We start from the raw sequence: 279,560 nt of genomic DNA on the forward strand, positions 1-279,560 counted from the left end.
CGGCCATGTGTCCGTCGGGTCCCAACCGTCGGCGACGGAGGTCCTCACCCGGCGGAGTCCCCGCCGGGCAGCTTCATCCTAGGCCGCACGGAACGGCATCTCCGTGCCGCGGGCCGCGTCCCCGGTCTCCGTTGCGGCGGCAGCCGCACGCCAGGACTACGAGTATGGCGGGGGGGCGGGTCCTGCGGTCCCAGACCGCTGCTGGCAGCCAGGGGGGGCGTGTCCTGCGGTCCCAGACCACTACTGACAGCCAGGGGAGGCGTGTCCTGCGGTCTAACCGCAGAGGGGAGGGATTAGGCACTAATTGACAGCCACAGAGAGAGGAGGGGTTAGAGGAGGAGCAACAATTAGGCGGGCTATTTAAACCTGCAACCCTGTACCTTCAGTACTTGGTTGTTCAAGTTCCCTACCGGATTCCTATACCCTGTTGCTGTTTTTGGATTATTACGGACTTTTGACCTCGGCTGGATTTCTGGACTTTGTTTTTGGATTACCCTTGTTGTACTGCGAACCTTCTGATTTGATTACACGGACTTTTGACCCTTGGCTATATTCTGGACTTTGTGTGTTGGATTACCCTTTACTTTACTCCCTTGCACCCGGTGTCTCTCTGCGCTGCGCTCCGATCCCAACTCAGCCTTGACAATATGGTAACCATGGTTACAGATTAACTGAGATTTAAATTTGATTCACAGGTGTCAATGCCCAGTGCAAGAGATATTTAGATGAGGCTTATTTTGGGGGGTTTTGGTGATATTTTAAGTGGTATTCTAAAATAATGTGAATAGAATGTTTTAATAGAGCATTAGTCCTTAAGATAAAAATACCTAAACATGTTTATATTTTAATTAAGATAAATGAATTGAGGGAAGACAACGTTATTCCGGATTACTGCTGCCTCGGAGAAGACGACAAAGATGACTTTACTTATAATGCTTGGTTTGGTCCATCTGGAGCCGTTTCTCCTCTTCACAGGACACCCAACAGTTTCCTGGCTCAGGTCTGTTCCTAAGGCTTCTTTCCATGAAATTATTTTAAAAACAGAAAAATCTTCTTCTGCTACATCACAATATTATCATGTTACATTATTTGAATGCTTCCCTAACTAGACCGTAGGAAGGGAGTATATACAAATCAGGAGAGTAAATCCTATCCCCGCGTAGAGAAGACGTTATGCATGATGTTTAATCAAACTTTTTATATTTAGCTCCTTATTTTTAAAATAAATTCAAATCCCAGATCAGGCCGATTGGCCGGGTAATATAATCCGTAAAATCGACTTACAATATTTGTATATATTACATTAAATCCTCTCTTAAAAAATGTAATTGAGGTGTTTATTCCCTCTTATGGGGAGTCTCCTTCCAGTATCAACAGCGACAGTTCTACAGAAGACAAAGGTTTCAATGTAGCAAAAATAATCAATTTCTGAAAGAAATTTCTTAAGAAATCTTTAATTTATTGTCCTCTTTAATCATTTTTCGCTGTTCAGAAGTTAGTAACAATCCACGTCGTGTTTTTCCCACAGGGCCCTGGTGCGATAATTGGCCCGGGCCCCCTCCCAACTTCAACAGCTAGTCTGTGCCATCATTGCCCCCTTCCAACATACACGCCGGCAACATATGTAAACACGCTTACACAAATTACACACACTCATTCTCACTAACACACACCTCCACATTAATTCTAACATATACTCCATCTCACCCCACTTACACATCCATGTTCACACACACACACACAGAATCACACATTCATGCTCACATACATACATACATCCCACCTCCCTCCTCTGTTTACCCCTTCCCTCTGCCCTCTCCAGCAGCTTTATCTTTGGCTTCCTCACACAGTGTGTGTCCTGTGACCCCGATACATTCCTGTCTCCCCGTGCCGCTTTAGAAAGGGCCCTTCCGACCTGGATCGGTGCGGTTCTTCCCCTCCCCACAGTGTCATCCTAATGTCCTGCAGGAGTGACCATGAAGTTTGGTGCTTAAGAGTCTCTGCCACAGTGAACTTTTTCAGGCTGTCCAAATCTACTTCCATCAGTATGTCCGCTGCCCAGTCCATATGCCCTAAAACATTTTGCCTTCTTGTTTGGTGATACTCAAAATGCTTGGCATGAGCTCCGGCCACTCAGTGCCGTGAAGTTCAGAATGCCTAGAGGTTGGTAGGGATTCTTCACACAACTTTGATTGCAAAGATTCACTTACGTTCTGAATATGACTTGTGCATTCTATGAAAACTTTCACTGCTGCTCTTCTCGGAAAGCCCTCAGTGTCTCTGTATAAAATGTCCAGGAGATTTGCCAGGAATTTGGTGAAAAATAGAATATAGCGGTTTCTGACTGTAAGAGATTACAAAAGATAAGCTATTCCTTCAGGCGCCCTACATGGACAATCACAGCTTTCAATAAACTGGAATATAAGATCAAGTCATGCATTTTAGTTATAAAATGTGTAAGCAGTTAATGTACCAACCTCTCTGCTCATTGATTCCCTTGACAAAGGATCGCTGCATTTCCCCAAACATAATTCTTGGGATCTTTTAAAAGATCCAAGAGCAGCTGTGGGATACCCGAGGAGTTCAGCGCCTGCATGGATCATTCTTGTTCTGTCAAAGGAAGTGGATTGATAAATGTTCATAAAATGAAGCTCCGGCTACAGAAGAGACGTTTTTATCAATAAACCACCAGAAAAACAAATAATAATCCTGCAGCTCAACAAAACATGCCTCGGAGGAAATACACATTTCAGGAAGTTAGTAGTAAGCGGGCGATACCTTTAAGGCTGTCCACGAGTTCAGTGACTGATTCTAATGCCACAGGGCTAAAAAATATGTTGCAGAAACGTGATATTTTATTACAAATTACCTGTGATATACAGTATAAATATCATCTATACATTATATATATATACTGATCAGCCCTAACATTGAGACCAGCTGCCTAATATCGTGTCGGTCCCCCGTTTGACTCATCGAGGCTCGGACTCCACTAGCCCTCTGAAGCTGCACTGTGGGATCCGGCACAGAGACGTTTAACGCCTGTAAGCTACGATGTGCGGCCCCCATGGATGCGTCCCGGTGCCGCGTGTTCTTCAGCAACGCACCCGACCATCCACGTGATGTAAAACAAAACGGGATTCATCAGGCCAGCCGCCTTCTTCCATCGCCCCGACGTCCAGTTCTTCTGCTCACGTGCCCCTTGTTGGCGCTTTCGGCAGCGGACAGGGGTCAGCTGGGGCATCCTGACTGTTCTGCAGCTCTGCGTCCCCCATACTCAACAAACTGCTCTGCGTGTTCTGTTGCCTTTCTATCAGAACCACAGCAATTTGAGCTCCAGCAGCTTGTCTTCTGGATTTGACCCCACGGACGGCATTCGCCCCCCACATGCATCTATGAGACCTGGTTGCACATACCCCTTTTGCTGGTTCCTCACTTTTCCTTCCTTGGACCCCTCTTGATAATTACTGACCGTTGCAGACCAGGAACCCCACAAGATCTGCAGTTTTGGAGATTCTCTGACCCAGTCGTCAGAGCCGCTCAGATCCTTACGCTGCCCATTTTTCCTGCTTCTAACATCAGCTTTAAGGAGGAAATGTTCTCTCACTGCCTAATAATATAAGCCCCCCCTGCTGACAGGAGCCATGATAATTATCAGCGTTATTCACTTCACACACAGTGCGCACAATGTTATGACTGATCGGTGTATATATATATATTTATATAAGAGTATGGCTGATCGGTGTGTGTGTATATATATATATATAATATTATGGCTGATCGGTGTGTGTTTGATTATAAGACGACCCTGATTATAAAATGACCCCCAAAATTTGAATATTAATTTAGAAAAAAAGAAAAAGCCTGAATATAAGATGACCCTATAAGAAAAAAAGTTTTACTAGTAAATATTAATTCACTATTTTTTTCATATTTAATAAAAATTATGATTGAGAAAAATGTTTTTTTTTTGTTTTTATTTCCTTTTATTTCCCAACCTGGCCCCAGTTATGCACATCTGCCCCCCAGATTTGCCTTAAACCCCCTATATGCCACTCTGCCTCCTAGATATGCCTTTCAACCCCCCTATATGCCACTCTGCCCCCCAGATATGCTTTATAGACCCCTACATGCCCCCCAACTGTCCCGATTTGGATGGGACAGTCCTGATTTTGGATCTCTGTCCCGCCTATCCCTACCTTTGTCCCGCTTTGCTGGGGCAGAGGTAGGGTGAGGCAAGAGCTATTCTCATCTCAGGTGCAGCTGTGGGGGGCGCACAGACGCCCGATCAGCAACTGCAGCCTGCAGGACTAGTTGGGAGATCACAATCTTCGTCTAGTCAGCTCAACATTAGGGAGCATGAGGTCTGTCACTTCAGACCTCGCTGTACTGCTCCCTCATCACTACACGCCGGCAAATAATGTCGAGCGCGGGGGTATGAAGCCAACCCTGCGCCCTGCAGCAATAGCCGGCGCGTAGTGATGATGGAGCAGTAAAGCGAGGTCTGAAGTGACAGGCCTTGTGCTCCCACCACAGGATGGAGGATGAAGGATGGTGGAAGAGGTGTGTGTGTAAGAGCAGTATAGGTATTTGTAAGCTGTGTGTAAGGGCAGTGTCTGTGTTTATGTGTGTGTAAGGGCAGTATATGTTTATATGTGTGTGTAAGGGCAGTGTTTGTATAGGTGTGTGTAAGGGCAGTGTATGTATATGTGTGTGTAAGGACAGTGTATGTGTATATGTGTGTTTATGGGCAGGTGTGTGTAAAGGCAGTGTGGAAGGGTCCTGGGAGGGAGGCTAACATATATATATATATATATATAATAATAATAAGTGTAAAAAAATAATAATAATAATAATAAATCGTTCTTTCATCTTAGCCCTTAGGAGGTAACACCATTTTCCATGGAAACAGAACCGCGCCTAAATGCTTGCTTCAATCCCTCATCTAAGAATTAAATCCGGATGACTCAGACGCCATATTTGGTTTGGGCTAAACCACAGCAGCGTCCGCCGTCGGTAGAATGTTTCTACTGAAAACGGGAACTCAGGCGTGGATATGAATTAAAAGTGCAGTGCCGCAAACGTGCTGATATGGGTTGAATGATTTTATGAATTCGTTCGCGCTGACATTAGCATTGTACTGCGAGTGAAATTTGAATAGTAAAAACTGTGTTCCAATCTGCCCAAAATAAAAATGTCTGCCGAACGTGCCATGTTTGATGACGTAAGTGGGGCTGTCGGGCGGGTGTGACGCACCCTGTTGGGGATGGTGTTCGAATCGGTTGGCTGATGGTCGCCTGTCAGAGACCTGTTCTTTGGAGAACGCAAAGCAGGCGGTGTCATGAAGGTAATTGTTTCTCCACCACGAGGTGTGGGGGGCTCTCCGGTAACTCCCGGGCCCCACGCGGACTTGGCTCTCTTTTCTTCGCCTTAGTCACATGTGTTGACATGGCTCGTGGGAAGTGTCTCTTTACTATTAGTGGCCCGAGTCTGGTTTGTGTACCTTACCGATTTGTATTGTTTAGCAGTGCTTTCTCCTGCTATAACCTGACGCCCTGTACCGGGGCAATGCGCAGGAAATAAAGTGCTACCTCTAATGCCTCATACACATGTCTCAATGGGGGACATTTACAAAAACAAAACATGCCATTGTTTTTTTTTTCTTTTCTTTATGCATTTTCCCAGTCTTGGTCCTAGAGAAATCTCTACATATCGGTGGCTTTTGATGTTGGTGGCCATATATTATGATGTAAGGAATAATACTTGGGGCTCTATCGTCCTTGTTTGTGTGCATGTATGTTTACATGCGTGGGATGTCATGCACTCCGGAATTACACACTATACATTCTTTAGCTACAATATATACATTTTGTATTTCTATGCATTTTATTGATAAAACATTAAATTATGACAAAACTAGAGTCATCAGACTAACCGCTACATAGGGAAGGAGGGCCCTGCTCACAAGCTTAGAAATAGTGGATTAGTACTTGGGGAATGCCCAAAACATGAGGTTTATGTTATCTCTTTGGTATTTTCATGATCTATTCTTTACTGGTGTGTTTGCATGTCTATTACTGTCTCATCTCTTTTGTAAATAACCACGGTCACTTGTCAGATTTGCATCCATTAACCTGTCTGTGTGTCTGGAGATAGATTGTAAAAAAAAAACAAAAAACACCTTTATCTTTTTATCTTTGAGCCTACATTAGAATGCTAGTGGTATTCTTTTTAAGCCAAATTGTCTGCACCAAACTATCCATATTGTTTTGCTGTCACGCCATGTTACCTAAAAAGTTGCACTTTTCACTTCATAGAACATTGTTCCAGATCTCACAAGGGAGAATCCTTGCTTTTTTTGGCAATCTCATTTATGCTCTTTGAAGCACACGAATGCCAGACAGACTAATCTAGGAGCCAGCCATACGCTTTTTTTTTTGTTTGTTTTTTTAAGAGCATGAGAGACCCACATCCATTGATATCAATATACAATGGCACAAAAGTTAGAAGCAATGGCTCCTGGGATTTGTCATTATCCTCTACTCTGCCACAAACAGTGGAATCATGAACACTGACCTCAGGCTTAGCAGAAACGACAGAAGCCTACAGATCCCAGAGAGTTGTTTTAGGTACCTTTGTGACTTCCTCCATGATATTTTACCTTCCTCTGTTTTCCTTTCTTTTGGAGAGATTTTCACAGAGAATACAATCCCTTTCGTTGGGCTGACTTTACTAGGAGGCAGAGGCAATAATGTTTTTGCAAATGAGCTTTACATGTTTGAGTACCTAGCTCATCAAACAAGGTAACAAAGCCCAGATTGTGGTATCGGTATCTTGGGCTCTATATATTATATGATTAAAACTCCCTGTGAAAGAATATGCAGTGATGCAGAAAACGAGGCAGGGGTAAATACTTTTTCACACATGTGCGTGTGTTTAAGTGCTGTGCTGTTAGGTTGTGTCTCTATAGTATGGCTTGCAATAAGAGACGGTTTCTGTGGGCACTCTGAACTCCCTTGACATCACTTCGGCTGTTGATGGGCTTTTCTCAGAACATCATCCCAACAGCACTTACGCGGAGCTCTTTGAATGCTAGGAAGCTCATCGTGTAGGTGTGGAGGGATAGCCATGGTGTTAAATGGGAGAGGTAGGATATACACTTCACAGAAGACTGTGACATGCTGAATGCAAGGAAGCAAATCATGAGGGAATAGTTATGAGCAGATTCTTTAGATTTGAATAAGAAAAGTGTAGTTTATCAGTAAGGACATTTATTTTATGCTATGATAAATCTTGAGTTCAATAAAATGATCACGCTGCTCAACCGGAAGGGAGTATTATTTCTCAGATCCTGCTTAAAGTGTCTAAATGGTTATGGGGCTCTTGTATTTCTTTGGCTGTTTAGTGAATAAATCATATCATGGGGAGATGCTGTGTAAGAGCCCCAGGAGGTCTAATGAGATACCTCACCCCCTTCATGCAAGAAAGCACTCCCATTGATTTCAATAGGAGCTGCTGAACATTATGGGACGTGCAGCCCATTACCTGACAATGGATTAGTGCTGCTCTGACCTCATTGTATAATGGTTTAACCAACATTTTCTTCATATATTCCTAATATGTTCTCTTTTCGTGTTGACAGGCGGGGGCCAGCTCCATGTGGGCTTCTTGCTGTGGTTTGCTGAATGAAGTGATGGGCACTGGAGCTGTGCGAGGACAACAGGCTGCCTTTGGAGGAGGGACAGGGACATTTAGATTTGCTCAGAGTTCTGATTTTTCACCGTTTTCCTCCTCTTCACCCTCCAACATTGTATGTAAAGCATGTGGTCTGGCGTTTTCTGTCTTCAGAAAAAAGGTAATGAAAAAATATGCTATAATAGCTGTACTGTAAAACAAAAAGGAACCAGTACTTTGTGTCAATGTGATTGCTATTTCATCTAGGGACAAAATCTTAAAACTTTTTTCTTCCCGAATATATAGTAAAACAGAAGCTTGCTGGTATAACATCATTCTCTCAGACTATTTCTTTGAGGTAGTGGGTACTCATAATGCCTAAAAGGTATACTTTAAAGCGTTTTAATATACCAAAGCAACAAGCAAGATGTTTCCATTGCCATATTTAATTGTGAAAATATACAGCATAGCAAGTTGAGCAGCACTCTACCCCACCTTTCCATTATTCATTTATGTCCATGTTATGTCCACTTTTGTAAAAACCCTTGCATTCACTGCATCTACAATTTTTTTTTAGAACCAATTCCACTCACAGGTAGGACATAGACTTTTTGATAGATCTAGTGTGGTTTTACTTACTAAAACAGTTTAACTGAAAGTTTCTTCTCTTCATTTAGCATATTTGTAGCGATTGCAAGAAAGATTTCTGCTCCGTGTGTTCTACACTTCAAGAGAACCACAGACGGTGTTGTACATGTCATTTATTAAAAGAAACAGCATTTCAAAGGCCTCGATTAATGAAGCTGAAAGTTAAAGATCTACGACAGTACCTGTCCTTAAGAAATATCCCCACTGATAGTTGCAGGGAGAAAGAAGACTTAGTGGAACTGGTGCTTTGCCATCATGATTCCTGCTCTGAAGAGATGGATCTTGGTATGGACAGCTCCGCAAGACCACAGACTTCTGGCTTTTTTACACATCCATTTTTTTCTTCACCTTCTGCGCCTTCACCCTCAGTGTCCTCATCTCAGGGAGAAACGTCTGAGAGCCTAGGAAGTGCAACTACATCCCAGGTACTCCTTTATTTCCAGCTGGTATAATGGATTATATAGCATTGTCATATTCTGCATATTCCATAATCGTCTGCAGCTTCCAAAATAAAAATAACAAAAAAAGGCAGACAAAGTCTAAAGATTAAAAAAAAAGAAAATGGATATATAACCAAATTATACTTATAGGAACATTTTTTAAAAAAATTACTTTGCCACCCTCCAAGTCAAAAGTTCTTTTAAAAGAGAAGAAAAAAAGAGCAAAGCATATTTTGGCCCAACAAACCATAAGGAATGTATGTACTGGGGTCAGGCTTAGGGGTGTGCTGCTGAACCCAGTCTGTAGAGGAAATCCATGCAAAATGCTCTATTCATAAATTATAGACTTTAGAAAAAAATTATTAAATAAGCACTAAGAAAAAAAATAAATAATAATTAAAAAAAAAATATATATATATATAATATAAATTTGTGTTGGTAGACTACACATGAAAAAGGTGAAATCATGGCAAAAAAAAAGTGACATCCAAAGTAGGTTGACTAATTCTTCCATTTATAGAACAATATATTTTCCTGTGTTTCAGGGAACAAGTGAAACGGTCTCTGTGGCATCTGATACAGAACCTCCAGAACAGCAGGTGTGTAGAAAGAAGGTCAGGAACACCTGTTTTTGCATGGACAGGATAAACATCTATTTAATGGTGTTTCCAAATTAAAATCATAGTATAATGCTTATTTTTCCACACAGCCCATTGCTTTTGGATTCAATAGCTAGTTTTGCTTATGCATAATAAAGAGTGAAGCTATAGATTTAATGAAGACAAAGTCCATGGGCTGCTGATTTTAAAGTGTTTGTGTCTCCCCCCCCCCCCCCGCTTCAGGTTGAGCTTTCAAAAAAGCGTGCAAGAGCATCACTTTCTGATTTATCAACACTGGAGGAAATTGAAGGGCTGACTATCCGACAACTAAAAGAGATCCTTGCGCGGAACTTTGTCAATTACTCGGGCTGCTGTGAGAAATGGGAACTTGTTGAGAAAGTTAACCGCTTGTACATGGAAAATGAAGAAAACCGGAAGTCGTGTACGTAAAGAAATACGTGTGCTCTTGGTGGCTTCTGCATGGAAAAAAATGTGCCCTCAAAAGCTTAGTACCACAAGTCCCTATTTCTACATTACCTGTCCTTTGATAGAAGTAATAAAAAACTGTCTTTTTTTATGCTCCAAGAATAGCTTGGCTGGCTCAGATATGAAACATTTAAAATCAGATTCATTGAAAGTCCTCTCGTTGATTTAGGAACGCATTATATAGGGTCGGCTCAGCCCTTCTTGCTGGGGATCACCCTTTCTTATGTATAACCACAACTTTTCTGCCAACTCCTCCTTTAGAGAATTAACCTCAAAATTGGACAAATTAAAGTCAGGCAGGTAGATTCAATAAACACAACTCAATGAGTGAATGAACATCACAGACTCTGAAACAGAGTGCAAGAAAGAAAAAGCGTATTGGCATACACCGGCTCATACAGATACGCGCACGGACTCCATGCATTGACATGCAGTTTCCAAACTCTTCTGCAAACTGCAGAGTAGCAATTCATTTCCCTGCAGCTTCCAAACCTCTTTGATTAAACTCGCCAAACGAACACACATTATATTTAAAGTCCGCTATAATACATAAAATTTTGATTTTTTTTTTTTTTTTTTTTTAGCTCCTTTTTAGCCAGAAGAAACAAATGTGCGTTATACAAGCATTAGATTTACACACACCAGCTTTCACCCAGACAGGCCTATTGCAGACTCTGAGCACAACTTTTGAAGCCTCGATGTAATTCAACAGTACGATTGGCGTCGCTGCTGAAAATTAGCGTTTCCTTTTGGCTTAATAAGCTTAACTTCCATTTTTAAAATCTGTTGTATTTGTGGCACTAGTCTTAATTGTCATTTTTGTTTCTGTTTCAGTGGAAAATCCAGACAACAAAGCTGATTCAGGTATGTGGAATGTTTTCTGCAAAATACCCATACACTGTTTACCTTCAATCCCAGGGGTTTTTGGGACCTCAAAGCCCAGAGCAATTTTGCCATTTTTGAGCTATGTCGGTTCAGAGATGATTCTCTTTTCCTGTGAATAGTGTACCCATGTAAACTATATATTGTTTTTTCAAGGAGAGATAGAGCTTTCTTTTGATACCATAGTTGGATGATTAGCTGAAAATTTAGAATGAGAAATTTAGTAAAAACTAGAGAAAATTAGAAAAAAAAATTTTTTTTTACATTTTCCCTCTGAATCCTCACAAAATTAGGTAAAGTGATGGAAAATCCCCTCCAAGTTTATCAATTCAGGTGTCCTGATTTCAGAAATACCTAATTTATATTTTTCCATACTTTCCCAGCACCAGGGAGCATACTATAAGGTGTACATTTTTTATATAATTGTTATGCCTTGATGACTTTGAAATCAAAAAGGTATTATAAAGGAAACAGGGCCGATAAAATGCTCTCTAATCAATTAAAAAAAAAAAAAGGGAAGACAAGCGAATATTATAAAGACCTTTATAATCTGCCAAACAAGGCTACAGATTTGGATGTAAAAAGTTATTTCTCGAAAAGATTATTTCCTAAACTCCCCAAACAGGCCCTAGATAATCTAAATGAAAAAATAATTCTAGATGAAGTTCAAGAAGAAATAAATAGACTGAAAGAAAAAAAATCACCTGGACCGGATGGATTTAATGCAACTTTTTACAAGGTCTTTATAAATGAGATCGCGCCATATTTAGTCCGAGCATTTAATGAGGGCATGGATAAAGGGGTGTTCCCAGAAGAATTCCTGAGAGGTAATATCATACCAATATTAAAACCGGGGAAAGAATCAGATAAAATCACTAGCTATAGACCCATATCCCTCTTAAATACAGATATGAAAATATATGCGGGACTACTAGCACAGAGACTTAGTGTAGTGCTGCCACAGTTGATTCACACAGATCAAGTTGGCTTTATTAAAGGACGATCGGCAACTAATCATATAAATGAAAGTTCTCCATCCTTAGATGCTCACAAAGCTTTTGACAGGGTCAGCTCGAGATATATAGCAGAAAGTCTGACAGCATTTGGAATAAAGGGAAAAGTCCATCAAGCGATAATGGCTCTATATAATAATTCAAAAGGCAGAGTAATAGGAGCAGGATAAAAATCTAATTGGTTCCCATTAGCAAATGGCACAAGACAAGGACCTCTCCCCGCTGCTCTATGTTCTATCGCTGGAACCATTAGCAAGAGACATCAGAGCTAATCCAGGGATAGTGGGCTGTGGGGAGGGAGGAACGCAAAAAATTAAACTCTATGCGGACCATATACTATTGACTATCAAAGACCCATTAAATTCATTAAAAGAAATTATGGCGACGATTCAGCAATATAGTTTTATTACTAATTATAAATTGAATATAAAAAATCGATAGCATTACCATTCCGCTTTAATACAACACAAAAAAGAGAAATTGAAAAAATAGGCTTTGGATGGACCAATGAATCATTTGTCTATCTAGGGATTAAAATCACAACCTCTCCTAATTTTTTTCTCCTAATCTTCTCCTATTGATTAAATAAATGAATATATCTTTTAAAAACTGGCGAGGTCTTTTTATATCGTGGTGGGGAAGAATAAATGTAGTGAAAGCGTATGCTTTACCTAAATTTATCTATTTATTTAGGATGATCCCACTGAATATACCTCATAGTTGGGTAGGTCTAATCCAACGTTCTATAAACAGATTTATATGGGGATCAAAGAAGCCCAGATTAAAAAATCAAACTCATAACAAAAAATAAATCTCAAGGTGGATTGAGTGGATTCAAGAATATTCTCAAGCAGCTTTATTAGTACAAGCTTGTATCACTCAGAGAAAAGAAGCTACACAAGAGTCATGGTATAGGGGAGAAATCCCCAAAAATTATCCATATAAAGACTTACAAAGTCTCTTTTGGATTTCCTCCAAAAGAGCGACGGAATTATTGGCAACGATAAATAACCCAGTTTTAAAACAGATATATAAGAACTGGAATTGGGTAAAAAAAAAGGCAGGCCTTAAAGATAAAATAGCAACAGGTTTACCATTCCAAATCATAGAAAAATTAATTGATAATATAAAATTAAATATATGGAAACAAGGAGGTATACATAAAATAAAGGATTTGATTGATGGAACCAACATTAAAGCATTTAAACAGCTTCAAATAGAATTTAAACTCCCACCTGAGGAATTCTATAACTACCTAAGGGTTAAGAGTTTCTTATTAAAATCGATCAATTGGGACCAAAATTCTAAAGCTCAAAAATTCATATGTGATTTAATAGGAGGAGAGATACAGAAAAAATGACTTTCAAAATCTTTAACTTTGATAATGCTACTTAAAAAGGAATATACTCCTTCAGCGATTAAAAAAAAAAATGGGAGAATGACTTAGGAATTTCAATTAAAATAGAGGAATGGCATAAAGCATTAAATATATCATATAAAAATATTCATTGTTTAAATTTAAATGAATTACAATACAAACTGATGAATAGATGGTACTTAGTACCCACATTACTGCCAAAAATATCTCCTAACAATATATCGAATTGTTGGAGATGTGGCCATTACAAAGGGGATATCTACTATATCTGGTGGAGCTGTGCTCTGATAAATAGAATATGGTTGAATATCTCCAATAAACTCATAGAATTATTTGGACCACAATGGAGATTAATACCAGAAAGAGCATTATTGCACATAAATTTACCTAATTCCCCAATTTATAACATACAATTTTTATTACATATCTTAATGGCAGCAAACCAGAGATAATGGAGCGCATATACATGTGGGAAGGAAAAACAAATCCAATAGTGTAATATTGTTAATAAAAATAATATTAATAGTGTATAATTTACACTCACAAAGGGACTGGATAAAGCAGGGTCATCGAAATGGCAGACTTCCAGAAATTGAATGTAGTATTCTATAAAAACAAGCATAAACCAGGATGGTGCAGTATCTTCAATCAACTGATCTTAAAAAATCAAAATGCACTTACAATTGAGATGTGGCACAACTCAGCGAGTATTGTGCAAAAGCAAGTAGAAATCAAACATCCGGTATAAGGTAAAAGTATTTCCAATTTATTCCCTCTACGCGTTTCACCGATGGGTTGTCGGCTTCATCAGGAGAAAAATAAGTAAAAATGCAGTCAAAAATCAGACAGCAGCATAAACCAAATAATAAAGTTCCGTATGGCTTCAAACGTCCTTTTAAATAGATGGGGATCCTTCCGGGTACGTCATCGCGTCTTCACGTCCTCGATCGCGTCATCACGTCATCGCCACAGCTCCAAGGGGTTGCGTGCCGGCATCACCGCAATCTCACATCTAGATTGTGCGTCGGCGTTCCCTCGCTCCTACCGAAGCTGCGTGTCGGCGCCACCGCGTCTCCGACTGAAGCTGCGCGTCGGCGTCATCGCCTCTCAAGTTGGAACCACAGACCTGCCGGTCTGCATGTACGAGTTCTTCCGTGTGGCGTGTGATCTTTCCATTATTTATGCATGGCTCAAAAACGGCTCGTCTCCCCCCTGTGGAGTCCTATTGTCAACTGACAGATCTTACCTAATCCCGGGTATCGCCAATGGTACATAAATCAACTTGGATATACAGCTGTATATGATCATGATGATTAAAAATGTATTATTAAATTTACATAAATATTAAAAAGAATACTACAAAAAAATCCAATCAATTGTGGTGTGAATCTATAAAAGGAAATCCTAGATATTATAGATGCTAACATAAAAAAGGAGATATAAATATATCTATTTTCTTAGCCAGAGGTAATACAAATATAAAAATGGATCGAATGAGACTAAAGATGGATAAAATATAAAGAAGAAACATTAATATTGCACAGATGTTATCAGTAAGTACACAATATATATCAAAATCATTTTTCATTATTACACATGTTATAAAGTGCTGTGTCATTATTGCACACACTAAAAGTGCTTTATATAATTAATTATTATGTATACATTAAAGTGCTTCGTATCATACATATATAACGTGCTTTATAAAGTGCAAACGTGTTTCAAGTGTAGTGACAATATTTTACCTTAAATTCATACAGTCAATACGGTCAGTACTATACAGGTAAGTATATATATCTATAAATAGATATATAATTTTTTTTTTTTTTTTTTTTTATATATTAATCATTCATAAAAGCTAGAATATCTAAGTCAGTATTTAGACCCCCATATTTATGTGTTTGAAATTTAAAAATCCACTCCGTTTCTTTTTTTGCAAGTGTTTGCTTTACGTCTCCACCTCTCCAATGTGGAGAAATGAGATCAATTCCTATCACTTTAAAATCTGCCAAAGAGAACTTATTGCACGTATTGCAATGTTTTGGGACACTGTGTTTTTGGCTCTTATTACGTATCCCCCCGAGATGCTCCAAGCCTCTTACTTTAAGCTCTCTTATAGTTCTTCCAATATACTGGACCCCACAATTACATTCCAGTAGATAGATAACATTAATAGACTTACAGTGGATAAAATGTCTGATGTTATATTCTTTTTTGGTATTAGAACATTTAAATTTAATGATTTTTTTCTCTTGCTTATGACATGTTCTACAGAGTTTACATTTCCCACACCTATAAAAACCTGGATTTCTTTTAAATAGGGCATTATCATCTTTAGTTGTTGTATCTATTTCGGGTAAAATGCTTGGGGCCAAAATAGATTTCAAACTCTCTACCTTTTTATAGATAATATTCGGTCTTTTTGGAAGATGATCTTTTAATATATTATCTTGTTGTAAAATCGGCCAACATTTATTCACTGCCCTTTTTATTTCAAAAGCCTTGTTATTATACTTCGTTAAAAAAGCAAAGTCAAACTTCTTTTTGGGTTTATAGTTTCTTTCTCCCAGAAAGGACTCCCTTTTTGTATCCTGTATTATATAAGCAATCTGAGAATAATACGGGATACAAAAAGGGAGTCCTTTCTGGGAGAAAGAAACTATAAACCCAAAAAGAAGTTTGACTTTGCTTTTTAACAAAGTATAATAACAAGGCTTTTGAAATAAAAAGGGCAGTGAATAAATGTTGGCCGATTTTACAACAAGATAATATATTAAAAGATCATCTTCCAAAAAGACCGAATATTATCTATAAAAAGGTAGAGAGTTTGAAATCTATTTTGGCCCCAAGCATTTTACCCGAAATAGATACAACAACTAAAGATGATAATGCCCTATTTAAAAGAAATCCAGGTTTTTATAGGTGTGGGAAATGTAAACTCTGTAGAACATGTCATAAGCAAGAGAAAAAAATCATTAAATTTAAATGTTCTAATACCAAAAAAGAATATAACATCAGACATTTTATCCACTGTAAGTCTATTAATGTTATCTATCTACTGGAATGTAATTGTGGGGTCCAGTATATTGGAAGAACTATAAGAGAGCTTAAAGTAAGAGGCTTGGAGCATCTCGGGGGGATACGTAATAAGAGCCAAAAACACAGTGTCCCAAAACATTGCAATACGTGCAATAAGTTCTCTTTGGCAGATTTTAAAGTGATAGGAATTGATCTCATTTCTCCACATTGGAGAGGTGGAGACGTAAAGCAAACACTTGCAAAAAAAGAAACGGAGTGGATTTTTAAATTTCAAACACATAAATATGGGGGTCTAAATACTGACTTAGATATTCTAGCTTTTATGAATGATTAATATATAAAAAAAAAATAAAAATAAATTATATATCTATTTATAGATATATATACTTACCTGTTTAGTACTGACCGTATTGACTGTATGAATTTAAGGTAAAATATTGTCACTACACTTGAAACACGTTTGCACTTTATAAAGCACGTTATATATGTATGATACGAAGCACTTTAATGTATACATAATAATTAATTATATAAAGCACTTTTAGTGTGTGCAATAATGACACAGCACTTTATAACATGTGTAATAATGAAAAATGATTTTGATATATATTGTGTACTTACTGATAACATCTGTGCAATATTAATGTTTCTTCTTTATATTTTATCCATCTTTAGTCTCATTCGATCCATTTTTATATTTGTATTACCTCTGGCTAAGAAAATAGATATATTTATATCTCCTTTTTTATGTTAGCATCTATAATATCTAGGATTTCCTTTTATAGATTCACACCACAATTGATTGGATTTTTTTGTAGTATTCTTTTTAATATTTATGTAAATTTAATAATACATTTTTAATCATCATGATCATATACAGCTGTATATCCAAGTTGATTTATGTACCATTGGCGATACCCGGGATTAGGTAAGATCTGTCAGTTGACAATAGGACTCCACGGGGGAGACGAGCCGTTTTTGAGCCATGCATAAATAATGGAAAGATCACACGCCACACGGAAGAACTCGTACATGCAGACCGGCAGGTCTGTGGTTCCAACTTGAGAGGCGATGACGCCGACGCGCAGCTTCAGTCGGAGACGCGGTGGCGCCGACACGCAGCTTCGGTAGGAGCGAGGGAACGCCGACGCACAATCTAGATGTGAGATTGCGGTGATGCCGGCACGCAACCCCTTGGAGCTGTGGCGATGACGCGATCGAGGACGTGAAGACGCGATGACGTACCCGGAAGGATCCCCATCTATTTAAAAGGACGTTTGAAGCCATACGGAACTTTATTATTTGGTTTATGCTGCTGTCTGATTTTTGACTGCATTTTTACTTATTTATTTTTCTCCTGATGAAGCCGACGACCCATCGGCGAAACGCGTAGAGGGAATAAATTGGAAATACTTTTACCTTATACCGGATGTTTGATTTCTACTTGCTTTTGCACAATACTCGCTGAGTTGTGCCACATCTCAATTGTAAGTGCATTTTGATCTTTTAAGATCAGTTGATTGAAGATACTGCACCATCCTGGTTTATGCTTGTTTTTATAGAATACTACATTCAATTTCTGGAAGTCTGCCATTTCGATGAGCCTGCTTTATCCAGTCCCTTTGTGAGTGTAACTTATACACTATTTTTATTAACAATATTACACTATTGGATTTGTTTTTCCTTCCCACATGTATATGCGCTCCATTATCTCTGGTTTGCTGTTGTACACACTTTGAGGAAGAGTGTTTGTTGGTAGCTGCTCTCATTGTGGGAAGTAACATAGTAACATAGTTCATAAGGTTGAAAAAAGACCAAAGTCCATCAAGTTCAACCTATATACATATTGTGTCCCTACTGTGTTGATCCAGAGGAAGGCAAACAAACCCTTATGAAGCAGATGCCAATTGCCCCATACCAGGGGGAAAATTCCTTCCCGACTCCAAATATGGCAATCAGAATAAATCCCTGGATCAACGTTCTGTCCCTATTAATCTAATATCCATAACTTGTAATATTATTGCTTTCAAGAAACACGTCCAGGCGCCTTTTGAACTCTTTTATTGAGTTACCATCACCACTTCCTCTGGCAGAGTTCCATAATCTCACCGCTCTTACTGTAAAGAACCCCCGTCTGTGCTGGTGTAGAAACCTTCTTTCCTCCAACCGTAGAGGATGTCCCCTTGTTATAGATACAGTCCTGGGTATAAATAGGTCCTGGGAGTGATCTCTGTACTGTCCCCTTATATATTTATACATAGTTATTAAATCCCCCCTAAGCCGTCTTTTTTCCAAACTAAATAACCCTAATTCTGATAATCTTTCTGGGTACTGTAGTCCTCCCATTCCCCTTATTACTCTGGTTGCCCGTCTTTGAACCCTCTCCAGCTCCACTATATCTTTCTTGTACTTAATACTTAAATATTTATATTTTTGTGATTCACATTCACACGTGGCATTTTGGTTTTTGTTATTATATCTTAATGGCAGTTAAGATAAATATAGCTAAAAATTGGAGAACTTCAGAGCCGATAATGTGGGTAAAAATCTAATCCCAAATATTCCACCAATGTTATATGGAGAAACTGATTACGACTCATGAGAGATGGAATCAAAAATGTTATGAAGCCTGGGAAATATGGATAAAAATTCTTCCAGATGGTAAAATGGATTGGTAAAAAAAAAAAATTGGCATTCTAAAAAAGAATAAATCTTCATTGGTTAATTTATACCAGCAGATTAATAGCAAAAAGATGCCCTAAAAAAGTCAATAACACACTGATATATTTTATACTCTTTTGGTGATAAATTCATACATGGAATCCAAATTATGTATTGTCTATAATTGTTTGATGATATGTATGTAATTATGTAACTATGTCTAAGTCTTTTGTATTTTTGTATAAAATAATAAAAAAAATGTATGGCTTAATGGGTTTGGGGGTTGTGAACGGGGGCAGGAGGGTTATACTGACTAGATGTTATGCTAGGGCAATGGGAAGTAAGGTTGTTGTTTTTTTTTTTTGTTTTTTTTTATATTTTATTGTATTTTTTTATATATTTATTTTTTTGGACAGAAAAATGGTTAGAGGTCCTCTTAGGGACCTCCTGAACATGCCAGTGATGTCACAATGACATCACAGCTCACATAATTTTTTTTTTAGTATTTATATTATTATTATTTTAATGATTTTTTTACTATTATTTTTTAAATGAATTAACTTTTTTTTTCTGCTTTTCTCTTTCAGGACGGGAGGGGGAGTGAGAGACATGGTTTCTCACTCCCCTCCCCGCGATCCCCCTGCACCGATCACACTGTGATCTCTACGCAGATCCTCACAGACCTGCATAGAGATCACAGCGTCTCTGTGCCTCATCGGAGGACAGGATATCCCCTGCAGGGCCGCATGTTTGACGCCCCTGCCGTAAAGGGTCATTTTGGCATTTTGGGGAGAAGTAGTAATTTTATAGCTAATTTTTCTGTATTTCTGAATATCATGGCCGATTATATATAGACTGCTTTTGAAGGGCTTTTTGGATATATATTTTTTATCTATCCATAGCTCATGCCTCTGTTCCTAAACAAATTGTTTACAATCTAGATAGACCGGGATGCAAAATGTATTTTGAAACAAGACTACTCCATGCCTATGCGTTTTGCTATTTATTGGTAGAGCACCATAATATTCCACAGTACCTTGCAATGGGATGCATTGCAATGTACACAGATAATATACTTATTTTCCCCATATAAAGCTTGTTCTTGTTAACTAGAACGTTACATTTCCTTAAAATTAAACTAGCTTGTCCATTTCCATCTTAATGCACAAGAAATGCTATTTCGTTGATTGATGCGGTTCTCACGCAATGATGATCTTTGAGTTCCAGAGAGAGAACGGCTGCAGTTGGCTGGCAATGACGAAAACCTGTGCAGAATCTGCATGGATGCTGTTATCGACTGTGTGCTCCTGGAGTGCGGCCACATGGTGACCTGTACCAAATGTGGGAAAAGAATGAGCGAGTGCCCTATCTGCAGACAGTATGTGGTACGGGCAGTCCACGTCTTCAAATCATAAGTATTCACACCAAAAATTACCCGGTGAGGTTAACCCCCATGTTGGGGCTTTGAAGTTTACCCAAAAACAATATATAGTGTTTTGTAGGACTGTTGCGTTTAGACAAGTTTGAGATGTTGTTTAGAATGTATTACAGGATTAATGGAGGTATAAGCTTTTCAATGGCATTGCATGCTAGTGTGTGTGTGAGTCAGGCTCCTGGGGTCTGGTATCCGAAGCATCTGTGTGATATATCAATCAAATGTTAAATTCTTATTCATTTGAGGTTTTGTAACACATCCTGATTATGAAGAATTAACTTTTTTTTTTAAATTGAATTTTAATGCAGTCTGAAAACCTTAATTTGAATTTTGTCTTCTCCCTTCCCGCGTGGATGCGGATTGCATGTGGTGTGTGGCTCTCCAACACAACCTGCTGCACAGTTCATTAAAGGGCGCTTACCGTTCTTTATAATCCCCCTTCGGAACATTCTTCTCACTGTCTATGTGCTTGCATTCTTATTTGGCAAAACATTCTCAGTGATACAAGTTTCAACCTTAAATGTGTTTTAGTTAAAATACAGGCTTTAGGCACATTTATACAATAATATGTGAACCATTTTTTATTTTTTTTATCATCACTTGTCACTTTTTTTTTTATTATTCAAAGTGATTTGTTTACATGGGAAAACCATGTATTCAAAGCTAAATCAAAATGGGTAACTTCCCATCTTATTTGTCAAGCCCTAGACTAGTCAGAATATTTGAGGGCTAATGAGTAGTAGACAGTGTGGTCCAGACAGGCAGCAAGCCCTGTCCAGTAAAATTAATCTGAAAGAGCATTCTGACAAAACAAGAGCCACGTGATACATTATATGATTCATAACTAAATATTGAATTTACATTAAAAAAAACAAAAACCCAAAGGCCTTAAAACTACAAAACTATATCCCTGTGTTTTTTGGCTTAATGATGAACTCTATCGAAAGAATATAATAGCCATTGATTTTTTTTTTCTGTTTGCATGTATGTGGCCTACTTTAGATCGAAACAGTAATGTAGGTTCTACAAGACATTGGCCTGCTAGGATTAAACGTCAACATCACTAAAGCATGCTTTCTAATCACCATGTTTTGTTAGTACACATTTTTTTTTTTAATTCTGAATGACTGTTTTTTTGCAATTATTTTTACAAAACTGTTGTTCAGTGGAATGAAATTGCCCCATTGACCATTTATTCATTAATTGTCGATGGCAGGAGCTTGAAGTTGTCAGTGTGGAATGGCTAGATTTCCTTAAAAAAAAATAAAAATTTGCTACTTTTTTTTTTATGTTTACATACAAGAAAATGACAGCATAAAAACATTTATGACCGTACTGAAATGTGCTATTTTTGTAAGGAACATATGTACTGAGCAGATTTACTGGGAGTATAAACTTGGCTTATATAGCTGTAAGGTGACCCACTTGGCCTCCATGAGTTACCACACTATATCAAGTTAAGGGAAATGACTACCATAAATTGGACGTAATTCTTTGTATCACTACGTGTGGTCTGTTGTCACCAGCTAATTCCTAAATTCTTATACACATGAACACGGTTGGTGATCTAAGGTGGTTGAAAAGCAACTCGTGCCCTTCTAGCAGACTATGTGCTGCAGCCACAAGGAAGGAGACAGGTGTATGAGACCAGTTTTTTGGGGTAAAATGTATATAATTTGACAATTACATTAATTGAGGTGAGTATTACAGTAAGCTTCACCTGGGAAAAGGACTGAGCCTATATAATGTATAAATAGTCCCAGTTAATTGTGCATTATACAGAGCCAGCAATAGCCATGTTTCCTGGGGAATCTCCCCGTGAAATGCAATTCAAAATTGCAAAAAAAGAGCGGTGAATACAGGAAGGCAGGAAAATCTTACATTTCTCTTGTACATGCCTTTAAAGAATGATCCCTGTTTGTCTTTATAAAGCAGATATCTGACATTCATACATAGTTTTTTTTTTTCCTAGTTTTTGTTTTAAAATGTACATTTTGTATTATTGTTTAATCTATTATAAATATTTCCTTATGCCGATGGAATTTATTAATGCATATTTTATTGCATATGTATCCAATTTTTATTTTTTTATTTTTTTTTTTTCCCTGAAGTTAAAAACCAAGTAACTCCATGTTAAGGAAGGGAATTGTGTGTATATTTGGAAAAGTTGTTAAATATATTAAAAAGGTTTGTGGCAGGAAAATATTTGTTGTTTTTTTGTTACTTTGCTAAAATCTTAGAGGTCCACGCACCCTTTACCTTTTGGATTGCAGTTTACCCAAAAACTGAAAATGTGGGGCATTGAACAGAGTGGGGCGTCCTCATTTGAAACTCTTTGCTTTGTATTGGACATATTTCATAAAAAAAAAAAATGAAAGGGTGAGGTAGGAAATAGAACACCTGTGGGGTTTGGTGTTTTATCAAGTTATTTACTTTGCGCACATGGTCATTTTTGTTGTCTGGTCTCGTGTGTGTGTGTGTGTCTATGTGCGTATTCTCATTGTAAATAACTGCGGAGCAGTAAATCAGATCACTGCACTGTGTTTATAAATGATACAAATAATGAAAAAAATGCCTTAAACTCATGGTAAAAATATGAAAAGTTTAGGGTGGGAGAAATGTCAGTTAGCAAGAGGTTACTTAAACAGCTGAGGTGAAAATGCTTCTTTTTGGCTAATGTCCCTAACTAGGATTAAGGACATCTAAGTAATGTACTCAGAGCATACTGAAGTATGACATGTTTGTATGAACTAATGCATCTCTTTGCTAACAGAATATTACCCAGAATATCGCTTCTCGACCTTTTGGCTAAGATCAAGTGTAGGGCTGCAACTAACGATTATTTTAATAATCGATTAGTTGGCCGATTATTTTTTCGATTAATCGGATAAAAAAAACCAATATGCAAATTTTTTGTTTATTTAAAATAATTTAATGAACTGGATGTTAAACTTAAAATTTACATTAACATTCTTATTTTATGATGTAATAAAAAAACAATATTTTCAAAGTACAAAAACTCAAACACAATATTTATGAAACAAAATAACCCCAAACATTCTGAAAAGAGGTGGACTATTACTGTTCAAGAAACTTTGCCCCAGCCCTGGCACTCTGCACCCAGCACTCTGCACCCAGCCCTGGCACTTTGCACCCAGCCCTTTGCCCCAGCCCTGGCACTTTGCACCCAGCACTTTGCACCCAGCCCTGGCACTTTGCACCCTGCACTTTGCCCCTGCACCCAGTCTCCAACTCTGCCCTGCACCCAGCCCTGCCCCCACACTCACACCCTGCCCTGCACCCCCACCCCCACTCTGCCCTGCACCCAGTCTCCTGCCCTGCCCCCACACTCACACCCTGCCCTGCATCCCCACCCCCACTCTGCCCTGCACTCAGTCTCCTACCCGCTCTGTGCGAATGGAGCCACTCGCACAGACATGAAGAATACTTACCTCCGGAACGCGTCACATCCGTCAACTAAAAGAAGGCGGAGAGTGCAGAGCGTGTAGCGGAAGAGGGGAACGCTCGCGGAGGTAAGTAAAAGGAGCCGAGTGCTCCAACAACTAATCGATCACTCGATTAATCGATAACGGAAATCGTCGACAACGATTTCCGTTATCGATTATATCGATTCTTTGTTTCAGCCCTAATCAAGTGTAGTACCCTAGTGGTAGGGGGGGAAAAGCTTGATCCTCTGGCCTTGGTGCTTCTATAAACCTTACTGCAAAGTAAGCAGCAGTCCCTATTTAAATGAACACATTCTCCGTTTCAAATGGATGGGTTCGTGGGAGATTGGTACAGTGTGCATGCATTGTATACTCGCTGCCTGAGAGCTCCAGCTTGTGAAGGGATCTAGGATGTCTTCTAAACCTTGGAACAGAAGGGGTTGAGCCTGTTCTAGATCTTCGCAACACCACCCTGTCTTAATATATGCCCAACCAAATTAAGTCACAAAACAGTAACACAACACAGTCTAGTAAAAAAATTTTTTTTTAATGTGTTCATAAATAAACATGATACACTTAATTCCAACAACATTACTTACATAAAAAAGTATACATCTGACTCCATTGAGCAGGAGTGGAAAGACTTGGCTATGCATTCACTTCTCTATGCTCACATCCGAATAACCCCATTCTTAATTTTCCAGTGCAAGGGGCATCTATTGTACAAAAGGAGGTGAACCAGCGGTGGCTGAAGATACCCAGCTAAGAAACAAATTATTCTTCGTAACTGATCAGGCTTTAATGGAATAATTGCAAAACCTTTTCATCTGCCAAACAGAGAAGCAGGGTTTAAATATTGGAAAGAAATAAAAACCCAAAACTGGCACTTTTCCAAAAGGTAGGTAACTTACAATCAGACCCTGCACTGTTATAAGCTGTGATGGCACAGCAGAGAAAAAAAGCCTGAGCACAGATTATTATACACTGGTTTATGATGCAGCAGTGATGCGAAAAGGTTGGTTGTGCTATGATGCCATAACATGTCTGATATGAACATCTCTGCATGCATGTCACATGAAGAAAGCAGGTTGAAACATGCTTTAAGTGGTCACACCTATGATTTTTTTCTTTTTCTTGAACTTGCTGTTTAGATATCTCACTGTACATGGAAAGAAGAGCAGTCAAAACCAACCAATGAACACATGTATGCTCCCAAACACTGCAAATATAACTCTTTAAATAGGTTTTATACAAAAATATTTCTGCATAATGTATGACAAATTCTTCTTTGTGAGATTTTGGAAGGCTTTAAATGCATTGGATGGCCAACTTATCAGAGACATTAAAAAATGCAACAGTTTAAGAGCCAATAAAAACAAAACATTAACAGGCGCATGCCCTTGGAGCTTAAATAATTGTCCTTGGAAGGTAAACTCTAGTTCCAGCGTCAACCTTCGACAGCTGGTGTTTGAGGTGCTGGAGAAACCACTGAAGGAACTCAATCCAGAGGCTGGTGGGCATCACACACCCCTTATTATTACTTGTAAGGCCAGTGCTGTCTTTCAGATGCATCTCCAAACAAAACTATTTACACTCCATCCTGAAATTCGCTGATCTTCTGAAGAAGTTTTTCTTCTGTCTGTCCAAATTGTACAATGACTGACATTTCTGCTATGAACTGTTCACAGCTTTCCTTGGTAACCTGTTTACAGAATCTGAGGTCAATCAGACAGATGTTTGCACAGCGTTTAAAGTACGTCAGGCACTGGTCTGTAACATTATTGCAGTCTGGGAAGAAAAAAAAAATAAAAAGAATATCTCATGCAACATGTGAAAAGAGGAGTTTATTCAATGAAAACAAACAGACATAATTATGCAACTCAAGCCCCCCCCCATTCTAACTCTTCTTATAAACCCCTGCTTTAGCAATTAAGTCCCCCCACACAATTTCAAAACCACAAAATAAAAAATCCATATAGGTAGCCAAATACCAAGCATACGGGCGCCAACAAAAAAAAGGAAACGATGTTGAAAGGTGGAAATAGCATTGTTACGTATACATGTGAATCGCTGTCCCCATATTTATTCTTAGGTTTTTGGTGATGACTATTTTAGAAAATGTAAAAAGGCACCAGCAATTAACACATTAGAAGTGTAATCCTGCCTAATCTATTTCAAATGACTTTCAATAATACTGTTTTCACACGAGGAAATATTTCGTTTAAGATCATATGCACATCTGTATGCATGCATGCATATTGTAAGGGTTAACAAGGCAATGTGGGCCTGGGGCATTAATTACCTAATTATAGGGGGGGTTCTCAATGTTTCCATTTACAGACAATTAGTCCACGACAGGACTAGTTACCTGATAAATTAATCTCTGATAAAGAATCCCTGGTGGAGGTCCCCACGGCTGTGAGGAGGTTGATGGACTGATCGGTAACATGGTTACAATAACTCAAGTCTAGCTTGGAAAGAAGAGGCATGTGTCGAATCATGAGGCGTAGAGAGGCGTCAGTAATATCAAGTCCTGCCAGACGGAGGTCTACGATGTTCCGCAACTTGCTACGGTTATCGATCTGACCTAAAGGGAATAATCACAGTGCACAAATAAATCGGGGTATATAAAATTATGTAAAAACAATAGGATCTTTCTTGTTAATTACGTTTAGTCACCAAAAAACCTGGCAAGTGTAGTATATGTGATTTTGTGTTTAAATACTGCAGGGAAAACCTGTGCATTTTTTTTTTTATAGAACCCAACAAGTGGGTCTCATGGAGATCCCGTGTGAATGTTCTCCTTCACAGAGCTTGTGCTAGAAAGGTTGTATAATACCTACTATGTTAATTGGTTTCACTGGTGATTTCTGACTCAAATGCCCACTTGCAGGTGCTAAATTCTGACTTGGCAAGATATATGGGAACGGGTAACAATCCAGTGTCACCAAAAGAAACCAAATTTATTTCAGACTAATGCGTTCTCTATAGCTCAAGTGTTTCTACAATAAACAATTAATCCAACGATCTGGTATATTATTATTATATAGTGCAGCACTTCTAACAAGGGGAATGAAGAGACTAGACACCCTGATACATTGGTTGTATCTGCATAGCACTGTTCCTAGAAATGGTAGCTTTATTAAGTCGTAGGGATGTACCTGGCCTGTTATCTGTTGGGGGAGACAAGAGGTCCCTCATCTGTGCATCTTTGAGCCCTTCCACCCACTGGACGTTGAGAGACCTCAGCAACGGACAGCTGGAGCTACAAAGGGCTGAAATGGCAATCCAAGAGCACCCGGACACATTGAGATTACGGAGGGCTGTGAATAAATCAGGGAAACAGGGTTATACAACCTTTTGTACGTAAAAGGTACACTCACAAATTTTGAGTGGGGTATTACTTGTGTTCATTGCTTTCCATGCCATTAATGGAAAATAGGCAGACTGATAAAGGTAAGTAACGGACCTGGGAGACGGTTTATGAGCCAGCTGAGCTGCTTTTTGGATATGTTCGTCCAGCTCAGATCAAGCGACACCGGCTGCCTTCTGATTATTCCGCTGAGCATTAGTGGAGTGATGGATTTGCATCGGTTTAAGTCAATTTGTGTCCATAGCCTTTTGTCGCAGCACCTGGAACACCAACACAAGGGAAAATGGCGTCACGCTTTATTTAACAGTAAATGCAGGTAGATGCTTCTTGAGACAAACTAGAAATGTTGCTATTGCCAATATATCTCCTAATTAATATATGATTAATGCAGCAAGAGGCTCTTTCACAAAACAATTGTATTTCACACTTAGATGTAAACGGTTTCTCACATGGACTGTCTGAATCTTCATAATGATTTATAACATAATAAAATTACACTCAATAAGTTCTATCGCATACTATTGGTCTCAACAGAAATGTATATACTGAGAAGCATTTGTAAAGGTCCCCCCCCCCATTGACATCTGTACAAAAGCCATTAAACAGTATCACCACTTAGTGGGGAGGATAAAAAAAAAAAAAAAAAAAAAAAGGGCCATCAACATGGGGAACTAGATTACAATGTATTCCCGTCTAGCATCCTAATATTCAAACACACACACACACACACACACACACACACAAGGATCCACCTCACTACCTATGGCAGAGGCATTGAAATAATGCACATTACACACACACTTGGGAATTGTTAGTCACTCCGGGCAGCACTAATGATGAAGTATGAATCTGAGCGCAGGTGCAGCCGTCGGACTGAACCGTCATATCGTGACCAGCAGTTGCCACAATGAGATGCTGTGCGAGCAGCCTGAGACCACCAAATAACGGGGTGCAGAGGGCAGGTAAAGTAAGGAGGGGAAGAGCAAGAGGGAGAGAATAAAAAGAGGCAGAAGAAAGTGGGAGAGAAAAGAGCGTGGATAGAAAAAGGGGGGGGGGCAGCTCCACGTCATTTTTAGGATATACCGTATTGGCTCGAATATAGGCCGCACTTTTTCCCCCCACTTTAAGTCTTTAAAGTGGGGGTGCGGCCTATATTCGGGGTCTAGCGCCTGACGCCCGGGACATGCAGTTCCGGTCTCCGGGCAGGCAGCAGGGTTAGGATACAGATCCCCCGCAGCAATCAGTACAACTTATTAGGTTGCATTATTACTGAGGAAACAATGTTACGCTAAAATTAGATACTTTGTTGCCATGGAAACAGAAAAGGCTTTTTTAAAAGGTTTCTCTTGTGTACATATGATAGTTAGGATAGTTTTCTTAGGACTCGGAAAAGAGGAAAGCGCATACCCCTCTCTACAGACTAAAAGCATCACTTTTAAGACCGTACAGGCCCATGTGTTCATGAACATTACGATACTCCTAGTAGATTATTTGTTTGTATATTTTATCTGTTGCTGGCACTTGGTACTATTTGAGGCACAGAAGGGTCAGTCACATAATCTTACTTTTGCAATTACTAATACGGGTAACAGTTCACCTCGCTATCTGAATGACTGGATCAATGGGGTTAATCAACAAAGAGGGAGTTGTTAGAGTTCAACTCACGCAATTCACTGTACGCTCTGAGGAGCCAACACTTCCAACACGTGTTTCCACTAAGGTGGCCTTAACGGGCATAATTCTGTGTGTACAAAGACTTTGAATGCGTGATATAACTATGCATTACGCAGGGCAGGCCGAGCTTCCTAAGGTTGGCCATTCATAATGTACAATGAAGTCAAGGAGTTAAAACCACAACTCTGTCAACCCTCATTTTAGCGAATACAATATATATGTTTTTAAGCAATAACCATAGCACCTTTTTAAATGTATAAACGCTTATCCCAGAGATTAATGCAGAGTTCATCAACTCCATTCATACAGATGGGGGGGGGGGGGGGGCAGTCAGATGGGGCATTTGAGATTAATCATCCATTTTTAATAAAAGGCAACAGTAACAGAAAATACAGAATCCATTTTCCTAACAGTCCCCCTACTGAAAGTGAAACCATTTCACCCTGTAGTAGAAACCCAATAAGGAGATTTAACATAATCCTCATATATCCTCAGGTTAAGTTGTGGATGAAGCGGCAAATTTTATTTTTGTAATATATACGAGGGACGTTCGAAAAGTTTCCGCACTTTTTTTTGGAAATGTAAAATATATAAAAATGTGGAAACTTTTCGAACGTCCCTCGTATGTTCTTTATTTCTTCGTAGAGTCTTAAACATAACATCTAGTTTATCTCAGGATCTCAGAATTAACCGAATCGCAGCTGTATAATAGCTGTTTTTATTATCACCCAATCAATGGTACGCAATGAATCGACCTCGGGAGGATGAAGTTGAACTTTAAAAGGAATATGTTTGGGCAACATACACTAGACACTTTTCAAAGTATTAGTCTCACTCGTATCCAGAAACAAAAATCTATAGTTTTCTTACCATCTGTTCCATGTTTTGCAGACCCTCATACAAATGCACAAGTCCCTATGGCTGAGGTAGCTAAAGATTGCCATCCAAACCTCCCTCTGCATTACGTGCGCTGTCCCATTCTCCAGCATCAGAGAATCAGGGGGTGGGCTGATGGGGGGCGGCCGAATCACATGCCTCTCCATCTGCACACATTTGGAGGGGGACAAGGAAGGCGGTGGTCGCGTAACAACCCTTGGTGTGCTCCGTGGGCTGGGAAAAGGCTGGTGTTTGAATTCTTTTGGGGTGCCGTTGGGGTAGCCTTTGCTAAATCTGTGCATCCTGTCCCCGCTGTTTATACATCTAGGCTCATCTTCCTCGCTCTCAGGCTCAGATTTGATCGGGTGATGGTTCTCGTTGGCCAGACTGCTCTCAGTTTTCTGTATCTCTTGATTTAACTCCTTGCTCAACTCCTTGCTCAGTTCTTTATTGGGTACTCTCTTTTTCCTACGAATTTTCTTTATCTCCTTGGAATCTGAAGCTTCAGTGCTGGGGCCAGCAGTGGGCGAACTGGACCTCGACTGGTCACTTTCCTTGGCTCTAGGGGCCGACTCCGGCAAATCATCTTCTGGCTCCTGCTTTATGCGTTTTAAGGTTTTGGCCATTAGTGCTCGTTCTTCTGGTGTTTTCCATGTTCTCCTCTGAAATCAAGAACAGCAGAATGACTGTAGTATAAACACAGTTGTCTATTCTAAGTAATACAACAGGGTGGGATGGGTCACAGCATGAAATACATGATGTAACCAACTTACAATAAATTGTAAATAAGTTAAACTGTGCATATGACTTATGTCTCAGATGGGTGGTAGGCCTTCTGCCCACTTAAATATTAAAGAATATAAACAATTGCATGAACAGTCCGGTAGAGTACATATTAACAGCCAACGTCGGAAAAGGACATGCTGCATGATTCCGGTCTGCCTCCGTGACACAATAGAAACGTATGGCAGAAATAGAATATGTACAGAAATGTCTTTGAATGACTTTCAATACATTCATACATTTAATGCACATCATTTTTAGAGGATCTTTACGACCTGCACTGTACCATGCCCTCAAATATACTTAGAAGCATATTATTCTCACACTAAAGCGTACCTTTTTCCTTAAGAGCTTCTCTTCTTTTCCAAGTTTTAACTGTGAAAGCAAAATGGAAACTACTATATATAATAATAATAAAGTATTTCTGAATCTACAAAATAAATATTTTCTTGGACAAATATATTTACACCTGCAGTTCCAATATACTCAAACTTCACCAATTCGCCTGCCAATGTCATTTAAGGGCACCTAGGCCAACTCACTCGTTTTCTGACTGTCGGCTCTGGGGGCTTCTCGAATGGCCGTTTCTTCCTAAACTGGCCTTCCTCAGGCTTCTTTTTCACAATGCTCTCTATAGGTTTCTTTTTTGACTGCTCCTCTGTGTTCTGCCTGGGGGTCTCTTCACGTTCTACTTTCCTCTTTGCAGTGTCCGTTACTTCCTTATTATCTCGGTTAATCTTTTGTTCCTTAAGGAGTGACCCAGGCAGGTTTGAAGCATACTTAAATCCCGGGCCTCTTTTTTGCTTGTAGGCCAAAAAGGGAAAAAAAGAAGAAGCAACTTTATATCTTATGTCTAAAGGTACCTACAAAACGATTCATTTATTACTATTTTGTAAAGAGTGGTCAATATTCATTCACTATGACACTGCATAACATGAAATACTGCATGTCTACAATTTTAGCGCAGCAGGTGGAACTGCATCTATAAACTTTCCCACAAGGCCCAGCACTGTAACTATTACACCATTATAACCGCATCTTTGCAGTTACTATAAACTCACTTTCCCAGTTTTTCCAGCATGGTTGCACTTCGGACACTCCCAGCAGTTTGGAAGTTCATCATTCACCACACCATCAGATTCCTTTATCTAGAACATAAAAGAAAAATAATCTTTAATAAATATAGAATCATTTAAACCAATTTATACAGGAAAAGTGTAATGCTTGGTTGCCCCAAAAACAAATGGCTGCTTGTTAAACTGACATGTTGGGGAATTCTGTATTGTAACAGCTGCTGATTAGTCAATATACATATTGTTTTTATAAATGAACACATTTTGGCCCCAGCTCTGAGGGGAGACCAGACTGCCATTTGCTACGGATCTTCTATCACCCATTAAGGAGTTAAAGAGGATGCTGATTTGCAAAGATCTTTACAGTGGTAATTATTAACTCTAGAAAACAAGTTTCCACAGCTTTTCTCAATACATCTTGTATCTGCTAGTATCATGAGGAAAGCAAATGGTTCTTTTCATGCAGGGACTCCTTCCAGATCACTGGCATGCGTGACAGCAGCACAGAGGAAAGGGTATTTTAGAAATGCCCAAGTACCAACCATTCCCTCAATGACAAGACCCAAAGAGCAGACGTAAGATTTAATTAACCACTAGTCCCAGCAAAGCTCTATGAACCTCCCACTCCCTCAATACAACTTACTTTAAGGCATCCAGGATGGATTATTTCATTACATATGGAGCACTCCATCAACATGACATTAAACTTCGCCTCTTGTCCTTCTACACAATCCTCCTTCCCAGCTTCTCCGCACACCAAGCAAACAGCTGTATGAGGCAGTACCGGCTATACATAAAGAAGAGGAGAAAACTATTACTCAAAAAAGCAAAAATGTAAATACAATACACTAATATGAAAGAACAATGACTTTATAAGCTGGGGTAATATTCATAGAAAAAGGGAAGAAGGGAAGAAATATTTCAGAAGGAGGAGGAAAAACAATCAAAATACACTATATGCTAGTACGGTGCAACAACAATCATATATAGAATAAATTGAAAGAGATCACATACAGCAATGCACTGCCTCATGATACAGGACTGCTTCATCCTCCCTGGACCCCCAAATTTCTTCATATCTTTGCAAAAGTGACATTCCCCACACTCTGTGCGCAAACACGCCTCACATTTCCGGCATCGTGTGCGCCTCCGGCGTGCTCCAGCACTGGTGCGGTTAGCAGACAGTTTCACGGCGGGAGATGTCGCAAGCTTTCCTTTGGGTCTTCCCACTGCCTTGCTCTGGCCATGGAGAAAAGTGAAAGGGACAATAGATGTCAATGTGTAATCTTTATACGTTCTATAAGAATATAGCTAGGAGGAATAAACGCAAGGTCACATATCTCCCACTGCTTCGTCACAGATTTCTACAACGTAGTCATAACCGTTAATACGGACTTCAGACATGCCCTGACTTCTGTGGCGGGTGCTGCTACATTCATCACACACACGCATTCATCGCTGCAGAGACACACGGGGTGCTAATCGTAACAAAGACCATTATATTTGTATGGAATTGTAGTTTCCGCTCTTCCTTCAACTGTAGATTGACTTGGGTAAGGCGGACTTTCTATGAAACCAGTACTTTATTAATGCACGTGGTGTAAAAATTGTAACTTAGATCTTATTCTGCAATATTGTGCCATAAAGTTTTTTTTTGGTTTGTTTTTTTTTCCTCATTTATCAGTTTGACAATGAAATACACATTTTTCACATGTTCTGGAGGTTACCAAATAATTCTCCTAAATTTACAACCAATGAGTAACTACACACCTTTGCACTTTATTGTACTACTATAATACAGAAAGTTTCTCAGCCAAGTCCTGTCTGGAGCGTTATCTGTTTGGCAATAAATCTGAAAGCCTGCATAAGCACCGACAATTAAGACTTAATGCATTTGTATTCGCAAGAACATGAAAACGAAGACAAAGTGTGTGTTTTTGTTTTTCAGCCCGAAGAAACGAACATGGCGGCAGCAAAACGTATACGAAGACGAAGAGACACAACGCGAAGAATCTTCGTTCATATATCCAACTAATCTCCCTGGTCCTTGCCCCATCTAGCCTACCTCATCTGCACAGTATTGAGGAGTTGACTTGATCTAGTACATTTTTACCCAAAAACAAAATCTTGGGTTGCAAATGCATATTGATTTCACAAATGTACAGCCAGCTGACGTCACTGGCATCATCATCCCGTAACTGCGATGCAAAATAAAACCCTGTGAACTTCACACGCACAACGTCTCTTAGTTGGACATCCCTGGTCAAAAGTATTCTCGGCACAGTCAGTTTTCCCAATATATTGGATTCCTAAAATGGTTGAAAAACTGGATACTGATTTCCATAAGGGAAATGTGCCTGATAAAGTCTCAATTGGAGGGATTTAAATGATTTGTAACATTTACTAAAAGTCAGATTCTAGAACAATAGCTGCCATACTGAACATAAACCAACCGAAAATGTATTTCCTTCATGTCATTGCAGAATATATTACCAGCTACCAATGAGATTTATGATTACTTAATAAAACAATGAAGTATCCACAGGGTAGGGTATGAAAGCCAATATACCCTATGAAGGAGTGGACAAAGTATGTAAAAATGACAATGATATTAGCAATACATTCCTGTATACTACCCTCATTGCATTTTTGCGCTTTCTGAATGGGGAAGACGTTCTGATCAGCCTTCTGCTGTCATTCTACAGCGGGTATAGCAGTCAGGTATCTTCCCAGCTCATGCTAGTCCGCTACTTCCATAGCCTTAAACCAGCGGCTAGTTAAACATGGGGCAGACAATCACAGGGGGTTGAAGCCCATAAAGAGGTGTTGGCCACCACTGCTCTTTAGCAACTGAGTCACCTCTTAATTCTTTGACTCAAGTCAAACAATTCTGAAGGAGTACAGCCATAAAATGGACAGTTATAGTATTTATAGAGAGGGGGCAGAGATTATTTCACAGGCAAGGGAAAAGATAAGCGTAATAATAATTAAAACAAATCGCATCCACATCATTTGAATACATAAAACAAATAATAATTGCCATGTGCTTTTAAATTTTTGCCCCTCGGCCATAACTATTCAAATAAATGGGGTTTACTCATTAACCTCTGAAGGACCGGGGCTTTTCTACACAACAGGAGAACAGCAATTTCATGTTTTTACTATGTCTCTGTTTACCCGCAATGTCCAACCTCTTACTCAACTAACGTACCCACGCAAATTGTGTATTTTTTTTTTTTTATTTTTTTTTTTAAGCATAAGCAAGGTTTTCTTCTAAAACCATATACATAAACACAATACATTATTTTGTATGAATACAATCTACAAAAAAAAAAAAAAACCCCACCCGCTTTACAGATATATAAAATGTACACAGCTAGAGCCTATTTTTTGATATTTTACTACTTTTTATTTTAAGGGCTGTAGATGATTTTAACAATTTCTGATAGGGGCTAGATATAATAGGAGTTTAGTAAAAACACTTTTTTACATGTATATTCTTTTTTCGATTAGATAGGACTGCAGCATACCCGCACACACACTGAAATAGTCTGGCAGTAGTATTGGGGTCCTACAGACCCCACAAATCCCTGCCGCATCAAGAGGATTCCCTGGGGACACCAGTGACGACGTGGCTGGAAGGAAATTCAACAAAGTAAGTATGGGCATTTAACTTAGCGCCGTTACATTCAATAGAGCGCGGCCACATTCGATCTGACAGGTCAGGGTCACACATTTTAGCCCCAGCTGTCAGAGGGGTGGAAGGAGACAAGGATGTGAAAGTCAGATCTTGGTTCCCCCCCCCCCCCGGAGGGATTTGATCCTCCAGGTGCCAAAACCCCATGACATAGGCGATACGTCCTTGGACCTCAAGGACTAGTTTTTCATGAGATACGTCAAGGTTGTTAAGGGGTTAAAGAGAGAGTTTGTAATGTATAGCAAAGTGAGGGAGTTGACAGCTCTCCTGCAGAGGGCCAACACAGGCTGAGCTGGGCCTGTGTAACGCAGAGCGTGACAAACCCTGGGCGCCTGTGTGATTTAGCTTCAGGTCTTATCTTTATTAGCTTTCTGCTATAAAGAGGTGGGCGCTTCATGGGAAAAGTATAAAATTAGCTATTGTTCTTATTTGATTAAATAAATAAAAAACACTTTAGGAGCAGAAGTAACATCTTCTAACAGCTTCCACAGAAGGCTCTATAATGACCCGAGAAAGATCTCCTCTAGCCAAAATGTTTAAAAATGAAGGGGAAAAATGGGGAGAGGAGTGCTAAACCCGTTTCAATGTTTTACTTTTATATTTTGATGCCAATAGTTAATATGTATTAGCATGCATATGGTTTACTATGAAAGCTTAAGAGACTGTAACCCCAGACCGGTACGCTAAAACACAAAGAGGATTAAGGGTTAAAATATAAAAGCTTGAGTCTTAATGAAGTAAAATATTTGTTGTCATGAGGGGTTAACTGTGATACTGTACAAAGTCGTGCTGCACTGAAGAAAGGTGTGTTTTATTTCATATTGCCCCAATAAACATTTAATTGCTGACCAGGGGTTAATATATGAAAATAAAAACATGACGGGGGTCCAAACCAGATTTGTCGAGCCCCTGGTATAACAAAAAATTCAATGGGAGAACAAAGAAACCTCACCGATTTAACTATACATTAAACAGGGCCAGTCAAGCTCTTCCTGCTACTAATCACACATTGCATTGGCTCAGACTCTGCGTTGATGGCATTTATTTATCAGGGTTAGCGCAGTAAATGCTAAAGCAGTTGAACCGGGTTAAAAATGAAAACAACATTTCCGTAGCAGGTTGTATTCCCCAAATCGTCATTTCACGCTTTTCTGGCCAGATATTCACAATCTTTACACCTGATGGGTGAATCCGGATGTCCGCAGATGAATATCTCCCCCCCCCCAGGTTTACTATGCATTACGAAGGGTTATCATTTCTCCTATATAAAGGGCTAAGCAGGCTTAGTTTAAAAGGTATTTCTTGAACATCATCTCCCCATTATAACCATCTGCTAGTTGGGGGTCAGCTTAATCTCCGTTCAAATGCAGTCCGATTTGTTTTAATATACAATGTTCACTCACGGGACACACGGGACTGAGTGTGACATCTTGGTGGTGAGTAAATTGTGCGATGTTTCCAGGGACAGAATCCATCAGATGTACTTTAGTCATTAAAGACAGATTTGCCATGCTGCACAGAGACGGTGAGTGGAGGGTTTTTTGGATATATTAGTAAGTGCCTGCTTATCCCTCACTCGGTGTTACACATGGTGCATCATGACGGGGCATTATACCCCACGAGAGCCAGGAGTACCACAACTACTGAAGTGCATCTTCTCGTAGGGCTCACCCAACCTACAAATTTACCTAAAGCATACCTGCAGCTACCAGTATAGCGTGAAATGTAAAGCATGTAATACTAATGCCCCCTGCTTGCTATCTAACCACATATTGTGTCGCTGTTAAAGGGGTAAACACTGTGCTACGGAAGCTGAAGGGGTTAACTCGTTAAACGTGTACATGGCTGTAGGCCACCCGTATACGATGCCTTTAGAGGCATCAGGTGATCTACGGATCCCGCTACTGTAATAATTAACCACTTCTTGCCCGGGGCGATAAACCAGACTTCACATTTTCCTGAGCAGCATCCATCAGACATTTTAGACCCGTCGGTATGACGGCAGCTCAGCGGAACCCCTACCCCTCTCCGGCCGCAAGCTGATGAAGCCCCTCCGCTTCCGAGGGGAACTGTCACCCAGCAGCCATTACAAGGCATAGGGGCAGCGGGGTAAACACGACAGCCCGAAGGCGATCATTAATTTCTCCGGGCAAATCCCTCCCCCACCTCTATAGTGAAATGTGAGCTAAAGCCCAGCTTCCTGAAGCCGGGAGTGAATGCGGAACTTCCCTCGGCCTGCCAATACAGCCCCATGCACCGTGGCACCGACCTGCTCCTGCTCGGAATCGTACTCCTCGTCATCGTTGCTCAGGGAGAGGGCCATATCGCAGGAGCCGGGCCCAGGCCGGCATAGAGCTGGGGACGCTGCAGCCCGAGCCTGCGCTGCCGCTGGAGGAACACACCGCTCGCACAAAGCGGGAGGAGGGGATCTGCTCTGCCTATTATTCATGAGCTCTGCCCAGGAAAGGGCTGGCCACCTGCCGCCGACCAATGGCGGTCCCCAGCCCGGCACGTCGCTCGCCTGAAGGCCAACAAGGGCAGGTTAGGATGGGCGACAGGGCAGGATGCTATTAGAATACAGGCACCTGAATTAGCAGATCACGGAGGAAACCCGGATACACCGTTAGCTTTCATTACAATACACTGAGCGCTGACTCGGTATCGTGTCGCCTACGGAGATAAACGTGCTCGGTTCGCTTTCAGGCAGCCGGCCGCAAACCCCTGAGGTTACCGTTACGGAAACTACCATTACTTTAATAAACGAATGCAATGTTCCAAGGGTCAACCATATCTGCCAACACTCCTGGAGCTCTAAGCTGTCTCTAGTAATCCTTCCCCCATAGATGGAAGAAATGCTTTTTTTTTTTTTTTTTTTTTTACAATCTACTGCTACAGATCTGGTATTAAGACTCAAAACATTGTGTGACCAAGTTAGCCAAGCCCCGCACAAAGTGTAATTATTCTCCCTTTACCACCATTGTTAATTTCATGTCACAGAATGCCAGGGCTTTCACATCCTGGGTGCCAACAAGAAAATCCCAACCCCGTCTGCAGAAGAGCCATCACAAGTTAGCTCTGTATGCTCCTAAAACTGCAAACCTCAGGGGCAGATCCAGAGCCTGACCTTGGGACGGGTACTTACACTGACACAACTAGACATTCAACAATAACATCCCCAGACACTCACACTATCACACACATCCAATCATTAACATAACCAAACATTCACACAAACACAGACCCCCCCCACCCCAAAGACAGATATATAATGTAATGTAAATACAACTCACTCCCATGCTACTCCAGTGGGGTCATGCTAAGTGACATTATGTGACCCTTCTCAACCCTGCTTCCTTTAAAGGAAGGGGCATAAAGAAGCAAGTCTGGGACCTCTTTATCCCTGCTGCCCTGCTTTTCACTCACCAACACACCCTAACACTCACACTAGCACACACATCCAGACGCTAACACACACACACTAACATAACTAGACCTTCAGACTAACACGCATGGACACAGACACTTACAGTACCTCACACACTAACATAACCACACATAAAAATAGTAAGGTGAAGGTAAAATGCTAGTGAATTTGGGCTCAAACATTATTGATGCCCTACTCATAAAATCTATATTTATAGGACAAATAACTTAAGATTTCATTACTTGAATAAAGTTAAATTGGATGGGCACAGTAATTATTGAGCTGCACTATTCCCCTAGATCAGGGGCGTCCAACGTGCGGCCCTCCAGCTGCTGCAGGACTACATCTCCCATACTCCTCAGCCAGCCCCTTAGCTGAAAGAGCATTATGGGAGATGTAGTCCTGCAGCAGCTGGAGGGCCGCACGTTGGACGCCCCTGCCCTAGATGATTGTTAAACAACGAGCTAGCTAAGCTTACCTTAATGGGTTTCTTGGGCCATGACACCACCGGTATCCCAGAAATGGCCAGAGTTTGGTCATCATCAACATGTTCCTTAAGTACTGTCTGTGTGACAGAGACAGACAGGAGAGTTAGCAGACAGTACTTTAATATACAGACATTGTCTTCATACTAAATATGCTGCTCATTTCCAATGGTTCACCCAACCGCTGCTTGGCAGTCTAAGACTGCGCCACCATTGTTGAAAACAGTGTTAAAGTCAAGCTTTCTATATTAAAAATGGGGCTGTTATAGACCTACATTAGGCCTGCTTATTTGGCCCCATCTTTCAGCGGTTCTGCCACTGGGAGTTGGGTCACATCAACAATGTGAGCTCTATTAAATAGGACATTCCAGTCATTATATGTACTTCAATGTGTGTTCCACTTGCAAATGCATGGGGGTGGGTCTGCAGAATCCCCCACATATGAACTTCCCCCACTATTTTCCACCCACGATATGCGATATACTTACCTCTAGTCAGCTCCAACCCTGGCTTGGCAAAGGCTATTGGTCTGTGTTTATATATGTTTTCTAAAAAAAACTTTAACTGTAGATATACTAAACATTAAAGTGGAATATTGTGGTTGAGTAAAAGCTCCTGTTCAAAATACCCCTTTACCATGAAGGGGTTAATAACTTATTACGGCTAATATTTTTAGCCTACAATGGGAAAAAAAGCACTTACCTTCATGTCCTCCAGGAGTGCATGTGGATCCTCAATTCCTTCAGGGACACATTTCTTATTGTCCGGGAGAGACTCTAGTTTCTCCACCAGGGCTTTCAAACCCTTCAGTTCAAATTCCGTAAGGTGCGTCCACTTTGCTGGTGCCTCAGTAGCTGGAGATCCTGTTGGAGTTTTTGGAAAGTCACTCGGGGCAATGGACTTTCCACTTTCATCAGAGTCATTAGATAAAGTCCTCTTTAGGTACTGAATCAAGGTGGCTTTTTGCATCTTGTCTGCCATCTCCTTTCCATCGGAATGCGTGCTGGTAGGTGTTGAGTCTCCATCGCCTGAAAGTTTGGAGGCTTTTTCCATAGTATCATCTTTATCCTCCCGTGTATGTGCATCACATGATTCTTCCTCCATTTCTAACCAGGAATCAGATGAGAAGCTGTCTATACTGGTCTTTCTCGTTACATCTACAATACATTGGAACATATTTGTGTCAGGCCTATTTTCTCCTTACAATCAGGAATTACTGGTTCTATCCAGGGCTTGACTGGCTCACTGGGATACCGGGGCTAGTATGGAAGCCTCGTCCATATGTCAGGCTGCCACGGAGATCTATAGACGGCCACATGGTCACCTAATGTCTGGAGCTGCAGCATCCTGAGAGTATTAGGAGACGTATGCGAGTATGTGTTCAGTTAACCTCTTTGCTAGTTAGCAAAACTTCAATTACTTATAAATTCAGTATCTATGGAGCCTTTACTGTATTTTAAAAGTGGAAGATAATACAACAGCTGGTGCAGAATGTGTATATAGAATAGACTGCAAGCTTATATGGCCTGGATCAATTTGTTATGTGTCTAGTCATGAAAGGGTAAGGGCCCTTAAATGCTAACCGCTAGCAGGATAAGCATGTTGAATAGAAGCGCATGTAAGGTGGTGAGGGGATTCGTTAATGGGCTAAAGATAAAACAATTACGTGAAGTAGCACTCCACAAAGGTGACATACAATAATGGCACTATGGCAGAGCTGGTATATTCCCGGTCCGGCCCTGATTTTAATGCAGATTTCTTTAACCAAAAACAACTTATTTTACGTGCAGACCTGGAGACCGCCATTCTCGTCAGGCACGGGATACTTTTCCTACTCATCCACTCTGAGCGGATTCTCATTGACAACTCTAAAGAAGTCTGTTCCGCCATAGACTGTTAGTCAGAACGCCTGGCTGGGAAATTGCGACTGAAAAAAATCTAAGGTTACCACAAGGCGGATGGATAAGGAGTAAAGGTGTTTGGCTCATATGCAGCTGCCTGAAACATATTATACAAAAACTAGAACCGTTTTAAAAAAAAAAAAGTATTTTTCACCCCTTCGTTTTGTGAATTTTCATAACATTTCTGTGGTCTTTGTGTTAAACTGTAATGTTCTTCTTTCCTGGGACAAAAATGCTTTCTTTAGATACAGTTATTTTGATCATATCCTATAATGTATTATGTAAAAAAATTGTGAAAAAATTCCTCTGACTTTTATTTGAAAAATCTTTTACTCATCTAAACGCTGCTAAATTCTAGATTTTAGTATTACATTCTACACTATTTTTATACTTTAGCATTTTTCATTTTTTTTTCTTATTCCTGTTATAAACACCAGTACTTACCAAATAGAATTGACTCTCTCTGATACTCTTTAATTAGGTGGGACCTTTTGGTCAAAGTGCACACATATCTCTCCAAGACATACCAGCACATCTCATAATAGAAAGGATAACGAAACTTGGCTTGTACCTGTTTAGTTAAAAAGAGAACAAAACAATTATTATAAACAGAAAACACATGAGGGGACATTTGGAAGTTTTAGCTCTATTCCTTATCTATTCCTGAAACTCGTGTGCTGAAGAAAATAAAAATACAACTAGATGATCACACTGGGGTTGGGGTTCAACAAATACTTTAGAAGGTAACTCTTTCTGCCGTGTAATTAACATTAACGGATGAAATCCCTATTGAAGCTAACGTTTGGGCCATTTGCCATTTCTTTTCTATGATGATGGTACCTCTCAATTTGCTCTGGAACTCCAATCCCAGTAATGCTCTGCAAGCCCCAGTTTGTCTTTTAGGGTACTGAGATCATGGGAGTTGTCGCTCTACAAGAGTCTCAGAGCTGCCCGATGTTGGACATAAAGGAGAATTTAGGAAACGCAGTACAGGAGGCCTGTCTTTTGTTTGTTTTTGTTTTTTTAAACCCCAAATTGACTTAAAAAGTGCTCTGAGCAGATAATGGTTACACTTCTCTAACTTAATTTTTCACAGCATGTATACTCTTCATAGATCGCTCTTTCCGCTTGAACGTTTGATATGGTTATAGATACAATGCAAAACGTTGTTATTTTTTTCCGAATAGATAACGGAGTCAAGAAGCAAAGGCCTGGAGCACACGTCTTTATGGCAGAAGGCCTGTATTGTGATATTAATGGGGGACGATGACACTGTTTTCCTGCCTTTGGGAAGATGAAAAATAATGTTTCACGAGTGACAAATACATTTAACCGTTTCAGTCTTTCAGGAGTAATGAGTGGTTCTCACTTCATGCACTGAAAGTTTTTGTAGTGTATTTTGTTTGTTTTACCAGATTTAGAAACTTCCTACATTAAAGAGGCACCACTACTGTGCCCAAAATATCCGGCTTAATGTAGCCACGTGATTATTACATATGGAATTAATATTTTCAAACCCCAATGTTTTAGGGACCAGCTTGAAATGTATAACTTTGCTCAGTTTCCCTCAACTGTCATTCATTTTATAACACGCTGAGACGTGGAAGGAAACTCAATTAACAAACAGATCAAGAATCTACCAAGATCCGGGACACTGCTTTAAGCTCCTCGTGTGCCCTTGTAATGTTTAAGCCACTATTAGAATACATGGGTCATTTTTAAAACAAACGTTATATATATATATATATATATACACGAAATATATATAGTTTGTGTTCCTTATTTTTCAACAGATTTTTTACCAATTTGAAAGGGAAAAAATATGCTGAACAGAGGCCTCTGTCTGAAGCACAGTACAGCCATATCCGACAAACTGGGTTAGATTATTCCAGTTCACTTAAAAGAACATTCACCAGAAAGTAGAAGTCTCGCTTGCAGAGGTCATGACGATGTGGTACGCATTAACATTTCCGCTATGGTGGACCAATATCGTCGCCTAACAAGTATACAAGGCAAGGCATTTCATGGCCGAGAAAGGGCAACCGAAGGTTGTGCTGATGCATTATTCAGTGTAATGGTTTGGTGTGCCTGAAAAGAAGGGTAGCTCACACAGGGCGCGACTTGTGTCTCTATCTGCAACGTGAAGGGATGCCGTTTGTATTTTGGCACTAAAGGGTGTTTTTTTGTCTTAATACATGTAGTTATACTAAAAATAAGTGCACAAATATCTGGCATTTATTCTTACATATTTCAATTCCCCCCTCCCCCTTTATATGTACAATGCCAAAGAACAAAAATCTTCACACAATTCTAAATTAACTCTACAGTGACCAGTAAATATGCAAGCCTGTTTTTCAGTGAATTATACACTTACAAAATGTAATAAACTTACGGAACTAACGATCAATCTTCACACATGGACAGAGACAACATTTTCAGATTCAAAGCCACTAGAGATCTTACCCTCGTTCTGTCTTCAATCTCATAAACATGAAGTTGCATGGGAATATTAAAGCTGTGTAATATGTTGCCACCAAATACCAGGGAGTCTGCTGGAGTGTACACTGCATGGATCCATCCTACAATCAGAAAGTAACCAACTGTGAGACGGCCTGCAAACACAGATACAATGCCGCTTCAAGGCAGAGGTGGCCTGCGGCAGGACAAAGCTGGCTTTTTCCAGCAACTTGATCTGGGAAGATCCACACACCATCCTTCATTCCAGAGAGGATTTGATTAAAAATGCTTTTCCTTCCTTCCCAAGACACCAGTGCTGCAGCCAGAAATACCTTTCTTCTGCATTATATGTAACGCACAGAGGCTGCCTCTCAGCAGCTAACCGGCGGAGGAGAAAAAAAAAACAGGCGGACTCGGAGACCAGTGAGAATGAAAGGATTCAACCCCCCCCTCGCCTCCACACAACCCAAGGGGGGAAAAGGACTTGAGCCATTAAACACGGCCTGAGCAATGTGTTCTTCGAGGAAGCAATTCCAGGGCTGATCAGTACAAAAAAAAACACAGCAAGAAACATTTAAAACTCTTTCTGAGGGTGCATCCGATTGGAAAGTCACAAGGGCAGGAGAAAGGAGAAAAGCAGAGGTATTACACGTAACATTCTGATTGAGATTGTAGTATGCGTCTCTTAAAAATGCCAGCATTCTGCAACAACCTAGGGGTAATGAACAGATGGCCATCCAGCCCCTGCTCAGCAATGTATGAAGAACCAGGAGTTAGCATAGTGCAAATTTATTTTATATATATTTATTTATATTAACATGGAAACATATTAACATGTTGTATAGGACAAATCCTATAAACAGACTACATAATACAAAGTGTCACTGCACTTCCTTGTAGGGAGACCAAACTACCTTACTATACACCGACACACGCGAGTGGGAAGTAACACGGAGCTTTTCAATAGATGGAGCCCATGTAAGTGGCATGTACAAAATACTCAGCAGCCTAACAATTACACATTGAAAGACAATATACAATCTGTTTCACTCAAATATTTCAAGCAAAGTAACTACTACTTTGTCTGCTCTGTCATTTCTCAGGCAAGGATATGCTTAAAATAAGGCGACTTATCCCGTTCATAAATGATCAAGCTGCATGGTTTTTGTACTTTAACTTTCTGTATAATTGTCAAGAAAACAGAGCTCGAATGGTTACACATGTATTGCACCAGAAACTCACTAACAGTATAATGGCCCCTTCTTTCATCTAGAATCCGAGCTAGCTGTATCACGCAGGCCAGCGAGGCTGCTGCCTAGGGTACGGTGTTGGTAGATGATGTCATCATGAGGTTGTTTACAAGCAAGCTAGTGCATGCAGGAAGGGTGCAAGAATAGCTTGCCTAGGGGGCTAGAAATACTAGGGCCAGGCCCATCTATAATGAATTGTTAAAGAACCTGCAGCTGTTCTATATGGAAAAACAGATTCCAAAGAAATCATTAAGAAACTTACTAAGCATCAATAACACTAACATATAGGTTATGGAGACAAGTCCAGAATAGATTTTACCCGACGGGATGAAGAATGTGTAACCTTGCTTCAGCTCAATCTTCTGGCATCCTTGTGCTTGGTCTCCTAAAAATATATCAGTTTGTTTCCCTGAGGTCAGCCATTCCTCATAAAGTTGCAAATTGTACACAGTGGGAGGAATCAACCAAAATACCTAAAGAAAAAAAATATATATTTGTTATACCATTATGGGGCTTATTCACTAAATTAGGAGGCTGCAGAAGAGTTCCAGTTTTAACTGGCCGGCTTTTTTGTGCATTATGAAGGGTCAACCACTCTTGCAAACAGGCATGAGCAAGTGCTGGCTATGCCTCGCCACACGCTACACGCTACACAGAAAAACGCAATGTGCGGCCTGCATATCCACCATCAGGCAGCCGCCAGACTTAAAGTACCCGCCGCCCAGCCATCCCCAATACGTTCCTGCTTGCAAGAAAAGCTTGGTCCACACAGAATAATTTGCTCTCCCATTATGCAGGACAAAGTCACCATTATGCTGGAGAACCTTTTCAGTATTGCCCTTCCGTGATACATAATGAATTCATGAGCTGAAAATATACAACTCTCCTGTAAACTCCCACTTTAGTGAATGAACCCCAAAGTATGATAGATGTGTCCTTCATGAGATATAAAAAAAACATTCTAAACCCTTTTCTACTTTTGTTGTTTCTTTGTTTGTACGTTTTTGTTTTTACAAATTTGCAGAAAACTGTTCTTTTATTCAATGCCAGGCTCAGGTCATGATGATGCAGCTGGCTGTAAAGCAACAGGTTAATAAGATTAATTAAATCCGAAAGGGTTATAGTGTTGCTCTTTCCTATAAACACTGTGGAAAAATCGTATTGAAATCATTTACATTTTTTATGAGTTTATTCTAATTTAAAGGTCCAATTTGTAATTAAAGTGGTTTCCGTGTAATAAATGTGCTCTGCGAAGAGTTTTCATGTTAACTGCTTTACAGGGCCACATGGTCTCTCCATCCAAGAGCATGGTCAGCAGGCCAAAAGATCAATGGCATGGAGGAGCCACTGCCGAGGTTAATTCGGAACCATTTGAACCAGGAGACGCTCTCTGGGAAAGTAAAATGTTTAGCATTTGTCAGCGAACCACTGTTTATTTAGCAAGTCCTTCACAACAAATATGGGCATGACTGTCACTTTAACTGGAGTCCATGTTTGTTTAGATGACAGGAAAAATACCGCTCAAACTGCAGCGGGTTATAAATGTTTGAATTTACTTTCATCAGGAGCTTGAAAGTAAGTACTGTCTGAACGTATTGGGGTGCGTAAATTGGTAGAACAAGTGAATGGAAAATAATAATCAAAGTTTTATGGCCAAGATGAGTGTGAAGTTTAGGGAAGGTACGAGGTCCGAGAGACTGGAGTTATGCGGTCCTGTTGAAGGGGGCAGATTTTTAGCTGAAAGCCTGTTATATATATTCTATTTTTAGCAACAAGGAAATCATTTTTGGTTATCTTCTGTTCTAAGACTTGGTTCTCCTCTTCTGCTAAATTTGGTTGGAGCTTAGTAAACTATTGACCTTGGGCATTAGGCATACAACTCTTAAAATAAAATAAAAAATTAAAAACACCAATAATTTCAGCAAATTCACAGACACAAGCTGTGCCCAGATTTCTAAAGTTTTAGCTCAATACAGCCAACATTATAATCTTTATCCCTTATGTTCTACTGGCATAACCAAGGATCAATAAATATGTGAACTATGCCTATCTTGCCCAAAGTAACTACCGTATTGGCTCGAATATAGGCCGCACTTTCCCCCCCCCCAATTTAAGTCTTTAAAGTGGGGGTGCGGCCTATATTCGGGGTCTAGCGCCCGACGCCCGGGACAGGCAGCAGGGTTAGGATATAGATCCTCGCGGCGGTGCAGGGGACCTGCATCCTACTTTCTGATACGCTTAGACAGCCTCCCCTGCCAGCACTTTCCACGGGGGGAGTGCCGGCACGGGAGGTTGTCTAAGCGCATCGTGCAGACGTTCACTGGCAGCAGCGATGCGCGTAAACAACCTCAGCTGCCGGCACGTCTGCACGATGTGCTTTAACAATCTCCCTTGCCGGGACTCCCCCCGTGGGAATTCCTGGCAAGGGAGATTGTTAAAGCACATCGTGCAGACGTGCCGGCAGCTGAGGTTGTTTACGTGCATCGCCGCAGCCGGTGAACGTCCGCACGATGCGTTTTACCTCTGCCCCCAAGACTTACTAGAGCAGAGTGCCGGCACCGGAAGTTGTATACGCGTATTGCGTAGATGTCCCCCGCAGGACACCCGGGAGTCTGCTCTGGTAAGTCTTGGGGGACAGAGTGGCAGGATATCTCGGGGGGGGGACAGTGGCAGCATATCCCGGGGGGGGGGTGGAAGGACAGTGGCAGCATATCTCGGGGGGAGGACAGTGGCAGCATATCGCGGGGGGGGGACAGTGGCAGCATATCTCGGGGGGGGACAGAGTGGCAGCATATCTCGGGGGGGGACAGAGTGGCAGCATATCTCGGGGGGGACAGAGTGGCAGCATATCTCAGGGGGGGGACAGAGTGGCAGCATGTCTATTAAAAAAACGTTTTCTTTAAAAAAGCACCAAACTTTTAGGGTGCGGCCTATATACGGGGGCGGCCTATATCCGAGCCAATACGGTAGGTAATACGCACCAAATCATGTGTTTGCAGGGGAGCTGTAGAGTGTTAAAGCATTTACATTTGGGGACTGAAATCGTGTATTACCAAGGCTAGAGTTAAATTCCCCCAATCAGGTCCCAGCCTATTACTGTAGTAGTTTGCTATACATTTTAACAAAATTTCACCAAGTTTGTCTTACCTTTCCACCACGAAATATGTGATACCAAACTGAGGTCCCTCCAAAATCAATATGGAAGTCTGTGAAGCATCCCTTAACACTCATCAAACAGTACCTATGGAAGGCGAAGATATCATTTTAACGAAAAGTTCTTAGCAACTACAATAGTAAGCTTGTAAATGCAGATATTGGTACACATCTTCTGAAGGACTGAATGTAGAAATGTGATAGTGTTCTGGAGGAAAAAATGGTTCCGAAAGAAAAAGAAAAAAAACTAGACTTGTAAAATATAATGTAAAAAATATTGTATACATTTGTGGCAGACAAAACTAAAATATCTACAGTAAGAACAAGAATATGAAAAGTATACTTTAGAGTACAGGTGTATACATTTGCAATCCTTTCCCCTACCTTACAGTATGGGTTTGTCTGTTAATATCAGGGGATTGGGTAAATAATAATTTTGTCCACATGATATACTTAACGCCAGCCAGCTCCAGCACTGGTTCGGCAAAGGGTCCAGGAGGGGGTCTAGACAGTGTGCATGTTTCAAGCAGTCTATCAGTAGAAAAGAGTGTCAATCCGCAGAGGAGGGTGGCATCTGCAGCAATAGGGCTGCAGCTTCTGTGCCAGGTGTTTTTTTCCCCCATAATTTTGGAAGAAGCGCTTAGAGTACTTTAATACGTGTTCTTGTTTAATAGATAGCAAGGGATATTGAGTGCAAAAGAATATATATATTAAAGAAAAAAACGGTACCATCATAGCATAAGATTCTCCGAGGCATTGTGTCTGGGGGATAGATCTAAGCTTTGTCTAACAAAATGCAAAAAAGGAAACCGCAGCACCTACTGAGGTTTATATATAATCGGTAGCAAATTTGCTACAGAAGCCAAACAGACCACCAAGTTAAACAAACTTGGTATATAGTGTACTACGTAGCATAACATGTTTGTCAACAACAGAACAGAACTGTCTCTACTGGAACCAAATAGAAAGAAATTAAACAGGCAAGTGAAAGAACTGCTGTCAGTGTCCTAAAATGTTCCCCTGGCTTCCATCTCCATGGGGCAGATGGGTTCATTATTGAGCTGGTTACAAAAGGTAAATACCATGAAAATAGTAGCTAACTTTAGATACCATGGGCAGCGTAACGGGGCAGAGTATCTCAGTTACCTCAACTCTTGAAATATAGGAAAGACAGGGACAGTGACACAAACTTGGTTTGCTACTCGGTTACAGCGGAAGACGTGACGGTCGTGTGGTGGCACTGCTAGCTGGCAATGGCACACCATGGATAGTACGAGACACCCATCCATCACACAGTGATATATCTACACCCTGGAAAGTTATCCAAACCCAGAGAGCTTCCAGGTATGCGGATTACTTGTATATCAACAGGCTTTGTAGCTATCCACAGATACAGAAATTATTATAATAATAATATATACAATATATATATTGCCTGGTATGAGTAGTAACTGCACTACGGGTTCCTGTCAAACTGTTCACTTATCTTACTAGACAACTATTCCAAAAAAATGTACTTCTCTTCTGTTAAAATAAAGCACTGGATACCGGTTTGTGATTCTTTTTATTCTTAAAACTATGCAGGCAGCAGTCACACACACAAAACATCTGTAACTAAACGCTATGGTGTCAATGTTGATCCGATTTAATATAAGTGCCAACAGCCAGAAATATAAAAAAAACAAAAACGTATTTCCGCACAAATACCCAGTTCTCCTTTCTGTTCCTCATGTAAATTGATGATTTTTGCACAAAAAAACCTTTACCTTATACTTATATTCCTGTATCACATCCTTATTACGACCTTGATTGGTAATCATAGCAATACACACAAAATAGATCTTTTGTAAAAATACACTTTTCCCAACTGTAGAATGTCAGAGTACCATCTGTAATTATGTAAAGAATATTTTGATACGCTGCTTCAAGTTTGATAGAATATCTGTAACTACTGGCTTCACATTATATTTCAAGGCAGTCTCAGAAAGACTGCAATTAATTTGGGCTGGAGGAAGCTGCAAGGACAGCAAAAAAACTGCATGCATTAAATAAAAATGTTAAGTCCTTGGTAAGCAGTAACCAACTAGTAACCAAAAAGACTGATTCTCCATTACAGTGTCCATTACCTCACTGCAGCTGATGGCACGGCTGGTTCAGGAAGAATTCAGTTAGCAGTAGCATTCTCCCCACCTCCCTAAACACTAAGCTGGAGGATGTCACCAGTTTGCAGACAGTATGCGATGGTCTCTGGAAACGATAGGCTAACTCGGAAGAGAGACACCTCCAGTACATCCGTGCTGGCTGCCTAGCAACCACATCCAGGGCTGGGGTAGAAGGAATGATACGCAATGCTGTCAGAAAGGCAATCTGAGTGCTTCGCAAATCTCCATAGCAGTACCCACCCTTCCGAGATTCCATATCCCCCCTGCGATGCACACATGCGGCAGTATACAGGGCCAACTTGTAACCCTCCACACAAGACACAACCTGCGAGACAGCAAGGTTGCTCACCAAACAAAAAAAAAGGGGCAAACATAAAATTGCTGGCAGATAAGAACCATTCGGCCCAACTAGTCTCTTCCTCTACCACTTCCCATGAGAGGCTGATCCATTTATATACCACATAAAATAAACTATGAAGTAAAACTTCCTGCATATAATGCATATATTTGGCTAATATCTATTATCCTTTATGCTGTTAATAGAGTTGATTAAACATCCTTGGAGACATTTGGACAAACCTCAGGTCAGGGATATTGCCCACTTATATTGTTCATGTAAACATCAGATTTGAATTATTTTACCTTATTTTCCTGTAACCACAGAACTAAGACTAGCAACTGCAAAGAGTGCATTACCTGTATATATTATATGCCTGCTGAATATTGTTAGTGCTCTTGTCTGAAAATCAGACAACTTAATACTCAAAATGACTTTTTAATATTCAGACTTGAAGTTTCTACCGCCCAAATAATTCTGAATAATAAATTAGTTAAGTACATGTTGCATATTTAGTGATATTATGAGGATTTTCATAAATTATTGTATTAGGGCAAGAGCAAATTAAGTATTTGGTTAAATTTAATACCATTTATCAGATGTAAACCCATACATAGCTTAGTCAGGTTGTTTGGGGTACAGGACTGCATTCCCGCAGGATCCATCAAAAAAACATGTTGGTGCGGGCGGTATTCCATGTGTTGTGGGCGGTATTCCTTCACGTTGTTCGCATACACATTGTCTCTTGTTCCGCCCAGGGGAAGCAGGAACCCAGCGGAGTCACGTGAATGTACGTCACATCACATGACTCTGCTCCGTTCCTGCTTCCCCTATGCCAGAGGAATGCAGCAGGACCCCTGCGGAAGTTCAGGTAAGGGGGTGAGGAGTGTGTATGAACGAGTATGTGGGATTGAGGGAATGAATGAGTATCTGGGAATGAATACCCCTTGTTTTTTTATAATCTGACTTCAAATAGAGGTCAGACTATAAAACTAAGATCCAGATCCCCCGCAGCGCTGCAACCTCTCTGGCAACCTGGTGGGTGTCTGCGTGATACGCGCAGACAACCTCCACTGCTGCCCTTAGCTTCCGTCGGGGGTTCTTTGACGGAGCGCCGGCGTGACATGACCTTCTGGTGCTCAGTGATAGACGCTCCAGCGAAAGTGCCGGCCAGCAGTAGACGTTTGTCTACGCGCATCACGCAGACGTTCACGGGCTGCCCCCACTAGACACCAGGAAGCAAATCTGGGAAGGGGGGCAGAGTGGCGTGACATATGGTGTATATGGCAAATCAGGGGGCAGAGTGGCATATAGGGGGTATAAGGCATATCTCTAAAATCTGGGACAGAATGTTTGCGGGAGCGAGCGGGATTGGAACACACATGTTACAGGAGCAGACAGTAATGGTCAGAAATGTAGCGGGACAACAGTCCCACGCAGGGCTCTACTTTGGGGGTTGAAAGGACACATTTGGGAGGTGTGCCTTTTTTAGTTTGTAATTTTGACATCTGGTCATCCTGCATCCATGTCACATTTGGGATATCTTTGAAACCGGCCCCCATCAAAACATATTTTTTCAGGGAATTTCAAGTGCTGGTATTTTAACACTTTCAATGCTAGGATTTTTGGGAAGATACAGCACCAATATGGTTGACTGCTGTACCTGCAAACAATCTGCAAGGATTGCCCTCTCTACAGTATCTCACAAAAGTGAGTACACCCCTCACATTTTTGTAAATATGTTATTATATTGTTTCATGTGACAACACTGAAGAAATGACACTCTGCTACAATGTAAAGTAGTGAGTGCACAGCCTGTGTAACAGTGTAAATGTGCTGTCCCCTCAAAATAACTCAACACACAGCCATTAATGTCTAAACCTTGACAACAAAAGTGAGTACCCCCCATAAGTGGAAATGTCCAAATTGGGCCCAGTTAGCCATTTCCCCTCTCCAGTGTCATGTGACTCAGTGTTACAAGGTCTCAGGTGTGAATGGGGAGCAGGTGTGTTAAATTTGGTGTTATCGCTCTCACACTCTCTCATACTGGTCACTGGAAGTTCAACATGGCAACTCATGGCAAAGAACTCTCTGAGGATCTGAAAAAAAATAATTTTTGTTCTACATAAAGATGGCCTAGGCTATAAGAAGATTACCAAGACCCTGAAACTGAGTTGCAGCACGGTAGGCAAGACCATACAGTGGTTTCGCAGGACAAGTTCCACTCAGAACAGGCCTCGCCATGGTCGACCAAAGAAGTTGAGTGCTCGTGCTCAGCGTCATATCCAGAGGTTGTCATTGGGAAATAGACGTATGAGTGCTGCAGAGGTTGAAGGGGTGGGGGGGGGGGGGTCAGCCTGTCAGTGCTCAGACCATAAGCTGCACACTGCATCAAATTGGTCTGCATGGCTGCCATCCCAGAAGGAAGCCTCTTCTAAAGATGATGCACAAGAAAGCCCGCAAACAGTTTGCTGAAGACAAGCAGACTAAGGACATGGAATATTGGAACCATGTCCTGTGGTCTGATGAGACCAAGATAAATTTATTTGGTTCAGATGGCGTCAACCAGGTGAGGAGTACAAAGACAAGTGTGCCTTGCCTACAGTCAAGCATGGTGGTGGGAGTGTCATGGTCCGGGCCTGCATGAGTGCTGCCGGCACTGGGGAGCTACAGTTTATTGAGGGAACCATGAATGCCAACACGTACTGTGACGTACTGAAGCAGAGCATGATCCCCTCCCTTCGGAGACTGGCCCAGTATTTCAACATGAAAATGACTATAAACACACCTCCAAGACGACCACTGCCTTGCTAAAGAAGCTGAGGGTAAAGGTGATGGACTGGCCAAGCATGTCTCCAGACCTAAACCGTATTGAGCATCTGTGGGGCATCCCTCAAATGGAAGGAGGTCTCTAACATCCACTAGCTCCGTGATGTCCTCATGGAGGAGTGAAAGAGGACTCCAGTGGCAACCTGTGAAGCTCTGGTGAACTCCATGCCCAAGAGGGTTAAGGCAGTGCTGGAAAACAATGGTGGCCACACAAAATAGACACTTTGGGCCCAATTTGGACATTTCCACTTAGGGGTGTACTCAATTTTGTTGCCAAGATGGCTGTGTTGAGTTATTTTAATGGGAAACCCAAATTTACACGGTTATACAGGTTGTACAAACACTACGTTACATTGTAGCAGAGTGTCATTTCTTCAGTGTTGTCACATGAAAATATATAATAAAATATTTACAAAAATGTGAGGGGTGTACTAAGGATTCAGTCATCCCATGTCACCTGTTCACATCTTGCATGAGAAGACAACACATTTCCCTGCATGGGGTTTAAGGGGCAAATGCATTCTGGAAAATGCTCCATGCATTTCCAAAGGGACACCAGGTAAATGTAAAGTAGGGCTGAAACAACTAATCGATAAAATCGATAATAATCGATAATGAAAATCGTTGACAACGATTTTCATTATCGATTAGTTGAATCGATTTTTATCGATTATAAAAAAAGAGGTTTTTTTACAGAGCAAATTCTCTGAAAAACTCCTCTCCTTATATAATCTGACCTCAAACAGAGATCGGAATATAACACTAGAATCCAGATCCCCCGCAACGCTGCAGGGGACCTGGATTCCCCTCACTGTCAGCCGGTGGGTGTCCGTGCGATGCTGTAGAAGCCCCAGCGGAAGTGAAGGTGAGTAACGGAGGCTGTCTGTGCACATCGTGCAGACCCCCACCGGCTGACAGAGAATCGGGGTCTCTTGCAGAGGATCATCCTCTCTGTCAGCTGGTGGGGGTCTGCGCGATGCGCACAGACAGCCTCCGTTACTGCCCTTCACTTACGCTGAGGCTTCTATGAAGCTGCAGTGAAAGTGCCTGTCAGCAACGGGGGTTCACAAAACATCAGGGAGTCGGGAGAAAGGTAGAGTGGTGTATGGGAGGGGGGAGGAGTCAGAGGGGTGTATGGGAGCCACCCTCCCATACACCACTCTGCCTCTCTACCCGGCTCCCTGGTGTCTTGTGAACCTCTATTTCTGACAGGAGTCAGAGTGGTGTATGGGAGGGGGGAGGAGGCAGAGTGGTGTATGGGTGAGTTATAGTGGTGTATGGGGGGGTATAATGAATTTCAGGGTAACAGAGTGGTGTATGGGGGTGTAGTGAATTTCAGGGAGGCAGAATGGCATATCTGGGGGAGTTAGAGTGGTGTATGGGGGTATAATGAATTTCAGAGTGGCATATCTGGGGGAGGCAGAGTGGTGAAATCGGGGAGTATAATGAATTTCAGGGTGGTGCAGGGCATTTATGGGGGGCGGAGCGGCATATCAGGGTGCACAGTGGCATATAGGTAGGTATAAGGCATAAATGGGGGCGAGTGGCATATTGGAAGTTATAAGACATATCTGGGGGTAAAAGGTATATCAGGGGGTTCAGTTGCATATCACTGGCATATAAGGCATATCGGGGGCACAGTGGCATATCAGGGGGCACAGTGGAATCTCCGGCATATAGGAGGTATAAGGCATTTATGGGACAGAGTGGCAAGCTGGGGGCATAACTGGGGGGCAGTTTGGTAAATAGAAGAAAATATAAACAAGGCTTTTTTCTCATAGTTTTTATTAAATATGAAAAATAGTTAACATATGAATTCATATTTACTAATACCGTAGTTGCTCGATTATAAGACGACCCTGATTATAAGACCCCCCCCCAAATCTTAATATTAATTTAGGAAAAAAAGAAAAAGCCTGAATATAAGACGACCCTATAGGAAAAAAGTTTTACCAGTAAATTTTAATTCATTTAAACACTTTTTTTAATAAAAGCTATGCTTGAGAAAAATATTTTGGTTTTATTTCCTTCTATTTTCCAACCTGCCTCCTAGTTATGCACATCTGCCCCAGAAGTGCCTTATACCCCCTATATGCCACTGTGCCCCATGATATGCCTTTTAACCCTCTAAATGCCACAGTGCCCCATAATATGCCTTTTAACCCTATATGCCACTGTGCCCCATGATATGCCTTTTAACCCTATATGCCACTCTGGCACTTAGAGGATTAAAAGGCATATTATGGCATATAGGGAGGTTTAAGGCATTTCAGGAGGCAGAGTGGCATTAAAGGGGTTAAAAAGCATTTCACAGAGCACTCTGCCTCCAGAAATGCCTTACACCCCCCATTTAACACTCCCCCTCCCTCTTCCAAACTTACCGGTGCTTCTGAGTTGGGGGGGCGCATAACACAGGAGGATCCAGGTCCCCTGCATCTGAGCCCCCGGTGCTTAGTCCGGGCAGCATGTAGAGCTCCACGCGATATAATCGCGTAGAGCTCTACACGATACAATCGCGTAGAGCTCTACACGCTGCCCGGACTAAGCACTGGGGACTCAGAAGCACCGGTAAGTTGGAGGGGGCATAACACAGGAGGATGCAGGTCCCCTGCATCCTCCTGTGTTATGCCCCCCCCCCCTCCAACTTACCGGTGCTTCTGAGTCCCCAGTGCTTAGTCCGGGCAGCGTGTAGAGCTCTACGCGATTGTATCGTGTAGAGCTCTACGCGATTATATCGCGTAGAGCTCTACATGCAGCCCGGACTAAGCACCGGGGACTCAGATGCACCGGTAAGTTGGGTCGGGGGTTAACACAGGAGGATCCAGGTCCCCTGCACCTGGGTCCCCAGTGCTTAGTCCGGGAAGCGTGTAGAGCTCTACGCGATTGTATCGTGTAGAGCTCTACACGCAGCCCGGACTAAGCACCGGGGACTCAGAAGCACCGGTAAGTTGGGGGGGGGGGGTTAACACAGGAGGATCCAGGTCCTCTGCATCGCTGCGGGGGATCTGGATCTTAGTCTCATAATCAGACCTATTTGAGGTCTGATTATAAGACGACCCTGATTATAAGACGAGGGGTATTTTTCAGAGCATTTGCTCTGGAAAAAACCTCGTCTTATAATCGAGCAAATACGGTAACTTTGTTTTAAGACCTAGTTTGAGAAACACTGTGTTTGGGTTCTTGTAGCTTTTATTATTATGTCAGTAAAATAAGAAGGTGAATAGAGAGAGGCCATTGCTATAAAGAGATGAAAGTGTAAATTGTACATTTTTAATTAAATTATTTTAAATTTAAAAGATTTGCATTTTGCATCAAAAAAATTATCGGCCAAATAATCGATTATTAAAATAATTGTTAGTTGCAGCCCTAATTTAAAGGAATCACTTAATCACTTAAATTGCTTATGATAGCTAAAATGTCCTTTTAAACACCGGTATGATTTTATGGGACACTAGATTATACCTTTAATGGTGCCTGATAGGCGGCAGCCACCAATAAAGTGAATGGTTACTACTTCCAAGTGAAACACATGTCTCGTTGGAGCACATGGTTTGCTTTGCAAACCCCTGGAAAGAAGAAAAATGGGGATCAATTCCCCTTTAAAAAACACAATGTCAATTTAAAATAATCTAAATGGAATTGCACAAACATGATCTGATATTCATTAGGTAAACCGCTAGCCCCAAATAATATACAATATTCTCTCCCTCCACAAGCACATGTACTATTTCTACTATAATTTCATATGACCGGACAACTTTTTCCTGCCGGTGCTTTCTATATATTCACATATGTAACCATGGCTGGTTTCTCACAGAGTTAATTATAAGAGGGAGGAAGGACATGTGTATAGCACACAAAACAAAAACTTACTTTTTTACTTTAGGGTATTTCATTTCAGATATTATGTTTGTTGAATCTTTTTGCTTCTGTTTTAAATGTTGGGGCCACATGTTATCCACCCAATCTACTGCATCCACCTGAAAGCATTAAATTAATTGTAAGAACATTGTCAATCAATTTGCATTATTGAATACAGATTCGCACACGTTACCTTTGTTTTATTTTTTTCACACGTCTCTATGCTTATTTAAGTCCAGTAGGACTTTTGGAACATTGCTAGATAAGTATTTTTACACAATCTTTTTGCTTTATTAAATAGTATGCTGCACATATGGAATATATTAAAAATAAAAAAGTTTCCTACGGTTATTTATCACCATAAAGAATTGCCAAGCACAGTTTAAAGTTTCAGCTCATTCTGTTTCATTGCTTTTTTTTTTAATTAAATCCAGGCTACAAGGAAATTCAGAAAGAAATACTATGTAGTTCCTAGGCCCCCTCTCTTTTGGTTTTATAAGCACCCTAGTCCATCTAGCAGTCATCCATGCTGCCTGCACAGACAGGGTGCAACCGTGTTTTTTGTAGACCCAGGTGCCAGGGCAAATGCACAGGTAGTGCAGGTAATCTCCTTGTAGATGTGCAAAAACAAATGAACACAAACAGTAACCTTCTAATACCATTTAATTAGGTACATTTACTAGATGATGTCAAGAAGTTGTTAGGAGTTAGGGCACTAGGGGGGCTTTCAACTCAGAAAAGCACAGTGAAGCCTAAATGAATACAGTCACAATAGGCAGCTTTGAGGCTGGTTTAAAGAAGGCTGACAGTACAAGAGTCTTTGTTGTAAAGTTTAAATGACAGCCCAAAACAAATGTACGGTAATCTGTCATACCACAGTAGGTCTCTTGACCACTTTCTCTAGCTTCGTGTGGCTGAACTCCAGGCTGATCACGTTGTAAAGTTTTTCCCTTTTGTTCTCTGGAGTTTCGTAGTATCTGACAAACTGAGACATACTCATGTCAATGCCCTTCTGTGTGTTCACATCCATCACATCAATGATACGACGGCTTCCTGCAAGATGGCAGGCATTTAGTGTCAAAATGTCACAATACAAAAGTACAGTAACGTTCATCATGGTGGCCAAAATATGGCAGTTCTCACCCTTAATATGTTGAATGTGCCAATCTATATACGACATGCTACAGGCCTAGACATACACCATCTTCACCAGGTTGGTAAGTGGATCAGTTCAGGCACAGTAGAAACATGTTTAAAAAGGGGACTTAAAACTACTGATCATTGAGACCATGCTAGTATCAGCAGGCAATTCAGAATGCTGCAAACAAGCAAGATCTGAACTCGGGTTCCGTTATGCTTCTAAAAAGATTGTACAACTTCATAGGAAGAGATTTACCCAGGTTTTTGATATTAATATTGTTGAAAATATAAATGTTCCTCTCTCTATGAGTCTGGTCTAACTCTATGACAGAACTGCTACAAGTAAAAATGTATATAGTAGATGTCTGTGTAATCTAAAATGTAATATTTGTTTCATTCCACTGGCCTTCGTTTACATAGAAAGTTGGCACATTTGTGACTTTTGCCAACAAGAATCCTTAAGCGATCACAAAAAGATTACTGTAACAAAAAGCTAAAATGTTTACCAAAGACAAGCATCTAAGCGATCTGCTAGCACAAATGTGAGATTAGCCCCTTCTATCTAGGCAGGTACTAAAAAACATCCCCCAAATGCTTCATCGTAATGAAACGACTGACTACCAAACAGAGGCAAAAAAAAGTTTTCCACGTTGAGATTAGTACAATCATTTTGTAGTTGTAGTAATATACAGATTAAGTGACAGCAAAGCTTGGTGCTGGTTTTCAAATCCACATCATATTACATTCAAAGACATCCCTGACCTCCTCAAGAAAAAAACTATGTACTGGATATAGGTCTGGAAAGCATTACACAGTCCTTTCTGGGGCTCCACAAAAGCACACTTTCCATCAAAGAGCAAAGTGTAAAACAAGCCAGGAATTCACAAAGGACACCTAAAGCAACATCCAGAGATCTGCAGGCCTCTCTCGCCTAAGGTCAGGGTACATTACGATCAGAAAGATACCAGACAAACACTGGATTCATAGCAAACAATCAAGGTTGGAACCACTGTAGGAAGAAAAGGACCGTGTGTCTAGTGTTTGCCAAAGAGCACATGGATGCTCCTGAATAGCTTTTGAACAAACATGGATGGATGAATTGAACATTTTGGGGTGATATGGGCATATAATATATATACATACACACTATACATTGCATTCTAAATACATAGACATTAATATGTAGTTGGATCCCTGCCCCCCTTTGCAACTATAACAGCTTCCACTCTTCTGGGAAGGATTTCCACAAGATTTTGGAGAGTTTCAGTGGGAATTTCTGCCCATTTGTGAGGTCAGGGACTGATGTTGGACGAGAAGTCCTGGTTTGCAATCTCCGTTCCAGTTCCTCAAAAAGGTGTTCAACGGGGTTGAGGTCAGGGCTTTGTTTAGGAAAGTGAAGTTCTTTCACACAAACTCATCCAACCATGTCTTTATGGACCTTGCTGTGCACTGGGGCAATGTCATGCTGGAATAGAAAAGGGCCTTCCCAAACTGTTCCTACAGAGTTGGAAGCATACAATTTTCTTAAATGTCTTTGTATGCTGTAGCATTAACATTACCCTTTACTGGAACTAGGGACCTAGCCCAAACCCTGAAAACAGCCGTAGATAATTATCCTTCCTCCACCAAAGTTTGCAGTAAGCCCTATGACTTTCTTTAGGTAGGATTCTCTGCCAACAGCCAAACCCAGATCAATCAGACTCCACAGAACAAATTTCCACTGCTCCAGAGTCCAGTGCCCCTGTGCTTTACACCACTCCAGATAATGCTTGGTGTCGCACACAGTGATCTTTGGCTCATGTGCAGCTGCTCAGCCATGGAAACCCATTTCATGAAGCGCCTGACACAGCGCTTGTGTTGATGTTGCTTCCAGAAGTAGTTGGGAAGTCTGTATAGAGTGATGCGACAGAGGCCAGATCACTTTTACACACTACGCTCTTCAGCACTCTGCAGCCCTGCTCTGCAAGTGTGCGTGGTCTACCACTTTGTGGCTAAACTGTTGCCACTATTAGACTTCACAATAATTATCTCCGCTTCACAATGATACCACTTACAGTGGACTGTGGAAGATCTAACAGGGCAGATATTTCACAAACTGACTTGTGGCAAAGGTGGCATCCAATGACACTGCCATGTTTAACCCCTTGATGACAATTGCCGGTCCGGGCACGTCACGGAAAATCAAGTCGTTAACGACATCTTTAAACGGGTGCAGAAAGCGATCTACTTTCGCTTTCTGCACCCAAACGGTGTTGCTGTAATGCCTCGACCTCGAGGCATTCAGCAACGCCACGATCGGCACTCGGGGCCATTGTATGGCGGCGGACACTCGTTTAAAAAGCGTTTAGGAGGCGATCAATGATCACCTCCTAAACTTAAATGGTGTCGCTGGAATGCCTCGATCAGGAGGCATCCAGCGACACCACTTTCCTCGCGATGGACTTTGACCGCTCCAGAGAGCGGTCACAGCCGCCGCTGGCGGTGATCTTCACCATTAGCAAGATGGCGGCGGCCCGGGAAAAAAAAAAATAAAGACGAAAAAGTTCGCTAGATTGTCTCCAGACCCTCTAGAGAACTCTGGCTCCACTTGCAGGTTGAATACAGGTACTGCATTCAACCATGCAAGTCAATGGAACCCAGCTTTCTAATCATAGTGTGATTAGTAAAACTAAATTAAAAAATAAAATAAAATTAATAATAATTAGAAAAAAATTGTAAAAAAAAAAAACCAGTAAAATGTAAAAATTATTTCCCACTGATGTCACTATCAGGGGAACCTTCAAGTTGAAAAAAAAAGTTAATTTTTTTTTTAAAAAAGGCAAAAAAATTAAAATATATATATAAAAAATATATTTTTGTGAGCAAGTCCTAAAGTTAGCATATTAGCTTAAAACAATTCTCGCATGGAAAGAGTTAAAATACTGGCATGTTAAATGCCCATAGGGTGTCTACTTGAAAAAAAATTATGATTTGATGGGGTTAAATGAATTGGCCGGGTTCAACAATGTCCCAAATAACACGGGGGGAAGGAAGGCCACACATCTAATTTCCAATTAGAAAATAGCACACGTACCAAATGTGGCCTTTTAGTTCCCCCAAAAAATGACAAACCCATGCGTGGGGTATCACTGTACTCAGGAGATGTTGCTGAACACATATTGGGGTGTCGTGTGACAGCGGCATAAACCAGGAGCTGTAAATTCATACATAAAGTATGTGTATGGGGGAAAAATACACACACAAAAATACTACTGCAAACTTTGAAAAAATTCTGGTGGTAAAATGTGTTCATGCAAAGTTAAAATACCAGCATTTAAAATACCCTGGGGTGTCTAGTTTTCAAAAATATATGGTTTTGTTGGGCACACTGAAATGGCCCGGCTCAAAGATGTACCAAATAGGGCATGGGCAGTGGATCCCCAAATGCCAAAGTTCAACATTGAAAAATGCGCATGCCCCAAATGTGGCCCTTTTGCCCCCAAACAGCCAGGCAAAATCATTCATGTGAGGTATCGCTGTACTCAGGAGATGTTGCTGAACACATGTTGGGGTGTTTTATGATTGTGACATATACCAGAACCTGTTTATTCATACCTGAAGTAAAATGTGTGTGAAAAAACAAATGCAAAAAAAATTACTACCATAAAGTTTGACCAAGACTGGTGGTAGATATGGTGCATGGAAAGGGTTAAAATACTAGCATTTGGAATACCCTGGGCTGTCTAGTTTTCAAAAATATATGATTTGATGGGGTAAATTGCGTGGGCCGGCTTCAAATATACCCGAAATGGCACATGGGGGAAGAATTACCAGATTTGGAAAAAATGGCTTTGAACTAGCAAAACGCTACCTGTACTTATTGCCCCATAATGTGTAGAAAAAAGCAAAAAAACATAAAAACATTGGGTATTTCTAAACTCAGGACAAATAGTAGAATCTATTTAGCAGGTTTTTTCATTACCTTTTATAGATGAGTAAAAGATTCTTCAACTAAAAGTTAGAAACAGTGATCTAAAGAAAGCCCTTCTTGTCCTGAAAAAAACAATATCTAATGTGTGTGGGTTCAGTAAACGGGGAAGAAGAAATTACAGCTAAACACGAGCAGCGCAGAAATGTTAAAACGGCCATTGTCACGAAGGGTACAAAAAGTAAAATCAGCCTTTGTCACGAAGGGGTTAAAGTCATTGAGCTCTTCAGTAAGACACATCCTACTGCCAATGTTTATTTATGGAGATAACTGCCTATGTGCTTGATTTTATACTCCTGTTGGCAATGGGTGTGTCTGAAACACGTTAAATCAATAATTAGGAGTTCCAATAATAATTATCATGCCCCAATACTTTTGTTGATGTTTTAGAAGCAGGAAAAATGGTCAGAACATCTCCAAAACTGCAGCTCTTGTAGGGCGTTTTCTCGGTCTGCAGTGACCAGTACGTATGAAAAGTGGTCCACGAAAGGAAAAAAATCGGTGAACTGGCATCAGGGTCATGGATGGTCAAGGCTAATTAGTGCACGTGGGGGGTGAAGGCTAGCCAGCGTGGCCAAATCCAACAGACGAGCTACTCAAGCTCAAATTGCTGAAAAAGTTAATGCAGAGAGAACTTGGCTACAGAACATTTCATCATGCTGAGCTAAACAGCCCAATTTGTAGTGCCAGCATACTTGTGTTGGTTTTTCCAAAGCTCCAAAACTTTACAGATCTGGTCTGGAAATACACCTGCTAAGAGGGCCTAAAATGTTAAGATCTACTCGAACGAGCAGGTTCCTTGCAAGCTTCTTTAATGGTATCTAAAATCAATCTGCCAACAGAGCTACTGGAGTCCTTGTGTTCTTTCCAATGCCCGACAAAGTAGACGGGTGAATTCCTCTGCTCTGTCTGGATAGATACAAAGGTTTGATATTTAAAGTTCCCCAGGATTTATGTAAAGGAGGAGAAGAACATTGTCTTATCAATGTAAAATATACATAGTCTGCTTCTTCAAGCTTCATAGTTACATAAATAAGTAGGTTGAAGAAGAGAAAAAAAAAAGAAAAGACATATAGCCCATTTCTTCAACCATATTAGTTGATCCAGAAGAAGGCAAAAAACCCACTGAGAAAGTAACATCATCTCAAAGGGGGGGAATCTTTCTTGACCCCAAGGCAGTCACACTGGCACTGGATTAACATTATTTTATCTACTTTTAGATCCTGTGTGTGTTTCATACCTAGAAAAACATCCAAATGTTTTTTTTGAATATATCAAATGAATTGGCCAAAATGAGTTCAGATGGCAGTCTAGCCCACAATTTAACTATACTAACAGTAAAGAAACCTAAAAGACTAAAGCTCCTTTCTTCCAATCTTAAGGGATACCCATGTGTTGTCTGGAAAGTCGGATTTATAAAGTCCAAAAAAGATCTTTGTATTGACCTTGAACATACTTGTAAAGGTTTATCATATCCCCACGAAGACATCTTTTCTCCAGAGAAAACAATCCCAATGTTAACAACCCTTCTTCATATTTTCCATTGCTGTAATCGTTTTTGTAGCCTCTCTCTGAACCCTTTCTATTTCCAGTATGTCCTTTTTTTGTACCGGTGCCCAAAACGGCACTGCACTACCTGCAGTAAACACAATCAACGGTTTGTCCCAATAATATATCTTTTGCCTAGATAGGAAAAGCTAATCTCACCTTTGATATGATGTCATATCATAGCCGATGATGAGGGTATAGAAGGTCTTGGGGATGCTGCCCTGGATCTACAGCAACAACCCCAATAAATAATTCACTGCTCCCAATGCACGTTCCATTGTGAATTAACATTGGTTTGTTTCTTTTTTGGAGCTTTTAATTTAACCCTGTTACCCACTTTAAAAAACAAAACTACCCAGATCATTCAAAAGTTAGTCGGTTTACATCCCTCAAGATGCTGAATACAAAGGGGGTATTTATAAAGCAATATTCTGGTGCAGATTTTTTTAAAAGTGGTGATGTGATAATGATCAATGGAATGTAGACTGTTTGGACTATTCTTTTGGTTGCTATAGTGATAAGACCGCTTTGAAAACTTTGGGGGTTAGTTATACAGAGCAGTCCTGGTGTATTGTGTTCAGAGAAACCTGTCCGTTATACAAGCTGCTAATGTGAGAGATTAGCAATGGCACCCCCTAGTGGACAAAAGGGGATGGTCTCCATGTTTATGTCTGAAATAATTGGTAGAATTATAATACGTTGCTTCTCCTTTTGTGAGGGGCCATAATAAGGAGCCAATAATAGAGGCCCTCTGTCAATTGCAAGACTATCATTCCCATATCCAGAGATTATTATTATTTTTATTTTATTTTAGAGATTATTGTTGGCTCGTTTGAGCAGGGCCTGCCTCACCTGTTTCTTTAAGTCAAATTGTTATGTTTTATACTAAATGTTATGTCTACCCTTTGTACAGTGCTATGGAATCTGATGGCGCTATATAAAACAATACATAATAGTAATAATGCTGATGATGGCAATCCATCTGATAGGATTCAAAATCCAGGATGTAAAAGAGGTCAATTCTAATTTAAGACATTGAGTTTAAGTTTTGAAGCACATAATGGCAGATAAACTACTTTAGTCAAAACGAATTTAGTACTTTTTTTTTTTTTTATTATTCCCATAACCTGCATGTATTTTATTTATACGTGAATATTCAAGTACATATTATTTTGTGTGCGTATTAATTACATTATCATAAAACACTTACCTACTAGCAACTTGACATCCCTAACAGTGAAATCTTGCTCTGGCATTCTAAAAGAAGAACCCAAACATTAACCTTTATGTTGTGATTGAAGGACGTGTTAGCAGGACTGCATGAGGCAAATTAATCAGACTGTTAAGTAAAAGAACTGTTCATATAAGAGAGTTAATTCATGGAGTTCTCTATGCCCTGAGTTTGCAAGAAAGTTCATTATTTCACAATAAATGATTAACCACGGTGAACTTATCCTTCAACAACAACTATGCTGGCCCTGTATAATGTATGGTTAAATCATGAAATTCAAGAAACACAAAATAAGATGTACAGGGCGTGCTGAGCACCTCTCTCTTGCAAGAGACATGGTGAGGTAGGGGAAGTTTAAATATTCTCGCATAAACCCTAAGTGAATACTCTTTACAGATGGCATGAAGTCACTAATATCGTTCAGAAAGGAGGCCACAATTGTATTGTGTATAGAGTTTATGAAGAAATAATGCAAATGGGGAGTGGGATGTGCAGTTCAGCTTTTGGAATCAAACATCATCTAAATTATTATTTGAAGTGGACCTGTCACCTATTTACCTTCGACATGGTAAGCTTATTTATGTAAATCCAAATTATTGTCTCGTTTACAGATTGTACAGCATTAACAAATATGACAGTGCTATATAAAACAATAATAAAACTTTGCATTTTTAAATAGAGCTCCAAGAAGTTCCCTTCCTGAAGCAAACCTCATCACCCACACAACAAAGAGAACTTGGGCAGCAGAAATACAACCATAATGTATGTTGAACACAAGGTGTTTCATGTCTTTGGTCACATTTGGTTTACAACCAGCTCTGCTTGTAGCCCTATGAGCAACTGCCATCTCCAAATCACACTGTTGCACCATGCCCTAAAACAGCTTTACTATGGCCCTTTAAAAGAGTCCTATCACATCTATAATACATCTGTAACTCGTACCTCACATCAAAACAATATAAAAAACCCAAAAACTTACTTGATACCCAGACCATCTTTAGTGCGAAAAAGTAGAGGAACCCGCAGAGCTTCTCTTTGCACATATTCATAGGTAAAATCTATGCAAGCAAAAAACAAAGCAACAATAAAAGCTGTGAACTGTACATCATGCGCTCCAAACACTAGAGATCTTGTACGCTATGCTGTACCATTTAAACAAAACTATGTACAAATAAACCACAGATCTGTCATTTGTATTTTTTTTTTCCTCTTATGGTTTTATCACATAAAAACACAGTGGGGCTTTTCCAGTTTTTCGGTCAATGCATGCTTTTGTGTCATATGACAATTTAGCATTCCTGGAAAATATCATGAAATAAGGGAAAAATTATTTCTGGTATGGGTTTGGGCAGTACTAGAATCTGTGTTCCTGATGGTCTATTTAGTTACAATAATGTTAAATTCTGCAATATAGGAGGAACAGCATCATTAAGTCACCTCGGATTTATATCCACATAAAGAGCAACAAGGCCACAAGTACAATATAATGCCTTATAGTAAGGGTTGGCCAACTGCATACACTAGCTGACAAACCTTATTGGACATGTTATTGGACCAATGTATGACATGAAGAAATTATAAAATTATTTAAATTAAGTTTACAAACCTGGGGTATATAAAAGGATTTTGTTATTGTTAATGGAATGGGGTCACATCAATTAATTCACAAGTTCAATGATGATATTGATAGCATTTATTCATAAGTTTTTACAACCAAATAATTTCTCAACTATATATACTGTTAAACCGAATTCTTAAAAATGACCATCATCCCATAAAAAACACAATGCTCCAATGTTCCATCTAATTTTTCTTAGGTGGCGTGCGCCGAAAATTTCTCTTGTGCAAAAATTTTCCCAGAGCCAAAATTATGTGCGCACAATATCCACACCGCATAAAGCATCAAAAAAATAGATATATTTTTTTTTTTTATTGGGAAAAACTGTTGTGCGCACAACTTTTGGACGTGTGCGCTCTGTAAAAATGCTATGTGCGCGCACACAAGCGCACAGCTTAGAGGGAACACTGATTGCAACCTCTTCCTCCAGATTATTGATTTAATTATTTTATTTATTTTAAGTACAATTAACCCTTCGTCCTTCATGTTACAAGTCCCTACTTGTGGCATTGGGGTTCCCAGTTGCTGTACCGACCTGGTAGCCCTAATCCTAGCCATCTCTGTCCTAACTGACTAAATGTGTTCTAACGTGTCAGACTACCAAAAAAAATAAAATATATTTTCTCTGAACTGCACTCAAGAAAAGAAAAATATGTCTAGCATAAAGTTGTGGAGAGGCATACAATATGTTCATGACTAACATTTTTGGGCACTTAAATACAGAAATCAAAGCAGCAGAAAATTTCAAAAGGGCAAGAAATCTGGGAGAAGAAAGACAATTCTCTTTTGACAATTATACTTTACTGCATAGGAAGCGGACAATATTATGTAACCACTCTTCTAGTTACTGTCACAAGTCATAACCAACATAAGACTCAGAGTGACATTTACATGAAACGCTTTTATATGAGTACGCAAGCCTATGCTTGTCACTTCTAAATGTGATATTCGTTTAAGGATGAGAAAATCTCTCATTCTAAGCCAAGGGTTTAAGCGTGTGTATTTGCGTGTCTGTGTGAGTATATGACTGTGGTGTAAGTATGTTACTGTGTGTGTTTGCGTGAGTATATGACTGTGGTGTAAGCATGTTACTGTGTGTGTTTGCGTGAGTATATGGCTGTGGTGTAAGCATGTTACTGTGTGTGTTTGCGTTAGTATATGACTGTGGTGTAAGCATGTTACTGTGTGTGTGTTTGCGTGAGTATATGACTGTGGTGTAAGCATGTTAGTGTGTGTGTGACTGTGGTTTAAGTATTTAAGTATGGTACTGAGTGTGTGTAGGAGCTTGGGGAGACCCCTCCATGTCGCTGGAAGGCCCAGGTATTTTTTGTTACGCCATTGCACATAAGATAACATGGTCATTTATTTAGGAAGAAAATAAGAATGCCCTCAAGTCTCTCTTGAAAAGGATGGGCTGAACGGCTCTCATCTGCCATCAAATTCTATGTTTACGCCATGTGTCGCGGGACAGAAAATGACTTATGAGGCTTTGTTCACTTTATTGGTGTGTATTATTTCCATAAATACTTTTATACAAGTGTTCATACATAGTGGGTTTTTTGAAACCCAAACAGAAGTTAAGTGCAGTCATTTTTATTGCACATTTTACGATAAATAACAAAGATCATTAAGCCTCATATTTAACAGCAGTTTGCCTTCTCTGGGCATAAACCTCAGGGCGGCAACAACAAAAAGCAACCGGGTTCCAGCCAAAGCGAGGCATTAACCCATTAAATACCATCCAAGAGTAAAGTTGATAGCTTTGTACTCCGCATTAGATATTAGTGCCACACAAAGTATATAAAACTGAAAAACACATTACTTCATACTTGATGTTTGGGGAGAGCTCAGGATATAATGAGGTTTCAATAAAGGGACATACTAAAACCAGCTGTGTACCTAATTCTACAACTCTAATCATCATTGCCACCATTAATTTCCCACGTACCCTGACACACAGCAACAAATAAAGCATTTGTTGCCCTGAACATGATCCCCTAACACAAGGATGCGTGCATCGGTGACGTCACCACCTCTCCCGAAACCTGGCGGGAAATTCGAACTCCACACGTGCGCGCAACGCTTTCTCTCACGCAGCCAAGGCCTGCTTAGAATACTCCGCGTCACCCACCCAAAATACACACGATATTTTAATACCCCCTCCCACGTGATGTGCAGACAGACTGAACCCGGAGATTTCCCAAGGCTGTTACAAATCCAGTGATCTCTGGCCGTCACCTGATTAAGGGTCGTGGAAAATTGAGCCTCAGTCCAGCCGTGCTCTACCGGTTTACTGTCCCCGTATTAATTAACCAAGCAGTGATCCCCAGCGCAGAACCGCGGCCGTGTCTACCTTTGCCCTCCATGAACTGCACGAAGTCTCCTCGGTAGGTGTTGCTGCTGACCTTCTGCTCCAGGCTGAAGCTCCTGACGCTGACCATTTCCTCCATGTCAGACATATCTTCATTCTCTGCGTATCTCGTCCGTCCGATGGAGCGCTGGGGAAGGGGTTAAACACATGAGATGTGGCCAAGACCAATTGCCACCAGTCCTTGGCACCAGCCCAGCCACGGAATTTACAGCACTGAACGAGTTAACACAGGCTGTCAGACACACCTATCTGGCAGCACACGCTCCAAGGGTTGCATAACATTTAATGTGTTTATAACCCACATATATTTCTAAAACACGCTCCCCAAAACAGTACATCGTGCGTGGTTTCCATCACCACCAAGATCGATAGTATTATTAGCAGCAATAAAAGTTCCTTGATATTATACTACGAATACAAAAACTACATCGCCGAGATATTATACATATCTCCATATAGCCCCCAACATTTCATTGAATGGAATTATAGGCTTCGCGTTGCGGGCCTCCAGCGCATGATGGGTTAATGGAATCCCACACCGAGGCATTTAAACGCCATGTGCAAGCTTCGCGTATATAAACAAACCGGCGGGATGGATGCCTGCAGGCTGCCAGGGCATACAAGTCGAAGGCTATGATTTAATTGCGGCTAGTTGTTTATTTCAGTCGCTTATTTAGGCGACAGGGCATCGTATTGTTTGGTGTGATGTGCAGCTGGGGGGCTCGGCCTTGCAAGTTACAAGCAAACAGCCATCATCAATTGTTTTAATCGCCTCCTCCCATACAGAAGGCTTGAAGTTGTTGCTCATGCAGCCAGCAGGGACTGAGAGAGCTGCGCGTTCCCACCAGCTGCTGAAAAATAATAACAAAGCCATGCTACCATCCGGCTCATCGCACTCACACCGATGCCCTTTAATTCCCAGCGAAAACCGCTGATTCAGCACAAAATACACACGAAAGCCCCCTCTAACCATCTCCTGTACAAAGATCTGCTCACTGCTTTTACTATAGCAACCCACCGCATCTCTCCCACCCCTTGTGATGTGACTTCAAACCCACTCGCCCTCTACAGCCCATATAAAAACACGATAAGGCAAATAGACCCACTATCTAAAAAGAGACACGAAACGTGTACACACCAATCTTCTTCCAGATTCTTTCTTTGCCTCCATTTTTTTGAGAAGCAGGGAGTTGTGTGCTAAGGGATGGTTGCTGTAGAGGAGGGCTCCTCAATTAAAGAATCAATAGTCTGTACTGCATTATGCCTGGGAGTGGGGGGGGCAAATCTCCGTAAGTAAAGTAAAAAAAAAAGTTAATGCTCGAAATACTGAAATCCCCGATCCGTATTACAAAGTACAAGGAAGCATTTCTAGCTGTGCAGTAGTAAGGTCGGTGACGTCTTGGCACATATCAGATAATATTGTTTCCAGGCGCATCGTGGGCCACATGACTTAGAACTTTGTAGCGAACACGCGTGGGTTCCTGGTAACAGTGATCAGACATTTCCTGACATTCGTGAGCCTTTCCTATTGATATTTTGGTCGGTCACGGGGGCTGGCATGTGCGCATGCGCCAAGCGAGCTCGCTTCTTTATTTGTTATGACTGCTTCGTGAAGTCCCCACTTTTGAGCAGTACTTTCCACAGCAGTGATCGAGAGAGGGCGGTGCTTCCCCTGCTTTCCACACCCCTGCTTTTTTTGTATCATCTAATTGGTTGATATGCATTTCAATAACAACATGACAGTAACATGCATAGGGCAGCTTATTGAAATCATGTACATCCCAAGTATCTTTCTTCAGGAGTAAAGTCCTTGGCTTTGAAACTTAAATCTTTCCCTCCCCTTTTCCTTCTCTGTTGTCTTTCTTTTCTACACAATGATTAATAGATAAAAGCACCAAGGTCTAAATAATGTGTATATAAGCATCAAAAAGCATTAACATTATTAAAACACATGGGCAAGGCCAGATTAACCCCTTCTGCTGTGCTGGTGTTTAGCTGTAATTTTCCTCTCTCTCGTTTAGTGTACCCACGCAAATTATATATTGTTTTTTTTTCAGGACCAGAAGGTCTTTCTTTCGATATCTTTTTTTTGATCATATCATCTAATTTACGCTTAAAAATATAACATGATTAAAAATTAAAAGAAAAGCTTTTTCTCACTTATTTGAAAACTGTTTTTCTTAGCTACAAAGCTAATGAAAAAACCTGCTAAATAGTATGTATTTCTCCTGGGTTTCGAAATATGCATTGTTTTTATGTTTTTTTCAAGTTATAGCGCAAGTAGTATATTGCTATTTTAAAAATAGCATATGTATGTATGTTTAAGCTTTTTTGTTTTTTTCTTTATTTCCTTCTGTTTATACTGTTTATAAAACAATAAAAAAAAAAAAAAAACTAGTCACACTGCCCCCATGTCCTATTTGGGAGATCTTTAAAGCTGGTCAGTTCAATTTATGCCCAGCAAACCATTTATTTTTAAAAACTAGACACCCCTGGGTATTTAAAATGCTGGCATTTTAACTCTTTCCGTGCATTTTAGGACTTCCTCATAAAAATTATTTATTTATTTTTTTTGGACATATTTTCTTTAAACGAGATGTTCCCTTTCTGATGTCATGGTGACATCACTAGAGTCTCTTTTTTAAAAAAAAAATTGTATTCATTTTTTTATATATTATTTTTACATTTTATTTTACGGCTCACATAATTAGTGAGCTGGGCTCCACTGACCTGCATGGTTGGCTGCAGTACCTGCAATACAGTACCACAATACAAAAATCTCTTGTTATCTCTTTTTCTCCTATTTTCTCTGGTTTTTGCCTTCCTCTTGCAGTCCTTCTACTTCTGTTGTATACTTTCCTCCCAATTCGGCAGGTTAATTTTGCTCTATATTTTCTTTGCTCCACACTTTTTGTCACCTTTTTCTATCCTCTTGGCCTTTTTTCTTTTACCTTTTACATTTGTCCTCCTACTTCTATTCTCCATATTAACATCACATAATACACACGCGCATACTGTGAAACCGTAAAGCCCCAAGGAGATATTTTGTTTGGATTTTGTGCACAAGTACATCCGGAAATGCAGTCACTTATGGTGCTCGGTGTCAGTGGGGGAGTTACAGGACACAGTCCTTACAGGATGCAGTCACTTCCTGGTGCTTGGTGTCAGTGAGGGAGATAAAGGGCACAGTCCTTCCAGGATGCAGTCACTTCCTGGCGCTCGGTGTCAGTGAGGGAGTTACAGGTCACAGTCCTTCCAGGATGCAGTCACTTCCTGGCGCTTGGTGTCAGTGAGGGAGTTACAGGGCACAGTCCTTACAGGATTCAGTCACTTCCTGGCGCTCGGTGTCAGTAAGAGAGTTACAGGGCACAGTCCTTACAGGATGCAGTCACTTCTTGGTGCTTGGTGTCAGTGAGGGAGTTACAGGTCACAGTCCTTACAGGATGCAGTCACTTCCTGGTGCTCTGTGTCATTGAGGGAGTTACAGGGCACAGTCCTTACAGGATGCAGTCACTTCCTGGTGCTCGGTGTCAGTGAGGGAGTAAAAGGGCACAGTCCTTACAGGATGCAGTCACTTCCTGGTGCTCGGTGTCCGTGAGGGAGTAACAGGGCACAGTCCTTACAGGATGCAGTCACTTCCTGGTGCTCGGTGTCAGTGAGGGAGTAAAAGGGCACAGTCCTTACAGGATGCAGTCACTTCCTGGCGCGGGGTGTCATTGAGGGAGTTACAGGGCACAGTCCTTACAGGATGCAGTCACATCCTGGTGCTTGGTGTCAGTGAGGGAGTTACAGGGCACAGTCCTTACAGGATGCAGTCACTTCCTGGTGCAAGGTGTCCGTGAGGGAGTTACAGGGCACAGTCCTTACAGGATGCAGTCACTTCCTGGCGCGGGGTGTCAGTGAGGGAGTTACAGGGCACAGTCCTTACAGGATGCAGTCACTTCCTGGTGCTCTGTGTCATTGAGGGAGTTACAGGGCACAGTCCTTACAGGATGCAGTCACTTCCTGCCGCGGGGTGTCAGTGAGGGAGTTACAGGGCACAGTCCTTACAGGATGCAGTCATTTCCTGCCGCGGGGTGTCAGTGAGGGAGTTACAGGGCACAGTCCTTACAGGATGCAGTCACTTCCTGGTGCTCGGTGTCCGTGAGGGAGTAACAGGGCACAGTCCTTACAGGATGCAGTCACTACCTGGCTCTCGGTGTCAGTGAGGGAGTTACAGGTCACAGTCCTTACAGGATGCAGTCACTTGCTGGCTCTCGGTGTCAGTGAGGGAGTTAAAGGGCACAGTCCTTACAGGATGCAGTCACTTCCTGGTGCTCTGTGTCATTGAGGGAGTTACAGGGCACAGTCCTTACAGGATGCAGTCACTTCCTGGTGCTCTGTGTCATTGAGGGAGTTACAGGGCACAGTCCTTACAGCATGCAGTCACTTCCTGGTGCTCTGTGTCATTGAGGGAGTTACAGGGCACAGTCCTTACAGGATGCAGTCACTTCCTGGTGCTCGGTGTCATTGAGGGAGTTACAGGGCACAGTCCTTACAGGATGCAGTCACTTCCTGCCGTGGGGTGTCAGTGAGGGAGTTATAGGGCACAGTCCTTACAGGATGCAGTCACTTCCTGGTGCTCTGTGTCCGTGAGGGAGTAACAGGGCACAGTCCTTACAGGATGCAGTCACTACCTGGCTCTCGGTGTCAGTGAGGGAGTTACAGGTCACAGTCCTTACAGGATGCAGTCACTTCCTGGTGCTCTGTGTCATTGAGGGAGTTACAGGGCACAGTCCTTACAGGATGCAGTCACTTCCTGCCGTGGGGTGTCAGTGAGGGAGTTACAGGGCACAGTCCTTACAGGATGCAGTCACTTCCTGGTGCTCTGTGTCATTGAGGGAGTTACAGGGCACAGTCCTTACAGGATGCAGTCACTTCCTGCCGTGGGGTGTCAGTGAGGGAGTTATAGGGCACAGTCCTTACAGGATGCAGTCACTTCCTGGTGCTCTGTGTCCGTGAGGGAGTAACAGGGCACAGTCCTTACAGGATGCAGTCACTACCTGGCTCTCGGTGTCAGTGAGGGAGTTACAGGTCACAGTCCTTACAGGATGCAGTCACTTGCTGGCTCTCGGTGTCAGTGAGGGAGTTAAAGGGCACAGTTCTTACATTATGCAGTCACTTTCTGGCGCTCAGTGTCAGTAAGGGAGTTACAGGGCACAGTCCTTACAGGATGCAGTCACTTCCTGGTGCTCTGTGTCATTGAGGGAGTTACAGGGCACAGTCCTTACAGGATGCAGTCACTTCCTGGTGCTCGGTGTCAGTGAGGGAGTAACAGGGCACAGACGTTACAGGATGCAGTCACTTCCTGGTGCTCTGTGTCATTGAGGGAGTTACAGGGCACAGTCCTTACAGGATGCAGTCACTTCCTGGTGCTCGGCGTCAGTGAGGGAGTAACAGGGCACAGTCCTTACAGGATGCAGTCACTTCCTGGTGCTCGGTGTCAGTGAGGGAGTTACAGGGCACAGTCCTTACAGGATGCAGTCACTTCCTGGCATGGGGTGTCAGTGAGGGAGTAACAGGGCACAGTCCTTACAGGATGCAGTCACTTCCTGGTGCTCTGTGTCAGTGAGGGAGTAACAGGTCACAGTCCTTACAGGATGCAGTCACTTCCTGGTGCTCTGTGTCATTGAGGGAGTTACAGGGCACAGTCCTTACAGGATGCAGTCACTTCCTGGTGCTCGGTGTCAGTGAGGGAGTAACAGGGCACAGACGTTACAGGATGCAGTCACTTCCTGGTGCTCTGTGTCATTGAGGGAGTTACAGGGCACAGTCCTTACAGGATGCAGTCACTTCCTGGTGCTCTGTGTCATTGAGGGAGTTACAGGGCACAGTCCTTACAGGATGCAGTCACTTCCTGGTGCTCGGCGTCAGTGAGGGAGTAACAGGGCACAGTCCTTACAGGATGCAGTCACTTCCTGGTGCTCGGTGTCAGTGAGGGAGTTACAGGGCACAGTCCTTACAGGATGCAGTCACTTCCTGGCATGGGGTGTCAGTGAGGGAGTAACAGGGCACAGTCCTTACAGGATGCAGTCACTTCCTGGTGCTCTGTGTCAGTGAGGGAGTAACAGGTCACAGTCCTTACAGGATGCAGTCACTTCCTGGTGCTCGGTGTCAGTGAGGGAGTTACAGGGCACAGTACTTACAGGATGCAGTCACTTCCTGGCTCTTGGTGTCAGTGAGGGAGTTCCAGTTCTGCATCGATAGAGACCATGTTGCAGGACCCAATCGAATCAGTGCTTCATGGGAATGATAAAAGGTGGGAACCCCTCAGAGTGCCTGGGACCCTGAAAGAATTGCTGCATCTGCTCCACCATTAATCCGGCCCTACATATGGGGGTTTATGCGCCAAAGGGAGAGCTGTAAATAGAGTTTGCGGTAGAGTTGCGGTTTCAGCTCTTTCACTTCACTATGCATTAAGAAGGGCCAACTATGTGATCTTTTGCTGCAGGAGAGCTTGACAGGTCCCATATAGCAATACCTGGGAACTCTCCGGGTTTTGCCCGCAGACTCCGGGAGAAACAACCGTTCGATACCCAAATGGTCCAGTTTGCGGCATGTGCAATGGGCATGTGTCCTACTATGTCAGCATGTAGCCCTGGCAGCGTCCCGCAAGGGTAGCCTCCGGGTAGCCAGCTATTTATGATTGATGGAACATTTCGAGAAGTGCCACAAAAATATTTAAAATAGTCACATTTGCAAATTCGGCATATATATATATATTTTCTGAAGGTTAGTAATATTAGAATATGCAGACCAGGGCCCCCTACTTTCCTTTAGACATATTGGGCCCTGTCTCTAATGATTCAGACCAGATCCATTGTTAGTGTCTAGTATTATGCGTGCTCATGGAAGCAAATTAATCACCGTAAAATCTTTTAGGAAAAATAATTAATTCATTGATTTTCCCCATGGGAGTATATGAATGCTTAAGAGCAGCATGTGAAATGCTGGTATGATCAAAAAATCAAACCGATCAATTAATTAATAACTAAAACAGTTGGCAATTATAAAATAATGGTAGATGTGTACACTTGAATTGAAGGACAAGCGCTAGTGTGCAGTTTGCAGAACCAATCACACTTACTGTTTCAAAGCCCACTAAACTCTGCTGCCATACACAAACTTGTATCATCATCTGTTCCTTTACAGACCATCTGGATAGACATTTGAATCTGTGCAATGTTACAGGATCACCATGTATCCCCTTAACCAGAAACTTCTTTTTAAGAAAATACTGTGATGTAGCTGCAATCTTCAGTGGCCCTGAAATATATTTTTTTTTCATAGCTCACGTGAAATTTTTGGCTGGTGTGGTAACCCAAGGGTTAAGGTACCTGAATTATAACCAAATCCAAATATCAAATAACTAATATCTCCCCGTTCATTGGCTTGGTTCTAGTATCTTATTTTTGTTGTTCTTTTTTAAATGAATAAGTATATTTTACATACCCATCCCGGGGTTTGAGACATGATTTTATGACACAGGGGATTTTGTGTGTACATATGTGGGTCTTATAGTCACCAGCTATAAAGAAAGTTACCCTTATTAACTCTTGTCTCAGTGTCTTATAAATGACAGCGGTTTTTCTTTTTTGTTGCATGTCCCATGTCCCAGTAACTTCACATGATCCTCTGCCACTTTTGCATGAAAACTATTTAACTTAATCATTACTGATCAAATACATTACGCCTCTGACCCTCTATTGTTTTGCAAATAAAAGAGCCCTGCTCATGCGCTGTTGCTGGATTCATATTGGCAGAATGGCATGCCACTACAATGGTCAAGGCAGGTTGTCAAGGCAGCATGGAACGGTTGGCAACAATGCAAGCTGTCTGTTAAATTAGCACTCTGGTAGATAAGAGGTTGATACCACATATGGAGAATATACCGTTTTGAATTAAATCTTTTTGCATAGATTAGCAGAATATTAAAAGGCATAAACTGTAACAGTATAATAAATCATCTTTTCCTCTTTCCAATATATGATGCTCCATATATTTGATGTATTTAACCTGTGACTGGCCTGTGGGATAATTCAATTAAACTCAGCCTGTCTGGCTGTTTTCTGTCACAAGTACTATTCACAGAGCCATTTTTGTAACTACTTGAGTATGAAGTGGAGCAAACGCTGGCACACACAATTTAAACTAGTCTACTCGCTCAAACTAAGAATAACTTTCAAACCCTATAAAATTCAGGGCTTGACATTTTTAGCTGAGCCATTCTTATTTTATTAATGGCTTAGATACCTACTAAGTAACAAATAATGCCATATACTTAATACATAACTAAAGAGGAGGAGGTGAAAATTTATTTTTAAAATTTAAAATGTCATGCTTAGCCAACAATAAAACACCCAGACCCCCTACCACCTGTCAGTAATGGGAAACTCATAGTTGGAGGTGACTTTAATCTCGTTCCAAACCCTACTTTGGACACCTCCAGCACACTGTCTGCCACATACTAAAAGGTTCACCAATATTCCTTGTTTGACATATGGTGGATCAACCACCATTTAGACAAGGATTATGCTTTTTACTCCAACTCACTCTCTACTTATTCAAGAATTGACCTACTGTTAGTGGACAAAAATACTCTTCAAGACTCTGTTGAGGCCGGAATAAGCAATATCTTCTGGTCAGATCACACTGTAGTGTGGATATCCTTGGCGACTGCAACAGGATGCCGGTGGCGGTTAAATGAGAGTAAGAACACTACCTATTTTGAAACCAATCGGAAAGTTCTCATGCGATGGTATTATGTTCCACAGAAGCTTGCCAAATCTTCCCAACCTCTTCTCCCATACACTGGAGGAAGTGTGGTAAAATCGGTACAATGATCCACATATGGTGGAGCTACCATCAAGTTTCACAATTCTGGAGAGACGTTTTCCCAAACAACTCTTTGTTTCACATCGTAAACTTTTGTCCCATGTATTGACTGCTGCGAAACTTTGCATCGCCAAGAATAAAATATCTCCGACAATTCAGGAGGCCCTTTATTCGTTGACAATACATGCATCTATGAGAAAATGGCCCACTCAGCTTCCAATACCTCACATATTTTGCTAAGACAGTGGGATGAGTTTTGCCCTGCACCACTGGGTTTCATTCCCCGTTCTAGAAGTACACCATGGTATACTAAAGCTCTCAGTACCTGCTGAACCCCCCCCCACTTTCTCTCTCTCCTGTCTCTCTTTCTTGTGCCTCCTTTTTTCCTTCTTTCTGACTTTTCTTCCTTCAGTGCACTTTGTGCAATCTAGAGCCCTGCGCGGGGCTGTTTTCTTAATCCCGCTGAATTTAAATGATTTAACAATTAAGGTGATAATAACAATATTATAATGTTATTTTTATAAGACATTCAAATTACACTTTATAATAGTTATGATAGAAAAAAAGAGCGGTGTCTTGCTTGTGCTCTACTACTATTTACCTAAAGTTTGAAGGCTCTCGGGACTGGTGGAAGAGTACGTAATTAAACCCTGACAGCACCCATTTGGCATTTCCAGCTGCTCAGCATATTTAGTTGCATTCCCAGGAAAAACAATGCAAATATAAAACTTATTCAGCAAAATACCGAATACAGGATTCTGCAAAGATTTTACACCTGTGTGAAAAATGCTGTAAAGTAAGAATTCTTCCAAAAATAGACAGGTTTAGTTTACTTTTATCATGTTACAAAATGTAAAGTGAGTGAACAGAAGAAAATCAATGGTGTTTGGTGTGACCACCCTTTGCTTTCAAATCATCATCGATTCTTCTAGGTACACTCACACACAGATTTATAAGGAACTTTAGGCAGCCTTAGTTGCTTCTTTCTCTTCATGTAATCCCAGACAGACTTGATTATGTAGAGGGTCATACCATCACTTCCAGGAGTGCTTGTTCTTTCCGATAAAGGTAGTTCTTATAGACTTGTACATTTGTATCAGGGAGAACATGAAAACGAACACAAATGTTACATTTTCGTTGTTCAAACCAAATACCAAATAAACTAATATGGTGGCGTGTAAACGTTCATGAAGACAAAGAAGCACTACATGAAGAATCTTCGTTTCTTCGTGTTCGTCTTTGTAAATATCTCTTAGCTAATCTCCCTTTCCCCCATACAAGTCACTGCCTCTAGCCTCCCTTACGTCGCCATAGCATTGCAGGGGTTAATGGGAATCTATAGCATCGCGCCAGGATTTGAGGGTCCGTAAAAGTGACTCTATTGGTCTCCGGCAGGGGCCTCCTCTGGCATTGGTCTCCCCAGACCAACTTGCTCCAGGCCAATAGGACTCAAATCCCCGTTCCTCCAAGGCCAACTTGCTCAGAGAGTTTGTCTGAGTCTGAGACAACCAGTCTGAGCAACTTGGCCTGGGAGGAACAGTAAGTTGAGTCCCCTGGCAAAGGGCATGCAAGGCAAGGTACACCTTGGAGCAACTTGGCCTGGGGAAACCAATGGCTTCGATGTCAGAAGTTCAAGGATGGATAAGAGAGACTCTATTTGTCGCCAGCAGGGGGATCGTCTGGCATCAACCAATGAAGCGGATGAGCCCCCTGCTGAGTTGCTCTTACAGACCTTTAAGATCCTGACAGCAAAGCTCCTGCTAAATGTTAACCCCCTTATTAACCCCTGCTATATAACTGGCACAAAAAAAAGAGAAAACCAAACACGAATGTTCACGCGAACCGAACAAGGGAATGGGTGAATATTCATGAAATATGAGGGTTTTTTCCCCCAGAAGACGAACACGAAGATGAACACAAAGACTTGGCCAGTGTCAAGTCTAGTTCTTATTTTCCTTGGTTGTATGTTAGTATTGTGTGGTGTATGACTTTTGACATTAAACTGTCTTTAATAAGTTCACCTTGTTACAGAGTTTGGATGTTCCTCAGCCATTTTTATTCCTCCTACACAACTGTTTCTGTTTCAGTTAATGATGTGTTTGGTATAAATGTTTAATTATTTACCTAACTATAAGCCTACAAAAGCCATGGCTTTGTGCTAGTGTACCAAGAAGAATTGCTGCTGTTCTGTAGGCAAGGGGTGGTCACACCAACTATTGATTTGATATCTCTGATATGCTGGTACTACTGTACAATTCCTATCATCCTATTCCAAGATAATGTGGAGGCTGTATTCCAGCAAAAAGGATCACATAAGATAGCATAATACCTGCTCTGGGCTGGTCCGAATTCTTTATTCAGGCCCGGTATGAAAGGCTACTCGTGGAGATGAGATAGGGGTCACATAATGTTATGTTAAGTGGTCCCAGGGTAACAGTGTGCGAGCAGCTAGAAAAAGACTGCAGTGAAAGTAAGGGTCTGTGCATGCTATGATTTGTGTAATAGAATATATATGTGTGTTTGCATTAAAATGAGCATGTGTGAGTATGTATTAGTGTGTGTTAGTGTCAATGTGTGTTTGTATGCGTCTAATTGTTATTATTGCACCACACATTTATGCAGTGCTTCTTAGATTTATCCAAGGGGGTTGGCAAAACTAGAATTGACAGACTAAAACTAACTGATTAGGTAGATAAGGTCTGGTTTGCAACCATACATTTTAGAGGGAATGGGGTGAGGGGAAGCACTAGTGTGCCTTAACTTTTTATACCATGAATGTCTACCTTGCTGCAGACCTTGGTATCGTCTGCAAAAAGCCATAGCAGAGCTATGGTTGGGAGCATCTAATAAAAATAGTTTCAATTTTGTTTGGAAAAGAGAAATGGAAATGGAGCAAATCAGACAATTGGGACATGTATTGGTTTACCCATTTACTTAACCATCCTATATTCTTATCCCAAACGTATTCTGTTTTGGCCCCTGGAGTCCTGTGGGATCTGGTGGAGCTTTAGACTCAGGATGGCTGGTGACATCTTTGATTGCTGGCCGTGTTCTCTGTTTCTGATGTTGGTGTTTGATGCGCGCAGGTTTCTCAGCATCCAGAGGACTAATACTTTTCTCAAAGTTTTTGGATGAACTTTGAGCTACAGGGAGGGAATCTTTTGACTCCTGGAGTCCTGCGCAAGCTGGTGCTTTGGACTCAGGGTGGCTGGTGACAGCTTTGGGTGCTGGCCGTGTTCTATGTTGTTTCTGATGCTGGTGTCCACTGCGTGCAGGCTTCTCAGCATGGTGGAACTTGGAGTTACGGTGGGAGGCTTTTGTGTTAGGTGATGTTTCAGACTTAGGATGACTGATGGCTGCTGGTTGTAAGCTACAGCTTTTCTGCCATGTGCCCAATTTGCACTTCAGGCTCACAATGTTGGAATTTGCATTATCTAATTCCTTTTCTTTGATATTGAGCTCTTTTTGGATGCCAGTGAGAGACATCTTGATGGCATTGAGCTCCTCTTGTGAATTCTGATGTTTAATTTCAGCTTCCTGAGCCCGATTGTTAGCTAAACCCACTTTGATTTCTAACTTCTCAGTCATGTTCAAAGATTCTTTCTGGGCCTCCTTCTTTGTAATTATGACTCCGTATGCTGCCAGTTCCTCCAAAGCGTCCGGTTGGTTCCCCATAACCATCTCAACCTCTTGGGCCTGAGACTGTAGCAGCTTTTCTGTGCTCTCCAAAACCTTTATTTTGTTTCTTTAGAGCCATTCAGAGGTGGACTTGCTTGCACGCTTCAGATCATTGTCCCGCTGCATGTTTGAGCTTTAGGTCATGAAGTGGTTCCATCGATTATGGCAAATTGCCCAGGTCCTGAAGCAAGCAAAGCTGTGAGATGTGTTAGCTTAAGCAAGATATAACAAAACCCGTGCCTTCCAAAAAGTTATTTTTGACTCTTTTTTTTTTACTTTTGACACATCAAGATGTTTTTTGGCAGATATGAGATAAGCCTTTGTGGTCTTGTTGGTCAGCTGTTGTTTTCACTCTCCTGTGGATTCCATTTTTGTAAAGTCTAGCCCACACAGCAGACTCTCACTTTAGTGAATAAACTTCTAAACCAGGGAGAGACTAGGGACCAGTCCATAGATTTTGAATATTCATGCAAATATTGGGGTTTTTTTTTAATTATTTTGTTTTATTTCAATCACAGCACATCATTACAGCAAGTTATCTTCTGTGATCTAAACATCTTACTGACTCTGTAGCTCTTACTTCTTTTCTTCTCCCAAAGGGCAAAGCCATAACTGATTAAACATTCTTGCCTAGTGTAAGTTGCAACAGAGGATATTTTGACTCATTAACTTCACTGTGCATTATAATGGTCCAACAATGGCAGATTTACTCTCAACAGAGGCCGCACTGGCCCGACTGTGATTGTGAAGCGCTACGAAATCTGACGGCGCTATATAAATAACTGTAATGCCTAATAAATACACACAAGAAGTGCATTCTTATCAGTCAATCAAACTGTTCAGGGGCAGTGATTTCCCTGCTTTAACCAGGGGACAGATCCCCCTCCTGGTGGTCAGAGTCCCCAGTGTGTTGCCGCTCAGTGGCCCATTTACCGAGCTGGCACAGCCTCCATTAAACGGATGGAGCTCTGGGATATGACATCATGGTGCCAACCATGGAACTGGTTATATTAAAATGGGATGCTTTCTCTTATCTCCTTTTTGATTTGGCTTTGTGGTCTAAATACTTCTGTCCCTACCAAATATGATGGTGGATGAGATCTAAAGCTAACAGCATTTGCAGATTGTGTCCTTAGATTGTTATCTAATACTGCATATACCAGTGGTATTAGAAACGTTGACTGAATGTGAAAAAACAAATGTATATATATCCAAGCACACGTCTAAGCCACAAGTGGTTATCAATCGCCGTCTTGACGTCCCTCTTGCACTTTTTGGGGGACCTTGTGTATGTCTGTTTGCTATGGTTGGCGGATTCTAATATCATTTACGTACTGGTTGGCGGAAGCTCCAATACGTGCACAGTGGTTGGCGGAAGCTCCAATACGTGCGCAGTGGTTGGCGGACTTTGCAAGCATGTAGTCATTGGTTGGCGGAAATCCGAGAACTCTTGCTTAGTATTGTGGGAAAGGGTTGGGTCCGCAGCCCCCTGTCAGAAGAGGCCTCAATTTGTTCCGCTAGATGCCATCTGAGCCTGAGCCCTGCGGGTGATTCACGCCAACGCAAACTGAGGGGTTTGGGCGTAAAATGAGGAGACAGGACATGCTGCACTAGCGGCCGAGCAAATGGTCCTCGATAACGGCGTGTCCCAGAAAACCCGTCCGCGCCCCCAGCTGCCGCCGCAGGAGGTGGAGGAGGAGGTGGTGTCCTACCCAGAGTGGATTAGCAGGAGCTACGTGGAGCTCATGAGTCTGAACGAGCACTCGATGCAGGCGCTGTCCTGGAGGAAGCTCTACCTGAGCCGGGCAAAGCTCAAAGCTTCCAGCCGGACATCGGCTCTGCTGTCTGGCTTCGCCATGGTAAGTGGGCATCGGTCTCCTTCTCACCACCTCTAAGAGTCCCCCCCCCCCACGCCTCACCGTTACTACTGCGCCCCCCCCCGTTACTACTGCACCCCCCCCCGTTACTACTGCACCCCCCCGTTACTACTGCACCCCCCCCCCCGTTACTACTGCACCCCCCCCCCCCCGTTACTACTGCACCCCCCCCCCCCGTTACTACAAATTTAGGACACCCTTAAATCGCTAGTAATGGAGGTCATGCAGCGCACATCCTCATCTACTAGCCGCATCTGCACTCTGTTCTGGTAGATGTGCCTTTGGCTCTCATTGAACGGGCCCCGGGTGCCTGAGCCGTGCCGTGCTGCCCCTAGCTATGGCTTTAGTGTGTTAGCAGCCGATCAGAAATGCTTTTGACTTGATAAAGGGAAGACTTCCAAAAGCTCGTCATTACATTACAGTTAGTCCAATAAAAGGGCATCGCAATACTCCGCAGCCTTCTGTTACTTTGCATCTACACTGCTGGACTAATAACTCCTGCGCTACTCTTACAGGGTGAAGCCTTGTGAATGCCCCATTTACTTATTTTCATTTTTTTAAAATTTCCTAGATATTTGGTTTTGGTCAGGATTTTTTATAAACTTTATTGCTAGAGTAATTGTGTGTTAATGTGTAGTATGTACAGTATGCCTACTGTAATGTAGTGCCAGATTCAGTGTGTGTGTCCATAGTGTTATGGTGTGTATTTTATATATGTATAGTGTTAGCCTGTGTGTTTGTTACAGTATGGCATTGGCATGAGTGTATATGTCAGAATATAGTGTTAGTGAATGGTGTCAGTTTGTGTGTACATGAACGTAGAATGTCATTGTGTTAGATATTTCCATGTGTCTGTTACAGTATGGTGTTAGTGTGTAAATGTATGGCGAGGGTTGACAAACTTGTGTGCCAGGTTGGGTAATAAAGGAAAAGAAGAATCTAACCATTAAAATATTCATTTATTCTGTTACTAGAAATGTTACAAGTGATGTAAGTTACCCTACTTTATGTTATTTGTCGTCAGAAGGGGCATGTCTTGCTAGACTAGTGGAAATTTCCAACCTCCCTTGGATTTATTTTTGAGGAATTCAATGAATGACAATCTCCTCCTAAAGTTGAAAATGCCCCAAACCTGCCTGTTTCTGTTATTGTGCTTGGAGTCCTGTTTAAGAGTTAGTAGTGTTTAACTCTGTAGTGCTCATCAACAGTAAATTCACTTTTTAAATTGCAAGTAGTAGAGATATGACGAGCCAATAATATTTACGTGTGTGCTGGGTAAATAGCCTGTGTAACCACCCAACAAGTTACTATTTACAGTCAATCCAGAACAATATAATAAAGGGAAAAAAACTTACATTTATGACACTGAACTTTCGCTAAAATAAAGTTTAAAAGCCGTGAATAAAATAAAAAAAAAAATAAAAAAGCTGACAACTGTCTCAAAGGATTTTCAGCATTAAATGTTCTCATTAACTTTCCTTGCAATACATGTAGTCATTGTAGATTCTCTACTCTCTTAATCTACATTTTTTACATTGTGTTCTTTCTTTAGCCTTCTTTCTCTCCCCCTCTCCAGTGTGGCCGGTTGTCCTAGACCTAGTTCTTGATGTTAAGCCTCTGCATAGTTTGGGATTATGAAATCAAGTATTAATAGATTAGGACATTTCCACTGGGCTATTTAGCTACCGTGCTTCATTGCAGAACTCAACGGAAATGCAGTTATTGTATATTCCATGAAAAGAGCAGACGTGCCGGTAAAGGGTGACGCTGGTTAGATTTTCTGGTAAATAACTTGTGCAGTGCTAGAGAGGAGGTCACCTTCATAATAAAGGGTTAATGGCCACCAAGGGGGGAGGGGTTGCTGCCCTTTTCCATGTCTCATTTTCTTTGGTTTCCTCATAATTTGGTTCTAAAGTATAATAGTGGCTTCTGATGCCAGACAAATGCACGCTGCCATCTAGTTACAGCTCCAGTGTAAGTGTACAGTTACAAAACGGAGTGTTGTATTTGTGTTGATTTGGGGCTGGCGTCCACGTGAGTGACAGACAGCTGTTCTTACGCTTGTGGAGTATTTCTTTCGCCTTGAGGCTCAGCTGTGCCTAGTTTTAGTAAGACCCGAGATATCACTACTACATTCCAAGGTTGACTAAAGCTAAGAATGACCTTTGAGTATTTTAAAGGTAGAGAGACTTTTTGCAAAGATGACCCTCCACACTGCCGCGTGAATGAGCTTGTACCAACCTAGCGGCCTGGAGTTGTGTGTGTTAAAACACTGCAAATAAAATAGACTTTTATAGAATGACAAATATTGGCAACAAATGCAGTCTTGTGTTGTGTTGACCTGCTCTGAATGACCACATATGCTGGGGTTACAGCAGGGGTGGACAAACGTGGTTTGGATCTAGGAGCCACCTTTTTTGTCTCCCCCAGTCATCTTTTATATTACCCACTGGTCCGCAGTGAAACAATGTGTATTGGGGCGGTACAACATAAAACACACCTTTCTTTAGAGCTGCACAGTATCCCGCTTAACCCCTTCATGACAAGGGATATTTTACTCCATAAAGTCACAAACTTGTATGTTTAACCATTATTCCTCTTTGTATGTTAGTGTACCAGCTAAAGATTACATTATTCCAAGGTTTATATTAAACCATATTCATGATATTAGGTATTGGACTTGTTTAAACTCTCTAATATACTGTGCAGCCGAAGGTGTTAGTGCTTATAAATCTGTAATCATTTTATAGATTATTACATACATGCATGCACTGCTCGCCCCTCTTACCATGTGGAAACCTGTTTGCACTGCTTAGAAGTTGCCTACTGCTGCTTCTCTACCACCGCGGGGTCTCATAACATAATAACCGTGCTCCTGCAGCACCCGTCTCCGCACCCCTGTAACCAAGCAATGTGCGATTTATAGGAAGTGATTTATAGACACTATAACGACCTGGAGCCTGGGGTTTGTTGAGCCTTACCATCCATTAACTTACACATACTAGCATCTTATGCTCACAAACACTAACACCTTACAACAACACACCACTGCCTATCGTCTGCCATTGTGAATCTGGCACCCTATCTTTTCCTGCAGGGGCACAGTGAGGCGTCCAGCGGGGTTGATGGCAGCCCTGAGCAGTTTTTTGGCCCCTTGTCCGGCAAAACTCTGGGCGCCAGGAAATAGTTTCGAGTCACCATGGCAACCTTGTTTTCCGGGGTTTGTCGCCCCCCTTCCCACCCCATGTGCATTTGCCCCTTTCCCCACCAGTCGGCTATTTATGAGATTACCGTCAGTCAGCTCTAGCACAGGGGACGCTATAGATGGCGGTTTGTCTCAGAGCCCTGTGTGCATGCCTGGGAAGAAAGGCTTGCCTCCTTCAATCAGTGACAATATATGTAGGACCATGGAGTAGGGGGTCCCCTCTGTTCAGGTAACGTTCTTATTTTTCCTTTCTTAAGCGCGCATTATGAAGTACTCAGTGTTCTTTACTAGAGCTGTCACAGACTATAAACTGTCTGTTTCGACATTGTCCGTTAATACTTTGTACATTCTGTGTATTTTGACTGAAGTGCTGTGCACCTTGGAGCGTTAAAGGTGTTAAAGGCAAAGTTGGTGGAGTTATTAAGAACTTCTCCACCCAGGGGCAGGATTTCTGAATGGCGCTTCCCATTCCTAATTGTGAAGATTTGCAAATCTTCTCTTTTCTGCCCTTGACTTGCCATTGAGCCCAAGGCTGCTGCTTCTCTCTCTCTGTGGTGTAAGGACAGCGGGTACTGCAGTTGCTTTATATACCAGTCCTGTCAGTTGTCTAGTACGGTATATGTTACGCATTCATGTCTGTTTAGTCTTCTGAATATGTGTGGACCATTAACAACATACACATTTCTACTTATCTTTTATCAGTCTGCAGCAAAGTTAGGGTCAGCAACTAATTTGTGGCTGTGATGATATCCTTTTTAGGTATGATATTTATGTATCTCGCTTGTAATGGGGGGGGGACTGCTGTTTGACAGTAAAACAGATTCTGTACACTATGGGAAAATTTTATATTTAAGGATTCATTTTATTTGTTTGAAAGTTGTTTGTTTTGTTTACTCTGTTTTATTGTTTTCTTTTATAGTAGGCCATGCAAATTAGGGCTGCAACTAACGATTATTTTAATAATCGATTAGTTGGCCGATTATTTTTTCGATTAATCGGATAAAAAAATTAAATTTTTTTTCAATTTAAAATAATGTAATAAAAAACGTACAATTTACACTTTCATCTCTTTATTGCAATGGCCTCTCTCTATTCGCCTTCTTATTTTACTGACATAATAATAAAAGCTACAAGAACCCAAACAGTGTTTCTCAAACTAGGTTTTAATACAAAGTTATTAGTAAATATTAATTCATATGTTAACTTTTTTTCATATTTAATAAAAACTATGAGAAAAAAGCCTTGTTTAAATTTTTTTTATTTACCAAACTGCCCCCGGTTATGCACATCTGACCCCCAGCTTGCCACTCTGTCCCCATATATGCCTTATACCTCTTATATGCCAGTGATATGCAACTGAGCCCCCTGATATACCTTTTACCCCCCAGATATGTTTTATGCCCCCCTGATATGCCTAATATCGATATGCCTTATAATTCATAATACCCCCCATACACCACTATAACTCACCCATACACCACTCTGGCTCCTCCCCCTCCCATACACCACTCTGGCTCCTCCCCCTCCCATACTCCACTCTGGCTCCTCCCCCTCCCATACTCCAATCTGGCTCCTCCCCCTCCCATACTCCACTCTGGCTCCTCCCCCTCCCATACTCCACTCTGCCTCCTCCCCCTCCCATACACCACTCTGCCTCCTCCCCCTCCCATACACCACTCTGGCTCCTTCCCCCTCCCATACACCACTCTGGCTCCTCCCCCCTCCCATACACCACTCTGCCTCCTCCCCCTCCCATACATCACTTTGGCTCCTCCCCCCTCCTTTACTCCACTCTGCCTCCTCCCCCCTCCCATACTCCACTCTGCCTCCTGTCAGCCACGGAGGTTCACAAGACACCAGGGAGCCGGGTAGAGAGGCAGAGTGGTGTATGGGAGGGGGAGGAGCCAGATTGGTGTATGGGAGGGTGGCTCCCATACACCCCTCTGACTCCTCCCCCCTCCCATACACCGCTCTGCCTCTCTACCCGGCTCAGTTACTGACAGGAACTTTCACTGCTGCTTCATAGAAGCCTCAGCGTAAGTGAAGGTGAGTAACGGAGGCTGTCTGTGCGATGCAGACCCCCACCGGCTGACAGAGAGGATGATCCTCTGTCAGCCGGTGGGGGTCTAAACGATGCGCACAGACAGCCTCCGTTACTGCCCTTCACTTACGCTGAGGCTTCTATGAAGTCAGTAACGGAGCCGGGTAGAGAGGCAGAGTGATGTATGGGAGGGGGGAGGAGTCAGAGGGGTGTATGGGAGGGGGGAGAGAGACGGAAGTGAGAGACCGGCCGACAGTGAGGGGAATCCAGGTCCCCTGCAGCGTTGCGGGGGATCTGGATTCTAGTGTTATAATCCGATCTCTGTTTGAGGTCGGATTATAATTTTTATAATCGATAAAAATCGATTCGATTAATCGATAATGAAAATCGTTGACAACGATTTTCATTATCGATTTTATCGATTAGTTGTTTCAGCCCTAATACAAATGTAAGACAGGAGGACCTTGACAAGTTAATGATTCATACTTCTCTAGTTTCCATGTACTTGCATTTTTTTACCTATATGTGGCATGTTTGTGTTGTCGGTAGGATATATTAATTCCTGGTTTTCCAGCTTGATTTACCTGGAGCTGTGGCTTCTACTGTTGCGTGAGTAGACGTTATGAGAATATGGAAAGTTCCAACTTAATCCAATTGATTTATATCTGTACTGGGTATGCAATTATGTACTTGTTGGGTTGCTTTGAGGTATTATCTAAGTAGATTCTGACTATGTCCTGAAATGTATTTTCTTTTTCTTCCCTATAGGTAGCAATGGTGGAAGTTCAGTTAGATGCCGCGCATGCGTATCCCACCGGCCTCCTGATTGCTTTCAGTGCCTGTACAACAGTACTGGTTGCAGTACACCTGTTTGCACTCATGGTAAGCACGTGCATTCTTCCCAATATCGAAGCTGTCAGCAATGTCCACAACCTCAACTCCGTCAAAGAGTCTCCGCATGAACGAATGCACCGTCACATCGAATTGGCCTGGGCATTTTCAACCGTTATTGGAACTCTCTTGTTTCTAGCAGAGGTGGTGTTGCTTTGCTGGGTGAAGTTTCTCCCAGTGAACAGTCCAAAATCCTCTGTCAATGATACCTCTTTAAGCCCAGGGAAAGCCGCAGCGATCGCCTCAACAACCATAATGGTCCCGTTTGGGATAATTTTCATTGTTTTTGCTGTGCATTTCTACAGGTCTCTAGTTAGCCACAAAACAGACCGACAGTTCCAGGAACTGAATGAATTAGCAGAGCTGGCTCAGCTTCAGGATCAGTTGGATCACAGAGGAGACTCTGTACAATCTCCTGGTCATTATCCATAAATATTGACACTCGTTTCTTTAAAGGGTTAAAATCTCCTGTCTTATGCCTTGAATGCAAAAAAAGATTGGCTTATACTGAGGTTTCAATAAAAATTTTGTGTTTGAATATGCATTCACGCTACAAAGAAAGACAGAAGCAAACGTTTGGGATACTCCAAGGATGCCTGAAGATTCTGTGTGTTACAGGAAAACACTGTACCTTCCAGGTCACCGAAGATTCTGTCCTTTCAAAGCAGAATGCAGACCAACATATGCATTTTCCAGCCACTGTATGTGCCAAATTGCACTGAGTTCTAATAAGCCACAAAAGAATCTTACCCCCCCCCCCCCAAAAAAAAGGAATCTAAGCCCCATTGCCTGTTTGGCTTTTCTTAAAAAGATTGATGTTAGAAATCAAAATTTGGGGACCAGTCCTAAATTAGTTTTTGCAAGCATGAACTGTTACATTAGACTACTTATGTTTTGATGTAATAAGTCTCAAACTACTTTTGCAGTATGCACTTCAACAGATGGGCAAACAATATATTGCTTTGCATGTCACTGTAAGCTGGAGGTGATGATGAGGCAGCAGTTCGGTTAATTTTCCCTCCCCTCTAATGCATGATATTATATTTGTGTGAATCACAGGATTGTTTTGGATGCAGAACACAGTGTATAAATGTATACGTTTGAAACACTTAATTGTTGAAGTTAGGGATGTACCGAAATGAAAATTCTGGACCGAAAACTCAGGATTACACTTGGCTGAAAATGACCCCCCCACCTTAAATAAATAAAAATAACCACACTTTTATTAAAAGTAAGTAACGCACCAAAATTGGACAAATAAAATTCAGTAACAATATTATATATATATATATATATATATATATATATATACACACATATATATATATATACACATATAATTGCTAACAGCAATCACACTCCTATCATGGCCAGACAGCCAGTACATGCTAGAACATGGGCATGATAGGAGTGTGATTATAGACTCCCTATGCCATGCTCACTTACACACACTTACACACCCATGCTATCACACACACACATTCACAAACTCTCTCACTTGCAGACTACTGCAGGGGCTGGGCTTCTTCCCTCTGCAACTTCTCTTGTCCCGCCCCCAGGGGAAGAAAGAAGGGATCAGAGTCATGTGACTCAGCTGGGTTCCAGTTCTCCTAGCTGGTACAAGAAACACTGCTCACACAGTGTGTGCGACCAATGCACAGGTAAGAAGCCTGGCCCCTGCGGACGATTATTTTCGGCTTTTTTTTTTTTTTTTTAGGAATTTTGCCGATAATGCCCTTTTCGTACAATATATTTCGGCCACTGATATATCGTTGCATCCCTAGTGGAAATGTAGCTTTATTTATACTGGCACATTTAAAATTATATTTTGAGGTACCGTATTTTTTCGATTATAAGACGAGGTTTTTTTCAGAGCAAATGCTCTGAAAAATACCCCTCGTCTTCTAATCGGGGTCGTCTTCTAATCAGACCTCAAATAGAGGTCTGATTATGAGACTAAGATCCAGATCCCCCGCACCGCTGCAGGGGACCTGGATCCTCCTGTCTCCCCCCCCCACACTTACTTACCGGTGCTTCCTGCTGTATTGCCGGGGCAGCGGGTTGACGTCTACGCGATCCGCGTAGACAACGTCCGCTGCAGCCGGAAGGAGGTTTGGCTAGCAGCGGGGGTTGTCTGCGTCCGTCGCGGATACCTTCCCCGACTGTCAGAAATCAGAGTTCCCCGCACAGGTGCCGGAACTCTGATCTCTGACAGCCGGGAAAGGTATCCGCGACGGACGCAGACAACCCCCCGCTGCCAACTCCACCTCCTTCCGGCTGCAGCGGAAGGAGACGTCAACCCGCTGCCCCGGCAATACAGCAGGAATTTGGAAGCACCGGTAAGTGTGTGTGCGTGTGTGTGTGTTAAATGGGGGACATAGGGCATTTCTGGAATGCCTTATACCCCTATATGCCACTCTGGCACTTAGGGGGTTAAAAGGCATATTATGGGGCAGAGTGGCATATAGGGAGTTATAAGGCATTTCAGGAAGCAGAGTGGCGTTAAGGGGGCATTTAATAGAGCACTCTGCCTCCTGAAATGCCTTATAGAGTGCTCTATACAATGCCTTTTAACTCCCTTAATGCCACTGCCTCCTGGAATGCCTTATACCTCCCTATATGCCACTCTGCCCCATAATATGCATTTTAACCCCCTAAATGCCAGAATGGGATATAGGGGTATAAGGCATTTCTGGAGGCAGAGTGGCACATAGGGGGTCAAAAGGCATACCATGGGGCACAGTGGCATATAGAGGGTTAAAAGGCATATCATGGGCCACAGTGCCATATTGGTGTGGCAAGCCTGGGGGCAGATGTGCGTAACTGGGGGACAGGTTGGAAAATACAAGGAAATAAAAACAAAAAAAATATTTTTCTCAATCATAGCTTTTATTTAAAAAAATAGTTTACATGAATTAACATTTACTGGTAAAACTTTTTTCCTTTAGGGTCGTCTTATATTCAGGCTTTTTCTTTTTTTCCTAAGTTAATATTCAGATTTTGGGGGGGTCGTCTTATAATCAGGGTCGTCTTATAATCGAGCAAATACGGTAATCTTGTTACTGGAAGTGTCTTCCTAAATGGTCAGTGAACACACTATTTCAGTTTCAGAGCAGTTAGCTGCAAAGTACTGTTGGCCCTTTGAATGTGGCCCTATATCACAGTAGAGAGTGAGTGGTAGTGGCCTATTCTTCCTTGAGAAGAAAATATAGTAGATGCATTGAGGCAAATTTATTGTCTAAATGTTACTGAATTTCAAAAAGGAGTGAGTTGATTAAATGTAAATGAGTACGCTTGTTGCTGTTATTGAAGATATTTTGATAAAAAGAAAAAAGGTAAAAAAAAACTTTTAAATATGTAAAGTGTGCTTTTCTAGAAATAAATCTTAAATCACCAACAGTGGGGTGCGTTGACTGTATAATCAGTATTGTTTTTATGGTATAGCTGTGCTTCTGCTGAGAGGTTCTCTGTTCTGGCTCATGTAAAATTATATGAAAGATAACAAAAGGGAACACTTTTTCTACACATGCATTTTCTGCGCACTGCTTTTAGTAGGTTCTGTTTTGAATTTTATGGTCATTATATATATAAAAAAAAAAAAGTGTATTTTGGTTGTGAGCTGAGGCTGCATGCCATACTTTATTAAGAACCCACTTATATTATCTTAAATCTCTTTTCAGTGCTTTATTAGGTAACAAGCAGTAAGAAGCATGCACACTACAAGATGTAGCCAAGGAAACGTATCCTTTATTGAAAATACCAAGCTTACAGTCTGTGGTTGGTTTGGTTTAGTCGAATCTCCAACTGAGAACTGCGTATTTGCATACCCATGCTTCTTTAATATTGGCTGCTTACTTAAAGGTGCTGTGCCACCTAGTGATGCTTTTTCTTTGAATTTTAAATACATTTCGCATAAGAAACATAATTCCTAGTAATGTTGAATGCCAAACTCCTCTCAGAAGTCTGCTGGGATCATTGTCATGTCACACAAAAGCATGCACTGAAAACAAACTTTTTAAGGGTACAGTTTAATGTACCGGACAGCCTCGTTGAAGAAGAATGCATATTAAAGTACTTTGAGTATGATAATATGCATTCTTTAAAAGTTCCTCTTTTTATTTGTGGTTGGACAGTTCTTTTCACCAGTTGGCTGCTTGAAAAGCTAAAGGGACCTAAACAGTCATGAATTATAGTCTATATGACAGCTGGAGTGTCCCTTTAAAGGTTTGTGTTTTATGTGACTTAAACTTCAGAGGAAAGTATAGAGTGGCAGATCTGCTGAGGTCTGTCATTTGCTTAGCATTTTATGGAATACAGTTGATGTTTGCCTGAGTGGAACAGCACCTTTAATAGTTTAATGAATTTAAATTATAACGTGTATAGCTTTTGTTGAAAACAAATTCAAATAAGTACGAAGGTCGAAGTCTTCTATAACAACATTAAAAAACGGCCAACATATCCACTTAAAATCTTATTGTACATCTAGTCCAGTCTTTTTCCTGTTTTTACAGAATGGAAAAGCATGCCTTACGAGAAGGGTTTAACCATCTAGTAGTTAGTAAGTAGGATGCTATGAATAGAAAGGGAGTGTTATAAGGTCATTTAAAATGTACAACAATAAAGATTCATATTCTTTTTACTATAATCTGTACTGTTTTTTTTGTAATGTTATTATAAACTGAGAAATCAGATGTTACAAGTGTACATTAAATCAAAAGCAGAAGGTATCATTTAAAAAAAAAAAATTGACATCTTGTAAATAAGTGTATTCATCACTGAAAAAATCATTAAGTCTATAAAACAAATGATCCACAAACAAGTGGATAGAGAAAGGGTGGGAAAAGGCAAGACAGCTACCTGATGTTTCATGTCAAGAGAAGAAAGATTTGCGTATTCGGCAGATACTCGGGGATATGAGTGCCATATGTTTGCTTCTTATTGTCCAAATCCTGCAAGGTTACAGCCATGCTCATTCATTTTTGTTTGGCATAAAGAGTGCTTACTGTATTAACCTCTCTGCACCGGTAAAATAAGTGCTGCTGCATTCCCACTCTAAATACCTTATATAGCAGTGATGGCGAACCCGTGGCACGCGTGCCGCTGTTGGCACGCCGAGCCGTCTCTGTGGGCACGCCGTGACTACAGTAATATACTATAGTCACGGCGTCCCCCGGACTACATCTCCCACAGTTCTCAGTGCTGAGCGCCGGGCGACTGGATATGACGCTTATATCCAGCCCCGGCGCCCAGCATAAACAGCTGTGCGCGGCTGCACTGCACGGAAGAAGCAGAAAGGAAAAAGCAGAAAGGAGGAAAAGGAAGCAGAAAGGAGGAAAAGGAAGCAGAAAGGAGGAAGAAAAAGCAGAAAGGATTAAGAAAAGGTAAGATTTGTGGAGAACCAAGGTGGGTGGGTGGTTGATTATTGGGGGGGTCTGATGTGGAGAACGAAGGTGGGTTAGGGGGGTCTGATGTGGGGGCATCTGATGTGGAGAATGAAGGTGGGTTAGGGGGGTCTGATGTGGAGAATGAAGGTGGGTTAGGGGGGTCTGATGTGGAGAATGAAGGTGGGTGGGAGGGGGTCTGATGTGGAGAACAAAGGTTGTGGGGGGGTCTGATGTGGAAAACAAAGGTGGGTTGGGGGGGTCTGATGTGGAGAATGAAGGTGGGTGGGGGGGTCTGATGGTGGAGAATGATGTGTGTGCATATACATATGGTAAGGCATATGTATGGGCACTTGGGCAGGCATATGTGTGTGTGTATAGGGCAGCTGTGTATATGTGCGTGTATGTGCATACGTTTATGGGCAGTGTATATGTGCCCACAAAAGGTGTCTTTAAAAAAATACATGCACGTGTACAGTTGTTTTTTTTTGTTTTTTTTCAATACAAAAAATGTTTAATGGAAAGCTCTGTTATTGTGTTTTTCTTTTTAAACAAAAGCTGTTAATTAGTTTGAAAAACTGTACGAATTGTTTTTTCTAAACTAAAACCTCGTTATTCAGGTTTAATGGCAGTGTTGGCACTTTGAAAAAAATAAGTCGTTTTGGTTTGCAGTTTGGGCACTTGGGCTCAAAAAGGTTCGCCATCACTGTTATATAGGAAAGATGCTTTTTTTCATATTTCTTCGTTACATGAGGTATTGTCACGTTTATCTAAATGCCTTGGTTATGTGTGTTTAGAAACCTTTCATCTTTGTTACGGCTCAGTCATTTAGCAATAGAGCACGCAGACATCCGACGGCTATTACTTTCTGACAGTTTTTGGGTATGTTGCAAGTTGTACAGATCCTGAGTTTAAAGGAGCACATTCAGTTTTACTGCAAGCAAATCCGAGCAGCCATTCTTCAGTTATTGAAGTTCTTCTGCGTCACTAAGTTGCTCCCCACCTGCCTCTAATAGCAGCAGGCAGCAAAGCCCAACGTGCCTCTAGCACAGTGATGGCGAACCCGTGGCACGCGTGCCGCTGTTGGCACGCCGAGCCGTCTCTGTGGGCACGCCGTGACTACAGTAATATACTATAGTCACGGCGTCCCCCGGACTACATCTCCCACAGTTCTCAGTGCTGAGCGCCGGGCGACTGGATATGACGCTTATATCCAGCCCCGGCGCCCAGCATAAACAGCTGTGCGCGGCTGCACTGCACGGAAGAAGCAGAAAGGAAAAAGCAGAAAGGAGGAAAAGGAAGCAGAAAGGAGGAAAAGGAAGCAGAAAGGAGGAAAAGGAAGCAGAAAGGAGGAAGAAAAAGCAGAAAGGATTAAGAAAAGGTAAGATTTGTGGAGAACCAAGGTGGGTGGGTGGTTGATTATTGGGGGGGTCTGATGTGGAGAACGAAGGTGGGTTAGGGGGGTCTGATGTGGAGAATGAAGGTGGGTGGGGGCATCTGATGTGGAGAATGAAGGTGGGTTAGGGGGGTCTGATGTGGAGAATGAAGGTGGGTTAGGGGGGTCTGATGTGGAGAATGAAGGTGGGTGGGAGGGGGTCTGATGTGGAGAACAAAGGTTGTGGGGGGGTCTGATGTGGAGAACAAAGGTGGGTTGGGGGGGTCTGATGTGGAGAATGAAGGTGGGTGGGGGGGTCTGATGGTGGAGAATGATGTGTGTGCATATACATATGGTAAGGCATATGTATGGGCACTTGGGCAGGCATATGTGTGTGTGTATAGGGCAGCTGTGTATATGTGCGTGTATGTGCATACGTTTATGGGCAGTGTATATGTGCCCACAAAAGGTGTCTTTAAAAAAATACATGCACGTGTACAGTTGTTTTTTTTTGTTTTTTTTCAATACAAAAAATGTTTAATGGAAAGCTCTGTTATTGTGTTTTTCTTTTTAAACAAAAGCTGTTAATTAGTTTGAAAAACTGTACGAATTGTTTTTTCTAAACTAAAACCTCGTTATTCAGGTTTAATGGCAGTGTTGGCACTTTGAAAAAAATAAGTCGTTTTGGTTTGCAGTTTGGGCACTTGGGCTCAAAAAGGTTCGCCATCACTGCTCTAGCACATGTCCAGCACAACTCCCATTGATCAGATGTGTTGCAAGCCTGGATGCAACTAAATGCCGTTATCGAAATAACACAACTTGCATAATTAATAGCTCAGTTTGTCCTGCGTATTCCATTGTTAATGTGAGATATTGTCTGCGATTTAACAATGCATTATTCTGGGGTATCTTTAACTCCTCTTGCATGAGATGCTTATTGGGGTAATAATCTCAGACTCTCTTCAAAACAGATTGTAACAAAATATTGTAGCATGTTCATGGATAATTATGTTTCGCAAAAGTAATAACTAAAATAGACTTTAAGCTATTTTTTGTTCCACATATAAACAAATGCCATGTCTATGAGAATGCTGTCACCAGACACTGACCGGCCTGCGCATGGTCCCTTGGTCACCAAACTGCAGCAGTATTTCTTCGGGTGTGTAGTATTGTAAGATTTTACCCACTATACTGATAGTACTGTCCCCAAATAAATGATTTACTTCGTTATTGCTTATTACCCATTGCTCGTGAAACATGTCGCTAAAAGTGAAGTCCCATAGAAATAAATGTATCCCTGAGCATGAAGTAAGCACTGTGTTGAGTCACGCATCAATGTGCTCAAACTTTTGCATACTCTGGCAGAAATGTGACTGATCATGCAAAACAGTCTTTTATTTAAGGCTGGGGGGGTGAGCCCTAAAGGCACACAGAGTCTTGTAAAAACTGATGGCAAGATGAATGCGGCATGTTATTAGAAAATACTGGCAGACAATTTGCGTTCTTCCACAGGAAAGCTGCACGTGGTACACTCTTGGACTTTCTAGCATGACAATTACCCTAAGCACAAGGCCAATTTTACACTTCAGTGGTCACAGCAGAAAAAGGTGAAGGTTCTGGAGCAGCCCTCATAGTCTTCTGACTTTAATATCATTGAGCCACTCTGGGAGGATCTCAAACATGCAGTTCATGCAAGACGACCAAAGGCTTTGCGTGACCTGGAGGCATTTTGCCATGAAGAATGAGCAGCGATACTGCCTGCAATAATTTGGGACCTCGTAGACAACTATTACAAAAGACTGCATGCCGTCATTAATGCTAAAAGGGTACAATACACGGTATTAAGAACTTAGGTTATGCTTAAAAGGGGGTCATTTCATTTTTTTCTTTGTTGCCATGTTTCGTTTTATGATTGGGTCGTTCTGTTATAACCTACAGTTTAATATATGGATCAAATAAGAAATTAAAGAAATGTTTGGCCTGTTTACTATATTACCAATTCTCCAAGGGTATGCAAACTTTTGATCACAACTGGAGGTAAGCATGGACAAAAAATGGTTTTATTAGGTGATTGTTAGGCAGGGTGATTGAGACTGAGCCATTCTATTGTATGCAGGCATTGTGATAAGGTTTCAAGGTGTTTGTCACTTAGTTTGGGCGAAGAACAGAGCTAGAATGCAAACAAGTGATTAAGATGCTGCTGTACTAGTAATACATTTTCAGTGGGAGTTGAGTTTATGCTTATACACATTGAGAAAGGTGCATTGTGCCCTGAAACATTTGTGTATTTATGGGTTTAAATTTATGATAAATAAATAAAAAATGGTGACAATAGTGCACTGTTAAGGTTATTTTAAGAAATGCTACTTTTTGTTCCCTCTGAGTTTATATCTACATATTTTTTTTTTTTTTAAATGTTTAAACTCAAACCTCCATAGACTTCCTCTTACAATTACTTCGGAAATATGCTTCCTGTATTTCAAAAGTTTTACGCTGAACAAAGGAGCAGCATAGTCACACCCTTTCTTCCCGTGAAATATTATGTAAACCATTCAAACAAACACCAGCTTTTGTGTTGTTAAAGGCACAAAAGGGTGTATTTTGGCATCCCAAATTATGGTGCAGCTTTCGCTTGTATATCTTCCTACATGATCGAAGAAAAGGGAAGCTAAATAATTCGGCACCAGCCGAATCCTCCGGGTCACGGGAGCCGGGTCTTGACACGCCCCGCTCCCCACTCATTTGCCCTTTAAATGGGGGTGTTTCCCGCCATGGACGTCAGCAGGAACTCCCACTCATGTCAGTGGGCAGTTTTGGCCGCGTCCCACAAGGGAAGGCTCCGGGTAGCCAGAGTGAAGAGGTTCCCAGGTATGTGTATCTCTACTGTCATCTGCAAGTACGCTCCCAACCACCCTTGCTCCTTCAATGACTTGTGTCTATCTTCTACTGTTATCACCTCTTCTTACTACCATGGGAGGGGAGAGAAAGAGAAGAGACAGGGAAAAGGGGAGATAATGAAAATACTGAGAAAAAGAGAAAGATACAGGGAAGAGATAATGAGGCTGATAAAGTAGAGAGAAAAGGCAAAGGAAAAGATAATGAGAAAGAAGAACGACTGGGGAACAGTGGGTAAATAATGAGAAAGGGGAGAGATAAACAGAAAGAAGAGAGATAAAGTAGTATCCATTACTATATAACTTTTTTGCACCTAAAGGGCATAGATTTGTTCACTCTACAACATATTAACCAAGTGGAACTATTTAGTATTGCTTTAAATAATAAAAAAAAAAATAGTGTCCTTCACTTAGTCCAGTAACTGTGAAAATGTCTGCTACAAACCATGTCCATGCCTATCCCTGCCAAAAGACCCGTCTGCAATGTCCACCTGCAAGATCAACATGGTTCTCCATATTGCCATTGCTGCAACCAACTGATCCCTACACAAAAAAACCCATCCTGCCATCTACCTCTACCCTCCTACCGTCTGCCCCTATATTATGTAATACTACATGCACATTTATACTGTATAAGGCTGAACAGATGTATTAACCTGCTAACATTTGTAAAGGGCTATGAACAATGATATACTCATCAAACTTCCTTGAAAGAGAAGAACACTGGGGGAGGGTCGTGGGGCAGAGGGACTGAGGACCTAAAGTCCTTACTAGGGACACTTGGGAGGCATGAATATAAAGCCATAAAAATTATTTTCTGTGTTATTTTCATTGTAATATGCATTTAGCACCCCCAAAACATTTTTAGGAACAAAAGAATGTACAGCCTTTGCAATATGATGACTTAATAATGTTAAATGTGCACTTTGAAATGTCACTAGAGAGAGAAAACGGATGCATGCATATGGTTTGAGGAAACAGATGTTGCCCTTGGCAGATAAAATATTTTATCAACAAACTGCATTCTATGACTGTATCCACAGAACTTTGTTAAATTGATGGAAAAGACTTGTAAATGATTATTTTTCCACAGTATATTTTTAGTAGAGGTAATCAGACACCTATATTTTGCACTTTGCACCTTTGACAAGTAGTGTTTGAGGAAACATGTAATAAGTGTTGCAAGGACATAAAAAACATTTTGTGGCAATTTTTAGCTATCCGCTTATAGAAATCACCTGCCTCTGGTATTGGATGCTGTGTTGGCGATGGCGCCTCTGCGCATCCAATGTCAATGATAGTCTCGCGTTTTGGGGTATCGTTTACCCACACGCCATCATACAGCACGCCTTTATCAAAATAGTTAAATATGCTTGGACCGTGCTTATTTCCACTCTTCCATGAGCCTTCATAATGGTTTTAATTCACTGTTAATGGACAAAATTTTTTTTAAAATAGTGATTCCAAGGTGATACAATCCTGGAGGTAACACGTCTGAGAAATGATGACTTATAATAAATGTAAGCTTGTATTTAATAACTGCTGAGCTACTGCTAGAGCTACCAAGCCTTTCTGCTGGGCAGCTGAGCCTTGGGTATTTTTGGCCAATCTTTAAATGTTAAAGTTGGGCTTTTTGGCTAGGCAAGGACTTTCTTGTTGTTCTTAATCACATTGATTGATACCCATTACTCGTGAAAAAATAATGACGTAATTCTTATTTAAAGCTAATTTAATCTGAATGAATTTTATAGTTTTTCTGCTGACAGTCGTTCTTTTGACAGTAGGACGTTGTGTCTTGCAGGAACACTGTAATTCAACCCTAAGAGGGCAAATGGGAAATGTCTTAATAGGACAAAGCGAAACCTAACCGCTTCTATTTATACGGAGAGGATCTTTTACCAAACACACTCAACAGGAAACTGTTTCAAACATGTTCAAACCAAGTGCACTGACAATAATTTTCCTTACAGATAAAAGCTTATGAATGAAAAAAAATCATTGGCAAAGGCATTGCAGTTTTACATTTCAGAATTCCTGGGCTCCATGCCGATATTGGGCCTAGTAATAAAATTAATGACGATCGATCAAAAGACATGATTCACTTCCTTTCTAAAGTGGAATGTACACGTTTAAGCCATAAGAATAATGTAGAAATGTACAATGTCTATATTAAACATAATTTTATGTGTTAGAAGCAGGAAAAATGGGCAAGGGTCAGGACCTGAGTGACTTTGACAAGGACAAATTGTGATGACTAGACGACTGGGTCAGAGCATCTACAAAACTGCAGCTCTTGTGGGGTTCTTGGTCTGCAGTGGCCAGTACCTATGTGGTCCTAGGAAGGAAAAGTGGTGAACCGGTAACAGGGTCATGGGCGGCCAAGGCTCATTGATGCACTTGGGGGGTGAAGGCTGGCCCGTGTGGTTAAATCCAACAGACGAGCTACTGAAGCTCAAATTTCTGAAAAAGTTAATACTGGTTCTGATAGAAAGGTGTCAGAACACACAGTGCATCGCAGTTTGCTGCGTATGTGGCTGCTTAAAAGACCCATGCCCATGCTGACCCCTGTCCACTGCCGAAAGCACCTACAAGGGGCACGTTGGCATAAGAAGTGGACCACAGAGCAATGGGAGAAGGTGGCCTGGTTTCACATTTTCTTTTACATCACGTGGATGGCCGGTTGCGTGTGCATTGCTTACCTGGAGAACACTCGGCAACAGGATGCATCCATGGAGGCTCCACCTCGCAATTTACAGGACTTAAAGGATCTGCTGCTAACGTCTTGGTGCAGATACCACAGCACTCCTTCAGAGGTCTAGTGGAGTCCATGCCTTGACGGGTCAGGGCTGTTTTGGCGGCTAAAGGGGGACCTACACAATATTAGCAAGTGGTCATAATGTTATGGCCGATTGGTGTATATACATACATATATATATACACACACACAGAACTGTGCAAATGTTTTAGACAGAGGTGAAAAATGCTGTAAAGTAAGAATGCTTTCAAAAATAGACATGTTAATAGTTTATTGTTATCATTTAACCTCAATATTAAATTTTGACCTTATCTGCCTCTCTGTTATAAGCTTCTGCTGTAGAGCAATTACGATTAATTCCCACTTGGGAATTCCAATGAAAGTGTGTTAAGGATGACTAGACTGGGCCTGTAAAATCAGATTACTTGCTGTCACCTTCCTATGATTTGTTGTATTTATACAACCCTCTTCTGAATCTCCTTCCAATTGCAAATCCAAAAATATGATTTTTGATGAATGAAAGAATAGATTATAATCATTCACATTCAGGTACAGAACAGGCTGCTCTACAGACTGTGGTTGAGGTATGTGGAGCAGGGAAGGATAGTCCTCAGAGTGCACTGAAATTAGAGGTGCATGAATGCAGGGTAGCAGAACATCATCTCCTGTGGACCCATTATCACAGACATATTGTTCAGCAGGGGAAGAATTGTCCCAGTATCGGTAACAGAATTTTGCATATGCAGGATACCTTTGCCAATCTCCATACACTAACAGCGAGGGGACCCAATGCTCACAAGAGCCATCTTATCCCCACCCCAAGGGTGTGTGATAACATGCCTATCCTGAACCAGATTATCCACAAACAATTGTATGTAGAAAGAGAGAAATAAGACTGATGATGAGAAGAGAAAGAAAATGAAAATAAGAAACAAAACCCCCAAGAAAAATAGAAAACTGCGTAAAGCTGCAACTCATGCTGTGTAATGGCTGGGGAGGCATGTAGAAAAACCACTTCCTATTATGCGTGTAATACCTAAGTGAAATGCAATAAACTTAGTTATTTTTGCCTAAATCCAGCAGTATTGCAGGCATGCACATTAATAGCATATTCTGGCACTCAGAGTGCTTGATGATGTATTAACTTCTCAGCAACTGACTTCAGTATCATAAAAACTGAAGTATTCACCACAATAGACAACTTATTTAGGAAAAGATTTTTATTTCTTGTTCTTTTTCATTGCATGCTACATTGTCATTTTACCTAAATGCCTTGGTGATGTGTGTTTAGAAACATTTCCTTATTCTTGATCTTCAAGAAATGAGGCCTGAGCTTTTTCAAGCACTCCCTTTGGATCTTCCAATTTCACCTGACAACAAAGGATCAGTTATTTAGCAATAGAGCACACAGACATTTGATGATTATTACTTTCTTACAGTGATTGGCTATATTGCAAACTGTACAGATCGTGCTGCAAAAAAATTCTAAAGGATGGCAGTCAGTTTTACTGCAAGCAAATCAGCGCAGCCATCCTTTAAGTTTTTCCCTTTCATTTTACTACCTCTAATAAAGGCAGGGAGCATTGCTCAATATGCTTCTGTATATGATCAACAGAACTCCCATGTTAGTCAAAGGCCCACCGAAATCAAAGGCTGTAGCAGGAGCCAGTGAGTTATGCTACCTGAACGATGATTTTTTGCAAGCACATATTTGATTGGCTGCGGCTTCCATGACTTTAATGAGAGAGCTTCTAACCATGTGCAAGAAAGTTACGTATAAATGTTTCCTGTTGGAGCAGCCAGGGCAGAACTTAAGTAAGACGGAAAGTGTCATTTTTCAACTCCAAAAACTAAACAATGCATGCTTCAATAGAATTTTGTGGACTAGAATGCTTGGCTCACTCCAGGGCTTGCCAGATCCTAGGAGCCTGCTAACCACTACTCTTACAGATCTAAGATTTGGCTCTTAACTTATTGTGCTATTTAATATTGCTCTCTGTTGGCATACCTCTATCCCAGAAAACCATCATTCATTCATATCCCCATCTCAGCCTTCATTTTTTTACGTTCCAACCTATCTGATCACATGTAATAGAGTTAACAGTGGTAAAATGTAAACAGGTACTACTGCAATGCTCAGTGCAAAAAAAAAAATAAGGCTGTTCAACATAAAGTACCCAGTATCTCCCTTCCTGAGTATAAAAGCAAAATAACCAAATAAACAGAAAACAATGGAGCGCCTAACAGTAAAATATATATATATATATATATATATATATATATATATATATATACAGTGCATATAAATACTGCACTGTATTTATTGGGACAAACCCTGTAGCATGAGGGTCTTAAATCTCATAGTTAATGATCTTCAGCACAGTCCTCTAGGGCAATAAGGCTCAGGAACACCGACTTGTAATAAACAGTGATTTATTTTCAACTGCTCAAAAGGAATACCCCAAAACAAAATCATAAAATAAACAAACCTAGCTCCAAATTGGAGCCCTTTCCAGCTATACTATGCTAGCCCAGACTGACCAGCCTTATCACCGACTAACTAGACCTCCCTGCCAGACCCAGCTAAGCCAGGCTCTGGAAAACCTCCCCCGGACAGCACACACAGGTCTCACTTGGCTGAGGGATGGTCTTCTTCAGGGCCGCTTCTTGCCCTGGGAGCACAGAGGAACTTCCTCTTCCCCCAACATTCTCCCTGATCTGGGATTTTATCGCCCAACACCTGTGCCTGATGAAGCCCCATAGGAATCCTCTTGTAAAAGCCGGCATGGATTTTCCTCTGGAAGGGGGAATGGAGCATTGGCCCAACCTGCTCTCCAATTACTACACCCTAGGGACCCATATACATGACTTGTATAGTACATGCCCCCAAATGCCAAACAAATCATCTATATATATATATTTTTTTTTTAAATTTTTTTTTACTGTTAGGTGCTCCATTGTTTTCTGTTTATTTGGTTATTTTACATGTAATAGATTTGTTTTGAAGTTAGTGTCTCCACAGTGGAGTAACTACAGGTTGTTCCAAAAGGAACGTAACGGGTCACGTTACATCATGTGACCCCGCAGTGAAAATGAGGCGGCTCACAAAGTGTGCAAGGAGCTGGACATAAAGCCGCTGAAGAGGTGAGATGTATGCATATATGTATGTGAGCGTGTTGTGTGTGTGTGTGTGAGAGCATGGATGTGCAATTGTGTGTGAGCAGGGATGTGTAAGTGGGGTGAGATGGAGTGTGTGTTAGAATGAATGTGTACATGTGTGTTAGTGAGCATGAGTAACTGTGTGTAATTTGTGTAAGGGCATTTACATATGTGTGCAAGAGTGTATGTTGAAAGGAGGGGGGGGCAGAGAAGGCATAGACAAGTTGTTTGGGGGCAATGATGGTATAGACACCAGCTGTTGAAGTTGGGGGGCCCGTGGCCTTGTGCTTCCTAGTTACCCCCTTGTGTCTCCAAACTTACTGGCATTTTCTAGTTATCTGCTTGTAGAAAAAACCTACCTCTGGTATTGGATGCTGTGTTGGCGATGGCGCCTCTGCACGTCCAATGTCAATCATGGTCCCACATTTTGGGATATCGTTTACCCACACGCCATCATACAGCACACCTTTATCAAAGTAGTAGAATATGCCAGGACCATGCTTATTTCCACTCTTCCATGAACCTTCATAACGGTTTTCGTTTGCTGTTAATGGACAAAATGAAAAAAAGTCGTTTCAACGTTGATAACATCCTGACATTAACACTTTTGTAAAATGATGATGTACAATAAATATAAACCTGTTTCTCAGCCTTGTTGTTTTTTTGGCAAATATAACTTTAGAGTTGGCCTTTTCAATTAGGCAAGTGCGTGTTCATATTCACATTGATTGCTACCAACTACTTGGTAAAACATGATGAATAGAGGTGGAATTAATTATATTAAGGTAATATAACGCTATAATTGCTATTGAAATGTATTTTCATCTAAATAGTCTTTATAGCACAGTCCATGTTTTGCAGCTGTATTGAGGCTGTATGAATTCTAGGGTTAGCACATACTGTTCTTAGCTTGCTCCTTAGATATGTATTTACACAAAAGTAGTCTACAAATTGTCCAGTAGAGGGTGGCATTGTTATATTAATCATTGTTTTCTCCAAATCACAAGTGTTGCCATAAAGACACCCGAATAAGAAATGCTGTTTACGCTTGGGTATATTAATGCTCAATACAAACTAAATATTACTGCATGATTATACCCATGTGTGTTGAAAACAGGATTTCAAATATGAGTTGAAAGGGGAAAAAACCCAAATGGAACATTAGTGCTCATTGAGAGTATCCTACGCAAAACATACTGTACAGTATATGACAAGCTGGCTACACGTTTTCTCTGCTTGCGTGTTCCTACACCAAAGCTCCAGGCCTGAATATATGATTAGTGATCACTTTTACACTTGTAAGTGCATAAGCAAAGAACACCTTTTTATCCCAGCCCAGGGTCATGTGTATTGATTGGTATTGCCAATCCTGCATTCCTATAAGAACTCATTTAATTGGCATGCAATCAATCAAGTAGGGTATATATATCTGAGTCTACAGCCTTCTTACTCAACTGCACTTATTTTGTAGCTGAAACAAGATACGTACCTAAACGCAGCATTCCCTGGCCGCTGGGTTTGTCTTTCAGCCATTCTCCTTCATAGATACCTCCGTCTGCAAAGTACATTCTGCCCCAGCCGCTTCGCTCGCCAGACTTCCAATCTCCTTCATAATATTCCTTATCTGTGTAGTAGTGTGTGCCGTATCCCTGTAATTAAACATTTTGTTTGTTTGTTGAACATACTAGGGAGTAAAATAAATTTTGTCTAGGTGGAACAGCACCTTTAAAATATTTTTTTATACTAAACAAATGGTTGTAAAACTTGCAGTTTCTTAAGTGAAAAAGGAAACCGTACATGTTTTTTGTCGTTTTCCCAAGAGCCGGAATAAACCTTTACATATTGGCCTGTGTTTGGATCTTGTTCACTGTATGCCCCAAAGCCACTTCTTTTTCCACATTTCCAGTCTCCTTCATAAATGGATTTGGTCTTTTTCCAGATGTAAGTACCTTTGCCTAAAAATTAAACTTTTTAAAGTTATTTTGAAAGCATTAATTACAGAATGCATATTCTTTAGAAAATCCTGGGAAAAGTCCTAAATAAGCGCTAGCAGTAGCCCCAGACTGGCAATATAGCACAGGGGGCAAACGTCTGGTGGGTTGGTCACCGATATGGCCAAATAAATACTGATCGGGTCCTGCAGTGTGTAGGTGGCCACCTGGATATGCATGTCTGCCCGATGTAAGAGCATACAATTGTAATGTACAGCTGTGAGTATCCAGCTGGCTGCACATAAGTTATATGGCCATTGGTTTTAAAGTGCTTGGCTATCAGTGACATATTTCAATATCTTGATAATCGTTACAATTGTGCAATCTTTTTTTATGAAAATTACCTGTTTTGTGCCTGTTTATCAATGCAAACAAGGGCAATCTCTGACGGCAACTGACGAAAACGAACTGCAAAAGTTCAGAAAATCCGTCATGATTTGTTCATTCATCGCCACATGTAGCCGCCACCATTACATGCCATTTTGGCACCATTACAAGCCATTTTGGTGCTCATTAATGAGGTAAAGTAGGAGGGACTGTGTGTGGAAGGGTACATATTAATGACTAATAGGTAGAAGTAGCCAACAAATGAGAGGTGGACTTATTGATTGTTATGGCTGTGATTGATGGGTCCAACAACCTGAGTACAGCACTCTGTACTGTTGTGGGGTGGATTGAAGAAGCTGTAGTGACTACTGTAGTGTATTACAGGGACTGCAGCAGACATTTTTCCCCTGTTCCTGAGTGGAATTTAGTTGATTAACCCAGTTGGCCAATTATGCTACTAGCCAAACCTGTAATTTGTGGACAAGTTCATTTTCTGTAATTTGAGGACAAGTATCATCTATTATTCTTCATTGATAAATACATATCGGTGACAATAGATATTGGTAACAATATAATATGTATAATATATAATATTGGGGAGCCTATCATGCACCAGTGTCTGCCTGCCCAGGCCCAGTACTACTACTACTACTACTACTACTACTGCTGCTGCACCTCTTTGACTGTCCTATATAACGCTGAGGAAACTTTTTAAATAATAAAATAAAATGAAAGGTGAGCCCAGAAGGTGTCAGGGGCCTCTCTCTCTTTGGGAACACCCCTGAATTTCATCCGAGCCGAACGACTGGGAAACGAAATTCATAGCCCGAAAACGAATGTGGCAAAAACTAAACGAATTTCGTCCAAAGCGATTTTGCTCGTCTAATAATCATGCCCTAGCTGTTCATGGGGCATTAATCAAAAACTTGAACTGCTTTGTCAAGCCACCTAACGCCATCAGGTCAATCACTGACAAATACCCTCTTTGTTTGGACATACCATGTTTTAAGTTGTTTAACCATTCTCCTGTGTACTGGTCTCCATTTACGGAGTAAACTGTATGTCTTAGGCCAGATTTCTGTGCTTTCCTGTCCCACTCCTTACAGAGTGGATCTTTCTTCTCGACATCTTTCAGAAAAGGCATTACATTGGTAGCTGAAAAGATAAAATATAATGGAAGGCTTTAATTGCAGTTATACTGCAATAGTAGATTCTAATAATTATTAAATGTAGCTCTGCTCCACAAATGACATATTTTAGCAAGTAGTAGGGCTGCATTACAGTGGTAGTGGGCCCAGCCTCTGGAGAACTGCCAGGGACCCCACAGTAACCACACTGGTATACAATCACCTGTCATATTTCCTTCCCTAAAACTGGAAAGTATTACATTAACATTTTTACAAGCATCTACTGAGATTTATTAGCAGTCCATGAAGCAAACGATATGTCCACCTACAGTAGTGTAGATTGGCTTCTGTACAAATGATGCATTTGGCATTATCAGGTCAGGCATGATACAACTAGCGCCCGCAGGTGCACTGGGCCTCCCTGATCTATCATTGCTCCTCAATTGGCACTCGCATTACTCTATCTGGGAATGGGCAATCCCATGTGCTACCCATCCCATGTCTGCACCCTTGATGGGATTGGGGGCCCAGATACCCCATTTATGGTGATAGGGTCTTCCTGGCACCTTTTCAGGCTATAAGTAGGATTACGGGGCGATGCAGGGCAGGGGGGCCTGTCTTGAGGTCCCAAGATTTCTGATGGTGGCACTAGGCATTACATAGTGGTATATCCCCAACTAAGCAGGGTATATTGGCCTACCTAATAAATAAGTCATCTCTGAAGATTTAGGTATTACTTTTAACCCACAAATGCCTCCAAAAAACAATAACCCACATATATATTAAAACTCAAAATTCTCTCTTACTGTATGCCCTGCCACAGAAATGTACCAAACAGCAAAGCCTTACTTGGCTTACATTTAACCGCACTTCACTGGAACATTTAGATCATCTCAGAAGTCACTTTTGTATATTTACATGTACCCCCTTACATACAAACAGCACAAACATCTAACATTGGATGGAGCAGAGATAACAAGCCCTTTTCCTAGCGTTTCCCATGAATCACCCACCTTTTATCACCAATATAAATGTATTCCTACCACCGATAGCAAACCGATTGGGGAGAAATCTAACAACGCGCAGATCCTTTCTTCTTGTTAGGAATCTAAGCCAGGCAGTGAAGCTCAAGCAGGATCCACACAGCATTCAGGCTTCTCTGACAACAATAGCTACTGTAACCACAGCAACCGCACACTGAGGCTGTCTGACTGTTGTCAACAGCTCCCAGCACATATGGCTTACGAATGAAGTAGTGTGGAGGCAGGCTCAACAATAATTGTGTATTATACAGTAAACAGATCTGTTCACCTACGAATAATCTTAAAATAAACTAGTGTTTCTACAAACCCAATTCCTGAGAACTCTTTGGGTTTGGCCCGGTGACTCCGGGTGAAGCGCCACTTCTCCGAGTCAAGTTCCCAAGTATGCCAATAAAGTTTCAGTGAAGTCTGTATTTAAGGCACTGTATAGGAAACTAGAGAGAGAATCAACACCCAGGCCCGTTGTATACTTGAGGGCAGATACTTTTTTCACAATTAATAAGTAAAAGGAGAGTTGTATGTTAATAACACAAAGCTACATGAACACTAAGCTCTATGTCACATATTCACCCGCTACCATCTGATACCTCAGAGCCCAATCCAACAATTTCAAATTGTGAACAAAAGTACAATACAGGATAAACGCTCTCACATGTTTTCACAGCAATTGTGTTACAAGCACAATGTCACATACCCCCCAACATATCAAACGGCCAAAGGAGGGCACTTTGTATTAGGCTGTATGGCTAGAGTTGTGAACAGGGTTTTATAACAAGATACTCATAAGAACAATATACAATGTACAACACAATAAAGGTGTCTGTGTTCTTGTTAGGAATCTAAGCCAGGCAGTGAAGCTCAAGCAGGATCCACACAGCATTCAGGCTTCTCTGACAACAATAGCTACTTGTGCCTTTCTCCAGGGTGATCTGGGAAGGAGAAACTTCTGAGTGTTTCTCTACAAACGTTTGTTTTTATTGAACAGGGTCTCACCCAGACATTGTATGGTACCTTGTCAACCATTTATATAATCATAGTAAGGTGTGGAAGGATAATTACGTATTTTACTGACACAGTATATTTTTTAAACTGATTTAGTCGGTTATTCCCACACACATTATTGTAACGTTTAGGCCTTTACAATATTGAGGTAAACTCAAACCAAACACACCTAGTCCCTTCAAAATGAACAGAGAGTCATAGAGAGGTCTGGGGCCACAAGAGGAATATGCGGGAGGGCTGTCTGTCTACCCCACACACGAAACAGGCGTTTATGATCTCACTATATCATTCGCCTATTCTGCACAAGCCCCTCCCCGACACTCCACACTGGCCTCTCATAGTCCTAATCAAAGCTCAGCCCACTGATACACGCATGCGCGATGTGCTGAGCCCGCCTCCTTTGGCCGGGCGATCGCCTGGGTCATGGAGTTAGGGAGGTGACGTCAGGTGTGAGCGTGGCTGCGGTGGCGGCCGGGTTTGTGTGCGGTGCTCGCGATGTCTATGCACAAGTGCCAGGAGGAATGGGGGGAGCTGGATAAGGAATTCGAGCAGCTGCAGGTACGTGAGAGCCGGGGGACGTGCCGTTTATTGTATGGACACGGTACAGGGTCGTCCACCCCTCAATGAAAGGATTTACATCAGCTGCACCACGGTGTCTACCGTAAACTCATGAAACGCAGCGTCATGTCTCCCCGTAATAACGCATGTCTATCGCTGTCAATGCCCATCCAGTATTAGCAGATGCCCTTCCCTCTGGTAGAAATATATAGCATGCTGTCTAGTGAGAGATACCCACCTACCCTCTCTGGGGCATGAAGAGCCCATAGGCTTAATGACCATTATTTAATACACCTGTCACCTCCCAGGTTGGCTACGTTTTGTTATAGAAATTTCGTACTATTGTATCCGTCCAGGTATTTAAAGCCCCTGCCATTGACACTGCCGATATACAGGGCGATACCCCAGCAGCTTATCCTTAAATAGGGCATATTGGGGCTGGTCTGTTCTTGGACAGGAGTCTTGCAGTCCCGAGTAGGCCGTGGTTTAGTACATTTGCCGGGTTAGCAGTGTTATGCCTCTGGGCTAGTGGTATAAATGCTTTTGAGAGCACTAGCCTCCTTTTTTCAAGTTGAAAGCAATACTGTGGACATGATCAGCGGGAGGTCAATGCTCTCAAAGGTGCATCCCACACAGCGCAATATTACTTTAATAAACAACATACGCCATGGTGTGTCTGTCTGTCCAGCGTATTTTGAGCCGAGTTATAATTCATAACTGCAAGCGTGGAAGACTTAATGCACATAACAGCTAAATGGCACCGGTTGCACTCATCTCCAGCTCTCACTCAGGGAATGCTGTGAGTGTGGGGTCTCTTTAGACCCCATGCATATGTGTGGAAAGGCCTCCCATTGATTAAATGGCTTTCCTGCCATGGATTGATTGCTTCAAACAGCTAATCGGTGACATGAATAGTATCACTTTGGGGAGGAGGGCAGCTTCTGCCGCAGGGCTGCATCTACTGTTTCAGGTGTCTCTTTTTTCATTTTGGGAGGAAGCATAAGCCTTTATGCATATGGATGCAATACCACCACTTAGGAATAGAAAGTCTGTACGACCTGACAAATGTGCATAACATTTTGAGGCATGATTTTGTGTTTTCACAAAGTGCTTCATAAATTGTAACACTGGCTCTTTTTGCTAGTGATCTCTATGATGAAGGGCAATTTATGTTCGGGGGGCACGGTCTATTAATGATGCGGCTGTAAAACCCAGGCCGTATTTAATCCTTGGCTGCCATTTCCATTTAAGCGGCATGGTACATTGGTTAAACCCCCAGCAAAGTGCAATAGAAATTCCTCACGTTTGAAGAAGCTAAAAATTTCCATCCCTACTATCTGTAGTTTGTTCTGAAAACGAGCTCTTTGTGCCAGCGCGCCTCGCTTCGCTCAACTGTTGGCTAGATAGGAAAACTGGAAGTGTGCCAGCTGTCTGTATCCTGTGATATGTACTGAAGTAACCTTGGGCTATCAGCTAGCTGTCTGAATGTATTCTTACTAACAATGTAAGCTAGACGTGTGCATGCTATGTGAACAAACCCTCTGTTTTACATTAAAACATTATATTTATATTTAGAGGGAAACATTTGACCTAAACCTCTCCAAAACAATAACGCTGAGGTAAAAACACAAGCGTGGGTTAGTTGGAATGAACGTGTTCAGCATGCTTGAAGCTGTGACAATTGGTATTTTTTTTTTATAAAAACCTTTGTACCTTTACTTGATGTTTGGTTAAAATAAAAACTATCCTTGCAAGAATGCCTTGACTTATTGGCCTTTGGTCTTTAACAATGTTAGGACTGGGCTATTAAGTTTTAGAACTTTGACATTGCAGGTAATTGTTGGCGGGTGGACCTGTATAAATGTACCGTATTGTCCTGATTATGGGCCGCACCCTTTTAGTCTGGTGCTGTTATAAAGAAAATTCATTTTTTATAGAAAAAGCTACCCTTCTACACAGTAGAAGGGTAAAAAATTATTATTTTCTCAGTCTTTCACACCCTCGCTCATGCGCTTGCTCGCTCACGCTCATGCGCTCGCTTGCTCGCTCACGCTCCTGCGCTCGCTTGCTCGCTCACGCTCTCTTACTCGCTTTAAAGACCTCCCACCACCAGTTTACCTGTTTTATGCAGGTCCAACATGTACAGGAGGAGCTTATCATACTACTTTACAGTATATAGTTGAGCTGCTATGTTAGAACGCTTCAACTTTTCTACTTTATATAGCACCGTCGCATTCCGCAGCGCTGTACAATAAGTAAACCGCACACAACAAGTGGTGTCATGAGGTTCTTGCAGGCAGATTTTGGAATAACGTTGCATGCTGGGTGACCACAAAACAGCAAGTCTTACTACTCAGAGCGTATGAATTTACTGGTGCGACATTAGAAAATTGGTCTTAACACCATGGCAACCAGTGGAATGGCCCTGCCAGAGAGCATTTCTTTGGTAGCTATGGCGAGGGGACCATTTTTGAAACATTGTGCCGGAATCACTTTTTATGTATAAGCCCATTGTTTTGAGAAAATTTTTCACCTTTATTCCACCTCATTGATACTTTTGCTTTGAAATAAAAGACCCTGTGAGTGATATCATGGAATGGCGGGTTATAAAGTAATGGCTCGCCCTCCAAACACAGATCGCATAATACAGGAGAGATCAAGGTTACTGATAACAAACTAGTATTTGGAGTTCCAGCTGCACATAGTCACCACGTGTACGTGGCTGTGTTTCCAGAACTAAGCATACTTCTCTGTTTGGGCAACATACACCTAGAAATCCAGTCTGGCTGGTTGTTTGGACCCAGGAGCAGAGAAAGTCCTGTAGGCTGCCGAGCCAATTTTGAGCTGTGTTTATTGTAATCTGAAGCAGGAACATCCCATTTTGAAGCTATTTTTGTTACTAGGGTAGTTTTTTTTTTTGAAACAGCTGTCATGAAGGATTTGCGGGGTTGTGTATAGTACAGTAGAACATGAAATATGTATGTGTAATAGAAACTAAACTTCTATGCCAAGGCTGCCATAGAACACAGAAAAAGAAAAAAAATGTACCTTATCCTAATAAACCCATTTTAAGCATAATAAATACCTTTTTTAATAAGACTGGGCACATATACTGTTTTTTTCTTACAGGAAACACACAAAGTGTACAGACAGAAGCTGGAAGAATTGAACAGCCTACAAAGTGTGTGCAGTAGCTACATAAATAAACATAAGAGACGTCTGGCAGAACTGAAATACAATCTTCAAAGGTAAGGAAGTAAGGGCACTAACTGCAGTGTCTCCATGAAAGAAGACCTGGTCATGAAATAGGTGTCAGAATGGCGAGAATCTCCCATTCATGACACCAGCCCTACTTATAGAAAGTGAAGTTTTCAATGACGGGGTCAGGTAAGGTGTTAAATCACTGACATAAGGATAAACTTGTAGGAGATTGAGTGAACTTGTTGTGGAAGCTGGCGGAGGAGCTGGTGGGATGGGGTCGGGGCACAAAATGATCCAGGCTCTGGAAAAGTTGCTCTGTGCTGTTGGTGAGGTGTCTGCTCCTCCGGTCCATGGCCTAATGCTGGCCAAACATTATAGAGATATGGAGCATTGTTAAGATATTCAACTGTTCCAGTAGTAGACAAATGCCTAAATGTATATATTTAAAGAGACAGAGGAATGCATACTAAAGTACTATGTGAGTAACATTAACCATTTGATATATATATATATATATTTATTTATAATATGTATTCTTCCAAAACAAAAAAAAAATTACATGACACGGAATTTGGAGCCATGACACAAAATCTTTTTTTTTTTTCTCCATGGTCTGAATAAATGAAGCACATTCCCGTCACTGATTGACAGCTTAAGCAGCCAATCATTGGCAGGGAAATTGGCCATAGCGCGAAAACAATTTACGCAGCACTTAATACAATACATATCTTCAAGGGGTATGACAAGACGAGAATTGACAAAGACAAATCAACGTGCCACCATGATATCTCTTTATTTCATAGTTTGCATATGTTGACATGCGAGCGTGTGTGAGCGTGTGAATGCTATTCACGCTTGTCTTAGAACGGTTAATTCATAGTGAGCACTTAGATTTATTGCACAGAATAATTAATTTGATCCTCAGAGACTTCTGTATGCCTATTTAGGTCTCAGTAGCTCAAACTGTGATACCTTTTTCACGTTGTATTCTCTCGAGAGTGTGTCTTACAGGTATATACTTGTAGCAACCTTAATTATAGTTACGGGAAAGGTCATGCCTTATGCATGCACCTTCGTTTCTTCCTTTTTAAACGTATATTCTTTGTTTAAAAATATACTATATATTTAATATAAAATAATTAGTTCATTACTTTTAGCTTGATTCCTGCCAGGTAAATACACATTTTGTTTCTGGTTTAGGACAAGGGGATGTATATCGTTCAGTACAATTTGAGATTTACTTGATATTTTTTGTCCTACTGTGTTCATGGCTACTCGGGCTTTTACTGTAGGGAACGTCTCTCTTCCCTGATTTCTACTCCAATATAATCTATTAGACAGATTTACTGTTTGAGATACTGGGCTAGAGTCCCTTGTCAAATAGCTCATTGTGTTGGCTATTCAGTATAGTAAACATTATAATGCAAGTCTTACTGGTATTTCTTATAGTTTAGATTTTTTTTTTTTTTACACTGTTGGCTTTTTGGGGGGCTAGGTAACCTTTTAGTATGCATAAAACTGGTCAGTCTCGATGTATTTAGTTTTCTGTCAAACATCTCCTTATTCTTCTCTCTGATTTACTATTTGATTGCTTCCCATTCAGTTTGCTATGGACAGTAATGCTTATGGGTTAAAGGGATAGTGAAGAAAATCCAATGATCTGAGTAAACTTCTGTTTAGGGCTCTGGATCGCTTTATTTTTCATCTTCTTCTTGGTAGTAGAAACCGTTAAAGTCCTTTAATGACGCAGGGGCAGATTTACAAGGGGCAGAATCTGCTAAATAAACCATGATTTTTACAGACTGCTTTGAATTGTCTGCCTGGTCGTGTAACTGCTTGTCTGTGTGTATCTAAGTTTACTTTTAATGCCCAAAAGCTTTAGGCACAGGAGGAGACGGCATAGTAAGTAGACGAAAATCTGCTTGCTCTGCTGCTAATGTACCCAACAAAAGTTGTCCCAAGAGAAGCTACTTTTGTGTGTCTTCTTAAATTCTAGTACTTGCATTTCATCTGTTGTTTTGCTTTTCTGAACAAGGATTAGAAGTCAATTAACTTGTTTGTTTTTTTGTGCTGCTCAAACAGCATACGCTAAATGTAGGCACAACCTTGCATGTGATAAAATACAATATCGTTTTACAATACACAAGCTCTAAATATATTAGAAATGTAATAAGGGCAAAAATTATTTTATGGACTGGTCTTATCATATGTATAATTTGTGCTCCCTCGGTTAGATGATTGTTTAACACTTTAATGTAATCTGTTTCTTCTCTTTAAGGCATAAACGTTCTGCAAGTCCCGCAGAGACAGATCTTATTCAGCAGATAGACAGCACTATTAAGGAGCGACACAATGTGTTTTTTGACATGGAAGCCTATTTGCCGAAGAAAAATGGGTAAGTAGCAAATAGTTGCTGACTTAATTTTAACAAACTATTAAAACAACCCTCGAGCTGTACATGTGGTTACTACGATGTACTGTATGATAACACCACTTTTCAGAAGAGGATGTGTTTGCTGCCTAAGTTTATTTTGTGCAGCATAAAGCTATTGAGACATTTTTGAGTTGAGAATTTCCCTTTAATGAAAGTAAACTATAACCTCCCTCTCTATAATTAAAGTGAACGGGCAGACGGTTCAAAAGAGTCCACATCTGTATTCTAGACATTATTTATTGCCAAAAAAGTGCACCTTTGCACAATTCCACAGAAACATGTATTTATCTATTAAAATACCAATAGTATATTCTTTAATATTTGTTGTACTAGTAAGCTGCCCACTCCTTGCTTGTCTTGCTGTATCCATCTACATTTTATATAGATGTGTAAGGGGTCATTTATGTTACATTTGATGTATCTAAGCACAATGTTGGGATGTCTGGTTACCTGGTCTGCTTAAGGTTTGTGGATTGTTTTGTTGGGATCTGTGGTTAGTGCTCGCAATGTTTGGTATAGAACTTTAAATATCACTGACAGATGTTTCCCTTTTTTTATCTTTCAGTTTGTACCTCAACTTAGTGCTTGGAAATGTGAACGTGACTCTGCTTAGTAATCAAGCAAAGTAAGTGTGTCATTTTACCCTCATTAAGTGAAGGTATTGTGAAACAATACATTGTTAGGTTATGTTGGGACACTCCAACAGTGATATATTTTTATAATCGATTAGTTGGCTGATTTTTTTTTTTTTTCAATTAATCGGATAAAAGCACTTTATAACTTACGGAACTCCAAGCAAGCCGAACTAATGTTCATGCCATCTGCTTGATATGTTTTCAGGTTTGCTTACAAGGATGAATATGAAAAATTCAAGCTATACTTGACAATAATCTTGCTGCTGGGAGCCATAGCATGTCGGTTTGTGCTTCATTACAGGTATGTGGATGTTATCTGTATCACCGCTAGATTAAAAGTTGTTTTGGGAACCAGTGGCATATTCTGACTTGTGTGGCTGTCAGGAGCTCCCTCCAGAGGTGTTTCTCTAATTATCACTTAAGTGAAAATGTAAATGTGATTATTACGCTTTTGTTACAGAATTGAGTGAAAGTAGTGTGTAGTGGAGTTTCATAATTGGTGAATTGGCCTAAATTCTCATTTATCTGTCAGATCCACTATTTTTGTTTTGTCCATTGGATCCGTTCACTAAAGAGAGAGTTTGCATAAGAGTTGAACATTTCAGAAATCACCCCCTACCTGTGCTTTATATCAAGGCAACTGAGCTCACCTTGTAGGAGAAGCTTATTGAGTTTGCTCCTGCTTGAGGCATAGTGATTAAACTCCCTCCTTAGCGAATGCTCCGCTTATTTTTCACCCCCTTTCCTAGTATGAAAGTGTACAGCTCTTACATTGGATAGCGACAAGATGGATAAACACTGAAAAAAACATATCTGCTGCTTACATTCTATCAATTTGCTCCCCAGGGTGACAGATGAAGTATTTAACTTCTTGTTGGTTTGGTACTACTGTACACTGACCATTAGAGAGAGTATCCTGATTACCAATGGCTCCAGGTGAGTGTCTGCACGTAGTGATAGAGCTGTCCAGACTACGTTCCAAAAAAAAAAACAACAGGACTGTGTGAAATGCCCCACCACTCTTCACAAACTGAGAACGTGTATGGAAAGAAAATAAATATGGCAGTATTGTAGGTCAGATGTACTCGGCAGTAAATAAATTCCTGAACCCAGGGCTGTTCAGTGGGGTAGGTTTCAAGTGAAGCATCGGGGCATGTCTAAGAGCATCAGTCGTATAAACACTGTTGGGTAAAAGTATTCTTGCCTCTTGAGTTATATACATTTTGCTAGTAAGAAATATTCTGCCTGTGGTACCCTTTAATACAGTTCCTCATGTTGTGGTGACCCCCAACCATAAAATTATGTAATTATATATTGTGAAATATGTGTTTTCCTTTCACAGGGGTCGCCTAAGACCATAGGGTCGTTTGACCCCCCCCAAAGGGGTCGCGACCCACAGGTTGAGAACCACTGTGTTGTTATTGTTCAGGAAAGTGTCATTATTGTTCAGTAGTCCTTTTAAAGAAACCATTCCACCTGCTCCAAACCCACCCCAGAACTTTGAATAAAAATTGTCACCTAAACTTTTGCTTGCAACACGTAATTGTAATGTGACACACGCACCAGTGCTGGTGGGTTGGTTACCATAGAAACAGAAGAAGTATTTTAAGTTTGTGTTATGTCCTTAAGCCTACAGAATAAAGGAGAGAGTAAAATTACTTTTTAATGTTTATTTGCATATCATACTAGAATTTAGTTATAGTATAATATGGTGTCTTTAAGTAGGAGCCAGACAATCAGTTGCCTTAGGAAAAACCACAGTACCATAGGTCTAGAGTAGATGAGTATTTTTACGTTCAGTCTTAAGCAGGAATTTCCTAATTTAAGCTGTGGAAAAAAATGAGGTCCTTATCTGCAAAGCTTAGACTTCAAATATAACTTTTCAGAAGTTCTTAATGTTATCCTTACAACAACATCCCTGCCCTTTGATGAAAGTGTTATGTTGAAAATTATCCAGTATTCTTCTCTGTCTGGAAAAAATATTAATCTTGTGTTTTTATCAATTTAATTCATGCTTTTTATTTAACCCAAATTTTTTTTGTTATGCAGAATTAAAGGATGGTGGGTTTCCCATCATTATGTCTCAACGTTTCTTTCGGGGGTGATGTTAACATGGTAAGTTTATTACTTGGTGTATTCTTAAAACTGTTTTGTAGTTCAAGAAGAATGAGTTCAGAGATGCTCCTGGCATTGTATGTACTTTAATTCACATGATAGATGAGTGTTTCTACTAAATTTACTTTATCCCTGTGCAAATGCAGAATCCTCCCTATGGGTTCTCCCTCTTTCTCTGCTCACCAGCCCTTAGGCTTGCAGGCAAAGTTTTCACTTGCTTGCCAAAGTGCATGATTGCGGTTCTTGCCACCAGTTAGCTCCGGTACTGGTATGGGTGAGCGTTCCAAATGGTGTAACGCAATCATCTGCATGCATTTTGCAGAAAGCACTCCTATTGATTTTAAAAGGTAGCGCTTTCCTGCCACTGATTGACTGACTGGTTCAAACAGCCAAAAGTGGTATGGAAATGGGGTCCACGGGGGGGGGAATGGTGTGCGGATATGGCAAAGGTGAGCAATTTAAAATTTAATATGCATTCTGTAACCTGTAGGGTAAAAAAATAGGTGCAAAGTGCTTTCATTTGCATTGTTAATTGATGCGGGTGCGGACGCTCGACTGTCCCTGTTTGTTGTATCTGTATTTACCAAAATTAGATAATTGGGATAGTAGTTTGTGTGTGTTTACAATCATGTGATCTTAACAAAATTAAGCTCACCGGTATCTTTTTATCTTTAATTAGGCCAGATGGTCTTATGTATCGAATGTTTCGCAATCAATTTTTGGCATTTTCAATCTATCAAAGTAAGTGTTGAACATGTCTTGGTATTGTTCTCTGTGTCTCATTATCCTTTCGCTGGAGACGCAAGTAATTGTGAGCATGTGTTGCCCGCCTGAAAACACAATCGATTTAACAGTTAACACTTGCATAGTGTGATTTGCTATACATTCTTCTTGGATTATATAGCCCCATCGTATTCCATAGTGCTGTACAATAGAACATAGGCGTTTTAAATGAGCAGGCATTTGGTTTTTTTGTTTGTAAGAAAAAATGTTTCCACGTTTTGTGCGCCTTGCAGTCTTACCATGAGAAAGCTTCTAGGTTGCCTCCCTCGCCATGACACCACAACCTGTATGTCTGGGTACGGGGATGAAGGAATGATAGGGCTTCACGTTGAACGCAGCTCCTAGGTCAGTTGCTCTGGGAGTATGTGAACCTAATGCTCTTCCAGATATCTGGTTCTGTTGTCTGATGTGAAAAGCCAGTTACCAATAATAATTTATCTATAAATGACGTATCCTGGGCCCATTTTATGGAGGGACTCCATTTTAAACCCTAGGGGAAAATCTTTTGTGTGGGTGGATCCAGGCAGGGCCGGCCCGACAATGGAGCCGAGTGGGGCAACCGCTCCACTTTGCCGCCCCAAGCCCTTTTTTTTTTTTTTTTTTAAAAAGCGAAAGAGAGAGAGAGAGGGGCGCCGAGTGGTTTTCGCTTACCAAGCTGTCAGTACCCGCTCGGCGCCCCTCTCTCTCTCCTCTGCGGCGAGCCTCCCTGTTCGGTCTCGGTGCCGGCTTGTAATGCTGAGTGCCGGAAGATTTCCGGCGCTCAGCATTACAAGCCGGCACCGAGACCGAACAGGGAGACTCGCCGCAGGACTGCTGAAAGGTAAGTACCCGGGGGGGGGACAGAGGGAGAGGAAGGGTGGGTAATGGGGGGGGGGGGCGGCAGGGACGGAGGGAGAGGAATAAGGGGGGGCGGCATTTTAAAATTCGCCCCAGGCGGCATTTTGCCTTGGGCCGGCCCTGGATCCAGGTTTAACAAAGTACAGGAGTTTAACCCCTTCAATCCCAGGGGTTTTTTTTACCTCAAAGCCCAGAACAATTTTGCCATTTTTGGGGTATGTCGGTTTAGCGATGATTCTCTTTTCCTAGTACCCATGTAAACTATATATTGTTTTTTCAAGTAGAGATAGAGCTTTCGTTTGATACCATAGTTGGATGATTAGCTGAAAACTTAGAATGAGAAATTTAGTAAAAACTAGCGAAGATTAGAAAAATAAACTAATTTTTTTTTACATTTTCCCTCTGAATCCTCACAAAATTAGGTAAAGTGATGGAAAATCCCCTCCAAGTTTATCAATTCAGGTGTCCTGATTTCAGAAATACCTAATTTATATAGATTTTCCAGACTTTCCCAGCACCAGGGAGCATACTATAAGGTGTACATTTTTTGTATAATTTTTATGCCTATGGCTTAACAGGTTTGGGGGTTGTGAACGGGGGCAGGAGGGTTATACTGGCTAGATGTTATGCTAGGGCAATGAGAAGTAATGTTTTTGGTTTTTTTTTAAGAAAAATCATCGGAGGGCAGACTAGATGGGCTAAATGGTTCTTATCAGCTGTCACTTTCTACGTGGTGCTTTCTGTATATAATCAACATTAATTTGGAGTTGTGCAACAAATTAAAAAACATTTTGTTTTCTTCTAGGTTGTGTGCAGTTTCTGCAGTACTATTATCAAAGTGGTTGTTTATATAGATTGCGTGCATTAGGAGAGAGAAATCATTTAGACCTTACTGTAGGTAAGTAAAACTGCCACCAACGGGTAGTTTCTATGACTGATTAGGAATTGTCAACATGTACCTTACAGAAGCATAGCACGGGCTGACAATAAGTTACACCAGGTAAAGAGTCTGCAATTTGTTTACAGTGATATTCTGGGTTCTGTTACAATGACAATCGCAGCATTGTGCGGACAGCTGAAAATGACATTACTACAGATAGTTTAAATGTATGTAAATGTAACTCTAGACAATCTTTTATGTTGCTATCGGCCATAGCACATAGTGTTCTGTTCATGTGCTTCGGCTGATAGAATACTTGTCTTGCTTTCTAGAGGGATTCCAATCGTGGATGTGGAGAGGACTGACGTTCCTACTTCCCTCCCTCTTTTTTGGCCATGTAAGTCTCAAGTGACTTTGTTTCCTTGTAAAACGAGCTATATTTATGTGGAATTGAAACGAAGGGTAAAACATTTCTTTACAAATAAAATAATTTTGCCCTCCCTCTGCCTTTTAAAAAAAAAAAAAAATGAATCTTTTGCTGCAGAGGATCCAATTTTAGCAAAAATCCATTTTGGCCACTACATTAGTATTGTGTGATTGTGCAAATAAAGAGAACGGTGAGAACTATGATTATGACTATTTGGCTCGAGAGTAGCTCGGTGATGATATTTCTCATGTCTTGGTATTCACCGAGTTTAGCCCTTCACATAGAGGAACTGGCTGAGCTTCCTTTCTTCCTCAGGGGTGGCGAGTTCCATTGAAATCCAATCCAATCAACTTGTTGAATTCAGTATGGACTCAACTGTAAATTCTCCATGCTCTCTCTCCGGCTGTACTTGCCGTGAGTGTTTTCAAGTATAATCCCATGTCTCTAAACAATTTTGATATGTTTGCCAAAAAAAGAATAGACTTTTTTAGTCCCATGTGCAATGATTTAAATTGTACGCTGAGAGCCTCCTGACTTGCGCAATGTGTGGCCAGTACTGTAAATGTTTACATCTTTCCATACGCTGTTCCTGTTCCGTGTCATTACCCTATCTTAGGGGCATGGGGGAGGGGAAGCATTGTATTTTTCTGTTTAGTAACGGCAAGCGTACCTGAAATGTTCAAGGCAGCTTTTAAAGTACTTTAAGGTAATTACGTGAATGTTTGGCAATGCCCTATTTGAGTCAGCAGGGGGCAGCTCTGGGTTAGAGATGCATATCAATTCAGACCTGTATGCATTACCTTCCAATAGATACCGGCTCCTAATATATAATGTATGTTTATTTTTTATTAAAGTTTTGGCAGTTGTACAACGCAATCACGCTATTTGAGCTGTCCAGACATGAAGAATGCAAAGAGTGGCAGGTAATGTATTCTTTACTGAATTTCCGTGTGGACTGGCACACATTCATTACTTGGTTCAAAAACTAGGAATATATATATACACATTGATGCACCTTGTGAAAATCTGCAGTGACATATCACATGAGATAGCAGAAAGTGTTCACCCTGCGCATGATTACCGTATTGGCTCGGATATAGGCCGCCCCCGTATATAGGCTGCACCCTAAAAGTTTGGTGCTTTTTTAAAGATGTGCCGGCACCGGAAGTTGTATACGCGTATTGCGTAGATGTCTCCCGCCGGCCCCGCAAGACACCCGGGAGTCTGCTCCGGTAAGTGGGGGGGGGGGGGGGCAGAGGTAAAACGCATCATGCGCTTAGACAACCTCCTGTGCCGGCACCCCCCTCCCCCCCGTGGGAAGTGCTGGCAGGGGAGGCTGTCTGAGCGTATCGGGGAGTAGAATGCAGGTCCCCTGCACCGGTGCGGGGGATCTGTATCCTAACCCCGCTGCCTGCCCGGCGCCCGGGACTGCATGTCCCGGGCATCGGGCGCTAGACCCCGAATATAGGCCGCACCCCCACTTTAAAGACTTAAAGTGGGGGAAAAAAGTGCGGCCTATATTCGAGCCAATACGGTATATATTATAAACAAATTGTAATATGCGGATCATATGATAGACACTTGTTTCAAAACCTGTTTTGATTAAAAGCGTTGTTTCATTCTGAAAAGGATCAGATATTTGTTACAGTAGTTACAAAGTGTTGATACTTAATAAATTATCAGTTAGAAAAGGCTTACTATTGAACTTCTTAACTATATTAGTTTGCTGTATCGGACTCAGCTGGCTTTATCAAAGGTGCATCATGGGTGAGGCTGCAGAATGCGGGATACACCCAGCTAATAATACAAGCGCTCAAGGTTGATTGCTTCGGTGCTGCTGCCATCCCAGTTTAGTGTGGAATTAAAGCCCATATTTGTAAAGAGCAATTCTAATGCTAACTGTGCAGCACTTTGCAAGAATCTGGTTTCATTTACAATTTTGCATCCGGGACCGCTCTTTGTACGTACGGCCAAATGTTTTCAGTACACAAGGGTCATTTCACTTATAGACGCTTGGAAATTTGCACATGTCAGAGGATTTGTCATCTGAAAAGCGGCAATATTTGGTTACGGGTTCAAAGTAACTGTGCAAATTGTACATTGTTCAGCCACCATCTGAAAGGAGTGTGAATTCTGCTTGCTACATTGGGAGTTGTAGGCCCACAACTGTGAAGCCTTTAGTTTGTTGACCGTGGCAGATAATTTGATGAATGGTATGTAACAATCACTCATTGCTCCCTGGCTAAATGAAAGATAAGCATTTTGGTTTGCATATAAGTGGTATAGATACATCTAATACAGGGCTTGACAAATCCCAGGTCCCCATGGCGACTCAGAATTTTGTCCTGGCGCCCAGGAGTTTGTCAGCCTCTTACATCCACAAAAAAATGCTGGAAGTCTGGTCAGACAGCACAGCCACTCCAAGCCCGCCCCCGAGCCTGAGGTCACTCCCACGGAGTGATTCTGTAGGCTGAAACCGCGATTGCAGGAAAACCTGCAATAGCGTTTTCAGCTGCCACAGGCAGTTTCAGTATAGGGGGTTCAGTGTTGATTGGGTCCCCACACAACATCCCCCTGCTGCCTGATCGCTCCATGAGAGCAACAGGGCAGCCTTAACCCCTTCAATGCCGCGGCATTTAGGGGTTAATTCCCGTTTTGTAAGGGCTCTGCTGCTGGTGGTCTGCCTGGAAGCCCAGGCAGACCAGCAACAGCAAAAACGAGCCCCCCCACAAGCCCTTTGACTCCTGTAGGCATGGAAGCCTACAGCAGTCATCAGAGAGACTCCCCCCTGCAATGGCTGGTCTATAGACCAGAAATTGCTTCCCAGCTGCCAGAGGCAGCTTCAGGGACAGGGGAGAGGGTTCTTTGGTCTCCACATGTGTGGAGACCAGCCCCAACACCCCCCTGCTGCCTGATCGCTCCATGAGAGCAACAGTGCAGCGTTATACACAATTGTGAAATTGAAGGGGTTAACACATTCGTGGCATTGCAGGCGTTAACATTTGTCCCCACAAGCTTGTGGGGACTAAATATCAATCAATGCTGTGCTCCAATGAAGCATCAGCATTGAAAGCGTTAAAATATATATAAAAAAAAATAATTAAAAAAAAAACAGCACTGACCTGAAAGTCCAGGGTGCTTCCAGGTCAAATGCTGTGAGTTTAGTGAGTGGGCTGATGATGATCAGATCACTCCTGACCAACTGTTAGTTTAAAAAAAATAAATCCTGGCTCCTAACTTTTTTAGCTGGCGCCTAGATTCACAACAAATTTGTCAAGCCCTGATCTAACATGTTTGGAGCCATTTGCGTTACACACTTCATTGTGGTGCTCCAAGGCTGTTAGACAAGTACAGGTGTCGGCATACAGTATATGCGGGGACGCTCAACCTGGTCTTCCTGACTGACTGGGTTCATTTAGTGAATCTGTGTCGCATGGTAATTAGAATAGCAAGCACCATGGAACAGACATAACAGGGAACAAAGTTAGGACAAACTTGGTTTGCTACCTGTAAGCATAGTGGGCAAGAGTTAATAACCATTTCATGGAGCACTCATTTTATTCATTTCATCTTAAACTATGTAATGTTGCAGACTTGAAAGGTTCAGGCTGATTTTGTGTACAGCTATTTTAATGGCCATGTATGTGAATAGTATGACATCTTGTGAAACTGTAACAAGACTTCTTGAATTTTGCAGATATCGGTGTTGGCATTCGCTTTTTTCTTGCTCTTCCTGGGCAACTTTCTGACGACTTTGAAGGTGGTTCACACTAAGTTCCAGAAGAACAAACTGAAGAAATCTTGAGTTTAATGACACTAAACCTATAGACTTTCATACAGCTTTTCTACTCGGCCTTGATCATACTGAACAGCCTAAGGAAACCAAGTGCCCCACCGCAAGAAGCCACATCTTCTATTTCAACACGCGCTAGTATGACGTATCAGTAACATGGCTGGAGTTTAGAGCTGCTGCTCCCTGTTTCTCTCTGCGAGAGAGATTTCATACGAAACATTTTAAGCTGCTTCTGCGTTGTTTTAACTTTTCTTCCCAACTGGGTTGGCATCATGTTGTGGTGTTCTTTACAACGCCACTTGAGATTATATATTTAGTTTGCTTTGATGCAGGTAGCGATGACGGTGATAATCACTATATTTGATATATGGCTCTGTCCAGCTGCAGGATGTTGGGGTTACTGTCACACATTGGTAATGCATGCGTTATTATTTGTGTTAGGGGGAAGCTCAGGTGAGTCTGTGAAATAATGAATTTTTGAGTGTCTCCTAAATAGTGCATATTGAATGCTTTAAATAAAATTTGTCTAGGTGACCTATAGCAAAAGTGAGATTACCTAATAGTAAGTTTCTTTGGTAATGCAGAAGATTTTGCTGAAATGTCTGAATTAATAAATTTAAGAAAAGGAATGGTGGTGCTAGTGTTCTACTCGGCAGACATGTTCACGGCTTATGGGGTAGTACTGGGAACCTAGCAGTGAACCAATATTTAAAGGGAGAAGCTCACACTTACTTTAGAATGAAAAGTTCAGAATGTCTTGTAAATTAAGGTGCATGACTCAAACCAATGCTGTATTAGCAACGCCTTATTGATGTTTATTTGGGGGGGTATTTGTCTACCCATGATTATTTGCTGTTTAAGTAGCTTTTATTAAGTTTTTTTTTTTTTATCACCTTCTTTAAGAGCCTCTGTCACCAATTAAACTGTTTCCAGTAGGTGTGCAATTACTAATATATAGCTAATAAGCTTGGGTAAAGTTACCTAATGAACCAATACTTTAAGTATGTAAATGGAAAAAAGTTAAAGGTAGAGAATGTTGGTCCTTTATTATCTGAAACTGGAAATTTGGTTAGTGAGGACAGAGAGAAAGTGGACATCTTAAATGCTTTTTTTTTTTTTCCTTTGGGGTTTATACCAAGGAAGAACCAATGACTGAGCCTCTGCTGGCTAATTTTAAGGAACTGTTGCAGCAAACATGGGATTGGCTGACACAAGAAAAAGTGCTCAAGCAATTAAATACTGTTAAGGTAGACAAGGCCCCTGGACCAGATGGTATACACCCAAGGGTACTTAAGGAGCTAAGCCCAACCATTATTACTGATATTTAGGGATTCTTTCGGCTCGGGCATAGTTCCATTTGATTAGCGCAAGGCAGATGTGCCCATATTTAAAAAGGGATAAAAATCTCAATTACCGACCAGTAACATTGGTAGTGGGGAAATTTGAAGGGTTGCTAAAGGTATACATTCACGATCATATATTGATCCATAATCCAATTAGTAGAAATCAATATGGATTTGTGAAAGACCGGTCTTGTCAAACCAACCTATTAGCATTCTATGAAGAAGTTAGTAAAAATAGACCTGGGGTGGCTGTAGATGTGATTTATCTGGACTTTGCTAAGGCATTTGATACGGTTCCACATAAAAGGCTACTCTATAAATTAACAGAAATAGGCTTAGGGGCAAATATATGAAATCAGAAATTGGCTAAAAGATAGGATGCAGAGGGTTGTTTGTGAATTGGGTGATACTAGTTATGAAGAGACAAAAGAAAATTAATATAGATGCTAGAAAAACTGCGTCTCAGAGGGGATATGATAACATTATATAAATATATGCAGGGCCAATGTAAAGAGTTCTTCAGTGACCTGTTCATTAACAAACGTACAAACAAGAGGTCACCCTCTGAGAATGGAAGCGCGCAGGTTTCATAGACGACAAAGGAAGGGATTCTTTACAGTGAGGACAATAAAGGTGTGGAATTCACTGCTATGGTGGTGGTGTTGTTATCCATTACATTAGATGCCTTCAAAAGGGATATATATATATATATATTTATTTTTTTATTTTTTTTAGGCATGACTAGGCTATAAATAGAACATTAATATTTTAGAGCTTCTTGATGCAAGGAGAAATCAGATTGCCTTTTGGAGTCAAGAAGGAATTATTTGCCCCTGATGGCAGAATTCGAAGTAGCTTAATTAGGGTTTTTTGGCCTTCTTTTGGATCAAGATTAGGAAGGTTAGGTAGAAGGGTTGAACTTGATGGACTTAGTAACATAGGAAACAAGGTTGAAAAAAGACCTATGTAAAGCACACTGTGAAGCTGATCACATTTTCTGAAGTGCTACACAGTAGGACTGCACTGGGAGGCGGGTCCCTCGGGACCCGCCAAAAAACTTGCGGGCGGTCTTGCTGGGGCTGCGGGCGGGCGGTCAGGCACTGTACCTGCGGGTCCCGGTAATCCCGCGCAGTCCCGCAAGGCTGCCTTCTTGCTGCTCCCTTACAGTGTCTCCTAGCTTGCTCCGCCCAGGAACAAAACGGAGTCACGTGATGTGAAGTCACTTCCTGTGACTCCGCCTTGTTCCTGGGCGGAGCAAGAGAAGAGACGCCGTGAGGGAACAACTCGAGGGCAGCCGCGCGGGACTGCGCGGGAAATCAGGTAAGGAGGCGGGCATGATTGGCCACAAATGTGGCGGGAGCGGGATTAAAAACCGCGGGAGTGGGATTAAAAAAGTAGTCCTGCGCAGGGCTCTACTACACAGTGGATGGCTACTGGCCATTACTAAAAAGTTACTTCAAAACAAGTAATTAAAGAAAATACCAACTGCTGCTTTGTTACAAAGGTAAGACGTAATCAGAGTGAAAAGGCTAACAAAAGGGCAGGATTTCTATCTCACAGGGAGTGACTCCATTCTTTACTCACACAAGCACTTCAGAGCAGGTCTGTTAAACTGGTCATCTCCTATATAAATGTACAGATATAAAGCCACACATCACCCAGCATTATCACTAGACTTGGGCACCAGGGGGCTCTTCGTGCTCGTCTTCGGGGAAAAAAAATCTTCGTATTCCGCGAATATTCGCCCGTTCCTGTCTTCTCTTCGGGCGAATATTCGCGGACATTCTTCGTGCTCGTTTAATCTTCGTTTTCCTCCTGGTTGCCTAGCAGGGGTTAATACGGGGTTAATAACACATCACAGCAGCAGCAGCTGCCGTGAAGGTACGTGTGTGCAGCTCTATTGGTCGTTTCGGCAGGGGGCTGGTCTGGCATCAACGAGTGAATTGCAGAACTGCAGAATGCACTTCATTCGTTGATGGCAGGCGAGCCCCCTGCCGAAACGACCAATAGAGTTGCACACACATACCGAGGTGTACTGTCCATAGATGTTTAATAAAAGAATAGGGAATATTTTACATTTTTAAATTGATTTTGGACCACTTTACATGCCTAACATTTGCTACCTATTTACAATGGCATACTTTGCAACAACCCAACTTACTTATTGGACAGGACTGGAAAATAGCAGGACTGTCCACCAAAATCTTGGGTGTGTTGGCAGGTATGCTGATGGAAAAATGTTGGACAAGAACTAAAAAATAGCTTAGGGTTAATGTACGGTTATGTTTAAGATTAGTAGCAGTGCACTGGTTTGGTTAAAGATGGATTATGTCTAAATAATAATAATTTAATTTTAATGTTTTTTTTTTAAAAAAAATAGGGGTTTATTTAAATGTATTTTAAAGTTAGATTTATTATTTAGTACTTGATTATATTTATTAAATGTTTATAGTAGCGTTACCTACCGAGCTATAACTACCTATGTGTATTTGCATTTTGCATACCTAGTTTAGCTAAATTAGATGGGACAGGACTGGAAAAAAGCAGGACTGTCCCTGAAAAAGTTGGGTCTGTTGGCAGGTATGTGGATGGAAAAATGTTATAGGGTGAAGTGTGAGTTATAGTGTTAATGTAATGCTATTAGTGAGTGAAGGCCAGGGCAAATAACAAGGAAAAGGTCCTTGTGTTTTGTGCATTGTAAGTGTGTGTGTATGTGTGTTATGTGTGATGTCACTGTGTGTTATATGTGTTATATGTGTTATTGTGTGTGTTATGTTTGGTTGGTTGTGTATCAGAAGGAAAATAATGAAATGGGAAAGGCAAATGAGTGGGCAATTGGCGACCCGCTCACCTGTTTCACCCCAGGGCAAAGCACCCAAACACTGTCAGTCTTAGACGTTTGGCAGCAGACTTCCAGAGCTCAGACACAAGGCCCTAGCGTAAGCTGGCCACTCCGGCGGAGGTAGCAGGCGTTGCCACACCGCAGACAGAGGCAGCCAGGGGGGAGAAACTGCCCTTACAATTAGGGACATTTTGGGCATGACTCTAGCCAGGAAGCGAACTGGCAGAGAAGAGATGATGGCACCACCACCACCACCACCACCACCAGCAGCATTGAAAAATTGGAAAGGCGAATGAGAGGGCAATTGGCGACCCGCTCACCTGTTTCACCCCAGGGCAAAGCACCCAAACACTGTCAGTCTTAGACGTTTGGCAGCAGACTTCCAGAGCTCAGACACAAGGCCCTAGCGTAAGCTGGCCACTCCGGCGGAGGTAGCAGGCGTTGCCACACCGCAGACAGAGGCAGCCAGGGGGGAGAAACTGCCCTTACAATTAGGGACATTTGAGGCATGACACTAGCCAGGAAGCGAACTGGCAGAGAAGAGATGCTGGCACCACCACCAGCAGCAGCATTGAAAAGGCGAATGAGTGGGCAATTGGCGACCCACTCACCTGTTTCACCCCAGGGCAAAGCACCCAAACACTGTCAGTCTTAGACGTTTGGCAGCAGACTTCCAGAGCTCAGACACAAGGCCCTAGCGTAAGCTGGCCACTCCGGCGGAGGTAGCAGGCGTTGCCACACCGCAAACAGAGGCAGCCAGGGGGGAGAAACTGCCCTTACCATTAGGGACATTTTGGGCATGACTCTAGCCAGGAAGCGAACTGGCAGAGAAGAGATGCTGGCACCACCACCAGCAGCAGCATTGAAAAGGCGAATGAGTGGGCAATTGGCGACCCACTCACCTGTTTCACCCCAGGGCAAAGCACCCAAACACTGTCAGTCTTAGACATTTGGCAGCAGACTTCCAGAGCTCAGACACAAGGCCCTAGCGTAAGCTGGCCACTCCGGCGGAGGTAGCAGGCGTTGCCACACCGCAGACAGAGGCAGCCAGGGGGGAGAAACTGCCCTTACCATTAGGGACATTTGATTCATGACACTAGCCAGGAAGCGAACTGGCATCGAAGAGACACTGGCACCACCACCAGCAGCAGCAGCAGCAGAATTGGGAAAGGCGAATGAGTGGGCAATTGGCGACCCACTCACCTGTTTCACCCCAGAGCAAAGCATCCAAACACTGTCAGTCCTTGGCGTTTGGGAGCGGACTTCCAGAGCTCAGACACAAGGCCCTAGCGTAAGCTGGCTACATTGGCGGAGGTAGCAGGCGTTGCCACACCGCAGCAAGTGCAACCAGGGGGGAGAAACTGCCCTTACCATAAGGGACATTTGAGGCATGACACTAGCCAGGAAGCGAACTGGCAGAGAAGAGACACTGGCACCACCACCAGCAGCAGCAGCAGCAGCATTGGAAAAGGCGAATGAGTGGGCAATTGACGACCCGCTCACCTGTTTCACCCCAGGGCAAAGCATCCAAAAACTGTCAGTCCTTGGCGTTTGGGAGCGGACTTCCAGAACTCAGACACAAGGCCCTAGCGTAAGCTGGCTACACCGGCGGAGGTAGCAGGCGTTGCCACACCGCAGCAAGTGCAACCAGGGGGGAGAAACTACCCTTACCATCAGGGACATTCGAGGCATGACACTAGCCAGGAAGCGAACTGGCATTGAAGAGAGACACTGGCACCACCACCAGCAGCAGCAGAATTGGGAAAGGCGAATGAGTGGGCAATTGACGACCCACTCACCTGTTTCACCCCAGGGCAAAGCATCCAAGCACTGTCAGTCCTTGGCGTTTGGGAGCAGACCTACAGAACTCAGACACAAGGCCCTAGCATAAGCTAGCTACACCGGCGGAGGTAGCAGGCGTTGCCACACCGCAGCAAGTGCAACCAGGGGGGAGAAACTACCCTTTCCATTAGGGACATCTGAGGCATGATTTCAGCCAGGAAGCGAACTGGCAAAAGATACTGGCACCACCACCAGCAGCAGCGTTGGAAACGGAAAAAGGTGAATGAGTGGGCAATTGACGACCCACTCACCTGTTTCACCCCAGGGCAAAGCATCCAAAGACTGTCAGTCCTAGGCGTTTGGGAGCGGACTTACAGAGCTCAGACACTAGGCCCTAGCGTAAATTGGCTACACCAGCGGAGGTAGCAGGCATTGCCACACCGCAGCAAGTGCAACCAGGGGGAGAAACTACCTTAAACATTAGAGAGAAAAAATTTAACTTTCCAAGCTAAGAGCTGGGTAACCCAATTTGGGCAGATTGAATTTAAGAAAGGCAATCTGCTCCATCAGATGAGGTGCCATGCGTGAGCGCTGTGGACTCAGTATGTTTCCAGTCATAGAAAACACGCGCTCACTTTGAACAGTGGTTGGCGGACATGATAGAAGCTGCTGCGCAACCCATGAGAGTGCAGGCCACACACTCTTCTTTTCATCCCAGTAGCTAAGAGGATCAACATTAGGAGCAGAAGGAACTTCACAGAGGTAAAGTTTGACCATTTCAGCAGCACTACTCTCCTTTCTGCTGCTAGCTCTGTCAGATGGTCCAACTATACTGCCAAGTGCCTCTTCCCAAAACGCAGCTGCTCCACTCAGCTGTGTTGTGCTGCTTGTGGCACTGCTGCTGATGCTGCTGCTAGGGGTAGCAGACCACATCATCTCTTCCTCCTCCTGCACCTCACCCTCCTCGGACAGCATTCCCATTTTACGCTGCCAGTCACGCACCTTGTTGACCAATTGCTCCCGGTAGCTACTGAGAACATTGAATTTCAAAGCTAGCTTTCCCTTAATTCTTGGATCACAAAGGCACGCTAGCATCATTTTGGGACTCTCTTCCATTCGCTTGCGAAGGTGTACTTTTAGCAGATCCTTCAGCTTCCTGACTATGGCTGCTACGTCAGGATGTAGAGTGCCACCTTGAACAGCCTCACGGTTTCCAAGGAACACATCCATCTTGCTGCCTAGATGGGAGAACACTGGGATTACCTGGGCCAGACTGGCAGTGTTTGAGCTTAAATTTTCTGTGGCATCCCTGAATGGTTTAAGGACTGCCACTAGCTGGGCGATCACTGTCCAATCCTCCCTATTCAATGGAGAGGTAATCCCAATATTGTGCTCTGAGGCAAGATTATGGATTGCCCTCTGCTGCTCCAAAATCCTCTCTAGCATGTCTAACGTGGAGTTCCACCGTGTACTGACATCCTGACGTAGGCAGTGTACGGGAAGACCTGACCTCTCTTGCTCTTCCCTCAAAAGTTGGCTAGCCTTAACACTATGGTGAAAGTGCCCAGCGATCTTTCTGCAGCGGGACAGAACTACTGCTGCCACATTAGTTCCTTCTGACATTGCTGCCTTCACTACAAGATGGATGATGTGGGCTGCACAGTGCACACCAACAATATGACCATCTCGCAGCGCTTTCACCATATTGGCACCTCCGTCAGTTACCACAAAACCAACTTCAACATTGGTGCCCGCCTCTGCTCCCACCCAAAGGCTAAACATTTTCCTAATCGCATGCAGAATATTTTGGGAAGTGTGCTTTTCATCCATCACTTCTGCATGGAGAAGGAATGATCGGTAGCCTGCTGCAGCAACTTCCTTAGACACACCGGGCTGCCACCAGTGTGCTGTCAAAGAAAGAAAGGCATGCTGGGCGCTAGGTGCACTCCACAAATCTGTAGTGAAATGAACACACTGACCAGCAGCCTTGGAAAGCTCCTCTTTCACTGCTGCAACACAGGACCGATACAGCGAGGGGACAATGTTCCTGCTGAAAGTGGAACGTGACGGAACTGTGTATTGTGGAGCCACAGCCGCCATCAATTGTTTGAAAGGCTCCCCTTCAATCATGGAGAAGGATGCCCCTCCAACAGCAATGAACTGACCAATAAGTCGCGTTACTTTATTGGCCTGCTGTTTGGGCATCGTTCTCTTGGAGTGGAATGCCCCAAATTCTTCCAGGGTGGGCTGGGCATGCAGTGCTCCAACCTGCCTTGGTCTCTGGCTGCCAGCACTAGTTGCTGCTGCTGCTGCTGCTGCTATTGGCTCAGAAGAAGAAGCTGTTGGGGTTTTTCCACGGCCACCAGCTATGCTGCCTGCACTAAGTTTTACCTCTGCATCTTTCCCCAATAGCACAGCGTTGTGTTGAGTGCTGAGGTGATGCTTCATGCTAGCACTGGTAAAATGGCCAGACACTTTCCCTCTGCTTATTAGCTTCCCACAATGTTTGCACTTTCCATAGCGCCCTTCTTCAACATTTTCAAAGTGCTCCCAAATTGGGGCGCGCATAGCCTTGGAGTGTGCCTTGGGTGCTGCTCTTACTGCTCGGGGTGGATGAACAGAGGCAGAACTAGTGGTGGTGGGACTGGTGGTAACAGTACTGGCCATAGTGGGACTGCTAATTGCTTTAGATTTGCTAGGTTTTGCTGCTGCTGCTGGTGGTGGTGATGGTGATGATCGTAGCGGAGAAGGTGGAGGCTCAGGGGAAAATTGTGCACTAGTCATTTGGACACTGCTCCCTGAGGAATCTGATTCCTGACCACTCATCTCCTCTACTTCCTCTGGCTCATAGTCTAGCTCTTCATTAGCCAGATCGAATGGAATTCCTGCTAGGCTGGAGCTAAGACTGATATCGTCGTGAGACTCGTGACTAGTAGTAGTGCGAGCAGGAAGAATAGACTCTGCACTTGGCCTCTCAGTCTCAGGCTCCTCTGCTACCTCGCTAGGTGGAGTTCCACTATGTGTAGCCCTCTCTCTAACTGTCTTTACAAAAATTTTGTAAGGACTTGGTGGCTTGCTAGAGGTACTAGGAGGACATGGCGTGGCGGTACCAGTGGGAACAGTAGGCGCAGCACTAGTGGTGGTAGAGGCGGGGGTGGTGGTGGTGGTGGTTTTCCCTACAAAGGAATGAGATCGCTTTGGTTTGGGACCCCTCTGAGTCTTGCTGCTAATTTGGCTCTGCTTGGTACCTTGCATGCTGCTGGTGGATGGGGAAGATGCTGCTTGGGGCAAAAGGCACTTCTTTTTAGTCACTGGGCTGGTACTACTTGTGCTACCCTTTAACTTTGAACGTGCTTCTGGTGCTTTAGGCTTTCCGTAAAAAACCATAGAGCTTGTGGGCCTAGCCGCACTACTACTGCCTGCTTTTGGTGCCTTTCCTTTACTTGATGATCCTTCAAGCAATGCTTCCCCAAATGATAAGCGAGAGCTTGGCCTACTTGGCCGACTAGACTGACGCAAAGGCTGCATCTTAGAGCTGGTGGTGGTGCTGGTGGTGGTGCTGGTGGTGGTGGTGGTGGTGGTAGATGGAGCTTGTCCCTCCTTAGTCCCAAAAGGAGGATCCATTTCAAATTTTGTGTTGTGTGTGTAGTGTAGTGTAGTGTAGTGTAGTGTAGTGTTTAAAAAACTATAAAAAAAAAAATAAATAAAAATAAAAAAAAGGAAAAACGAATTAAAGACAAAAAAATTAGAGGAAGTTCTCTTCAGTGCTACTGCTTAAAAAGTAAAACTATGCACTACTGCACTGTGCTGTGTGCAATCTGCCAAAATCCTAAAGTTATTGAAATTATTAACTCAAGATTAACTATTTAATAACTAGCAGTATTTTATTTTTAATTTGAATTTACACGGGCCTAAGAGCTTAGCCTACCACTATGCTAGCCTAAAGCTATATTTCCTTACTATAAGTCTACCTCTAGGCAGACGCTCTCAAACCCACTAAGCTAAAGTGAGGTTAAATCAGATTCAGTATATGATTTATTAATTAATATTAAGTTATATAATATTAATAGATTAGAACTAATTTACTTATATATTATGTATTATAGATAGAAGAATATAGATTATGAATTAGAATTTAGAATTAGAATTACTTATATTATAGATTATGAATTAGAATATTATTATTTATAATATATTATAGATTAAGATTAAAGAAGATTAGAATTATTTTAGTACTACAGCTAGTAGCTTGAAGCTTTGCTTAGTACAGCTCGTCACAGTCAATTTTTCTTGAAAAGAATTAGAAATAAAATAAAATGTCACAGCAAAACAGTTATCTTCACTGCTTGCTGCACTCACTAGCCCAACAAGTTCACTTCACTGATGGACTGAGGTGAGCAAAACACTAAGGGTACTTTTAATAAAATTGAAATAAAATGTAAAATAAATGAGAAAATCTTTGCAAAACAGTTAACGTCACTGCTTGCTGATCAAAAAAAAACACAGCACTTATGCGGCTGCACTCACTAGCCCAACAAGTTCACTTCACTGATGGACTGAGGTGAGCAAAACAAATGAAATAAAATGAAAGATTAATTAAGAAAAATTGACTTGGTCTCTTACTGTTGCTAAAACAAAGCACAAACTATAGAGCTGCAGCACCAGTACTAATAAGATTAGCTGAACTATACGCTAGTAGTAATTAATTAATATTATTACTTTTATTTATAGCTAATTTAATTAACTATTAAGATAAGAAAGAATTAGAGAATTATTGATATTACTGATTTTAGATTAGACACTAGTAGATGTTCTGAATGTCTACAGTACACTCTACACTAGTATACTATTACTAACTATAACTGACAAATATATATATAATTTTATAATGAATTCAATTATTAATTATATTAATTAATATTACTGATTTTAAATTAGACACTAGTAGATGAATGTCTACAGTACACTCTACACTAGTATACTATAGTATATATATATATATATGACTGACAAATATATATATATATAATATTATAATGAACTATTAAATTATAGATTCTATTAAATTGTAATTTATAAATTCTATTTAATTTATTTAAGCAGGACAGGCAATAGGCACTAGTGCCAGCCCAGGGCAAGGGCACCCCAGTGCCACTGAGGCACTGGGTGCACTGTCAACTCAACAGCACTTACACTAAAGTTGATGACAAATTAATTTTAAAAAAATTAAATTAATCAAATTATTATTATTAAATATATTAATTAAGTAGCACTGAAGTGAGGATGAAGTACACAGTGAGAAATGGCAGGCTAAGGCTTACCAGTCTCACACAGAACAGAACAATCTCTCTCTGTAACGCTCGGATGCAGCACAGCAGTGTTGCCAAAGCAGTCACAGCGAAAAATGAATGGATCTCTCAGGCAAGCTCTGGTCTTATAAAGGCGCCTTCAGAATTCAAAAAACAGCAGCACAGGCATTGGACGAGACCCTTAGCGTTACGTCACAAGAGTGAGCTGATTGGACAGACGAGGATCAGCTCACTCCTGTTTGAAATTTTGGCGGTTGCGCGGCAAAAACGAAGACGATCACGAAGAATCTTCGATTCTTCGTGATTGTGAGTCTTCGTCTTCGCCTACGGTTTGCCGGCACTGTATTCTGTTCTACGTTCCTTCGGAACGAACAAAAAAACGGCCTCTTCGTGCTCATTTTCATGTTCGCCCGAAGACGAATGCACAAGTCTAATTATCACATCAAGCTCATTTAGTAAGTCTTACGTGGTTTCTATAACCGTACATCCCTCATTACTACCGCTTTACAAATAAAATACTTCATATGATGTGGCTCCCCAAGACGTTACGGTACATGTGCTATATTGAGTGACAAGGCTGCTGCCCCATTAGGAAATTAGCAAAATAATTTATTTACCTTACCATATGCATCTTAAGCTCAGGATAGGGGTGAACTATCTGGTCTACAGCATGAGTAAATTCAGAGTCATCTAGCATTGGGGTGTAATGGGTCTTAACTGGATTTTGATTTTATTTCACATCTTCTGAAATTTATAGGTTGGAAGAAGCACTTAATTATGGGAACTTACACATTTCCCCCCCACTAAAACCATATATTTTAATACATACCAATTTTAAAGATCTCATCTGCCTCTTGATCTTAAAACCTTATTTTACAAATTGAAATGCAAATGGTCATATTAAGTACAAACGCACTGATCTAAATGCAAGCTTCAATTTGCAAATAGACAGCATCTCTAGATTGTAAGCTTGCGAGCAGGGCTCTCTCCACCAAATGTATCGGTTTGTCTTAGTCTGTCAATTCTTGTCTTGTCATACCCCTTGAATTTATGTATTGTATTAAGCGCTGCGTAAACTGTTGGCGCTATATAAATAAAGGATAATAATAATAATAATAATAATAATAATAATCTCATATCCTGGGAGTTCTTTAAGGGGTGGTCTCCATACATTTCTTAAGCAATGGCAGAAGATGAGTGCTTTGAAAAGGTGTCCATAACACCTAACCCTACTGCCATGTTTTTAGGACCACCACAGACACAAAAAAGTTTAAATATGTCAGTGGATGTTTTTCAAAGGCACATTTTCACATAGGGTTGTGATGTCCATTGACATACTGCCCTTCAAAAGAATGATTTATCTGATGGATACATTAGACAACATATTACATGTTCAGGGTAATAAGCAATATTTACATCAATGGGTATGGTGAATCTACCTGATGTAAATCAGAAAGCAGATTATCATAGGCACAAAAGCTTTTAGTCAAAAAACTTATTCTGTGCCTAAGCTAGTAGCTACACATTACACAGGTAGTGGTGATGGAGTCTGTTCACCAAGCACTAGTAATGTGACCTACTAAGCCTAAGCCTAATGTGCTTGGCAGTCAGACACAGGTCCAATACAGATACCACATTGTGATACCTTACTCATAAAAAGAAGATAGTCAAAGCTTTGTTAACAAGCTTACGTATGTTAAAAGTTGTCAAATTAACTTTACATAATGCTCCATCACATGCCGCCATGTACAACCAGTATATAAGATTATGCCTCACAATAGTCACAAGCATTGTATTGAGAATAAAACAGAACTAACCATCATGTTTGTTAATGGTAGATAAGCCAAATTGCCAGTTTAATTTCTGTTCCAAGGCATAAAGATAAAATACTATACAGGATGATAAAAACATTTGATTAGAAATATTTACAGTAAAAATAGTCCAAGTAGTTGGATATGAAACAGTGAGTGGTACCAAGCTCTTGGCAGCATGGGATTCACTTTAGAAGTTCACTCAGTAAAAGCACTTCCTTCTTCAAAGAATGAAACACTGCTTGTGCCGCCTCTTCAACTTTTCCTCCTTTTTCATTCCATTAAGTGCAATTAAAGTGGCTTCTTTAAAAACATTATCTACATTCTCCTGAAACTTGGCTGAACATTCCAGGTACTCTACAGCGTGTATACTTTTGCAGGTAGTTTCTCCCTGTAAGAAAATAAAAGCAGACGATTAGCACCGAACTGTATCACAGAAGGAGATTTGCTGCTGGACTGGGGCTGACCCAGCCATACCCCCTCATTATCCGGCACCATCCATTAAATTCCATAAAAACTTTCATTTTTCTCATGGGCTCTGAATATAGAATCAACTGTTAGTTTCAGCTAGAATACAATTTGAATAAACAAGAAAACGCCGCCACCTAATGATGTATTAATATGCAACTATTTGCTCACTGTCAGCTCCTGATATTTTGCAGCATGTGGGAAGGTGTTTGATCTTTGCCCCCCCCCCCCTTCACAGTCAGCCTTATACATAGTTTGCATTTCTACATTCCAGTTGCGAGGCGTGGCTACCCTTTCTGAAAAGGGAACAGGATCCTGATTTCTAGCTTAACTTTTCTGGTTATTTTGACATTTCTCTTTGACTAATAGGTTAAAGTGTGCTGTTAATTTATAAAAATGCCAGTACATTCTACTCCAACTATTTGGATTGTAATATAAGGAAGCTGTTACAAGTTGAGAGCATATGGTGTTCCCTGCTATCCAAAACATACTACTAAAGTAATTTTGATAACGTGCTGCTTTGAAACTAATTCAGATGAAGATGCTTTTATTGTACATAACTAAACATTTCCAGGATATGTTAAGATAAACGTCACACCTTTTTTACAATAGAATGTGAAAATCGCAAATTTTCTTTCTATTGACTGGCAGTTGTTAGCTTGTTCCGATTGTGTGTTTTGGGATCCGCCTCATAAATTAAGTTTAAAGAATGCTCGGGGGGGGTATAAAATGGGGCTCCCTCTAAGGTTAATTCTTACTATTTTATGAGTTGCCTGCTGTGTTCATTCCTACTTCAGATGAAGTAAGGTCCCATCAACCATAAAAAAGAAAAAAAAAAAGGGGTACTCAATTGGTAAAAAAAATACTCCTAATTTAGAGCTTGACCTAATGTCATCGCAGAGGTAGAGTTGGGTTAAGGAAGACGATAAATGAGGAGATAGGCACATCGAAGAGGGAAACCATCATATTTTTAATAATCATATTAAAAATAAAAAAAACCAATTTCCTTTACTGAGAGAACTGGTTTGCAGACTAGCTGCAGGGGTAGAGACGGCTTGGGCTGGAGGTTTGTGGTGAATTAGGTTCTCTCTGCAAAAAACCTTACTGTGGCATAGCTGCATAAAATAAGGAGGCACGAAACACTTGTTTATCACACTTCCTCATATCTTCTATATTTGATAAAGTATAAATGTAGCAACTGTTGTGAATGCCCAGACTTCCAGACCAACCCGTACACAATCTGTGACAGATCTAAAAGGAAGACGCCAATGCAATCCTTACTAAAGGAGTCAAGGGAAATACAGGATGGTTTAATTCAGGGGCGTCCAACCTGCGGCCCTCCAGCTGCTGCAGGACTACATCTCCCATAATGCTCTTTCAGCAAAGGGGCTGGCTGAGGAGAATGGGAGATGTAGTCCTGCAGCAGCTGGAGGGCCGCAGGTTGGACACCCCTGGTTTAATTAAATGCCTCAAGGGGCATATCCACTGAATTTCAATCTCTCAAGTTATTATGAATGATAAGCCTCAGTAAGCATCTCTTGCAAGTTCTGGTCCCTAAGAAACAGTCAAAGATTGATTAATTAAAAAAACTAGATGGAAACCCAATGGGATTGACTTGTATTTTGGAGGCGTTGAACAGACAATATATTTCATATATATCTATTTAACAAGACATTTATTAAACAGCTTTCTATATTTTACACAAAACACATAAAAAGTTGACATACAGAGAGCAATATACCTAAATTTCGCTGGTCTGGACTTTTTGCATGACACCGGATGGGAAATATTAATATCTGGTGATCAAGAGCATCTTCTGAATTCTGTATTGAGCTCCTGGCACCATTGGCCACACAGCCAGTAGGGAGCCAGCAGGACTTGTATAGTAATCCCTCCAGACCGAGAGGGTGGACATGCTGCGGGTGTCGCTATAGTAGAACGTACGCCCCAGAGCTAGGAGTGGAGGGACAGAAGATAGGAGGCGTTGGAGACTAGGACAGAAATGTTTAGAATACATTTTTTTACCTGACTGTATGTAATCGGTTCCTGTTGAGATGTCTTTAGCTTACGCAGGCGTTCCTTGTCCTTCCGTAGGTCTGTTTTGCAGCCAATAAGCACCACAGGGACACCTCGGCAGAAGTGGTGCACCTCTGGATACCACTAAACATACAGAATGAAGCGTTAGGATAGGCATAAGACAAAATGAATCTGGTGATCCAACAATTTTTAAAATGTGCTGAAGAAAGACCAGCTTGCACAGATTTACTAACCAACTAAAAATCTCTGCTTGCAAAGAATTTTCCAATTAGTGACAGTCACGAAGTGCTTCAACAGCGAGACACTTTCACCCGAAATCAATACAGTACTAGATGCCTACTACAGATCTGGAGTGAAAAGAAAACTGTAGAAGGTGATCATTTTTGATTAAAGTCCTCCTTATCAATATATCTCATGTTAGTTCACCTTCTCAAAAAGTGGTCCACTTCTTACGCCCACATGCCCATTGTAGGGTTCAACAAACCAGAACTAACATAGTTTAGTGTGCTTATTATGGCTGTGCTACATTTAGTAATATATTTTTGGAATCATATTTTACACATTGTTTACCTCCCTAGTTTTCCTTTGCTATGTGCTATTAACAGGAACACATTTTAATCTTCTCAGATTGGCTTAATTGAGAACGAGACAATATAAGGCAGCACCTAAACATGGGCGCCTAAGTGTTGGGTGCAAGATGTACACAATCTACCTCTGTGTATCCTGTGCTTGTGTTGTACAGCAGTTACATATTTTGTCAATGTGCCTGTTTCCAATACTTTTATATATATAAAAAAAGCATTTGATTCTATTACTTTTTATGCCACCTTCAGTTAAAAGGTAGCAATGTTAATGGTTTGGTTAGCATATACATTCATACAAGAACGTAACTTTATACTGTTCTAAGCTATATTATGTAACCTTAAAAACAAACGCCTTGTTAAATCTACAATAAGCATTAACCAGCGTCTTGCTCTGCGATACAGCATGGTTATCAAAATAAAGGCTGGAGACTTACCTTTATTAAAACATTGTCAAAACTTGTTGGGTTCGTAACATCGTAACAAATTAAAACCAAATTCACATCTTGATATGAAAGTGGACGCAAACGGTCGTAATCTTCCTGTCCTGTAAAGGGCGACGATGGAAATAAAAATGAAAAACTTTAACGCATATACAACTTAACTTAAATTATTTCATAAGCTTCATTTACAGTGACAAAAACCAAAAATAAAATAGATTTTCCAGTGTGTACAATACATACCTGTATATTATTCAGATATATATAAAAAATGTGGCCCTTTAGGATATTTATCTCCTTTTTCTGTCTCTCCGGTCATTAGCGACTTCAAATACTCTAGAGACTTTATAACGAAAGAGTACTTGCAAAAACGTATACGTGGAAGGATGAGAGGTGATTTTCATTAACCCGTTTTATATATAGTTGTTTATAACATAAGCAACCAGGGCTACCTATGCAGCTATGAACAACTACAGGGTTGGCCAACTGCAGCCCTTGAGATGTTGTTGGACTACAATCCATATTATACTCTGTCAGATGAGGTTGCTTAAAAGAGAGATCAGGTGAGAGAAACTCCTGGAAGAAGGGCGAAAATTTACTGCAAACATGACCCGGCTCTGTATCTTGCTACAGTTTGAGGCATATTTAATTGAGGAAAATAATAGTAATAATAATAATAAATAATAATAATAATAATAATAATAATAATAAATGACAGCAAGTGGAAGTAGTACAAGTAACCAGTTACAATACTGACGCCCCCCAAAAATGTTTATTTCATAATGACCACATAATTGCTGCCAAATTAGCAATAGAATGTATGCTATTTTTCAGAATACTCATTTGGAAATATAGAAAGTCCACATAATATGCTTTTGGGAAAAGGCAGATTCAAGTCACAAAAGGACCTCAGCAATGACAATACATCTCTACCCTGCCGGCCCCAGCAGCCATTCTAGTCTGAATAGCACGCTCCCCGGCCATAATAATTATAGTCTTGCTTCAGAGCTGGACTGGAATTTTAAGCATTGCTTCTACCTAAACATTACATTCTGCATACTTATCAGGGAGAAGAAAAAGAACAAAATCTTTCATTCCAGACTACTGCATTTATGCACACGCATTCCTCCTGCCATAAGCAATATTAACTTTTTGAGTGCTGGGGTAACGTGCATTAGGCTTCAGATAATGTATAGAATAGCGTTGAGTACATCAATAAGCAGCAAGACAAATACACAAAAAAAATAGCCGCTATACCACTATCGTAGCACTCAAACATCCGAAGCCATTATTAGCACATACATATACATTGATCAGCCATAACATTATGGCCAACTGCCTAATATTGTGTAGGTCCCCCTTTTGCCTCCAAAACAGGTGCCATTATAATCACATGAGTGTTTTTCCCATCACATGTCAGTGGTCAGCACGTTATGGCTGATCGCTGTATATATTTTTTGTCTTCAAGATGTATGCACAATACGATTAGCATTTTTTTAACAAAAAACTAAAACTGTGCCATGACGTGGCAGGTGAGCTTAATTATGCTTTGGCCAATTCATATAACCAAAACCTCTCATTTATATTATGTTTATATTTTTGTTGCCAACTTTATTAGAGTAAGAAGCGCAGACAGTTAGTTTTTTGTATACATTGTACAGCCAACACACTATTTGCAGCATGCTTACACCTGTTTGGTAGGCCTCGTATTACACATTTGTATTTTTTGAGCCTGAGACTAGCTTAGCACACCGACATTTTTTCTTTTCCCTGTTAGCATTTTTTTCACCCAGGAAACCACATCAGATCAACCAGATGTAAAAACAAACAAACAAACAAAAAAAAAAAAAACTTACTAGTAATCATTACACTGGTAGAGCAACATCAATAACTGCATAGCAACCCTTTTTTACAGTCCTGAAGAGTGGTAAAAAAGCAACATCATACTGACAGATAAAGGTACTGGATGGACAGGTAATAACTCCTTAGGATTTTTTTTTGCTTGACATGTTGAACGATGCTTACACTTCAGAAAGTTATGTAGGTTGGCGGATGTTAAACCTCAGCGCTTCCTGTCTAGATCTTTTTCTCTATCTCTGTAATTAGAGCCTGGAATTCTACAAGAAAAAAACAAATACCATAGCAGGACACTTTTGTGGTGGACTCTAACTACAACTGTTTTGAAATTGGATGAGGTACACAAAGACTGCAAGATTATTGGAACAGCATAGAGATTTACCTAGTAACATTTGTATCCCAGTTATGTTAAAGGAAATATGTACCTACATATGATTTGCTGTTGAGTCGACAATTCTTCCAACTTGAAATTTTGAAAGTTGCTATAAAGTTCAACCTAACAGAAATAAGATGGCCCTGCTCTTCCAAAATCAGTCATAACATTATGACCTCCTGCCTAAGATTGCGTATGTGCCCCCTTTGCCACCAAAACAGCCCTGAGCCGCTGAGGCATGGACTCCCCTAGACCTCTGAAGGTGTTCTGTGGTATCTGCACCAAGACGTCCTTTCAGTCCTGTTAGTTGTGAGGTGGGGCCTCCATGGAGGAATCCTGGTGCCATGTGTTCTCCAGGTAAGCGACGCACACGCAACCGGCCATCCACGTGATTTAAAAAACTGGATTCATCAGACCAGGCCACCGTCTTCCATTGCTCAGTGGTCCAGTTCTTATGCCCACATGCCCATTGTAGGTGCTTTCGGCAGTGAACAGGGGTCAGCATGGGCACCCTGACTGGCTGGTGACAGCCACACATGCAACAAACTGCTATGCATCTTAGATACATTAGCTTGTCTGTTGGATTTGACGACACGGGCCAGCCTTGGCCCCCCACGTGCATCAATGAGATTTAGCTGCTGGTTCACTGCTTTTCCTTCCTTGGACAACTTTTGATAGGTACTGACCGCTGCAGACCGGGAACACTCCACAAGAGCTACCCATCGTCTACCCATCACAATTTGGTACTTGTCAGTTACTCAGATCCTTCCTTTTTTTTTTGTTTCTTCTAACACATTAACTTTGAGGACGAAATGTTCGCTTGATATATCCCACTCACTGACAGGTGCCATGATAGCAAGATTATCAATGTTATTCACGTCACCTGTCATAATGTTATGGTTGATCGGTGTATGTATAAAGCTCTAATTCTTAAACTAACCTTCTCCTATATGGACTAAGTGCAGCCCACATCTTTATATCTACAATGACCATTTTCAGGAACAAAATAGGGTGCACACACGCAAAAGTAACAGACTGCTAAGGTAAGCTTGTTACTGATCCATTTCATCAGACTAAAACACACGCCAGTCATGAGACACCACAAGTGTCTCTTTTCAGAAAAATCCTTCTTTCCTCCTCTGATAGCCCTCTTTTCAAGGAGCTCAGAAAGTTTGCTGGGTACGAGGGCATCAAAGTGTTTTACAGCCTTAAAAGTGACTATTCAGCGACTGACAATCTTTCAACCAGGGCCCTCTTTACCCCATGTATCAGATTGTTTTTAGTCCATTCTAGTTTGTTAGTCCCTTTGAATACGAGTACTGTAAGGATAAACCCACCTTTGATTCAAAACAGAGCTTCTTTAGAATCGGAAAATCAATGATGCTTTCTGTACAAATGACACCAGTATGGCGAGATATTGATATAGATATAGTACTTAGTATTTCCATAGGAATTAAGATGCTAAGTAGCAGACAGGTGCTGGTAAACAAATGCCCTTAATTAAATGGTCATCAGCAAGTGTGACCACTTGTATAAAAGGATGAGGTTTTAGCAGTTTGCTGGTCTGGGGAGTTCAGGTGTGTGGGGACCAAAATTCCTCCACCACGATGTGAGAGACTGATAGTCATACAGAAAACGGACTACTTTAAGTTATTGCTGCTAAAGCTACTGAATTATAAGGTATACTTCGTTTTTAACGAATGGCTTCTCCATTTAAGTTTTATTTTTGTTGAATAAATCATGACACAGTAATATGTCATGTTGCTCATCTGAGGTTGTATTTACCTCATTTTTAAACCTGCTAAGGAACAGATGATTATTATGTCGTGATATGTAAAACTATAGAATTCAAAGAGGGTGTACTCTCTTTTTCATACGACTGTATATAACAGAAAACTGGAATAAAAAAAGGGGTCGAAATGGGAAAAAATGCATCGCAAACCTCGTGAACTGGCTTTATGCAATGCCGTGTGCTGCAAGCAACTTAGTTTATCATCACACTGACCATACACTTCCTGTCAAACCAGCAGGAAGTGTATTTGCACGCACTGCGAGTCGGGGGCTGGCAATATTGAACGCCTGGTGTGTAAAACTTAGAATTTAGGCTGTGCTTCTGGGTAAGACAAATGTTCTTGTGACACCCGGAAGCGCAGCTCCCATGGTGCAACAAAAGCATACCAAATACTACTTTTCCTTTATGATTAACATGAGGGTTGGACCTAAAAACTATCCCTTTTTATTTATGCTTTAAATTAAATTAAGACAGTCCTCAGCAATATGCACAAGGCCTGTCTTTTCTAATCCATTATGTGTCCTTTCCCCAAACAAGAAAACATGGTGACTGACTATACACTCTCTCAAAGACTGTTGATCTCTCACCATTCCAGTTCTTCACCTCAATTCTAGAATTGCTTAGCTCCCTCAGCTGCTGGCATGGCGTCTGCCCCTTCACGCAAATAGGTAAATGCAACTGGGAAATCATTTTATGATTGCATATCTTACTCAGCTCAGAGGTCATTTGGAACAGACATTGATAAGCATGTACAATACACTATATGGATGCACACCATTCCACATTTCCCCTGAGACAGAAAAGTCTATCCTGCATGGAATTTAAGTTACAACAGTCCGCCTCTCACAAGATATGAAATAATTCCTCCAAAGCATTAGAAGAGACATTTTAACTCCTCTTATGGGCCTAAGTTCCAAGCAGATAGCACCACTTAACGCGAGCTAAACCCACTTGACAAGAAAACGCTACAGCGATACTTAACTATACAAAGTAATTTAGTGATCTTACAAAAAGGAATTTGATCTGTTTTACGACTGTACATTTATACCATCTATGAATTAGTCAGCACATATTTATGGTTATGCTCAACAAAAATGTATACAATCCTTGGATTTTATAATGCTGTTCCACCTAGACAAAACATTAATTGCACACTTTACTATGTAAAGCAAATAAACGTTAGTAGATCAGTCATTTTATACGTTTTTGCAGGAGGTTTAATCCCATATAATACAATAATTTACATTTCTAGTGACTTTTGAACTATTGAAATTAAATTTAAAGGGACACTTCAGCCACCATTTGAAATTTAATGCGTATGATAGGTCCCTTTAAATGTTCATGTGGTCTGTTTTACAAATGCATGGAGGGGGATTCTGCAGAATCTCCCCAAATATATTTGCATTGTCAACAACTGACTTGGCTTCAAAAGACAGCATGCCAGAAAGGTAACAAATGTGTTTCTATTTTTAGTGCACAAAATAAAAATTGATCTTATCACCGTATTAACTGCACCACTTCATTTGTTGCACCAACATCACTGTTTATACATAACCCTAAACATGCTCTGGTTATGAGTATTTTAAAAACCTGGATTACTTGCAAAAAATAAGAAATGTTTATGCAAGTCCCCCCAACAAATTCTGAGATAAAAAATTATATTCCAAAGTCACGTGTAATTTAAAGTCATGACAGCTTTCAAAACACATGCAATAAGCTTTGAAGTATACAAGAGGGTGTTGATTATGATGGTAATGATTCGAAACGCCACATTTATGTTTAACAGCACATAACTCATGTTAACATATGGGACGGGCTACATTTATTATTACATAATATAAAACATTTTGTAACACTTTCAGTAAAGATTTATCTGAGGTTTCTCGGTTCCTGCAGACAAATGCTAAATCCTCTATTCAAATGTATTAAACTTTTTATTTCAGTTTCTGGAAGACTTGCCCAGTCCAAAAGACAGAGAGATGAGACAGAAGTGAGAAAAACACGGTCACTGTGTATGTCTCTATAGTGTTCAGGGACCAGCTCAGATCACTCATGCTCAGTGGCATAGAGCCAGATGGGCACTTTAGGGAACACAAGTGACAAGGACCCTATTGTAACAAGTGAAAGACAACAAAACCCACAAAAACCTCCAAAAGGAGCATTTTGTGGCATATGAAACAGTGCTTATCACCAAACACACATAATTACGTGTTTCTCCGCTAGAAACGATAGCCTTAAACACTGCATCAATTTATTAGTCTGTTTCCAGCTGCAAAGTGACATTCTAAAGCAACCAAATAACACGTAGGTAAACACAAACACCTTCCGTTGCAGGCAGACCACAAAACCACTTTAATGGCAAACGTCCTTTACATTGTGTAATTCGACATCAATGGCTTTGCCAGGTCCTATCATAGATTCCTTACATGCTTTCATCTGTCTTTCTATAGTTCAAAACGCTCGGAACATCATGGTGATTAAGACCATTTATAACATATCTGCATATATATAAAAACATATATGTGTTACAAGCAGCCTTAATCATGATGGTGCTCCAAGCTTTTTGAACTATAGAAAGACTGCATGGTCTCCTTTACATTCTCACACATTAATATCACAGACGCAGTTATAGAAAAGGATTGCAACAGCAAAAAACCTCTTAACTTTTCATTTTGCAAATACGTTACATAAATTCTTTAGGATAGCTTTAGTGCATGCCAAGCTTTCTTGAACTCCTTTACAGTGTTTTCCTGTACGGTTATTAGTTTACAAGTTTCCTTGTGTGTTATTTTTTTTCCAATAAGGCTATTTCAGTGGCCCTTCTCGAAATATGGTTAATTGTGTTCTTTTGAAGCCATGGCTTCCAGGACTGGGACAAAGTATTCTACACTAAGGTCTTCCCAATGGTATATCAAGTGTCATTATATATATATATATATATATTGTCTAACAGCAATCACACTCCTATCATGCCCAGGCAGCCAGCACATTCTTGACCCTGGGAGGATAGGAGTGTTATTACAGGCTCCCTATGCCATGCCCCCCCCACACACACTCATTGTCAGGGTTCAGCCCCAGCCTTGGAAACTGCCAGGCGTGGCCGTCCCTTTAAGAGGTCTGCCTGGAGTTAAACTCCTCTCCACAGCTTGCTGTCCTGTTTATTTCTGTCTGTATTTTATGTACCTTTGCCCTCTTTCCCTTATACATCTCAGCTCCTCACTCCATCCCCTGTGTTCTTTGCCTTGTTGCCTGTTCTTTGTGGCATCCTGCACCATGTATGCACATCTTGCTATGTATATAATTTAATGTGCTGTGTATTTCTGTTCAGCTGTTTGGTTTTGCTATTACCTTGCCTCCCTCACCTGAAGCCTAGACGACTCACACCTGACCTAATGAACAGGCTTTATATCCCTGCCTCCCTGTAACAGAGTTGTGAGTTCATTAAGCTCTTTGGAGCCATAGTTCATGCCAGACGCTGGATCTGCCTGTTGGACCTGCCTACCTGCCTACCCACCCAACTACCTGCCGGACCTACCTACCTACCTGCCTGCCTACAGCTTTCACCTGGACTGCCTACTGGATGTCCCCTTTTTTGCTTGCTACCTGTCCCAGACCCTTTTGAGTACTTGCCTGGACTTTTCTACCCTCATATGCATGATATGCCTCCTACTCTGCTGCTTCTGGTGAGATGCCTTGCTTTACTTTTGTAATATAACCTATAACCAAACACTCTGCTTGTGTCCTTTGTGAAGTTTATTTAAATCAGTGCGTTCTTACACTCCTGCGCTCTGGACTCCAACATCCAGTTAAGGGCTGCAATATAATGAGCCTGACACTCATATACTCATTCATTTACAGATACTCATTCATTCCCTTACACACATGCTTGCTCATACACCCTCCCCCACCCCCTTACCTGAACTGCAGATCTCTCACTCGCAGACTCCAGCCACGCCACCAGGGGGAAGAAGGAACAGGGCAGAGTCACGTGATGTTCTTTCACGTGAATCCGCTGGGTTCCTGCTTTTCCTGGCCGAGATGCTGCTCGCACACTGTGCCACGAACGCGCAGGTAAGCAGCCCAGCAGGCGATTTTTTTTTTTTGCCATTTTGCCGATAATGCCCTTTTCGGCTGATATATTTCGGCCACCGATGTATCGGTGCCTCCCTAGTCTGTATATCAGATCTTGGTGCAAATACTGGCCATATAGGTCTCTGTCCTGTAAGTCCTGACCCAATGGAGAGTAAAACACATAAAACCCTCTCCCAAAATGCAGGTACTCCAAATCTGTATCCGAGCTCCACAGTCTTTAGAGTCTCTAATAGGGAAGAAGTAGTCCAAACGGAACCACCTCCTCAAAAACAGAACCCCTTCCAAGGCCAGGGCACATAGTCTGTATGGAGGAGTCTGGCCCTCAGGCCCCTCCAAAAGCCCAGGGCCCGGAGGCTTCCATGTAGCTTTCATTGCAGTTTTATTACATTGTTTGCTCACCTTTAATTTATAAAAATAACTGCAAAATCCCATTTTTTTCTGATGTAGTTATCACACCACTAAGCTACCTACTATTTTCAAAAAGTTTGGCTTGAGTTTATTATACAGTAAAGGGGACATTTAGAGGACAAGGACCACAACAGGTAAGTACGATACAGCCTATTTCCAATCGTACCAACAAAGTTTCCAGCACTAATATTGTATGTATGTGTGTGTGTTATATATATTTATACACATACAAAGTCTATGTATATACACACACACACACACACACACACATTCCCAATCCAGGAACCAAGTGGGCTGTAGTGCATGAGCACACCTAGGAAGCCCTCTGTTTTACTAACATAGTGTATGGCATTCCATGAAGCTGTAGAGAGACTTGTGTGCACAGGCCACCCATATTTGTAGTCTGTCTCCATGACAGCACATAATACCCAGATAACATAGCTATTAGCCTTCAAAACTGAGGCGCAAAGGGGCTAACACAATGTATAATGCACCCTATTAAATAAAAAAACACCATTTTTTTTTTATGACCGTGCGCTTTAAAAGCCAGAAGATGCCCACAAAGACAGAACGTTAACTAAAGTAGAATTCCAGGAACTTAGATGCACTAAATGACCTTTACTGGTTATGATGCATTTGTCAGCTCCTGCACAGCTTCATTAATTTTATGAGAGCACTGCTAGAAGAAAGCATTCACTCTTTGTTCAACCATCACGAAAACCAAATAAAGCCAAGAGGCAAGCCATGACCCAGTCAGGCATGTTCACCTTCAAGTAAAACATGGAACTCATATATCCGATGGTCCACAAACCTCTGTCCTGAAGTTCAGAATAAAAAGGATATAAGACATTGAGGGGTTTTACAACAGTAAGGAAGAAGGGGATATATTTGGTTCCATTAAATAGTCTATACTTGGCAAGGTGAAGCAAAGAGAAATTGAATTTGATGGCAGATAAGAAGAATTCGGCCCATCTAATCTGCCTTTTTTCCTTGATGCAAAGACTCTGATCTTATTTGGCCCTTCGTCTCGTCTTAGATTCAGTATAGTTATATGCATATCCCACGCATGTTTAAATTCCCTCGCCGCATTAGCCTCCACAACCATTTCATACTCAAAATATTAGAATCTATTCAGCAGGTTTTTTCGTTAGTTTTTGTTGATGAGTAAAAGATTTTCAAATAAAATGCAGATTTTTTTCACTTTGTCATATTTTATTATAATACATTATGATCAAAATAACAGTATCTAGTGAAATTTTTTTTTCATTCTTTCAAGTTTCATGGGACTTCCCCGTTTAATTACTCTCCACCCTTGCGTAAGACCACATTTTTAAAGCTATACCAGTACGTGTATTAATAATTAACCGGACCTCTAAGAGATGATTTAACTAATTCAAATGTCAACACAATTGTTAAAGGGAACAATGCTGAAAAACATGTTCAATCTTTATTCACCTCACATATAGTTTATGAGACCCAAATACAGACATCTCTACAAGCAGAACACGATCTGTCACAGGAGAATTATTCAATGATTCACTTTCCTGTAAACAATACTTTCCAAATAATACGGCTTACCTGCTGTATCATACAGATGCAAAAAGATCTCTTTGTTTCCAATAGTGACGGAGGTAGTAATCTTTTCAAACACGGAGGGTGCATATCGCTGTTAAGACAAATACAAAATTGTCAACGTGGTTCACCTTCACAAAGGCAGATACAGCATAGTAATGCCAGAAACGCCACAGCCAACTTTCTTCTTTATTCATTATTATTATTTATTGTTTTATATAGCGCCATCAAATTCCGTTGCGCTGTACAACGTTTAAAACCGTATACAATATGGCATTATGGAAAACACAGTAAGGGTGTCGGGGACTGTAAACTGTCCCTTTAACACAGTAGACCAAAAGGCATTGAAATAGCCCCAATATTGTTATTTATTGTTTTACATAGCACCATCAAATCCGTAGTGCTGATATAATACTGGTTGCTTTATTCTACTCATAAGGATTTTTTTTAGCTTTGTTTTTAGATTTGTTTCAGATTCCCAAATGAGGCTCTGATGGCAACACTTTAATGAGAGTGTGAAGATTGTTTTTAGAGGGGATATTTATCCTTTTCTCAATCATGTTGAACCCTCCACCCCATTAGGCATTGAAATGGGTCTTACCTGAAAAACACACAAAACTTGTTTTTTAAAGCGTACCAAGCAAGGGTCAGTTCTTACAATGGTGCTCTGAGCAGCTGCTAAGGTTAAAATCTGCGGGGGGCATACTGTAGGCTTTGTTTGTGTATTTAAATGGCTTTTCAATAGTTAATTTGCAGCTTGACTTTGTATTTTTGAAGTCTATTTAGATCGCCAGAGACGACTTCTATTTATTTGTATTTTCAGGTAATAAGACCTGATCATCACTCAGTCCAGCATATTAAGTGTCAGATATCAAGAGCCTTACAATAAAGTCTCTTTGAGTATTGTATAGACAAATGTCTGAACAATAAAAACAATAACGATCAGTAAGCACCCGAGTCCCCATCTGGCTTGACTTTGTATTTTTAGATAACATAGGACCGTGTATCCGCTCAGGATCTGTATGCCTACGGCACGTAGGTTTTTTTTATTTTGTTGTGTTACTAGTAACCAAATTCTTGTATATTACACTTGGATAAGGAAAACAGGGGAAATGGTGGCTATTGATACATGACCTCACATGTGATCTTCAAGCAATATGATGCATGGCCCACTGACATATTATATCAATAATAATCGGCTTAGAATAGATCTGTGCAGAATTCAGCTCTCATACAGACAGCTTGAGTAGCCAGGATAACTGGTACATCCATAGGCACATCCACTCATTCACACAATTGCTCTCAGGAGCCAGGGTAGCACAGCACTACATGCAAGCGGAGAGCTATTTGGAGTGGTTTACATATACAAATCACAGGATTCATTTATCTTCATTGCTGTTATCTGTCATTGTAATCTTTGTTAGTGTTTTCTGAACATAGCAAAACCTTGTGTATAATAAACATACAATATCTATGGCTCCATTGTATACTCAAACAAAAATAAAGTGTGATTCCCTCTCCCCCAAATTTGGTTCTTGGCTAAATATTTGTATAATATTCACAATTTCAGATTAACGTATGAGTGATCATTGGTTCTATGGAAGTAACCTCTTTAGTGTGCACAATATACCTAAAGCACAATAGACAGTACTTTATCTGCTCAAACAGGACATGCTTACAAAATAGCACTGGTTTCAGAGCATGATTTCCAAAACATGCACCCAAATCAAGCACAGCATTTTGCCATGAAGTGGCGTGGCCAAGGGGGCTATAATATTTATTTTTTAAGCAACACTGTAGGAGGACGGTGCAGCTTCCAAATACTTTCTCCATATTCTGGACTATGGGCAATTTCTCTAAGGCAGATGTGAGTGGCTAAAGCCCACAAGTATGCCAGAAGTATCTGCGTCTCGCCCATATCAACCCGGTTTTGCATACTAATACTCAACAAGATTTTTTGGATACCACACATGAAAGGGAGGTTTCAAGAACAAACTTAATATAGACTTTTAAATGTACCACTGGTTTCATTTTGGAGGATCGCAACTCTTATTGCTTTACCTCTAAATGAATGACCTCTCTAATTAACTTGTAAATGACATCATTGTGGACAACCACCTCAATCACATTACCCTCAACAACTAATTAACAACTGCACAAAACCATTTGATCTTTTTCACTAATCTCCTACATTTTGAATAGCCATCATACAAGTATTTTGCCATTCTGTGTTTGTAAAGACACAGCTGTTTGTTACTTACAAACATTCAGTTATTTTTAAACATATAAACGAAATTAGATGTCAGGCTTTCCATACATGTATTGTGATACATACAAACACACTAAATACATGAAATTACTAGATGTCATAACTAGTATTTAGGCTACAGGTGGTGACTTGTCAAGACACCATAAGGACTTATTTTTAAAAAGGAACATTGATTTTTTTTTTCATGTGGCATATTTATAGTGTTAGTAGGTTACCTTTCAACGTGTAGCAGAAGACTGGAAGCAGAAGTTGCTTCTCAGTTCCTGTTTTCCCAGTGTCATTTAGACAATACATCTAGTGTGTGCTGTATTTGGGGACCTGGTCACTAAGGGGTGCGAAAACCTGTAAGGGGCTTCATCGGCATATAGGAGATTACAGTACACCCTGGATCATGTGAGATGTTCCAATCTCCAAGAGTCTCCGGGTCAGCAGAACTAGAACCTTAAATTGCAGAGGATCCCGGGTAGTTGAGGATTTGCGTGATAAATAGAAATGAATTTTAAACTATCCATTTAGGCAACCAATAGTACATTACAGCCAGAAGGTATGGTGGGAGCTCCCCTTTTAAGGATCGATATGGTTCCCGTAAATGCCCTCGCTGTACACAATGACTGAATGTACAGAGAATGCAAATGAATTTGGGCTGTTAGCCTTTTGGGGAAAGCGCAACTCCCGCACGTCAAACATCAAAAGGAATGATTGTATCTCCTTTAATGTTCCTAAGCACTGTCGCAACATTTTATTAGAAAAGATCCAGGCAAGATAAGGTCATGAGGTGTTTCGCTTTCGTGGAGAAACATCAAAGCTCCCCTGAAACAATAAACGCATATTAACATGTTTCTAGGGAGGGGGTTTGGGACCTTATAATTTATATACAGTCTTTTAAATGCGCAAAACGCAGCACTAATTCTTTAGTGGAATAAGCAACGGATCTGTATGATAGGAGCGAGGTCTAGAGCTTTCCGGCTGAACTAGAACTTTTCCAGGCGACTTACAGTTATATAGAGCAAGTGTTTGGGCGTAGCAGCTTAATATCGTCATATTAAGGGAGAGATTTGTAAATAAATAAATAGGTTCATCTATTGGGAAATGAAGCACGCTATTACTAAAATATACACAGCAGCCGCCAGACTGATCCTTTGTGATAGAATTTGCCTACAAGTTTACCAAACCAGTGCCTGATGATTTTGTAAACATGAGCGGGGTTGTGTCATTTGCACACCAGCAGAAATCGTAACCCTTTGCACCTGAAATAGATTGTCTGAATATATTCAAACATAATATATATATTTCAAAGCTACATAGGATCAGAACAAAGTGGCAGACACGCAATCTTGTAGGATTCGTTCACTAGGAATACAGATCACATCTGAAAATCCATTACAATATATACGATTTATAGATGGGGGTGATAATAGATGGAGGTTGGGGGGGCATGTCACAAACTTGTAATCATAACTGCCCAACCAAGATAATATTAAGCACAAGAGGTTAGAAAATACACCGAGATCTCCTGTCCAGGGGCATCCTGGAGCAATTGGCAAACCTTGAACCCACGTATTCAGAAGCACCTAGAGTTAAGAATTGCTTGCATTCCAGCCAACAATAGCAGCTCACTTTGAGCAACAAGTGCACTTTAGTCACCGACCGGAATAGTGAAAGTAAATGATGGAATCCTGGGTGCCCCCCGAACCGTCTTCACGGAGTTTGTGGGGCTCCTGACACATTCAGAGCAGTGCATAAAATGGTCTATATACTGAGTAAAGACCTCATTGTGAGGTCGAAACGTTGTTGGTGTTGTCCTTCAATAAATCTGCCGTAGCTGGAACCCTTGATTGCCTGGAGACTTTATTTATTTTGATCTACTGGGGAGCTGGCCCTTCCTGGCACAGTTAAGCACCTGAGTTCCTTTGGTGTGTGTGCAGATTCCTCATTCTGGTGACTATATACTGAGTCTCCAGAACCGGTCTCTCCTTTTCTATTCCATTTATCGCCAGGAGATAAAAAGGCTTCCCTGTTAATTGACATTGGAGGCTGGCTCATGCAGTGTACAGGAGAAACCCATAGCGGAGACAAACTTCTTGGTCAGGGTTCCCTCCCAAACACACCTGGATATTACACTATAACGCACTGGAACTATAGTCTATTCACGTAGGGGCTTTAATCACTAAATACTGCGCTGTAGTTCAGTTGAAATAACATGTTTTACGTGTGCGTTGAGAGATAGCATCCCGGAGATATTTCTCCATAAGCATGTTAGAGTGTCCATGCCATAGCCCTCGTGTAACAGGTGCAGTGTGGCTACTAACCTCTGGGAAGTTTCCTTTAGCATATACCATCAACAGCGAGGTCTTCCCGCAGCCTCCATCCCCGACTATCACTATCTTGACCTCTTTCTTGCCCTTGCCGCGGCTCCTGCCCAGCTCCGTAGTGCCGTTGCTTATAGCCCCGCTGGGTTGTGTCATGCTGCCGGAGTGCACGCCGCCCAGCTCAGCGCTAATCCATGTGTTACCGCAGACTCACCACAGCACCTCCCGCCGGCAACTCACATCCACAGAGCCACAGCCCGACCCGCACCCGCCACTCTGACTGGCTGCCGGAGCCATGTGACAGCACTAATCACCGCCCACTCTTAGTTCAATAAGTGTAGCGGGTGACAAGTATACTTTAATACGCCTTCAGACCCAAAACTATGAGTCAGCCGCAGCAACTAATGCAGATAACTAATAAATGCAATAGGGATTACGTATTAAAGGCATTCCAGTGCGTAAGTGGCCTTATCACCATAACAACCAGTAAAGTCTGCTTTGCCCAAGCTATTGGTTGCTATGATGATTATTATTTATTGTTTAATAGAGACCATTTTCCAAACGTTGTACCACCTGAGTCACTTCTTATACAAAACTAATCACCCCACTTTCATGGAAAGAGTTAAAAGTATACGTGGAGCAAGATATCTTCTTAGACATATATCCTGGTGGGCTCTAGAACAGGTGGAGGATCTAGCCCCAACTATTTTCTGTTATTCTTAGTGTTCTACTTACTTTACCTTTGTAAGACGGACAGTCGCTTTCAGTTTATCATTAGGTACCAGTGGGCCTAGAACCGACAAATATTCGTATTACGTTCCCTTCAATTGGATATTTATATCTCCTTCTCTTTAGAAAGGACAGCCCAACCCTGGAACCTGAATCTTTCTATCCATCCCTCTTCCCGTTATTTTTAATAGGAGTTACAAGCATATAATTTTTTGCCAGATAAGAACCTTTTGATCCATCTAAGTTACCCATTTTTTCCTATTTCTATCACACTCCCTCTCTCTGCTCTCCTACAGAGTAACATGCTGAGATCCTCCAGTCTTTCCTGATAATTTTATTCTTCAAGCCATTCATCGTTTTAGGAGCCCTCCCCTGAAACATTTCTAGAATATTCATATTCTTCCGGAGATGGTGTCTGCACAATTATACACAATACTGTTGCTGAGGTCTTGCCAGGGATCTGTAACTATCTTTGTGCTACTAATGCCTCTAGCTATCTATCCCAGCACCCTGCATTTTCTTGCTGCCACCACAATACCTTTAATACTAATATTGTTTATGCCCAAGTGCATGATGTTACATTTATCAGCACTGAACCGCAGTTGCCACACTCTTGACTATTCTTCAAATGTATTTAAATTTGTTATGGTTGATGGTTATGAGGTTTTCAGAGGATTCTACATTCCTAAATTCTTACTATAATGTTTATATAAACACCTGAAATTGCATTAGTATACATAATACATTACTCTTACTCAGGCCCGGACTGGGACAAAAAATAGGCCCGGGCATTTAAGCCTGAGCAGCCCATTTTTATTTATTTATTGCTAAAGCCCACCCTTCATGTGCCATCTTTGCATTTACTCACTCATTCACACAAATCATTAACACATTCATTAATGCAGTCTCACAAATCATTCAAGTAATTCATCCACACATGAATTCATTGTCATACGCATTCACGCAATTCATCCACACATTTATTCATTTTCATACGCATTCACACATTCTCCCCCTCTCCCCATCTTATCTGCCCCTTCTCACTATGTACCCCCTTCCCCACTTCTTAATATGTACTATTTTAACTATCTATCTATCCCCTCTCCCCCTTTCTCACTTTTTTTTTTTTTTCCTTTTTCTAAAAAAAATTATCACATTATCAAGAATGTACATCAGTCAATAATTAAACAAATCCCTCCGCCTGTATTTGTACTGTAGAATTTTTCTTAATATGTCTGCCTTTTAAACTTGCTGTTTCCAACTCCGCTGCAGAATGAACACGTTTGCTCCAACCGTTCCCGCAAAACGTTATTTAACCGTGTAAAAGTTAACCTCATTTTTATTGGGAACACTTATAATCGTGTGACAAAAAAGTAGGAGCTGATAGGCTGTTGTCATAGGCTTCTTAAAAGCTTCTGTTGTTTTGATGCGATTAAACCTTCAAATAAAATAATGCCGGATCTGCTAAGGTTCCAGCAATATAGAGAGGCTTTATGATATGAATACCTAAAGAATAATATTCCAACGAATGCAGTCATATAGTGCAATTTAGGAGAAATCAGGATTTTTTCCTTTCTATCTAACCCCCTCCCTCACCCTACTTACCTTGTTCCCGGAGCAAGCAGCAACTGCGACCATGCCCGCGGCAGGGCCGGATTGATTTAGGGGCTGATGGAGCTGCAGCTCCAGGCCCCCACCTTAACATAGGCACCTGCCCCTTAGGCCCGCCGCAACTGCTACCGGGTCCGCCACTCTAAGGGGCCGAGAAGCCCCCACCAAGGCCGGCCTTAGGGGTCTGCAGCCGCATAGAGCTTACATTAAGACATCTGTGGTTTTTTTTTAACTTTATTTAACATCTTCCATGTTAAATAAAGTTCAAAAAACTTTATTTAACAAGGAGGATGTTAAATAAAGTAAACAAAAAAAACTCCGATGTTTTAATTTAAACCCGGGGCGGCCGCAGACCCCTAAGGCCGGCCTTGGTGGGGGCTTCCTGGCCCCTTAGAGTGGCGGACCCGGTCGCAGTTGCGGGGGGCTTAAGGTCCTGACTGGGCCTATTTTAAGGTAGGGGTCTGGAGCTGCAGCTTCATCAGCCCCTAAATCAATCCGGCCCTGCCGCGGCCCGGCCCATCGGGCAAATGCCTGGTGTGCCCGATGGCCAGTCCGGGCCTGCTCTTACTTATGTACACTTCTTACTCAATTACAAAAATAACTATCAAGAATCAGTGATGTATTCACCTTTGGCGCTGCCCCAGCTGCCTTCCATCCGTGGTGGTGTCCCAAGCACAATAAAAGTAGCTGCACGCCATTAAGAAACAAAGCAGCAAGGTATGACATCAGGGTATGACGCACGGCGTCTTTAAGTGGAGGCTTTGGAAGCCTCCATAGCACCAATAGACTAGTCGGGGGGAGATTAAAGATCTCCCTTTTAACTGGCACATTGTGTAGCGGGACACTGGGTGGCTAGATCACTTGAAAGGGCAATTTGCCCCTTGGTTTTGTACCAGAGGGACTCCTGCCCCTCTGGACCTGCTGCCATAGGCCTAGACCATGATGCCTCACCAGATACAATCTAGAGGGTGTGAAGTTTGGCTGAAGACCTGCTCCTAGGTACACCTAATCATACTCTTTACACAGGTGACACCCTTTGGTCATAAATATACTGCTAGCGTGGTCTAGTTAAGATGGAGCAGGCCAGCTTATGACACCACACTCCAGCGCCCTGCATCTTTACATTCAAGAACCAGTGTGAGAAGAAACAGAGATCTGTGTATCTTCCAATTTCTTCATTCATTGTATGGACTACCAGCCCCTGTGGCACAATGTGTTCAAATAAGAGGAAGGATTCTGTAATTGTTAGGACAGTGAATGTAACTGTAGCCTAGATTGTGGTGTATTTCTTGGGTACATTAGTTACTTAGACAGGTAGGTGTGAAATGTCTTAGGATTTCTGCAGATAAAATTCAGGGCAGGTTCCACATCATGGCTCAGAATCTATAGTAATCTCCTCCGCAGAACATTCATCGGGGGTCACCATGCAAGGTAAGCTTTTAAAACAAACCAATTACACAAACAGTAATACCAGGAACAGATTTTCAACTATTTTAACCAGAGAAACTACATCATATGATTCAGACCCACTATTGTATTTGTGTTCAAAGTTCTTCGTTATCTTTGTTTGCTTTGCGGGGTAGTCACTAGTATTATAAATAGGGATAAAAACACCCAAAATATACCCAGGCCACTCCATGACAAACCATTTAATGCGTAATAAGTTCAAATATTTCTGAGCGGATTCAAACTCCACGTCGTTTATTCCCGGTTCCAAGGTTTATTTGTAGGATCTTTTGTTACTAACAAAATACAGATTCACATTAACAATACAATTTAAATAACCATTAATATAGTATATATGTAGTCTGGTTATATGTATAAAAGATCCTCAATATATTCTTACAGTCTAAGTATGGGGTTTACCTTTTTGGCATGTGTAGAAACCTGCTGCCCTAATGCTGTAGTTGATATACATATAGAAATCTAGAAGTAGATTTGGTCAATCTAGTCTGCCCGGTTTTCTTGATGTGAAGACTCAGACCTTAATCAGTCCTTGGTGTTGACTTGGACTTTTTTTCTTTCCCATGCATGTTTAAATAATGCTCACTGTATTAGCTTCTACCACTTCCGATAGGAGGCTTCTTTTCTTTTGTGTTCTCTGTGCTTGTGTACGTATATATACACCTGTAAATACATGTGTGCATGCAGGGGACCAAGCAACATTTTACCTGACATTGATGTAGAAAGTCTGCTTTATAAAAAAAGAAACATCAAAAGTCTGATTCCAAAAATAATTTAGATGTTAATGCTTCCCTCGGTAAGCGTTACAAGTATATTGAACTCTTTCAGTAAAAGCAGTGGGATTCAAAGAAGAAACAGTTAGGTACTTTCAGGACTGGGCTCCCTGTAAAAGGGAAGAAAAGGGAAGGGAAAAAAAAGAGAAATTACAAAGTTATGGTAACTGGTGTTACAAGTAGTTTTCCCCTTCTCCAATAAATCCCTGAGCTGACATCGAAAAATATATCACACATCAGAAGAAGTCACCAGCATGGCCTCATTTATTATTATTTACTCCATCAAGTTCCGTAGCGCTGTACAATGGGTGGACAGGACATAACAAGTAGTATGTAACATAACAATTTGACTTACAGAGACAACAGAGAGGTGAGGAGGGCCCTGCTCAGACGAGCTTACACATTTCTTCCCCTTTATAATCCCCATGACTACAGTGATCCAATGAATCCAGGAAAACTTCTGAATACAATCCGAAGTATAAATGGATTGTCCAGTGTCCAGCAGGGATCTACATATAATCACCTTGGGGTAAATCTAGCAAATGTTAGAGTAGAGTGTGTAACAAACAAAACATACAGCATAACATAAGAATCAATAAAACAGCAACACAGCAAATCAACATTTTTCGCCCATTATGTACCATAGAAGCCATAAGTTCCAAGAGTTGTGGCATACATCTATCCCATGACATTGCTCCATGATCTAATATAGCTCTCTAGCAGCGGTTCAGCTTCGAATTCACTGGGGTGGTAAAGGCCAGATTTATTTCATTTTTTTTTTTACCTCCCAAAAATGAAGGAAAATATATACAATTACAGAAACAGTATATATACATTACTATATATATATATATATATATATATATATATATATATATATATATATATATAAAACATTTTTTGGGACCAGTTGCATGGAAGTGACCACTAAGACAGAAGTGGTACAAATGAAACAGAGAACATTTACCCAGATCTTACAAAAGGCACTAAATGAAACATGCACGGAATGTATATGCCCATATATAAATCTGGGACAGGTCATTACATATGGGTTAGGCAAAACAGATCCTCCGGCTGTATCACGTGAAAGTGGAAATGCAGGTGTGAATGGAATTTAATCATACATAGGATCACACATATCATTGGTGCGCCACACATGTTCACGTCTGGTACACTGCTGATTCCTCAGCTCCACTCATCCTAAATTCTAAGTATCATATATAGCCACTCTAACTGTATGGAACCACATTAGACTGAATATAGGAATTCACCAAATCAAAAGGACACTTTAACTGACAATGGTGAAAGCGCTTCTTCTTTTTCCCCGCTTTATTACATACTGTTCGTGGCAGAGACGAGGTCATTCATTATTATAGAACTCATAAATACAGATGATCTGCTTAATATGTCCCTGCTGTCATCCCCTTCTTAATTCTTTTATTTAAGAGCAATAAAAATGAGCCTTACAAAATTAATGTAATCTGACATACTTTTTGTGATACATTCATATATTTATTGTAATGTTGTATGAAATCACCCATTGTTATTGCAAACAAAAGGTTCATGTTTATGTGTTAAAATCGCCAATAAATCAATCATTGTAAAGTAATGTTTTGCTTACTACTTGTGACACGTAAAGAGAGTTACATAATAGGAACAATCATTGTGTCAGAATGCAGTCATTGATCTAGCATTCCTCCATGGCATTTGTCTATATCCTATGTCAGAGTCCTGGCTCGACTCCTACCTTCCAGGGGAGTCCTCCATCTGCCTCTCGCACTGCACCATCCCCTCCGTAGCGGCCTGGGGCCGTGTCGATCTTTTGCAGGCCACATCCTCGGCCTGGAGTTAGGCGCAGCTCCGGAATAGCAAGCACGCGTCTTGCTATCAGCAGGGGGGGCGTGTCTTGTGGACTGCGACGTGTCGCTATTGGTCAACGCGGAGAGAGGAAGTGAGGAAAGTGCGGACAGTCATATGCCCTGCTTCCCCTATAAAAGCCACAAACACCAACCCTTCAGTGCTTGCTTGTTGCATGCTGTGTGGTTTACCTTGTGTGCGCCTACCAGTTTGTTGCCTTAAAGCTATAGTTCCTGTTGGATTCCTATTTAACTTTTTGACCTCCTGGCTTCTGACCTTGCTTGTTCCTGGACTTTGTGATACCCTATTGACCCAACCTTGGCTAAGTACCTGGACTCTGCTTTCTTCTTTAACTGCCCTACCTTGGTGTTATTTGCTTCATTAAAACCACTACCTGCTTTGAACCTCAGGAAAGAGGCTTTTCTTTTTGTAATCTCTGCGCTACACTCCACTGACCCAACCAACAATATAGTAGAGCAGTCCCAAATGAATTGCTGCTGCTAATCATAATGTAATGACTATTTAGAAACGTGTCTCATAATGGGTCTTACAAATCAGTGCTAGACAGTGGAGTGCTGGCAACTTTTAGTCCTGCCAAGTAGCCCAGTAACATAGGGATCCAAAACACAAGTGACACACAACATGCCCAGGTAACACTATTCAGTTCTGTCCAAAACACAGTAAACAATCAGGACTGCATAGAAAAGCACAGAAGCATAAAAGGCGCACAGAATGTATACAGGCGTTGGGTTGAATGTCATCTTTGTTTTTCTAGACACCTTGGCGTCTTCATTTGTAATTGCATGCAAACCACAGAATGAAAAAAAGCTTTTGGTAGGCAGTATACCAAAACTTTAAAATTAGAGCAGCTCATGGTGCATGTGACCCAATGGTAACCCACCTCTACTACTAGAACTACATATCCATTTACACACGATGGTCCTAGACTAGTGACTGCTAATATTCTGTATTTTATTGACCACATATACAATAATCCTTCTACTGTAATGAACATTAACTGTAACAGTACAATAGGTGTTCAATTAATATAAACCTATTGCTCAACAATAAAACAGGACAATGAATAAATCAGTGTGAAATCACTGCATGCTATATTTTGCTAGGAAGAAGGTTTAGTAAACAACACATTAATCAAAATAATATTCAGGATTGGGCATTATGGCCTCTTGACCTTCTGCTTACTCTACTTCTTCCTTAAATGGAATATTAAATATAGCTTTGAAGAGCATCTTTTAGGTTCTATGGGTATCTTCTGTAAAACTGTACAACCAAGTGCCCTTTCACTTACTACTAGGTCTCCATAATGAATAACTTCCCTGTGGTTGGTAAAATTAATTGTCTCAAAGGGTTAAACTAATCCTGCAATGAGTTCATACCAGGTGTTGTTCTAGTCAAGAAACTCACCAATTTATCTTATTTTGGTGAGTGAGGCCTGACTAATAAATACTGGTCTTTCTTGTAGCAAGACCTTCCTCTATCCGATGGCGCTCCTTGTGAAAAAGGAGAGCTCCGGGATTTTTCTATGTATAGTGGATGCCCTCATGCCAGCCCTATGTGTGTGTGCACTACAATCCTCTGTGCTACATATCCTCTTGGATCATGTTGTTTGCCAAAACACTTCTTTGTTGTGATTAACAGGCCAAGATGTAGGACACCTCCTTGAAGTCCCTCCCTTGCCTGAAGCACACAGTAACGATGTTATTTTGCTTGAAGTACTTGTACTTAACTGGAAGGGAAAATAAGATTGCTTGAAAACGTTTAACCCTTCTTAGACTTTGAAAAAGAAATACTTGTAAAACTTGAAAAACAAATCTGAGGAATGCTTTGCCTATGTAGCCGAGTCTTTGGTTGGAGTAAGGTGAACAAAATGATACAGCAATCCATATTAAACTTTTGGATATAATGTGAAAGGCCCTGGAGATCCAATAGTCATAAAGCAATGTGATAAAATGACAAAATGACACATTATGTGGATAATACCGGTTTAAAAGCACAAGTTAAAATTTAAATGTCTTCTCAGAAATGTTGGATTCTATAGTATGATGCACAATATTAAATAAAGAATCTAAAAAGAATGGATATGTCAGAAAAAAACACCATGCACTATTCGTAAGAAGAGAGCTTAGTCTAAAATGATATCAGTTCATACCATTTGCTATCCATTTGTTAGGACAATGCATGGGAGGAATTTTGCCTTCCTTAAGTTGTACCCAGTATAATTTTATGAATGGCAGGTGCATTTTAATGGTTGACCTACTCATTATTTACCAAGGTTGCTTGCATACCCAGCAGGGCTCTGACCTGATGTGTATTACCAAGTAACTTTGACCTATGTCCAAGAATGAATATCTATTGACTGTACATATCACCCAACATTATCTTTCAGTATAACTACAATTCTATTTATATGTCAAGCAGAATAAGCTATAGAATATTCAGTTAACTACTATATGATTATTTTAACCCATTTATCTCTAGTCCCAATCTCTTATATTCCACTTTATTAAGAGTTCTAGAGTTTTTCATCTACTGCTCTAACAAAACTGGATTCCCATTTATGTGTTAACTACCAATTTTCACAGTAAACATTTTAATAAATATATGCAGATGCACTCGGGACTGGCCCCATCATATCAAACCAGAGCATCAAAGTGTGCCAAAGAAGGGTGACAGTATTGAAACATGTGTATAGGAGAGCCCTCAATTTATATGAAATTACATTATTATTTACAAATTAGTTTATTTACAAATTAGAGCAAATGTGCATCCGAGACGGAGACTCGTAAATTCCCACGGAAACATTCCAAAATCACTCCCAGAAAAGTGCAGGCTGCTACAGCTGTAAAGGGTATGTGTGTGTGGTGGAGGGACTTCATGTGTCTATGGTTTTTGAATGGGATGTCCAACACCATACCTGGAAACCTCCCTGGGTAGGCTACCTAGAACTCTCCCACTTTTGGAGGAGTGCTTCAGAAGGGCGGAGGGCTACCCATGCTCAAGGGTGGGACTAGACATTCAAGGGGTGTGGTTAGCCATATGGTGCTTCTGACTAACCAGAAAACATTTATTGGGTTAGGTGTGTAAGGGCATTGGGTGGGGAGATCCCATGGCTAAACACTGCTCCCCTGCTTCACTCCAGGTGAACACTGATGAGTTCACAAGGTATGTCCATACCCAGCATATCATGTATACCTCACAACTGTTCTGTATTATGCCTTGGACAATGGTCAATTTTAAGCTGGATGGACACAATATATGGACACTGTTGCACATAGCTGCCCCAGTGTCTTGCTTTTGTGGTGATCATGGGCCAGTTGGGGAGATCAGAGAATATCCTCACACATCTGCCATTGCATTGCGAGCTAAAGAAGAATAGAAATGAAATCATAACGCAGCACTACTATTCATAAATAGCCTGCTGCAAATACAATTCCCCATAATCTTGTCCTAATTCATCAGGATTAAATGTTGGGAGATATGTTAAAGACGGACACTTGGGGGTAGGTATAGTTAGGATTTTCATGTTAACTTCTTACTTGGGAATCTCCGGCTTTTCTGTTTAACTCAGGGAACGTGTATTTGGGACACACCTTCCTGATAAATGGAACTAGGCCATTTAAAAAAACTCCCACAAGCCTTCCCTATGCTATTAGCACCAGTGTGAACACTGAGCTTATGCGACTCTGCATGGCTGTTGCTTTGAGACCTTGGATATACTCTGCACATTGCTAATATTCTATACAAGTTCTGTACTCTGCTGATACTCTGTACAACTACTGTGTGAAACAGAGCTATATCTAAAGCCAAAAGGATTAACCTGATATGGAAGGTAATTATTATTCATAGACCACCAACTTCAACATGTTGCACTTTGCATTGAGTCAGAAGACTTGACAGTAATTGATGACAACCAAACTAGGAAGCAATACTTTCCTGTGATGTTTGCAGGTGGCATGCCATTATATCAGCTTGAGGAGTTTGAGAAGCCTTTACCTTTAACAGTAAAAATAAATGCATAGCTACATTAACATGACAAAACAAAGCAATTCATTGCATGCCCAGTAAATACCATAAATATCGGGTATTCCGTCACACTATATGGCCATTTATTGCTTAGCCCGCTGCTACGTCAAAGCATCCCAAGCTTGGTGAGACACATTATTATGAGCACAGTGGATAGATTCATATCCTAAATAATGGGATATTAGACTACTTTGCAGCAGAGCATTCATAATAACGGAGGCTAGTTCAGAAAAAATAGGCATGTCTGTCAGTTAGGTTTGTGTGCCCTCTGCTGGCTGTACAATAAGTGCATATTATGATACCTTAAAGGACCTACCAAATGTCTTATTGTTCCAACCTAGATATACTGTATGTGCTGAGTGGAGTTTTTGTTACCTGAAGGAGAAGAGCAGGAAAAGGGTACATTAAGTCTTGCCTGTTTTCCAAGTGTGCTTTGCAGACAGTCTGTAAACTATTACATCCGGACATGAAATGAACAAGCACTTTTGACCACAGGTTGAGACCCAGGTTGTGGCGGCAGTAAAACTTGCAGATGATACCCAACGTACCTTGAGCATCGCTGGTATCTAAGCAGCAAAAACAATAAACAATAATACAGACAGGGTTCATATAAACGAGGAAACAGCTCGTGATCAGGGTATGTAAAAAAAGAGTAGAGTTTGGGGTAGATAAAAAAAAGAATAACTACTCAGTATTTGTTAACCACACAAGGCCAATGTGCAACTGAAAGCACCAGGTATACATAGGTTGGAATCCGGCATTATCACCAAAGCAAGTCCGACTGTCACAAGAACCAGGGGTCTTTAGCTGGGATTCCATGTTAATGAAACCCATTCATTCTATGAAATGAACCTGAGAACTTACAGGGAGTTATAGAGAAAGCAATATAGCTCCTTTATAGGTAGCAGCATATTCTGGCCTATTTTATGCCTATGGCTTAACGGGTTTGGGGGTTGTGAACGGGGGCAGAAGGGTTATACTGGCTAGATGTTATGCTAGGGCAAAGGGAAGTAAGGTTTTTTAATAATTTTTTTATTATCTTTTTTTATATATTTTTATTTTTTATATATTATTTTTACACAGAAATGGTTAGAGGTCCTCCTAGGGACCTCCTGAACTTGCCAGTGATGTCACAATGACATCACAGCTCACATTATAATATTTTTTTTGTATTATATATATTATTATTTTAATGATTTATTTAATATTATTTTTTAAATGAATTAACTTTTTTTTTTTTCTGCTTTTCTCTTTCAGGACGGGAAGGGGAGTGAGAGAGATGGTTTCTCACTCCCCTCCCCGCGATCCCCCTGCACCGATCACACTGTGATCTCTATGCAGGTCCTCACAGACCGGGCACTTTCAACCGTAACAGCTTACCGGCTTTCATGCCGGAAGCTGTTACGGGAGATCAGGCAGCAGAAAGCCGGCGATGCCGGCTTCTGCTGCCAGGGGGGAGTCCAGGCTGTCAAACGACAGCCTGGTCTCCCGTGCAGCGGCAGGGATGTGTCCCTGACGCTGCACGAAGGGCTGGACGTACCGGGACGTCCATAGGGGTTTCTTTGTGGGCGTTTTTTGGACGTCCCGGTACGTCTATAGGGGAATGAAGGGGTTAAGAAAGAGAACCTTGGAAGATACTCTTCAGTCCGCTATTAAGATAGTTGCTGATAAGAGGCTTTCCTATTGCACTTGCACTATTAGGATTTCCAATGCTTTGTATGTGTCCAATTTGAAGTGTTTTATCTCCTGGAAACATGGTCTCCAGAACCTATTTTAGTTCAAGATCACACTGAACTTGAGGTACAAAAGATTAAGCAGGATTCTTGTGACACGACTTTAACATAGAACATACTTTTTAAGTCTTAATTGGGGACTTCTTCTTGAAGATCTGGACATCTGTTCATCATATCATTTACTACATCACAACTGGGAAGGTTGTGATATGGAGCACCTAAACTAGGCATAACAGCCCCTGTAACGGGCAGAAGATTATTGACCATCTAGCAAATGCATTTTGGGCCGGATAATGAAATTATTTTTTGCTTTACTTAATTTTTGTCCAGCTATGGAAAGGGTCCAGGCAAGGTGCGAGAGTATGAGGTGTGATGCTAGTGATGATGTTTTAGTGTATAGGTATAGTGGGGTTGAGCGTTCATGTGCGAGTGCGTGCTACTGTGTGTATTGGTCCCTGGGTTGCAAGGAGCTCACCTGCCCCCCCATGGGCAGAAGGTACTAGCCATCCAATCAGCAAGTCATGTTGGCTCTTGCTTCCTTGCTTTTTAACCATTGTTGGATCTGTTTTATTGTGCATACCCAAAAACACTTAGTAGCAAGTGCACACAATCAAGGTACTGATACTTGTGTCATTGCCACAGTCCACCGGTAGAGCAGGCGCTAATCACCCAGAGATGGATGATAACGCTCATTTTGGCACACAGAATAGGCTCACAGAAAATAGAGTAATGTGATAATTATCAAACAATTTAGATAACAAAAGATAGCCTCATGCTTTTGTGGACCGCAACTCACACCACCCTTACCAGCTTGGCAGGAGAATGATGAATATGAAATACTTATACAACTCTAAAACATAGTAATATGATGCTAAATCAGTTTATGAACTTTCTGGCCTGCCAAATCTGCTCTGGTCCCAGATGAATCTGGGTTTGGCCTCATTGTTGCCTCTCTGATTAATGCCCTCCTTACCTGGTCTGTGATATATGGGAAGGCTGATGTATATTAGCCTGTAGTTGTGGGAGGGGCTATGGTTATTTAACCAACGCCTCTCCCTTCCACAGCTATGTTACAGCTCCTAACGTTGGCTGATGCTATACAGGAAGTGATATCATGGAACGTCAGGATGGAACATTGCAGTTTTCAGCTAGTATTGGCAGTGTGGCATGTCTGTGTTTCAGGAGCCAAACGACTCCTGCAAATCAGGTTTTTTTTGGGGTTATTCGAGAGGGGCACCCACCTTCGGGTTATACTTATTTTCTCGTTGCTTTCTTGGTTGTTTATTAACTCATTTACGGGGTCTACGTGGGGTTTTGTTGTTGTTTACAGACTGCTTTGTGTATGCAGGGTGCTGCACAGGTGCTGTTAATCAATCCTAAACCTTCCCAAGCCTGTTTTCACTTTCTTCGTAATCTCTATATGTTTCTTTTACTAACAGTACCTAATTACAACACCTGTGTTAAAGGTAGCAGTTCACTGGAGCTATGCTGGGTACATTTCTTGATTCGGATTGTTTATATGTATGCATGGCCACACAGGTGCACTTCTCATACTCAATCGTTACTAAGCCTGTTAACCCTTTTACTACCGATACCTGTTGGATACCTCTAGTCCTGCGCTACACATCATTAAGCACGCTCTCTTTCCTTCATGCTTTTATACTATTCAACTCATGTTACTATGTCTGCGCTTTTATGGAGGTTCATTTCCTTATCCAAGCGTATTTTCAGTCGCTCGCTATATTGTTCTTGGAGTTACTCGTTGTATGCTACAGCTGGTCAATTACATTGGTTGTTGGAGTACTTTCAAATTATACTTAACTCCAATTAATTCATGTACACACAATTTGTGGATAACAATCAGCATACAAGCTACATTCTCTAGTTTACTCTGTTGGTCTCCTACTGCTTCTGCTGGTAGACTGTTCCATGTATCAACTGGCCCTGGTTGAAGAATTTCTGTTGCCAGTTAGCCATTTTTCATTAACCCTTTGTTCACTATTAGTGCGAGTTATTTAGGCTGGTCACATGATTTGTATGTATGTGTATATAATTTGTTGCTTTGGTCGCCTCCAAAGCAGTTACAGACGGGAGAGCCACCTCATGTTCTGTTATTTCCTCTGTCACTGTTATTGCTAATTGAGGAACTGTCTGTTGCCCTCGGCCGCTTCTGCTGGCAGGCTGCTCCATGTATCAACCGGTCCTCCTCGAATTTTCTTCACGTTTCTCTACACTATCCAGCTTGGCCATGGGATAGGTCTGGTGTGTTCTTATGTATTCTCTGTGCTGGTTCTTGTATGTGCAGGTTACATTTGTTGTGTATTTCTGGTAGTAGGGCTGGCCCCCCGAACTCTCGCTGGCCCCCCGAAACGCAATATTTGTTGCGTTTGGTCTTCAAGTACTTTCTGTTACACGTCTTCTTAACTAGTCGTCTAGTCATGTACGGTTATTTCCTTTTGTTGCTAATTCAGATACTCATTGTTGGCCTCTACCGCTTCTGCTGGGAGGCAGTTCCACGTATCAACCGTCCCGCTCAGATTTTTCTTCACATTACTGTACACGATTACAGCTTGGCCGTGTGATAAGTCATGTAGGTTGTTTATGTTTTCACTGTGCGGCGTGTTATTTAGGATAAGTGTCCAGCTCACGTTATTATTGAGGTACTCTGTTTTATCTCACGGTCTGGTTTCCCATTCCTATAATTAGATTACCGGCAGGTCGGTTCCCGTCATTACAACCGGGCCCCTCTTCCAATAATTGGAAGAAACAGATGTTCCGTGGGGTTGATAACCTTAGAGTGTCAGGTTTAGTGAGTCAGATAGGAGGCAATATTCTCGAGACCTCGTTACGTCCCCGCTTAGATAGACGGCCTCCTTGAACTAGGCAGTTGGCCCCCCGCCCCACCCCGAGGCAATCTCCCCTCCTCGCTTGGAGGTTACGCCCCACGAGCTAGTTTTCGTGCCTCACTGTTAGTTAATTAGGCCTCCCTCTACGTTTCATCCCGCTCCAGCGTGGAGCTCGGTTAGATATTCAGTTCAGGTTTAGGTCCGGGGTATATGTCCAGGTTCCGTTGCATAGACTTGTCATTCCTATCCGATCAAGAAGAGAGGTCCTCCAGACTTTGCCGCCTCACATTCCCTCCGTGCTCAGTCTGTTGCTAAATCGACGGCTGTATTAACAAGGTGATGCATTCCTTTCTCTGCCTCGGCCAGCATAGCGGAATTTTTCTACCCACTGTTTGCTAGTCCCCTGTCTCCTCCTCATAGATCCAGCCAGCCACAATCTAGTTTTGTGGACAGGGTGCAATGAGGGACATGCTCACCTCACTAGTGGGTGGCATCGGTCTCCTTAATTCACGAGAGTTTAGCCAATTTTGGAAGCCCATTTTGCACTGGCAGGCCTGCCCCCTTCCTCTCCTGCAGGCCCTGCCACCACTGGTTGCCATGTTAGTCTATTCATGCTATGTCATATTTGCACGGATGCCATTAGGCCCTACCAAAGCGATGTGCCCCGGGGCATTATTTCTCAAGCAATGTCTATCTCCTATTAAGTGTGGAATCCGGTTTTAAGAGAAGCTGCTGTTTTTCATCCCTCCCCGTAATGCCAGATTAGGGTTTAGCATGTGGTTCCTTTACATGTATTATGGCTGTACCTCCAGAAGCTCCCTGCCCCTTATTTCCCATACGAGCTTCAGCATAGTTTCCCTCATTCCGGCTGATGAGTTTTCCTTTAAATGCGCCTCTGTGGGTATTCAGGCCAGAGTCAATGTGGGGGGTGGGGGGGGGTTTAAGATCAAGGTTGTCGCTCCATGTCCGTGAGTCCGTTGCATGGCTGCTTCTCGGGCTCCACGTCCGTGAGTCCGTTACATGGCTGCTTCTCCACGTCCGTGAGTCAGTTTTTCAGGTATACTTCTCCGCGTCCGTGAGTCCGTTACGCGTCTGCTTCTCCGCGTCCGTGAGTCCGTTACCCGTCTGCTTCTCCGCGTCCGTTACCCGTCTGCTTCTCCGCGTCCGTTACCCGTCTGCTTCTCCGCGTCCGTTACCCGTCTGCTTCTCCGCGTCCGTTACCCGTCTGCTTCTCCGCGTCCGTTACCCGTCTGCTTCTCCGCGTCCGTTACCCGTCTGCTTCTCCGCGTCCGTTACCCGTCTGCTTCTCCGCGTCCGTTACCCGTCTGCTTCTCCGCGTCCGTTACCCGTCTGCTTCTCCGCGTCCGTTACCCGTCTGCTTCTCCGCGTCCGTTACCCGTCTGCTTCTCCGCGTCCGTTACCCGTCTGCTTCTCCGCGTCCGTTACCCGTCTGCTTCTCCGCGTCCGTTACCCGTCTGCTTCTCCGCGTCCGTTACCCGTCTGCTTCTCCGCGTCCGTTACCCGTCTGCTTCTCCGCGTCCGTTACCCGTCTGCTTCTCCGCGTCCGTTACCCGTCTGCTTCTCCGCGTCCGTTACCCGTCTGCTTTTCAGGCTCCGCGTCCGTTACGCGTCTGCTTTTCAGGCTCCGCGTCCGTTACGCGTCTGCTTTTCAGGCTCCGCGTCCGTTACGCGTCTGCTTTTCAGGCTCCGCGTCCGTGTGTCCGTTACGCGTCTGCTTTTCAGGCTCCGCGTCCGTGTGTCCGTTACGCGTCTGCTTTTACCGGCTCTGTGTCCGTTACATGTCTGCTTTTAGGCTCTAGCTCCAGTGAGCGGGACGTTTAGAGAAAGGATTCAGTGTGAGCCTTCTGGTCTCGCTGAGCGACTGTCATCATCCACTCATATTCACACATTGACGATTATACGCAAACTGTCCCTCAGAGCTGACAATCTGACCGTATCCGCTATTAGTTCACGGTGAGCACAGTTACGCCTTTTCATTTAGCGATGAAGCTTTTCCTAACAGAAGTCTAAGATCAATATTGTAGTTCTAAAGAACCTCTCTGGTTTCTTCTCACCCGGATATAACGTATTAGAGGTCTGCAAGGTCAAGCCAGTGAAGTCCCCCAGTGATTTACCAATGGATGGCGAGTAAGAGCTTTGCTAATGTTAATGGACATCCTGTTTAGTCCTGGTACATGTATAGTGCTTAAGCTTCCATGTAATTTTTTCGGATGCAGGCAGTTTGGTGAGCTGGCTACTGTATTTAATTCAGCTTCGGTTCTTCTGATCATTACGAGCTGTCACTCGGTCATACGAAACGAATCAATCCGGTCCGAGTACACTGTTGCTTCCTACCAATGTCCCCGGGTAACCAGTTGCAGTCCTTATTTTACTGGGACGGTAAGTCAGCCTTCGTTGGTTCATGCGACCGAGGGTACTGGCCATTACACTTTATTCTTCGTCATCTCTGAAGTCTCGGACTTGTGTTCTGTTGCTGATCATTTCGTTCTGTCCCTCGGTCTTACGAAAACAAATCGGTCCGGCCAAGTACACGAATTACGTTTTTTCTTACCGACTCAGTTTAGTGCCCAGTTGCAGTCCTCGGAGCCTTGTTGTTTTTTTGACTGGGAAACCGAAAGCCAGTCTTCTTTTGCCCTTCCCCAGGGAGCTGTTGTCGTCAGTCATGTTTATCAGATGTGTTAGGTTATTACGTACCAGGATTGGCCTTAACCAGCTCGCATAATCGGGGCAGCGTCTAAGAATAAGTTCCAGCCCAGGTGATTAAAACCTAGGCAGATGGAACTCCTCGTGTTTCCTTCTTTATATCTCACAACCAATCTCCGGAATGCGTAATGCCTTCACGTCACTCACTTAATAAGCTTGGTAATTCATATTGTCATGTTATGGTACGACTAACTTTGTGTCTTCTTCTTTTTGCCCTCTATAGGCCTACCTGGTACGTCGGTCATGGCACACCTCAGACCGAATGGGCCCTCTCTGGGTCTTTGGTTCTCCGTTCCACTAATCCTATTCGTTTGCCCCTCACACAAATGGGAAGGCTGATGTATATTAGCCTGTAGTTGTGGGAGGGGCTATGGTTATTTAACCAACGCCTCTCCCTTCCACAGCTACGTTACAGCTCCTAACGTTGCCCTCCCTTATTAATTTCCTTCCTTTTATTTCCTCTTTTCTCCTCTATCCTTTCTTTCATTTCTATTTACGGGGTGGCCCTCTATAGGCATACCTGGTACGTCGGTCATGGCACACCTCAGACCGAATGGGCCCTCTCTGGGTCTTTGGTTCTCCGTTCCACTAATCCTATTCGTTTGCCCCTCACACAATTGGTGGGTGTGCAAAAAGTGAGAAAACCAGTAAGAGGAATAGAGTAGTGAACAAATAAAATAATCAGCCGTAATGACTTTCCTTTTTTGTATGGAACCACAGCTGCAGCCCTTATGCAACACTCTCCGGATGTTGCAGAATTTCAGCAAAAAAGCTCACTAGGTGCCCTTTCCTCTTCCCCCTAAAAACAGTATGAGCAGGGGTTTACTCCCAGTTTCCTTCCATTTGTGAACCCCTCAGGCATCGTACTGATATGTTCACCTAAGTAATCCATCCTCCAAAATCACACAAGAGGAATGTAAAAGTATAGTCTATTTAAACAGGTGTCAGTAATTCATATGGTAGATGTAACAAAACTAATGGCAGTGCTGTGCGTAAATGTTGCTTCGCTTGTTCTTCCACGAGAGGTCGCTGCTGTCCTTTTATTGTAAAAACGATGGCGCATTCTTCCAATGTTTTCAGCAATCTCGTTCTAACCACGCCACCGCAGGTCTGTCCCTCCACGTGGACTTGGACAAACCTTAACTCTTTCTTTACTGACAGCGTTTGGTACCCAAACAAACACCTGAGATGTTTCCTTAACCCTGATTCTCCATCTTAATACATTTTTTAGATGTATAGTCTAAAATTTAGTATGAGGAAATAGCATTTTACAAACGGTTTTTTCCTTTCTAATATATTACTATGGAAATGTTCCCCAAACCTGCTCAGTTGCCACAAATACCACAAAGTATATTAATCTAAGAGTCCTGATTTTGAGAGGAAAAAAATTTTTTTTTGTTGAAAGTGATGGGCCACAAAACAGAACATCCACACGCTCTTTTCCAAACCTGAAATGTTCAAGTTTTTTTTGCGGTGTCCGCGTCTCATTTACGACTGTTTGGTTAAGATTTCTTGCACTCATTACGTGCAGCCATAAAGAAAGTGTATTCTGCTGTTTACAGATATACCCCACATGCATAGGTTTTTGTATTTTTTCTTTAAGCAGGGCACACTACATGACACGCTCAATTTGGCACACAGAATAGGCTCACAGAAAATAGAGTAATGTGATAATTATCAAACAATTTAGATAACAAAAGATAGCCTCATGCTTTTGTGGACCGCAACTCACACCACCCTTACCAGCTTGGCAGGAGAATGATGAATATGAAATACTTATGCAACTCTAAAACATAGTAATATGATGCTAAATCAGTTTATGAACTTTCTGGCCTGCCAAATCTGCTCTGGTCCCAGATGAATCTGGGTTTGGCCTCTTTGTTGCCTCTCTGATTAATGCCCTCCTTACCTGGTCTGTGATATTTGGCGGGTGTGCAAAAAGTGAGAAAACCAGTAAGAGGAATAGAGTAGTGAACAAAAAATAATCAGCCGTAATGACATCCATTGCCGGCAGTGATGCCGGTTGGTGTATGCATCCCGTTCAGATGCACGGAGAGTGCGTTTTGCACACCGGCGTGGATGCCGGTTTCAGCACTTGTCCCCTCCGACTTCATTTCTTGGGCGGACCTCGCTGTTCTTGTTCCATTGCTCCTCATCCTGCCACCTGTAAAGAGAAAATACATTAGTACCATGATACAAATATTGTTCTTTTACTTACCTTCTATCCTATGGCAAACCGCAACCTCTGATTGAGATATCGGGTACACTCAAAACAGCGACCTCTACATGCAGGCGAATGAAGGAACCCAGAAGTTATTACCGTCCTGACGTCAGACGCCACAACACAGACAGTAGATGGCGCCGAACAGTTAAAAGTTTCACTCGAGCAGAAAATACTCCTGATGAAGCCTTTCATGGCGAAACGCGTTGAGTGACCTTTTTGAACTACTTTTTACCATTTTTTATTCGTACTAGTGCTTTTTATTCATCTAATTTATTTTATTTGTCTACTTTTAAAGCTGCATCTGTTATAGATCCAGCTCATTGTAATTTTGGAATAAATATACCTTTTACTATACCTCTTGTGGACAGTACCACACACCCACTGGTATTTATCATCGGATTCACCAAACAGAGGAGAATACGGATGTGACCAGACCGTCACCAACAACTACGGGCATCTTTACACTTGCATCAGTGTAAGTATAACTCTATTTGGTGCGCCTCCAGCGATATATACAATATACATTATTGGATCCTCTTCTGTTCTTCTCTTCGGTATATATCTCATACGTGGACCCTGAGGGTACCCCTGTGACGCATTGAACCACACAGAAACACTGAGTGTTAAATCGGCAATACGCAGGGCACATCATATTTTTTGTACACCTGCACTATTTATTATTTCTTCTTTTGTTTTCATTTTATCAGTTATTCACACTGAATGGAATATTTGGTGGGTGGCCCGCTCTTGGCAGCTGTGTTGCACCTCTTGCAGGTAATTAGTTGCACCAGATCTTATTTGGGGGGGCTTCATAACAAAGGGGGTGAAATACATATCCATGCGCCACTTTTTCCATTATTTCACCAATTTGGATGAGTGTGTGTATATTCATTACATAAAATTCAAATAAAAAATCGATTTTAAGTCCAGGTTGTAATACAAAAAAAACCAGGAAAAATGCCAAGAGGGGGTAAATCCTTTTGCAAGACACTGTACTCTTCGTTGGAACTTTGTTACCGGGGACTGTACAAGGACCAGCCATCAAACTGTAAACACAACTGGGATAAATGGCAACGGACCAAAGGCTTTTTGCGAGGGAAAAATTAGACAAAAAATCCTTATGTTTACATTTTTTTTCTAGTCTTAGCAAACTAGTAGAAGAGCACTGCAATATTCTAGAAGTCTGGGTGGACTGAGCTGTAATGTACCAAGTATGCCATGAATAGGTTGAAATATCTATACCTAACATATATAATGTAGCCAAGTCGCAAAAGGCTAATCTATACAAAATTGGGCAAAGCAAATGTTTTTATATCAGTGAGTAATGCAATGTTGGCACTGAAGGGGTTAAGAGACCAACACTAAAATGGAGACCAGCTGTGCATTTACTATCCTTTTTAAGAAGGAATAAACGGTTTCCAGGTGTACTGTAATAAAATGTCCTAAATCATCATCATCATCATCATCATCATCATCGTAAACAAAATCCTGACCAATGTGGCCAATCTGAACTCGATGCGAAAAAGCGGAGCGAAGGGGTTACTAAACTGATGCAAGAGCGGAAGACGTGAATTTCCTTTGTTGGCTTAAAACCAGAACGTTCAAGAACTTTCAGAAAACAAGTGAGAGTTACTGAAAACACACAAAGCGTTCACAGGACGCAGCAATCACAACAACACCTGCCAGAAACAGAGCGAAACAAGACTTTTCAGCACAATTTGCAGCTTCTCTGGCATTGAAAGTTTTGAGATATAATATTACTTTGCGGAAAGCGTGATATGCTTTCAAGTATCGAAAGCGCTCACAAGTAAGAATTGTTCACTACCAAAACAGAAAGAAGATAATGTCCTTAACTCTGCTCCCCCCCCCATCTCCTGCTTTAAAACTGGACTAGATTGAAAGACTGCTGTTAAGTGAACTGGTGTGGACTTCAGCGCCACTATTCTCCACAGACCGCTGCTAGATCCCAGCTTCAAAGTACCCAGAAACAAATACCGTAGTACTACACAGCTGGAGAATACTCAAGGCTCGGAGGACACAGGGAGGAGAAACACGGTTACCGACACCTCACAAGATCATAGAGGACAGATCTTGTCTCTAATGGCTAGCACTACGAACAAACGTTTCTGGTCATTAGGACAAAGGGCCATAAGCCCTCTAGTGTGACATCTGCCATCACAAGCAGCAGAATTTATTTGAGCAAATCACCGCTCCCCTGATCATTAAACTCCAAGGACTATAGAGTTTCAAAACATTTACTAAATGTACAAGCTTAATATAATAACTCACATTGTTTCGTTACCGTTTCCTCTGCAGTAGCAAGTGGGAAGCCATAATATTACAGCGTTCCTTTTTATGCTGTAGAAGCCGAGAATGGTGGGAAATCACACATGGCTTCATGCCAACAGAACACAGCCGCGCACCTTAACACAAAACAGCAAGGAGGACTAGTAATAAATGCAACCATAATATTCTATGGATATAGACAATCTGGGTATGCTATCCCTTGGCTGCAGCATTATTTTTCCTTTCCAAGTAAAAGCTGCCTTTGAATTATATATTTTTATGCCTGCCGTGCGTAAAAATGTGTGGAGGTGCAAAACCATCGTTTTTTTATGTAGTCATTCACCAAGTGAACACGTCGGCACGGCAGTTTGACAGGTGGGGCGGTGTGTGCCAGCTGTCTGGGTTAACACGATACCCTGACCACCTGTCCCCGACGTAAAGCCACAAAAAAAGGAACAGTACCTGCCATAGTCTTTCCAAGCCGAATCCTGGCCCCCAGATGTCATAAATGTAATTTTCCAATCATGAAAAATACTGCACGATGTTGTGTTTGGACGGCGGGTACTTTTTCTGTGTTGCCCAAATAACATATGTCTGCTATTCCTCCAAAAGTAAAAATAAGAGGGGGAAAAAAGCCTTCTATTGGCATAAAAAGGAGGCATTTTTAGGAGATTTACATAACATAGCACAACATAATTGCCATATTATAATATTTGTAACATGCATTATGTATATTATACATACACACCCATATTATATACTACAGTAACAACAAATCAGTGAAATATATTATATACACGCACACACTAACCCTAAAAGCCCGTCATCACACAGTGATTGAGAACTTGGCGTGCAACTGAGTTTCTTCAAGCGTAACCAGAAGAATTAACATGCAATGTACAGAACATCTAACATAGGTTTAGTAGAGACAGCACTGAACTCGTGCAGTAAGAGAAGCGTTCACAATATACACCCAAACCCCATTACTGGAGATCCGCCAGTCCGGAACTAATGCCCAGTGTGCCAGGCAGATCTCTCGAAAATCAGAAAAACGGGTAACAAAACACCCCGACAAACAATATTTAACAATTAGAAGCGGGAAGCCAACTTCTCGGCCACAAAGCAATAGTAGGAAGCTACTACTGGGAAAACTGCAATAAATAGTCCATGGAGTGAATTACGATCGGCCGCTGCATGGTAAGCTTTTCCGCTTCCCAAATGGATGACTGGATTTGGAACAAGTAAAAAAAAAAAAGAAAAAAAAAAAAAAAAAAACCAAAAAAAAAACCGACCAGATTACCCCAGATCATCCCTGGTTACTGTTGCATATTAGCACAGTGAACGCATTGATAACATCAAGAAAGAATGGCAACACACAATAACAACCAGTAACAAAAGAAAACAGACACTACATAAAGACTGCCAAGCAAGACTAATCACGAGTGGCAGAGGTCGCTGCCGGTGACACGTCATCTATGCGAAACCTGCTGATGCCGGTAATAGTATTAGAGGCAGAGGCCAGGGGACATTTGCACAATGCCAAAAAGGGGCAGGACAGTGCAAAGGAAATCCCCAAACTGGTATGACCAGTAGCCCTGTCTTATTAACAATAAACCTCTGTTCTAGATGCCAGGGCACACAAAGCTACTCCCTATTTACTATTAAACGCCATGTAATACACACAAGGCAGAATTATATATGTTAGTAAAGTCACATTTCAGAGTTATTTGGCATATAACATGTCAATTTAATTCACGGCTCCATTACAATCTGGCATATTATTATTATTGTGGCAGATTCTCTCATACTCAGCCTTGGTCTTGTTTTCCTCAAGTGATCATATGGTTAACGCGCCCAAACCAGCACATACCAGAGATAAAGGCGGCCTGATCCACACAGCCTGCTTTCCTCATGGCTTTAATCTTCACATATCCCCAATTCACCAACATACCGGTTAATAAAGCCGCACACAGGAGCTCAAATGTAACCGTAAACAGCACAACCAACGTGCAGCCACGTAACGCATGCATTTCGCTGCAAGGGGCTACTTCTTCCCTCAGCAAGAGTTTCATTCACAAATCAGAGGGGGTTTGCGTGCCACTGACACCGAAAGGGTTAAAATTGTGGTTGTCTTACAAATAGGGTCTATAATTCGGGGATAGGGAAAGAGTCTTCGAGTCTATAGGAAAGACTGGAGATGGAGGCACATCATATAACCGGAGATGCCAAAGAATAGGGTAATAAAGAAACGATTTCCACCTCAAAACCAAGACACAGCAGCTCCCATACTGCCTACAGTGGATTTTTAAAACATGGCTTCTGCCTGCCCCTCACATTCCTAGCGGACGTCAATGGAGCTCGTAAAGGGCAAAAGCGGGTACAAGAGTAAATCAACGAGGGGGCAGTCTGTAAAGCCAAGGCTTCCAAGGAGTTAACAGATAGATGTAGGCCAAGCACCAAACAGCTTCCATTCCCTTATGTAAGCAGCACGGCCCTGTGCTTCACATACCACATAAACGTGCGGTAAAAAGTAACACGGTGGGGGTTACACGGCTACGATCATCACCAGCAAAACGTGCAGGCCAGGAACACCGGATTCTATATTATTACACAAATACGCAGGGACCCAATATGGATCACAGAACCCATAGATCGGTATCATATTTGGAATACTATGTGTTGAACATTACCCGTGGATCGCTTCTAAAATACACTGGAACATGAATTAAATAGAGGCTGGTAGGGTGTGGCCGCTCTTAAATTGCTGCAGGAGCGGAGAGCAGCGTGCGGTCTTACAGCAACACAGACTTGGGAGCCTGATCACGAAGAAGGGAACGACCTGGGTGTTTTACCCACATTATTGGTTTGATCTGTGAAATCCAGAGACTGGGGGTCGTGCCCATGAATATCATTCCTGCACAAGCCGGAGATAAGGCTTCTTAAGAGGCTTACACTTGCTTTCAGGCCCAGTTTTCTTCTCATACACTTGAAGGGCAAATTCGTGTTACTTACCTGCTAACACAGGCTGGAGATTGCAGTAGTTAGTTTCCCTTTAAATTACAGGAAGCCACCTCGCATCAGTCCTGTTTTACCTTTCCATTTAGCAAAACAAGCAAGAAGTATGGAACCAAAGTAAAAAAACAAAAATAGTCAAAAACCAGCAAGAGAAAAAAATACGTTAGTTCCTTCTGTGTTGTGTCGAAAACACGACTAACCAATGAAATATCTTGTTTTAAATGCCTACAAAAGGAACATGCCAATTAAATAAAGTTCGTTGCATAAATAAAAAAAAAATGGAGCAAATGTTAACTGCTAAAGGATAAAGAAATAAATCAGAAAATATACAAAGAAATTCTTATTTATTGTTCAGAAGAAACCAAGCAGTTATATGCTGCAAAACAAGCCCCCTCCCGACTCCAAATAGCAAAAAGAGAAAATGTATTTACTTATTTCTGACTTAGGGTGTGCCATGACTTAATACAAAGATGGAGTCCACATCATAGAGAGAACATCCAGACATGTAACATTTATGAACTTTATCTTCCTTCTTCCAAAAATACAAATCCTTGTAAATACAGGGAACATACACACAGTGGAGTCCTGATAAGAAGTGTTGCATTCAATTAAAAACATCCCTTATGTAAAAAAAAAAAACACAAAAAGAGGAGAGAAAAAAAAAAACAACCAAAACCACCCGGGGTGTAACACACAGTTAGCCATTTCACTCCACGCTTGGATAATGGCCGCCTCCTCGCTCGGCCTCTCCTTGCTTGTCTGTTGAAGGATGTTTTGCAGAGCTCAGTAATAACTCAAAGGGCGTATGCAAGCTGATCGCTGATTGGCTGAACACCGGGAGAGCCTCTTACGGCAGCCCATGACGTTACCTTGGCCCAGACCCAAATTAGGGACACCCTCTGACAACCCCCCCAACCCGCCGTAAAACGGAGCCCAGCTTATGTTTATTATTGTTGTTTTGTCATGTCTTTCGTCGGAATTATATATATATATATATATAAAAAAGCAAATAACCTTACGATAGATGTGTGCTATAACGGGTAACGAAACGAATGCTTGTGCGTATGAATTAATATACACACGTTTTAAGAGCCTGATAAATAGAGCCCGTAAAAGCGCCCAGGCTGGGAATCCTTTATTAACAACCCTCCAATGGTAAAACAAAATGGAAACCTAACTCGGTTTGATCGGATTAGTATCGAAAAGACGAGGGTAGGAAAACGAAACATCGCAAACGAGGCCGGTTGGTGGGGTGTTCACAAGCCACCCCATGCGTGCACCAAACGTACATAACGTAAACCCCCAATGCGTTTTCTGCCCGCCCTTCAGCGCAAACCTTCGGCAGGTCCATCTTGTCTAGCGAATGTCTAGAGGCGCCATGTAAATCAAAGTGCGCAGATTCCACAAAAACCCTCATCCCTCCCCCTACACCGAGGGTGATCCCAAGCGAATCAACATAAGCTGCTGATAAATGACAGGACACTTGTCTTCGTATGTATTTAAATAACGACGTAATTAAAACACAAGGAAATAAACGCAAGACGATACAATAAATTAAAGGTTGCGTATAAAAAGCATCCTGTGTATAACACGCGCGGGTTAATGTATGTAGAGAACGTATTTTTCATGCTATGATCTAATGTGCTCATACGTTATTTTTTTCAATGAACGTATTATAGGTTTGGTAACGTTTGGCTGTGTCGAATGTGCTAGGCGGAAGAGGTAGGATGATTCCCAGGGCCACTGGCTGGCTGGGACAGAGAGGAGGGGGGGGGAGGCCGCGGTGCATTGTGGGCCGCCCCAGAGCGAGCAGAAGCAGCTCGCACACACACAATATGTGTTGGCTCGCCAAAAAGGAGCAGACAGGGTCCCTTCCACAGCATGTCATGTAACCGAAGAAGGGGCCTGTGAAGCGGCTTGGCCTTTCCTGCAGGGCACTGAGACGACCCTGGGAGCAAGGAAGCAGGGGCTTGGGAGGTGTGGGGAAGGCGGGCAGGCATGTCTTTCAAGGAGGCCAAGCCTGGGGAGAAAAGCAAGAACCCAGAGGACCATGGCAGAAAGCAGACTTCAAGTGAGACCGGACCCTTTTATTAATCTGATTTCCTCTTCCCCTTCGCAGGGACTAAGGCTGCGGGGCTACGGATCAGACTGGGGCAGCCCTGATCCCTTGCATACTTTATGTCTGTGTATGCGCTACCGGCTGTGCTGCTCCTGTATTTATGTCTTCTTGTTTGTGGCTTACAGGCTGGATCAACGGAATGGAGGCCGGTAACCAACCCAGCACTTCGGGCGAGAAGCGAAATCACCATTGGAGGAGTTACAAGTTGATCATAGACCCCGCTCTCAAAAAGGGCCAGCACAAACTCTACCGTTACGATGGACTTCACTTCAATATGCCTGTATGTGCATCGACGCGGGATCGGGTGTTCATTTATTTGCAGGAGATCCCCAGTGATCACAGAAGTTGCATCCAGAAGTGCCGTGTGCCTGTGATCCAGGATATAGCTGTGTATCTCCACTGCTTCCTGAATGGAACCGGCCCCCTATAGTAAATTGCTCATGTGTGCAGCTTGACAACTGTGTCATATGTACACTTTCCGACCCAGTGCTCCCTCCAATCACTGCTACCCGGGTGGATTGTTACTTCTGGGAGGCTTCGTGTTTAATTTATGGGTTTGTTTCTTTGCAGAACTCGGGAGTCCTTCCAGTGGACTCGGTCAGGGACCCCCGAATTGGACGGATATGGACCAAAAATAAAGAGCTGGATTTACCTGTCCCCAAACTCAAGGTATTCCGCAGCCGAGGAGTTTTGTTCCGTTTCATTGATGTTACTCACACAGTCGAATTGGAACTACGAGCTGCTATTGCAAATAATACGTGTTGATCAAGTTATGCGAACGATGGAAGTGGAGCACCTTTGCTTTGGCACTCACAGGGTTAAACCTCCAGATTACCGTCTAGAAGTAATATTTTTTGTAGTGGTAATATGTAATAGTAACATAGCTATGTGTTTGTTTACAAGCCCTTGTGCACACATGTTTCCTTACACGGCCAACCCCCCTCTTCGAGTCATTACGGTACAAGTGTATACAATGTGTCATTCGGGCTGTCATCTTTCCGATTTGATTCGTTACTTTATCTGGATCTCGGCTGTTAACCGTGAAGTCGTGTTATGTCTTTAGCAATCCGGCGATCGTTTCTTTGCGTTTCTGTATTTGTGAAACTCCAGGCAAATCCCATTTAAACCATGTTTTGTCTTTAGATCGACGAGTTTTACGTTGGGCCGGTACCCCCGAAGCAAGTTACTTTTGCGAAGCTGAACGATAACATCAGAGAAAACTTTTTGGGTGATATGTGCAAGAAATACGGGGAGGTCGAAGAGGTGGAGATCTTGTATAACCCCAAAAATAAGAAGCACCTGGGGATTGCCAAAGTGATATTTGCATCCGTGAAAGGGGCAAAGGATGCGGTGAAGCATTTGCACAACACTTCCGTGATGGGCAACATCATCCACGTGGAGCTGGATACTAAAGGTGGGTGAATTGGGCCCGAGGGACAGGGTTACGGGTTCGATCCCCCCCATGGGCAACTGGCCCGATCGGTACCGAGTTTTTAAATCGGGTTAGAAACACAACCCAGAGACCACTGTGTGAGTGCAGATTCTCCAGGTTCCATGCGAGTCACGTGTGGAAAGTGTGTTGTCAGTTGCTAGGAGACTGCTGATCTGGGCTGTAGATCACTAAAAGTTCTGCTGCTCATTTTCTTAACGCAAACATTTCTGCTGTTGTTAGCACATTTTATGTTGAAGTTAATTTTGACACTTTATATGTTTATCTCAGATATAATAAACAATATATGCTTGATACATTACAAATGACAAGCTTGGATGAGAGTGACACTGTTTCATTGAGCAAACCTATTTAACTTCAATATTGGCTTTATAGTTTGGTGATGCAAGTATTCAGTTACAATTATATAATTTTACATTAGCAGTAAATATAGTTTACATAAAACTGATCTGTCAATCCTAGATGGCTATAGTGAAGCATAACGTTTTCAAGCAGAAAGCTAATTTCATATCTGCTTTTTATCAACCTGAAATCTTCTAAAATTATCAAAACATTAATGGAGAATATATATGTAAAATGTCAAAATATGCCGTAATTTTTGGCAGTGGCTTCACCAATATGTTAAAAGACCACAAAATAAAAAAAAAATAAATGTACAAGACTTCCCATTTTTATTTTAAGTGAAAGGTTTTATGGAAAAATGTTTGGGTTATTTATAATCAAGTAGCCCACAATGTCATTGGACATTTAAATGACTGCTCTTATCTAGTTTTTTTTTTCTTTTTAGTGGCAGCTACTTTTTATCTGATAGTTGATTACTTTTTGTTTTTATTGATGTTATGTTTCCTCTATGAACATACTTGTGATTTAATTCAAAAACGAGGATTGCAATGAGTCTGCAGACATTCACTTTTTTGGTATTTAAACTGGATTCCGCTGTTAAAGCAAACACCTTGCTAAATAGAATAGTTTAGCCCATGACACTTATAAAGCCAAAACTGAGCCGACTTTAGCTGTCTAACTGTTGCAACAGCTGTAGTTGTGCAATAAATTTTAGTTCACCTCTTATTTATTGCACTTACCCTGTTCTCTTTTGTTTTAACTAACCTTAGACTTTTTCCTGTAAAATATTACTTTTTAATAAAGTAAGTTACACAAGCTTGCCTATATGAAGTCTATTTAAAGCTAATGTAGTATATAACAATATTGGATACCAAAACCAAAGAGGAAAGAAAGGGTTCAAAGAGAAGAACCCATATATAAATTCTATAGTAAAATATAACTTTTAATTCATAAAGCTAAAAATAAATGAATGAAATGATAATGAATAAACCTTCCCTGATAGGTATATAATAATTTGATAGACACTGACGCGACACATGTGCATGTGGCTAAATGCACCAAGTGTATAATCAGGGCTACATTCAAAGGGTTAAATCATACTAAAAAGCACACTATGAATCCCTATAGCCAACACTTTTAATAGAAGAAATATATGTAACGTATATATGGGACAAAACTAAGTATCAAGATGAATAATTAAATGACCAGTAAGCCACCTACCTGACCCATCTATTTCTTCTACTTTTAGAATAGTTTTTACCTATTGATTATGTGGTGGTCTGAATGTCTGGGTTTAGATACATTTTGAGTTCACATAGATGTGTATAAATGGGATAAGTTTGAAGAAGTCAGATGTTTGGGGGGGGGGGTGCAGAGATAAATTGCATCGGATCATAGGTTAGGCTATCCGTTTGCAAAGTCTGAATGTGGTAGTTTATAAAACTCAGCCTAGAAAAAAACATAGGGCAGAAGAAGGTGTTAAAACAAATGTCTAAGGGTTAAATAGCAATTTAAAATGTGCTACAAAGGAAAATGTACAGCACAGCAATAAGGTATAGTTTTAATCTCTTCAAGCATGGGGTTTTCATAACAAAGCACCAAAATATCTTGTCATTTTACCATATGTTTGTTAGACCATAATTCCCCTTTTAAACATTTTTCATGAACCTGCACAAATTATACATAACTTTGTTCAGGAGAAGTAGGGCCTTCTTTTAAAATCATAGAACTACGTAAAACATAATTATTAGATTTAATAAATAAAGAAAAAAAACTATACTAAAATGTTTTGCAATCTTGCTTTAATTTTTTTTTTAAACTTATAGTGGTAGGGTTAAGGGTAGCTTCTTTTTTAAAAATAGAAAAACAAAAATATTTTCATTTTTTTGCACTGTTCCCAGTGCAGTTTGACTTGTGATCCCACTCATAAATTGTTTTTTTTTTCATTCATATTTTTTCCCTTATTTTTTGGGAAGCTGGAGGAAAGATTTTTCTCTCTCCTTCTCCTGATTTGTTGATCAGCAAGTTCGGCTCCATAGCCCTACATTGCCAATTGCGATCAGCCACCAAGGGGAGCAATGGGAGAGCCGAGCAGGGTCTAGAAAGAGCCTACTGAGGTTCTCCTATCCTCAAGTGAACTTCTACTGGGTTTCAGCAGTGACATCTACTGGAGGGAAGCCAGATCGGGTGATTGGGCATTCCTTGAATGATGGTGTACTGGCACTCGTGGCGACACTGGTTTCTGCCAGCAGTGGAAAGAAAGCAGTGAAGAAAGTCAGGATGTACCTGTACGTCTTAATGGGCTTCTTGCCACAGATTTCAAGGATCTACATGTACGTCCTAAGGTTTAATGATTGTGTGATTGTGATTAGTTAAGTATATGTGAGTGAAAACTACCTTTACGTTATGATGCGAGACAATTTACTTAATGCATGCTGAATATTTTTTTTACCATCTAGCATCTTTCAAATTTTGGAGGCATGTCATAGACAGTGGATATTTGTTGAATGGCAAAAAAAAAAAAAAATTTTAAACAATCTAAATTAGGCAAATGTACCAATCTATGAGATTATTATTTCTTTTATATAGCGCAGTCATATTCCACAGCACTGTTCATTGGCATGTAAATTGCAACTTTGTCACATTGATGTAGTTCCACATATAAAGAGAAAATTTGTTCTTTCTTAAAGGAAACTCACGTCTTAATTTTTCATAGAATTGTGCAATTTAGATTCTGTCAAAGAGTTTAATTGGAACACAGGCTGTATGTGTCTGCATATGTTAAAGACCCTACCGAGTATGGGGTAGCTCAGGCTACTGATGAGAAGTGATATTTTCTTTACATAATTAAATTCACCCCTCTATTTACATTATGTGGGTAGATTAAATATGTGCAGGTCGTTAAAGAGTTGCCGTAAGTCACAGAAGTGTTCCCATCACATGTTTAAAATTTGCTTGTGTCTTGTACACACTTGTTTGTTCCCTGTAATGATTTGACAAACTCAAATATAGTCGTCTTATTTATTTTACGTCCATTATTTACCCGAGAGTCCCTACTTATGGGGTGTTAGGGCTAGAACATAGAATATTGTCCAGTATAGACCCTCTCTACAATAGGTGAGATTCAAAGCTGATATATGATGATGATCAGATTTGGATAACCTTGGTTTGATATCTCTCATAAATGAACTTTAGAACTATTGGTAATATTTTAGAAAAAAGGCTGTCTGTCAGCCTGTTCAAGGGCTTCCTCACCTTCAAAATTAAATGACTAATATAAGGGTCAATGAGTATGCTGAAATCTGAACATTGGTATATAACGCGTTCTCCTTTCTACAGGTGAAACACGCATGCGGTTCTATGAACTTTTAGTTAACGGTCTCTATACACCTCAGACCCTTCCGGTCGGAGGTGAATTGGATACATCACCCACTGTGAATGAAGCTCCACAGGTACCGTAGTGATTTGTTGTTTTGTTATTATCAAGCTTACCAATTTATGCACTGCTTAAAGCATACCGGTAATTAAAATCTTTTAATACTTTTTCAGGATTTAACTGTTATCTGTTACATAGCATCAGTTAAGACCTTCATTGCCTTAGTGAAATAATGAAAAATTGAACACCTCTGTAAATCATTATTTAGTGAATAAATCTCCCCCCACCAGTATAGGTTATCTATACTAGACAGAGAAGAATATTCTCTGTCTAGTATAGGTAACCTGTTCTTTACCTTGTGTTTTTTATGTCTTCCCTTGTTTTACTGATATGTAATAATTTTTATTGTACTTCCCTTGCAAATACAGAGAACAGTTTGAGTTGCTTACTGAGTATGTGGAGGATTGTTGTGGTTGAATATTACATGTAAGCAAACATGACATGTAATATGCTTGTATTAAACAGAAACCAGTAATGCAGCATCACTGCTGCCAGCATTGTTTTCCTGTTGCCTAAACATTTTATTTATATGTATGAGCTATACCTTTTTCACTCCTTATGAAATGGAAGGGCACTGGCTTAGTAAATATACAGGAATACATACAGAACTGCTGTTCCAGATGTAAACCTAATGTGTTACTGATATACATTTTAATTTTCAAACAGGTGAATGAAACAGCAAAGCGTAAGAAAGACACTGGCATGGCAGCATCAGTTACCCCAAATAGTAGCACCCCATTTTCCCACGATACAGCCTATTCAAGTTGTCGACAAGACACCCCAAACTCCCACAGTCAGTTTACCCCACAATCGCAAGGGACACCTCACACACCGCGATTAGGGACTCCGTTTTCCCAAGACTCCAGCTATTCCAGTCGACAGACAACACCAGCTTTTTCTTATGGACAGGATTCCAGCTACAAACCGAGAAGGACAGAGAATAAATTTACAGACGCGTACAACCGAAGGCCAGGGCACCACTACGTACATAACTCTGGTGCGTTTAGAGGCTCTGAACATAATATCAACACCCCTAGAGCCCAGCCAGAGGCGGTACAGTTTTCCCAAACGCCACCTTTGAGCCATTCTGGGGCAAACTATAAGTCTGCGTTTTCACCGTATCAAGCAACGGCAGCTTACCCCACTGTTGAGGAGAACCAATTCCAACAGACACCAAGAGATTTGGAGTTTAGGAGGTCTGCACCTCCACCTTCAGAACCTTATCCTGACAGTGGTTGCAGTTCTATAAATATTGATTTTATACCAGTGAAAGAAAAACCAGAGGAGCCCCCTCCTCCAGAGCCCGAGTGTCATATAGAGCAGAAACTGCCCTCTGTTGCACGGACCCCAGAAAGATGTCAAACACCTGGAACACCAACTCTGGAGGCTGAACTGCAACACAACAGTCTAGACTCTAGGATTGAAATGCTTTTAAAAGAACAAAGAACCAAACTACCTTTCCTTCACGAGCAGAACTCAGACAATGAACTGAGAATGGAGGGAAGCCCTATATCTTCCTCTTCCTCCCAGCTTTCGCCCATCCCTCCTTTTAGTTCAAATTCCCATTACCAGGATGTCACTCCTTCCTCCAGGCCTTCTAGTACGGGATTGGAGGACATCAGTCCCACCCCTTTGCCAGACTCGGATGACGATGAGCCGATCCCTGGCACGGCATCTCTTTGCCAGAACTCCAGGTCTACAACGCCTGTTGAACAGCCTAGTCAGCTTGGGAGAAAAGCGGATAGCTCAGATGTGAATGAACCACTAGCTGGAGATGAAACGCCGACATCTGAAAAAATGGATGAGGTGAGTTCTTCTCTACAGAGGCATGTAGGTATGTCTTAATTAATTTGTTGGGATCATCTGTTTATGTGAAGTGTTTACTACCGACAGACCTTTGATGTGTATCTGTGGTTGTTGTCTTTTATATGTAAAATTAAAATCAGGTCATGGCTAATCCCAAGAGCCAGACTTCCATGATTTTACTGCTCGTGCCTAACTGAGCAGTTGTTTACAGTTATGTAATTTTCACTGTCCCATACCTGATCTTTGGATCACATGGGACATCATGCACATCTCAACCCACAATACATCCGTCATGATGTTCTGCGCATTGTAAAGCCCCATCCCATCCCCTGGGAGGGCGGCTTTTAATCTACAGACATCTGTCAGGAGCGATTTGTTCTTGGTGTGAAAACAGTGAAGAGTATCACTTAAGTTATGCTTAGTTACAGGCACTCTTAAATCAAACAGAATTGACACAACTTGCAGTGAGACACTAGAACAAGTGACATTGTTTCGACACATGCACACACAAATACACAACTCAACAATTGAAGATGGGCACACAAGAACACAGCACTCGCAGACATGCGCTCACAACACTCTGACAAGCACAGAAGAACACAACTCTCAGCGTTCAGGCACGTAATTCATAACTCGCATTACTCACAGATGTACTCGGACAGCAATTTTCCATCCTTCAGACTTCGTTACCTTTTCCTGCCTGCTGGCTTCTCCACTTCACACTAGAGGGAGCTTTTATGCTTTTCAGACTGCCCTGGAATCCTGCCAATTAGCAGAGGGGCACATCGTTCAACCTGACGCACAGCGCGGGGGCTGTACACAGCTCAATCTGAAGAATCAATCACCTCTAGCTAGTAGAGCCAGCTCTGTGCAGCCCTCCGCGCAGTGTGTGAGGAGGAGACGGGCGCCTCGTTTTCTAGGCAAGGATTGCTAGACGGCTCCTCTGCCAGCTCAGGGCCCAAAGGGGCCAGATGCAGCTCTCTGGGAACATGTTTGGTACCCAATGCTTCCTGATCGATGTATGAAGCGCAGCTAAAATGCAAAATCGGCAAGGCATTTTGTAGAAGTACTATTTCTCCACTGCCCTCCTGAAGTTTCAATTCACTTGTGCCTCAATATGGCTATTTTGTCTTCCTTTCGGCAGCCCTATGGAGGAGTGATAATTCCTTTGTTTAGCACTATAAAAGCAGAACACAGAAAAAAGGAAAAATGAGCCACTCTTCTCATTGTCACTGACACTGTCCCTCACAAAATAGCTATGGTTTTGTGTATTTCAACAACTTCAGAGGGTTGCACCAGTGAAATGGTATTATTTTTATAGTCTTCTTTTAAATGTGAGATGGTATAATCAATTTAACACATAGCTATGTGATTATATACAGAATAGGTTAATAAACTCCCTAGGTGCATAGAACAAGCGTTTCCATTCTCTCTCTCTCTCTCTCTCTCTGATACATTTACATTGTGAAATGTTAAAATCTCTTGAGTAATACACCCTAACTCATTCTAGATTGTAAGCAGGGCCCTCCTCGCCTGTAGTTTCTGTCAGTCAGTGTTAAATTGTAGAATCTTAGTATCATAATAGTGAAAATAACTAATTTTATTTTCGGAACGTTCATTGAGGATAATAAGTATTCACAGAAAAATGTTTCTTTACAGAATGGCTTTTGTACTCTCAGGGGCTGCAGGCACTTAGGGTAGAGGAAGGTACAGTAATTAAGACACCTTTTTATTGGGATACATATTGTGAGAAACCCAGGCGTGTGTGTGTGTGTGTGTGTGTGTGTGTGTGTGTGTGTATATATATATATATATATATATATATCTCACACATACATTTTAGAGACTTAACTGGATTATATTCAGTGGCGACTCTAGAAACAATATATAGGGGGGCACACAAGATACCACAGTCAAACTGGGGGGGGGGGGCATTAATAATTTCCACCATTAAATCATACCGCTGAAAAAAAACATTATATACACACACACACACACACACGTATGTATATATTGATCATTCAACATGGGAAGCCTGAAGGCACAATTTAATACGACTAATCCTTGAAATCCTTTAAACAACACAATACCTTAACTTAACTCATCCACATATTACCTCATGCTCTCCCTCATTCAGACAATTCATCCATTTTAAGAAACTACACCCATTGGAGCTTCAATGGGTGTATTTCTAGGACAAAAGTTGAGTGCGCAAATAATGATGGAGTATGTCGGTTTGGCTTGAAAATATGTTTTTTCTAACCATAACGACATGTTCATTTGTGTCTTGCGCACTCCAGGTTTGTACTAGAAACACATACAGGCCCTCATTTGATGCGCCAAGGGGTGTAGTTCTTGCAAATGTGTACTTTTTGTACCATAATTTAACTTCCTACGTGAGCAGTAATGCCACGTCAAGGCTTCAACCCTAATTACTGATCATTCACACGCCTTTCACTCGCAGAAGCACACACCATACTTTCCATACATTCACTCACAGAAGCACACACCATTCTTTCCCCTTACAATCTCAAAGAAATGATGGTAAAGGGAGCTCCAGGCGCTCCAGGGATGATATGGTTACTCACGTACCGCACAGGCGAAATGGCTGATTTTAATAATATTTGCAGTTCATCAGGATTTCAAAAATTGCCTCCCTCTACCGTTGGCTAAATTTAACCCCATGATCAAAGGGATCATGGGATTAAAAATGAGTATCGGCCATTTTTAAAAAGGGAATGTGACTTTTTATAGCTATATGATCACTGTGGTAACATTGGCTACCACAGTGATCATCTAAGCAGCATGCCCCCCATACCTCTTTAACTGACAATTGTCAGCTGTTAATAAAGTTGCGCGGTGACGCCATCGCGTCATTGCGCGAAACGTCACCGGGCGGCCCCGGGTGATGCCCTTCAGTCGGGGTATCGTCGGGGTAGATGGTAATGGAGGTCCACAGACCTCCATCAAGGTAGGGTAGTGCTAGTGACGGCATGGTGCCGTCGTTAGCACCTGACTGGGACTGCTAGCAACGGCACCATGCCGTCGTTAGCAGTCAAGGGGTTAAAGTCCCATTGCGGGACTGTCCTGGGTGACTCCAAATTCGGCGGGGGGGCAACAGGGGGGGCAAGGAATATCCTAGAGGGGGCAAGGAATATCCTAGGGGGGGCAATTGCCCCCTTGTAGCGACGCCACTGATTATATTACACCTGAGCAATGAATATCTGAGGATTCCATCCAAAAAATTACGCAATAATTGGCACTTCATGTATAGCTTCATGATCACTGTTAAATCTTTGATTACCTGTGTTCCCAGGTTAATGCGCGGGTAAACTTGTCAATTTGTGTTTTAACCTCAAAACGGCATAATCTTTTTTTTATTATTATTATTATTTTTTTTTTTATGTGACTTACCTTCTTAAACTTGCGCTTTCCCCCAGGATGCATTTGATGACTGATGCATTAGTGCAGATCACTAGAACACACACCTGATTTACAGTAACTATGGCTGCTGAACAGTTTGTGTAGACCATGCACGTGGTAGCCTTGATATTGCGAGAAAGCATCTGTATCCTGTTCCCATTTTATTCTGGATTATTTAATTCTAGGCTTTCTGAGACACGTATTTAAATTGCTAATACAGCACCTGCAAAAGCAAACACCTTGGAATTACTTTGTGCACTTTGAACCTGCAGATGTCATTAAAAAACCACATAATACCCAGGGGATAACAGTAGCCAGGTAGCTGTGGCTTCTAGCCAGGTATCTGCAATTTGGTGGGGCTCAACTTTAAAACATGAATTAGCCAAAAGAACCACATAGAAAAGTTATCACCGTGACGGCTACAAGGCTGGTGCACTTTAAGGCAATATTTTGTGAGTTTTCTGAAAAATGATTAAATGATTTGGGAGTACAGTGTGTATTATATCCACTGCTTGCGGTAATAGATTCACAATTGCGTACCAACCTTGGTGTCTTTGAACAATGCTTTTTATGTGGCTCTTACCTGAGGATCGTAGTCGTTTGCAGTGGATTTTCCTGTTAAATTTATATGATCGTGTTTTTGTGGTTATCTACAATACCCGCATGATAGAATACTACCACAAGTGTTATTATTTCAAAGTGCCGTCAGGCTCCGCAGTGCTGTATAATGTGTTGTGTAGCTTTACCGTTCTTTTAACAAAATATTAGCCTACTCCAAGTTTCAGTGAAGACCTAAAACAGGATTATATGTTGAAGAATTTACCCCTGTGTCTGCATGTTTTCCAAGATTGTGGAAAACATGAAGAGATCAGTTTGTAGCGTGACTGTTGTGGTTTGATTCAATTATACTTATGCTCTGATTGAGACTGCAAAGGATTTCAGTGCATTCATTACAGCTACCGAGAATATGAATATTGCAGAATGTTTTGTGTACTGGTTTTTCATTTGAGTCAGTTGGTGAGATGGAAGACCAGAAATTCCCCATGTTTCAGTCTACCCTCACTCACCTTGATGCTTCTTTTGCTGGCTGTACTCCAACATGTAGCATCATATTGTACCACAATCCCTCTACCTTCACCCTTCTCTACAAGTAATTCTACTCATACCATTTTGCCTGTCCTGCGTGGAATTGATTAGAAAGTAAATGTTAAGTGCATTAAATTTTTAGTACCCTTGTTCTGCCAGGTATGAAATCTTTACTTTTTTTCCACATGTGAAGCCCTTACGTTTCCTTCTACATGAATGAGTTATTCTAAAACAGTTGTTTAAGTATACTGCCACCTTCCTACACTGAAGTCTTCTAACTAATGTCTGCTTATCTTTACAGGGACATCCTTCCTCAGGAGAAGATATGGAGATTTCTGATGATGAAATGAATTCATCTCCTAATGCTGACTGTTCCAAAACAATTGTCATGAATTCAGCTGTTACCAATTCATCAGTTATGACTTCTGTCATTCCAATTCCTCCTCCAGGATTTCCCCCACTCCCACCTCCTCCACCCCCACAACCTGGGTTTCCCATGCCACCTCCTCTTCCACCTCCTCCACCTCCCACCCACCCTTCTGTCACAGTACCACCTCCTCCGTTACCTGCCCCACCTGGGGTACCTCCACCTCCACCACCACACATATTGCCTCCTCTTCCACCGTACCATCAAAGTATGTTTCCCATGATGCAAGGTGAAATGATTAATGCCCTAGGTACCCATTGGGGTGGAATGCCAATGTCCTTCCAAATGCAGACTCAAATGCTCAGCCGCATGATGCAGGGGCAAGGTTCTTACCCTTACCACCATTTTGTTGGAAATGCCATGCCATTTGGTAGCCTCCATCAATACCGCCCTTTTGTCCTGTCTTCGCACGTTTCTCGAGGACAACTTTGGCCACCGCTCCCAAAGTTTGACCCATCTGTGCCGCCACCTGGATATGAGCCCAAAAAAGAAGACCCACACAAGGCCACCGTGGATGGAGTACTGCAAGTCATTGTTAAAGAACTAAAAGCCATAATGAAAAGAGATCTGAATCGGAAGATGGTTGAGATGGTTGCTTTCAGGGCATTTGATGAGTGGTGGGATAAGAAGGAGCACTTAGCAAAGGTATGATCTTTTTGTAATCGCTGAAGTTATACGTATTATGCTCAATTGTTTTTGCAACATCTTGACGCTTAGAATTCAATTATAACAATAACATAGGACTGTTTTTATTAAGTTTTATAAATGGTAAGTTTACTAGCCTATTCTCTATTTCATAGCAGTCTTTAACTCCTATAAAATCTGGAGAGAGCAAAGATGATGAGAAACCAAAGCCGAAGGACCAAATAACGTCAAGCCTTCTGGAAAGCTGGAACAAAGGGGAAGGACTGGGATTCGAAGGCATAGGGTTGGGCATTGGGCTGCGTGGAGCAATCAGACTGCCCTCATTCAAGGTAAGGCTGCCCTAAGGCTCTGCCAACAACCTCCCGATGCTGTATTTTGTGCCACGTGACCGTTAGATGTTCCCAGGAAATTTGTATTTAAAAAAAAATTTTATGGGAAGATTTTGGATTTGTGTTCAATTCGGCAAAGAAGATTGAGAATATCACATTTTAAAACGCTTGCCTTTATTCTGCAGTGTTGACTCATACACACTATGCAAGCAGTCTAGTTGTTCCACTTGATTTATTGCCTTTATTTGTGTAGGTTTTACAGTTTACCCCAAATCTAATAAGATGTAATATGCTGCGCAAATGGAAATGTTAAAGTGTCCACGACAGCCTTCACATTTTTTCTAAGTGTATTTGGTTGGCACAATGCCCGTGGCATAAATAAGAATTTATCAATATAACTAGAAGCAGGTAATACACGTTACTTAGAGCGATGAAATGTGTTTTGTCAATCTTCTTACTGATAATCATACAAATTATATAAAACATGCAGTTTGGTAAAAGGACTAAAATTGTGTAGGTTTTTCTGCATACATTTATGGTTGTCACTGTTTTTTCATGTGTTGTTTCCTGATGGACCTATTTAATACTGTTCAACTTTTTTTAATAGGTAAAAAGGAAAGAACCGCCTGAATCTGCTTTAGGTGGTGATCAGAAGAGGATCCGTCCTTCGCCTTCTGTAGATGATGAAGATGATGGTATGCTGTTCGGTCTTTTAACATATTATCCAACTAGGAATGATAACTGTTCTATCCCCACCCACTGTGTATCCCTACATTTTCTTAAACATACTATAACTTAAAATCAAGTATTGTTCTGCATTCTGACCATATAGCTAAATATTGTTTTATTTCCCTTTTTTTTCTTGTTTATCCAGAATCTGAACGAGATCGAGATATATTAGATGCTACTTCTGATTTATCTAAGAAGGATGTAGATTCGGTGAACATTCGACACAAGGTTAGGCCCTTAGACAGTGAAGGAGAAGAGGAGGTTGAAAGTGAAGCAGAGGAAGATGAGAATTCTGAAAAAGAGGACCTGTCTTCTGAAAAAGAGGAAGAGCAAGAGGACGGTTCTGTTGGAGCCTTGACCAGGAAAGTAAGTCAATTTATCCTCCTGTCGCCTTTTTTTTAATACTGATCATGATCGTATTAGTATGACCGTTACTGTCAGCCAATGTATTATGTGACGTTCTCTCGTTTCTGAACAGTGACATTTAAATGTCTCACAGATATAAAAAGCTTTGAAATGCATTTAGTATGTATATACACCCAATATATAAAAGATTCTGGCATTGTCAAAAACACAATTTTTAAAATGCATTTCACATGTATTATGCTTGTTGAAAAAAATGTTTAATGTTCATTTCCATTCCCTCCCTTTAAATATACTGCATCATTATGGCATTATGTCTACAGTCTTATTTGATAATGCATACAAAAGGAAAATCTATAATAGTGCCTTCTGTAGTCTGTTTTCTTATTTACTATCTACAAATGGTTAAATATGCATTGTGTTCCTGGCTGTGTTCATGTTATTATTTGGTTTGCCTTGCCTATGGGAATCCCATTTGCATAGAAATTAATCTAATAAGTGGTCCTTTCAAATCCCTCCTTGAACAGCCGTATATTGACGATGATGATGACGATGATGAAGATGATGAGTTGGAAACAAGTGAAAAAGAGGAGGAAGCAGACTCAGAAGATGGTAAGAATGAAAATACTTTAAAGTAGAAGCCATGTCCCAGATTTTTACCAGGCCTCTCCCTTACATTGATTTCTGCTATGGCTGCTACCTGACTCTATTCTGAACTACCATCGGGTCTTTCATACACAGGCCTACATTAACCATGCCCCTTGTGGGTTAGACAGACACAGTTGTGTCATTATTATAATCCTTTTTTTTTTTTTTTTTTTTTTCCCCCTCTTTTTCTAGGTGTTCAATATTTGTATGATTTTACTGAATATGAAATTCTCTTTGATAACCATATAAAATTAAATAGCTGCTGTTAGTATACTACATTAAAGATCTCTTTCCATACAGATATTGGCAAGGTTTACTGTAACCCCCACTATAGACTTTCTAAATGCACTTAAATATCTTTTGTAAAGGTTTACTTATTGACTGATTGTCGACCAATTTGTGTAGATGCCTCCAGTGATGCCTCCTCCAAAGCTGAAGTGGACTCCTCAGATGAAAGTGACGAATCCTCGGAATATGAATCCAGTTCTGATTCCGAAGAGGATGAAGATGATGACGAGGAGGAGGATGATGTAGATTATGGAGGTCTGGAAGATGATTTTGTAGACACAGAACAGGAAGACACTGAAAAGGAAGAAGACCTATTAAGGAGTGCCCTGTCGGAGGAAAGCAGTCCAGTAAAGGCTGATGAGGAATTGGAGGTTGATGAAGGGGATAGAGAAGATAATGTTGTGGCTGAGACAATGGTGGAGACATCTTTCTTAAAAACTAGAGAGTTGGAACCACCTGTGGTGGAACATAAGTATGAAATGGAATTGGATAAAGTGGAGAAGGTGTCTGAAACATCAGTGACTGTAGATATTGGTAAAGGATTTGAGAAAGCACCATCGCCATCAAATGAAGGTATTAATCCTCTTAACTTTTTATCATTTTTTTTTAGCAGTTTTAAATAATCATTCAAAAGCATTATTACATATCTTACTGTTTTGTTATTGTAAAAGAGGCTCCCAATCAGGTTTGACAATTACAAAAATAAGTAATTGAGTTTTATTTTTTTAGTTGGTATGGCCAGCTTGTACCAATCCAACTATTTTAGAAATGCAATAGTGTGATCGTAAGCTGCTGAGCATCTTGATAATAGTAGCTCTGTAAACACCAAAAAATAGTTACCTGCGTGCTATCCCAAATCCCTATGTTTATTTAGACAAATGGAGGTTTTTAGTTTCACTCCAATGGTCATTTAAAGTGGAAGCTCGCCTGCCACATCACGGCAACCGTCTTAGGCGAGTCCTGCACTGAACAATTCACCTTGCTGCTTTGAGCTAAAGGTAAATATCTCTAATGAGATAGTAGCGCTATAACAAACAATGATTTGTTAGTTGTCCTGGTTTATGTGGCTGCTGATATAAGTGGTTCTCAACAAATTATAATTTTTTTTTTTTACCTTACAGAGGAAGAATATGTGGAACTGCACTTGGAACCTGTGCCATTGGAAATAGAAAACACAAATGTAGAGGCACAAGAGATTGCAGTTATTCGTCCTTTAACACCCACAGGAGCTTTTGGAGAATCAAGCATCCTACCCAAGCCTGAGGAGGCCACATCAGAGGCCAGACATCATGCAAAGTTAACACCCTTTACCTCAGAGGATGAGGAACTATGCCCTCGGACGCCTGGACGAGAAACGGCAATTCATTCAGATTCTGAAGCACCTTTTACAATTTTGCCTAAGGTGGCCCTCTCCACACTTCCTCTATTACAGACTCACAGTAAGGAAGCAGAGGCTCCACCAAATGACAAGATTTGTGGGCAGCTAACTGTGACTAAAGTGCAATCAGAAGAAGAACTTCCACGCACCCCTGGGAGAGATATCCCGATTAAATCTTCTCACCTTGGAAAGTCCCAAAGCACTGAAACTGTCCCTGCTACTCCAGGTAGTGACATTTCTCTCGCAAGTAATAGCTTGGCCCTAACTTCTCCCCACATTCCTGGAAGCCCATTTTCATATCTTTATCAGTCTCCTGGAATAATTAACAGCGGTATTCCAAGGACACCAGGAAGAGATTTTAACTTCACGCCAACTTTCCCTGAATCTAATGCGAACTTCCCATATCACCCATCCAGCAAGAAATCCTCTGTGGATGAATCAGATGAGAAATCATTTAAAGAACCAGCCAGTGCTTCCTTAACCATGAACAGTATTCCTTCACCAATCCCACTTGCAAGCCCTCCAATAGGAGATCTCCATAAAGACATCAGTTTAGCAGTCGATCTGGAATCATCTGAAACCATGATTTCTGTTGATAAACTTTTAAGTGAGGATAGTGAGTCCGAGGTTAATAAAGGGCAGCTTCCATCTACCGAGGAGTCTGCACCTTCTTCTCCAGCTCACCTTGCTGGGAGGAGAAAACCCGGAAGGCCCAAGAGGCCTCCCCTTTCAGCCCTTGATATAGATTCCTATATAAAGAAAGACTCGCAGTCTCCTCATGTTGTTGACTTGAAAGAAAATGCTGTGGATAAAGAGCATTTTGTAGGTCAAACTGACATAGCTTGTGGAATAAAAGATCCTGAAGCTGTACCACTTGACTTCAGGAATAAGGGACATCCTGATAATGTTAAACATGAAGCCATAAGCCAGAAAGTTCCATTGAAAGAGTTGGAAAATCAGTGGCGTGAAGAACTTAAGGAAGAGGAGGAGATAGTTAAACCTAAAAAACCAAGGAACTGGAAGAAGAAGAGGCTGGAAGAAATTTCTATTATACATTCACCTGAATATTCCCCACCCAGACCGCTGTTTAAGCCTCGTTCTGAATTTGAAGAGATGACAATTCTTTATGATATATGGAATGGAGGGATAGACGAAGAAGATGTCAAGTACATGTGCATCACCTACGAGAGACTGTTACAGCAAGACAATGGCATGGACTGGCTCAATGACACTTTATGGGTCTACCATCCTCATATCCTTTTTGGCATGTGCGATTTATCAAAAAGAGTACAATGTGCCTTTTACAGTTGTATATTGGTGATTTTCTGAAAGTTTTACAAAAAGCTTTGACGCTTAAAAGAAAAAAAACTAACTACACTGGAAGTGAGTGAGGTATGATTGAAAATAATTGATTCTGGAGCAGTATTACCACTCACAACCCACCCCAGTGTTAAAGTACTGTCCAATTGGGGCAGATAATGTAGCAATTAGAGCAGAGAGTGAGTTTCTTTACTCTTAGCAGTATTGTAGTGAACATTTTGTGAGCCCATTTGGCTCTCAACTTATTTAGTGATGACGTAGAGTCCGATTTATTGAGCTGGCTGTGTTCCCAGAATAAATCTTGGAACTCAGCCAACTCGGATTAGAAAGGTGTTTCTTCTGATATTTGTTGAGGTCTAGTATTCGCAGAACTTTAAACTGTGTCAGCCTTGTGAGGGTTAATGTTTTTGCTCCAGTTTCTTTTAGCTTGACTGTGCACGTGCACTGTGTTTTATTGTTTTCTTATACGTTGTCTACGTTGAGTGAAAAATGCTTTAAGGGCAGAGTTTTCAGTGGTTTGACTAGCGTTTTCTGTGTGTTCATACTGTTGAATGTATGAGCGTTGTATGCAGTTTAGGTTATCACCGCTGCTGCGTATTAAGCTTTAGTGAGGTCGCCAAATAACAATGCTGCGTTTTATATATATATATATATATATATATATATATATATATATATATATATATATATTTCTCTGCATCATTTTGTTGGATTTTTTTTATATTTCCCTTAACTTTTTCCCACCAACCAATATTTATTCTCCCAAGAAGAAGAAACGAGATGATGGTTTACGGGAGCATTTGACGGGGTGTGCTCGTAGTGAGGGGTATTATAAAATTGATAAGAAGGATAAACTGAAATACCTCAACGACAGTCGATCTTTGGCTGATGAGCCTCCAGCAGATACCCAGGTAAGCTGTCTGTCTGCACAAAAAAATGATAAACTAAAGATATGCAAAAGGGTACAGAAGGGTAGAGAAAAGGATGAATGGAGCTCCGTTTACATTTCAATGACTGTCGCCTTTAATTAGATGTGGGGAAACTGGCCTGCAGCATGGCACAAAACCGAGCAGGGCTGAATCATGTTTACTAATGGTTTGTGATGGGGAGGGATAATGTTTAGAACATTCTGATCATTGAATTTCCTTTTTGGTATCTAGGGAATGAGTATCCCGGCTCAGCCTCATGCCTCCACCCGCGCAGGCTCAGAACGCCGGTCAGAACAGCGCAGACTGCTGTCTTCGTTTACAGGAAGCTGTGACAGTGACCTCCTTAAATTTAATCAGTTAAAGGTAAGAAGTTCTAATGCAGCAACATGTTTGGGATATTGTTCTGTTTTTGTCTTTATGGAAATGGGGCACCAAAAGGTGCTGTTGGTGCATTGCAGGATAGCTTAGAGAGCTCTAACATAGCCTGTGTAACGCTTACAATATTCTTCATGTTTGTTTTCGTTTATTTTTAGTTCCGCAAGAAAAAAATACGTTTCTGCAAGAGCCATATTCACGATTGGGGCCTTTTCGCCTTGGAACCAATCGCGGCTGATGAGATGGTTATTGAGTATGTGGGTCAGAACATCCGACAGGTAAGCGAAAATCCATTTTTACAAATTCGGAAACGTAAATGGGATCAAGTCTGTCTCTGTGAATTAATTTCTTCTGTATTGTTACAAGTTGTAATACCGAACATACCTTGATGTAGTTAGAAAAAATAATTCTGTAGGGACGGACATATGTATAATCTATACAATCTGTCTTTAAACCCATGGCAGTTTGTCCTTTGAGTTCTCAAAATGATATGGTGCAATTATTATTATAATTTACTTTAGTTGCATATGTTGTGATGGTTTGTGACTTTTGTAGCATTGTAATATTATTAGCCAACTGCTCGGAATGACTGGGACAGATCTCTCAAGGCCTGTGATAGTAGGACTAGATTGATCCGTGTTTGTTACTATCTGGTACAGTGTTAAATACACGCACTAGCTGTGTGTGTGTGAATGCGTGTGAATTCCTTGACACCCAAGTCCTGATTGTTTAGAGAGATACATGTTATCTGTCCTACTTGTTCTCTTAGCAGTCTATTGTCAGACATCACACATAACACAGCAATACTGTTTATATAGGATAATAATGTGACTGGCCAACCACCCCACACATACACACACACACACGGCACAATGGAAGTAATCGCGAACGGGGTCCAAACTGCCTCGAGAGAGCTCCTTATGACTGACATATCAGCTTTGTGTCTTTAGTAGATTAGCCTTTTTGTATGTTTTCATGTATCTATTAGGTCAGACTTTTTAATTAAACTGCTTACACACCATCATTCTATCGCAGTTGTTCTTACAAAACCAGTCAACTTATAGACCCCAAAGTCCAGCCACAGAGCCTTTAAGTTGTCAGAAATGTTGCTTCTATTGTTTAGCTGCAGTTGAAGATATGGTATGAACGTTATACTTTTCATGATAAATAGATAGGTGTGTGTAATATGTAATATTTATATGTGTGTGTGTTAATTTAATTAGCGTGTAGTTGTGGGAGGAGCATTGTCTTTAAAACAAGCGTGCCTCTCTTCCACATCGCCACCAAGTCTTCGTGTTTCCCTCCCTTGGTCCCCCTTCTTTTAACTTCCTTTTCTCTCTTTATCTACATTTTTCCTTTTTCTTTATTTGCTCACAAGGGGCCCTCTTCTAGGCCAACCTGGTACATCAGTGTTCCCACGCTTAAGACTTTCTCTCAATATCGCTATGTTCGCCTCTCCATTCCTACCCCTTTGCCCATATATGTGTGTATATATATATGTATGTATACATACATACATACATACATACGTGTGTATGTATGTATGTATACACATTATGTAATGTATACACACACACATCATGAAAAGTATAATGTTCATACCAAATGCTCAAATCTAGCAGCTACATTTATCCAACACATGGTGCCTTTCACAGGCAAAATGGGATTTAGTATTTGTCAATGTTATCACCTCTGTTGAAATCCAGGGGGGCATTTAGCCATTTAGCCTGCCTTATTCTGTGTAGTACTGTAGTAAACTTTTAGGCCATGCATGTTAACCCACTTTATCCTAAGTCGTTCTGATAAATTTGCCAATAACCAATACCAAGAATAGGTGCTGTATTTAAAATCTTTGTTGCTCTTGAATCAGGTCATAGCAGATATGCGGGAGAAGAGGTATGAGGACGAAGGAATCGGGAGCAGTTACATGTTCCGGGTAGACCATGACACCATCATTGATGCCACCAAATGTGGGAATTTTGCTCGGTTCATTAACCATAGCTGTAATGTAAGTAGTTTGCGTGTAGCGATTGACCCTGTCCTTTTGTGCTTGCAAATGCTGAAAGAAAGCTGCATCTGTTGTGACATAATGTAGTGCTATTTAGAGGTGGCATCCCAACTAATGAGCTACAACTGCGATCATTATCATTTTTTTCTTTTTCAATGTTTACTGTCGGAATAAGAAATTCTGTGGCGTTAGGAATAGTTGCATTAGCTGAGAATCCCTTTGGAGACGGCTACCTTATCTCTACTAAATACTATGTAGCACAGTCACTAATTTCTCGCGTCCTATATGTTTCAGCCTAACTGTTATGCAAAAGTCATCACTGTGGAGTCCCAGAAGAAGATTGTCATCTACTCCAAACAGTATATAAATGTGAATGAAGAGATAACGTATGATTACAAGTTCCCCATAGAAGATGTCAAGATCCCCTGTCTTTGTGGAGCAGAGAACTGCAGAGGAACACTGAATTAAGTCTCCTCTTAACACCTTTCAGCCATGTTGGACTGCAGGATATAAGGTGTAAGTTGCACTTTTGCCAAAAAAAAAAAAAAAAAAGGTTCGCACTTCTCTTGGGCTTGTGAGCAACAAGAGCACATGTACATTAGGACATTGTTTCAGAATGTAAGGATCCTGGTGCTCTTTCTTCAAGAAGAAAATGATGGGTAATTACCACTCAGTGGCACAGAATTAATATGTTCTATAAAGGAAAAAAATAATGAAAAAAACAAAACACTATCATCAGTTACCCTTGTTCCCTGCTGGGCATAAAATGGTACCCCCCCCCCCCTTCATAAATGCTGCTGCTAGTTTCCTCACAAAACGGTCATACTAAATGTGAAGAGGAAATGCTGTTATGTTATCCATTGGGTGTGAATTGAGTTCCTTGGCTCCGAGAGAATTCTCTTCTTAGCAGAGAATCAGGCTCTTTGCTGCGCCAATAACTTATTCTTCCTTCTTTTGCTGTAATATTTCTAGATCGGTCTACTGGCCTTAACGCCTGTCCTCAAAATCTATAGTAGAATACTTGTTCTTGCCAAACAGGATGGAATGTGTGACATCACTTGTTATTAACAGCATACCTGAAATCCTGCTTTCTGTTAGAAAACTTCCCATAATGCACTGCAATCAGGTTCTAGAAACCAATATTAATGGCACCAATTAATCCAAAGCCTGGATGTTGAAGAGCTAGAGTTATACTTGTTATGTATAATGTTAGCAGGCAGCTATTACTGTGATTTAAACATGCAAATCCAACGTAGCATACTAAATTATGTACAACATTTACCTACCAGGAGAAATATTTGGAAAGACACCAGCGTTATCCTTACTAGGGGATAAACTGTAAGCTCTGCGGTTCCATGTTGGTTCCCACTTTTAATCCTCATTACCATGATAGTACTAAAGCATCGCTTGTACAGGCTCTGCTTTTAGAAGCAGATTTTGTTTTGTTTTTTTGAGTAATTGCCACAGATTGAACTGCTTGGTCATCTAACCAGAGATTTATGAGACTCACGAGAGTTAAAATATTGGTTTCGTATTAGAAGCTGTCTATACATTGTATGTTTTTATATTTATAAATGCTGGATATGCCAGGCGATATAGTTATATTTAAAAAGTAAAGTTGTTGTCATTGGTTATTAGACTACTCCAGTCTAATGGAGGAGAAATCTGGAACAGAATTTTTTTTTATATATATATAAATATATACATTTTAATACTAGATGTTCAATAAAGATGAAATCAACCATGTCCTTACCTATTTCTAATCACCTACAATTTCAAAAATGAAGATATTCTATGTTGTAAAATCAAAAGACTTAGAGAAAGTATTTCTATACAGACAGCAGAGATTGGCGTAATTTGCTGCTGTTTGGAATTGTCCTGTAAAAACCAGACCACCAACATATGCTGGTCTGTGCTGCCTTTAAAATAATTAGGGGTACCATCCAATCACCCCCAAAATCATATCCCGTTTTGCAAATATATTACTGTCCCATACCTCTCTGAACCCTAGGTTATTAGATCATCAGATGATGAACAAAATAACCTGGTGCTGCATTAATGTGTGTTTTTATGGCAATGCATTATGGTAGGTTCTCTAGTGTATATCTAGTAACCCAGCCGCTGTTGGACTAAAACCGGATGATTCTCAGTTACTTTATCAGCAGATGGCTAGGTATCTGGTTTGAACCCTGATTTTTCTGCTCTTTGGTGCATGGTGAGAACAGAAGGTGCCGCACAAGTGAATGCAAGTTCCTGTGGTAGCAAAATGGCTGAAGGTACCCACCGAGCAGATTTGCTGTACTTTTCTTTTCAAGACACTTCACATGATTAGTTTTGATGAGCTATAAGCAGCAGCTGAACTGCTAATCTGCCTTTTCCATCCCCCTCTCCGCCCCATATTTAAAATTCTTCCAAAGACTGCAGGTCCATTTTTAAATGTATTTATTTGTTTTGCCGTTGTGCCTTTAGCAGTTTGGGCTTCACCAGAATAAAGAGCGTACGAGTTTTGCAAATACCAAGAAATGTGGTGCCGTTAGTCTTTTTGCTACCACAGGGTTCCTGCATATAATGACACAAGTAGGGAGTAAGTTGCCTTATGAAGACATTAAGTACAAAAATCCCTAATTGGTTTGTCTATTGTTTATAGCTATTGTTAATTATGCATAGCAAAGTCCACCATGCCCCCCCCCCCCGAAACTGAGTTTAATGAATAAAAAACCTTAGTGTTAGGGATTAAGTAATAGCCAACATAAAAAGTAAAATGATTGTCCTTCCAAATCAAAGAGCCAGAGTCACAGACTGTCTTTAATAACTAGCGATTAATTCTGTATAGCAACTCATGCCTTGCTTCTGTGTGGTCTAACTGGCTCATGATCATGCGCTGCCAGCTTTGCCAACTCTCCACCGAGAAGCTAAGTGCCCATTCAAGGTCACCATTTTTTTTTATCTGCACTTAATGTTCTACTAAGAAATATAATGAATACAGCATTCTATCCTTTCCTCCTCAAATAACGCCTACTGTAAATTGCTAGCTTATGTGGGCAACATGCAGTCCTTCAGGTAATGTTGGAGTACAATTCTCATCATCCTTACAAGCCCTTGACCGTGGGCTGTTGAAGGAAAATGGAGTGTCTTCCATTATAAGCTGGATTTTCCCGTCCCCTCTTACAGCATTTAACGATTTTAATCTTATTATTTGCTTAACATTTGATGTGTTACCTAAATATTCCCCCCCCGCCGTTTAAATCAGCTCCGAAGGGTAAATGTGAACTTTCTAACTGTACCATATTCATTTGTAAATTAATGCTCGTATGTGTGTTTGTCTGAAGTGTACATAAGCTAGTAAATTGTTACTATTTTAATGCACTAAGCCCTGTGTTTTCCCGTTTTCCCAGTGTGACAGTTTTTTGTTTTTTTTTGTTTTTTTATATCAATCTTTTAAATATTTTCCCTGATTAACATTATCTACTACACATAGCTGTTTGTTAGCAAAATGAAAAAATGCTTTTAAACTTGATAATTCAATCAGCAACATCACTTTGGGATATTTTCAGGGATAATTTCAGTGCATTTGTTAAAAAAAAACAAACAAAAAAAAAACACAAGAAAAAGGAAGAAAAGTATATATGTGTATAAGTGTGCGAGTGTATATATGTATATATACATATATATATATATATATACAAAGGATCTTCAGTATACTTAGCAACTGCATTCTGTACAAAGACTCAAATCTCTGAACATTTGTTTCTTGTAGAAACAAGTTCATTTGATTTTCTTTTGCTGATTTCTTTGTATTCGAAAAGTGTGTAAATAATTTATTAAAATAACAATTGTAATTTTGACATTTCTTTTTAAGTTACAGCTCAGATATAAATGTTTCTATTCAATATGCTGTGGTAAACTTAATCTGAAAGTTTAAAAACCTAATTCATATGATTTAGAGGTGCAAGTTTTTTTTTTTTTTTCTTTTGTTGAAAAGCAGCTTTCTACCGTATTGAAAAGGAAATCGGAGCGAAAAGGCATTGTGTATCAGAGTGAACAAGTAGCAGATTTTAGCTTGTGTCAAGCTTTATACCATGTATATTGTGTAAAAGTTTTTTTTTGTTTCGTTATGCTAGATGAAATTTAGGAGCATTAACAAATTTAATTGAAGGAAGGCCACATGGAGGGTTACCTAGGACAAAAATTGTTTGCAAAATGTATTTATTAGAAGTGAACACCGTTTCATTTTATAATTGGCAACAATATTGAACTCTTCTGTTAAAGGAGGGAGTAACATACCCCCCAACTCCAAAAGTGTTAATCGGCTTGGTCACAAGCTACAAAAGACGTCTAGTGGAGAAGGTCTGTCATTTTAAAGCAAGGAGGCCGGCAAAATCAATATGTTGTTGATATTCCTTGCCACTTGTGGCAATCCACTGGATAGGGTTTTTTAAAATGATTTCTCGGATACAATTTGCCATTGTAGTATTTTGTTTAAATAAAACACTGTAATATTTTAAAAAAGGGTTGTTTAAAAGAATACATCTAATGGCACATTGCTGAAAGTTCCATGGGACTTGTACATATGGGTATTTTTAATTCACAAAGTATAAAAAACAAAAGTCAACCAGAAGCCAAGGTTTTGCAATAAAAAAAGTTATTTTTTTTCATTAGCTCCATTAGCCTTTGTTTTGAAATCTCTGTTGTAGAGATTTTGCGGGTCGTATATAATTATTTTTTAAGATTACGTTTAGCTTTTTTTTTTTTTTTTAATGTGCATTTAAAAACTGCCTTGGATATGTATCTTCTTTTGGAAAAAAAAGTGTTTTTGTTGTGGGTGTGTCTTGCCTGTATATATTTTGTTCATATTTTTGTGAATTCAAAACTCTGTACCATTGTATTATAGTAACTTTTATAAAGCAAACCATAAATATACTCACTTTTCTTACAGAGAAATTGTATCATTGTGCTTTTTTTGCAGTCTTCAGATATGTCACAATGTGGTTTGACAGTTTGAGAGCTATTGAACATATTATATATATCTCGAGATAACCAAATAAGAATTTTAGATATATAATAGGCACTGAAACCAGAGAGCAGCTGCTTAGATGGTTGCAGGCTTTTGACGCCAGGAACCAGCATGTAAGGGAAAAAATGGTTCTAAATAGTTATTGATTCATAAAAGCTCAGCGGAATCATCTTTTGTCATATAATAAACGGAATTATATCAGCTGAGCGTGTCCAGGAGGGTTTCTTGGTCGCACAAGATTTCCCATTTGGAGTACGCTGCGTCCTTTCAGAAGGTAATTGAACAATTATGGCAGCTGGTAACGGTCATCTACTGTAGATGTAAGGACAAGAGGATGTATTAAAGGTTTAATTCATCTGAATTATATAAAACTCACCGGACCTAACTTCTCACATCAACATTCCCACATAGTAGTTCCCTGATAAATACAAAGCAGTAAACGGAACATGTGAAAAAATCTTATGCTGACAATATGGCAATTCTTGTATATGAGTTTGAAGGGATCCTTTTATCTCTTTGTGTTTGTAACTCCTTGTTGGGGGTGTTTTCCAGCTATTATAGCCTTGTTTTTCAAAGTTTGCGAAAGAAAAGGCTATATTTAAAATCACATGCTATAAGAGCAGTTATTCTGTACTGGACATTAGATGGTGAACTTTTTTTAATCCAGTAATGAGAAGATAATGAAATCTGAAATGAGTTCTTTGAAACATTCTTCAAGTGCAGCTGTATGCTCTCCCCTGTCTTTAGCGTGTGTATGTATATTACTGTGTGTATGTATGTATATTACTGTGTGTGTGTGTTAAGTTCACTTATGCTAAACAAGGGGCTAACCTGAAAGGTTCTCAAGACACAATATAAGCTATATCTTACTAAACAAGTTAGTAGGTTTGCATCATGATTAACCCCTTTTTTGGCTTTGCATATTGGCAAAACATTAAAAAAGGGTAGTATCTATGGATCTATGAAAATACCATCAGGTCTCTTTGGCTTAATATACCAAGTCCTGCTGTAAGAAGGTGTGTGTTGACATGGAAGCTTCCAGAAAGCCTATTATAAGGACTGTCCAAAACATCAGCCATTTGTGCCGATTCCAAGGGTGCAAGACTGAGGAGAGCCAGGTTCTGTGATATCTGGCAACCACAAATGTGCACCTGTTAAACGTGAGAGAGGGCTTTACATAGCATTGTACACAAGTTTTATATAAATTAACATTTGATGTACATCTACACTGAAAAGACACTATATGGACAAAAACTAAGGGCATCCACCCTTGAGCTACTAAGAGCCTAAACATTCACCAAGCAAGACTTGGGATCAATTATGCACTGGTAGGCCATCTGTGAGAATGACACCTCACAGAAGGCGCTGCATTAACAGACAAGGTAACAGTAGTGTGAAACTATGGATACTTCAACCCAGGTGCAACAGATGTAACCTCTTGCACTTATCGACATACCGATATAGAGTAGATCCTCACATTGATTCATTCTGAATATTCTAGTTTTAGGATAGGAAAGTCAAAGACATTACTGTGAAGCTGGTAAACAATTTGGCTAAAACAAAAATACAAAGGAAAAAATAATTCCTGTTAATAAATACCCAGTAGATATTTTGTGTTATTGATATTATTGTCTTGCAAAATACTGTGTCTACCAACATCCCACAATTGGTGAGATCCACACACAGCTCCCTCGCTACCTGTTGCAATAAATTAAATTTATTCGGTCCAATCACCAGGGTAACAAGCTGGAGACTGCAAAGCAATTTGATAGTTTGACATCATGTAAAACCAGTAATACTTCACTTGCGTTCTACTGATCACACACACACACACACACACACACACACACACACACACACTCTTTCTCTCACTATTTTATTGATTAAAGGGTAATGATTAATAGGAACTACCTCTTTTTTTTTTTATCATCGTCATCATCATTATTATCCCGACTGGCGCACTGAGTTATGAAATTGATTGAGGCTTTTTAAGCACAAACCTCAATCAATGCTTCCATTAGGCCACTTAAAGACACATCTACATTCAACACATTTCAGTGGTAAGGTAGATTGATGATCCTGCCCCTGGCTCAACAATTAACCATGTCCCCAAAAAGGATACCACACTGAGGGCTCCTGAAATGTTGGGGTGATGGCATATGAGACCCATCTTATATGAGCCCTTGGTTTGAGAATGACCTGATTAAGGTAACAATGTCATGAAACGGATTAGGTTTGGGAGTGTGTCTCACAGGGATTTGGGCAAAGTGAAATAAAAATGGTATCCAACATTGTTTTGTTTTTTTAATAGTATCAGTTGTGTAGGAACGCAATATGGTGAATATTCTATGGCAAACATTTTCTTTAATACAATGTCCGTTTGTCCAAGTGTTACAGATATCCAGAAAGAGCACTATATTTGGAAAGATAAGGAAAAAAAATACATATGTACCAACACTGCTTTAACACAAGGCTCATTTGTGATGAGGTTTTAAGGCTCTAAAAAGAAATCCTGAAGTGAAACGCTATGCAGTGTTTCTATGCTTAATAGTAAATGTGTTATATTAATACATGTGTTACTAAATTTAAATTGCATTGGTTAGTATGTGACAGCAAGGTCCTGGTTCTTAGGTCTATGGCCCATATTTACAAATTCATTTGTTACAAGATAGGGAGCACGATGGAATAATATTTTGCGCTGACATGTCGAGATTTTGTGCTCCGCACCATGCAATAAACTTAAGAGTTGGCTTTAGGACCACTCTGTATCGTTATATTAATAACGAGACCATGCAAAATGCGGGCTTGTTTAGTGAATCTTGGACTTCCAAGTTTAGAGAAATTCCAGGTCACCGTTTGGTGTCAGGACTGTGAGGTTTCCTCTGGCCGCTTGGTCTTCTTCTATGGCTTGAAACAATGACCTAAAATTTCCAGCTCCGAAGCCCTATAAAATTAGATGTGGGGTTTTACTTTATAAACAGTAAGTTCAGAGATGTGACTGATTTTAGGTATTCAGGAAAAAAGTTAAAGCAAATTAATTCCGCAGTTAACTAAGTATTATCCGTAGCAGCTGTTGCCTTGGTATATAAGCATTGGCAGTTCCTCAATATGCAACTCAGATCCAGATCCAATGCATTTAATTACCCACAGAAGCATCTTCCAGAAAAAGTCAGTACTAATTTAGCATAGTATCATCTACATCATTTTGTTCTTGGAAATACTAGTAAATAATTGCTCTAAAAGTGAGTAAGAAAAAATAAATCCTAAAAAAGACAAATGTTTATAAATTGGAGGACTGGGGTTAGGAACTCCCATTTTGCTTGCACATTAAAATACTCTGACATCCTACCTGGTGATTGTGTCGTTGGATAACCTCCAGAAACAGAGTTGGTCTGTCCTGAACTGGTTTGGTGAAGATCTGCAGCAAATAACCTTTCTCGTCGTAATCCACCAAAATCTTCAGTTCCTAAAATCATGGCAGTAAACAACAATGTTCTGGTACAGATGGGAGGCAACAACATACTGCAGGGACAAGCATGGGTAGGGCAAAGAGGACATACATCCTGAAAATCGGATTTTAAAATACCTCCAGCTTATCAATATTCTCCTTCACTTGGATCTTGGCCGTTTTCAGGTTCTCTCTTAGCGTTTGATAATAAGTGGATGGAACCGACATAAACTCCATGCCTCTTTCTTTTAAACTGGTAATCTGCAGAAAATCAAAGCGGTACCTATTTACAACTATTTTAAATATAGACCAACTGTGCGTGCAGATTTAGTTTACTTGAATATCACAGATCTGTAATACAGTACAGATGTACTTACAGCTGCAATAATGTCAGAACTATTTAGGGCAATGTGTTGCACGCCTGGGCCACCATAGTATTCCACATATTCCTAAGAGCGAGCAGAGAATATCAGTTATAACACTTCTAAATGTAAAACAACAACAACTATAAATCATACTTTGCACTGGTAGGATTTAACAAAATGTGGATTCTTTATTGAAAATGGGCAGCATACGTTGGGTCGGTTGTTTTTATCTTCAGTATCCTACTTCTTTGTTTAGATATAATGATACAAAGTGTTGTAGCATATTGCAAGCTGCGTAAAAGGCATTTAGATCCACGATAGGATATGTACGAGGAGGAAGACTGTAAATGCCTGCATCTCTGATTGTCATGTACACGTCTGACATTACAACTCAATTATGTGCAATTATATTATAGAGCTAATAAACCCTAATTCGTAAGAGGATCAAAATTTACACATACACTTTTATTATACCTTCAGGATATATATATATAAAAAAAGGAAATATGCAGTGTATTTCAAATGTAAAAGTTTTGTTAATGGTTGTTGTGTGTCTAACATCTAACGTCTAATGCCCGGCCTCTAAAAGGACTACTATAAAGCAAGCTTTCAATTGTATGGATCCACAATAGAAGGGGTCTCGAAGAAGTCGTATGAAAGCGTAACATTACCACAAAATCTCTGACCTTTTTTTTTTATGTATATTCACACTGTGACCTGCCTGGGCTAGTAGTAAAATGGCAAGCTATAGTACAGATAAGATTAGTTTTACACACTGGTGTTATAGGAAGAAATCTGGGCTTTATTATTAAGCAGATGCTTTTTTTGGTGAGGTGGCTCAGCTTTTAGAGACTGAAGTTAGAAATCCAACACACCTGAATTTGGGACTTTCTTTTCCCCGGGGCAGGTTCATTTATTGGCATTTTGATGGTCTCTTCATAATTGGCAACCACAATAGAGCGGAGAGCGCTAAAGTCTGTGTGAAGCTGTTTGTCATCCACTGACCAGAAGCGATGAAACAGGAGGGTTTTCTGGTACCTGCAGAATGAATTGTAAGAATTTCATCTGAATGGATGTCCTACTCTTATGGCTTACTTCTGTGACACAGGGGTACAGGGGTTTGCATCGGTAAAGCAAGGCCATAATGACCCATCTTTCCCATTATCCAAGAGAAGGCTGATACCCCTTTCTTCATTAACTACTAAAACTTCAACCTGAAATGATGTGTGTGTCTGAGTGTGTGTTTATTAGCCTATGGTGTTAGAGTGACAGTGTGTATTAGAGTATGTTGTTAGGTGTGTGTATTAGCATTTAGAGCACAAAAATCCATTAAAAACACTTCCGTTATTACAGATTAAATTCCATGATTATTTGGGAGTACATCATCAATCAAAAGGCAATTATTCAAAAAATAATGGCATCATATTTTCTTGAGAACCAAATAAAATAATTGATCAGTTATTCTATAGTTAATAAGTTAGTAAATCCAAAATTCTAATTTTCCTTTCATTTAAGTTACATTATCATTAATAATTAGTAAGTGTTATTAACCAGCAGCCACTTAATGTTGCATGTATGTAATACTGCAGTGCGTAAATCACATGTGTAAATGGTTAAATATTAGAAGATAAACATTTACCATTCAATAACTGGAACCATATCACCATCTGGTTGATTTCCCACAACATGGTCTATGAAATGTAATTTGCAACAGGGTCTATGAAGAGATAAGGATAAAACAAATCATCTTTAACATTCCTTTGATTAACAGACTGCACTGTAGGATCAAGTTAAACAATCTCCACAATAAAGGCTATGATACACATGGCAACACTGGCATAAAACACTTTATTATGGATAAATTCTTCTTCCGAAGTTACTTTTCCAGAAAGATTTTTATCATCATGTCATTTTATAAGCAACATTTTATTATATGTATTCACTATATAATAGTGAACACACAACCTTCTCCCTACAGACTTTGTAAAAAAAACAAAAAAAAACAAAAAACCAACTTACAATTTTGGAAGAAGTGGATCTCTAAACAAAGGCGGTTCAAAGCCGGGTAGGAATATGCCAGTATAGTCCAGTTTCTCTACCAGAGTATGTGTTGTATCTCCATACTGTTGGCAATAAAAAAAAGTTACACCTTTTACACTGAATATTTTCTTTTTTTCCCCTGCAAATTAAGCCCAGAGGCTTCGCCAGCAATTATTTATTTTGATAATATCTGATAAGATATGGTCCAGCAAGAAGACAAAGCAGAAGGACAATATCCAGTTTTGTAATATCCAAGCATTTAAAAATACAACCATTGTAAAATAATAAGAGGATAACAAAACACGTGGCTTTTACTCTTTGGTAGAACTGGGTTCCTTAATATAAGTTTAATAACCAAATAGGTGCCCCAGATACGTGCACGTACCATTAATATGGGCTATACCTACATCAAACAGTTCCTCTCTACCTTATGTATTGATTTATCATCATACTGATTTTCTGATAGCTTCAAGCTCTCTGATCTTTAAAACATTGGGTTTTTGGGGCCTAAGGCCCAATATTCTAGAATGTTCACATTCTATGGAAATATTGCATCCCTTTCCTTGTGAACACTTTTCTGTAACGTATGCATCTGCATTTAATTACTGCCAGCTGTAGGGAGTGTGTTTTATCTTGACCAATGACTGAAGGAGAAGTGGAGAAGAGAAGCACATTGCATACCTCCCAACTTCTACCCCTTGTCAAATCGGGGGGGCCGGGAGCAGAGCTTGGGAGGTGTAGAGTATTTTGCAGTGTTCCACAAATGAGGTTGTGGCAGCATCTGAGATGACTGTGTCTCCTGGCGTTTGTAAGTGCATATATCATATTTGCTCGATTATAGGGATGCATCCCTAGACTTGTCCCACTGTGCTCCAGATTCCTTGGTGTCAAGTGGTGGCAGCCGATGGATAACTGAGCGCTACCTCCGCTGCTACCGGACACTTCAGCCGGGGCTTCTATGACTGAGCACGTCACACCAGTGCTCCTTCATAGAAACCCTGGTGGAATTGTCGGGTAGCAGCGGAGGCTGTCTGTGTGCATCGAAGAGGAGGATCCGGGTCTCCTGCAGCCCTGTGGGGGATCATTCTCTCTGGAAGCCGTTGATCGTCTGCACAATGTGCATAGACAACCTTCGCTGCTGCTGGCGCTCCGTCATAGAAGCCCCAGCAGAAGTGCCGGTAGCAACGGAGGTTATTTGAGGTCTGATTATAAGACGACGGGTATTTTTCAGAGAATTTGCTCTGAAAAAACCTTATCTTATAATCGAACAAATACAGTATATCACTTTGAACACAATTCACCAATTTTTGTAAGTAAAGTATCACACTATGTTAGTTTATTTGTTTCTTTTTGCTTTTTATGTGGATAAACCGTGCTAAAAGTAACTTTTACAATCTTACACACTCACTCTCTCCCTCTACGTTAATCCATGCAGCTCACACACATCTCCCTCTCCATCTCCTGTTATGAAGTGTGCTATCGCCACTGCAGCTCGCTTTCTCCATGTGAGTTGCCACTCTACCACCATGGGGTCACGTAATGCACATTACTGTCGTTACCAGGCGCCTGGGTGCTGTGCCTAACCAACACCTGCCTAAGTGCATCTCTCTTGTTGATCCACTTAGAAATCAGATTGTCATCTTGGATTCAGAAAGGAATTTTTCCTCTTTGTGAGGCACAAATAGGAATTGTTTAAATGTTGTGTTTTTACCTTCTTTTTTTCTCCCTAAATTACACTGTATTATGAAAAATAATATAACTGCACAGACGCTAATGCCTAATTCACATGATTTCAGTAATATGCTTCTCAAGAAGCACGTGCTAAATTTTAATCTTTAAAGGGATACAACGACTGGCAAATGCCTTGATCATCATTCTAGATAAATTGTTTCCAGCCAAGTCCTCAGCACTGTTAGTGTGCTGTAAAGAGTGGGTTAGGAATCACTCAAATTCTACATGCAGTATACATTGTGAGTGTCACCCCCTGTTTAGTTAACATTTTATGTGGATGATGTTCCCTTCAATAAAACTGTTTTCAGTACCGTTTGAATAACTGCAAACTTCACTTTGCCATATTTGTCTTCTTCAATCCATGGTTCCTTCACGATCAGAGCTCCGTGCTCCCTTGCTTTCTGTAGGATATCAGAAAAGACAGCGTCAGATATTTAATGGTGCGTTAGCTACATTTGATACCCTATAGGATAAACCATCAAGCTTTATGATTCACCTGCACAAGAAAGTCACAGTCCTCTACTTCGAAGGCCACATCTTTCACACCATCACCATGCTTCTGCAAATGGGCTCCAAATTCTGTAAAAAAAATATTTCAGCAAATATTATTTGCAAAACACCTACAACCACATTTTAGTTGGCTAGGCGTCAAACTACAGCTGGATACAGGGTACAAAACTTCAAAAGCTTTAACTTTATCATCATGAAAGGAAGGCACAATAAATGTCTTAAGTTTACCTTCATTGCCTGGGGTAAGTGCAGATACAAATATAAATAGTATCTGTAAGGAAAGTAAGAAGAATATTGTAAAGCATATATGTACAGTCACGTTATAAGGGAAGATATTTCATGAGTTTAATAATGTCAACATACCTTGTCCTGCTTCACAACATGAGATACCAGATCCCGGGAGCCTGTCTCTAGGCCTTTGTATGCCCATGGTTCAAATCCCAATTTATTGCAATAAAATGATGCTGCCTGTGATTAAAAGTTTTATTAGAACATACATTTTAAGAACGAAAGGAGGATAAGTAAAATTATAGTTAGTTAGCCAGATGATATCTTTGTGGTAAACAGTTGAGGGGGGTTTACATAGGTGATTGCCCTTTTCAAGGAGGCAAGCCAACGTTTTTGTCTGACATGTAAAGCAACAATAAAGGTTATTGTTACAGGGCATCTAGCATAAGCCCATGTTAATTTCATTTATTGGGTCATTTCTTTCCTCTTATAACCAGAACTCCTCTCTCCCACCTGGTTAACTCACATCACAAAGTAGGCTATACTGACATTCAACTTGGATCAGAATGTACAAATAAATAGAAGGTTGCAAGTTGGCCTTTTTATGAGACTGTGACTTTTATCTGCATGACCTGAATAGACTTATGTGACACATCTGATCATCTTAATCTGAGGCCAGATGGATAAGGTCCTACCAGCAGGAGAACCATATGTGGAACCGAGCTTAAGTGGAAGCAGATTCTATGGGGGGGGGCAGATCCTCCTCTTTGTTAACCAATCACAATCTCAGGCAGTTGTTGGGCAACATAAACATTTCTTTAATTTAACCCCGTGAAATACTCAGATGAGAAAGTTACCTACCTGTTTTGCATTGCTCACCCATAGTGTTATTGAGTGAAAACTTAGAAAGCGACCTTGTTCATGCTATATTTTTGAAACAAAAGGGGGAAATAATTGTGTAATTTAAAAAAAACACAGCTAAACGCCAACATACATAAACAAAAAATCAAATAAATCACATCCCAGAAATACAGGCTGTACATTTTGAATACCTAATGTACACAACTAAGCGTCTTTAGGTTGAGCAAGATCACACTATCATATCAGATCCATTCAAAGAAGATGAGAGCTATGTAATGTACTCACACTAACAAAAAAACAGGGACGAAAGAAGGCCCATATGTTCCAGTCGTTATCCAACATTGTGTTTACGTGTAAGAACATTTTTAAAACATTTAAAATAAATTTAAATACTTCTAATTGGTCTAGAGGATTATACAGTTATTTTAATTATTTTGCAGCCTTTAAACACTGGACGATCGTGCGGTTGAATTCAACTTGTCTTTTTTTAACTATAATGTAATTTATTTAGCATTAATTTCCACTCTCCAATAAGCAAAACAGTAATTACTCCTATAAAGATTCCTTAAAAAATAGTAGATGGTTAAAAATGTGCTACCAAAAATATGCACAATGATAGATTTGATAAATATATGCTGTTGGTTGGGAAGGGTGGAGAGTAAAGATGGAACACTGATCATGACATCTTAAGACACATCCATAACTAATACACTATAAGAAGCTGAGAAATGTAATAGGCATTGGCCAGTTAAAGGAACGCAGGCTGCAGGGATGAGCTAATAAGATGCCTCTGATTAGGACAGAATATGCCCTTGATAGATTGAAGCAAAGTTTTTTAAGATAAGGGTATTAAGTTGGTTAACAAATGTAGGAATTTTATAGCAAATACGAAAAATGCTGTCAAAGGGTGTAAACCCAGCAAAGATAGCAGACATCATGACTAATGCGATAATACAATTGGTTGTGTTTAGATGTGTGTGAGCCCGCAAGTATCAGGACAAGAGCAGAACTGGGGCTAAGGAATGGCTTGTCAAGCCATATGTAAGACATATGTGTGTCACCCACACAATTAAAAAGTTCTCATGAGCACCCACGCAGACACTGGCAAGGACCAAAATATAAAAGGGAGGTGGAGTTGGAACTGACTTGCCAGCGGCGTCACTGGGATTTATGTAGCATATTCTCTTGCATGTACTTGGCTCCGTAATTATTACTATAACAAGGGTTTACCCTAGACTTACTATTCATCAGAACGAATGAGTATTAATTGTCAGTAAGCAATGGAGTTTATGTGTAAAGAGCAAATCTGGTAAAAAGTGGTAAAAGTATGCAGTGGTCCAGGGGACATCTGGTAACCATATCTCTTTGATATATAACCCTTAGTTCCATTATGAGATCTTAAACCAAAATAGTGTATTCTTATTTTGCCTTTTTTATTTCATTATAAACAACATACCATTCTAGATGACCGATGAGACAACTGTACTCGGAGAGATACCTTACAGCTGTAGCCCTTCTCAGAGAAGGTACCGTAACTTATTTAGGGATTTGATTATATAATTTAAACATATAAGAGAAAAATATAATGATAAAAATAATTGGCACTACTGCAGTGCTTTATGTTTCATAAACATGTAAATAGGATTTACTAGAAGTTAACATTACAACTGTCTCTACATAACTGATTCCATCTACAGTATTAAAACCTGAAAACAAATCATACCTTTTCTCCTTTGTCCGTATATGAAGTCTGGAATAAAATAATAATAAAAAATAAAAATATTAATATTACATTATTTGGATGTAGAATAAAATTGAATAATGGAATAAAATTCAAATTAAGTTTTGCATTACGCAGTAATGTAGTAATCCATTCCTAACACATTAAAACATTACTGTAAATATAAAGCACGTATCAATAACTTACCATTGTTTTAGACACTCTGGTGTTAGATTACTGCAAATGGATGTGAGAGGGATGTGGACAGAAAGCCAACTCATATATGTTTGAGAGAAAGGCCAACCCTTCTGTGCTCCACCTCATCCTCTGCAATAAGAGGCATTCCTATCTATGTAGTGGTTTTAATTATGCAGAATTGTATTTAAATTCTGTTGACTGCATATATGCCTAATGCTGACATTATTTTACCTTTGTGTTGCTGGGGAGGAAATTTACAAGTGTGTCTATCTACAAAGACCAATATTAGGATTATATAATAGCTCAATGTATGTTTTAATTTGTTAAGAAATTTGTATTAACATATATACATGGATGTCTACTCATGAAGAGCCCACCCCAATAAGTATATATATATATATATATAATTATGCATTATACAAGGAAAGCTTAGACTTCTGGAGAAAACATGCCAGTGATGGATCATCATAAGGAATGATGGAGTAAAGGAGCTGTCATTAATAATATATTAATAATAGGTAAGTAACAAGTCAAAAATTACATAGGAAAAAATAACAGTAACAAAATATATCCACTTATTCGTCATCCTAATAAATGTTTCAGTCTATTACTATGGACCAATATAACGTATATACCAATGGACCTTATCGCATTAAACAAGCACATTAGCACATTAAACAAGCCTTTTTGGTTGATTATATATATATATATATATATATATATATATATATATACACAATTCTAGTGAAGTTTCAAATGCTAGAATGCCATATCATCAGAATTTCATATCATCAGTTGTTTTGTTGGTGTAAAAAGAGATTTCAGTGTGCATGGTGTATAGACCCTTGGTCATTTGCAAGCCACTGGCAAAATGCCACCCAACATCAGATTTCAAAATGAAAAGAAAAAAGAGGAAAGCAGAAGCCTGTAGCGAAGGTGATGCACAGTAGGCTGCCTGCACATCTGCTTTGTAATACTGGGTTTAAGTAGGGAGGCGTTGTTTGCAAAGACATTTCTATTGGATAGAATGGTGGGACGTGGTATGCAAAAAGAATTTATATTAGCAGAGAAAAGCCATTTATAATATATATACTGTATACTATGCATCGTTGTGAGCGTATTTGAAAAGTGGATTACACATCAAAACAAGAGGAAAACCTTTAAAACGATATGGACATTTCAAAATATTACTGGTATTAGTACCAAAATGTAAATATCACATGGTACTGTTTTAGGTAAGTCAGAGACAGCACTTTGAGAACATCTAAATACAATTTATTCTATAAAAAAAACGCATTCCCCGTGTAGTTCTTCCTTCCTACTGTGAGGTATTTGAAAACCATTAATGAAATTGGATGAGCTCGTTTAAATACACATGCATTTTTTGCACATATTGCAATGAAAAATGCTATCTCTATGTACAAACGTTATCTCCAATTTCTGACGGAAAATGCATGCATGTAAAAATGGCATCAATGGCGCTGGGCGAAATGTGTGTGTGCAAGTTTTGATTAGCCAATATAATTGACATCATTTTAAAAGAAATAAATATAATTATATGTATTGAATAAATGATCAAGGGGAATACAAGATAGGGACAGAAATGAGTAGGTAGGCATTATCATGGGAACAATGCCACATGAGTGGCATGAAGTTAGAGCCCATTGGCACCAGGAAATATGGGGCAAGTGCCCCCCTTTACCCCATTGGTAATCTGCTCCTGTTTATAGGAGGTGTGGGAAAAAAGTTAATGGGGATTAGAAATGACTGTGCTGAATATCAACATAGAAACTGGAGAAGGAGAGTCCACAAGAAAGGCTGGAGAGAAAACAAATGATGGAGACATTTAGACTGATCAAATTAATATAATATTTGTAGATATGTAGCTAAAATTGGAAGATTTGTATCAAAAGGTGACTAGCATTACACATTTCTTTCCTAAAGTCCTCTTCTACTAAACTTGAAAATTGCTTCCAACAGTCTCAAGTTTGTGTAAACAGTACTGGCAAAGGGCTTATGGTCTGGCTGCTAGCTATTTCACTCATTGTGTAATTTACTGCTCCTGTTGACAGCTTTACTCCTTGAACAAGACACCATGAATGCAAAACAAGAGGAAAACATGGAAATCATATACATTGCTTATAATAAAGATATTCTATTCTGGCCCTACCTTCATTTTTGTTTAGCTTTTTTAGTCCATTGTGATGTCACATTTTCTTTCAGCTGCATCGCCATCAAATTACTTATAATCAATAATAATTATGCTCATTTAACATAATCATATGAATTTCTAGATTCCCAGCCCCACTGATGCAATTCTGACTACTACTAATCTAGTTGTTTATGTTTAGATTAAACATGGTCAACATGTTGATGCTTTTGGCTTTCTTGAAGAAAATGAACGGCGTGCACTGTGAACAAATATTTTGCTTCATTATTTTACCAAACATGTGGTGATACTATCATCTGCCCTTCACTGCTGGTCTTACAAATGATGGATCCAAGATCAATAAACCAAAGGAAGTCCTATGGAGATAAACAGAGTCGGTATCAAAACACATAACCATCAGTTCCCTTCTTAAATATAAGTATATACACTTGTGTATTTGATTTAGCCAGGGTGTGTTTGAAAGAAAAGGAGTTGCTGCACATCGAAAAACAGTAAAAGAAAGAAAAGAAAAAAAGATGAGTATAGTATAGAAAATGATCAAATGTATGTGGACACCCAGCAATCGCATCTACAGAATATGAGCTTGTAACATCTCATTCCAAAACCATGAGCATTAATATGGAGTTGCCCCACACCCTTGCAGATATAACAGCCTCCACTGTTCAGGGAAGGCTTTCCGCAAGATGTATAAGTGTTTCTGTGGGAATTCATCCAGTAGAGAATTTGTGAGGTCAGGCACTGATGTTGGCCTGGCTCACAATCTCCATTCCAGTTCATATCAAGGGTGCTCAGTGGGATTAAGGTCAGGGCTCTGTGTGGGCAACTCAAGTTCCTCCATGCCAAACTTGTCAGACCATGTCTTTATGGACCTTGCATTGTGCACTGGGTTACAATCATGCTGGGGCAGGAAGGCCTTCCCCAAACTGTTCCCACAAAGTTGGAAGCATAGCATTATCTCTGTATGCTGTAGTATTACCATTACTCTTTTACTGAAACAACGGGGCCCAAACACTAAAAAACAGCCCAAGACTATTTTTTCCCTAAAATGTTGGGATGTTTCTCTGGAAATGTTCATCCATTAGAGCATTTGTGAGGTCAGGCACAAAGTAGGAAGCATTGCATTGTCTAAAAAGTCCTCATATGTCTCCTTGAGCATACCAAGACATTTTGGACAATGCTACGCTTCCAACATTGCGAGAACAGTTTGGGGAAGTTTGTTTTCTATTCCAGCATGGCTGTGCCCCAGTGCACAGAGCAAGGTCATGGTTAGGTTAGTGTGAAAGAACTTCACTTTCCCGCACAGAGCCCTGACCTCAACCCCATCGAACACCTTTGGGATAAATTGGAACAGAGATTGCGAGCCAGGTCTTCTCCTCCAACATCAGTGTCTGACCTCACAAATGCTCTACTGGATGAATGGGCAAAAATTACTACAAAAACAGAATCTTGTGGAAAGCCTTCCCAGAAGAGTGGAAGCTGTTACATCTGCAAAGGGACCAACTACATATTAATGTCTATCTATTTAGAACGCAATGTCAAAAAAGTCACTGTTGGTGTCCCAATGCTTTTGTCCATATAGCGTATGTTATATAGTTAATATAGATGGCCACATGTATGTCATTAATTGTCCACTGGCCTGGAAATGCAAGGGATGATTGTAATTCCCAGGCCAGCCCTGACCTTATCCAGCATCATACCTATCACCATTGGAGAGCTGGTAAAATATCAGTGATGAGTACTTTTAGATTGTAAGCTTATGAACAGGGCCCTAATAAGTCCACTTTTCTTGTAGAAAAGATCCATAAGGCTAGATGGCAAGCTCACAGGCAGGGTCCTCAACTCCTATTGTACAGATAATAATAATAATATACTGACAGATTTGTGTTCCATGGTAAAGATATGCCCTGCAATACTGCCAGTAGATGTAGGTCTTCTCTTTGACACGTTTATCCTATTAAATGACAAGCTGCGCCAAACAAGATATCCCTGACTTGCCATTCCCAGAAACACAGACTGGACCTCACTGCATCCTAAGATCCTTAGCCGTTTCCCAAATCTCAACAACATACCCAATAGTTTTGTGCAAATAAACATACTTTTATTTTCTAAATGAATCACTCTACATATTTTGCAATCTGCAGGTTTGCATTTTTGACCATTTTGAAAGTTTGCAAGCAGGGCCCTGTTTATCTAATATATCGGTTTGTCATACCCTGTAAGAAACCCTGCGGTTATCAGAGATAAAAGAAGCTTGTTTGCGCGATTAAAGATAAAATATAATTATAATTTTAAGCATTGTAAAATATGTTGGGTTTCCAAACACATTTTACATACATACTGGACAACAAAGATAAATGTTTCTGACCTGAGGCTTTGGGTTATAAAGCATACCTGGCAACTTTACAAAGTACCTTCAGATACTAACAGTTTATAATACATACAAAAAAGATTTTGTTGTTGTGGCACTTTTGCTGTTTACCAACAGGCAACAGGTGATGAATACTCATGCTAGCTTTCACTACAATTAGAATTTTCTAAATACACAATTGCATTGAATAGAGTGCACCATGTTACACGCGTTACGACTTTTCCTTATAGTGCGAAATGCCCGTTCCACAACAAACACCAGTGACTCGGGACTATAGTCAGACTGCTCTTTGCAGACTTCCTGTTTCGCGCTGCACAATACGTCGCGATGTTTGGTACGCGTGGGTACCCGTAGTGCTGTGTTGTTGTCTGGCCGGGCCATGTCGGATGCTGGAGGTCCGTGCGAATCTGCTGTCACCATGAGAGACGTACAGCTGCTAATAGCCAAGAAGGATGAGATCGAGGCACAGATCAAGGCTTATTATGATGTTCTGGAGGATGTAAGTATTAAACATGTTTGTTGTGTCGATAAATGGACTCATTGCCTTAGTATTAAACCCTTGCCCTGGAACTTAAACTAAATATAAGCATGCATAAGGGCCTGTACAAAATGTTGTGAAGCCATGTCTTAATGTATATGTATATTATAGATGTTTGACTAAATCTGTATACAGTAATGAGCAACATCTGCATCTTGGGCCATTGCAACAGATGACTCATCATTTTAAAATGTATTATTATGATTATCATTATTTATTATTTTTGTAGCGTCATCATATTCTGTAGCGCTGTACAGCGGGTACACAGGACGTTACAATTAGTATATAACATAACATAACATAACAATTTGTTGCTGTTTCATGCCACCTTGTATCTGTCATTTTGTTTTATTTTCTATAGCAAAAAGGGGTTGGAATGGATGCACCATTAGTGGACAGAGAAGGCTACCCCCGAGCGGATGTAGACGTTTATCAAGTCCGTACTGCAAGGCACAACATTATATGTAAGTGTGTAATTGTGTTAAAATTGTTTAGAATGTTGTATATTGTGTATGATATGCTTCAATAAGAAGACATGTACAAAACCAATAATAGTGGTGAATGTGTAATCAGAGAGGCTGCAATAATTTACTGAACCTATTGTGTCACAAGCTTAATTAATAACAAGCAGCAGTTGCCATGGCAACATTTGTTTGGAATAGCTCTTTATTGAGTTATTATATAAATGAGCTAGTTGGAATTTTAGCACATTTCTCATATTAATATATTTTATACTTTTATTATGGGTATTATGGTTTGATTTATTTTGCAAAATGAAAAAAGGGATATAATATTTTTTTTTTACTTAACTGGCTATGTTATTTTATGTGTTTAAATTATCTGATGGATCTTACTTTAGTAAGAGGGTGATCAATTAGTGGGACAGCCTCCCAGCGGAAGTGGAAGTGGCTAATACAGTGAGGGAAGTTAAGTGTACATGGGATAAGCAGAAAGCTATCCTGAGTCTTAAGATGAGACCAAGGACTAAGTCTTTACATGAGAAAAATGGCAGACTAGATGGGCTGAATGTTTTTTTATCTGCTATCACAGTTTTGCCTATAGTAACATAAAATTTATCAGTGATAATAAGAAATGCATATAAAAATACAATCATTTCTTTTAGCAAGAGGAAATAAATCAGCCTCGATCAAGTGTATATTTTGTTTCATTCTGCTATTTTAAACAACCAATGAAACCAGCAAATAATGAAATGTTTTAAGGTTTGCAGAATGACCATAAAGACATCATGAAGCAAATAGAAGAGGCTCTTTACAGTTTGCACGCCCATGAAAAGGAGAAGCGGAGCAAGGATGAAGCAGAGGCTCAAGCAGAAGCTCTGCACCACCATCAGCCTTTACTTGAAGCCTTTGCCAAAGTAGACACAGTAACTCCAGGATCTCCAGCGAGTATATCAGTAAGTAATTCTATGTAATCCCATCTAATTGGAGGTGGCTTTAATCTATTGAAGGTGTTAACACTTACAGCTCTCTTGTAAATAGAATATTAATGCGCTGGTGTATGTGTACAAGTTAAAAAACCATAACAAAGTAGACAATACAATTTAGACAGTATATATATATATATATATATATGTATATACGTAGCATAGATGTAACAGGGGGTAGTGTTGTAGCAAAGTGTTATAGCCCTCTTTAGGGACATATGCTAAAGGTATGTCCATGAGGATGAGGTGCAATCCAAGCTGGGTATAATCCATATTTTGATGAATCAGCCATCTTCCAGAGTCAGATGCGTTTTGCTGTGGGCTGAGTCTTGTTTTAAATAGCTTAATGCTGAATGATATACCGTATTTCCCCATGTATAAGACGCACCCTTTTTTAGAAAAAATTAGGGTCTAAAAATTGGGTGCGTCTTCCACAGTGGTGGTAGATTTTTTTTATTTTTATTACCGGAAAGGGGACCTGCTGCTTACCTGTTTTGCTCAGCAGCGTCTCTTGATCCGCCGCGGTGACACAGGAACCCAGTGGAGTCACGTGAATGCACATCGCATCACATGACTCATTCTCAGTTCCTGTTCCTGCTCGAGCAAGGCAGAGGAAAACAGCGGGCCCCACGGAAGTCTGTGAGCGGCAGCAGAAGATCTGCAGTTCAGGTAAGGTGGGGGAGTAAATGAATGAATGAGTGTATGTGTGTGTGTGTTAGCATGGATCAGTGTGTAGGGGGCGCAGGGAGGCTGAAATTGATGTGCATTTATTGGCTGCCTGAGCATGATAGGAGTGTAATTGCTAACAATTGCTAGCAGCTAACATCAATCACACTTATACCATGCCCAGGCAGCCAGTACAATAACTTTATGTAATATTTTTTTTTTTTTATTTCGGCCCCCAAAATTAAGGTGCGTCTTATACTTGGGGAAATACGGTAGTCCATGGTCCGGTTTGCATTGGCCTAGTGCGACAGAGTGACCTATAGAGACTGATTGATTTGTTTAGGTTTGCTGAAAATGGCTGTATGGTATACTAACAGACCTTTGAGCAATTCAGCAGCAGGCCCAAACTGGCCACCTGGCACCTTGGGCAAATGCCACTTGAGGGGAATCACTATGAGACGGCGTGAAATCCTGCAATTAGATCTGACAGTTATCAGATTAGAGATTTGTACTAAAACCACCTACTCAAACGCTGTGTGATGTTTATGTGAAAGTGAAGTCCCGTGCTGAAATAAATAACTGTATACAGTATTGAAGAAAACTTGGTTTTATTTAATTTTGATTTTTTGGGTAGCTTTCCTTGCGCAATCATCCCACAGGGCTGACAGTATCAAATCCTTTCTTTTATAGACTTTCATTAGTGTTCCTTTCTGGGTGATTAAGACCAAGCCATTCTATTGTTCAAAACTAGGCAGATAGCAGAGCTATGGCAGTATGGCATAAGCATGAGTGTGTAAGCTAGCGTATACTGTGTGTATTAGTGTATGGTGTTAGCGTGTGTACATGGGTGTAGAATGTTAGCCTGTGTATGTTACTGTAAGGTGTTACTCTTTGTTAGCATGTGCCTGTTACTACATGGTGTTAGTGTGTGTGTAAGAATAATGGTTAAACGTACCAGCTTGAGTCTTTATGGTGTAAAATACCCTTTGTCCTGAAGTGGTTAACTGCGATACTGTACAAAGTGGTCCAGCACTGAAGAAAGGTTTGTTTAATGTTGTATTGCCCCAATAAACATCCTTTAACTGCAGACCTGTGGGTAATACATGAAAGTAAAAACCTGATTGGAGAAGAAAAAAAGCTGGCTCCCAATTTTTTTGGCTGGCTTCTAGATCCAAAGCAAATTCATCAACTCCTGGCTTACAACTATTTGAAAATGTTATATTCTTTAAAATATATAAAAAAAAAAAAAAGTCATTGATGTCCCACATCTGCCAGAAATTGCTGCATGTTTTATAGAAAGAGCAAATAGACTTTTCCTAAAGAGAGAATTAGATCCATCTGGTCTATTGATGTCTTCTTCTGTCCGCATCCCTCTCGTACATCTGGTACGAGAGGGATGCGGACCTCTGTATATTGCTGACTCATACCACCAACCATGGTCATGGAATGTCATGAGCATTTAAAATCTTTAATTTTCAATTATTATTTTAGAAAAAAAAGAGATTTTTTTTTTTTTTTTTTTAAATAGTTTTTCTAGTCCACCGTCTAAAAAATATTCTTATCTTTTGCTGTAATGTCACTCACTAGACTCACCGGAAAGCCAGTTATGATATATTTCCATCGCAAATGAAAACGTACTTTTATTCCATTGTTTCAGAGTATTTGCTGCAATAATGAGTATTATCAATCACCAATAAATCTAAACCTAAAAGGGTGAGTGTATTTTAAATGTATTTTGGATGAAAGTGTACAAATGGTGAGTGTGCTATCAAAATAAAAAGCCAGTTGTGTATCTATTGGGGCAAAGTGGGTCAATCTGCTACTTCACCCCTTTCAGTGATAATGGAGGACATTCTGTGCCGGGATTGCTTTTTATGTCAGGAGCCTCGCTAGAGAAAAGGGGAGGAATTTCTGTGCCATCAACCTCATCGTTCACTCAGCTCCCTCCTGCTTTGACCCCAAATCCTTTCATTTTGAAGTTGTATAATATGAAAAGAGAGGACAGGTAGAATGGCGGCGTTGTTTGGTCCTATGGCTGCCAAATTCCTTTAATCTCTATTGCATAGATACCGACACCGGTACCACCACCATTCTGGCGATATTTACTCCAAACTAGGAACGTGCTTCTGTTTTTACATGAATATTAGCAGAGTTTTACGGCTTTGCTGATATAAAAGAGATTTATAACCTAGTATTTTTCATTGTGCCAAAGCTGTCTCCTGCACAAAGAATTTCTGCCATTGATTACCTACTGAATTCCAGAGCGTAAAAAAATAATCAGTATATTTGTATAACCCAATATAAGCGTAATTTATCAACTCCCATTTTAGAGTTGTAACTTCATGAAAATACATATATTTGTCTGTACATTATTTAACATTATTGTTTCATAATACTATGAATTTTATAATCTATTTCTTTTTATTTAGGGATTGCAAGTTGGAGATGAGATTGTCATATTTGGGTCAGTAAATGCAAATAATTTCCAAACGCTGCAGAATATTGCCAGTGTGGTGCAACACAGTGAGGGGGTAAGTGTGATGGGGTTATATAGGAATAGATCAGAGTCCTGCATATGCCTCGTAAGCCTTATCTTTTAGTGAAGGCAGTGTTTGGTAAACTGAAATGGGCAAAATCGAGAGATGTTTTTCAAGCGAAGAAGACACAATTATTATTGTGTTATATTTATTGAACTATATTGCAGTATACATAATAGTGCATAGAGATCCTTAAATGGGTCTAGTAGATCTGGAACGATTCACTCAAACACAATGTCGTGAACAGACTGGCAGCAACAATCATCCGTGGACAATAAACCTTTTGCCTGTCTGGTGGATAAAGGCAGCCACGCTTTGTGCTCCTATATCAGCCGTCTAGACTTTTCCAGCGTTCTGCCGCACATTAAAGGACTGGATCAGATACATGGGAGTGGGGGGCACAAAGGGTACCAGCCCACTGGACGTTTGCCCTTGGTGTGTCTAATGACCAGTCCAGATTTCACCTTAAACTACAGAGACCGTGATCCTCAGAATGAGACTGGGAGATGAAGCATTTCAATCAGCTAAAGATCCGTCTGTTACCAACCCGTGATTTATATGTTGTAGATCCCAGAATAGTTTAGAAAAATGTAATTTGTTAATTAGAATGAAATAAATATTAGGACCACTGCAGATATTTACATGTCCTGTGTTATTTTGCAAACTATTTTAAATGGTTAACATATATTTTACAGAAGCCACTGAGTGTAACTGTTATGCGAGGTGGAAAGTTCATCCCCTTAAGTCTTACACCCCAGAGATGGAGCGGAAAAGGACTTTTGGGGTAGGTTTGTTCATTGAACGTTTTTATTGATCATTCAAACTATTTGTTAAAATTGTGTTGGTTGCTGGTTACTCAAGGATTTTATCTTCTTTTTTTTGCCATTCTTTTATTTTGCAAGGTTCATGTAATGAGTTATGTTTAAGTCCAATTAACAAAGCAGTACAAATACATTGTAGTTTTTTTGCAAACAATTATATATCACAGCAAAGTTGCGTTGGTTTTCTGTAACTCGTTGCGTAATATCTGTGAGTGTGAAAACGAATAAAAGGAAAGAAAAAAGGAGACAAGAAAGTCCTAGGTGAGAGCATCGTTTTTCCGGTGTCCATCATTCAAATCTTCTGGCTACTACAAATCAGTGTGTAAAGAACCTCTGTTAGGCGGTCCAGCTTCTTGTTCTTCCATTTTTCAGCATTCCTCCATTTTTGTAAGCCAAATTGCAATGGTAGGGGGAACTCTTCTTTTCCAAAATAGCGGGATTAAGGATTTGACAGTGTTTAGGATGTGATGGGTGAGACTTTTATCTAATCTTCTTTTTTATATTTAAATGATAGGGGGAGTCGTGCAAATAAATATGTTGGTAAAAAAGAAAAAAAATTATAAATCTTCAGTTTAAACTACATAATCTAAATGATATTTTGTGCATTGTGTCCAGGGCCGGCCCAAGGCAAAATGCCGCCTGGGGCGAATTTTAAAATGCCGCCCCCCCTTATCTACCCTTCCTCTCCCTCCGTCCTTGCCGCCCCCCCTTTCTTGTACTTACCTTTCAGCAGTCCTGCGGCGAGTCTCCCTGTTCGGTCTCGGTGCCGGCTTGTAATGCTGAGCGCCGGAAATCTTCCGGCACTCAGCATTACAAGCCGGCACCGAGACCGAACAGGAAGACTCGCCGCAGAGGAGAGAGCGAGGGGCGCCGAGCGGGTACTGACAGCTTGGTAAGCGAAAACCACTCGGCGCCCCTCTCTCTCTCTCTTTCGCTTTAAAAAAAAAAAAAAAAGGGCTTGGGGCGGCAAAGTGCCACCCCTTCAAAAGTGCCGCCTGGAGCGGTTGACCCACTCAGCTCCATTGTCGGGCCGGCCCTGCTTGTGTCCTTCTGTTACATAATATTGTATGTTATATTTTTTATAATATAACCTGTGTACTGTTACTGAGGTACACTACTTTTTTTGCATGTTTTTTCGAATAAAGAAGAGGAAAGTAGCAGATTCGATGAGGGAAGCATTTAACAAATAAATAAATATATATATATATATATGAATCTAAATTTTGACAAATTACTGAATCCTAATGAACATAAGCTCAGATCAGTGTTTTATCCATAATAGAATTTATCTAACCCATTTTGTATATATTTTGTCTTCACAGGTGCAATATCATTCCATTAAAAAGATGAAGTTTGTGCCATGAGGCGGTTTTGCCGGTGTTTTTGGATTATTTTGTTATCTGATGTGCATTACCAATAACTACAGTTTTCTGCAATATCCTGCTGTTAGAAACCGGATTGCTGTTGACTTCACATTGGCCTTAATTAGGCTTTTTTTCTGCATTTAGATATTTAGCTTATTTCTGAGATGAAATAAAGTAAAATTTACTTATAGTGTCCTTGTGTTTATTTAGCAGATGTATTTGAATACAACATAAGCTAACATTCCTTCTGATTCCGATGTACTTTATCCAATCATTTGCTGGTCCAAACTCATCACACCTAGAAAACAACACTTAGAAGAACATGAACTGGTTGTGTTAAACATATATAATTATATGATAGTTTTATAGAAGAATTCAGCTTTTGTGTTGGAAAGTTTTTATGACCTTGACTCAAAAGTTATAAAACATGTTAATATGATTTAAATTGATGAAATGCTATTAAAGGTACAGTTCCACCATTAACTCTCTGAGCGCCATTCATCTGGCCAATTGTTTCCCTCTGGGTAACCGGGACATTTTTAAAAGTTTTCACATCTTTGCGTTTTTATTGTAATTGCTGGGGAAAGTTTTCAGTTTACCAATGGAAATCTGTATTATTTTTTTTTTTAAATGTGTAGATTTCACTCCTAGAGTGCCAGCTATGTCCTACATAGCAGGCAAAGTGGGCCTTCATGGCCAGCTACATAGGAAATACACAGAGGCGCATATTCCTCTCCTCATCCGAATCAGCAGTTTTCAGATGCTTCAAATGCTTCTGTATGGAGGAAAGACTCCCCCCCCCCTCACAAAGCGGGGCAGCTCTTTTGGTTTTTTTTTAAAAAAACTGCACAATATCTGTATGAAAGCGATCGTGCGGTTGGGATGCTCCTATTGCGATCACGTTGCAGCTGCCATTGGTAGCTTCAGGAACTTCAAGCAGGGTATCTTTAGTCCTCACATTAGCATGGTAACCCCATGAGAGTTACCATGCTGCATTAACCGCTGCGATGCCCCTGCATTAGGCATATGCGATATCTACGCGCTTGGAAGATTATTTGTCAGGGTTTTTTACTTTTAGGTAGGCTAGATTGCAACATCTATCCTCAAATACAATATATGATTAAATGTATGTGGATACCTGACCATCACACCTATATGAGCTTGTTGGACATTCCATTCCAAATCTGTGGGAATTAATATGGTGTCTGCCCCCCCACCAGCAGATGTACTAGCCTCTTCTCATCTGGCAAGGCTTTCCACAAGATTTTTAAGTGTTTCTGTGGTATTTTTTTGCCAATTTAGCCAAAAGAGCTCTTGATACGAAGCGTGGCATTGTGAATAGGGATGGTTCTGTTTGTGTTCAGCTGCTCCGCCATAGAAACCCATTTCATGAAGCTCCTGACACACAGTGCTTGTGCCGATGTTGCTTCCAGTGGCAGTTCGGAACTCTGCAGTGAATGATACTACACAGGAAAGACAATTTTTACTCTTTAAACACTCTAGTACTCTAATACACTAATAACGTGGTCTACGCTTCCACTTCATAATAAAAGCACTTATAGTCGACCGGGGCAGATCTAGTAGGGCAGAAATTCCACAAACTGACCTGTGATGAAAGGTGGCATCCTATGAAAGTGCTATGTTTAAAGTCACTAAACTCTTCTGTACGACCTATCTTAATGTCATTGTTTGTCTATGGAGATGGCTGCATATGTGCTTGCTTTTATAAACCTGTATGCTAATGTATTGGCAAGAGTGTGTGTGTTAGTGTTAGGTGGGTGTTAGGAGTGTCAAGGGGTGAGCCTAGTGGAGCCTGAGAAAAGGAGATTATGAGTATGGTCATTATATTTCACTATCCCCCATAGTCTGAGTGCAGGGATATGTAATTTCCTGGCACTCACATGCAAAGTGTGAGTAGCAGAAGAGCTGTCACTGGTGGTAGGCTTCCCTCTCCTCATCCTACAAAGGCAGAGATACAGAAAGATGTGTGCGTGTGTGTTGCAGTTTGTGTTAGAATGTGTGTAAATTTTAATGTGTGTCTGTAGCTTGAGGGTCCCCACCGTACTCAGAGCATCGCCTAATATATAATGTATTTCAATATTACATCTGTACTTGTTGTATTTCATTTAACCGAATAAAAAAATAAGAACCAGTTAAAATGTTGTTCATATTTCCACATCTCCACGTTCTGCCCCCCCCCCCATTTGGGAGGCGTGGTAATTTACGACTGTGTGTAACCAGGGCAACACTTCATAGTTTACTTGTTGTTGCTAAGCGATCGTACTGCGGGAAAGGCCAGGTACGTGAGTAACGAATATTTGTTATTTTAACCCGATTTAAAACGTTTTTATGACTGTGCAGTGAAGAATAACCGGAGCCGCTGTATTACGGGGTATCGATCCGATGCTGTTATGCACGATAGAGCCTCCGGTGCATTGCTTTTGATGCAGCGATCTGCGTTCTGTTTGGGGGATGATGTATGTGATTGTATCCATCCAGGCACTGGCATGCTATACGTGTGGCAATGTGGGACTGTATACATCCAGGCGCTGGCATGCTATACGTGTGGCAATGTGTGACTATACATCCAGGCACTGGCATGCTATACGTGTTGCAATGTGGGACTGTATACATCCAGGCACTGGCATGCTATACGTGTTGCAATGTGGTACTGTATGCATCCAGGCACTGGCATGCCATACGTGTGGCGATGTGTGACTGTATATATCCAGGCACTGGCATGCTATACGTGTGGCGATGTGTGACTGTATATATCCAGGCACTGGCATGCTATACGTGTTGCAATGTGTGATTGTATCCATCCAGGCACTGGCATGCTATACGTGTTGCAATGTGTGATTGTATCCATCCAGGCACTGGCATGCTATACGTGTGGCGATGTGTGACTGTATATATCCAAGCACTGACATGCTATACGTGTTGCAATGTGGGACTATACATCCAGGCACTGGCATGCTATACGTGTTGCAATGTGGTACTGTATGCATCCAGGCACTGGCATGCCATACGTGTGGCGATGTGTGACTGTATATATCCAGGCACTGGCATGCTATACGTGTGGCGATGTGTGACTGTATATATCCAGGCACTGGCATGCTATACGTGTGGCGATGTGTGACTGTATATATCCAGGCACTGGCATGCTATACGTGTTGCAATGTGTGATTGTATCCATCCAGACACTGGCATGCTATACGTGTTGCAATGTGTGATTGTATCCATCCAGACACTGGCATGCTATACGTGTTGCAATGTGTGATTGTATCCATCCAGGCACTGGCATGCTATACGTGTTGCAATGTGGGACTATACATCCAGGCACTGGCATGCTATACGTGTTGCAATGTGGTACTGTATACATCCAGGCACTGGCATGCTATACGTGTTGCAATGTGGTACTGTATGCATCCAGGCACTGGCATGCCATACGTGTGGCGATGTGTGACTGTATATATCCAGGCACTGGCATGCTATACGTGTGGCGATGTGTGACTGTATATATCCAGGCACTGGCATGCTATACGTGTTGCAATGTGTGATTGTATCCATCCAGACACTGGCATGCTATACGTGTTGCAATGTGTGATTGTATCCATCCAGGCACTGGCATGCTATACGTGTGGCGATGTGTGACTGTATATATCCAGGCACTGGCATGCTATACGTGTGGCGATGTGTGACTGTATATATCCAAGCACTGACATGCTATACGTGTGGCGATGTGTGACTGTATATATCCAGGCACTGGCATGCTATACGTGTGGCGATGTGTGACTGTATATATCCAGGCACTGGCATGCTATACGTGTGGCGATGTGTGACTGTATATATCCAGGCACTGGCATGCTATACGTGTGGCGATGTGTCCCTGACCAAGTTTTAGCAAATGAAGGAGCTCAGTGGGTGGTCTCGCTGTGATTCCCGGTTATTGCCTCCCGAATGGGCGGGGAACCGATTCGGATGTCTTCAGTTCTTACTCCATTTCTTAGTTTGTAATATATATTAAGTCACTGGATCTACTCTGTCTAGTAACGCTGTATACATCTGAAAACTAATTCTGTTTTACTCTAATGTCATCATATAATTTTCAAGGCATTTAAAGGGAAATTCTGATTCCAAAATAATACAATATATACACACTATCATTAACAGGTTGCAAAAGGGTTTTCTTATGATCAATTAGCCTTTAAAACGTAACTTGGATTAGTGAACACAATGTGCCATTGGAACACAGGAGTGATGGGAGTGATAAAGGGCCATTTGGACACAGGAGTGATGGGAATGATAAAGGGCTATTGGGACACAGGAGTAATGGGAGTGATAAAGGGCCTGTGTACGCATATGAAGATATTCCAATAAAAATCAGCCGTTTCCAGCTATAATAATCATTTACAACATTAATTAGGTCTTCACTGTATTTCTGATCCATTTGATGTAATGTTAATGGACAAAATTTGCTTTTCTTTCAAAAACAAGTCCCCAAAACTTTTAACCAGTAGTATATATATCTATATATATATATATATATATATATATTTGGAATCCAAATTCCTTGGGTCATTTCCTTCTCCAGGTCACATTTACAGTACTAAGGCAGGCTGAATGTAGATATGCTGCATGTGTTATCACATAAACATTGGGTGCACTAATAGATTTCCACTAGTGCCATACACTGACTGGAAGCATATGCAGAAAGTAGGAGTACTAGGTATGAAACTAAAACCAAGTGTATTTTGACAAGGAGATGCCTGCCATGCCAGGCATATTAGCTAATCAGATGATAATTCCAAAATGTCCTACTTTAACTAACCCCAATTTAAGTGTTTGACATGGTAGCGACAGACACTGCTAAGATCAAGGTGTATGCTAATAGAACAAATACTGTATAGCTGGAACTACGTGAAACCAGGAGGATACTTAGAAATTGATTCAATGCAAAGACGTTTCGTCTGCTGCTCCACACAATAATTATTCGGCCCATCTAGCCTGGCCATTTTTCCTACTGTATATTTAGTGCATTGTCTGGATCTGAGATTTGTAGTGGTGAAGGTTATGGTCGTCTCCCTTGAGTTTTGTAGGGATCTGCTAGTTTTGTTGTTTTGCTTAAACAGAGAACCCACTGCACATCAGTGCCATAGAGAAGCATCTGCATGAATGGTCCTTCCACCATTACATCTCACCATTGATGGAAATAAAACTTCTTGTGTATAAAAATATGCATTAGCAATTGATCATTTTTTTATTTTTTTATTGAAAGCCTCCATGGTACTTGTTTGCATTCTTCCAGGCAGATCACAATGTCAATGAATGAATCAAATAAAGATAAAATCAGAGGTGATACCAGTGTTGATGGTGTCAGTCATGATGACCTTGACCAAAGTTATGGTACAGAAGCAATGAATCTGGATACAGAACAGGAAAAATGCCAACCCGTTGATACCCCTGGAGTACAGATCCTTCAGGATAGTGAACATATGGAGACCGGTCTTAGAGAAGAGGAATCTGAGAGGACTGAAGACTTTCCTTTCGCACAAACTCTTACCATCACAACACTTCAAAAGAAGGACCATAATGTAAGAGCATTTTGTCAACTTTGCACACATTGCAATATATCAACAAGAAACAATTTATGTAGCTGTATTAGAGAAAATGGAGTCTTTAGTTGTGGTTGATACCTTTAATTGAGCCATCATGAATAGAGATATAAAATTACATAAGCTTTAAGGACCTCAGATGTGTCTCCTTCCGATGGAGTCAGTGCAGTGAAATACTGTATCGGCTGTAATAGACCTTTACCAAACATTGTGTTAATCAAATATTTATTTTCAGATGTTCAAGATATGTTATTATCTGTCTCTGGACTGAAATGCTGTTTTCCTTTTACAGCACGAGTATAAATGTGAAAATGTAGGAGATGATTTGCACATGGAAAAAGATGAAATAAGGGCAGATTATCCTCACTCCGGGCCATCTGTGGTCGGTGAAATGCTACCGTTAAATTCCAAAAACATTGGCTCCTCAGGGGGAGAAAATGATCCATCAGTTTCTGAAGACAAAGCCAAACAGCATGATTTGGAAGGAAAAGCCACAGAGCTTCTCCTTATGAGAAATAATGATGATGCTCTTGGGGAAGACTCCTTGGTTTACACTGCCACCCCTAGGACTTTATTTGAGGATGAGGGGTTAACTTCCACAGACAAGCCACTGGTGAGTATTTAAAGTAAAAATTATTGCACAGTACTGATTTTTTCACATTGGAAGTAAAATTGCTGTTCCAGTGCATGTACAATTTATTGGGGTAGAGAAGAGAGATTTCAACCCAACTAAAACATATCACGCAATGGATGGCGGCTTTCATCCTTATCCTTTCAACAAATCGTAAGGGAGATCTAGGTTTTAGGAGTTCAGCTTGGAAAAATGTATTTATCTTTAAGCTTCCTAGATTGGAATCTCAGTGATGCATTTACCTTGGGCCCACCCCAGGTGCCCCCAGTTGCCTCCCCCTCAAGGTCGGCGTCCAGGTATAATAATGGCACTGTGCGCCTTTAAGAAAAAGAGAGCTGGGATATGATGTCATATCCCGGCGTGTCTTAAAGGAGCACATCACCTTTTTATGACGTCTTCAAAGCCACGTGGATGAAAAATGGTATAAATAGGATGCTATGTAATATGGCTCACATACACTTAATGCGAAACATGGTCTGGTCTGTTTAGTTGCCATTTCTAAGGTTTCTAAAGTTATTAAATGTGTATCTTTTTAAATAACTTCTATGCAGCTTTTCACCATTCTGGAATAAATTAATAGATCTCTAAAATTTCTATTGAGAAGGCAAAGAAGTATAGTTTACACCTGAATGAATAAGGACAATGGTCGTATACAATTTTGTGATTTCAGATGTCTCCCCTTTAGATGAAATATTTGATTCTGTTTACTGTGGCTTTTTTCGTCTTTTGGAATAGAAAAATACACATTACTAACATTATTTCCTATACGTTCAGAACTTGACTTGGTCATTTGGTATGAACAAAAACATCCCGGTGTTCAACCTTCATGATGAAGACCACCAAGTGGTGGTGTATGCGTGTGCCCACACTGCTGTTATTCATGACTTCTCACTGAACCGCCAGCGCCACCTGCAGGTACAATAAAAAATACTTCTTGTCTGTCATGGCCAATGCCTGTGACCAAAACAGGACTTGCAATCTACACATTGAGTCCCAGACACATACCCCCTCACAAGTGAAATGGTCAAAAAGGGACACCTTTGCTTTAGTTGGTTTGGTTAGAGTCGTGTTTAAGGTGCAAAGCTTTACCGAGTTTTTATGTGTATTTCGAGAAGATGGTGGTGGGGCTTGAATCCGTAAGAGACACTTAGGAATACTCAGGTATACGGAAAATTCATTTGGTTGGGATCTCAGCCTCTGTCCTTATGGCTAGTCACACCAAGAGTGATATCCAAAACAACTGGAGAACACCTGGCCATCTGTACCTGCCCAAAAAACATTGGGATTGGGGTGACCATTGCTCATAACTGACTGTACCTGTTAGATGAGATGGTCGGTTTTTATCTGTTCTGTAGTAATATTAGTACTGTTCAGGTTTTAGTGAATGGAATACTTGGCATATTTCTCCAACAGTTTTACATTTATGAAAGTTATCATACACCTTTAATGGTTTTAAAGTGAGAATCTAATAGTCCTATCGACCAAAGGTTTAGGTTTGTTTTAGCGATTTGATGCATATATATGTTTATATGTTCTATGTTTTTTGTATACTCACAGGGTCACTGCAGCTGCATTTCATGCATGTGTGTGAGTGAAGACAGGCGATGGATTGCTACAGCTGACCAAGGCCCAGAAAGTCTTATTATTATATGGGATTCATTCTCAGGGTATAAAAAAAAAATTTCTATACACGTGTGATGTGTATGTTTTCTAAGCACATGGGAAGGTTGATTAAAAACTCTAAAGAGGAAATTATATTTCAAGACAAGTGCTTGAAGACCAGTTTCATTGTGCTGTCAAGCTGGGTTATTGCAGAGACAATGTGAACGAAATATACTTTCATGGGATGCCGCCAGAGGTAAAATGAAAGGCATCAGGTGCCAATTTTGGCCACCCATCTATTCATCTATTCATAGACATGTTCCTTAGTTGCCCACTAATACTTGGGTGCACACTTGAATCTTTAGCAAGGTTCCAGTGAAAGATTCTGAGGTCCTGCAAGGTGTCTCTTAAAGAAACTAGATTGTTAGTCTGGCACGACCCTGCTGAAAATCAGCAACAGCATGGGAATAACGAACATAAATGAAATGGAAGCTTGGATAAGGACGGCTGATTTTACCAAAGCCTGCACTAATAGTGTACATTCTCCTTTTTCCCCAGCATCCCTGTTCATACAATATTCCATAGCCACCCAGAAGGTGGTGTGGTAGCCATAACTATGTCTAAGAACGCAAAGTATCTGGCAACTGTCGGAGGTGGACCGGTTCAGGTATGTTTTCATGTATGAGGTTATGTGAACATTGTCTTTTTTTGTCATAGGTGTGGCAATACAAGATATCATTAAAGGGAAACATTTAATATGTTTCATGAAAATCTGTATTTTGACTTGGGTAATTTACATAGGTGCCTATAAAGTGAATATTGTTTCTGTACGTCCTTGTATTGAGAGTATCTTTCCACAATTTCAGAGAGTTCGTATTTGGGACTGGACCACTGGTGCTGGTGAAGCCGTCTGCACGGCGGAGCTTGATGCCCAGTTTGGATTGCAGGTACGACTAACTGAATAAGTGAATAGCTTAGTGTTTATTTTGTTACTTGTCAAAGTATACAACTATTCAGCCATAAAATAATGAAGAAATTCCATTAAGTGAGAAAGAAACTCTGTAAAACTATAGTCCACATGTAGTAAAATTGCGTATTTTACTATGAACACAAGCACATACACACACTAACACACATAAGCTTAAGGGGCCACTATTATTTTACCATTTAATTGTAATCGATTACAAGATTGAAAAAGTGTTGCTATGAATATAGATGTATGTAAATTTACCGATTATTTGTCTTATTATATGTAACTTTCATAACTTCATATAATGCATGCTGTCATAAAAAAACCAAACTATAATCATCCTTATGGTAATTGACAATATAATTGTACATTCGTGTGTTTGTTTTCTAGAAATACATCACATTTAATCCTCAAGATCACACGCAGTTATTAACCAATAGTGAAACACAAGTAATCTTTTATTTGTGGGTGAGTAAAATGCTGAAAACACAATGATTTTTTTAAAAACATAATTAAGCTGTTAAGGCTTCATTAGTTCCATAGAAAGCTAGAGGTATAGATTTGTTCATAGTCATCATAAGTATCTACAAGAATACTTTTCTGTTATAGCCAGCAGTTGCAAATGACATACTAGGAAGATTATAGAATTAAGGGTAGGCAGCCTGGGCAGCCAGTATGAGATGGATTACTCCATTCTTGGGGTGAATGGGCAGGTTTTCAGCTTCATTCAGTCTGGAGCTGGCTTCTTCGTGTTCTGATCAAATTTAATGGTACCAAAGCATCCCAATTGTTTGTTTTTTCTCACGGATATCCCTGCTTGAATACATGTGTCTTAATTCATACTTTGTATACCTCCTAACAAGTTATCACAAGGACCAATAGTATATCCACACTACATTTGAATCACTGGGATCGGCTATTAAGGGGTTAACTTAATTTGAAATAGTATAAGGGTGGGCTCGGTTATAAAGTTCACAGTTATGTAGGATTGGTGTTTTAATGTATAATACTAATGTGTAGGTACCAATGTTTTTAAGCAGTGCATCCCATAAAAGCAGTATCTGCTTGCAGTGTATTCTTTCTTATATTTGCGTAAACGCGGAATAGTCAGCTAATTGCAAGTGTAATCTTTAGTTTTGTTTGAAAAAATAATTTGTTGCTATTCTTCTCAACAGAATGATTCCAGTTTGGATTATGTAGCTCCTTCATTAGATGACAGAGTAAGTTACATAGTTACATAGTTTTGATCATTTTTGCAAGACTGCGTGAGCCATTAGGTAAATAACGTGCTCTGTGTGCCCCAACCACTGGAGGGAGATATGGTCACACTTTATTGCATACAACAATTTAATCCTGCTCAAATGAAACTCATAATTGAAAGTACTTTTAACATTAACTGGTCAAAATACAAAAGAGACTCAGAGAGAATGAGTGAGTGAGTGAATTAGTAAGTAAATGAGTGAGTGAATGAATGTATAAATGTTTGGGGACAGTGGTGGCAGGCTGTTTAGGTGGCAGAGGTGTGCAGCACATGGGCTCATCACACAATAAAATATATGAGGCCGGTGTCCAAATATTTCCAGGGCTGCTTTTCATTCCCAGTCCAGTCCTGGCCACTACATATCCACATCAGACTTTTTATTGTATTGTCTATGTATTAATAACTCACCTGCCCTATGGTAGCATCACATGTATATGTGCAGCGTGAAAATGAAAGCATAGAGAGTTCTTCCAGCTCCCCCAATTCTGATAATCTGGTGACTACAGTCCCTGTTTGGTTTTATGGGGCTGTACAGATTCACACAACAAAGTAATTTGAAAAGGATGTATGCCATGAGTTTTTTCATGATAATGATGTACTGTACCTTGCCATGTGTTTCTGAATGAGTCAGAACTGATGTCAGCCATGTAGAGCCTTTTGGTTCTTAGGTTTTATAATCCCTGATCAGAATGGCTACTTAGGGATCAGGGCAAAGGTCTGCTTGGAGAACTCAGGTTTGTCTAGAACGTATGTAGTTCCATATCACATTTATGAAGCTGTAGAATGACATCTGTAGATAGGATGACTTAATGCCACAGCCAAAGGCAAATGGGTAGCTATATAGCTCAATAGCACTTTATACTGGCACGAAATAATCATCTTAAACAGTAAATTGTAAACATATTTGATCCTTTAATTTGCAGACATTTAACAAACGTGTTGGAGATTTTAGTCAATCCGTTTTTGACTTTGGTCCTGCAAGAGCCCTGACAGGAACTACCGCGGGGAACCTGGTTGTTTGGGAGACCATCTCCCCTCCATCTATCAAAGCAAAGTCCTCCATAAAACCACACAACAAGAAGGCCTTGAAGCTGATGCATGTGCAGAAAGATAGCATTACTGTGCTTACTGTCCATGACAGGTACAGAATCAATAACCATTGCTACGCTAAGTGGCTTTTTCACACTAGCTGGACTGCATCTGTATTGACCAAATCTACTACTTTGGCAAAATGGTGGATGTTTTAAAACGTACCTTCTTTCAGATATTTTGTAACGGGTGATGTTCGGGGCCATGTGAAGTTCTATGATCAACAACTGCAGCTTGTAAACTGGTACAGCCATTTCAACCTGGCGCCTATCCACTCCATCTCCTTTTCAAAATGTGCCCCAGTGCCTGCAAGTGAAAAGACAAGATACCCCAGGGACTGCTCAAAAAAGGGCGATCAGTTTTCTATAAGGTAAGGTAAAAACTGAATTATATCTATACATGCAGATAAACACTAGAAACACTTAAAATTGTTCTTTACACATGCTGTTGAAGGCAAAGGCAGGTCACACCAAATATTGATTTGATTTTTCTTCTGTTCCGCTCACTTTGTATTTTGTTAATTGATAAAAATAAACTATTAACATCTATTTTTGAAAGCATTCTTGCTTTACAGCATTTTTTCCACACCTACCTAAAACTTTTGCTCAGTACTGTATATCTGAATCTTGAGTATATACCATCAAATTCAATGTTTGTGAGTCTCTATAACTTTATTAAACTAATTGTGCCCAATATATATGGTGTAGTTTAAGAGCCTCACCTTTTGTCACAACCCCCCCCCAGACACCCTAACAGACCCTTCTCTTCCTTCCATATCAGTATCTCTTATTGTTTGTCATGTTATTGATAACATTGTATATTGTTAATTTGGATGTTTTTATTTAATTTCTATTCTACCTTTACTGAATCAACAGTATGAAATCTGCTGGGGCCCTGTAAATTTTTAATAGAACTAATAAACATAACAGGTGCAAGCTATCAATTGACATTTACTTTTTATTTGATTGACTTAGTATGTTTAATTGGCTTTAAAGTGTCTGTAAACTTGACGTGTCACTGTGGGTAAGAAGGACAGATATGCAAACAGAAACTGGTGCAGGTAAAACAAGTTCTGGTGTTTTTCCTCCTCAGCAATTTCATTGTTTCGACGTTGGATGCTGTGATGCTGCATGTGTTCACGGATGGTACAGTGCTGAAGAAAGCTTTGCAGGAGCCCAGTGAAGCTGTTCATGCGCTAGCCAGTCATCCCTGCAAGCCAGAAATCGCTATTGGAAGTTATAGCGGGGTTCTCAAGGTCTGGAACTACAAAGAGAAGAATTACTTTATCAGCAGGATCTTTGGCAAAGACAAACGATTGCATTGCCTTGCATATGATCCAACAGGTAAAATATACCATGTTTGTGACTACTGGTTCAACCCCTACATTAAGACCCGATTAGAGGTGATCCAAGGGTTAGTGGTGCCTGGGTGCTGTATTTCCTCTGTGTCCCCCATAACTAAAATACACGCACATACTAACATGCAAACTCACTATAACCATACACTTCCACATGCACACTCTAATGTCATACAGTATCACACACTTGTGCTCACCTCATATGCTCACATGCATATTCTAACACCGTACACTAACACAGACTCTACTGCCATACAGTGAGACCTAATCACTCTTACATCATACCTACACATACATAGATACATACACACACACACACACTCATTCTCTTTCTCCCATCATCACTACAGCTTGCACCGCTCTCCCTCTTCCTCTCCTTACCCTGACACAGGGGCGTCCAACCTGCGGCTTTCCAGCTGCTGCAGGACTACATCTCCCATTCTCCTCAGCCAGCCCCTTAGCTGAAAGAGCATTATGGGAGATGTAGTCCTGCAGCAGCTGGAGGGCCGCAGGTTGAAAACCCTGCCCTAACAGCCGCGTTCTGCATTATACCCTGCTGATACCTAAAGAGTGTATCAAGCTGACAGGTGCAATGCTTAGCATTTAACAGAGAGACAGCACACAGGGAAGGGTGTAGAGGTATTGTTTTATTACGTCATTAAAAGCAATTATCATAGTGTGTGTGTTTGGTGGAATGACTAATAACAGTTTGATTGGGATTTCAGGGTTTCTTTTGGCAGCTGGTTTCACAGATGGATCTGTCCATATCCTCGATGCCATGACATTGGAAGATGAACGCAAAGAACCCTTTAAGTATGCCAAAGGATCCATAACTCACATTAGCTTCTCCCATGATTCACAGTACATTGCAACAGCTGTAAGTCTCTGGAAACATATGTGTGTTTATTCTAACACATGATGAACGTTTTACATTTATCGTCAACCCTTCAAAAGTCTAGAAATTGATAAAGCAAAATAACCATCCTTATAATTGTGTCAATTAATATGTTTCATTCTTTTTTTGGTGAAAGTGTCGTCAACGTTCATGTAGCCAGCATGTTCTAATACCTCTTAGTTTTTAACTATGTACAAATGTGTTAGTTATTGGATTTGAATTAGCTCTGTTACTGGTGGGTAACGGTACCATTTTACAACAGCCTTATTACGCTAATATGCATTTTCCTAACACATTAACTGTCAAATCTATACATTATCCACCAAAATGTGGTTTTGCGCCATCTCATTTTAGGATGAGGAGTTCACCGTGACGCTGTTTAAATTAGTATCCCAAAATAACGGGGCAGCATTTGAATACTTCGGAAGATATCGCAGCCATTATAAACCTATTCAGAATATTATATTCGCAGCTCATTTGGATAGCAATGAGCCTAGACTCTTATCCATTGGAATGGATCGAATGTTGGTGAGTATGATTTTTGAAATGCATGCAAAATGAACATAGTCCTTCAGCTATGACCATGTCTGCAAAGACTCTTCTGTCACTTGGTCCACTGGAGGGATCCATTTAGACAAATTAAAGCACAATTTGGGTGGTTTGGGATGATATCCTAAAGATCCGCACTGCTGTGGGTCATAAGGGAGTTTGGTACCACTAGTCTAATCCATTTTTTATTATTGTACAATAGGTGGAGTATGACCTTGCCAACAGTAGAACAGGTCATCTTCTTGTGAGCAGCACTGATCGGATTGACCAGAGTGCCGTGCCACAATATTTAGTGTGGTACCCACCTGTGACTAAAGAAAGCTTTATGCTAGTGGCAAATGATCAATATAAAATGAAACTGTTCAATGTAACTACAAAAATGTGCAGGTAAGTCGTCATTGTTCCAGTTCTATTTTGCACTCTACAGTCCAGCTGTGGACTGCAGCAGTCTTCTGATCAAAGTGCTCCAGAGGAGTAAAAACAAAAAGTAAAACGAAATGACGCTCATCCTACTAAAACAAAACATCAACATAATTTCAAAATGAAAGAAAAAAAAAATGATACTTTCCCTACAAAGTCACTATCTTTTAGTCTGTAGGAGGGATGAGTAATACAGTGCAGACTAAACATTTAGCCTTTCCAGTTCCATGTTTACATCGTGTGCGAATGTTTGCTAAAGACATGTTACTTAATATAGAAAACATCTATCTCTTTTTAAATATAAATACAGAAAAGGGAAGGCAGACGGTTAGTCAGATGTTTGATATAATATTCATGTATTTTACTAATGGAGCAGTTAGAAGATCCTGCCATTTTTGTTCAAGTAAATATCCATTGCTAGAGTTGTTTTGAGAGCCATAAAATGAGCATTACAGTCCATGTCTTGGGGAAGTCTTTAACAGTATTGGTTCTACTTGAACATATTTTAGACCAAATATATTTGATACGTATGTGCTTAGGGGGCATGTTCATGGACAGACTGGCCTTTGGGCCTGAGCTTCTAGGTCTCAGTGAAGTCATGTAACAGAAGTCTACATGACCTTGCGATGGTAGCACGGTACCCTGTGCGAACTGCTCTGAAGTCTCAGGCTTCATGCAAAGTAAATGAGTGTGTGTTTTAGAGTGACTGAGTGTGTTGCTGTTAGTGTGTGTGTCTTACAGTAAGTGTGTGTTTTAGTATCTATGTGGGGTTTAGGCAGGGGGCCTCTTGGCTCTACATGCCCCCAGGGCAAATGATGCCAGCCTTTCCTCGGGCACATTAATGCTTAGTTCCTAATTAGAGAATACCAAGGGAACCAATATATACAAAATGAAGGTAACTTACATTTCCTTCACACTTTAGAAAGACTCTCCTTGGGCCAACATTTGGTTCTCCTATTCGAAAAATGGAAGTACTTTCATCAGATAATCCTGATACCAGTAAGGGATTCTTGGCCTACATTACAGATGATAAGGTATGCTTACTGTTTATTTGAAGAATAATTTCATATTTCATTTAGCGATATTATTTAGCAAAAAATAAATAAATCAGCAAATAAAAGTTTTCCCTGTGAATATATTCTCAAATCTCGAAAAAATTTACCAAGATTAAGCATAAAAAACTTATTAAAATAGATATAGTGTGAAACGTTGACCTACTTTCCGTGACTGTTGCGTGGAGCGAGAGATTTGTACAGCTTATTAAGCAGTGAGAACACTATAAAGTTACAATATATTGCTATTGGGTCTGCTCTAATAAGAAACATACATTACAAACAAAAAGTATCTCTTAATGTATTGGGTGATCTCACACTAAAGATAGAAATAAATATTAAAACAATGGCAGATGATAAACAGTGGGGTCATCAGAGTCAATGGTTGGCTTTATGATGGGTCATCTCTGGTGAGTTTCTCATACAAGAAGGGCTGAATAATCCCTATATAATGCATAGATACACTAAATGTGTCATCTAGAAAGCTATATTTGTGCACCGTTTAGGAAATAAAATGTTGTTTCGTACCAGCATTTAATCTAGAGTATTAAGAAACTATCTGAAGCAGTTTATCAGAACCAGTGGAGCAGGATTCCTCTGTGGATCTTTATCAGACCATAAAGTCATTTGTTTTTGAAGAACAATAAATCATGTTTTGGATTTTCTGATGTTTTAATGTGCCGCTTAATCATTGCTTGTAATAAATGTTTGCATGCAACACTTCACAGGGGTACGGCAGCTTCTGTTTATATTACGTGTATAATTGTGCATTTTTTTCTGTGATCTGTCTTCTTGATTGTTAAGTCACTCACAAGAATTGCGATCATTTAATTATCAAACATGAAAAAGAAAATACATATTTCTTCAATAACTGAGATCTTTTCCATGTAGGTTGGGCTTCAGATTTTACCCTTAGATGGAAACCCACACAAGTCAATGGCTGCCATATGCCACCCAAATGGAGTTGCCAATCTTGCCTGCTCACACGATGGACACTACGTGTTTACAGCCGGTGGAGAGGACTGTACAGTGATGATGTGGAAGACAAACTTGCAGTAAGTACTAAATGTACATATAGTTGGACTGGTCTGCACAACACTAAATGGATTTTAGAGGGTTAGCATCATTGCAATGTAATATCGGTTCTTGTGTAAGGGTTTATATACCCTAAAGATCTGAATATCACTGTGCATCATATGTATCATATTAATGTTAATTATATGTTTTTGCAAAAAGAGGTCTATCATTTGCCATTGTTTTGAAGAAAACCAATATGCAGTTTTACTCTTTTTTTAATTCTACACAGTTAATGCTGAAGGGGATTTAAACTATATAAATGTATTGGCTTTGAGTCTGAAAACACCTCATACACGTATTATTCTTATCTGTCCTTGGCATTTACAGGCAAATATTGACCTACTAATGAACAAAAAAATGGTAATTTAAAGACCGATGACGTGCCTGGCATGTCATGGTATTAAATTAAATACTTATTTTAAAATTTAATTCAGATTTTTTTTTTATTTGGCTTCTAAATTGTACACATATTTAGCAAGCCCAGTGAGATTACTTTTTCACCTCAGGCTCATCAGTACCACTTTCTTAAGGAATATGATTATACTATAAAAAGTGGCTTTAAACTAGACGAAAAAAAATACCATGAGTACCATGAGAAATTGAGCAAAAGTCTTCTGTCCATCACCACTTTGTGAATCTGGTATATTTCTCAGGGTCAGCGATTAAAGGAAAAAAAGCAGCCCAAATTCCAAGTGGGAAAATATAAAAAATTATAATGACAATGAATACTCCCCAAAAAAGCAGCTTCCAATAACACTCTTCCTCAAGATGTTTAGGAACACAATATAACCACCATGGAGCGCATATAAATGGGGAGAGAGAAAACAACAATAGTGTAATATGTATACACAATTGAAAAATAAAAAAAGGGTTGTCAGATCTCTCTTGAGAGAGTTTCCTCACCACTGTAACAGCTGATTTGCGACTGATTTTGGATTACATTGCGCTTTTGCACACTATTTTTGTACAGTTGTGCCTCTTCCAGCTGTAAGTGTATCCAGACTTCCTGACTCTCGGTTGTGTGATGAAATTGCACCATTTTTGGTCTCCTTGTTTTTATAGATTTTAGAAGCCATTAAATTCTGCTGAAATTCTTCCGATCCTTTGATGAGCTTGCTTTATCCAACATGTTTGTGAGTGGATCTGACAACCCTTTTTTATTTTTCAATTGTGTATACATATTGCACTATTATTGTTGTTTTCTCTCTCCCCATTTATATGCGCTCCATGGTGGTTATATCAGGGCCAGTGATTGTCAGAGTAAATTGCTTTCATGTCACAACTCAATAAGTAAAATAAATGACCTTCTTATCTATGTCACAGAGCTCTGGAGGCTGTTGCTTCACTTGGGGGAAATGATTTAACCCCATTTTATGGATTGCTTGAAGGAGGACAGGATGGGCCATTATTCAAGGTAGGAGAATGATGTTTCAGAGTTCTTTTCACTTGATGTACTGCTTATGGGCACTCTATTAATATATTATTCCTATTGTAATTTGTATTCACATCTCTATACGGACCATTGCTAGATATAATAATAATTGAAGGAACTCTTTTACTTAAATGCACCAAGCTGTATTTATTATTGTATTTATTAAAAACGTCTTCAATGTTAATCGGCTGAGAACCTGTAGCTCATCACCTCTATAAGATAAATCATGACTTTATAAGATAAATCTGATGCTGACATATAGTCTTATCGTTCCTTTAGTAACCTTTTTACAAAGCACAAAGAAGAAGTCTAAAACCCTAGAATCCTTGATTTAGTTGTGGTCAGCTTGAAGATTTTTGTTTCCTACAACAAAATAAGGAAAATAAACCAAATATACATATTGAACATTCTCCTACATTCGAATGTATATGATATTGAATGCCAAATTCATATATTTCACCTCTCAATTTCCCTTTGGCAAGCTGGATATATATTTTAGATTTCTGTATTCTGTACCTGGTGGCCTGCTGCAAATTGTAATTACTATGATAACGTGTGTTTATTCTTATTCAGGAACTAGAGGATTATTTCTATTATGCACAGCTACGTAACCAGGGCATTGACACAATGGATTCCAGACAAGTGTCGACTCATATTCCCCTGAAGGAAGTCCCTTTCATCATGCGCGCATTGGGATTCTATCCGTCAGAGCAAGAGGTGATTTAGTTTTCCGCTTCAAAATAGTGAATCTCTGCAGAATATAACTAATAGAATAACTAAAGGAACGTTCCAGCCATCATATGCGCTTTAATGCATTTGATAGCTTAGCGCGTGTTATATCAAATGCTTTTCTTTTTAATCAAAATACATAGATTCAGCAGAATCTATGTATTTGGTGAATAAGGTCCTTGTCTTGCAGGAGGCAATTATTCAGTGGAACCTGATTACAGGTTAGCATTTGTGATATACTCAACACCAGCCAGCCCTGGCTTGGGATAGGTACCTCCTGTACATGCGCAAAAAGCATTTCCATTGATTTTCCTACTAGTGACTACCTGCTTCTGGTAGCCAAAATTGGCACAAAACTTCGACAGTGGAGGGTGTGACACACTGCAGCTATGGAGTGCACAATTTTCAACACAAAAGTGCCTTTCTTTTTTTTTTTTTTACAGAAAAAAAACATGCTTATTAAGGTATTTACATTAATGTACATTCTTGGCTGGTGGCAAGAAAGTGCCAGGGTTGATCTTAATACCTAGTCTGTTTCTTGGCAAAACAATTAGAGAGGCTTTCCACCTCATGCATATTTCCAAAGCCTTGCCGTCACCATGCTACATTCCCTAAACTAAGAGAAGCATATGGTCTGGAGGTGAATGAGCAGTATACATACCTCTGCATAAAACATCTTCTTCTACAGATCCCGTCCGCTCTCTAGACAGAAAACTCTACATGGTCTCAGATAAAGAATTGTTAAAAAACCCACTATTTCCGTATGCTAGTAGGGCTTATGAAGCTTGGCTACTGCCTAAATTATTAAATATGCTTGCCTGGGAGGTGGAGATGGACAAGTGATTTATGATAAATCTACAGCTTGAACTATGTGTTGCGTAAACACATTGGATTAAATAGACCTTTTAAAGAGATGTCCCATGAATGTAAGAATACAATTCCTTGATTGACTATTAGAGTTTGGTTATTAAATGATAATACCTAATGTATCTCTCCACCTAATGTATCGGTTTGTCAATTTATGACATTAGTCTGTGAATTTATGTATTGTATTAAGCGCTGCGTAAATTGTTGGCACTATATAAATAAAGGATAATAATAATACTAATACAAACTGCACAAAACACTAAAAATAATTATCAGTGTCACATCTCTGATAAGCAAACCCATGATAAATTACAGAAAGAGAGATTTCTAAACAACATTCGATTATTACAGATTATGCCTTATAGTGGGCCATCCCTTTTTGATAGTTGAGCACATATGTAATGGTCCCAAACTTACTTGTCAGCTATAGCAGGCTTTGCATCCACCACAGTTATCTAAGGGATGACGTGACTAGAATTCCTGTCTAATAGTTGCTCTAAAGCCCCTACCCTCTGTTAGCAAACTAAATGAAATAATTCCAATACATTTTGTAGAATTGAAAGAAGCAAAACACTTTGGTCCAGGGGCAACTGGAGCTTTCTGCCATCACATCCATCCAATACTGTTCGTTTGCCATGTCTCAGACCAGTCTCCCCACCTTTTTACACCTTCTAGATATCTAACATGGAAACCCTGTGTCTGGTCACAGTTGGTACTAGAAACCTCATAATGACATCTGTGCAATGGGTAATGCATCTTTGAGAACTGCATAATTCTGTGGTGTAGCTTTAATGTCTTTAATGACCACTATTAATTAAAAGACCACCAAATATGAATACTTGAAAAAAAAATTGATTTAATAAATGCCAGAAAGTAGCCTATAGGTACATGATATATTAAACCCAGCTGCCATAGTTGTAGACTAAATAATTATTTATGTTTATGGTTTTACCAAATTATGTAATAAATGCATATGGCAAGAAAAGAAAGCTTATAGTATACAATTTGTGTGTATATACCAGTACACAGAAACAGTGTATTTACAGTTGAACGAAGACAATATAAAAATGTCAAGCTCAGCTGCCCTGTGTTATAGAATAATCCTATATAAAGAGACCTATATTAATTCTTTGTTAGTAAGAGCTTTGATAAACTAAAAAGCGGTTCAATGAGCAGTTACATCAGATCTCTGTACATTTTAATTCCAAATGGTTAGTGTTTTAAAGGAGTAGTCACTTTCTTCATGCTGATCAATTAGGATTTCACAGAATGATTGCTCACCTATTTCCTCGGCACCTGCTTCCTCATGATATATCAATGGATTCTCCCCCACTAGCTGGGTTCAGGGCTAAAGCCATATGTGACCCATCCATGCCAACGGCACTAAAGCCAGCTAAGTAAAGCTTTCATAAATTTGAAGGTGGACGGGTTTAGAGGGATCACTGCCAGGGAAACTTAAATAATTACGCAAATGGGTCACATGAACAATAATATGGCTGTTCATTGAATATGCAGACTACATTACTTTTAACCTTTTTAGCATGCTGTACAATGCAGTCAACTTGCTGTGAAATGTGTTGACATCCCAGGCCTTTATATTGACATGCTGCATTGTGAAAACCTTTGCACCTCTTTGATTTTCAAAGATTGGTTTTATTCACTAAACACACATGCTGAATTATTACATTTAGGCTTTAAAAAGGATATGAGTCATGTTTATATTAGTTATTGATTTTTTGTAGGTATGGAAGCATTATGTTTTTGTTATTTCCTTGTTTTAGTAACTCGCATCTTTTTGATTCAGGTGGAAAATATGCTTAACGAAGTTAAATTTAGTGAATACGTTGATACCGGAAAACAAGTCACACACATCAACTTGGAAGATTTCATAAAGCTTTATATAAATCATAGGCCTGCTTTTGGGCTGTGTATGGACGAAATACAACATGCTTTCCAAGTTCTCGGTGTTGCTAATGAGAAAGGAGAACAATCAATTAACAGAGCAGATTTACTGCAGTTGCTGCAAACACGAGGTGAGCACAAAGTGATGAACTGCCTTTCAAAAGCACCAAAAATAATTAATAGAGGGTACTGGAGGAATTACCTACAAATGTATGTATACTGGGAACAAAGTACCTATAATCCTCAACTTCTAGATTATTATGTCAATAGGTTCTGTCTAATTAAGTGGAAAATAACACCGGTCTTTAACATATCATATGCTAATAGAGAAGTGTAAATCTCTAGCACTTTCTACCTGCGGCACCTGGGCTGACACCCCATGGATATGACAATTGAGGACTGAATATACAACTTTACATAAAGTGGGCATAGGCTTTACATCATAATTTGCACATAAAATGGGAAAAGCAGCAACTGTGGAAACCTGGCAGACTAATATTACATTACTATATGTTTCATTTGTTAGATGTGGACCCCTAACTCTTTTCCCACAGAGCAAATGATAACTGCACTCCCAAAGTGTTTGAAGAAAAATACAATTTAAAAAAAATAAATGAAAATGTCCTTCCCAGGTGAGCATTTGACAGAAGATGAGCTTGCTGAATATCTCAGCACTTTGTTAGGATTAAATCCAGAAGGTGGTCGCTCGGAACTAAGCAGCTACGATGCTACAGGTATGTATCTGCGATAAGTAAAAGTACATTAAATGTCTTACTGCATGCATGTATTGGAAAGTAATAATTGCAAATGAACTATTAAGGACAACTGGCCGGTGGAGTGGCACCAGACACCAGTAGAGTGGCACAAGCCACGCCAGACACCCAGCCTGGTGGCCAGACACCGGTGGTGTGGCACAAGCTGAGCCAGACACCCAGCCTGGTGGAGTGGCACCAGACACGTTGGAGTGGCACAAGCCGAGCCAGACACCCGGCCTGTTGGAATGGCACCAGACACGTTGGAGTGGCACAAGCCGAGCCAGACACCCAGCCTGTTGGAGTGGCACCAGACACCGGTGGAGTGGCACAAGCTGAGCAGACACTCAGCCTGGCCGTTGAGTCATGTTTGTACCTAGCTGAACTGTCCCATATAACAAAAGTCCTTGTGAGAGTCCAGGGACCAAACTAATAAATGAGAGATGTTTGAAATGGCCCATTACCCTGAATAAAAGTGTCAACACAGTAAAATACTTAGCCTTTACAACACCTGTGGCAGATTAATGTGAATATCTCCATATATTTACACAGCTTTGCTAAAATGTTTGTCACATACTCCAAATTGTGTCTACAGAGACTTATATACAGATATAATTCTATGTTACAGGTGCTTCTGAATTACTAGAGCAAGAAATCCCAGAAGAAGTTACAATGAATGTGTTTTCTGCAGAAATCCTTGGTTTACCTGTCCACACAAAGGATACCTTTGAAGAAACACTAGGGAAGGTCTCTGCTTAGCGGCCACTTTTCTTACTTAGCTATTCCTAATAATGTTACAATATGGTGACATTCCAAAAAAAAAAAAAGGTTTCTTATAAATACTGTTGATACTAGGCATTTGATATGTATTCCACCAACATAATTGTTTTTGCCATAACTGTTTTGTTCCAAGCAATTGTAACTAAATAAATACTATCTTTTTTATTTGGGTTGCAAACCAATACCAATTGGGGGGGCAGGAATGCATTCTTCACCGATCCCTGTCCTTTGGCAAAACAAGCAGTGTTTCATTTGGAACACAATTCATTCACTTTCCCAGAGGCTATATCATGACATGCTGTGTGCATGTGTACATGCTTCCACATTCATTTGAAGTACCGTATTTTTCGCTCTATAAGACGCACCTGCTGATAAGACGCACCTAGATTTTAGAGGAGAAAAAAAAGGAAAAAATATTTTGAGCTAAAAAATGGGCTATAAAAAAAGGACATCATCCTCCCGTCATGCCTGCACAGAAAAAAGCTGGTCAGACATGATGGGAAGTGTAGTTGGACTACAAGCGCCGTACTGTGCATGCGCCGGCGCCATACGTGACACGGCGCTTGCGTCAAATCCCCCCGTCCTCTCCATCCAGTCCGCCCTTAGCCGTCGCAACGGACCAGAGAAGAGGAGAGGCGGCGACAGAGGCGGCGGTCTCCAGATGAAGACCTCCCCTGGACGGCGAAGCGAGACAGAGACTGTCCGGGACACTTTTGGTGAGTACCGTATTGGCTCGGATATAGGCCGCCCCCGTATATAGGCCGCACCCTAAAAGTTTGGTGCTTTTTTAAAGAAAAAGTTTTTTTCTTTAAAAAAGCACCAAAAAACATACTGCCACTCTGCCCCCCCCGCCCCCCGAGATATGCTACCACTGTCCTCCCTCCCCGAGATACGCTGCCACTGTCCTCCCTCCCCGAGATACGCTGCCACTGTCCTCCCTCCCCGAGATATACTACCACTGTCCTCCCTCCCCGAGATACGCTGCCACTGTCCTCCCTCCCCGAGATATACTACCACTGTCCTCCCTCCCCGAGATACGCTGCCACTGTCCCCCTCTGCCCCCCCTCCCCAACTTACCGGAGCAGACTCCCGGGTGTCTTGCGGGGCCGGCGGGGGACATCTACGCAATACAACTTCCGGTGCGGCACATCCGGCACCGGAAGTTGTATTGCGTAGACGTCCCCCGCCGACCCCGCAAGACACCCGGGAGTCTGCTCCGGTAAGTCCGCGGGGGGTGCAGAGGTAAAACGCATCCGCACGATGCGCTTAGACAACCTCCCGTGCCGGCACCCCCCCCCCCGTGGGAAGTGCTGGCAGGGGAGGCTGTCTGAGCGTATCGGGGAGTAGGATGCAGGTCCCCTGCACCGCTGCGGGGGATCTGTATCCTAACCCCGCTGCCTGCCCGGCGCCCGGGACTGCATGTCCCGGGCGTCGGGCGCTAGACCCCGAATATAGGCCGCACCCCCACTTTAAAGTCTTAAAGTGGGGGAAAAAAGTGCGGCCTATATTCGAGCCAATACGGTATATCGTTGCCCCCCCCCTCCCTGCATGCATCTTCGCTCCATAAGACGCGGCTGATTTTTCATCCTACTTTGGGAGGAAAAAAACTGCGTCTTATGGAGCGAAAAATACGGTATGTGTTCCTGTGCATCTACTGATTGTCCCCAAGCAGCTGGGTTTATGTTTGGACCCAACCGTACGCTATAGTGTTACTTGGTAGAACCCTGCGCAGGACTGCTTTTTTAATCCCACTCCCGCTGTTTTTAATCCCGCAATGTGGGTGTTCCGCTCCCGCCACATTTGTGGCCAATCCCGCCCGCTCCCGCCACATTTGTGGCCAATCACGCCCGTCTCCTTACCTGATTTCCCGCGCAGTCCCGCAAGGCTGCCCTCGAGTTGTTCCCTCACAGCGTCTCATCTCTTGCTCCGCCCAGGAACAAGGCGGAGTCACAGGAAGTTACGTCACATCACGTGACTCCGCCTTGTTCCTGGGCGGAGCAAGATAGGAGACACTGTAATGGAGCAGCGAGAAGGCAGCCTTGCGGGACTGCGCGGGATTACCGGGACCCGCAGGTACAGTGCCTGACCGCCCGCTCCCGCCCGCAGCCCCAGCAAGACCGCCCGCCACCGCAAGTTTTTTGGCGGGACCCACCTCCCAATGCAGTCCTCTATTACTTGGGTTCATTAAAAGGGGAATGGCATATCACCAATTCTAAATGTTTTTCATGGAAACACTCTGTAAGGAATAGAAGATAAGGGGACTGTTATTATTTAGATTAATTAAAACAATTCCATGACTATTCCTGTAATCATTACAGTGCCAATGATGTATGAGTTGTTGGTAAAGCAGACCTAGATGGCCAACTGCATTTCACATGCACATGGCCATGCAGTAAGTGTACACATGGGGTGTCAATTGTTGATGGGATTTTACTTCATCTTATTTGTGCCTACCCTTTAAAGCGTTTTTACTTTACGGCATTTTTCACACCTGCCTAAACCTTTGCACAGTACTGTAAGTTGTAAGCAGCTGTGAAAAATTCTGTAATGTAAAAACGCTTTCAAATATAGACATATTTATCATTTTACAAAATACCGTATTTGCTCGATTATAAGACGAGGTTTTTTCCAGAGCAAATGCTCTGAAAAATACCCCTCGTCTTATAATCAGGGTCGTCTTATAATCAGACCTCAAATAGGTCTGATTATGAGACTAAGATCCAGATCCCCCGCAGCGATGCAGAGGACCTGGATCCTCCTGTGTTAATCCCCCCCCCCCCAATTTACCGGTGCTTCTGAGTCCCCGGTGCTTAGTCCGGGCTGCGTGTAGAGCTCTACGCGATACAATCGCGTAGAGCTCTACACGCTTCCCGGACTAAGCACTGGGGACCCAGATGCAGGGGACCTGGATCCTCCTGTGTTAACCCCCGACCCAACTTACCGGTGCATCTGAGTCCCCGGTGCTTAGTCCGGGCTACGTGTAGAGCTCTACGCGATTGTATCGTGTAGAGCTCTACGCTCTACACGATACAATCGCGTAGAGCTCTAAACGCTGCCCGGACTAAGCACCGGGGACTCAGAAGCACCGGTAAGTTGGAGGGGGGGGGGCATAACACAGGAGGATGCAGGGGACCTGCATCCTCCTGTGTTATGCCCCCTCCAACGTACCGGTGCTTCTGAGTCCCCGGTGCTTAGAGCTCTACGCGATTCGCGTGGAGCTCTACATGCTGCCCGGACTAAGCACCTGGGGCTCAGATGCAGGGGACCTGGACCCTCCTGTGTTATGCGCCCCCCCCAACTCAGAAGCACCGGTAAGTTTGGAGGAGGGAGGGGGAGTGTTAAATGTGGGTTTGAGGCATTTCTGGAGGCAGAGTGCTCTGTGAAATGCCTTTTAACCCCTTTAATGCCACTCTGCCTCCTGAAATGCCTTAAACCTCCCTATATGCCACTCTTCCCCATAATATGCCTTTTAACCCTCTAAGTGCCAGAGTGGCATATAGGGTTAAAAGGCATATCATGGGGCACAGTGGCATATAGGGTTAAAAGGCATATTATGGGGCACTGTGGCATTTAGAGGGTTAAAAGGCATATCATGGGGCACAGTGGCATATAGGGGGTATAAGGCACTTCTGGGGCAGATGTGCATAACTGGGGGACAGGTTGGAAAATAGAAGGAAATAAAACCAAAATATTTTTCTCAAGCATAGCTTTTATTAAAAAAAGTGTTTAAATGAATTAACATTTACTGGTAAAACTTTTTTCCTATAGGGTCGTCTTATATTCAGGCTTTTTCTTTTTTTCCTAAATTAATATTAAGATTTGGGGGGTCGTCTTATAATCAGGGTCGTCTTATAATCGAGCAAATACGGTACAAAGCGAATGAACAGAAGAAAAATCTAAATCAAATCAATATTTGGTGTGACCTGCCTTTGCCTTCAAAACATCATCAGTTCTTCTAGGTATGCTTGCACGTAGTCAGTGGTTTTGTAGGCATATAGTTGGTGTATGATTAAACAATTATACCAAACAGGTGATAATATCATCAATTTAATATGTAGGTGAGGTTGCTCAAGTTTAACATCAAAAGTCATACACCATGACAAGACTAGGCACAGCAACAAGACACAAGGTAGTTATACTGCATCAGCAAGGTCTCTCCCAAGAAGAAATTTCAAGTCAGACAGGGGTTTTCAGATGTTCTGTCCAAGCTCTTTCAGAGAAGCACAAAGAATCGGTCAATGCTAAGAACCGTAGACGCAGTGGTTGGCCAAGGAAACTTAGCACAGCACATCATGCTTATTTCCCTTTGCAATCACAAGATGTCAAGCAGTGCCATCAGCTCAACGTTGACAGAAAACAGTGGCGCCCTGGTACACCCATCTACCGTCTGGTTAGAAGTGGTCTTCATGGAAGACTAGTGGCCAAAAAAACATCCGTCCAATGTGGAAACAAGGCCAAGCGACTCAACTACTCACAAAAAAACACAAGAACTGGAGTGCACAAAAATGGCAGCAGGAGCTCTAGGCTTATTTGTTCACTGAAGAGCTGAAGAGTGTTTGTAACAGAGAAGCATGGTGGAAGTTCCTTGAAGGTTTGGGGGTGCATTTCTGCAAACAGAGTTGGGGTTTTGGTCTCTTATGCATCATGCAGTACCATCAAGCATCTGATTGTCCCCACATTTATTCTGCAGCATGATAATGACCCCCAACATACAGCCAAAGCCATTAAAAATTATCTTGAGTATAAAGAGCAACAAGGGATCCCGGTTGTGATGGTATGACCCCCACAGAGCCCTGATCTCAACATCATCGAGTCTGTCTGGGATTACATGAAGAGAGAAGCAACTGAGGCTGCCTAAATCCACAGAAAAAGTGTTCACTCCAGTTCTCCACTATATCTGGAACAACCTACCTGCCGAGTTCCTTAAAAACTGTGTGCATGCATACCTAGAACTGATGCTGTTTTGACGGCAAAGGGAGGTCACACCAAATATTTTATTTACATTTTTCTTCTGTTCACTCACTTTGCATCTTTCGCACTGCCTAAAACGCTTGCACATATATATACATATAGTGTTAATTAAGGAATTTAAAAGATAAATGTATTTCATTAACACGATTCCGTTTATAAACATGTTTTCCAACACAGAAATGTAGGTTAAAAAAGGCACACATCCAAGTTAACCTTCCTGGTGATCCAGAAGGCAGAAACCCTCTTGGAATAATCTCCAATACTGCCTTGAAAATGCCAATTTCTCACAGGATCAATAAGCTTTAACTGATACTGTCCGTATAAACAATTATCTCTGTATGTTCTCCTTTGCGAAAAAAACCCCCACCAGGCCCATATTTACAGGCATATATCGTCTGTGGGTAGGGGATCTTTATTGTTCTTACTGCTTTAGATGAAAACGTCTTCCTGCAAGTATCTGAACGGATGACCTCTTGTTCTTTGTCCAGTCCTATTATTTAATAGGTCATCAGAGATATATATACATATACTTATATCATTATAACTTAGCGATAAGTAGAACACTGCGTTACCCTTTACTATTATTTATTGTGATATATAGCGCCATCATTTAAACATCCCGAGGAGGAAACTGGTCCTCTCATGGGTGACACTCAGGAGCTATGACAATGATCTACCCATAGGGTTTGCCATCTAAAGCTAAATGTTATTATAAAAATAATCCCTTTCCGGAAACACACAAACAAGTAACGGGGATGTGCACTGAGCAGGCTATAATAACTTGTATCAATCATAATAATACACAAACCCCAGGAGCTTGTGACCGGGGAGGAATGGAGCGCACCGCGCTCCTTGTACAGATTTGCAGTACTGTGAGTTCTCCCCTCCCCCTCCCCGTGTGATCCCACAGCAGCCGCTGCACTGAGCACAATGCGCCTGCGCGGCCTGGCTCTCCCTGTGTGTGTGTGTGTGTGTGTGTGTGTATGTGTGAGCGGTGAGTGTGTGAGAAAGCAAAGAGCGACAAGTAACCGGCGAAACCTCCAGTCCCCCCCCCCTCCCTACAAACAGCCGCAACAATGTCGGGCCGCTCAGTCAGAGCCGAGACGAGAAGCCGAGCTAAAGATGACATTAAACGGGTTATGGCCGCCATCGAAAAAGTACGGAAATGGTAAGGGAAAAAAGGACAACAAAGGAGAAGAATGGAGGAAGGTGGTGGAGAGCGGGTTTTGCCTGTGGAGGGGTGGGAGGATATAAACCCGGCACTGCCGAGGTCGCCTCACTCGTTACAACGTTCTGGACCGCTCGCACAGGTGTGCGGGGCTCCCGCCAAAACGAACCGGAGCCGGCAGCCATTTCAGCACGGTCTCAGCAAGCCGGCGAGAGGGGTGGAGAGCGGCAGCCCATTGTGGTGACCGGCCTCGGCCACTTCCCGCTGCTAGATGAACGCAGTGCAGGCTTACACGGCACTTATTTATAGACTTTATCAGCAAGGAGATGTCTCTTTATTTCTCTCTTTTTTTTCTTTTAAATTTAGCGCTTTGGCCCTGAGGCTCGGAGCTCCCTCCCTCGTCCTTCCTCATGCTGCCTTGTTCTTCTCAATGGAGAAAAAGATGGGGCTGGAGGAGGAAGTGCAGCTCCAAAGCTTTAGCTAAGAGCAAGAATTCCATTTAAACTCCCTGTTTTTAAGAGTTTAACCCCTTTATTCCGAGGCCAGACATTGTTTTAACTTACCTCAAGGGGTTGAAGATTTGCATCTAAAGACTATTTTGCTAAAAGTGGATATTTTTCGCAATTATTTTGGTCAGAGTTATTTGTTTAAGATCACTGTTTCCATAAACAAAAACAATTTTACGGTAAATTGCTACTATTCCAGCAACAAAGTGCAAATATGTTCTAATTTAAATATTCAAATAATTTTCAGTGTCTAATTGCTAAATCGGCCTTTTAAAAACGGTTTCTGGTGTTTACAGCCGCATTCCATAAACTGTTTGTTTTTCTTACAGTATTGAACAGATTTAACCCCTTGCTTGATAGTGTTCTTAGATTGCTGTTCTTGGGCAGCGATGTTAGGTGTTATGATAATGTTCCATGGATGAATGCAAACTTTGAAGCAGATGTTCATCAGACAATCACCGGCCAATAGAATGCAACATTTGTATTGTGGGTTGACCTTGAGGCTTCCTATTGGACAGTCATTTAAATGTCATTTAAGAGTAGTGAATCTGACTTACAAACCAGTAACTCAGGGATAACGTATTGCAAAACAGGATGCCCGTTTACACTAACAAAGAAACGGTTGCTTTCGTGTTTTTGTTAGTGGGTTGTTTGAATGAGGTCATCGTTCCCAAGGTTTTGTCTTTGTAGATTTGCAGTATTATAGATGTTTTTTTATATTAAGAAACATAGATTTTTATGGCAGATAAGAACCATTTGGCTCATCTAGTCTGCCCCTTTTTCCTGATATAGACTCGGACCTTAATTGGTCTTTGGCCTTGTCTTAGATTCAAGATAGCTTCATGCCTTTCCCATGCATGTTTAAACTCCCTAGCTGTTTCAACCTCTACCGCTTCTTTATTATTATTGTCATCTTTTATTTATATAGCGCCAACACAACACACGGCGCTCAATACAATACATGCATTCAAGGGGTATGACAAGACGAGAATTCACAGACCAAGAAAAACCGATACATTAGGTGGAGAGAGCCCTGCTCGCAAGCTTACAATCTACAAACTTCTCCCCATCGCTTCCAGCGCATGGCATTAGCTGTATTCATTCTACGGTGTAATGTGCAAGTATGGGATCTTATAAATGCCATAAACCTTTATTTATAATTTAACAGCATACATAGGAATCTTAGAGGAGGTAGGGCCCACTCCATGGAATAGCTGGACATCAAGTAAATCTAAACAGAACATCAGAAAACTTGTATGGAACACAAATTGATGATCTCACGCTACCTGATCTTGTTTTGTTTTTTTTTGCTGTATTTTTTAACATGATTGGGCACAATTAGAGTATATACATGCTATGTTAGTTCAAATACATGAGTATAACATATGCGCGTTATTCATTTTTCTAATTCACTGCCACAAAAGACAATAATATAAAATTAAACCTAGAACACCCAAAATTATTTTAAAACTTCTGCCTATGTTAAGGGGTGCATTATTTTATTCACTTACCGCCCAAGTTTTAAATAAAAACATCACAACAGGAAAAAGAACATCAATATGTTGCCTGACTTGTATTACCATAAAAACTTGATGGAAATGTAAAAAAAAAAAATCGTCAAATGAAAGAAACAAACATCTAATGTGTGTAAATGTGACATGAATGTTCTCCAGCAGTATATTTTGGGAGGAATTAAGATTCTTGTAATGCCAGCGCTACAATTATCAGCAGGTGATTTTCCTAGCTACATGCCTGAACTGCGGAGCCTAGCCAATCTATTGAATTTAGTGGGTTAAGTCAGGTATTTTGCGAGAATAGTGTATTATAGTAATGTCATTAAAACATAAATTAACTGCCGTATCCAGTTATCGTTTGATGGTCTGTATGTCTTGGTGGGCCATACACTAAACCTACAATAAGGAGTGTCATATTTATTCACCATACTATAGGCTGACACACACACACAATCACTCAGTCTCTCCGTCCGTTATTCATGCAAGCTCGGACAGTTCTTCTTCCCTCCTTGTTACCTCACGTGGAGCCCTGTCTTCACTGCATCTCGCGCTTTGTGCTTCCGATGGGTGACATGATGTGGCCCCCTTCTGCTCCCCTTCTTACTCTTTGTATAAAGTTACTCAGATTTTTATTTGGTGACAGTAAGCATTGTAAAAGTGTGGCTTTTGTTTTCATCTATTTTACCAAAAATTGGTAAAAATTAAATCTACTACATCGACAAAATAACAAAAAAACCTTGTTATATAAACGAAATGGTGTGTAGCATTGCTCTTTATAAAAAAAAAAAAGGTAATTGCTGTTATTACTTTGCATCCAAAAGTCATAGAATAGACAAAAACCTTAAACAACTAAGTTTTCCTTCTCAGCTTGAAGGTCCTTACAAGGTAGACGCTGATTTAAGTGCGAGGGGTTAATAGATCAATCTGGCTTTTAATGGTTTCATTTCTATTATCCATGCATGTAAAGCACAATTTTATGTTAGCAACACTCCTCTCCCTTATGAAACAAACATATTTATATGTGTTTAAAAATGCGCTATACACCCATAGGCCGATAGGTCTCTCGCTCTCCATATACGCCGCTGAACTTTCTATGTTTGAAAATGGTGCAGTTTCCTTTGCGCTAGCATTTTTTCTTTTTTTTTTTTTGGGTGCACCTCTTAGGTTGAGATCAGACAAATACTCCTGGCCTTGAAGTAGCTTGAACCCAATAAGCTTTGATCGCTTTTTTTGGATTAATTTTTAAATCAATCAGTCAATGATATCAGTGGAGCCAGGTTCAAAGCCTTTTGGCTGCCATCTGCTCTTGAAGACCTCTTTGGGGAATAAGCAGATCTGGCACTCCTGCTGGGCATCTGGCCTGGGAAGAATTGAATATCTTAGATTAGGGGAGTGTGATCTCAGAAGAAAGGGTAGCTCCTCGCTTAACCACAGTGCCTCTTATTTAAATAGATTAGCACTTTGGGACTATCTCACAATCCGCATTGTCAGTCAGGCTTCAAAAGAAGTGTAAAATTTATGTTATATGTAAGTAACATTACATACAGTAGTTTTATTTAGTGGTTAGGACTGTAACCCGCAAGGTTTTCGTTAAAGTGACAGCTGCTTTATTTATTTTTTTAGTTGAGGGTCTGTGGCTGTGAAATTTGTGGTTAGTTACATATATAGAATACAATTTTATCTTTTCATGCAACTAGCCAATCGTAAAACCTCTTAGATGCATTTTGTGTTCAATTATTCCGAGATGTTTTTTTTTGTTTGTTTTCTTTTTAACTATCACACTTTTTAGTATGTTCCTTTCCTAATTTACTCTCCAGTATATCACTGAGCTAAGTTGTTGCTTTATTCCAAACACCAGATGTGTGTTTATGCAACGCTAGGAGCGGTGCCAGTACACCCCCCCATCTTTCAAATTGAGAACCCAGGATAAAAATCCCTTTGAATAAACATGCAGAAGACCTAATTATCTTAATAATTGACAGTGTTAACTTTCTGACTTTTTTGCTTTTGTTTGTAATTGGCCCTATTTTTTTTATTATTACCGGTATTCCTGCTAGGGCAACATATAATCTTTTCAAGAATGTTTAAATGATGACAAACTTACAACAGGTTTTTAGCTTTCCTTTTTTTTGTATTTAGATAACACTTTAGTAATCAAACTCTAAAATGCTAGGTGGTAGCTGAATGTGGTCTGGAAGTACGTTTAGATTGCCCAGGCAAATGCTAACAATCTTGAACCAGAACTACCGCTATGGAATATAGCCGCTTTTGCGTTCACCCTGCGTGCACCATGGTGCCGTCTATGGGATGCGTTGCATTTTAGAGACTTTACCTTTAAAGTATTATAAGGGATCCATAAATGGCTTTTGTTTTATTTATGTTTCTAGGGAAAAGAAGTGGGTCACAGTTGGAGACACATCTCTCCGAATCTACAAATGGGTGCCTGTTGCAGAACCTAAAGTGGATGATGTAAGTTACAAAACTGTTTTGTCATTTGTCTTTCTCTACCAATTGATCAGAAATCTGTCCAGCTCAAGGCTAATCAAGGCTTTTTTTCTTGGGTGTCTGCTCCATGAGACAAAACGTCATTGGACACAAAAGGGATGGTAATTACTGTGCAAGCATTAAAGGGGCACTCCCGTGTCCCATACAGACCCATCAGTTAAGAATTTGTATTAGTGCGTTGTGAGTACTTTCAAATGCATTCAGTAACCTGTAGAAATAAAGAACTTGAGAAGCTGCAGCGCCCCCTCTACAGCCCCATTTTTCATATCCGTTTTGGCTGCCTGAAGCAACCAATCGCTGGCATAAAAGCTGTCCCATTGCAATCAATGGGAGCACCTCTTCAACATGGTGTATAGCACATGCGTGCACTGGCAAGTCGGGTATGTGTTTGGTATCTCCTACAAGCCAGATAGCGGGCGAAAGAGGTAAATGCATAGGGGCATAATCCCAGGTGCTATATTCTGTCTGCTTGAGCAACTTGACCAAACAGGCATGCTGGCATATAACCTATTTCTGCAAAGCATTTATCTGTGATGTCCGTGTACTAAGACGCTTAACTAATATGGTTGTTCCCCCATTTCTAAAAAACTATTAATAAGATATAAAGTTGGAAAAAGTCTAAGCAAATTGCACAGTTATCACATTCATAGTTCTTTTATTTCCTTCCTACATTGTCTCAATTGAGCACTTTATTATAGATAAGTACTCATTGGGACAATGTATATATACATAACCACTGGATTTACTTGTTCCAGGAAAAAATCCAGATTACTTACTTATGTGCATTTCTTTCCCTTCAGATTGAGTTGAAGGTGACAGATGAGAACTCCGGACTGCTGAGACGACCAAAACCCTGTGGAAAAGTCAGAATTTGTCTTTTCTACCACCTTGCCTTTTTCCTTCTTTCTTATTTAGCATAATGTTTATAGGGGAGGATTAACTACTAACAACCAGGCGTGCACTTTTCAGACTGTCCTCTAACACAAGCTAAATCACACAAGATGGTCTTAAATATAATACCATGTAAACTCAAGCACTGTGATGAACAGGGAAGATACTTGTTACTGCGAATGTCATGTTAAAGAGGGAGCACTTTCCTTCTTAAATGACTGCTATTTTCTATGCAGCTCTAAACATGTAATATGAACTTAACCTTTAGACATCATGTAGCTGTATAGTATTAAAAAAATATATATATATTTAAATGTCCTTGGTGTCAGTTACTTCTGCACACTAGAGACTGCAAGCCCGATCTAATAGTTCTTGAGAATAATTGGTAAGTCTAAAGGGTGGGCTACGTTTAGTAGATGATTCATTTCTTCCCACAGGGATAAAGGGTATTAGATTTGAATTATAGTTTTAAATTGAGACTGACACTTGAGCTTACATGTCTGTTTCTATAACTGGATATATCTGTATCATTTGTCAATGACAAAGCTACTCATTTTTTTTTTTTTTTATAACAACATAGCGATCAGTGTTTTCTGATGACCTCAATTAAATTGAAGCATTGGAGCACCATTGTGTCAGATTAAAGAACTATTCTGGTACAAAAAAGCAACAAAGTCTGAGACTCCCATGGCATGCACACACAGAAAGCACTATAATTGATTTCAGTGCTTTCTGTCTGTGATGGGCTGCTTCAAACAGCGAAAACTAAACCACAATGGTGGTGGTGTGCTTCAGCTCTGGGGCTGTTGCTTCTCTTAAAGGTGAGGGTTTCTCTTTCTTTCAGCCAAAGAATGCATATTAAAGTACTTTAATATCTGTTCTTTTTTGGTGGGGCTGCATTGGGAGTGTCCCTTTAAAATTGAGCTTTTTTCCTCCAAACCCTACCGTTTATATTTTAACTTTTCTCTTTTGTGTAGTAGGTTATGTACCACTAAACGTCAGTTGGATGATTTGTACTAATGTTTGCTTTGCTCTTCTTTTACTTGTTCTAACTCCTTTTTCTACTTTGGGTTTCTTACAAGGGTTATCTTTCTGCATATGGTATTGTATGTTTCCTTTTTGTTGTTTGTGCTGAGTTGACCACCTTTGTTTATTCGCAGAAGACCAAGAACAAGAAAAAGACAAAGGATGAAAAATGCGGCTCCGAGCTCACTACCCCAGAAAATAGCTCGTCCCCTGGAATGATGGACATGCATGGTGAGGTCATGTGTGAAAAACTAAGTGCACCCTTGCTGCATCCATAGGAATTAAGATACTAAGCAGACAAGTGCTGCTAATCAAACGCAGTTGTTTAGCAGGTTGCTGGTCTAAAGCATTCAGGTGTGTGTTAACACAATGCCAAGGAGGAAAGACATCAGCAATGATCTTAGAGAAGCAATTGTGGCTGCCCATCAGTCTGGGAAGGGTTATAAGGCCATTTCCAAACAATTTATAAAGACCATCATTCTACAGTGAGAAAGATTATTCAAAAGTGGAAAACATGCGGGTCTTCCCAGGAGTGGGTGTCCCAACAAATTCACCCCAAGGTCAGACCGTGCAATGCTCAGAGAAATTGCAACAAACCAAAGAGTTACATCTCAGACTCTACAGGCCTCATCAAGTTAAAGTTCATGAGGGTACAATTAGAGAAAGACTGAACAAGTGTTTTTTTTGGGGGGGGGGTTCGGTGGAAGGGTTATTGCTGCTAAAGGTAGTTCTACAAGCTATTGAGTCATACTTTTTCACACATGGCTTCTCCATTTTGGCTTTATTTTTGTTGAATAAATGACACGGTGTAATGTCATGTGTGCATTTACTTAATTTTAGACTTTATAACACTGTCCTATTCCACAGAGCTGTATATAGGGCTTATTGAATGTATTTTCTGATACATCAATAATAAATGACATTATCTAGACAAGAATTTGGGAGTGAGTTGACTGTAGTTTTTCAAATTTACTTAAAAAATTCAAAATGGAGGCTCTCAGCGGCCTCTTTGATGTAGCTAAAGTTTTTCCCTTTCCCATGAGAATTGCCATAGAAAAATATTTTTCTTCTTGTGCGTTAAATACATTGCTGTATACAGTAATGTGAGTCAGCACTCAATTTGTTCCAATAAACGTCCTTTATGTGCAGACCTGGAGGCTGCTAATTTGCATGCCCTTCCCTGCTCAAACATTACACTGAACTGACTCTTCATTAGTCTTGAGTCAGTCTGGCTGAGTGATTCAGACTGAGCCATTCTATTGTTTACCACAGGTAGTATATTATTGAGCCACAGTGTTTGCCTAGTAGATTAGGCTAAGCTAAAAAAGCTATAACACGCATTGACTAATATGCACAATATTTTCCATAACCTATTTTAAATGTAATAACAAAGTAGCGGGGGTCCCCCTTTAAAAAAAAAAGAAGGAAAAAAAAAAAAGAAACTTGTTTAAAGGTGCTTGACTTGTCCACGTTTTTGTTTTTTTTCTCAGGGTGCATATGTTTTGCATAGTGAGGGACGGCTTGTATTAAGGGTACTTAGTTATCAGTATCTGGGTGTATAACCAGAGTTGTATATCTCACATACTGCAGGGGAGTAAATTATGTGGATGTTATGACTAAAAGGTTGGTTCAAAACTTTTGGAAGTGGTCTTACCAGTATAGCAACCAGTGGCATAGTCCATTCCATTTGTTGCCATGTCAGTATGTTTTCATACTTTCTTATACGTTATCTTCTATGAGCTGTTGGAACTCCCCTTATAAATCCTGATATTTCTGTGGTGCTTTTTCATACCCACCAAAGCTCTGATCAAAGGCTTTTTAATGAAATCATTTTAAATAAAAGGGGTAAAGAATCTCAACAATTGATTGCAAGTTGCAACCATAAATGACGATCTGCAATTTCGTGTAGTAATCGAAACGTGTACTAATGAAGAGATATAACAAAGTATGTGTTCTCATATTAACGACACTCATTGTATATGGCAGATGACAACAGCAATCAGAGCTCCATAGCTGATGCTTCCCCGGTGAAGCAAGAAAACAGCAGTAACTGCAGCCCTGCTCCTGAACAGAACCTATCTGCGCAGACGGATGGCAATGAAATCAAATCAGAAGAGGCCCATTCCAATGGCAGTGAGCAACAGGATTCTGAAGGTGCGAAGCTGTGAATGTGAAAGCGGTATATATATATGTAGTATACATAAATAAATATTGCACAATGCCCTGAGATGCAGATATAAATGTAAAACAAAGCATACAGTATCACCCAACATGCTTACTGCTGTTAGGTGAATATATACCACTTAATCGTGAAAAAAGGCAAAAATATTAAGGTTGTGTTTTAAGATTATCCAAATTGATTATATTTAAGCCCATGTCATGTCATCTTTATAACCCCCTCTGACTTCTTAACATAATCTTTAGTTGATGTTAATGCCTTTAATTGGGCCAGCATAGGAACCTCGGAGGCCTCTTCAGATGAAACAAGATGCTGGATGTCATACTAACAGTTACATTTTATTCATCTAGCCACCTCGGGACAAAACTCTCAATCATCAGTGGAAAGTTCACTAACTAATTCAGAGAAAGCAGAAACACAAACTTCTGGGGATAAAGACACCGCTCCAGAAGCATCCAAAACCTCTCAGGTAATAATTCATAAGGCTTCTGGGTGTTTGCTATGTACAAATAAAGTAGTGACCCTAATTCTTCTGTTGGCTCTTGTGATAAGATATCCTCCGTGCATAAAAAATAAAATTGTGTTTGCTGTCGTTTTGTTACACATTATGCTCTGCACTGTTTTATTTCAGTGTTGCACTCATATGACTCTTTATTTCTTTTCTGTTTTTCCCCTCGTTTTATTGCACCTCATAAAGGATTCTGATGATGGAGCGCCCCCATCCAAGAAGGCGAAAGCGGACAACGGTCCTCAACAAACCACAGAGGCAATCTAGACTATCCTGTTCAAATTTATTACTTTTAATTGGGGTCAGTTTACTGTAAGGTACATTGGTTATCTTGACTATAGGACAGCCTTACTTAAAGCATCTTCTTCTCTCGGATGAGACTTAGGACTCTTTTTATGTTTTTTTTGACTTACAAAGCAAAAATCAAACAATGCCTGGAGAGAAGGCCAGGACTTCAAAGAAACTGACATATTTTCTGTGAGTGCACAGAATCCCCAGTGACTGTCTTTGAAGTGGTTGATGTTAACACTCAGGAGGGTCTATGCACTGTTTTCCGTAGTCATTTTTACATTTTTGTGTTGCTGCTGTAAGTATATGTATTTTCCATTTCTCTATTTAACAAGTAAGATATTTAAAATGGTACCCGTTCAGATTTAGCCTCCATGTGAGTTTCCTTACTTCTGCTTGTTTTTTTGTGCCTTGTGTTCTAGTAATTGCTTTATTAATAGACCTACTCACAGTGCCACAGAAAATGAATTTATTTAGGCAAACTCTTTGGCATGTCACAAAGTTTTAAACAAAAGAAGCCATTTCCACATGTGGAGTTAATCGCTTTTTTTTTTAATTATTGTATGTGAATGTTTTCTTTGAAATTTTTTTATCACAGCTCATACATTCCAGGATTTTTGTTTTACTGTACAAGTTAGATCGATCATTTTAGTATATTTTTACAAGAAACAAACTATATTTTAAACTAGGAAGCAAAATCAAATAATCTCACTTGCAGGCAGCTAAATTAATATTTCAATTGTGTTTATAGGTTCTTAGTGGTTCATGCGTAATTGTGGATTATTGTTGTGTGTTCCAGTATCAAATTTTTAGGTGAGCTGCGTCTTTATTTTATTTTGATGCATTTCACTTCTTGGGATTATGTAGCTAATTCTTTAAAAGATGGACGGCCCTCTCAGCTACTAAAATGACATGTTAAAGCATTCATTTTCTTGGACGACCCGTATAATGTTTCTTTCTTTTTTCCTGCAGAGCTTGGTTTTTTTTGTTGTATTTTGTTTTTAGAAGACCTTTTTCACTTGTACAAATCATGAGATATTGCTTAGTGTGTACATGTTGCATCAGAAACAGGCTACATCTTGGTCAAATTGTAAACCCTTTAATGCCTTCCTCTATAGTTTACGTAAGAATTATTTTCTTCAAGGTGGCTTCTGTTCAGTTTAGGACACTTGACTTTCTCCTGCCCAAAATGATTGGTGAGAAAGCTCCGGGATGGTGCTCTACTACAAATACATTGCTTGTATGTGTGCATATATGTTTCTGGAAATGCACAACATGAATGTTTTTGTGGATTGCTCTGTTTTTAATGGCATTGATGGCTTGGGTGTCCCCAGTCATTTATTGGCCAATAAATATGTTCCTACCTAAGGAAATATACATTTTCAAATCTTTGTTTTATTGCTCATTAATTACATTTAATTAATATCTGAGAGGTTAATTCTGAATTGCCTATTTAGCAAATGTTGGACACACAAAAAAAAAACCTGATATTTTTTTTTTGCCTGTTTTTATTTAAAATTTCATGCTTGTGTCTCCTTGAAGTACCATGTTTTGGGAAAGGAGTGCTATTTTTAAAACATCATACGGACCTAGTATTATTGCAGCCCTATTTTGTCGCTCTGTGATATTCCTCTCCATCATGCACGTGGAGTAACTGCAGTAAATTTGCTGCTGTAACATGCTAATTGCTGAGATTTCTGGATATCCATATACCGTATTTCCCCATGTATAAGATGCACCTTAATTTTGGGGCCCGAATTTTGAAAAAAAAACGTATTATCATAAAATTTGTACTCATCCTCATCACTCCCATGCATTAACTGCCCCTAAATTAACCCTAAAGACCCCATCAACCATAACTGCCCCTAAATTAACCCTAAAGGCCCCATTAACCATAACTGCCCCTAAATTAACCCCCACCTCCCCTAACTTTCAGCAGCCCAAATATTAATTTTATACTTACTGTTGGATGAGTTGCTGTCTGAGCAGTGTGCGTACTATAAGGAAGGGGGCGGGGCCACTCGGTAGTGTACCGTAGTAACCGTAGTACCGTAATCTACAACCACTGTATAATAAACAACCAGTTTTTAGACCACACATTTTTTTTTTTTAAAAAAAAGGTCTTATACATGGAGAAATACGGTACTTACCATGTCTTCTCAGAATTTAAATGTTTCTTAAACATCTTATTAGTGAAATTATCATGTTTTAGATTTCTATCTTGCAATATTAGATAGTTCTGAATTGCCATCCGCGAGTGCCCTCTGCACAACGGTTACATATTATTTATTAGAGCTCACATGTAGGAATAAAGTTTACATGAAGAAAGAAGGCGTTTGACAATAAGCTGCTTTCTTCTTTTTACCCAGTCACATTCTAATGAATTCACATTCGATTAGCCTAAAGTTATCTTCATGGAGGACTTAATGGACACACAAGGGCAGACAATTTAATAGTTTTGATAAGCCATTTTCATTCTGCAATAAACAGACCTGGAAAAAAAATCCTGGTCAATACCTAGATGGAAAAGAAAAATGTTGGTGCGCTAAGCTAGTCTCAGGCTCAAATAATACAAATGTATAATATGAGGCCTACCAAACAGTGTGAGCATGCTGCAAATACAGTGTGTTGGCTGTACAATGTATACAAAAAACAAAATACTGTCTGCGCTTTTCACCCTAATAAAGTTGGCAACAAATATATAAACATATATAGGCCTCATATTATACATTTGTATTATTTGAGCCTGAGACTAGCTTAGCGAACCGACATTTTTTCTTTTCCCTGTTTGCACATATTTGAGGTTGTTGGCTCCTCATCAGTCTGGTTGCAGCTTGCTGTCCAGGGGTTAATAGGGAGGAGGTTTAATTGCACCTCCCCCAACACATTAATAAGGTTTTGGTAGCAGTATACACTGCTTTGTGTGCCCACTATGTAGGAGGTGAGAGTAGGATCTCACCCTATTGAGAGTGTGCCTTGACGTGGCGGGTGAGCTTAATTATGCTTTGGCCAATTCATATAACCAAAACCTCTCATTTATATTATGTTTATATATTTGTTGCCAACTTTATTAGGGTGAGAAGCGCAGACAGTATTTTGTTTTTTGAATACCTAGATGGAAGCTACATAAATGGTGTTCGTACAGTTCATGAGATTCTTATGTGCTCATTCCAGTACCCTACAAAATGCAGAAGACATCAGAAAATCAATAATGTGCCTGGATGTGCTTGTTTTCCATCTTTTATCTAGAATACTATAGAATATTTAAGTTGTTCCTTGAGTTATCCAATATTTAAAGAGCAAAATGACCTTTTCTGCTTTTGTATTTTTTACATTTTTCGTTTAGTTTTCTCAAATTTTTTTTTTTATTAGTGTATCTATTGTAATAGATGCTGAAGTCTGATTTTGTGTGTCACATCAAATAACCCTTTACAAATTGTTATCGTTCTAAATTTCTCTAATCGGTAGCCTGTTTATTGAAGAATATGTACAAAACCAAATTCTTTGGTGCACTGTTAAATTGACATATTGTTGATTTCTGGGGGGGGTGTAAGCAGCCAGGCGGAATGAAGCAAAGTTTTATACTACTACTGGTTTCACTGCACCTATAATTTAAATCTGCAACAAGTACCGTTAATACTTTTAGAAGGCAAACATAAAAATGGGGGCTAAAAGGAGGGGAAAAATAACCAGAATAAAAGGAGTTAGGCACAGAAGCAAATATATTCTCTCTGTTAATACAAAGGTGTAATGATACGTATAATTTAATGCATGGATTTCCATAAAACAATTGCCCCCCCCATGAATCCCTGGCCCCAGTGGCCCTGAAGTCCGGAATATAAAATGCAGCCACCCTAGTAGAACATCCTCCGTATTAGGCCATCTACGGAAAGCCCTGACTCTTGTGTCAAGAGGAGATGAGCTTACAGATTCATTCAGCGCTGGCACCGGTCAGGCATTCCATGCATCGGGCTGCGTGTGATGAATTTCCCCTTTTTTATTTTTAAAATAGCAATAAATGACAAGAAATTAGGATGAACCCCGCAGAGATGTCCGCGTTATGAAAGCAATGCAAACAAGATACCCAACTGTGTCATACCTTCCCACTAGCAATATATAATAGTAACCCAGAACACCAAATTATTAATTAAAAGCTAGGAGTTGCTGAGCGTGTGTTTGGGGAATATTACAATACAAAGTAGATGTTGCTGAAAATAAATTAAGTTTTATTGAGCAGTGACACCGAACCTGTGTAAGAAATTATATTTCTATTTTAGTGCTCATACCTGTCGTGTAACTCCGAAAGCAGCAATGAATTAAACGTACAGTTAAATGTCAAAAAAGTATCGTAGGAAGGAAAGGAATAAACTGAAAATACACACACACAAAAAAAAACACGGCAAAACACACGCACACGCACAGGTCGATCCCAAAACTATAAGATATAACTATGAGTTCAGCCATGCCAGCAAGTCGAAGCCAAGTATGATTGTATGTGGTCTACTACAGAGGACATCATTTCTCTGACAATCCAAGCGTACAATCAAAAATAATTTTGAATTGTGTATCATGAGCTGATTCTTGCTACCTCCCAGCAGTCTCCCCGTGCCTCCAGAATGGGTGCTCCTTTAGCGTGTGGTCTACCGGTAATCCCCGGGCTCCCGTTAAATGGCCGGGGATTGTGTCTAAGCGCAGGTACCAGTAAGAAGTTCACTATAGCCGTATAGCCCTGCTACAAGATTTCTATAAACATATCACCTGCGCAGGGGAGAACGCAGTTACATTTTTACGTAAATACAATCTTCTGGATGCACCACAAAACACAGAGCCTCGTCATCAACGTGCCAGCAATATGCAAGAAAAAAAGAACGCGTGACAGAGCTGGGGAATACAGACATGTACTTCGGTCTGTTTGAAAAGGAAACACATAATCAACAAATTACACAGAAACTTGAGTTTGTGACTCGGTGGGCCTTGGGGGTTTTCAGTCTAAAGAAAGGCTCTGTGAATATTTTTCTGTACGACCGTGTGACAGGAACACTCATGCGCCAATCATTTGGCGTGAACGTGAAACAGGTTCAGTGATTCATTCCAATGAACGGCCTGCGTATGGAAATCTAAATGCCATCGGTTACAGCCGTTAATTGTGAACCCTCAAGAAAATGACGTGGATCCAATGACAGGAGTAAACGGAAGCGATTGCAGGTCACAGTTGGATGCCAAAAATACACATTTTGAAGAAAATCAGAGGCTTTCCCAGTACAATCACACCTTGATTACATTTGCTGGCGTGTATATCGTTTAAAGGATTGAAATTAAATATATTCTTTTTGTAGGTCATAAAACTAATATAACCGATAAAAGTAAAAATAAAGCAATATCGCTCATTGTTTTTATGATAAAGTTCGGGTAGACCGCGTGCTAAATTATCACCCCAGAATGTGTCTATGTGAGCCTCTGCAGAGTGACACCGAGCGCGCTTGGGAAATAGGCCAAGGCGCTGTGAATAGGGTCCTGGGTGGTTTGGAGACTAAGCCCGACCGCTGGAGCCCAATGCTTGCGTACACACAACCGCTGAGCTTTGAGTGTTACCCGACTGATCAAAGAGGCATTAAACCCTCTGGAGAAAAATAAATGGATCTGACTCCCTTTTGTGGATTTTTTTTTTTGCATTTATGTGAAAATAGTTTTTTCAAAGAAAAGTAAGTTTTAATTCCATTTAAAGTGATGGTAATCTATACTAAATCATTTCAGTATAGCAACTAAAGTTGCAATAGTGCTTGTGTTTGTTTACACAAATGGTATTCTGTACGTACTGAGAGACGAAAACAGAACTTAAGACATTTGATTGGGTGAAATGAGTCTAAGATTTAATTGTAGATTAACTGGTAAACGGGCTGATATGGCTGTGAATTATTGTACATCATAAACTGAAAATCTACAGGGGTTTATATGATTGCCCCTAGGTGGGGCTATAAGATTGTGATTACATGTCATAGCCCCAGTGGAACATATGGAACAAAGCACCCTGGTGTTCATGCATAAAACACTTGAGTAGTTTGATGTCATAAGGTAATTGCAGGACTGGCACCAAAGCGCAGCCCATATTAATATATTCTTCTTTGGATTTCCGTTAACTGAAAAATGGCAACCCTGGTGTCATCAGCATAATGCACATCATCAGACCTTGGGGCCAGCCGGCTCTGGGACAGAGTCTCAGTAACTCAGGGAACTTTTTGTAAGACAGCAATGTTCCTGATGGAAGCTTAATTATAAGTTTACCTTATAAGCCATTCATTGTTGGTAGCTCTATAATAATTTCTTTTACCTGTAGAAAACAATGGGGTTTATTCACCAAATAGCGAGTTTAAGCAAGAGAATACGTCCTTAACTATGTATTAGCCAAGGCCAATTTGGCCCTTCTTGCAGGAGAATCGTGCTGGGATTGGCCATTCATAATGTATAGTTATTGCAGGTCTCACAACAGAAGCTCACAACTAGTGTGTTTTTATGTGTGAAGTACATACAAAATAAAAAAATAATCTAGAAACAGCCACAGTTTCTACTGGATAAATTGAGGGTGCTATATAAAACAATAAATACTAATTTAACAAGTTGGAAATAAAAGTTTTCATTTGCTTTATTAAATAACATCTAATAGGTGCTTCCCGCGCCTATTCTGCAGCTTGTCCACTCTACTGCATGTCAGGATATGATGTCATATGTGGATGCTATGTATGGCGATGCTATGTATGTCTCCTATTGAGAATAAGCATACCTATTTTAAAAATGTCTTTTAGATTGCTTATGGATATGATTATATTAATTGGACTGCAAATTGTTCTTTATATTTATATATTTTATAATGTTAATACTGCAAAAAAAAAATTAAGCAGAAATCAAGATATGGCAGCAGCTATGGTACCATATTATCATCTAACAAATGCTCACAGTCCCCGATCATTATGGGAAAAGATGTCTTTTGTTGACAATGACATCATACTGTTACAACATGAAAATATATTCAGCTACAGCCCTAGTGCCGCTTTATATGACCCCTATGTGAACGCGCCTCACTCACAGGAACAAACCATTTCCTCGCTCTGTTACTATTT

At 40.7% G+C, this 279,560-nt stretch overlaps 10 protein-coding genes across 10 annotated transcripts; 6 read left to right on the forward strand and 4 right to left on the reverse strand.

Annotated features, from left to right (window-relative positions):
* Positions 1–7,645: 7,645 nt before the first annotated feature.
* On the forward strand, positions 7,646–20,235 carry LOC149289092 (E3 ubiquitin-protein ligase RNF34-like). The gene is made up of 5 exons (XM_089491092.1): positions 7,646–7,855; positions 8,352–8,747; positions 9,308–9,361; positions 9,605–9,807; positions 20,052–20,235. Exons 1-5 carry the CDS (start codon positions 7,658–7,660, stop codon positions 20,233–20,235), a joined length of 1,035 nt encoding a protein of 344 aa, XP_089347218.1. The 5' UTR covers positions 7,646–7,657.
* Positions 20,236–25,289: 5,054 nt separating this feature from the next.
* LOC149289093 (lysine-specific demethylase 2B) lies at positions 25,290–70,082 on the reverse strand. The gene is made up of 22 exons (XM_089491013.1): positions 70,050–70,082; positions 68,894–69,038; positions 65,902–65,980; positions 64,902–64,948; positions 57,911–58,089; positions 57,049–57,155; positions 47,842–47,935; positions 45,014–45,167; positions 43,451–43,566; positions 41,432–41,558; positions 39,789–40,243; positions 39,080–39,166; positions 32,495–32,719; positions 32,124–32,267; positions 31,469–31,555; positions 30,950–31,210; positions 30,744–30,782; positions 29,619–30,286; positions 27,171–27,334; positions 26,863–27,024; positions 26,070–26,288; positions 25,290–25,489 (listed from the first exon to the last, which is right to left on the reverse strand). The coding sequence occupies exons 1-22, from the start codon at positions 70,080–70,082 to the stop codon at positions 25,290–25,292; spliced, it is 3,792 nt and encodes a 1,263-aa protein (XP_089347139.1).
* A 13,126-nt stretch (positions 70,083–83,208) lies between these two features.
* Positions 83,209–126,206, forward strand: LOC149289094 (transmembrane protein 120B-like). Its single transcript, XM_089491014.1, has 12 exons — positions 83,209–83,322; positions 114,219–114,337; positions 116,569–116,685; positions 117,290–117,349; positions 117,565–117,660; positions 118,206–118,295; positions 119,409–119,474; positions 120,154–120,215; positions 121,900–121,992; positions 122,307–122,371; positions 123,256–123,324; positions 126,099–126,206. Exons 1-12 carry the CDS (start codon positions 83,209–83,211, stop codon positions 126,204–126,206), a joined length of 1,059 nt encoding a protein of 352 aa, XP_089347140.1.
* On the reverse strand, positions 103,184–108,503 carry LOC149289095 (MORN repeat-containing protein 3-like). The gene is made up of 5 exons (XM_089491111.1): positions 108,359–108,503; positions 106,839–106,996; positions 106,531–106,690; positions 105,401–105,585; positions 103,184–103,252 (listed from the first exon to the last, which is right to left on the reverse strand). Exons 1-5 carry the CDS (start codon positions 108,501–108,503, stop codon positions 103,184–103,186), a joined length of 717 nt encoding a protein of 238 aa, XP_089347237.1.
* Positions 126,207–139,504: 13,298 nt separating the features above from the next.
* LOC149289096 (rho-related GTP-binding protein RhoF-like) lies at positions 139,505–157,635 on the reverse strand. Its single transcript, XM_089491046.1, has 5 exons — positions 157,480–157,635; positions 152,908–152,995; positions 142,805–142,914; positions 141,775–141,909; positions 139,505–139,672 (listed from the first exon to the last, which is right to left on the reverse strand). The coding sequence occupies exons 1-5, from the start codon at positions 157,633–157,635 to the stop codon at positions 139,505–139,507; spliced, it is 657 nt and encodes a 218-aa protein (XP_089347172.1).
* Positions 157,636–184,783: 27,148 nt separating this feature from the next.
* Positions 184,784–206,354, forward strand: LOC149289097 (histone-lysine N-methyltransferase SETD1B-like). The gene is made up of 18 exons (XM_089491074.1): positions 184,784–184,856; positions 185,030–185,184; positions 185,475–185,573; positions 186,048–186,318; positions 190,036–190,148; positions 190,799–191,938; positions 196,749–197,519; positions 197,675–197,848; positions 198,456–198,543; positions 198,723–198,943; positions 199,468–199,552; positions 199,994–200,449; positions 200,998–202,506; positions 203,319–203,485; positions 203,735–203,866; positions 204,037–204,156; positions 205,749–205,886; positions 206,181–206,354. The coding sequence occupies exons 1-18, from the start codon at positions 184,784–184,786 to the stop codon at positions 206,352–206,354; spliced, it is 5,886 nt and encodes a 1,961-aa protein (XP_089347200.1).
* A 7,379-nt stretch (positions 206,355–213,733) lies between these two features.
* LOC149289098 (4-hydroxyphenylpyruvate dioxygenase-like) lies at positions 213,734–226,920 on the reverse strand. The gene is made up of 14 exons (XM_089491015.1): positions 226,888–226,920; positions 221,807–221,833; positions 220,084–220,146; positions 219,358–219,462; positions 219,223–219,265; positions 218,981–219,063; positions 218,796–218,885; positions 216,733–216,836; positions 216,353–216,430; positions 215,589–215,751; positions 214,726–214,797; positions 214,487–214,609; positions 214,250–214,366; positions 213,734–213,844 (listed from the first exon to the last, which is right to left on the reverse strand). The coding sequence occupies exons 1-14, from the start codon at positions 226,918–226,920 to the stop codon at positions 213,734–213,736; spliced, it is 1,212 nt and encodes a 403-aa protein (XP_089347141.1).
* Positions 226,919–233,895, forward strand: LOC149289099 (26S proteasome non-ATPase regulatory subunit 9-like). Its single transcript, XM_089491096.1, has 6 exons — positions 226,919–227,038; positions 227,439–227,541; positions 228,298–228,491; positions 231,617–231,718; positions 232,420–232,508; positions 233,868–233,895. The coding sequence occupies exons 1-6, from the start codon at positions 226,919–226,921 to the stop codon at positions 233,893–233,895; spliced, it is 636 nt and encodes a 211-aa protein (XP_089347222.1).
* A 5,332-nt stretch (positions 233,896–239,227) lies between these two features.
* Positions 239,228–256,868, forward strand: LOC149289100 (cilia- and flagella-associated protein 251-like). Its single transcript, XM_089491016.1, has 21 exons — positions 239,228–239,503; positions 239,817–240,137; positions 240,930–241,070; positions 241,713–241,822; positions 242,316–242,424; positions 242,624–242,704; positions 243,118–243,195; positions 243,903–243,947; positions 244,912–245,129; positions 245,253–245,447; positions 246,170–246,420; positions 247,160–247,311; positions 247,684–247,857; positions 248,081–248,265; positions 249,221–249,332; positions 250,242–250,405; positions 251,751–251,841; positions 252,433–252,576; positions 255,260–255,488; positions 255,990–256,091; positions 256,738–256,868. The coding sequence occupies exons 1-21, from the start codon at positions 239,228–239,230 to the stop codon at positions 256,866–256,868; spliced, it is 3,309 nt and encodes a 1,102-aa protein (XP_089347142.1).
* A 6,068-nt stretch (positions 256,869–262,936) lies between these two features.
* On the forward strand, positions 262,937–272,424 carry LOC149289101 (B-cell CLL/lymphoma 7 protein family member A-like). The gene is made up of 7 exons (XM_089491018.1): positions 262,937–263,028; positions 267,436–267,517; positions 268,354–268,416; positions 269,605–269,701; positions 271,457–271,624; positions 272,000–272,118; positions 272,347–272,424. Exons 1-7 carry the CDS (start codon positions 262,937–262,939, stop codon positions 272,422–272,424), a joined length of 699 nt encoding a protein of 232 aa, XP_089347144.1.
* Positions 272,425–279,560: the final 7,136 nt, after the last annotated feature.

The sequence above is a fragment of the Sceloporus occidentalis genome, unplaced genomic scaffold (genome assembly GCF_023333645.1).
Source record: "Sceloporus occidentalis isolate IW3139 unplaced genomic scaffold, rSceOcc1.0.p SCAF_48, whole genome shotgun sequence".
Taxonomy (NCBI): Eukaryota; Metazoa; Chordata; class Lepidosauria; order Squamata; family Phrynosomatidae; genus Sceloporus; species Sceloporus occidentalis.

Excerpts from the sequence above, each read along its gene's own strand:
- LOC149289092 (XM_089491092.1), top strand. The coding sequence starts at position 7,658 with ATGTGGGCTTCTTGCTGTGGTTTGCTGAATGAAGTGATGGGCACTGGA. Across the intron at positions 8,748-9,307 it reads GAAGTGCAACTACATCCCAG|GGAACAAGTGAAACGGTCTC; the intron begins GTACTCCTTTAT and ends CCTGTGTTTCAG. Across the intron at positions 9,362-9,604 it reads CAGAACCTCCAGAACAGCAG|GTTGAGCTTTCAAAAAAGCG; the intron begins GTGTGTAGAAAG and ends CCCCCGCTTCAG.
- LOC149289093 (XM_089491013.1), bottom strand. The coding sequence starts at position 70,082 with ATGGAGGCAAAGAAAGAATCTGGAAGAAGATTG. Across the intron at positions 43,567-45,013 it reads CACATTCTTCATCCCGTCGG|GATGGATCCATGCAGTGTAC; the intron begins GTAAAATCTATT and ends TTCTGATTGTAG. Across the intron at positions 27,025-27,170 it reads GCTCATAAACCGTCTCCCAG|CCCTCCGTAATCTCAATGTG; the intron begins GTCCGTTACTTA and ends ATTTATTCACAG.
- LOC149289094 (XM_089491014.1), top strand. The coding sequence starts at position 83,209 with ATGAGTCTGAACGAGCACTCGATGCAGGCGCTGTCCTGGAGGAAGCTC. Across the intron at positions 119,475-120,153 it reads TCGGGGGTGATGTTAACATG|GCCAGATGGTCTTATGTATC; the intron begins GTAAGTTTATTA and ends ATCTTTAATTAG. Across the intron at positions 120,216-121,899 it reads GGCATTTTCAATCTATCAAA|GTTGTGTGCAGTTTCTGCAG; the intron begins GTAAGTGTTGAA and ends GTTTTCTTCTAG.
- LOC149289095 (XM_089491111.1), bottom strand. The coding sequence starts at position 108,503 with ATGCCTTTTCTGAAAGATGTCGAGAAGAAAGATCCACTCTGTAAGGAG. Across the intron at positions 105,586-106,530 it reads CCAGGGAATGCTGCGTTTAG|CAAACGAAAACCGTTATGAA; the intron begins GTACGTATCTTG and ends GTCCATTAACAG. Across the intron at positions 103,253-105,400 it reads CACAGCATCCAATACCAGAG|GTGAAATTGGAAGATCCAAA; the intron begins GTAGGTTTTTTC and ends CTTTGTTGTCAG.
- LOC149289096 (XM_089491046.1), bottom strand. The coding sequence starts at position 157,635 with ATGACACAACCCAGCGGGGCTATAAGCAACGGCACTACGGAGCTGGGC. Across the intron at positions 142,915-152,907 it reads GCATCTGTATGATACAGCAG|GACAGGAAGATTACGACCGT; the intron begins GTAAGCCGTATT and ends CGCCCTTTACAG. Across the intron at positions 139,673-141,774 it reads AACCGATTACATACAGTCAG|GGAGAAACTACCTGCAAAAG; the intron begins GTAAAAAAATGT and ends ATTTTCTTACAG.
- LOC149289097 (XM_089491074.1), top strand. The coding sequence starts at position 184,784 with ATGTCTTTCAAGGAGGCCAAGCCTGGGGAGAAAAGCAAGAACCCAGAG. Across the intron at positions 186,319-190,035 it reads CGTGGAGCTGGATACTAAAG|GTGAAACACGCATGCGGTTC; the intron begins GTGGGTGAATTG and ends TCCTTTCTACAG. Across the intron at positions 203,486-203,734 it reads AGCCTCCAGCAGATACCCAG|GGAATGAGTATCCCGGCTCA; the intron begins GTAAGCTGTCTG and ends TTTGGTATCTAG.
- LOC149289099 (XM_089491096.1), top strand. The coding sequence starts at position 226,919 with ATGTCGGATGCTGGAGGTCCGTGCGAATCTGCTGTCACCATGAGAGAC. Across the intron at positions 228,492-231,616 it reads GATCTCCAGCGAGTATATCA|GGATTGCAAGTTGGAGATGA; the intron begins GTAAGTAATTCT and ends CTTTTTATTTAG. Across the intron at positions 231,719-232,419 it reads TGGTGCAACACAGTGAGGGG|AAGCCACTGAGTGTAACTGT; the intron begins GTAAGTGTGATG and ends TATATTTTACAG.
- LOC149289098 (XM_089491015.1), bottom strand. The coding sequence starts at position 226,920 with ATGGCCCGGCCAGACAACAACACAGCACTACGG. Across the intron at positions 219,064-219,222 it reads ACTTACCCCAGGCAATGAAG|AATTTGGAGCCCATTTGCAG; the intron begins GTAAACTTAAGA and ends TTTTTTTTACAG. Across the intron at positions 218,886-218,980 it reads ACTGTGACTTTCTTGTGCAG|AAAGCAAGGGAGCACGGAGC; the intron begins GTGAATCATAAA and ends GATATCCTACAG.
- LOC149289100 (XM_089491016.1), top strand. The coding sequence starts at position 239,228 with ATGTCAATGAATGAATCAAATAAAGATAAAATCAGAGGTGATACCAGT. Across the intron at positions 240,138-240,929 it reads CTTCCACAGACAAGCCACTG|AACTTGACTTGGTCATTTGG; the intron begins GTGAGTATTTAA and ends CTATACGTTCAG. Across the intron at positions 247,858-248,080 it reads TTGGAATGGATCGAATGTTG|GTGGAGTATGACCTTGCCAA; the intron begins GTGAGTATGATT and ends ATTGTACAATAG.
- LOC149289101 (XM_089491018.1), top strand. The coding sequence starts at position 262,937 with ATGTCGGGCCGCTCAGTCAGAGCCGAGACGAGAAGCCGAGCTAAAGAT. Across the intron at positions 267,518-268,353 it reads CAGAACCTAAAGTGGATGAT|ATTGAGTTGAAGGTGACAGA; the intron begins GTAAGTTACAAA and ends CTTTCCCTTCAG. Across the intron at positions 271,625-271,999 it reads TGAGCAACAGGATTCTGAAG|CCACCTCGGGACAAAACTCT; the intron begins GTGCGAAGCTGT and ends TTATTCATCTAG.